Below are 288,358 nucleotides of genomic sequence, written 5' to 3' on the forward strand. Positions count from 1 at the left end.
AAAGTTAGTTTTTTTTTTTTTTTTTTTTTTTTTTTTTTTTTTTTTTTTTTTTTTTTTTTTTTTTTTTCAATCTGAGCTTGTATAGTGTGCCGTTTGCCTCATTTTGTGCAAGGTAGTGGCATAGACAATTGTGTATTCAATTTGCTGCTATTCAAAGGCTAGCCAATATATGACTCAGTATTAGGTGCGCAAATGCAACCATTCACTACCAACCACCTTTGCAGATGAGCCACGTGAAAAATAGGTAGTGAATGAGCCCGAGTACATTTGCAACCTCACGTTTGCATTCAGTCGCCTGTTTGCAGCAAAGTGACATCTGGCAAAAGTCTGTTATAGATTTCTTGCATGCTACAGAGAAACACAGGCACTACTGGGAGATATAGCTACCTTGCCCTAATCACCAGTCACAGAGTTCAGCACCACAGCCTGTCTCTGTTACAGATGGAAGGACCTGGAGGTCTTTCCTTCCTACCAGGATCAGGGCACCAGCGTTCCTGACATCCCAGTGGGCTGATTAGGCCAGTATTGTTGAACTTCACAGCAACCATCACTGCAGTACAATGGATGACAAAGAGTAGTGAGTGAGAGAGGACACAGCACCTCCCAAGTCAGCACGTATGAGTTCACAGCATGTGCTGCCATCACTCACAGCCGTGGCGTCATAGTACTGCTGGTACAGGTGTCAGCCAGTGCAGCAGCCAGCTGGAACTAAGTGTGCAGTGTCAGCTGCCTCGAGCAGTCTGAAGGCTACTTATGACGCAGATCCTCAGCAGACATTGACAGTCGTTGCCAACCATGAGTCGAGATGCTACCTGTATTTTTATGGAAATTAATAACTAATTCTGAACCTTCTTTCACTGTGCATACTGGTGACCACAGGTCACTACCATCGATAAAAACTGGCAAGGAGCGAACTGGGAGAGTGCTTCCTGACACAGAACCAGTTCTACTTACGCCCTCCCAATAGTCACCTCTTTCAGCTATTATGGCTGAAATTTATTACAGCTTTCTCCTCTCTCATTCCTACTACCAAACCTATATTGCCCCATAACCCATTCTTTTGCTCCTTCCCCTACAACTGCTTTCCAGTCCACCATGACTATTAGATTTTCATCTCCCTTTACATGCTGAACTGCCCATTTGGTATCCTCATACACTCTCTCTATCTCTTTATCTTCCACTTGGTACTTTGGTGTGTATACCTGAACTATTAATGTTGGTGTTGGTTTGCTGTTGATGCTGATGAGAGCAACACTATCACCGAACGCATTCCTATTCATAAAAAATCCTACCCCCATTATACCATTTTCTGCTGCTGTTGATATTAACCTAAACCTGTCCAACCAGAAATCCTTGTCTTCTTTCCATTTCACTTCACTGACCCCGACTATGTCTAGATTGAGCCTTTGCATTTCCCTTTTCAGAGTTTCTGGCTTCCCTACCATGTTGAAACTTCTGACATTCCATGCCCCGACTCATAGACCATTATCCTTTCATTGGTTATTTAATCTTTTTCTCATGGTCACCTTCCCCTTGGCAGTCCCCTCCCAGAGATCTTTAATGTTGTGATTTCCATTGCCGTCTACACCCTCATGCCATTGATCATTGCTGAATCTTCTGCCTTTGGGAGCAGTTTCCCACCCCAAAGGCAAGAGAGTGCCTTCAACTTTCTCTGCTCCTCCACCCTCCTTGACAAAGCTGTTGGCAGAATGAGGGTGACTTCTTTGTGCTGGAAGTCTTCAGACAACATTGCTAGTGATTTTTATTGAAAACATAAGCAGTGCCAGGGTTTGAATACCAGGACTGAGGACATTTTGATTAATAATCAAAGACACTACCCCTAGACCGTGGGTATATCAAGAAAAGAAGAATAAGAATTTTATTCTTCTAAGTACACTGCATACTGAAGTAGCAAAAAGCATAGAAGGAGAGAAGAAACCTGTCTACAATGTAGCAAAGGTGATTTGGATGTTTGATCAAGTCGCCTGTAAATACACTACAAAGGTTGCACCTAGGAAATGGCTGGAGCTCATCTTCTACAATATCTTGGACATGGTGGTGAAAAGTGCAAGGGTCATCTACAAAATATCAATGAACAAGAAATTTGAAAGGATGAAGTTCACACTTCAGCTGTTGAATGAACAAGAAGAAGAAGGAGAACAGGAAGCTGCAAGACTGGAGATAATGAAGTGAAGTGTCAGAAAGTGTGTGCAAAAAATGTGGGCATGAATCAGGAATTATCTGTGCCAAGTGCATCTAGAAAATTCCAGTGACTTGAATAAAATGTACAACAAAGCTGTGTGTAGAATGCATGCAAGTATAATATGGACCATATATACTAAATGTGTGTAGAAGGTTGTATGCACAATTAATATAAGAAAGTTCACAGTCTAGTGAATTTGTTAGCATGAGCAACGGTAAATCAGTAAGATATTTTCTTGTTGCAGTAAGTACATAAGTAACGTATTCATTACCATGTTACTTAATTACAGCTATAACTTGCAAAGGTAGGGTTTAACATATACTAAAATAAAATACTTGTTTTAGTTAAATCTGAAAATATTTCATGTGGGTTCAAAATGACCCCTTATATGCCATTTATGGAGTGTCAGAGACTTCACTGTTCTAGTCAGTTCCTTGCTTGATGCAAGTACTGATGATGTTAAGGTATGTGTCACATCTATAAAACAATGTAATACATCCTATTTAAGTACAATAAAGATCTTATTTGAAAAGTGTTTTAAAATTTTTGATATCCTGGTATTTGATTTATTGGCATGCCATGCTCCAAGGCATAATTCTCTGACTAGCATTTCATCTTCCAATGATGGAGACTTCATCAGAGGCTTTAACATTTCAGCAAGCTATTACAGACTTAAAACAAGCTCAGTAGACTGAAATCTTTATGTGCATTCACGCAAAGTTCACTTCGTGATGTCATCAGCCCACCGCCAAAGATCATGGAGTAGCTCCATAAAGTTTACAACAGCCAGGTCACTTCATATGTGATGTATGCAGTGCTGACTATGTTCACTTGTAGATCCCATGTGCAGCTCCAGAATTTCAGTTTGTCTTCACCATCAGAAAACTTGTTTTCGAGGTGTCGTTGCATTGCAACAAAAAGGTAAGGCACTAAATAAATAAGATCTCTTCTTCCATGTGCCTTCCAAAAAATTAACTTTTCTTGACATAAAATCCACACAATTACACTTAATCATACAATGTAGACTTTCACAGCTGATATTTGCGATATTGCTGACATCTGACGTATGGGCAAAAGGCCGTGAGCCAAGGCATAAGTCTCTGCCAAACATTTCATCTTCCACTGCTGGAGATTCACCAGAGCTTTGAAACTGAGAAAGCTGTTATAGACTCAAAACAAGCTCAGCAAACTGAACTATATACACGTATCCATGCAACAGTCAGCTTGTGACATCATCAGCCCACTGCCTAAAATCATAGAGTTCTTTATCCTCAGGAAATTGAGTGGAAACTGAGTGAAATAGAAAAGAAAAAAGTTGTATGTGCACTAGAGAATGTATGTGATATGAATATTGAAACATTTCGACTTGGAAACATTGAATCCTGTATCTGTTCCAGTGGATCCAAATGTGATACTGTAGTCAGTGAATGAAAATGTGTGAGTTACAGTGAAATTTTCATTCAGCAAAGCTGTTGGTTCACTTTTATTTCTCACAACTGTTAGTTGACCAGACCTGGCTTTGGCAGTGAATGTAGTGAGGGAATACTTGAACAATTATGAGAGTCATTTGGGCCCTCACACGGACATTCCTAATTGTGCAATTTAGGATGTGCCACGAAGCTCCACGCACAAGAATGTCCATGTGAACACAGTGTCATCAAAGGGGCAGGTGTGAGGTTAAGCAACCACCACTGCATTTAGACATACATGCCTGATGTATGGCATTGTAATGCATACAGTTTTGTGCTTACTTGCAGATTCTTACATCACCAGCACTACCTGAATCAATGTACATGGATGAGCTGCCACTAGACAGAATTTATAAATATGTGCAAAGAACAACAGTGCTTGTGGAAAGTGAGATTCAAACACTACATAAATAATAATTTAAAGATAGAAGCTTATGATAAATCGGTTGTATCTGGCTAAGCAGTTTTCCTTGAAAACAACTGTGACTTTGTTGCAAAACAATATGAAGCTTACAAGGCCCATTTAGAAATGAACTGAAGAAAGTTTGTGACAGTGAGAATAATGGTAGATATCGTGATTACATATATTGTAAATTTTGTGATGCTATGAATTGCTTTTATTTACTGTGGGCCAAAGGCTGCCAAGGTTTGTGTTATGACCAGATGAAACTGCAACCATATGGCCATTACTGTGGGTACTTTGGTTGCTCTGGGAGGTGGCTTTTCAGAACTAGAACATATGAAACATGAAGATGCCGTAAAGTAAAAGATGTAACACATCTGGGAGAAATAAAATACATTGGAGCAAGAAAAGCTGCTTTTTCTTTACAAAACAAATATAAAATATTGGTTCACTTTATTATGTGTATGATATAAAGGTTTACTTAATTTGATACAATCCTTTGTCACAGGAATGCCTGATAATTTACAGCTGTCATTGACTATTAAAGCATCACTTGATGCATAGAATCAAAATCTTCTCTTGAAGTACAGTGTTAAATATTTATGAAAATACATATCCATCTAACAATTTTAGAGAAGGAAAGTTGCCACTCACCATATAGTGGAGATGCACGCGCGCGCACACACACACACACACACACACACACACACAAATGCAACTCACACACATGTCTGCAATCTCAGGCATCTGCAGCTAGACATTGTTAATGTCAGTGTTTTTGATGTGCATTGCCAACTTTGGTGAGGCATCATAATCTTTGGACAATGCCACATTCCTCCATTCCCCCCCCCCCCCCCCCCCCCCCAAAACCTCTGCATCGCTATCACGTAGGGTGGACTCATGTGATGACAACAGGGAAGAGAAGCATTGAACGCAGGCATGTGATGACCTTACAGTGGCGGCTCATCCACATGCATTGGTTTGGGCAGCTGAGCAACTGTCGACACCGGTGATGTAAGCAGTAGTGGCTATGGTGGTGGCAATGATAACTGTGGGCCATCAATGTCTATGGGCACTACAGTGGAAAGTGCCAGCTATGACTGGTTGAGAGATGGCTGTGACCTCAGGTGCAGACCCCAGCTGGGCCTGTGGACAGAATATGTGTGGTGAAGCTGGTTTTGGTGGTGCTGCAGTAGCCCAGTAGAACCGAGTACAACATAAGATGAGCATCTGATTGCTTTGGTTATGACTCCATGCTCATAAAGCTATTTCTTACCAAAGACTAAAGATTTCATCCTCTGGCTGAAATGTGGACTGACCTGGTGGAATGCATTGTTCCTGCAGTGGCCACAGAAGATGTAACAGGATGCAGTGCCTTGGACAAGGTAACAATTCTGCCACTGGCTTTCCATCATGTGGCAAGGAGTGGTTGGAGGAGAGAAAAATATCCAGTGCCTGCTCCCAAGTATGGGAGGAATGGAATGGCTTTTGAAAATTTGAATGAATTATTCATCCTCACTGTTTGAATGTGTATGAAACGGTGGACCTATCACTTGATGCACGCCATTGGCAGCACAAAACTATTGGATATCAAGTAACATGAATTGTGGTCCATTGTCAGTACCAGAGAGCTCTGGGAGACTTTTAAGACCAAAAATAGAAGACAAAGCTGATACAATACTTGCAGTAGTGTTGGATACTATGGAGACAACAAAAGGAAATTTATTGTAAGCATCTACCACTAACCAACATTGCATATTCCAGAATGGACCCATGAACTTAGTGTCCATGTGTTGCCACAGTCCAGATGGATCTGTGCAATCAAAAAAATGTTGCAGGAGAACTGATTGATTTTCCACATAAACTTTGCGACGAGCAGTCATGTTCAATCCAAACATTGATTCCCTGCCAAGTAAAATGATGGCGGCCTTGTTTCTTTGTGCAAACATTGCCCAATGACCTTGATCCAATAAAGACAAGACTTTTGGCTGTGGGGACTGAAGGATTACAACACATGTATCATCATTCTCTGTCCACAACAGCAGAATACCTGATCATGCAAAAAATGCATGATAATGTAAGAAGTAGCAATGTGCCACTGGGTGGGAAATTTCTTTCAAACTGTGTGGCCACTCATGGTGCATGTATTGTAAAACAGCTATGTCAGAAGCAGTGGCAGTGGCAACACACTGGAAATCAAGAGGAAAATTTTGAGGTGTTTTAAAATCCTGAGAATCAATTTGAAAAGATGATTCCTCAGACGAATCAAACATTGTGTTGGTACCTTCTAGTAACTGGGACAATGTGTCAGCATTCGAATGTTGGGCAGTAGGCATGTACAACAACTCATACTGATGATTAGAGAATATCAGAGCCCAGGATTGTTCCGGCATAACGTCAAGCACTGGCATGACAATTGAGAATGGAAGAGCCGAGAGGGCTGTGAGACAACGTCAGCCAATAGTTCACTGATAGACCCCTCTCTAGGATGACACCGAGACAGGATTGGCATCTAGACCAAGAGAATATAAGCAATGATTTAGATAATGTATTGGTTTGCTTATATTATGAATTGTATATACTGAAGAGTTTGCTTATGTTTGTCAGTCGCCCCTTGCTTGCGACACGTCTGTATCTCACAGAGTTAAGTATTGTTATTATTTTCATTTGTAATAAACTCCATTAACATGATTTGCTTGAATTGTTGTCTAGCAATCCAAGAAAGCAGGTTTCCTAAGTACCTTATATTAGATGAGTGAGCAGAACACAACACTGGCAACAACGTGTACAATGAACCATGAGCCGACAGCCACCGCTGCTTCCCTGTTTTGACTTTTCATGGGCTACAGTTTTGCTGGCTCTATAATTATCTCTTGCCCTTTTCTTTGCAGGGGTGTTTACTTGCTTTAACAGTCTTTTATAGTGTTTTTGCTAATCAGTGTTTTCCGGTGGGCATTGCAGAAATTTTTTTTGCTTTTGTACTTAATTTTCTTGCTTGCCTTGTCTGTTTATTGCATTTGTCTCTTCCAACATGCCCACCCCACCTATCCCACCACCTGCTCAGGCACCTCAGCTGCAAGTGTTAGATGAAACACAGCTAATGCAGATGTTTCAGTTCCTAACCCAGCAAATATCTACACTGCTAAACATGGTACAGCAACTATTGGCCAATGATGTGTGCCCAACAGACCAAACTACTAATTCAGGCACAATCAACACCTACAGCAGCTCCTAGTGCTATACTGCCTTTTTGCCAGATTCGTGAACAAGAAGAGGAATGTCTCGAGTGGTTGCAACAGTTAGAAGCCCACTTACTTATTTACTGTCCATGGTAGGAAATACAGTGTTCCACCTCATTCAAGAACTCCTTCCTAACGTCAATCTGAGTAAACTTCCATATGATCAGGTTGTGGGATCGCTAATTATTATGACCAACAAGTGAATGTGGTAGCAGCTAGGCACCAATTCTTTAATTGCAAGAAATGTTCAGAACAAACTTATTGTGAGTGTGTAACAAATTTGCAGGATGCTTGTGGTGCTTTATATTCAGATGTTGTGTTGCATGATGTGATTGTGTACAATCTAACGGATGTTAAATTCCAAGAATACATTTTGAAACAGTCCGATCTATCATTTCAGCAAGTAGTGCAAATACTAGATCAGTATGATTCAGGTTCCCTGTTGGCCCACAAATTTGAGCACCGAGGCCAGCAATTTGTCAGGTTGAGTTGTACCTTGCTAGTGACCGGCCCATTAAGCAACAGCTTGTGAGTGCTACGCTCCGTAAACAGTTCTCCACGCCGCATAAGCAGCTCGCTAACCATGCGGCTACACAGGCGAACAGAATTAAGTCATGCCCTCAGTGTTATTCATGGCACAAACACCAAGACTGCCCCCACCCCCACACTCCCACTGTTGTCGTGCTCCCTATACAACGATGGCCTGTTGCTTTGGGAGGAAGGGCTGTGAGACAATGTCAGCCAATAGTACACTGACAGACTCCTCTCTAGGATGACACTGAGACAGGAGTGCCATCTAGGCCAAGAGAATATAAGAGCCACTACACTTGGCTGCAGCAAGTTGTAGTTGAGCTGACCTATGAACGCTACAGCATTGACTTAGAAACTGTATTGATTCACTTGTATTGCGAATTGTGTATACTGGAAAGCTCGCTTATGTTTGTTCATTGCCCCTTGCTTGCAACATGTATATGTCTCACAAAGTTAAGTATTGTAATTATTTCCTTTTGTAATAACCTCCATTAAGATGATTTGCTTCAATTGTTGTCTAGTGATCTGAGAAAGCAGCTTTCCTAGGCATCCTATATCAGACGAGTGGGCAGATCACAACAAGCATTGCAATGTTTGCACTGTCCAAGGTAAGACAGATTTGATAGGATTGAACAAGGCCATTAAAGTCTGATGATCTGTCATCAAATAGAACTTCTGGCTATACAGATACTGGTGGAAGTTCATAACACCATAGGTAATGGTGAGAACCTTCTTTCAAGCTGACTGTAGTTACACTGCATTTTGTTAAGAGTTTTTTAGGCAAAAGCAAGAGGTCTCTCTGAAGAGCCAATCTTATGAGAGAGCAAAATAAACCAAACACCTATGACTTAACAATGCATCTTTCAGTTGCTGAATTGCATTTTGGCATGCTTTGAGCCACAAGAAAGGAACATTTTTGTGTGGCATAGCTGGTGAAGCAGAGCAGTAATTTGCAGTGTGTTTGGCATAAATTTGATATAATAGGCAAGCTGACCCATGACTGATTGGAGCTCCTTAATGTTTTGGGGTGCTGGCAGATCTCTAATTGCAGCCAAGTGCAAAGCAATGGAATGTATACTCTGTGCATTTTATTACATGGCCCAAATAGTTCAGTTCTTCCTGAAAGAAGGAGCACTTTTCCTTGTTGCACTTTTAGCCAACAACAGAAAGAACTCAAACAAGCAGTCTAACTTTGCTAAATGTTCAGCAGGTGTACAACCAAATAGTTTGTACGAGAAGGAGCTCTTGATGTTAACTGTGGAGCTGAACCACTTCCAAATGATAATACTTGGAACAAATCTAACTGAGTGTTTATTTCTAAGTATTGCTTGAACTGTTTGACAAGTGGTAGCTTGCATATGCCTCCTGAAAATCTCTTTTTCAAAAAGTATCTGCCCTGATCCATCCTGTCCATCAATTCTTCCAGACATAGAAGAGGAAAGAATCCACTACTGTTTATGGATTTACTGTTGCCTTAATGTCTGCAAGCAAATGTAAACCACATGAAACCTTCTTTAGAATGACCAATGGTGATGTCTGTTAGCTTGCAGAAATGTCTTGGCTAACCCTATTGTCTTGCCATCTTCCCAATTCTTGAGCAACTTGCTCTTGTAGTGTATGTGAACAGGTTGTGCATGAGAAAGTCACAGCTATGCATTGTCTTTCACAGTGATGTGTGCTTCAAAGTTTTTAGCCCTACCTATACATGGTTCAAATAGTTCTGTGCACTTACTACACAAGTCAAAGACGTTAGTGTGAAGGACAGAAACACTGATTTGTAACACATTGTTTTGAATTCACAAATTGAACAAATCAAATAAATCTAATCCAAAAATGTTTGCACTATTTCTAGAATTAAGTGCATGAAATGAAACACACTTTGTCCCAGCCAGGAACGTTGCTGGCAAACTATACACACTAAGGAACTGAATTTGTGTACATTGTAGGCAGACAAAATAAAAGTACACACATCAAAAAGAGTTTTGCATCACCCTGGTTCCCAGAACTCCTGAAGACAGACATTGACTGTGGATGTTGTATCACAGACACAGTCCCTTTGACTGTTCAGAGATGTCACTAAACCCGTCCAAAGATGTAAACAACCATGCATGAGCAGCGTCTATTAGACAGAGGGGGTCCGACAGACGATCAGTCCCTGTTATTCCACCAGGAAGGAGGTAAACGGCTCATCTTGTCTGTAGTTCCCCATGCCTAGATGGTCAATACCACAGTTCAACCACATCTGCATTGTTACTTTAGGTCAAAGGGCTATCAACAAGGGAAGTGTCCAGGTGTCTCGGAATGAACCAAAGTGATGTTGTTCGGATATGGACGAGATACAGAGACAGACAGGAACTGTCGATGTCATGCCTTGCTCAGGCCGCCCAAAAGCTACTACTGCAGTGGATGACTGCTACCTATGGATTATGGCTCAGAGAAATCCTGACAGCAACGCCTCCATGTTGAATAATGCTTTTTGTGCAGCCATAGAATGCCGTGTTATGACTCAAACTGTGCGCGATAGGTTGCATGATGTGCAACTTCACTCCTAATGTCCATGGCGAGGTCCATCTTTGCAACCACGATACCATGCAACACAGAACGGATGGTCCCAACAACATGCCAAATGGATTGCTCACGATTGGCATCACATTCTCTTCATCGTTGAGTGTCGCATATGCCTTCGACCAGACAATCATTGGAAACGTGTTTAGAGGCAACCCAGTCAAGCTGAATGCCTTAGATATACTGCCCAGCGAGTGCAGCAAGGTGGAGGTTCCCTGTCGATTTGGGGTGGCATTATGTGGGCCGACATACGCCGCTGGTGGTCATGGAAGGTGCCGAAATGTCTGTGCAATATGTGAACGCCATCCTCCAACAGATAGTGCAACCATATTGGCAGGGCATTCGTCTTCATGGACAATAATTTGCACCTCCTTCTTGCACATCTTGTGGAATGACTTCCTTCAGAATAAGGACATCGCTCGACTATAGTGGCCAGTATGTTCTCCAGACATAAACCCTATAACATGCCTGGGATAGACTGAAAAGGAATGTTTATGGATGACGTGACCCACCAACCTCTCTGAGGAATCTATGCCCAGTCGCTGTTGAGGAGTGGGATAATCTGAACCAACAGTGCCTTGATGAACTTGTGGATAGTATTATTGAATACAGGCATGCATCAATGCAAGACGATATGCTGCTGGGTATTAGAGGTACCGGTGTGTACAGCAGTCTGGACCACCACCTCTGCAGATCTTGCTGTACAGTAGTACAACATGCAGTGTATGGTTTTCATGATCAATAAAAAGGGCAGAAATGATGTTTATGTTGATCTCTATTCCAGTTTTTTCTATAGGTTCTGAAACTCTCAGAACTGAGGTGATGCAAAACTGTTTTTTATGTGTGTAGGTTGCTGAAGTGTTGGGCTACTGATTCTGTCATAAATGTCCTTATTTATCAGCAAAATAGAAGCACCATTGTCTGACTGTAACTTCATTGTCTTTTGTTCCACTTTTAAAAGAACAAAAATGTTTGTTCATGTTCTGGCATAGCACAGTAGAAGATTTCTGAAATGCTGAAGTGAATGGTTTGGTTCACACCTAAGTGAGTGGTGTGGACCGTACTGTACACACCTGTTGACAGTGTAGCTGCGGTTGTCGTGCACTTGCACAACTGCGCCTGTTGTCCTGGCCTTTCTTGCCACATAAACACATTGATTGAATGTGCTCATGTCCACAAATCAGCACGGCTTTGCAAACCATCACTCGTGCAAAACCTAGCTTGCTCTTTTCTCACATTATATTTTGTGAACTATGGATGAAGGGCAACAGGCAGATTCCATATTTCTAGATTTCCAAAAAGCATTTGACACAGTACCCCACTGAAGACTGTTAACAAAGGTACTTGCATACGGAATAGACTCCCAGATACGTGACTGGCTTCTTAAGTAATAGAACCCAGTATGTTGTCCTTGATGGCGAGTGTTTATCGGAGACAGGGGTAAGATCAGAAGTGCCCCAGAGAAGTGTGATGAGATCGTTGCTATTTTCTATATATATATAAATGAGCTGGCAGACAATATATATAAATGATCTGGCAGACAGGGTGGGCAGCAATAGGCAATTGTTCACTAATGATGCTGTGGTGTACAGGAAGCTGTCAAAGATAAATGACTTTAGATTGATACAAGATGACCTTGACAAAATATTTAGTTGGTGTAATGAATGGCAGCTGGCTTTTAATGTAGAAAAATGTAAGTTAATGCGGATGAGTAGGAAAAACAAACCTGTGATGTTTGGATACAGAAGTAGTAGTTTCTGCTTGACACAATCACGTCATTGAAGAGTAGGAAAAACAAACCTGTGATGTTCGGATACAGAATTAGTAGTTTCTGCTTGACACAATCACATCATTTAAATATCTGTGCATAACATTGTGAAGCAATATGAAATGGAATGAGCATGTGAGGATTGTGGTAGGGAAGGCGAATGGTCAGCTTTGGTTTAATGGGAGGATTTTAGGAAAGTGTGGTTATCTGTAAAGGAGAACACATGTAGGATGCTAGTGTGACTTATTCTTGATTACTGCTTGAGTGTTTGGGATCTGCACCAGGTCATGTTGATAGAAGACATTGAAGCAATTCAGAGGCGAGCTGCTAGATTTGTTAGCAGTAGGTTCAATCAGCATCCAGGTGTTATGTATATGCTTCGGGAGCTCAAGTGGGAATTCTTGGAGAGAAGAAGACATTCATTTTGAAGAACACTACTGAGAAAGTTTAGAAGACCAGCATTTGAAGCTGACTGTTGAACTATCCTACTGCCACCAACATGCATTTCACATAGGGACCCCAGAGATAAGATATGAAAAATTAGGACTCATATGGAGGCATAGAGGCACTCGTTATTCCCTTACTCTATATGTGAGTCGAACAGGAAATGAAACAACTAGTTGTGGTGTAGGGTACCGTCCATCATGCGCTGTATGGTGGTTTGCAAAGTTTGTATGTAGATGACCTTCATGTCCACATTGAAAGCAATTATTGCTACAACAGGGACAATCTTCCAATTGTGCCTCGAAAAGCAATGATGACATGATTTTCTCCCACAGAGTTGTAACATGTTGTGTGCCACGAGATGGAAAGTTTTCACTTCTACTGTTTTTACTGTTCTTACTACTTGTCTGAGCTATATTCTTAATTACCTGAGCACTATTCTGCACATGGGAGTGAATGTCTGGCATACTACGAGCAAAAGAACCAGGCGGGGCATCAAAGTCAAGCTCTGTTTAGTCCACAATTATTTGAGATTCCACTATAGACACAAATGTTATTAAGTCACAGCAGTTTTAGAATTGCAGTGCAAATGCATGCATCTGATATATTATGAGATATAGCATCATGCAATAAGACTTCACTATAACTAATTCTACATGAATACTTACTTGCAATGCCTGGTGAGGCCACTGAGTTCAGCTACTCACACTTTGGTGAACTGACCAGGTTGCTGCTTCAGATGAAAAAATTTAAACTGCACAGCTACTACATGGATTTTACTACAAAAATGTTCATTCAACAATTTCACAATGACTTCATATGTGATTTTCTTTGGAACAGTTTTGGCAAATGATTTGACAGAGAGGTGATACACATCTGAACTAACAGCAGACTAAAAGTAACCATTGTGCCCCATAGCTGTTATTTTGTAGGCTGCAACGTGGGTCTCTAATTGCGCTCTATGGTACAACTATTCTTTGCCTCAGCCGAGGTATGGGTGAAATTTTGGAGCAGCTACTGGTGGCAGTGATGCTTGCTTGTTCAATACAGGTATCAACTGGCTGACAGTGAGCAGCAGGTGTTCCATCAGCTGCTCCTGAAATTGTGCCAGCTAGGTTGAGACATTTCCTGTGGCAGCTCAGACATAGTGAAATATAGTAGGGCACAAACTAATGTAACAGAGTGAAAACAAAGAAGTAGCCAGAAACACATTTTAAAGATCTTTTAAACGTTACTACTTAACTTGCGTTGGCCTGTGGTTCATTGAAGTTGTGGATGCTGTCGATAATGAGAACAACATGAAAATTTCTAGCTTGACAAATTATTTATTGACATCAGCTGATCAACAGAACTGACATTAGTGCAAAACAACTGATGAAACTGAACTGTACTGACTCCTGAAGTAAACAAAACTTGACTGACTCCCCGCACAGCCTCACTTTAAATACCATTTTAACAATCGCTACCATTGTTAATTTATTACAAAATGTAACTTACAATTAAAAACATTTTCATCTAAACTAACTGCTGTTATGTTTGTACAGGTTATAAAATATAATGTCAAATAACATGATATTTTTTATCATTATCTTGGTTTTATGTGTGAGAATTAATTCACAATCTGATTTCAACAATTATTTTGATTTTACTTCAATTTTGTAATTAGTGGCTTTATGGATTTTATTACTAACATTTGTTTGAAGTACACATCTTGTTTCGCCAGATTACATAAATTAAATACACACATATTTTCGCAAATACGGGAATTTCGTAAATTTGGGTGGTGTAACTAACAAGTGGTAAATATCTGTGTAACTTAAAAGCATCATTAATAACAATCGATTATATAAAAATGAATAACGAATGAAATTACATCACTCGATAATAATTATTATTTTCATTAGAATGGTAATGAGGTTTTTGTGTTAGTGAATTTACAAATTGCAATTATGGTAATTAGAGGCATTACTTATTTATGCTAACATTTCCACACCCTGTTAATATTTGTTGCTAAACATCTATTACTTCAGTTTCACGATCTGATATTTAATTTGGCATATGTATACATTTTTATTAATGACAACACTCTATTAACAATCACAAGAATGTACGCCATTCCAGAAAATTCTATACGTATTTACAAAGAATAATAATTTTTTGGGCAAACTGAACTGAACGATACCTATAAAAATAAACATAAAATGCTCTAGGAAGCACTGAATCACATGATAAATACATGGATGCATATAAAAAAGGTGGTATCAAACAGTTCATAATGATATTGCGGAAGGCTATTGCATCATAACATGAGCAACATGCACAAAGGGCAGCAAGCTGGTGTGAACGATGAGCAACCCCAGTTCTCATCATCATTTGTTATGATCAGATGAAACAACAATCCCCTGGCCATAACTGTGCTGGTGTAAGCTTGCACCAGCACACTATGCAGCAGAGAGGTTGCGAGACAATAGATAGAGACCAACAACACACTTGCAGGGAACACACTGCCAAGGCCCTCTCGGCCACCAGTAATTAGTATCACTGCCACAGATGAGAGGGCCAGTTAGTTCAAGTCTGTAGCACAGAATGAGCAGCTCATAGCAACCACAATAGAGTACATAGTGGACTTTGTACTAGCCCTGCAGTGAGGCTAAAGTGGACTAGGACAGAGAGCTTGTACCGCAGCACATGGAAGATTAAGTAGCTCTTTGTTTACATTAATAAAGGACTCAGTTAATAACTACATGCAGTTTGCGTTTTAGAAAGAGGATACTGGCCACCAAACAGAATCCTCTCCTTGCTCCTATGGTACAGCTCTACAGAGACAAAGGGATGACATAAAAATAACTGTGGGTTGTTTGATTGTTCTGGGAGATGGCTTGTCACAACTAAAACATATGAAATATTAGTTCACATTGTTACATAAATGATAAAAAATTTACTTAACTTGGAAGAATCCTTTGCCACAGGATTGCCTAATAATTCACAACTGTAACTGACCATTTAAGCGTCACTTGATGCAAACATTTACAACTCTTCTTTTGAAGTACAATTTTCAACATTTACAAAGGGAAAATTTCGATCTGAGACTTGAAACACTCTTTAGTCATGCTCGATGATGTTGACTGCTTCAGCTGAGGTCACAAACTAGCTAGAGTGCTTCCATGCTCAGCTCTATGTTGACCTCTGTGCTTGGGTGCTGCTGCGCTGACAGATAGGACGTGTCTTCTTCAGTCTCTCCCTTTTGTTGCTGCAGATAGCAGCAAGACATTGCTAATGTCTGTGGTATCGATCTGCATTGCTGACTTCGATGTAGCACCACGATCTTTGGATGATACTACAGTTTGCTGAAAACTTGGACTACATAGACTGAGTTGTGTGACAATAATATGTGTAAAGTCAGGCTGTTACCAGCACCATCCCATGATTCAACAAATTTTTTTTCCCTTGTCTCCTCCTACATGTGCAAGATCTCAAATTTCCACTGCAGATCAAGGCATTCTTCCAAAGCGTCCCAGCTTAGGATACTTTCACTGTAAGTCAGTTGATTACATTCAACAATCAATTTATTGACACAATCAGTTTATGTTCACAAATATAAGTTCGGCAATCTATTAGTACTTTAAAACAAATAAGAAAAGTCCTTCTTAAAAATAAAGTGATGACTTCTTTTACAACTTAAAGTTCTTGGGAAGCAACACAACTAAGTATCTGTGTGCGAGTATCTTCTGAAAAGTTCTCTTGCACACAGAACACACTTTCTTCTTAGCCATCAACAGTAGGCAGAAAATAAAAGTCCAATCTCACGAGCAGTACAAGGAGTTCCAGCATCAGAGTGCATGGCCGGAGCAGCGGGTTGCAATGCATGGTGGCCCCGGCAACATTGAGTCTGGGCATCATTGTGGTGCTGACGATCTTCTAATTCTGCTGGTAGAGATGGAAACCTGTCTGCTGCTCACCTAGTGAGGGCAATTATATCTGCATGGTGGATGACTACCAGGTAGGTATTGGTCTAGCAATGTGGGCTTAGATTGGCTGAGGAAAATGGCATGGCAGATGTAGCTAAAGATCTGTATATGTGGGAGCCTCTACTGCTCTTGCACTTGCCCTCTGAACTAGCCTGCTTCCTGCAGGTTAGGTGAAGTTCAGCTGACTTTGGCTGGTGCACCTGTCGAGCTAGAGTAACGACCCACATAGTGATGCAGGTTGGCGGCATTGCAGGGGACCTGAGAAACACGTCAACTTACCTTAACACATTTTACTAGAAATATAGTAACTATGTAACCACAGAGTAGTAACAGCAGTGAATCTTTTTTATCGTTTATAAACAATGACATCATTAAAAAAATGGATATCTGTGTGAGTTGTCTTCCATGTAATTTTCAGTAATTTCTTAAATAAAAAAATTTTGATATGTTTACCAATGTTCTTAATTGCTTATCTTCATGACCTCTAGTCATAGTGCATCATAAAATACATTCCCTGTCTCAGGAATTATGTAGACAGCAATGATGTGGAAATTCCTGTGGCAAACTTTAAATCTTCCAAAAAGTGAGAGCAGCACTGAGACAACTTTCATTTCTTTAGCACCTTCTTAATCTTGTATTTTTTTATGGTCTCTTGGATGGACTCCTGTTTCATTATTTCTCTTACTGTCTCATTTATTACGCTATCAATTCTAGTTAGTTCTATGCAGATTTTTTGAAATTTCATCTTGCAAGCCCATATTCTGCTCACTGGTGTTTCTAATGTATATGTGAATATTGGAGCATAACACATTCAGTATAACAATTAAAATAATCAAGTTTTGACAATATAATTTAACTCGATAGATAAATAACTGCATCGATGAAAAATCTACTCACCAAGTGGCAGCACATACCTAAAACCTTTTTTTATGTGTGTGTTCTCCAGCTGTCACTTAGTGAGTAGGTTTTTTATCTGTGCAGTTATTCAGTACAACATTTGCTTGCTTTTCAGTGGTACATTCTTGCCCCAGAGAAAGCTATTTTCTGTCTGATGGCTCCATGGGTTTGCTTTCCCCTTCCAGAAATCTCTTTATCATTCTGGCCACTGTCTGCAATTTCCCTCCGTAGGTACTTGAAACTTGCCACATTTTTTAGTAATTGCCCTGTGATACATTCATTGCTACACTCATCATATTCCTTATTGTCAAAATCACTTCACACTTATCAATAATGTTACACTATTTCCTCCTCTATCTTGTACACCCCCTCCTCCATTTCACTATGCCATTAAATCATCTTGCTTCAGCCCATTTTCCTCTTGTAATGAGTTTGTCTTCCCAATTTACACTTTAACAACCATTCACACTTTCTTGATACATTTCCTTTATTTTATCATAGTCAGCCTTCCAGTTCCCTTTTTCTTAAGGACTTCCCAAATCTTGCTTCTTTTGAAACCATCATAAATCTTTTCGGTTTCCTGGAACATCACTTCTAAATCCTAAACCATATTTGGAGTGTCTCTATTCATAACTTTACTTACTTGTAAATATGCCTCTGAAGTCGCATGGAATTTTTGTTGTTGGTTGTCCTCCTGCTATTGATGGACTTGAGCAACATTTGTTGAGGAAAGTACACAACACGGCAGCAATTTATTTTTTACATCTTCATATTTTTTTATGATCAGCTTTGAAACATTTTGGAGACACAATGTCTTAGACAGATCAGTAAGCTACACTATTAACTAACTTGTATAAAGTTCATTGGCAGCAGATTAACATATTACTTTACATGACTCCGATAGATATAGCAGCTTCACATTTTAACTTTTTTGCCACGAACTGACTAAGAAATACACTATGTTTAAGTGACTACTGGTGCATCATTTAAATTACCAAGCAGGGATTGCATTAGTGTTAGTGTGCCATGCCTATTTATAGATGCATGTAATAAGAAAAATTACAGTTTGTTGAAATACAGAGGAAAATTAAAAGCAACAAAGAGACAACTGGCAGTGATGTAAGTTTGTTAAGCTAATATCAATATTACTAAAAATAGCACAATTATTGATATTGTTTTATATGGGAGCAATTCATTGTGAGAGGGGGTTCCCAAAATTCGCTACAGATTCTTGATAAAATGAAATTATATAACTGGGATAATTAATAAACCAAGAAGTTACAAGGGCCATACTGATAGTTGTGAGCAACCCATTGTTAAAATTATAATTCCAACAATGTAACAAAAACTACTGCAGAATTGTAATCTACAGAAAATTCACCAGCTGTTGCCACATTGTGCCGCCATTAGTGTCTATCACATGATCACAGGCAGTACGTCCAAAATGACAATATCAGTGTTTGTCTTCAAAAGGATGTCAAACGGGCCGACTTGCAGCAGGAGAGGCACCACAGGACATTTTAATTTCCACTGTCTATACTTTTACAAATAAATTCATAAAACTTTGAAAGCACGATCAGGAAGGATTCAGGATTCATACTCGTAGGAGTGGAAGCTCAAAAACATAACAAAATACATTTTTCTACTTGTGAAATTTCATCATTTTTTCACTTACTACTGGCTGCATTTGTTGCTATAGGTATACTTTTCTTCCTAAGTAAGAGAGATTCTTTGATGAATTTTGCACACTATACAAACTATAGTTACATGTGTATGAAACTCTAAAGTTTATTTAATTTATGAAAAAATGAATGAACTTTTACATTTTAAACTTCATGTTTAGAAAAAACTCAAATTTTACAGTTAATTATCTCAATTTTTACCACAGCTTTTAATAGATTTAGAAAATTCAAGAGTTTCATACACCTGTAAGTACTGATTGTATGCTGTGCAAAATTCATCGAAGAATCTCTCCTACTTAGGAAGAAAAGTGTACCTTCAGAAACAAATGCTACCAGTAGTAAGTGAAAAAATGATGAAATTTCACATGTACAAATAAGGTATTTTGCTACATTTTCGAACTTCCACTGTTATGAGTGTGAGTCCTCAATCCTTCCTGGTCATGCTGGCAAAGTTTTATGAATTTATTTGTAAAAGTATAGACAGTAGAAATTAAAATGTCCTGTGGTGCCTCTCCAGCTTCAAATCAGCCCGTTTGACATTCTACCCCCCTTAAAGAGGGAAAAAGTTCTACTGAAAGTCACCTCGGACTTCAGTGTAACTATGAAAATGTCTGAATGGGTGCCAACAGTGTTCAAAGGTGGAAACAAGAGTATCCAGGATGAGCCTCATGGTGATGATCGCTCTTGAACTGCCTTCATGGAATGCAACAAGGAAAGATTCTGACTGATTATCTTGAACCTGGATGAATGATAAATGCCGCCCATTATATACAGACACCATTGAAGTTCCATTGTGCTTTTTGCACTAAATCCCTTGGAAGAAGATCACCTGGCAGCAGGATAAGTGTGTCTTTACGCTGCTGGTGTCACTGTGGAGAAGATCAGGGCATTTTGGTGGCAAACTCTTCCACATTCTCCGTACAGTACTGATGTGGCTCTCTCCAAATACAATCTTTCCAGGTCCGTTAATAAACACATGAGAGGCCAGTGCTACGATACAGCAGAGGTCATTCAACAAGCAGTGTTTAGTGTCTCCAGGAAGCTGGAACAGAGTTCTATCGTAAGGATATTCCCAGACCAGCATAATGATGGGAAAAATGTGTGCAAAGAAATGAAGAATATGTTGAAAAGTGACAAAGTATGTGTATCAAGATGATGTACTTCGTTTGTCTAAAAAATTAAAATTACAAGTATTAAAAATTGTTGCTCATCACTTTCAGTATGGCTCTTGTATTTTAGTGGAAGCTAGCATTTTTGGAAACAGAAAAGTCAGGGATACAAAAGTGTGGTACTGAATTTAGGAAATAATTGAATATGAATAACTTTTGAAATATTGTGTTTTTGGAAAAAGTAAAAGGTTTATTTAAAAGAGGTGACTGAGGGTGTTCATATGAGCTATACCAGTTTAGAAACAAATAACTCTTTGCTCATTGAAAAGTCAGCTTCTTATGGTTTCTATGTATAGCAAATACAAATATTTCTTCAAATAAAATATTTGTAGGGGAACTTACTACACTACTGTCATCAGTAACTGGGAAATTACACAGTGAATAATAAAATTTTATGTATTCCTGATTGTACAAGAAATTGGATATTTTGAGTAATTGTTGTATATGTATTATTACTGAAAAGAGATATGACAAGCAAAAAAGTTTGATGTCAGTAGTGGTATAAGAACAAGTAGGATAATGTCACCATCCTGTGTTATACCTTGGAGCTGCCTTACACTAAAATTACATCCACTGTCAACCTTCCTTGTCTAAATCCATATTGATCCTCTCCCTGTCTTCCTCCTGTTATCTTCTGGTAATTGTTGTATATGTATTATTACTGAAAAGAGATATGACAAGCAAAAAAGTTTGATGTCAGTAGTGGTATAAGAACAAGTAGGATAATGTCACCATCCTGTGTTATACCTTGGAGCTGCCTTACACTAAAATTACATCCACTGTCAACCTTCCTTGTCTAAATCCATATTGATCCTCTCCCTGTCTTCCTCCTGTTATCTTCTGTACTCTCTTTTCCAGGCTCTTCTCAAATCCCTTATCAATGTGAAACATCAAAGTAACTCCCCTGCAATTCTGTCATAATTTCCTGGAACAATGATACCTTTTTCTCCAATCTTCAGGTGCCCTCCTTGTAGCGGGACTTTGAATTTCGCCGCACTACACTCGTTCCCTCAGACGAAAATTATACCGTCGCAGCGGTATGAGCGCTCGACGGCAGAGAGTAACTCTTTTTTGTTTTCTATCCGTTTCTTTATTGTCTCTCGAGAGCAGAAGCTTAATGCAGTTGTGATCTGATTAAGATGAAAAAACTAATTAATGTGTAGGCATATTGTGGAAGTTGTTATGACATTTGGAGGAGGGAAGCAATGTAAAATAAATTGCATTTAATATCAAGATGGTTTTTGTATACATTAGAAATTGCTGGACAATGACACTTATTGCAAGATTTCGGAGCAGACTTTTCGCACAGAAATGAAGTAGGAGATTTTTGAAGACCTGGACGCTGCACGAAGGAAGACATTTAACCTGGTAAAGGATGAACTCTTATCTACTCCATTTCCCCCTGTCAGTTACATTTTGTTAGTCTCGGTTCTTTTTCAGTAATTTTTGTAGTGGAAATTGGTTTAACTTTTGCTCAAAAACGCCACAAGGGCCACCCTAACAATAGCTTTTCCGAATCATGAAGTCCGATAGCTTTTCTGCAATACGAAGTCCGATTTGCATTTCATTCTTTCCCTTTTTCACGGTCATTTTCGATTTTAAAACCCCCCATTTTTATTCATCATTTCTTTCCCACATTTTCAACCTTTTCTTTTCTTCTCTTCTATTTTTTTTTATTAACCACTACATCCTTTCCATACTGTTCTTATTGACTCAGTAGAGCCACTGCACTCTAACAATGCCAGCTACTCCACCATCTCCAAACTTATGAGTATTTCATCCAGTCCAAGTGTTTTTCCCCACTTTAATGGTCTTTATTGCTGCCTCTAATTCTTTTCAGGTTAGGTCCACCTCAACATCCTCTGCATCCCCCAGCTTATTATTTTCCTTTTCTGTATTTCCTGTTTTCAGTAGCTCTTCAAAACATTCCTTCGACATCATCTTGAGTTCCTATACCTTCTCAGCTCCCTTTCCTCCTTTATTGGCTATACTAACATTTTCCATCATACCTCTCTTATTTGAAAAACAAAATTCCATAAAGGAGTTTCTTCTCCTCCTAGTCTTCTTCCATAATTTTTGTTCACTCTTGAATCCATTTCCTCTTCTTCCCTGCTGCCACTCGCTTGGGCACATTTTTATTCTCAATGTATTGCTTTTTTGTTTCCTCTAGTCTCTCTTGAAACAATTTTTGCAACTTTGTGTCGTTTCATTTGAACTTTTCCCATCCCCCCAGTACTGACTATTTGATCTTTCGGAATATTTTCTGAAAGTCTTTGCATTTCTCTTGTTCCAACTTCCATATTCTCATTCTTATTTTGTATGCTTATGCTTCTCTTTAATCCAGTCTTCACTACCGAAAGATGGTGGTCGCTATCTAGGGCTTGATAATATTTGTATCTCAGTGACATATTATGTAGTCTACTACAGATTTACTGAACACACCATTGCTGTACCAAATTATCTTATGACATTCTTTCTTCTTAAAACATGTTAACTGTTGGTCCATTTGTTTTACAAAAGTCTAATTATTTTCATCCTAACCCATTTCTCCTTTCCCTCCCAATACTTCCTCATACCATTGCCCATATGTGCATTTATACCTCCCATTTTCATTGTCTTTTCTCTGGTTGATTGCGCCTGCATTGCTTCTTCACAGACCTTCTCCTCTTTAGTAGAACATCCAACTTGTGATGCATCTGCATCATACTGGCACTCATTTCCTTCACCTCTTCTTTCAATCCTACTCTCATGACTACTGTCTCTCCATCTCCCTTCTCCTTCTTCCCTCTCTAGTATAGCATAGCTCCGCTACTCAATTCCCAGCTTCCTTTCCCCTTCCATCTGGTTTCTGAGTCTCCTAGGATAACAAATATCCTTCTGTTTATAAAGCCGAATGGTTCTTTCACCTTCCACATCAGTTTTTGTATATTCAGTGTCCCAAATATTAGACACTGGGAGTAGTTGGGTCATTATATCTGTTGTCTCCATGGCTTGTTCCTTGTCTGATAATATATAGTCAATATGGAATTTATTTTTAGTTCTTATAATGTGGTTTGAATTGTACAATTCATCCCAGATCTACTCTTGTTATCAACTACAAATATCATTACAAAGTGTATGATCTGCCATGAAAGCATATGGATCTCTAAGTCCTTGAGAGGGTTCTGCAGTATGTTTGATCACCAACTTTTATTATTATTATTGTTCCTAAAGGACCAAACTGCTGAGGTCATCGGTCCCTAGACTTACGCACTACTTAAAGTAACTTACGTTAAGAACAACACACACACACACCCATGCCCGAGGGAGGACTCGAACCTCCGGTGGGAAGGGCCACGCAATCCGTGACATGGCGCCTCATACTGCACAACCAATCCGCATGACGATCATCAACTTTATGCAGTACTCTTACTACATGTTTCTGTAGAATAAATGCTTTCTATGTAAACCTCACCACCCCAGAATATAATGCTAACAAACTATATTGTCTGAAAGTACACTAACAATCTTGCCTGGAAGTCAAGAGAGAGATTTCTGTGTCCAGGCAGAACTGAGCTGTTTGGTTAACTTATCCACATGCTGACGCCACCTCAGTTTATCAGTTTATCGTACATATGAATGCCTAGGTCTTCACACATAGAGCCTCATCCAGTGTGTGCTCACCGATTATCTTACTTCCAGTATCTACAAATAATGTTTATCTGTCTGAAATAGCTTAATATGAAGCCTTTGAAAGATTGGGCTCTTCACTATGAATGAGTTGTACCCTGTTCCATTATTAACCAGACTGTATCTGCTATGGATGTGTCTGTGCCCTTTACTGGAATACTTTTGTCATCAGCAAACTTCACAGTCTTTGAATAGTCCTTTAATGTCCCTGGTACAGCATTTATGAAGAACAACAGGACTGGGTCAAGCATCATATTTTGTAGGACACCATATTTGATACTTTCTATTCCAAAGGTAATCTTACTCCCATCATATTCTTCATTAATGTGATCTTCTGTTTTCTACAGTTAAAATATCACTCTATCAATGCTTTGTATATATCTTTATTGTCATAACAATAGTAGGAAAGTTCTGTCAGAATATAAATAATTTAGGAGGCCACTCACTAAATAACAAGGTCATCGACAGGTACACGCGAAATAGAATGAAAATTGTTTGTCCACTCAGCACAGGTGTGTGTGTGTATGTGTGTGTGTGTGTGTGTGTGTGTGTGTGTGTGTGCGCTCTATCTCATTATGGGATATTTCTTCTGAAAGCTAGAAAGTTTTCATTCTCTTTTGTGTGTGCCTCTCAACGAATATTCGGTGTATGATCTCCTTTCCTCCTAAATTATTTGAATTGTTTAATGCCATGCTGTTTTAGTTTTAATTTTATGATCTATACAGCAGAAGCCTTGGCAAAATTACATTAATTTCCTAGAGAGTAATTTTTTTTGTTTATTTATAACAAAACTGAGTTTGTGAGATCACAGGTGTTCTTTGTTGAGATATCATTAAATAAACCAAAGTGTGGTGATGTTAAAAGATTACTACTGGAAAAATGGTTAAACGTTCTTTTGTAAACTATCTCCCCAAAATGGGAAGATTGGTCTATAATTAGAGGTGACATCCTTATCTTCAGATTATAGATAGGTGTCAGTACCATATAGTTCAGTTTTTCAGGACATACACCTCGACTCACTGACTGCTTACAAAGGCACCACAAAAGTTCATATTTTTCAATAACTTAAAATTTTTTGTGATTTTTACAAGTAATTCAGCACAATTTTTGTCTACGAATGGAGTACGCAATGCCTATGCAAGTAAGTCTAAAGGATTGGCTTTTGAACTTATATTTTTTGGTCTCTGTGTTTTCAGTTACTCTTTCGAAGAATTCTTTGAATTTAGATGACAATTATTTGAATTTAACATCATCTGTCTCAGTCTTAATGTCATAAGAGAGATGAATATCGTTTGCCTTACTGAGTTTCCTGCCTAATCATGTTCCAAATGGGTTTGTTTTGTTCTTGAAATATTGACTTTTACATGCATAGCATGTGGTTTTATCCTAATTGATGAAATCATGAAGAGTTTTGCAATACTGTTTGTAGTGCATCTTAATTCTTGATTAGAGCTAGTCCTCTTCATTAAATAAAGCCCTCTCTTCCTGGCATAAGATGCTTCAGTCCCACATATTAGTCTCCCTCCCTCCCTCCCTCCCTCCCTCTCTCTCTCTCTCTCTCTCTCTCCCCCTCTCCCTCTCTCTCTCTCTCTCTCTCTCTCTCTCATGCTTGCATTTGACCTATTGTAAAGAAAAATTGTATACATAATGTTGTGAGAATATTTTTAGGAAATAATTAAATTTCTGTGCGTGCCATTGGCAAACTCCTTCACACTGCTCATGCAGTAAATTCTTTCAGATTCACTTTACTGAATCAGCATTCATGATCCTGTGAAACTGTACTTTCCTCTTCTTTGCTAAGCATGAGTTTTATTGTTGCCGTTTGACCACAATTTATTATGGTAGAACATGCATGAAAGACGTATTTAGAAATGAGTTATGGATTGCTGTGGCATTATGTCCTTATATTTCTGTTAAGAATATTATGATGAAAAACAACCCATTTCTGAATGTCCTTCAATCTATACTATTTTAAATGAAACGTCCAAATATGATAAGTTCCCAATTATTTAAATACCCTGTTAGTACCACTTTTAACTGCTGAGTCTAGTATAATACACTTGCTGTTGGGAGTCTACACACTTTAAGAATTACTATCATGTACGTTTCTAAAACCTTACACAAGTACACACAAAGAGGTGTTCTATGCAACCATTAATTAGGACTATGGCCTGGCACTTGATTTTACACTTTATGTATCACTCTGCTATTCCTTATGTCATGCTTAAAGTGAAGTTATACTACCTTTTGTGACGTTTTACGAAATTCAAACCAGGAGCAGATTCTATAGTTTCATGTGTGTGCTTTAGTAGTTTAGTTTCATGAATTTCTGCATGTTAATTTAATATTTAATAGACACAGTTCTCACATTTATGTTTGCATTCGAAAGTAAACCAATTTTGTGATGTATCACAAGTTCCTAAACAGGAGCAGATTATTTAGTCTCAACTGAGTGCTTTGGTAGTTTAGTTTTTGAATCTCTGTATGTTAATCTAATTTATTAGACACAGTTCTTGCATTTCTGTCTGTGCCTACAGTAGAGTTCTGTAGTGTGTGTCGATAGTCCTTTGTTTGTGTAGTGTAGTTTTCTACTGTTTTTAGTATGGATAGGGACAGGGATTGCTGGGTGCTGATGCAAGCCAAGTTGGTGATACTCCACTCTCAGCTCCAGGCTGTATTGGCTTCAGTTAATTGGCTTGAGGCTGCAATGGATGGGCATCACTGCTGTGGAGTGAGGATCCAATGGATGTCCAGCACGACCCATGAGTCTGCTGATCAGCCCACACCGGTAGCTAGCACAGTTACTGCTTGCAACGAGGTTGACCTCTCATCCATAATTGAGTGGGAGGTTACGGCAGGGCATGACAGGCAGCAAAAGACTTCCCGAGGGGCCAAACATAAGGCCTCCATGGTTGGTCTGACAAACATGTTCCAGGTGCTGTTTGTGGCTGACACTGTTCCTCAGCCAGACACAGTCGCTTGTCCTGTTTCAGAGGAAACCACTCAGCCTGCAAGATCAGGCAATCACAGAGGGTGGGGTTATTGGTAGCTGGGAGCTCCAATGTTAAACGCATTATGGAGCCCCTCAGGGACACGGCTGCCAAGGAGGGGAAGAATGCCAATGTACACCCTGTGTACATACTGGGTGGAGTCATCCCAGATGTGGACTGGGTGCCAAGAAGAATGCAAGGTGCAGTCAGTTGCAGGTCATGGCCCACATTGGTGCCAATGATGTGTGTTGCTTTGCATCAGAAGAGATCCTATCTGGTTTTGAGTGGCTATCAGCAGTGATGAACGAAGCCAGCCTTATTTGCAAGATGAAAGCAGAGCTCACCATTTGCAGCATAGTTGACAGGGCCAATTGTGGAACTCTGATACAAAGACAAGTGGAGGGTCTTAATCAAAGGCTCAGACGGTTCTGCGAATGAGTAGGCTGCAGATTCCTCAACTTGCACAATAGGGTGGTGCTATTTCGGAATGAACTAAATACATCAGGAGTTCATTACATGTAAGGGGTGGGTACACGAATGCAGGGGCTGCATGGCATGGATTAGTCATTTTTTAAAAGTTAGATCTTGGGGAAACACAAAAAGCGCTTCAGTCTCAAAGGGTGCAGGTTGACCACAGGAAGAATGTAGATTTAGCAATCACTGCTATAACAGCTGTAAATTGTCGTAGCTGTGTTGGGAAACTACCAGAGCTCCAAGCACTCATAGAAAGCACTGATGCTCAAATTGTTACAGGCACTGAAAACTAGCTAAAGCCAGAGATAAGGTCAGCCAAAATTTTTGTAAAGGACCTAATGGTGCTCATAAAGGATAGGACACACACAGTTGGTGGTGACATGTTTGTTGCTGTTAGAAGTAATTTATCTTGTAGCAAAATTGAAGCAGACACTTCCTATGGGTTAGTATGGGTAGTCATTCTTGGCAACAAGAATAAAATATAATTGAATACTCGTACTGACCTCCCAACTCAAATGGTACATTTGCTGAAAAGTTCAAAGAAAACTTGAGTCTAATTTCAAACAAGTATCCAACTCGTACAATTATAGTTGGTGGTGACTACAATTTACCATCCACATGATGGAAAAAAAACATGTTTAAATCTGGAGGCACGCATACATCATCATCCAAAATTGTGTTAAATGCATTATTTCAAGCAGTTAGTTCAGGAACCCACTCGAATAGTAAATGTTGGTGAAAACACTCTTGACCTCTTGGCAACAAATGACCCTTAGCTAATGAGGAGCATCAAAACCAATACAGAGATTAGTGAACACATGGTTGTCACAGCGAGACTAAATACTGTAACTCCCGCATCCTCCAAAAATAAACGAAAAATATACCTTTTCAAAACGACAAATAAAAATTCACTTAATGCCTTTCAGGAGGCAATCTCCACTCCTTCCAAATTAACAATGTAAGTGTAGACGATACGTAGCTTGAATTGAAAGAAATAAATTGACAGAATTGAGAGATTTATACTGAATAAATTAACAAATGGTGGAGCTGATCCCCCTTGGTATACAAAACGGGTAAGAAAACTGTTGCAGAAACAACGAAAAAGTTTGCCAGATTTAAACAAATGCAAAATCCCCGTGATTGGCAATCTTACAGAAGTTAGAAATTGAGTGTGGGCTTCAGTGTGAGGTATGTATAATAGTTTCCATGATGAATGTTGTGACTCGCCGATCTTTCAAAGTGCCGCCGCGCAGTTACGCATGTCCTCTGCATGCGGCGCTGTCTGCCAGCCATGCAGAAGCCGCGCCACCTAAGCGGCCAGCCAGCCAGCGGCCACTAGACTTGGACTCAGTGCTGATTTGACTGTTACAGTGTACACATGTCTTACTTTGTTTACTTGATCTGTGACTTCCATGTATTGTGTCGTCCTAGAAATATATTTGTTCAACTTGACGTAACAACAATTGGCGACGAGGTAGTGATTTTTTCTTTTTCATCGTTGACCCACAGGTTTCCATGGCTACTTTAGAGCAACTATTGCAAGGTCTCACTGAACAGCAAACGCTTCTCACATATGCGATTCGTGATTTCATCGCGGCATCCAATGCAGGGTGTCTCTTGTTGTTGTCTCTACCTCCTTTTCCTCCTTATGACGAGACAGCAGAAGAATGGTCTGATTATGAAAAATGTCTTTGACAGCACTTCTTGGCATTTCATGTCGCAGACGACCAAACATGTAAGTAAGTCTCTGTTCCTTTCATGGATTTCACCTCAAATGTATCGTTTGTTGATGCAATTGGCTCCTTTGAAAGATTCTGCGTCTTTGTCATTTGCTGAAATGTGCTCACTTCTGTCCGTATATTTTCAAAAGCATACGCATGTGGTAGCCTCTTGTGTTGCCTTTTATTGTTGTCAAAAACAACCGAATCAATCCTATTTCGCTTGGGCTGCTGAACTACATGGCCTCAGTCGAAAATGTCAATTTGTTACTGACATTCACAAAGAATCCTATGCCGATTCCATGGTACGGGATGCTATTATCCGGTCGGCGCTTGACAAAGAAGTTAGGCAACGTGCCCTTCAGTTGGCAAATCCGACTCTAGCTGAAGTCCTATCCATCGCTCAGTCTTTGGAAATTTCTCATGCCGCTGGAGCGCAAATAGAGGCATGGGGTGACATCGGGGAAGTACAACCTCTGTGCTCTGTTGATGAAGTGTGCGGCGTGTCTCCGCCGGCTGACGTGGCTGCAGTACGCTCCCAAGTGCAGCCTGGGCCTAACAATAAACAAACCTCTAAGAAACTGCAGCAAAACCCACGGCAACTTCCTTCATGTCCGCAGTGTTTTACGAAACATTCACGTGAGGATTGTACCCAACATTGGGCCGTGTGTTACAAATGCAAAAAGAAGGGCCATGTGTCATCTGTTTGCAAATCCGACCGCATACCTGATGTTCATGAACGTGACGCTGATTCTGCTTCTGTGTTGTCTGTCAATGGTACTTCTTCCCTTTCAGGGAAGTTATTCCTCACTGTCCAAATCCTTGGTCGGGATGTTCGCATGCAGGTGGATACTGGTTCTGCTGCCACTATCCAATTCTCGGACGTATCTTCAGTTGGGTTCTCCAATCCTATCACCTGTCACTAGGCAATTACGGACGTACAATAAACAGAAGATTTCTCTCTTGGGACAATTTAATGCTGTGGTATCTTACAAATCCATCGCTCCCACTGTTCCCGTATTTGTGGTCGACCATAGTAACATGGAGAATCTTTTCGGTTTCAATGCCTTTCGCGTTTTTGGGATCTCCATAGACAACTCCGTCAATATCGTCTCTGATGCTATTCCTTATGCTCAATTGGATTCCTTCTCGACTACATTTTCGTCCCTTTCTTCTCCTGAGTTAGGCCGTGCAAACGATTTTGAAGCTCATATCACGCTCAAACTCACTGCTCGGCCTAAGTTCTTTCGGGCGCGGCCCGTTCCTTTGGGTCAAACGGGAGCTGGATCATCTCACTGTTTCAGAGTCACTTCCTGTCACTTAAAGTGAGTGGTCCTCTCCTGTCGTTGTCATTGCTAAGCCCAATGGTAATATTCATCTCTGTGTCGATTTCAAAGCCACTCAATGCCTCATCGACACTTACCCTATGTCCCGACCTGAAGAATTGTTGACTAAACTTGCTGGAGGCCAGTATTTTTCTAAACTTGACCTGCCAGAAGCTTATCATCAACTTCCTCTCGACGCTGCTTCCCGACAGCTCCTGGTCCTTAACACGCCTTTCGGCCTCTATCAATACCAATGACTGCCAATCAGTGTTGCCAGCACCCCTGCTCTCTTTCAGCGATTCTTAGAACAATTATTGCTCCCTGTCCCTGGGTGTATAAATTACATGGATGACATTGTTGTCACTGGCTCCACCACTGAAGAACACCTTCAAAATCTCCGCACACTTTTTCACGTCTTACAGACTGCTGGTCTTAAGTGTAATCTTCAGAAATCAAAAATTTTTCAGGCATCTATCACGTACTTGGGGCTTCAATTCTCTCGGGATGGTATTCGTCCGCTTCAGCAAACTGTCGCTGCGATCGATACCCTTCCTTGCCCTACATCTGCTAAGAAACTGCAGGCCTTTTTGGGGAAAATAGGTTCTACCATCTGCGGCTTCGGTGTGCAGCCGTTGCATCACTTGTTGCATAAAAACATGCCCTTTCACTTCTCCGCATCATGCAATGCGGCTTTCCAGAAATTGAAGACTATGCTGAAACAGGCCCCATGCCTGGCTACTTATCGACCTGGCCAACATCTTGTTCTTGCCATGGATGCCTCTCAATAAGGGGTTGGTAGAGTCCTTGCGCACCGTTTTTCTGACGGTACAGAACAACCCATTGCTTATGCCTCCAAAACACTCACGGATGCCCAACGAAAATATTCTCAAATTGAAAAAGAAGCTTTGGTCATTATTTATGCTCTTCATAAGTTTGGTGTTTTTCTCTATGGATCCAAATTTCATCTTGTTACGGACCACAAACCACTCGTTTCCTTGTTTCATCCATCAACGTCGCTTCCCGACAAGGCTGCACACTGCCTCCAGCGTTGGGCTCTTTACTTGTCTCGTTTCAATTATGAGATTCATTTCTGGCTGACGGCTCAACATGCGAATGCTGATGCACTGTCTCGCCTTCCCATGGGTCCTGATCTGGCGAACTTTTGTGTTTCCACCTGGATGTTGCCGAGCAGCAGTTTGTGGACGGGTTCCCCATCACCGGGGACCGGTTGGCGGCTGCTACGGGTTCTGACCCTACCCTCTCCCCAGTTTTACGCTGTATTCAGAAGAGTTGGCCAGATCGTCCATCCGCTAAAGACTTATGATCCATTGCGGAACTACTATGCTTTGCATTACTGCCTCACGGCTAGGGATAGTGTTATCCCCCTTTCCACCGAAAATGCTTCGCCACGTGTTGTGGTACCTGCGTCTTTGCGTGCTTCGGTCTTGCGCATCCTTCACCAAGGGCAATGGGGTGTCTCTCGCACAAAATCTGTGGCGCGCCGTCATGTGTACTGGCCTGGCATTGACTCTCCAATTGCACACATGGTTGTTGCCTGTGGCCCTTGTGCGTCACAGGCCGCTGCCCCAAAGGTATCTTTGTCACCGTGGCCTTCGCCCGAGAAGACCTGAATTTATGCTGACTTCGCGGGACCTTGTTTAGGTACTTATTGGCTTCTCATTATTGACTCCTACTCTAACTTTCCTTTCATTGACCATTGCACGTTGCCCACCACCGCGGCAACCACCAATGCTCTAGCTTGCATTTTCTCTTTGGAAGGCCTTCCCTCTACTCTTGTTACTGATAATGGTCCGCAATTTGCCTCTTCTGATTTTGCAGATTTTTGTGCCCGTCACGGCGTTATACATGTCACAGCCCCTCCGTTTCATCCACAGTCAAACGGTGAGGCTGAACGACTGGTCTGCACATTTAAGGCTCAGATGAGGGAACTCCTGATTTCTTCTGCTGCTGATGATGCGCTTCTCCAATTTCTGTCTTCTTACCGTTTCACCCCCATCGGCGACCACAGCCCGGCTGAGCTCTTACATGGCCAACAGCCCCGCACGCTACTTCATCTTCTGCAGCCTTCCACCTCACGGCCGCGGGTGCCTTCGCCAGACTGGTTCACCGCCGGTGACCTTGTACGGGTACTGGGATATGGCAGGTGGCAAAAATGGAGTCCTGGCTGCATCTTACGACACCGTGGCCGACGCCTGTATGAAATCCGGATGGACGTGGGTGTTGCAGTGCGTCATTCAGACCAGCTTCGGCCTCGTGTGCCGGCAACGCCTGTTCCAAATGCCGCTACACCACCTTCGGCTCTACCTGATGCTCAGGATACTGGACTCTCTCATTACTCACAACGCAGTCCATCATATTGGTGCCAGTACAAGAACTGACGCCACCAGGAGACATGCCCATGCAGGAACCAGATGACCATCATCTGTTGGAGCAACTCTACTCGCCTCCTTCTCCTACAGACGTCGACACATCACCCATGTCTCCTGTTATAACAACCGGTCTTGCCGCAATGGGCAGATTGGGGCACAGAACCCCAGCAGATTCGACCCCCACATCTCCTATCATCTCGACCCGTTATCATCGGGGACACTTCCGTCCGTATGGGAAGCCTCCGCCTTGAGACTTTACGGCCAGTCAAACAACACCTATGGATGTTAGCAATCTACAGGTCACCTCCATCAAGACCAGTGCAAAATATTTAAAGGGGGGAAAAGTGTTGTGACTCGCCAATCTTTCAAAGTGGCACTGCACAGTTACGCATGTCCTCTACATGTGGCGCTGTCTGCCAGCCGTGCAGAAGCCGTGCCACCTAAGTGGCCAGCCAGCCAGCCAGCGGCCGCTAGAGTTGAACTCAGTGCTGATTTGACTGTTACAGTGTACACATGTCTTACTTTGTATACTTGATCTGTGACTTCCATGTATTGTGTCGTCCTAGAAATATATTTGTTCAACTTGACGTTATAACAATGAAATTTTTTGTCTTGAAACTTGGAGGAAAATCCAGAGAGATTCTTATTTTATAAAGTATGGTAGCAGCAAGATACAATCAATGCCTTCCCTGCATGATAGCAATGGAAATACTCTCGATGACAGTGCTAATAAGAAGAAGAAGAAGAAACACAGCCCTCCAAAAGAAGATGAAGCAAATATTCAAGAACTTGAATCAAGGATAGCTGCCAACCTGAGTAACTTCGAAGTAGATATCCTCGGAGTAGTAAAGCAACTTAAATAACTTAATGAAAGCGTCTTCTGGTCCCGACTGCTTGCTAAATGAAAGATCTGTACCCAAAGACTGGAAAGCTGTACAGGTGACACCAATATTCAAGAAAGGTAATAGGAGTAATCCACTAAATTACTGGCCCATATCATCCACTAAATTACAGGCCCATATTATTAATGTCGATATGCAGCAGGATTTTGGAACATATTTAGTTCAAACATTATGAATTACCTTGAAGAGAATGGTAAATTGACACACGGTCAACATGGATTTAGAAAACATCATTCTTGTGAAACAAAACTAGCTCTTCACTCACACCAAATGTTGTACCTCAGAAGTGGATTATTATCAAATTGCGTGCTTATGGAACATCATCTCAGTTATGCGACTGGATGTGTGATTTCCTGTCAGGGAGGTGACAGTTCATAGTAACTGATGGAAAGTCATTGAATAAGGCAGAAGTAATTTCTGGCATTCCCCAAAATAGTGTAATAGGCCCTCTGTTGTTCCTCATCTACATAAACAATTTAGGAGACAATCTGACCAACCATCTTAGGTTGTTTGCAGATGATGCTGTCATTTACCGTCTAGTAAAGTCATCAGAAGATCAAAACCTATTGCAAAACGATACAGATAAGATATCTATATGACACAAAAAGTGGCAATTGACCTAAAATAATGGAAAGTGCGAGGTCGTCCACCCAATAAATCAATAAAATCTAGAGGCCATATATTCAACTAAATATCAAGGAATTGTAATTACAAACAGCTCAAACTGGAAAGAACACACAGAAAATGTTGTGGGGAAGATGAACCAAGACTGTAATTTATTAGCAGAGCACTTAGAAGACAAAACAGATCTACAAAAAACACTGCCAACACTATGACTGTCCACTCTCTTTTGGAGTACTACTGCCTGGTGTGGCATCCTTACCAGATAGGATTAATGGAGTACATTGAGGAAGTTCAACAAAGAGCAACAAGTTTTATATTATTGAGAAAAAGGGAGAGATTGTCACAGACATGATACAGGATTTGGGGTGGACACCATTAAAACAAGCCGGCCACTGTAGCCGAGCGGTTCTAGGCGCGTCAGTCTGGAACCGGGCGACTGCTACGGTCGCAGGTTCGAATCCTGCCTCGGGAATGGATGTGTGTGATGTCCTTAGGTTAGTTAGGTTTAAGTAGTTCTAAGTTCACCTTGCCGTTGGTGGGGAGGCTTGTGTGCCTCAACAATACCGACAGTCGTACCGTAGGTGCAACCACAATGGAGGGCTATCTGTTGAGAGGCCAGACAAACGTGTGGTTCCTGAAGAGGGGCAGCAGCCTTTTCAGTAGTTGCAGGGGCAACAGTCTGGATGATTGACTGATCTGGCCTTGTAACGCTAACCAAAACGGCCTTGCTGCTGTGGTACTGCGAACGGCTGAAAGCAAGGGGAAACTACAGCCGTAATTTTTCCCGAGGGCATGCAGCTTTACTGTATGATTACCTACACTTGGTTCAAGAATCATGAAAGAAGGTTATATACATGGATGAACCCTGGAGATACTAGAAGGTTTCAGATAGATTATATAATGGTAAGACAGATTTAGGAACCAGGTTTTAAAACGTAAGACATTTCCAGGGGCAGATGTGGACTCTGACCACAATCTATTGGTTATGAACTGTCGATTAAAACTGAAGAAATGTGAAAAGGTGGGAATTTAAGGAGATGGGACCTGGATAAACTGAAAGAACCAGAGGTTGTAGAGTGTCTCAGGGAGAGCATAAGGGAACAATTGACAGGAATGGGGGAAAGAAGTACAGTAGAAGAAGAATGGGTAGCTCTGAGGGATGAAATAGTTAAGGCAGCAGAGGATCAAGTAGGTAAAAAGATGAGGGCTAGTAGAAATCCTTGGGTAACAGAAGAAATATTGAATTTAATTGATGAAAGGAGAAAATATAAAAATGCAGTAAATGAAGCAGGCAAAAAGGAATACAAACGTCTCAAAAATGAGATTGACAGGAAGTGCAAAATGGCTAAGCAGGGATGGCTAGAGGACAAATGTAAGGATGTAGACGCTTATCTCACAAGGGGTAAGATAGGTAATGCCTACAGGAAAATTAAAGAGACCTTTGGAGAAAAGAGAACCACTTGCATGAATATCAAGAGCTCAGATGGAAACCCAGTTATAAGCAAAGAAGGGAAACCAGAAAGGTGGAAGGAGTATATAGAGGGTCTATACAAGGGCGATGTACTTGAGGACAATATTATGGAAATGGATGAGGATGTAGATGAAGATGAAATGGGACATCAGATACTGCGTGAAGAGTTTGACAGAGCACTGAAAGACCTGAGTCGAAACAAGGCCCCGGGAGTAGACAACATTCCATTAGAACTACTGACAGCCTTGGGAGAGCCAGTCCTGACAAAACTCTACCATCTGGTGAGCAAGATGTATGAGAGAGGCGAAATTCCCACAGACTTCAAGAAGAATATAATAATTCCAATCCCAAAGAAAGCAGGTGTTGACAGACGTGAAAATTACCGAACTATCAGTTTAATAAGTCACAGCTGCAAAATACTAACGCGAATGGAAAAACTGGTAGAAGCCAACCTCGGGGAAGCTCAGTTTGGATTCCGTAGAAATGTTGGAACACGTGAGGCAATACTGACTTTATGACTTATCTTAGAAGAAAGATTAAGGAAAGGCAAACCTACGTTTCTAGCATTTGTAGACTTAGAGAAAGCTTTTGACAATGTTGACTGGAATACTCTCTTTCAAATTCTGAAGGTGGCAGGGGTAAAATACAGGGAGCGAAAGGCTATTTACAATTTGTACAGAAACCAGATGGCAGTTATAAGAGTCGAGGGACATGAAAGGGAAGCAGTGGTTGGGAAGGGAGTGAGACAGGGTTGCAGCCTCTCCCCAATGCTATTCAATCTGTATATTGAGCAAGCAGTAAAGGAACCAAATAATAGTCTGGAGTAGGTATTAAAATCCATGAGAAGAAATAAAAACTTTGAGGTTCGCCGATGACATTGTAATTCTAGCAGAGACAGCAAGGGACTTGGAAGAGCAGTTAAACGGAATGGACAGTGTCTTGAAAGGAGGGTATAAGATGAACATCATCAAAAGCAAAACGAGGATAATGGAATGTAGTCGAATTAAGTCGGGTGATGCTGAGGGAATTAGATTAGGAAATGAGACACTTAAAGTAGTAAAGGAGTTTTGCTATTTGGGGAGCAAAATAACTGATGATGGTCGAAGTAGAGAGGATATAAAATGTAGAATGGCAATGGCAAGGAAGTGTTTCTGAAGGAGAGAAATTTGTTAACATCAAGTATAGATTTAAATGTCAGGAAGTCGTTTCTGAAAGTATTTGTATGGAGTGTAGCCATGTATGGAAGTGAAACGTGGACGATAAATAGTTTAGACAAGAACAGAATAGAAGCTTTTGAAATATGGTGCTACAGAATAATGCTGAAGATTAGATGTGAGGAGGTATTGAACAGAATAGGGGAGAAGAGAAATTTGTGGCACAACTTGACTAGAAAAAGGGATCGGTTGGTAGGACATGTTCTGAGGCATCAAGGGATCACCAATTTAGTACTGGAGGGCAGCGTGGAGGGTAAAAATCATAGAGGGAGACCGAGAGATGAATACACTACGCAGATTCAGAAGGATGTAGGCTGCAGTAGGTACTGGGAGATGAAGAAGCTTGCACAGGATAGAGTAGCATGGAGAGCTGCATCAAACCAGTCTCACTGAAGACCACAACAACAACAACAACAACAACGAAGTTCTAAGGGACTGATGACATCAGATGTTAAGTCCCATAGTGCTCAGATTCATTTGAACCATTTTTTTGAACCATTAAAACAAAGGCGTTTCTTGTTGCGGTGGGATCTTCTCAGAAAATTTCAGCCATCAGCTTTCTCCTCCGAATACAAAAATATTTTGTTGATGCTACCTTAGATAGGGAGAAACAATAAACATAATAAAGTAAGGGATTGCATGAAAAGATACAGGAATTCGTTTTTTCCGCATGCTGTTCCAAAGTGGAATAATAGAGAATTCGATGAACCTTCTGCAAAGCACTTAAATGTGATTTGCAAAGTATCTCTTTTGATGTAGATGTATCCATTCGGGTATGCACATGTATTTCTATGACTTCAAAATGAAGTTCTTTAATGCATAGCACCTCTCTAGTAGTCATGTGAGAAGCTCAGATTTCTTATTCAAAAAGCTTCTTATGTTTTGTAGAAAACTCCAAATTGGGTGTGATGTTTCTCTGTGTACCGTCAAAGGATTTTTTTTTTCCTCTGGTTGTTTCAACAAGATCAATTGTCATTTAGTGGCTCTGAATTTCTGGAACACTTACCTTAATAGACCAATGACAATATTGGAAATCACAGGGATGGTTTTGACAGACTCTGCTCTGCTTACAATGAATGCTTCAGAAATAAGTTGTGGATGTAACTTCTTACCGAAAATTGTCACTTGTAGTTCATGTTATGTGTGGTGTGATTATATCTGGGGTGATGCTTCAGTCCCATCCATGTGTGACTGCTGTACTCTATTCAGTGATTCCTCAAGCGCTCTATTTGCAGTCAACAGAACAATTCATTCACGATTTGTTGTATCATTCAAAGAATGACACTAACTTCATGTCAGTGTGATGAGCATTCCTGGCAATGTGCCTGATGCCAACCTTAATTGGGTAATTGAGCTTACAAGCCAAACTGCTCATGGCTTTCCCAATAATCACAATGTGATATTCTTTATGAAGATCTTTCCCCATACACACTAAATCAAGGGTGACATTGCTGAGCCCTAAATTTGGTTTAAAAATTCTAGTTACTTGGAATTCTCTACCCAAGGAATTCTGCTCTAGTTCAGACCTTCCCCTCCCATGACTACTCCCTAGCAGAAGGAACTTTGGCATCTGATTATTACTAGCCTTAACCTTTGCCAGTAGAATTTTCCTACCCACTGCATTTCCTCCAATTCTTATTTATATTACGCAGACAAGGATTTAAGGGGTTGTGGACTGTTACACTACTTTTTTTTTTTTTAATTAAATGCAATGGGAGATCACTTAACAACTTTATTTTCTTTTGCACTAGTTTTTCAAGTTGCATACAGTGTTTTTGTTTATCATTATTTATAATTTTTTCCCATATGATACTTCTTAAAACATTCTCCCAGGTGCAGTCCAGGCTTCCTCTTGGCTATATTGCAGCAGAAAATTGTTTCTCTTCTTCCTCCTTTCTTCTTGTGTTTGCTGCAAACCATGCAATCCTTTATTCGTTTCATTTTGCATTTCAAAATATATTTTCCTGTTTCATGTCTCCTCAGTGTCACACGATCATGTCTCCTTCTCTTCTTTGAATTTCTTGTATAGGAAAGGTGAGTCTATAGTTGCTCTCCACATTAATTTCTGTCTATTGAGAAAACAAGATAACTGTCCACTACAGCAACTTCAATCAATCAGAATAACGATTTTTTCTGCCACTCATATGGTTGCCTTGTAAAACCATAACAACCACAGTGCTGATCAGTCCTGTTGCTCATCCCATAAATTTCATGTATTCCAAAATAACAATGGGTTTTGGCAACTGCACAGGCTCTTTCTTCCAATAACCAGTGATCAATTGGGTCTGAGAACCAATGAATGTACTCAACATTGTCACTAAGCTCTTGCCACAGAATGAAAGACATGATTTTCATCTCACTTTAAGAGGCACGTAACTCTTATTCAGGAAGTTTTGTCTTCAAATCACATGGAAAATCCTTCGTAGAAGGTGTAAGGTTCCTAGAAGGCTGTTGGATGAAATTTCATTTTGTGCAATTAGCAAGAAAGTTGATGGGTTGTGTAGGACCTGTAGATGTGATATCCTGAAGCACTTGCACAAGCTAGCAATTTATGTGCTAAATTAACCACCATTCGGTTTACAAAAGGTAAATCAGGACAAATTGTTCTTTCTGGAGTTGCATTTCCATAATATGGAATTTGAGGAAAAACATAACCGTTTTTTGGATCACACAGACAGAAAACTCATAAACCCCACTTCATAGGCTTCCTTCGATTGTAGCACTTAAATTGAATTCTTCCCTTGAATCCTATAGTGCTCCCATCTACAGCCACATTTCTTTTTGGTATGTAAAGTTCTTTGCATTTACTGTCAGTATGCTCACTAACATTCTTCACTTTCATCCCTCTGGTATGTTGGAACCTCTGAGCTGTGACAGGTGGAACTAAATGCAGCATCCAAAATACTGGAAGGGAGGGGGGATATAGAGATAAGCAAAAACATCCTTGAAGAATGGAGTTTGTTCTAGACAGTGTTCTCTGCCTTCAAATGCAAGGCCATGTTCAGTATTACACAAGGAAAGCTTCCAGTTCTTCTAATGAAACATCCCTACATGAGTGACACATTGAGTGTGTTGTAAGTCGAGTGACTTTTCTTTAAAATACATATTCACAGCATTCACAATTTTGCTAATAAGATTGTCAGTGAAGGGAGGTTGGAAATATTCATGTTTGGATTTTGGTCAAATACTATGAAGAACGGTGAAACCTTGTTGCTTGACAGAAAAAGGAAACTTCTTGGGATCACCATCACAACAAACCTTCCAGGTAATGGCAACAGATTCTGTACCTTATCACTTTCCACTCCTTCAGCACATTATGATTCACTAGAACTTATATCCCGCAAATGGCAGAAGTTTCTTCCTGAACATTTTCATCACTAAATTTCCCTTCATCATGTCTTGAAGAAGCTACCTGGCAATATCATCATCACTTACTTGTTTTCTACTGGCCATTATGCTACCAGAAACATTTGAGTTGTCAAGTCTTCGTGCTGCCATTTGCCTAGCGAATTCCAACAATGGAACGGACAGTAAGCACATTAATGGAAATATGTCAGACAACATCTGACATTGGAGCCGTAGTGGATAATCATAATGTTGAACATAGTCTGACAGTTGATCCAAAAGAATTAGCTTGCACTTTTCCTCTCTTGTCAGAGCATTGCCAAACTCTCTGGGTTATTTGAGCACTTTAACCACAGTTTCCAAGCCAGTGAAGTTGTTGGAGACATCTAGACTAAAGCTAGCAGACAGAGTTAAAATACATTCACATAGAGCTAGCAGGTTTGATCATAGTCCAATTGCTGTGAATTGTGGTAAAGTCATGATGTAAATGCTCTGGTTGTCATATGTGATGTTAAAGACCAAATCCGTAAACAATGATTACAAACATTCTACTGACCTGGCAGAGGTATGGTGAGTACACATGGCGTGCTGCATACAGCAAACTGCCGAGACAGCAAAACTTGGCAACTTGAAGCTCTAGGAATGAACCTGGCTGCAGCACAACAAAGATGCAATAACTAAAACAACAACTTTTTTTAAAATTTGTTTTCCTGCTACTAGTTTCAGGGCTGCAGCCTCATACTAAAGCACTCATTCTTGTTAAAATAAACCAGACTGTCATGTTATAACCCGACATCATCAATACCTTGCTTCTTTTTCCCATAAAATTGTAAGTATCACTTTTCAAATGTCAATATGAGACTATGTATTTGTGTTTTAAGATGTCAGCCAATATGGAACTAAATTTATAGTTAGGACTGCTGATGTAGCTGACTCTTGGTCTTTTTTCACTTTTTGCATTCCACTCCTGACACTACAGTTCTAGGATTTGCAACAATGAAGTGTTTAACTCCTTTTTGAAAAATAAGAACAGACATCCTTCTGACATTTTTTTAACTTGTGCTTGAAATTTACTGGTTGGCTCTAAATTTATCTAGTTAGTACAGTTTTACTCAATAAATCAGAGGTTTTGTGTATGTAACCATGTTGTTTCAAAATTATTCATGTAAATGTTACTCAATAAATCAGAGGTTTTGTGTATGTAACCATGTTGTTTCAAAATTATTCATGTAAATGTTAGTTTCAGCAGTTATTTTCATTAGTTTCTAAACTTTGTGTTCTGAGACCATATCTTTGTGTCAATGATTAAACTTCATAGTTCTTGATTTGGGCTTATAAAACTTTCTCCTTGTTCATGTATTAACAATATTGTAATGAAAATAAATCTTAGTTACATTCTTAAGATGCAAGGTAAATATGCCCCTGTCATTCAAAATATAGAAAAAACTGCTAATAACAGGCAAACTATACAGTACATCTATATCTATCATAAAATATCATATATCTAAAACAAAGAAGATGTGACTTACCAAACGAAAGTGCTGGCAGGTTGATAGACACACAAACAAACATAAACATACACACAAAATTCTAGCTTTCGCAACCAACGGCTGCTTCATCAGGAAAGAGGGAAAGACGAAAGGATGTGGGTTTTAAGGGAGAGGGTAAGGAGTCATTCCAATCCCGGGAGCGGAGAGACTTACCTTAGGGGAAAAAAAGGACAGGTATACACTCGCATACACACACATATCCATCCGCAGACGTGTCTGTGTATGTGCGGATGGATATGTGTGTGTATGCGAGTGTATACCTGTCCTTTTTTCCCCCTAAGGTAAGTCTCTCCGCTCCCGGGATTGGAATGACTCCTTACCCTCTCCCTCAAAACCCACATCCTTTCATCTTTCCCTCTCTTTCCCTCTTTCCTGATGAAGCAGCCGTTGGTTGCGAAAGCTAGAATTTTGTGTGTATGTTTATGTTTGTTTGTGTGTCTATCAACCTGCCAGCGCTTTCATTTGGTAAGTCACATCTTCTTTGTTTTTAGATATATTTTTCCCACGTGGAATGTTTCCCTCTATTATACTCATATCATAAAATATCATATAGTATACATAAACCAGGAAAATATGACATTACAATGCTCTCTTAACAATTCACAACAACAAATGACACCATCAACCAATCAAGGTATATTTAACAGATGTTACAATATAATACATGTGAAAGAAATGTTGCGCTATACATTCATGTAACACAGATGTTTGTATTATCTTTGAAGAAACACTAGATAATCACTGAAAAGGAAACTGTACGATAGAAATTTTTGTTATATAATTTCTTTAAAAATGGTTATGGTGTCTGCTGAAATTGTACACAGCTGTAGGCTCTAACTCACTGTACAAAACAAAGAGCTCCAATTGTTTGAGAATAACACTTTCCATAACAAAGTGAGACAACGAACAAATACTTTAATCACAATGTTATTTGTGAAGGTTTTTAAAGACACTACTGTTTTATTTCTTGTATAAGAAACTTCCTCCCATATCTATATGTCATAACATCATCTTTTTGCTCAGTTTTACCCCACTATTAAATTTTCATGGCACATTGTGCAAAAGGATAAGTGGCAAAAACTGACTGCTGTGGATCAAACAATATGTGAACCACTTTTAACTCATATATGTTATTGTCATGCCATGCCACGCATCTTACTCTGAATGGCTATGCATAGAAACTTCTTTATTACTTCCAAACAACTGTCGTATCTCTGTAACAGGTAACAAAAAAATGTTACATGATAAACCTATCAATTCCATCATCTACTATATTTGCATCCCAGAATAGAGTAATTTGTGTTTCTTTGGTATAAGCTGTCTTATGTAGTTATATGGAACAAATGCAATAGCAACCCAGAAACACAATAAAATAACAACATCAAAAGTAATATAAATCACATAAATATCAACTGAAAAATCCAAAAAGAATTTAACAACTGCTTGTAGGCAGTATTCTTGGCAACACTGAACTGATTAATTGGCTACTCTCTAAATTTTTCCAAATGTTATTTCTCCACTTTTTTTAAACAGCTTTAAGACTAGTTACTCTTGTGCAATTTTCTGTTACATGAGGTGACAGCTGGCTTGAGGTGATAAGAGGCACATGTCTACATTGGAACAAACGTAAATTGCTCCACCCAGTAAAAATCTGTAAAAGGCATGTGCAAGACTGCATCAGAATAGTTTGCAACTATTTACTTATCACAGGAATCACATTTAACTTATTACGTGGAATTTCAGTAATATTAAAATATGGAATACAATCAAACACAAATAAGGGCGAAGAGTGATATGCAAAAGCCATCAACAAATAAATAGAAATAATGGACACATATCAAAGGAAGAATTAACACACAGCATTTGGTTGTGTCACACAGGCACCACAGATGTCGTACGATAGATCCAATTCATTTGTGGAATGAATGTGATGAGACTGCTCATATTCATATTACTTTTAGTCTTGTCAAAGTTATTTTTTATTTTTATCATTCTTAGATTACTTTCAAATATTATTATAAGTATACTACATATTATATCATAAGTATCACAAAATATAATTAAAGTAACAAAATTACTCCAGTGTATTTCAATTCTATACACTTCACAGAATTTCAAAACTTCTGTTCACTTATTTTTCAGTCTTCACAATCATTGTATAATATACTACCATAACAAAACATTGGGGGGAAAAACAAAAATTGGAGTTGTAGTGTTTTAAATCAATATACTTTCAGCAAAAAATGTGAACTAAAATATTCCCCTACTATCCATTTTATCAGTTCTGTCCATAGAAGATGCAACAATGGTCTTCATATCATTGTCAGATTAAAAAATTACATTTTACAATGTAATAATTTTTAAAATATAATTTCTGTTTTTGGAGTGCTGTACTCAATTTGCACTTCACAATTAAATGCCAACAGTTTCAACAAATGTAAATAATAATCTCCTAGAGGGAGGTGAAATAATTTGTCAAATATCTCAATGATCTGTAATACATACTGAAATCAACAGTTTTCTAGTGAAGATTTGTTATTTGTGAAGGTTCAAAATGTGATGCAAAATTTTTTATCCTTTGAGTAACAGACAATTTGTGTACAATGCAAAGAAGTGAAAATATTTGTTGGCTAATATTTGTGAGGAAAACTGTTCACAGAATTCTTGAATATTATATCTGAAGCGTTCATTGCACATTCTAGATACATTGCACATACTAGATACCCATGGTGAAAAATATCTATTTCAGACAATGCAAATTTCTTATACTGACTTTCCACTTTTTGCCAAAAAGAGTAAAGTTTTCTAGATATGCCACCCACTGAAATCTGTTTCCAGCAACATTAATGAACTGTGAGCAAATCAATCACTTATGCAACACAGTTTGTTATGTTCTGGGCTGAAATCAACTAACAACACTCTAGAAATACAAACCATGCATGTAATCAGACAGCCTCAGAAGTTTCACTGAGTCACATAAATGTTTAGTTTTGTTCAGACAAATTAAATTCTCTTTCCTTTTTAAATTTGACTTTACTTTATTCACAATTATATCACTTTATTTCACATAAGACCACTACACAACTCACTGAGATAGGAACTTTCTGGTGGTATATTTGATGGAGGTTCATCTTCTAATAATCTATCAAGCTCCAGAGCCTTTGGTCCATCCATTGGATCAATATTTAATGCACATTGCTGAAAAAAGAAAGTGTAGAAAGTTTACAATTAAACGTGCACACTTGTTTAATAAAATCACGAAAATTTTGGCAAGCCATACTGCAAAACTTAATGCCCACACAAGCTACAATATTTTGAAAATAATTAACATAAAATGTACACTTTCTGCTACACATTGTGGAAGTGCAGTAGGCAGTTCTGTTGATTCATTGGAAAAGAAAATGGATAGTGTGAGTACAGCAGGACAAGAAAATTCAGAGACATGTATAAATAAGAAACCAAAATAAATAAAGTCAATGAAACTTCACTGAACTGAAGTCATTCCTTTGATGAATTAAAGGCCTGTATGATCTAAAAGGATGAAATAAACAATGCAACACAAGATGTTTTACACTGAAAAGGTAAGCCTAAAATCTTTAGTTTCAAATCAATTATACAACCAGACATGAAAAATCAATAGTCCAGGAAAAAACTTCCTCGTTAAGCAGGAAATAATATTTCTAGTTTCCTGGATGGAACAAATGTTGTTGCAAGACATGAAAAACAAGACCTAGTGATCTCACTTAAAAGAAGAGCAAATGAACTTAATACCTTTAAGTTTCACACCACAATGACTTGTCAAAAAGGTCCTAAGCCACCAAAAATGTGAAAAGTGTTACCATTGAGATACAATATATATGTAGGCGACTTGTAAATGTAACAAAGGGGATCATAGAGCAAACAGTTGAACATCAAATGTTTATTCAAACTTTTATCTACATTTCGAATGATGTATAGCTGTCTTCCTCAGAATAAGTAATAACTCGTGTCACATATTTTGTGAAAAGAGAAATGAAGTCATAGGGCTTAGTCAACAATAAAATGATTCGTATAAATGCTATGGCATGGCCATTTGGATTAGCCAACAGTAAAAATGATTTGCATAAAATATAAGGTAGATGTGCATCATATACACAAACAGACAACTGCGTATATTATGCACCAACCTTAGATTTTACACACGTCATTTTTACTGATGGCTACGCCATACAATTTATATGGAGCATTCATTGTTGACTATGGCTTTGTTTCTCTTTGCACACAATATATGAAGTGTCACCACTTTCGAGGAAGACAGATTTATATCTGTTGATGCCTATGTAAAGTTTTGCATTAACTCTGACCTGCAACTGGTTGGCTGTATGACTCCCATTATATCCGTAATTCTACAGTTGCTGACTACTGCCACTTTCAAGATTTGAAAATGTAGCATTTGAGATACAAGCATATTGAGAAAAAGATCCCTCACTGCATACAGTTTATATCTCAATATATCAAGGAAAAACTTTGTAACAGAAAATATTTTAAAAACAGTAAATAAGAATATAAATGTGGATTGTGATGTTTCAGAAGTTATTTCTGCCAATGATAAGAATTATGTATTACTGAGAGAAGCTAGTGTGAAATGCACTCCCATCCAAATGTGACATTTTGATAGTATAAGGAAACATCTTCAATGCCAAGTACTTCATACACAAGAACAACAGTAAGAGCAAAATTGCCTGAAGTATCTACAACAACAACAGCAGCAGCAGCAGCATCAACATTCAATAACAGTTTATCCACCATTGATCACATACAGCATAATAGGTTTGAACATTAAATATACAATTAACAATAATTTTTACAGTGAAGTTTTTACAGTTTAATTCCATATCTTTCAGTGTTCCTGTGATTTAAATTGGTTCTTTATTCCTGATTACTTTTTTTTATTTTTCAGAATTTCACTGACTTGATAAGAATGTCCCCATAGCAGTATGCCATAGGAAATGTGAAATAGGTGAAAATATACCACCTTCAGATACCAGTGACAGCATCTGTCACTTCCACATGAGACAGTATACTCTTGCAGGCTTGGCTAATATTTTACTTCCAGTTTCATTTGGAATCAGTGTGAAAGCCTAACAATTTACTGACATACTTTCCTCAGCTGTAGCTAAACCCAGAATAAGTTCCTGTGTTTTATCAAGCTAACATAGGAATTCTTTGGAAGAAAACCAATTAATTGCTGGTTCTAATTTTTCCTGTGCTGCCTGATGCAATTCTGTCATGTCATAGTGTGTATTGAGCAGTCATATCATCTGCATAACACACTGTTGAATCTGCTCCTACATTATATGACACATCATTAATTGCAATTATGAACAGAAAGGGTCCTGGACTGGGCCCTTGACACTCAAGTTCAAACTTCCTTCAAAGAGGAGTATCTATTTTTAACTGATACAAAAGACTGCCCGTTTCTTAGCTACCACTTGATTACAGCTTAAGATGGGTCATGTATGCCGTAATATGCGAGTTCTGCAGGTAACATATTAAACAATATACAGCTGAAGGTTTTGCTGAGATCACAAACTACAACTTGTACTAGAGCCTTACATTTAAATGCAGTCAGCATCTGGCTAACAACTTCAGTGACAGCAGTAGCAATATTTTTTCCATGTTGGAATAGAAATTGTCTGTTGTAGAGGAGATTTTGCTTTCTGAAACAGTTATTTTGATGGTTGTACATTAGATAATCAAAAACTTAGGATAAAATTGGGACAATAGAAATTGGATGATAGTTTTGGGGCAGATGCCTATCTGTTTTTTTAAAGGCTGGTATAATCATAGCAATTTTGAACGCATGAAGGAAAACTTCACATTCTAAACACATATTAAAAATGAAATGAAGAGGTTAACAGAAAAGATATATTATTTTTTTAATTACATAGTTAGAGAACCAATACCAGTCCACAGAGAGCAGGTCTGTCAGCAAATCTGTCACTGCTCTCTGGCCTGAAAATAACACACAGTTTAAAACAAATTGGCACACAGTGATCTGTACGCTACAATTCCCACACACTGGAGTCTCTTCTTGCTACAGCAGGAAGCCATGCATCATAGGGCTGTGGCCTACGCCAGGACTAGTGAGGAAAACCTTGTCCCGCCGAAGTGGCTGGAAGGAAGGATGCCACAGCTGCGCTGCGCTGCGCGCAGCGAGGCGATAGCATGTAGGTGGATGGCACACCACAATGACTGAGTATTGTGACATGCCTCCTTGGCTTCCATCCTTTCATTCCCTGCAATATCCATGTGCCCTGACACTCAGCGGAAAGATACCTTCCTCATTAGCCTTTGCAGTCAGAAGAGGGTGCCCTAGATATTTTGGACTACTTTACCTTTACGGTAGAAGTGTTATAGACTGTGAAGGGCACTCAGAGAATAGGAACAGACAAGGACTTTAGTACTCTAATCATGTCTCATCTGTTCTAGTGACTGCAAGAACACATATAATTCCACATCAAGGGCAGTAAAGTCTTGAGGCAATTGGACATTGAGGACACAATCAGGGAAAACAATGGAGCAATCAATCAAGTCCCCCTCTTTCAACCCACCTGTAAAGACACCTGGAGAGTTGTGGTGCTCAGTTAAAATGTTCTTGAATAATGTACTCAAAGCATGTGCAGAAGTGCAACCTCTCCTGTTCTCCACCTAATGAATCCAGCACATGCTGCATGCAAATCTCAAACAGCCTTGTTGCTTGTGGATGACTGGATAAAAGACACTCCAGAGGCAGAGGAGCAACAGTATGGTATGTAGGTGAATCGGAGATGCGAGGAACTTACAAGCATCATGAGAAGCTGCTGCTGGATTGTAAGTGGTGGTTCACCAGCCTCAGCCACAGCTCAAGAGGCTGGGTATGGGTCTGGTCCTATAAGCACCCATGGGCAGTATAATCCCTCTCATGGTGGGCAGTGTCAGTGATCCATACACTGTGCACCCATAGTCTAGCCGTGAACACATGAGAACTCTATAAAACTGTAGCAGATGCACCCTGTCTGCTTGCCCAGATCTGTGACTTGACAGACTTCATGGTATTCAGTGGCTTCAGGGTTCTTGCTTTCAGACATCTTAGGTGTGGAACCACACAATTTGGAGTAAAAAATGAGGTCCCTAACCTCCACACTGTTTAAGTTCCAATTAACAAGTCACTGGAGGAGGAACAGAAAACACAAAAATCACCCACAAGTACATCAGGGCTCCTTACTGTAGACGTGATACTGTTTATAGCTGTGGCAAAGATGATAATAGTTAAAATATTGCCCTGAGGGACACCATTCTCCTGCTCAAAACGATCCAGCAGCGTTTCACCAAGGCAGGACTTAAAAACCACTTAGGCAGGGAAAGACCATATGAAGATGGAGTTCAAATTGGCTCTGAGCACTATGGGACTTATGAAGATGGGGAGCTGGCCATGAAAGCCCTACTGATGAAGTTGCTCTAGAATACTATGTCTCCAAGTAGTGTTGTATGCCTTACTGATCTCAAAGAATATACCAAGACAGTGATGTTTATGTATGAAAGCCTGCTGCCTTCTAGCAGGCCAGGTTGTCGACACTGGATTGAAATCTCTGGAATTCCCACTGAGAACAGCTAAAGAGTGGCCTGGTCTTTAACAACCAGACCAGGGTCTTACTGACCCCACCTCGTTAAGGTGATACTCTGGTAACTAATGGGACAAGTGCGATCCTTTCCTGGTTTGAGAAGAGGATCAAAATTGCCTCTCTCTAGGAGTTGGGAAAGTGACCTGTCTGCCATATCAAATTAAAACATTTGAGGAGGATTTCCTTGAATGTTGTAGCCAAATGTTGATGCATGCAGTACCAGATTTGGTCATGACCAGGAACACTGTCAAGAGTCTCAGACAGGGCCAAATCCAGTTCCCACATGGAGAAAAGGTAACTGTAAGGCTCAGAATTGATGAATATGATGTCCAACTTGCCCTCTCTACAGTTGCATGGTAGTGGATGAAACACCAGATCCTGGCTGGCAGTGGTAGTAGTCTATGCAAAATGCTTTGCCATCATCTGAATGATGTCTCCAGACATACTTTGGAGACTTCCCTGTTCCAGCACTGCTGCTATTTACATGCATTTACTGGAAATACTCCTGGTGGCTTCCCATACTTTTGTAAAACAAAAAGAACAGCCCAAAATGCTGTGAGGTGGCAGAACTGAAACTGACAAAGAGCCACACACCTCTCCTTGATTATTGAGTGGCACTCTCTGGTCCACTAACGTATGGGGTGCCTCCTAAGATGACCTGAAGACTTCGGAATGGATAAGTCAGCGGCACGATGTATCACTCGTGTAATGTGGTCCACCCATTCCTTGACATTGCTGCAGTGGTCAAACACAGCCAGCTGGCTGAACAGTGTCCAGTTAGTCCTGCAGACCATTCATTTAGGTCGCTTCCATTCAGGTAAAGCTCCATCCAGTAGATGGATCCACAGAGGGAAGTAGTTACTGGAATGAAGTTGCTTTCCATTGGGCTGAGACCACAAGGGTGGGGAGCAGAAAGAGAGTCCAATGTTGGATGACAATCCAGTAGCAGCTGAGCAATGAGTGTGACTGCCCATGTTGAGGACGAACAGCTCCTGAGATGATTCAACCCCCAGGGCAAGTACTGTGCGAGGCCCATAATGTAATATGGGCACTGAAATAACCCAATAGGAGAAATGGGTGGGGTAGTTGTTCAATAAGGTCAGTGAGGGCCTCAGAGTTTATTGCATCCTGAGGACGTAAATAAAGGGAGAAGATAGTGATCTTCTGATCCATATGAACTGAAACAGCTACTACTTGTAGGTCAGTAACTAAGGAGACTGCAGAGCAACTCCTCCATTGGCTCTGTCCCCAGTCAGGTCATCCTTTCAGTAGATGGTATAACACCATAGCATAGAGGCATAAGTGGCTTTAAAATGTGTTTCTTGTAAACACAAGCACAGGGGGTGTGCCTGTGTCAGCAGTTTCAGCTCCTCCACATGTGAGCTGAACCCATTAACGTTCCACTGTTATATGGGAGCCATTTATCATGTGGGTTGCTCTTTTATCCTGCCTTTCTACCAGTGAGGGGAGCCTGTAATGGGTGGAGGCTCAGGCTTGAGATGAGATGATTGCCCTAGTCCAACATCAACATCTATTAGCACTACAGAAATATGATGAGAGACGCTAGAGACGATGACATTGACATAGTCGGACTGTTTACTGTCCGGCTCTGTCAGTGGTGGACACTTGGCCTTTGATTTTTTTCCCTGTGGATTCTTTGGAGCCACAGCCATGATTGTGGTAGCGGCAGCACTGGAAATTATACCAGACTGAATCTTAGGAGGGGCAGGTAGCTCTGCAATGTCAGTAACCATGGCCATTTCTGAAGGTCTTGGAGGAGGTACAGATGTCGATATAACTGCAACTTGACAACTACTCTGACAAACACATATAGTAGTGGTGACACTAGTAACCTCCACTTGTGTAGCAGCATTAGCTTTCTGCACTGTCTGTTTAAAAACTGAAGTAAGGGAGGTGCCGAACATTGGGGGCAGCATGGCCTGTCTTACCACATTTGCCACAAATGACTCCTCTCTTACATTCAAGAGTAGTATGCCCAAAGCACTGGCATTTAAAACAGTACATCAGGTTGGGGGCATAAGGCCACACACTTAGATGAAGGAAACCTGCTGTAACATGCTGAAGAAGTTTCATGTAAAATCTGACTCCTTTATCCTGATGTTGAGTACAACATCCCCGTCCATGCTCTTCATTATATTTTTGCACGTCGACTACAACTTCTGGAGTTCACTCATCTTTCAGTTCCTCCTTGGGAATGTCCACCAGATCCCTGCACATCACAACACCTTTGATGTAATTTAAGAATGTATGTAGCTTAGTTTTAATGGTATATTCCTCAAGGCATTGAGCTTTCTTTACTTGTTGGGAACTGGAAGTTACTGCCAACAGTGCCCCATTTCACAATCACATGACTGATTTTAAGGTACCAGCAATGCCGTCTATGCCATTGTGAATAGAGAAAGGTGAAACTTTCTCAAAGCTGTCCTCTTTTCTTTTCACAATTAAAACCACATTCTGACTACTGGCATTCATTCTGTTACTTGAAACAATACTTTTACAATGTACTCCAAGGCCAGGAGGACTGGCTATGCAAGCCCTCTTGTTTGACTGGGTGTAGGTACCTATCAGCAGTCCACCCTTTCCACTGGGAGGAGATGGAGAGAATTTTGGGGGTTTCATATTGGTCCCACAAGCAAACAGGGAAATAAAAGTCCACCTAGACAGAGCCCCACATGCCTAGGTAAGCATTATACTACTGAACTGCGACAGGTTCATCAGAGGTTGCCCACTAACAACTGTTCCACCTCAATAGCCATGCATCTCATTGGTGTGCAGCACACCTTGAGGTTGAAGTTTTTTTCATAGAGGCTTTTACCACCCTCGTGATCCAGGTGGTCAAGCCAAGATCACTGTTCCCTGAGACACACAACATCCCACCTATGTGTCTTACAGAGGTTGCTGAAGCATGCACAGAGCTTATGGTGACAGAGGACTGGTGGTATTTACCAGTCCCCAGTTCAGGGGCCCTTTTTTGAGGGGTGGGGGGAAGCAGAAAATAAGTAAAATTTGCTTGATTAGTCTACTCAAGTTCATTTGTGTTACATACCCATAGAAAGCGAGCACACTTTTCCACATGGTGTCCGTCAGCTTCACATGCAAATACAGTTCATTGTTATGTTGTCTTCTGTACTTACTGTTCTTTCTTGCTGGGACTAATATCTTTTTCCCATAGAGGCCAACTTATTATTCACAGTTTCATAACATATCACAATGTCCAGAGCCACTGGTAGAATTAATACACAATAATACCTCAGCTTGGCATCAAATAACAATGAATGGACACCTCTACTCACTTGGTATGTCACTACCATCTTCCTGATCCGAGATGTAGAGGCTTCTTGCTCAGTAATGTTCAGTTCAATGCACTGCCCATAGGTACCTGCACTTTTCTGCCACGTCAAATCTCCCCTGATCTACATGTAAGCTCTCCAGTCAATGGATTAATATTAATTATAAACTCCTTGTTATCACAGCAGACCTGGAGGTCACACTGGTCCTTGTATTTTGAGTTAACTGACTTGTTTTTCAGTTGGCTCTAGGGAATCAAATGAGACTGCAATGTCACCAGCATAAGCTAGGCAGTCCATTGCCAGGTCTACGATGCTGTGACTAATTCAGACTGCATTTTCGAGCCAAGAATGCTGCTGCTCTGGGCCGAAACAGTAGAGAGAGGTTTGCCCTCTACAACCATTTTGTATAACAAAAAAATAAATAAAGGGACTATTTTTGTTTCTTATAATAACAACTCCTAGCTATTTTTTTGATTGCCAGTTCATCATCTGTGATACAAGATGTAGGGTAGATTGCAATTTCAGTACTTCCTCACACAGGTCTAAACAGTACATTCCATAAATATATGGTCCACTGTCAAGGGGCTACCACATTCACATAAGAGTTGATCTCCTTGTTTTAGGATTAAATTATAGGTGCACTTGGTGTGGCCAGTGTGTCTGCATAACACGATGAATTCTTTCTGTGAAATGCTTTGACAGGACATCTACGCAGCTGGGGTTCACTTAATCAGTGTTAATTTGTTAAGGGTTGTTGGGACTGTCAATCCTCTTCTAAAACTTTTAAAACTGAATGCCTCAGCCATATTTTTTGTAATATCCGACTTGGTTTTTTGATCAACATGTTCATTTCTTGGATACTCACGTGACAGAGATGCTAACATCATGAATTTCTGCTAACCAGTACTGGATGTTAGGTGCCAGTGTATTATAAGTGACTATTTGTTGATGATTCATAGGCCTCTCATTGAATCACTTAGTAATAGGAGGCTAATACTCTCTTGAGTTCTGATGTGATGCAGAACCTGCATGATGAGTAGTTCAGTGATAAACATGATATATGCGTTCACCAGAAATCATTTCTCTGAGCCAACAATGTACAAGAGCACAACACAGACTTAATCTTTGATTCAAGACTTGTCTTTGCACACAGTTTCTTAGTTGCCGTAGTCTTAGAAAAGTGAGTGACATATTTGTCAGAAGGTTGTTAAATCAATGTTATCCTTTGAACTCTGGGACAGGTATGGATGCATCATTAGACAAGTTACTTGCCACAGAGTCACCCGTGTTTTTTGTTTGGTGTTTTCATTATATATGGGGCATGCATCTTCCATGGCTTTCTATTCTCTTCAGAGTGCCTGCCTCTTCACTTCTGGGCATCTTCCACTAGACTTCAGTTGGACTTCCCCAGCACTCCTGTTCTCCTGTTGTGGAAGTTTCCCGATAAGCCTGGTCCCACTAGGTCCTTCAGCAGTGAGGTCCGTTTTCTCAGCAATGACCTTACATGGTTCTCGTTTCTCAGGTTTGCTTCTTGCTGATGATGCCACCATCTCTCCCTTGGGAGTGGAGGATGCTGTACCCTTGGCTGTGACCTACATCACATCAGCTGACTTTAAAGTGAGGTGGCTCCAACATCTCCTACGTAGGTAAGAAGAATATGGTATCTGTGACTGATGCCTTTCAATCCAGGCACCAACCGCACAGCAGTGTGTCACAATTGCCCCCTCCTCCTCTCCCGCCATCCCAACCCAAGCACCTGCAACTCACTGCAACTAATAAAGCCTGTACCAACCATTGTGATATCTGCTGGTGCCACATCTGCTGAATACAGTTCTTTTATCATCAGCACTAGTTCATCTCCATGAGCCACATTTGGCACGATTCTCTGGTAAACCTCAGCAAAGTGGTTTTATAGGATGTTGACCTGCTGCTCTCAAATCAGTTCAACATTGGAAGCTAATTCTGTGGTTCTCTGGGCCAAGAGCTGACCGCACAAGAAGTCCCACAATCAGAGGTCCTTCTGTCGGAGAGCAGTTTTCTTCAAGGTAAAAAAATATAATAATAATAATAATAATAATGCAATACAGCTACATCCCAATGTATATATACAACTACAGAAATCTGTAATTATTGATACATGTTCAATTACCCGAAAGTTCCTAAATGCAATGTAACATATACCGCACAGTTAAAAGGAAGTCACACTTGATCAAGGTCCGCGTCACTTTCTATTTTTAACAAGACATAACGTCTGAGAAAGGAAAGAAGTAATAATGATAATAATAATGATAATATAAATCACAAGGACATCTTCCCAAGCAGAATAAAAGTTGCAAAAATATGCTAGTTGCATGTTTAATCAAGAAACATTCACAAAATTAATTTCTTCAATTTCAGAATCTCAAAGAACCATGCAATAGGTGAAGTGCACAACACAAATTACTTTGAAGATTTAGAATATTTTGTGTACTCACCAGCTCACTGAGTCTTTTCACATAATTGTTATAATGTTCAAGAGTCTGGCAATGTTGTTCTGCTTGTTCATACTCCAGGAAAAATTTATGACACATTCTACATCTCAGCCCCAGAGTCCACTTTAGAAGCGACCTGCCTGAGAAAAAGAAGCAGTCAGTTGATTACAGTGAAATATTAACAAATCAGAAACACTGAATTAAAATCTATGAATTGTTTAGGAATAAAGGAGATGACTCACCAAAAGGCAGAAGTGCTGCTTTGTCGACAGGTACACAAACTAAAAAGGTACAGAGCTTTTCTACACACACACACACACACACACACACACACACAAAACCTGTCCCTCTGCATTGTGCTCGGTCAACTGCCAGCTCTTTCCTGGCCCATGGTGAGAGTACGGATGTGAGGTGAGGGTGCAGGGTGAGTTGGGTGAGGGATGGAGAGAGGCAGTGGGAGGCAGGGAGGGGGTTGTGGAGAAGCATCTAGTGGCTAGGGAAAAGTGGGGAGCCATCTGTGGGCTAGCTAGGGGGTGCAGGTGTAGGAGGCAGGTGGCAGACGGCTGGGAATGCGATTCCAAAGACTAGTTCATGAGCTCGCAGCACACAACTAGCTGACATGTATTGGGCGGGCATACTCACTGATTGAGAATAACAAATTATTTAGGAATAAAGGACTGGTTGAGAACAATGAATTATTTAGGAGTGTTTGTGTGCATGTTTCTTCAACAGCTTGAGAAAGAAATTTCACTCCAAAAGCTAGCTAAGCTCTGTACCTTTTGCTTGTGTACTTGTCAATGACGCAGCACTTCTGCCTTTTGGCGAGTCATCTCCTTTATTCCTAAATAATTTCTTAGTCTCAACCAGAACTACTCCGAGATAAACTGCAATTGTTTTTACATTTCTTAGAAAATCATGTAATTTGACTTTATTACAAAATTTCAGTGATGAAATGTTACACCATTTTTTGCTTCACCTTAAGAAAGACTTAATTCTACAATGGGCACATGTGATATATGAATACCCAGAAAAATGCTGAATTTTAAATATCTCAGGAGGTTATAAACAATCAACAGGTACACTTTACTGCAGTTGGCATTACTGTTGCAACTAAAGTTTTCATAAAAACTAGAAGAGACACCAATCACACCAAAAATTACATGTCACAAATGATGTGCTGTCATAGAAACACAGTATTCATCTAAAAAACAAGGTGATCATATAACGATGAAAACAGAAAATAATGCAAAGAATGAAATATATTATCATGCAATATGCAGATAGCTCTTTAAGCCTTTCACCATACTGACATCAGCTTCGTAGCACTTGCTACTGCCATACACTTCACAGTGATTTATGGAGTATAGATGTAGATATAGAATAGAGGTATTCAGCCATAACCTACCCAGTGATGTAAAGAAATGAGTAGACAGTAAAATTAACTATAGAAACAAGCTGTAATCATATCTGAATGTGTAACAGTACTGTGTGTATGCCACAAGCCATCTGATTGTATGTGGTGGAGGGTACTTGCTACTGCCATACACTTCACAGTGATTTATGGAGTATAGATGTAGATATAGAATTGAGGTATTCAGCCATAACCTACCCAGTGATGTAAAGAAATGAGTAGACAGTAAAATTAACTATAGAAACAAGCTGTAATCATATCTGAATGTGTAACAGTACTGTGTGTATGCCACAAGCCATCTGATTGTATGTAGTGGAGGGTACTTGTGACACCTCTAACTGATACCCCTTTCCCTGCTCCATTCCTGAATGGTGCATAAGAAGAGTGATTGTTAGTGAACCTCTGTATTCTCAAAGTGGTCATTTCTTGTGATGTACACAGGAGGAAGCAATATATTGTCTGACTATTCCTAGTAAGTACTTTCTTTGTAGTTCAATAGTAAACCTCTCTGTGATGCAGAATGACTGAGGACTAATGCCAAAAGATGATATATCTATAAGAAAACTCTAAAAGAAGAGATCATTCTGGGGTCGAGAAGGAAAAAAACTAGTGGAGGATGCCACAAGAGACCCATACATTGCATTAAGCTCCAGAAAATGAGCTGAAACACATTATATCGATACGAAAGAATGGGAGACGCACTTTGACAATGTACTGAACAAGGAAGGACCACAGAAGAGGTCAAAGATCCTATTAACAGCACAAAGAACAAAAAGGCTGCAGGCCCTGACAGGCTTTATAGTGAATATTTAAAAGACACTGCCCAAATACTAATGCCAATGTGGACAAAACTCTACAATAGGTGCATAGAAACAGCCTCCATTCCAGAACAGTGGAGGCAGTCAATAGTACAAGTGCTATATAAAGGGAAAGGAGACCCCACAGACCCTAGCAAATACAGAGGCATAACCCTAGACAACTTACCTTTCAAAGTATTCAGAAAAGTAATAACAGAAAGAATAAAGTAAACAATTGATGAATACCTACCCAAAAGCCAAATAGGATTTAGGAAAGGAAGATCAGCTCTGACCCAAATAGAACCCCTGCTAAAGAGAGTATGGGAAGCCATTGAAGACAGGTGAAAGTTTTATGTAGTATTCATAGACTTCACAAAAGTCTCTGACTTTATAAACAGAAAATTAGTGGGCAAAAAACTAGAGGAAACCCTAAATGAAAACAACATATTGACATTAACGATAACTGCAATATTGCGATGGAACGAGATAAGGATCTTGGACAACTTCTCCCTATCAGAGCTGATACTCTAATCAGATACTTCAGGGAGACTCACTGAGCCCTCTGTTGTTTATCCTTGCCATGGAAGAAATTGTAAGAATACCCTAACTGGGGGGGGGGGGTAATCTTATATGCACATGCAGATGACATTGTAACAGGCGGAAAGGACATTGAAAAAAAGTTACAAGAAACAATAGACTGTTAGAAAATGGGGTTTAGGTCAACAAGGCCTTCATCAAACACAAACACAAACACAAACACACACACACACACACACACACACACACACACACACACACACAAAATGTAACTTACACACTCATGACCACAATCTCTTGCTGCTGAGGCCGCACTGTGAACAGCAGTTCAGGATGGGAGATGAAACTGGGTGGTGGGGTTAGAGAGGAGGCTAAGGCAGGGATGGGGAGGGTTAGTGGGGTAGGGATGCAGGACAGCAAAGTGATGTCTGTGGGAGCATACAAGGACAAAGTGGAGAGAGGGTAGGGCAGCTAGGTACAGTTGGGATGTTAGACAGAGGGCGAGGGAGGGTTTGTGAAAAAGGAGAGAGATAAAAAGGCTGTGGGTGCATTGGTGGAATAGAGAACAGTATAGTGCTTGAATGGGAACAAGGAAGGGCAACAGGATGAGGACAAACACAAACGAAGGTTGAGGCCAGGAGGGTGTCTTGAAAGTAGGATATATTGCAGGGAGAGATCCCACCTCTGCAACTCAGAAAAGCTGGTGCTCGTGGGAAGGATCCAGATGGCACAGGCTATGAAGCAGTCATTGGAATGAAGAAAATTGTGTTTGGTGGCATGCTCAGCAGTGGGGTCGTCCAGCTGTTTCTTGTCCATACTTTGTTGGTTACCATCCTTGCAGACAGACAGCTTGTTGGTTGTTATAGCCATGTAGAATGTAGCTCAGTGGTTGCAGCTCAGCTTGCAGATCACATGACTGGTTTCACAGGTAGCTCTACATGATGGGATAAGTGATACTTTTGACCGGACCAGTGTCGTTGGTCGTGGGAGGATGTATGGGACAGGTCTTGCCTATTACAGGGATGTGAGCCATGAGATATGGAGTTGGGAGTAGAAATTGTGTTGGGATGGATGAGAATATTGTGTAAGTTTGGTGGGCAGCTGTGGGAGGTGTGGGAAGAGTAATGGGTAGCACAGTCCTCATTTCAGGGCACAATGAGAGGTAATCAAAACCCTCGTGGAGAATGTGATTCAGTTGCTCCAGTCCTGGGTGCTACAGAGTCACGAAGAGAATGCTCCTCTGTGGCCGGACGGTGGGACTTTGGAGGTGGTGGGAGACTGGAACGATAAGGCATGGGAGATTTGTTTTTGTACAAGGTTGGCCACAGTGAGGTCCCTGGTGTATTTTGAGAGTAGCTGCTCGTCACTACAGATGCAATGACCAAGGTAGCTAGGCTGTATGGAAGTGACTTCTTTAGTGTGGAATGGGTGGCAGCTTTTGAAGTGAAGTTATTGCTGGTGGTTGGTAGGTTTGATAATGACAGATGTACTGATGTAGCCACCCTTGAGGTGGAGTCAACAGTGAGGAAGGTGGCTTGTCAGGTTGAGCGAATGGGGGAGAAGGTGTTTAGGTTGTGGAGGAAAGCAGATAGGGTGTCCTCACCCTCGACCTGGATCATGAAGATGTTATCAATGAATCTGAACCTGGTGAAAGGTCTGGGTTTCTGGGTGTTTAGGAAGGATTACTCTAGATGGCCCATAAAGAGGTTGGCATTGGATGGTGCCAAGCAAGTGCCGACAGCCATACCCTGGATTTGTTTGTAGCTAATGCCTTCAAAGGCGAAGTGATTGTGTATGAAGATCTAGTTTGTCCTGGTGATTAGGAAGATGGTTGTAGGCTTGGAATCCATTGGGCAACTCAAAAAACTTTCCACCCTTTTCATTTCCTGCTCCCACCTTGGACTACCACTACCCACCTCCTATACGACCGCCTCCAAACCTCCCCCACATCATCTCATAGTTGACAAACAATACCTGCAGACTTACTACATTTACCTCACCCTCAAAAACTCCCTCCCACAACCATACAGAGTCTGAAACTAAACAGACCTGAAACACAGTCATGGTCCTTTCCTCCAAAAGCCTTAGCCCCGCAGAAATATCAATCCTTTCCAAAGGCCTCTTGTTTTGCCTCATTCCCAAATGCAATCATGCAGGACTTGTTAAAGATCATCTCTCCTTCTTCTGGTCCCTACAGTAGAAAAACTTTTTCTCCACGAATCCTACCAATCACGTTCAACCAAAGACCAATGCTGAGCCCTGCCTGAGTCAGTTGACTCGGCCATCAAACCGTGATCCACCCCCACTACTCACCAAATCACCTTCCGCTAACTTTCCAGAATTTCTTAACCTCGAACCTTGCCTCACCATCATTCCCCAAATCCCTCCATATGCAACCTAAGCTTACATCACGGAAAGAACCAGAATTTACCATCTAAAAACTGATCCTAACCTTATAATCCTACCTGCTGACAAAGGCTCCACCATCATTGTTTTGAACTGCATGGATAACCTGGTGGAAGGGCTCCACCGGCTGTCAGATTCATCTACCTACAAACCCTGCCAGACTGACTCCATTCCAGAAATCCAGCAGGATCTCCTGTCTCTCCTCAAATCCTTAGGCCCATCGCAGAACCTCACCCCAGAGTCCATCTCTCTACTTACCCTACCACTCCCCGCACCCCCACCTTCTACATGCTTCCTAAAGTCAATAAACCCAACCACCCAGGATGACCCATTGTGGCCAGTTGCTGTGCCCCAACTGAGAGAATCTCTGCTCTCATAGACCAACACCTTCAACCTATTACCCAGAACCTACCCTCATATATATAAGATACCAACCATTTCCTCGATCGACTCTCCACAGTTCCTGTTCCTTTACCACATGATACCCTGCTCGTCATTAATGATGCCACCTCCCTTTACATTAACATCCCTAATGCCCATGGCCTTACCACTAATGAACCCTATCTTTCCCAACGACTGATGGATTCCGAACGTGAGACCTCCTTCTTAATCACCACGACCGACTCTATCCTCACCCACAATTACTTCTGCTTTGAAGGAACTACCTGTAAACAAATTCAGGGTACAGCTAAGGGCACTGACATGGCACCATCCTATGCCAACCTATTCATGGGCCATCTAGAGGAATCCTTCCTAAACACCCTGAATCCCAAACCCCTCACCTGGATCAGATACACTGATGATGTCTTCATGATCTGGATTGAAAGTGAGAACACCCTATTCACATTCCCCCACAACCTCAACACCTTCTCCCGCATTTGCTTCAACTGGTCCTATTCAACTCAACAATCCATCTTCCTTGTTGTCGGACTCCACCTCAAAGATGGGTACATCACTATCTCTGTCCATATCAAACCTAACAACCACCAGCAATACCTCCACTTTGACAGGTGCCACCCATTCCATACCAAGAAACCCCCTTCCAACAGCCTAGCCACTTGTGGCCATTGCGCCTGTAATTATGAGTGGTCCCTCTCGAAAATACACCAAGGGTCTCACTGAGGCCTTCACATACTGTAATTATCCTTCAAACTTTGTAGAAAAACAGATCACCCATGCCTTACCTCTCCGGTCACCCTCCACCTCCAAAGGTCGCACCGCCCAGCCACATAAGAGCATTCCCTTTGTGACTCAGTAGCAACTGAATCACATTCTTTGCCAGGGTTTTGACTACCTCTCATCGTGCCCTGAAATAAGAAATGTCCTACTCAATACCCTTCCCACCCCTTCCACTGTGGTATTCCACCACCCACTGAACCTACACAATATGCTCATCCATCCCTACACAACTCCTGCTCTCAACCTCTTACCTCATGGCTCACATCCCTGTAATAGACCAAGATGGAAGATCTGTCCCATACATCCTCACACCACCACTTACTCCAGTCTGGTCACAAGCATTACCTGCCCCATCATGACAAGGCTACCAATGAAACCATTCATGTGATCTACAAGCTGAGTTGCAGCCACTGTGCTGCATTCTACGTGGTTACGGCAATCAACAAGCTGTATATCGGCATGAATGGCCACAGACAAACTGTTGACAAGAAAAAGCTGGAACACCCCACTGCTGGGCACACCGCCCAACGTAACATTCTACACTCCAGTTACTGGTTCACAGCCTGTGCCATCTGGATCCTTCCCACCAACACCAGCTTTTCTGAATTGAACAGGTCGTTAGTCTTTGTCCTTACCCCTGTAGCCCCCTCCCTGTTCCCATACCAATACTACACAGTCCTCTATTCCACCAATGCACCCACAGCATTTTTACTTCTCTCGATTTCCGCTAACCCTCTCCTGCCCTCCGTCTAACCTCCTAACTGCACCTAGCTGCCCTACCGTCTTTCCATCTCGTCCCTGTATGCTCCCTAACAGCACTTTACCATCCTCCATCCCAACCCTGCTAAACCACCTCCTCTCTGCCTCAGCCTCCTCCCTATCCCCACCACCCAGTTGCATCTCCCATCATGCACTGCTGCTTGCAATGTGGCCTCAGCAGCCAAGCAGCCAGAGACTGTGGTCGTGTGTGTTGTCTATAGTTATACATCCTGTATTTTCCATTGTTGAAGAAGCAATAAATGATATGGACAACTGTTGCATCTAACACAGCCTCAAAACAAATGTGGCAAAAACATAAATGAGGGTGCTCTGAAATAGAGGAAGAGCACCCGCATCAGGTGAGATCTCCATATGGGAGAGGAAAATGAGAATTGTACCAGACTTCAGGTACCTAAGGGTACAATACAAACGACTGCAAAATGTTTCACAATGGTTGTAATAGAGAAGGCAACGGAGACAACAATGGCTATCCATGAGAGCCAAAATCTTCCCAATACTGATATATGACATAGAAATTATTGGACCACATCTCACAGTGAAAAAGCTAATGACACGAGAAAGAGTAAAGGTGACCTATATAAAGAATACAATTGGAGTGTTCAAAACAACACAATCAAGACTTGTGCACCTTCTGGCAAGGGAACTCTTCCTCACTGAAGACAAACCTGATGCTACCCAGCAATAGTGCTTCGAAAAGTCTACAAAAAGCACTGAAGGAAAAAAGGGAAGATTTACCTCCAGAATTTTAAGCACAGACACCATGACTGATCAAACTTGGACAAAGGAAAACTTGGAAATGTGACACATGATCACTAGAATGGTGGTCCATGGTTTCCACCAACTTATTTTGAACAACACATCATACCATGAACCAACCACAAACTGTGTCATCAAATATGCAAACGTTACCATATGGAACTCTGTACTGAAAGGAGATGGTCAGTAAGTGACTATGCACACCACAATATATAAAATTTCTAATTTTGTGTGTTATCATCATTGTACATCGAACTTGTGTGGCTATTTGGCTGCAATAAACTTATTATTACAATGCCTCTCTTGTAGCATCTGCCACTGGAGTTTGTTGATCATCTCTGTAACGCTCTCGCACTGACCAATGACTCTGTGATGAAATGCACCACTGTTTGTTGGATCTTCTCTCTCTCTTTTATCAGTCCCACCTGGCAAGACTCCCAGATTGATGAACAGTACTCAAGAATTGGTCAAATAAGTGGCTTATAAGACACTTCTTTCATGGATGAGTTACATTTCCTCAAGATGCTTCCTATCAATCTCAGTCTGGCACCTGCTTTTCTCACTACTTGTTTAAAATGGCCATACCACTTAAGGTCACTCTGGATAGCTACTCCTAGATATTTTATAGTAGATACTGTTTCCAGCAGTTTGTCATCAATAGTGTAGTTGTACAGCAGAGTGTTTCTTTTCCTACGTATATGCAGTATGTTACATTTATTCACATTCAGGGTCAGCTGACAGAGCCTGCACATTTGCCAATTCTCTGCAGGTCATTCTGCAAACTGATACTGTCTTCTAGCATTACTACTTTCTTACAGACAATCGTATTATCTGCAAACAGCCTTAAAGAGATTGCAATGCTTTCTACTAGATCATTTATATACGAGGGGCGCTTGAAAAGTCTGTGCAAAGTCCAAGACATGGTACCACCAGCACATATCAAGGTCGTGTTTAGTTAGTAGCATCTTTGGAAAGAACGCACACCAAGTTTCGGCCATATTGGTCTATTTCTTTGTGTTTGGCATTCGTGTGAATCAAGGAAGTCAAGTGATTGTTAAAAAGTGGACGAAAAAGAATTTTGTTTGGTGATTAAACATTACTTTAGGAAAGGCAAAACGCCTCAGGAGACTAAAGAGAAGCTTGATAAACATTACGGGGACTCTGCACCTTTGATTAGAACAATTTATAAGTGGTTTCAAAATTTTCGGAGTCGCCATATGGGCACAAGTGGTGCTGAACATTCTGGATGCCCTGTGAAGGTTACAACTCCAGAAATCATTGGTAAAATCCATGATATGGTGATGGATGACAGAAGAGTTAAGGTGCGTGAGATTGCTAGTGCTGTAGGCATCTCGAATGAATGGGTATGCAACATTTTGCATAAACATTTGGACATGAGAAAGCTATCAGCAAGATGGGTTCCACGATTGCTCACACTTGACCAAAAACACAATCATGTCAAGTGTTGCAAGGATGGTTTGCAGCTGTTCAGGAAGAATCCACAGGACTTTAAGCATCTTTTGTCACTGTGGATAAAACATAGATAGATTACTATATTCCTGAGACCAAACAACAATCTAAACAATGGGTTACCAAGGGATAATCTGCACCAAAAAAGCGAAGACCAGTTCTTCACCCGGAAAGGTTATGGCGACAGTCTTTTGGGATTCACAAGGGATAATCCTCATCAACTATCTGGAAAAGAGTAAAACTATTACAGGTGCATATTATTCATTGTTTTTGGACAGTTTGAAAACCGAGGTGCAAGAAAAATGCTGACAATTGGCCTGCAGAAGAGTCCTTTTCCATCACAACAATACACCAGCACACACCTCAGCAGTTGTGGTCACAAAATTAATGTAAATATGATTCCAACTCGTTTCACATCCCCCCTATTCTCCAGACTCAGTTCCCCCAATTTGAAGAAATGGCTGGCGGGACAAAGATTTTATTCAAACGAGGAGGTGACTGCAGCAACTAATAGCTATTTTGCAGACTTGGACAATTCCTATTATTCGGAAGGGATCAACAAATTAGAACAGCATTGGACAAAGTGTATAAGTCTAAAAGGAGACTATGTCAAAAAATGAAAAAAGGTTTACCCCAAACACGTAAGTAGTTTTTATTTCTCCATGGACTTTTCAAACGCCCCTCGTACATTGTAAACAGCAACAGTCCTATGACACTCACTAGGTGTACTCCAGAAATTATCTTTACATCTATCAACTTTGTTCCATTAAAAGCAGCATGCTGAGTTCTATCAGCAAAGAAGATCCAGTCACAAGTCTGATTCAATACTTGATAAGCTCATATCTTTTCACCAAACAGCGGTGCAGGACAGGGCCAAATGCCTTCCTGAAGGCAAGGAACACAGAAACTACCAGAATGCCATTGTCTACAGCATCATGTATCTCGTGGAGGAATGGAGATTTTTTTACTCTCCAAAACAATTCTTGAGCATATAGGCCTATAATTATATGTGTCTGTCCTATGACTATTCTTGAAAACGGGAATGACCCGAGTTTCTTTCCAGTCACTACATACACTACATACTTTGTTACTCTAGTGAACTACATTAATTGAACTGCTACTGGAAGTGGAGCAAGTTCTTTTGCATAATGTTTGTAGAATCTTACAGGTATATCACCTGGTTCTGATGCCTTTCTGCTACTAAGCGATTTTAGTTGCTTTTCTATTTCATGATCAGCTACCTCTGATTCTGCCATTTCAACATTTGTACACTGATTGAAAGCAGAGATCCTATTAAATCTTCCATGGTTAAACAACTTTGGAAGATCAAATTCAGTATTTCGTCCCCCTCTTTGCTATCTCCCATTTCTGTGCTAGCATGGTCCCTGAGTGACCAAATGATTAATTTTGAAATGCTTGCTGATTTCACGTGAAACCAAAACCTCTTAGGGTTTTTTAGTCAGATTAATTGACAAAATTTTACTTTCAAAGTCACTGAACGCTTGTCTCATCGTTCACCTTCCACTCATTTTCATTTCGTTTGGCTTTGGTTTGTTAGCTAGGTTTTAACTTCTATTGAATCTGTGATGAAGCTCTCTTTGCTTATGTAGCAGTTCTCTAACATGGTTATTAAACCATGGCACGACTTTCCCGTGCCTTAAGACATTGCTCAGTACACACATATCGAAGGCAAATGAACAATGCTTTTAAATTTTTTTCCATTTGTGCTCCACAACTTCGTCATCATCTCTTGACTACTCAAATACTCTGCAATTTGTTTATCTACATTTTTTAACATTCGTTGTAATACACGTAGTCAGTTGCTATCACAGCTTTCTTATCGCTGATATCTTCCTCTACATTAACTGATTTGACAAGTTCAGGTCCATTTGCTGTTAGGAGGTCTAAGATGTTACCTTCATGAGTTGGTTCTCAATTACCTGCTCAATGTAATTTTTGGACAAGACATTCAGAATAATGTCACTCAAATTGCCTGTCTCTGGAACCAATTTTGATAACATGACTCTCCCAATCTATACCTGGCACACTGAAGTCACTCCCCATTAACGGCAACATTAGTTCTCTCTGTAACATTCTACCACCACAGCTCCTGACCCAGGCATATTATAAAAGCATTCAATTACTATTTTTGACCAACATTTGTTGCTTAATTTCATCCAGACTGATTCACATTTGGAATCCGTGACAACATCACTTGATATTATTGAATTCTTTACTGCAATAAATATGCTGTCACTGTTGGCGGGTAACTTATCCTTACAACAAATACTCCAAACTGAACTAAGGAGTTCACTGCTTTTCACTTACAGCCCCAACCAACTTTCTGTTCCTAACACTATCTGGGCATTATAGCCTTCAATAAGCGATACTAATTCTTGGACCCTCCCTTGGATGCTCCTGTAGATTAATAATATCATATTAAACTTTTCTGTATCTGATCTGCAAGATCAAGCATTCTCTGAGAGAACTGTGGCTGACATATCTTCAATTATGGCAGGCAATTCATCTCTGTTCCCAAGGGGGTGTTCCTCTAACTTAAAAAAAAAAAAAATAAAACCCTGTGCCCATCACACATACTCCGCTACCATTGTAGCTGCTACCTGTTTGTAGTGCATGCCTGACCTGTCAATGAGAACCCTACAATTCTCCACCTGATAGTGGAAATTCACATCTGATACTGTCACAAAATTATCTGGGACTCTGTGTTAGATCTTCCACTCTGTTCCAAACCAGAGGACTGTGATCAACCTGGGTATGATGCTACAAATAGTAAGCTTATCCTGCACCCTGTGTGTGATGCTAGTTGCCTACACCAAATCAACCACCCACTGAAAGGGATCGAGGAAGACTTCAGGAGCCAAGTGGCAACTGTTATTTGCACCAGCGTGTGCCACTATTTGCAGCTGGTTGCAGCCAGCCCACTTGACAGCCGCCGGCAGTGCCTCCTCCACATATGGGATGAGATCTCCTAGCAAATATTCTGAGTGCACACTGGCATTGTTTCTGGCCCTGTTTGCTATTCCCCTAAAGCCATCCTCACACAGGATAAGGCAATTAAAGGTGACATAGACAGGGCATCCAATCTCAGGAGAAAGCATGCCTTCGGCACACGTTGAGGGGTAACATGTCATTCATAGAATGACAATACAGGAAATACATTGAGTTCAACTTCTCTGCATGTGTTATTCCACTGCAACAAGAAAATTCTCTTTTATCATTCTTGACTCATTGGACTGAAGTCCATGGAGGAGAAGCTGTGATGCAGTTCAAGGATACTGAACAGAAGGACCCTTGTAACATTGGTATTGTATGGGGAAATTAGGGAAATAAAGACCATGGAAAAATTCCAACGGGATGGGCTGGTTAACAATGATCTGTGCTCTCTGCACTCTTCAGTGGCCATGGTTGGTTTTATTTGGCTTGCAAACTGCACAGCTCCTTTACAAGAATCAAAGCATGTAAAATAACTGCTATTAGTGACTTTCAAAGAAGAGCGGAGAAAATCATAAAGAAGACTTTGGACTCATTAATGGCTTGAACAGCAAATTAGTGTTTGAGGAACATTGCATAATGCTGTACAACAATCTGAGATATGTACTAGTACGAGTTATTCATTAACTCAAGCGAATGTTCATCCCAAATTTGGTTTTAAATAGGAAGGGAGGAAGAGGTCCAAGAGCTTTCATGTCCCGCAATTTATTATGGGTAAGTGTCGACCAATGCGTGTGCCATAAATGAACAACACGTCGACATAGAACGCTCCGTAGATCGGCGAAGGGAATCGATTGAATAGCTGGCCGAGGAAGAGAGACTGCAGCCTTGGCTGCAATATCGGCCGCCTCATTTCCACAGATACCAACGTGTCCCGGGAGCCAGAGGAACGCCACTGAGACGCCCCCCAGGTGGAGCAAGCGCAGACAGTCCTGAATCCGGTGGACCAGAGGGTGCACAGGATAAAGAGCTTGGAGACTGAGGAGAGAGCTGAGAGAGTGTGAGCAGATAACGTACTGTATCCGCTGATGGCGGCGGATGTAGTGGACAGCCTAGAGAACAGCGTAAAGCTCCGCAGTATAAACCGAACACTGGTCGGGAAGCCGAAAGTGATTTGGGGTGTCGCCAACAATATAGGCAGTCCCTACACCTAACGATGTTTTCGAGCCGTCGGTGTAAATAAATGTGGCGTCCGTCATTTGTGCACATAGAGCAGCAAATGCCCGACGATAAACAAGTGAAGGGGTACCATCCTTGGGAAATCGACAAAGGTCACGGAGCAGGCAGATCTGGGGACGGAGCCAAGGCGGTGCTGTACCCCAAGTTGTCAAGAAGGTTTTAGGAAAGCGGAAGGAAAGAGAATGGAGCAGTTGACGGAAGCGGACTCCCGGTGGTAGTAGGGAGGAGGGGCGGTCTGCATACCCTACATCAAAGGAGGCGTCGAAAAAAATGTCATGGGCTGGTTTAGCAGGCATGGAAGACAGATGGCTAGCATAACGACTCAGAAGGACTGCTTGCCGATTGGACAGTGGAGGTTCAGCAGTCTCAGCATAAAGGCTTTCCACAGGGCTGGTGTAAAAAGCTCCAGACACTAAACGTAATCCACGGTGGTGGATAGAGTCGAGACGCCGAAGAATAGACGGCCGAGCAGAGGAGTAGACTATGCTTCCATAGTCCAATTTCGAGCGCACTAAGGCGCGATAGAGGCGGAGAAGGACCACTCGGTCCGCTCCCCAGGAGGTACCATTCAGGACACGGAGGGTGTTAAGGGATCGCAGACAGCGAGCCGAAAGATAGGAAACGTGGGAGTACCAGCACAGTTTTCTGTCAAACATAAGACCCAAGAATTTAGCGACGTTTGAAAACGGAAGGTTGACAGGACCTAGATGTAAGGAGGGCGGAAGAAACTCCTTACGTCGCCAAAAATTAACACAAACGGTCTTACTGGGAGAAAAACGGAAGCCGGTTTCGATGCTCCAAGAGTGGAGGCGATCGAGACATCCTTGAAGACGTCGTTCAAGAAGGATGGTCCGTTGAGAGCTGTAGTAGATTGCAAAATCATCCACAAAGAGGGAGCCCGAGACATCAGGAAGGAGACAAGCCATAATTGGATTGATGGCAATGGCAAACAGTACAACACTCAGCACGGAGCCCTGGGGTACCCCGTTTTCTTGGGAGAAAGTACGGGAGAGAGTAGTGTTCACCCGCACCCTAAATGTGCGCTCTGCCATAAATTCGTGAAGAAAAAGGGGCAGCCGACCTCGAAAGCCCCAAGAGAACAGTGTGCGGAGGATGCCTGTCCTCCAACAGGTATCGTATGCTCTCTCCAGATCAAAAAATATTGCTACTGTTTGGCGTTTCCGGAGAAAATTGTTCATGATGTAAGTGGAGAGAGTAACAAGATGGTCAACTGCAGAACGATGCTTTCGGAACCCGCATTGGGCAGGTGTTAAAAGACTGCGGGATTCCAGCCACCACTCTAAACGGTAATTCACCATACGCTCCAAAACCTTACAGACACTACTCGTGATAGAAATGGGGTGATAGCTAGAGGGGAGATGTTTGTCCTTTCCAGGTTTCGGAACAGGAACGACGATAGCTTCCCGCCATCGTCTGGGAAAAGTACTGTCGGTCCAAATTCGATTATAAAGGCGAAGGAGGTAACGCAGACTATGGGATGGTAAATGCAGCAACATTTGGACGTGGATACCATCCGGTCCTGTGGCGGAGGAGCGGGAAGAAGAGAGTGCATGTTGGAGTTCCCGCAAGGAGAAAACAGTATTGTAGCTTTCGCGATTTTGAGAGGAGAAAGCAAGAGGTCGCACTTCCGCTGCACGTTTCTTCGGGAGAAACGCTGGCGGGTGATTTGAAGAGCTCGAAATCTCAGCAAAGTGCTGACCCAATGAGTTAGAAATTGCGACGGGGTCCACTAATGTGTCATGCGCGACAGTGAGCCCAGAGACCGGGGAGAAACTAGGCGCGCCTGAGAACCGTCGAAGCCGACTCCAAACTTCCGAGGAGGGAGTGAAGGTGTTAAATGAGCTAATAAAGAATTTCCAGCTTGCCTTCTTGCTATCGCGGATGACACGACGGCATCGCGCTCGGAACTGCTTATAGCGGATACAGTTGGCCAAAGTAGGATGGTGGCGGAAAACGCGGAGACCACGTCGCCGCTCACGTATTGCATCACGGCATGCCTCGTTCCACCAAGGAACTGGGGGGCGCCGGGGCAATTCGGAGGTGAGTGGTATTGAATGTTCCGCAGCTGTAAGAATAACACTGGTAATATGTGTGACCTCATCGTCGACGCTGGGAAAGTGACGGTCATCGAATGTCGCTAGAGATGAAAAAAGTGTCCAATCAGCTTGGGCAAACTTCCAGCGTCACGGGCGCATGTAGGGCAGTTGAGGCTGCAGTCTAAGGACACATGGAAAGTGGTCACTCGAATGTGTATCATCAAGGGCGAACCATTCGAAGCGCCGAGCTAGCGGAACAGTACCAACCGCAAGGTCTAAATGAGATAAATTTGTCGTGGAGGCAGACAAAAATGTAGGGACCCCAGTGTTGAGGCAAACTAGATCTGCTTGGTGGAAGACGTCTAGCAATAGTGAGCCACGTGGACAAGGATGTGGAGATCGCCAAAGCGGGTGGTGGGCATTGAAGTCCCCAACCAGCAAATATGGGGGTGGAAGCTGATCAAGAAGATGAAGGAGATCAGCTCGTGCCATTGGTGTGGACGATGGAATGTAGACAGTACAAAGAGAGAACATGTATCCAGAAAGGGAAAGACGGACTTCGACAGCTTGGAAGGAAGTGTTTAAATGGATTAGGTGATAATGGAGAGTTTCTTGGAGAAGAATCATGAGTCCTCCATGTGCTGGAGTGCCTTCAACAGAGGGGAGATCGTATCGGATGGACTGAAAATGAGGGAGAACAAAGCGGTCATGGGGACGCAGCTTTGTTTCCTGAAGACAGAAGATGACCGGCGAGTAGGATCGTATGAGGACCGACAATTCATCGCGATTGGCTCGAATGCCACGGATATTCCAGTGGATAATAGACATAGAGTGAACAGAAAATTGAGGAATGTGACCAAGGTCGCTGTCAACTCAACGACTGCTCAGAGCTTGCGACTGACAGCATGGAATGGCATTCAGCTGAAGGCAGAAGATCCTGATCCATAGGTTGGTCAGGAGCAGCTCCTGCCACCAGCGATCGGCCGGATGAGCGGCCGCCAGCAGTGCGCCTCGGCGACACAGAGGACGGCCGAGGGCGATTTCCGCCAGGTGGTGCTGTAGATGGGACACGCCTTGGCGGAGAAGGAGAGGAAATGGGTTTCTTTGTAGCCTTCTTGGAAGTATGATGTTTAGAGGAAGGAGGAACCGATGGTTGTGAAGTTGGGGTACGTAAAAACTCTTCACGAGTATGCTCTTTTTTCGAAGTCTTGGTGTCTGACTTTTGGACTCGAGATTTAGCAGAACTCGACGAAGGGTGAGCCAGAGAGTGGGCAGGCGAAAGTGGTGAGGTTGATCGGGTGATCTTTGCGCTGGCCGATCTGACGACCGTGGCACTAAAGGTGAGGTCGCAAGTTTGCGTGGCCGCCTCCTTTGTTGGCCGAGGAGAAGCAAGGACAGTGCTGTATTTTCCTTTCTGAGGCACGGTGGGCTGTCGACTGGCGAATAATTTTCGAGCAGCAAAGGTCGACACCTTTTCCTTTACTCTAATTTCCTGGATGAGCTTTTCGTCCTTAAAAATGGGACAATCTCGAGAGGAAGCAGTGTGGTCACCCATACAGTTGATGCAACGAGGGGATGGAGGTGGACAAGCACCCTCATGTGCATCCTTGCCACATGTAACACATTTGGCCGGATTGGAACAGGACTGGCTGGTGTGATTGAACCACTGACACCGATAGCAATGCGTAGGGTTTGGGATGTAAGGGCGAACGGAAATTATCTCATAGCCTGCTTTGATTTTCGATGGGAGTTGAACTTTGTCAAATGTCAAGAAGACAGTGCGGGTTGGAATGATGTTCGTGTCAACCCTTTTCATAACCCTATGAACAGCCGTTACGCCCTGGTCAGACAGGTAGTGCTGAATTTCTTTGTCAGACAATCCATCGAGGGAGCGTGTATAAACGACTTCACGCGAGGAATTTAAAGTACGGTGCGGTTCCACCCGGACAGGGAAGGTGTGTAGTAATGAGGTACGCAGCAATTTTTGTGCCTGGAGGGCACTGACTGTTTCTAACAACAGGGTGCCATTCCGTAATCTTGAACAAGACTTTACAGGACCTGCAATTGCATCGACACCTTTCTGAATAATGAAAGGGTTGACCATGGAGAAGTCGTGACCTTCGCCAGACCGAGAAACAACAAGGAACTGTGGCAACGATGGAAGAACTGACTGTGGCCGAGACTCAGTGAACTTACGTTTGTGAGCAGACATAGTGGAAGGTGAGGAAACCATTGCGGAAGAATCCCCCATGATTACCGGCGTCTCCGATGGCGCGCTCCTCCCTTGTGGGGGCCCTCTCTGAGGGCACTCCCGCCTTAGGTGATTGTTCACACCTCCCGACAAACGGACGGAGGGACCAATCGGCACTTTCGGAAGGTATCAGCTCAGGTAATCACCCCTCCCTGGGCCTGGCCGTTACCAGGGGGTACGTACGTGTCCTACCTGTCTACCCGGGGCAGGGAATTACGCATTACCCCGTCACCGGCTACGCATGGAAGTGCGTGGGTCGGCCTTCAGACACGCACAGGGAGGAAGAAAGAGAAAGGGAAAGGAAAGAAGAGAGGTCTCAAACGCCGCAGCGGAGAAAAGGGTAAAGAGAAGAGGCAAGGAAAAGAGAAGGACAAAGGAAGGATGAAGACATACAAGCAAGGCGAAGAATGCGGTACATTTACAAGCGTCCGTCTCCGGACGTAGGCACAAACCATACTCCCAGAGGGGGAGAAAGGGAAGGAAAGAGCCAGAGGGGGGGGGGGGGGGGGGCGAAGATGGGGGATGGGGAAGGATGCGGAAAGGGAAGGTATGCAGCCCGGAAAGGAAGGAAGGCCACATTAGCTCGGGGTCCCGTGCTCGCTACGCACGTATCCACAAAAGAGCTGTGGATCCCCTGGGGGAGCTGGTACACTTACCATATGTAAAAGGAGTCAGTGAACGGCTAGGCAATGTCCTCTGCCAATGAGGTTTCAAACCGATTTTTCGAAGCAGTCACAGGATCCACAAAATGATAGGTTCTACCAAGGATGTAGTCAACAATCTTAACACTGCAGGTGTTTATGAACTATGGTGTGAGTGAGGAGTTGCCTACATAGGAAAAACAGAGAGACCTGTCAGCTTACGAGTAGCAGAACATGAATGCTATGTACGATTACAACAATATAATAAATCAGCGATAGCGGAACACCACCGTGACTGTAGACAGCCTATCAGGTTCCAGGAAGCCCGAGTACTGGTGAAAGAATCATGGATACGAGAATGCAAAATACAGGAGGCGATCAAAATTATTAAGCAGCCTGACAACATCAACAGAGAAGATAGCTACAAACTCCTGGCGTCCTGGCTGCTGGCCATCCCAGTCCAACGGGCCACGAGCGGTCACGGGGCAGAAGCTACATGGGACACGGACGTATCTGCACAGACAGCTGTAGAGCAACTGTCAGTCCACTTCCGCGCACATCAGGAGGAAAACGTGCTGACCAGAAGCCGAACGCTGATTGGCAGGTGACATGGACATCCACGAATAGCCTCTTTCCTCCCATCTTCCCTTACGTCATGACTAGCCAATCATATTACAGGGCCAATTAAAAGTTTTACAGCAGTGACGACAGACATCAATAGTCTGTAATAAATAGAAGCACCTATCCCCATGCAAAACCAGTCGTGCCCTGAGGAAGGCCGTTGCAATTCGGCTGAAACGTCGGTTTTAGTTTATTATTGTTGTTAGTTTTTAGCAATGACACGGCATAATACCCAGAAGAATTTTAATCACTATGACACCGGCCGCGGAAGCCTACGTTCTTATATCGGTACCGAAGTTGTTGCAGGTCTCATCACTGGTGCCCCAATGATACTGCAGTTTTGAGCAGTAGCCACAAGCTCTGTCGACCATGGCGAAAGCAGCTTCCAGCACTTTGACTGCAGTCAATTTCCCTTGGGTCTGTTCACGATAAGCAGAGTTCCTATCCATGTCATACTGTGTAAAAAACTGAAGAAGATTTCAAAAAATACAAACAGTGCAGCCAGGAGTAACTGAGAAAGTACAAAGAGAACCTGCAAAAGAGATAATTACCTGACTGCACCACTACTGGCTGTAATGTACGCAGAATATAAATGAGGAGAATATACCAACATAAAAATCTGCTCTTTAGAGTTCTCACTAAAGCATAACATAAATATTAGCTCACTGAATGCACATGGACAGCACACAATCAGACAAACTGAGACTACCAACTGACTTCTCTAGCATGTTCAAACTACTTGGCTGTGGTACTTCACGCAGCAGAACTCTACACTACTAAAACTACGACACACAAAACAAGAAAACTGAAACTAGCTCTCATTGTCTTTTAGACTACACTGAAGGTGATACTAATAATCACTGTTACAAAATGAAATGCACAGGCTGCTAGACAGGGTGAGTCAGGAGGAAAGATTGGTTGGTTGAACTGAGGGGGAGGGGGAACCAAACAATAAGGTCATCAGTCCCATTGGATTAAGGAAGGGTGTGGAAGGAAGTCGGCTATGCCCTTTCAAAGGGACGATTCCCGTATGTGCCTGAAATGATTTAGGCAAATCGTGGAAATCCTAAATCAGGATGGCTGGACACAGGTTTGGACCATCACCTCCTGAATGCAAGTCCAGTGTGATAACCACTGCACCACGTAATGGGGATGGGGTGGGGGTGTGTGTTCTAGGTGGGGAGGGGGCAAGCAGTAGGTGGGGTTCACAATACCCAGATCCTAAGCACGCCCGGTCATAACACAAAACAGTCCACAAAATAACTGGTGTAGAGCAGATTTCTCAACAATACTTCAGTTGGCTGTAGAGATGAACACATTCATTTGTGGACAGAAGTAAGGTTGGTCTAGTGTCTGCTTGATAGTAAATTGTCATGACTGCTGGCTGGACACCCTATGTTGTTCTGCCAGATGTAGATGTAGTGTAGCTTATCAATTGTACGTCATCATCCATCAACACATCCAGTAGGATTACAAGATATAGAACTAAATAATTAACTCCTATGAGCTAGGACATTTCAGATCTGAATCAAAGTTATAGGAAAGCAACAGGGAAAAGCAAAATCACTGTTATTGCTAACTATACACATATTTAGAAAATCCACAGAAATAATGTTAAGTCAATGGAGATACAAATATGGGGAATGGGGAGGGGAGTGAGGTGGGGGTGGATGAGAAGAAATAAGATGGATGGAGGGAATGGGACAAGCAGTGAGTGGAAATGAGGACATTTGTACATTTTTCTATCATGTCTGAGACACCCTGGGAAAATCATGTGCCCCAAATAGCCAGAAATAAATGAAATTTATTTGTACTCAAACTGGATACAATAAAACACTCATTCAGACTTGAATACAAACTATTTGGTTCAATTCCACGGATGTTGCAGTGGGAGACTTCTTACAAGGGCAACGTCTGGGCAGCCATATCATATCAGTGGAGAGCAGTAGGGCTTGAGAACAGGCCAGGAAAGAGTTTCTGGCAAGGCGGAAGCTTGTAGCCGGTTGGAGGTAGACATGTCTGCTGCATAGAGATGGTTGCCTTGGACAGATCAATGGCAGAGTAGGAGCCATGGCGAGCTGCACACAGATGGGTTACAGGTGCAGCAGATGTAGAGGCCAGTGTGGAGAACTCTGATGAGATGCCGAGTGATGACTTGAGCTGGGGGACTGAGTGTAGACATTGGGGGCCAGTGTTGAATGAGATGCAGAGTTAAGGCTCAGAACATAGCCTGGAGTGAAGACATCAGTGATTGATATGGTGAACTTGGATGGTATGTGGAGTGAAGTGCTGGGCAATGGGAGGTATGATTTACGGGCTGGTGATTGCCGTCGGGGTTCTGGTCTGTAGTGACCTCTGATATGCAATGGCTCTTGCTGGCTGGGCAGCACCCTTTATAGCAGATGTATGTGTGTGTTTGGATCTGATGGGCACCCAACGGCTAGGTCGTCAGTGCCCTTACACTTATGAAAGCAAACGAATGTGGAGATGAACTAAAAGTGTTTGTACATGCATGCACTTGAAATGACCACACAGTCCCTCTGTATCGCATGCTCTCTCACATGCATTAAAACCAATTAGGATGGAAGAGAGCTAATCAAGGAATTAAAACACAGAGAAAACAAAACACAGAAGAACTAAAAGAAAAACACAGGGGAATGTGAATGGTTGACCACTTACAAAAAAACTAGGCTGAGCCAGCCACCCTTTGACACATTAAGAACATCTCCCTAAAAGCTTGTTAAAAATGTTGGACAATTCACAAAACATTAAAACCCTAACACATTTGTTTGAGCATTACATAAAATAGACAGCAGATGCGCTGGCAAATCCATCGCAGTCCGCTGGTCGGCATAAGCAGTCCAATAAAATGTGCTCACCGTGGTCTGCACACCACAAGCACCACACATTGGAGAGTCTTTTCGCCGGAGTAAGAATCCATGTGTCATAGGGCTGTGGCCTATATGAAGACGAGTAAGAAGGACCCCATTTTGCCAATGTGGCTGCAAGGAAGTAGTCCACAGCTGAGTTGTGGGCTTGATGACATGGAGCTTGTTATCAGTCGCTGCCAGCCACTTGTCTCCCCATCTACACATGACTTTGTACCTCAACAGCAAGGTGATAGCGTGCAGGGGGATAGCACTCGCTCCACCCTTTCATTCCCTGCAATTCCAATGTGCCCAGGTACCCAGCAGAAAGACACCTCCTTCCCCAGTCGTCGTAGTTGTAGGAGGGCATCCTGAATATTCTGGGTTACTGTATCTGCTTGGTACAAATGTTGGAGGGAGTATAGGGCACTCAGAGAATCTAAACAGACGAGACACAGTGCGGTTTCTGGGCCTCGTGTTTGACTCCTGATTGTGGTGGTTACCACACCTGAGAGACCTGAAAGCCAGAACCCTGAAGGCATTGATCATCATCAAGTACCGTAGCCACAGGTCGTGGGGAGTGGACAGGCTGTATCTCCTTCAGTGTTATCGGCCGGAAGAATGTCTCATCTGCTCCAGTGCTCACAAGATCAGATATAATTCTGCATTGAAGATGGTAAATTCTGGAGGCAGTCTGATCTTGATGACGTGATCCAGAAAAACGACAGAGCAACCAACAGAGTCCCCCTGCTTAGACCCATCCGTAAAAACAGTTACATGGTCGTGGTACTCAGATAAAATATCAGGGAATACCGCATTAAAAATGGAAGCAGGAGTGCTGTCTCTCCTGTGCTGCACCAAATGTAAAATCACTCTGGACATCTCCAGTAACCAGGGTGGCAGACAGTTAAAACCCTGGATTTGGGGTTGTACTGGCTCCACACCGAGTGACACCAGCACATGCTGCACACGGATCCCAAATGGCATTGTGGCTCATGGACAGTTGGAAAACAGGTGTTCCAGAGGTGGACGAGCAACAGTACGGTGTGTGGGTGAAGTTGGAGCTGCAAGGAACTTACACACCTGATGCACCATGAGGAGTTGGTGCCGGTAAGTGGTGGTTCCCTGCCTACGGACAGTTGCTAGGTATGGGACTGGTCTGATAAGCACCCGTGGCCAGCAAATCCCTTCATGGTGGACAACGTCAATGATCCACAACTAAGAGGACCTCTCTGACCCATACACCATACAACCATAGCCCAGCCATGAACGCACAAAAGCCCGATAACACTGAAGGAGATACAGCCTGTCCACTCCCCACAACCTGTGGCTACGGTACTTGATGATGATCAATGCCTTCAGGGTTCTGGCTTTCAGGTCTCTCAGGTGTGGTAACCATGACAACCAGGAGTCAAACACGAGGCCAAGAAACCACACCGTGTCTCTAAAATGTAGGATGGTGTCCCCCACACTCAAGGCAGGCAAATTAAAAAGATGATGAGAATGAGTAAGATGAATGAACACACACACACACACACACACACACACACACTCTCTCTCTCTCTCTCTCTCTCTCTCATCTGCAGAAAACTGGAATCCCATCTTTGCAGTCCACTCCTCTAACCTCCACAATGTAAGTTGCAACTTATGACTTGCCTTTGCAACACTGGAGGAAACAGAAGACAGCAAAATCGTCTAAAACTAAGGAACACGTTGAGGACTTCTTACCGTAGATGTGATACTGTTGGTGGCTATGACAAAGAGGATAACACTTGAAACACTGCCCTGAGGAACACCATTCCCCTGCTTAAATTGGTCAGATACCATGTAACAACTCGGGCCCTAAAAAACTGCTGAGACACGAAAGACCATATGAAGATGGGGAGGTGGCCACGAAAGCTTCATTGATGCAGTTGGCGAAAACACAATGCCTTACTTATATTGAAGAATATGTGGAGGAAAGCCTGCTGAATAGCTGCCTCTAGGAGGGTCAGATAGTCGACAGTGGACCGAAATCTTCGAAATCCACACTGAAAGCGGTTAAGGAGTTGCCTGGTATCTAACAACCAGACTAGATGATGGTTAACCATTTGCTCCAGAGTCTTTCCTATATAGCTCATTAAGGCGATACTCCGTAACTACTGCGACATGTGCGGTCCTTTCCTGGTTTGAGGAATGGGATCAGAATTGCCTCCCTCCAAGAGTTGGGGAAGTTGCTTGTCTGCCATATTAGATTAAAGCATTCGAGGAGGATTTCCTTTGATGCCATTGGCAAATGTCGAAGCATGCAGCACTGGATTTGGTCATGACTAGGTGCAGACAGTGCTGATTCGTGCTCCAACATGGAGAAAAGGGAGTTGTAGGCCTCAGAACTATTGGACCGAAAGTCCAGCTTTTGGGGGTTGTTGGGTTGTTTTTGGGGAAGGAGACCAGACAGCGAGGTCATCGGTCTCATCGGTTTACAGAAGGACGGGGAAGGAAGTTGGCCGTGCCCTTTGAAAGGAGCCATCCTGGCATTTGCCTGGAGCGATTTAGGGAAATCACGGAAAACCTAAATCAGGATGGCCGGACGCGGGATTGAACTGTCGTCCTCCCGAATGCGAGTCCAGTGTCTAACCACTGCACCACCTCGCTTGGTAGTCCAACTTTTCCCTCCCTAGTGTCACTCAATAGTGACGAAATGCTGGATCCTGGCTTGCATTGGTAGTAGTTTGTGCAAAATGTTCAGACAGCGCTGAGTAATGTCTCTGGGTGTTGTTTGGAGGCACCCCTGTTTCAGCACTTATGCTATCAGTAAATGGCTGTGTTTACCAGAAATCCTACGGATGGCTTCCCATACTTCTATAGAAGAAGTGGAATGACTGATGGACTCCAGGAGCGCTTGCCATGGCCTTTTCTTATTCTCCCTAATGACACGTCGAGCCTTGGCCCTTGTGACTCGAAATGCCCTAATGTTGTCTGCTGCTGGTCGGCATTTAAAGTGTTGAAGAGCCACATGCCTTTCCCAGATCATGGAACCGCACTCATCTGTCCAGACTGTCCGATGGTGAGGTCAGCACACGATGGATCACTCGTGTCATGTGGTCCACCCATGCTGTCGCAGTGTTCGAACACAGCCAGCTGGCTGAAATGTGTCCAGTTAGCACTGTTGACCATCCATTTTGGGGGCTTAACTTCAGATGGTGAGCCATTTAGTAAGTGAAGGTGGATAGAGAAATGGTCACTGGAATGAAGGTGGTCGATGACCTTCCACTGAACAGATTTGGCGTGGCCAGGAGAACTGAAAGAGAGGTCAATGGCTGAGAGTGACCCAAGTAGCAGTAGAGAAATTTGTGTGAGTACCCGTGCTGTGGATGCACAGCTTGTGAGACATCATGAGGCACTCCAAAACCCGACCCCGAGGGCAAGTATTGGTTGAGCCCCACAGGACATGATGGGCATTGAAGTCTCCCAGGAGGAGGAATAGTTGCAGGAGTTGTGCAATAAGATCCTTGAGAGCCTCAGACTCTAGTGCATCTTGCAGAGGTAAATACAGTGGGCAAACAGTGATCCTTCAACACACATAAACTTGAACTGCAACTGCTTGCAGGTCAGTAGCCAAGGGGAGCGCATAGAAGTGGTATGCATTGGTAACAAACACTGCAATACCTCACTTGGCCCTTTCCCCTGATAGGTCATCCTTGCGGTATACCATATATCGCTGTAGCACAGGGACATCTGTATCTTTAAAATGAGTTTCTTGTAAACAAAAGCACAAGGGACATGCCTGTGCTATGAGTTTCAGTTCCTACACATGAGTCCTGAACCCATTCATGTTCCACTGTAGTATGGAAGCAATGTCATTGGTGTGGTTTTAATTTACACATATCTTTACACCGGGGAGGTGAAGCTCTTGAAGAGCGAGGGGGAGTGGAGGGGCTGCCTGGATCCGAGGCATCTAACTCCACGATATCCTCCTCATCAGTAAGACGGGAAAGAATGATGTCTGACGGTGCTCAGGACAGTTTTTGACCTGAACATCATGAGCCTTTTCCTGCTCCCTGTCCTTTTGAGGATGAGGGGGAAAGGGGGCATCGAGAGGCACTCTGCTTTTCTTGTACCTTCTGGATGCTCGCTGTGGAACTGTTGTTGGTCTTTCCTGGTGCGGCTGCCTGGATTGCTTTGTCCTTACTCTTTTTCACCTTGACATGTACATATGCAAGTACAGGTGCTTTTGGTAGATACGGGCATACAAAGTGTCATCTGTGTCAAAGTGGCCACCTTGGGAATAGGTTTCTGCACCATGGAGGAATATGAGGTAGCATAGACAGGGGGTTTTGCCCCCTTATATTCTTTTTTGGCTTCGGCATATGAGATCCCCTTGGTCACTTTTATCTCCTGTATTTTGCATTCTTCAGCAAAAAAAGATCAGTCCGGCTCCAGACTTGGTAGTTCCCAGAGCATTTGACACAGATCGCCAGAAATGGGCAGTCAGTCCCAGCGTTATGAGCAGCTTTTCCACAGTTCCCACAGGTTGCTTCACCTCCACAACTCATGGTTGTATGGCTGAAACGCTGGCATTTATAGCGCTGCACAGGGTTTGGAATGTAAGGCCGAACATTAAGTCGAAGGGACCCTGCCGTACAATGTTCAGGCATTGTCTGAGAATTGAATGACAATGAAACTGGCAGTCTTTTCAGTTGCTTCATTATTCCTGTGTGATCGGTGCTCAACATCGACTATTCCCTGGAATGCCCATTGTTGCTTCAATTCTGCTATGTCCATGTCCATAATATCTCAGCGTGTGACAACACCCTTACTGGGGTTGAGAGAGGTGTGCATCTCAACAATGATATCATAGTCACCAACTTTATGCAATTTCTTAAGGTCTAATTGCTTTGAAGTATTAGTTTCAACCAACAATGAGCCATTGCGCAATAGTTTTGTAGATTTTAATGTTCCATCAAGCCCTTCCAAAAACTTATGGATATGAAAGGGCGACACTTTTGAAAATGTTCTCTCCTTCCTCTTTATCACCGGAAACACATTGTTATTCATGACTCCATGAGCCCTGTTACTGTAGTCCAAAGTATTCTTATTATTAGGAGGACTAGCCTCTCTCATTCTTTTGGATGAATGGGTGTGAATACTCCCGCTGGGAGGAGAAGATGATGATTTTGAGGGTTCCATCTCAGTCCCACGAGCAGCTAGGGAAATAAGGACCTCCTCAGACAGAGCCTCACACGCCTGAGTAAGCCTTATACAACTGAGGTGTGGCAGGTTCCCCAGAGGTTGTCCGCTAATGACAGTTCCACCTCAACAGCCACACATCCCATCAGTGCAGAGCACACCTTGAGATTGAGGGTTTTTTTTATTTTTATATAGAGGTTTATCCTGTCCTCGTGATCTGGGCAGTCAAACCAAGATCCCCATTCCACCACAGCACCACATCAGAGCGTTTGGTGACAGGGGATTGGCGGCTCTTACCAGTCCCCAGCTCAGGAACCCCAGGGTCACCAAGCCTGTACCCAGCAAATCAATGCTGAGCCCCTGAGGCACTTCCGTGACAATTGGTGGTGATGCGATCAGCAGAAGAGAATTCATGCCCACAATCGCAGCACTAATTGCAGTGCCTGCAGTAGTGAAGCAGCCATGGCAGCTGCAGGAAATGTGGTTGACAGAAAACATGATGTGCTTACGTTTATGGTTGTACTGTGTTCCCTGCAACTTCATGGTGGTGTCACCAGCAGCCTGGAGAGGCTGCAGCCTGCATTAGTTTTGTGTTGCATACCAAGTGGATCCTTGGGTGATAATATACTCCTCACCCCTTAAAAGAGGTGGCAGAGCTGGCTTGAAAGTGAAGATGCTGCTGCCAAGAGGAGGCAACCTGAGACTGGTGAACCTGTGGTGGCAGCAGCAACAGCAGCAGTTGATAATGAGAGGCAATGCATGATCAACAGTGGTCACTATAGATATGATGTGCTCACACTATGTGTGATGTAGCACTGATGCAGCTGACAGGAAGGGGCTGCACCGATTGGGGATCTGTGCATGGCTGTCATGAAGGAAGCTGGCTGGTCACTGGGAGGCAGCGATGGTGATGAGACCAGATGAGACACAAGGTATAGCATCAAAACTTCCACAAGCACCCTACCATATGCCAGAGGAAAAGGACAAGGAATGGGAGCAAAAGCTCAAGCATGGACGATACAATAGGGCAACCATGTAGGAATGGAAGGAGGCGGTGGTGCAGGAAAAGAGGACATAATGGTGACTCTGAAAGGGCCAGTGGGAGTACGGTGGCATTGGAGGTGGTGAATCAATGGAGGTTACCAGTGGTGACATTAGTGGCAGAGGATCGAAAACATTTCTGCAGGCGTCCAAGATGACACCAGTGCAGCAACAGGCGTGGCTGTAATGGAGCCTGTGATGGCAGAACTGGCTGTACCAGAGAGCATTGTGGTGGCAATAAGCACAGCAGGAGGCTAGGTGGAATCTGCTAGTGGGGTCAAAAAGCCAGCAGAGGAGACGCCGATAATGCAGGTGCTTGACCCAACACCAAGCAGCGGCAGGTAATGGGCTGGTGGGACGTCGGTAGCATGCCGACAGCAGTCTCGGATAGAAAACAACAGGCCAGTGGGATGTTGGCGGGGGAGCAATGGGTTTGGGCAGATGAATGTCAGGCCAGTGTGACACTGGCTGCGAAGAAATGACATTGGCCAGATGAGTGTTGCATTAGTGGGGTGTCAGATGGGAAACAATGTGCTCAGATGGATGTTGATGCACCATAGTGATATCACCAATGTGCAGATGGGCTCGGCTGAGAGAGACGGCGAGGGCCTCGCTCAAGGTGATGAGCGGCATGTAGATTAGCTTCTGCTGAACATTGTTCCGTTGTATGCACTGTAGTAGCAGCAGCAGCAACTGTGCCGGTACAGTTGAAGGCAATGAAGCCATACTGCATGAGACACACATGTGGTGAGAGACAAACATGCGACCATCCTAAATAGTGCACTGAGTTGGATGGCTACACTGAGTGAGCACACAAAAAAGTCTAACTGTCTGTGGTGGGATGAGATAACATACGTGGTTGTCAGATGTGCATTTTGCAAAATAACTACTGGGACAACACTAGTATATTTGTGGTAATAGTTATTTATCTTGTTGGTATACAGACCAACAAAGCGTCTTATTCTTAAGTGAAATGTGGCATTTATTAAGTACTCACCCTGACAAAAGACATTTGCAGTAGCAGCAGCAGCAAGATCAAGAGTGTCAGTGTGTGTGGAGGAGTTGGCTGCACTGCAACAGTGACACCAGAGCAGCTACAAATTTGGTTGGAAGCAGAGGGACAACCTACGGTGCTACTCCAAGAAACAGGAACACGTGTTTGGCCACCCTGGCATAGCCTTCCAGCTGCCCACCAGCAGACAACACCTCTTCTACCTGTTCCATGGGCATGGTGCTAACTGCAGCAGCAAGTCTGGCGAGTTTTACCATCTGCCCCCATCCCCTGGAACTGTCTAAGCAACACAAGTGAACTGTAGGGTATTTAAGGCACCAGTGCTCAGGACGGATTGTCCATCATTTTGGTTCACACACATAGAAAGCCGTTTCAGCAGCTAAAGTATGATGCAAAACTCCACCAAATTGCGGATGTAATGGTACTACTAGACAACCCTTAGCTAGTGAGGTTAGTAATGTCATCACAAACTCGCCTGCCTCTGGAAAGTAAGAGTTATTAGCAGGCGAGTGCATTTGGTGGTTTTCTCCCTCTAGCATACAACTCTTAGGCCAAATGTTGCACAGGAAGGAAACTCGTGACAGGAAGCTTGCACAGATCCTGCAACACCTCCACAGCTCGACTGGACCAGACATCCTGAACCAACTCCTACTGTCCATATGACTCTCTCACTTGACAGAGGTGCATTGCACCCTACTCTCAGTAACCCAAGAGATGAATTTGAGCACCTAGCAGAGATCACAGACAAAGTATCTGAGGTTCCTTCCCACAGGTGTTTACTACAATGCCCACTGTAGAGAGGATGGACTACATCACCTCTCATCTCTACGAACTGACATGCAGTTCACAGCATATATAAATGACAAAACCATTACAAACAGCCATCTGGGTCTCTGCAGTACAAGGGCATTAGGACCACAGCATTTTTCTTGGCCTGGTATATAGAAGGACAGCCATACATGGACTCAGAATTGCATCCATTGCAAGAAGTGCAAAGTAACAAGGCACATATGAGCTCCACTCAAGTTTCGATGTCCCAGGGGTGTGATTCTCACATGTCCATATGGACTTGGTAGCACCGCTCACTGTCACATGTATATGCCAACTAGCTCTGCAGATGATGAAGAAATAGATGAAATGTATGACGAGATAAAAGAAATTATTCAGGTAGTGAAGGGAGACGAAAATTTAATAGTCATGGGTGACTGGAATTCATGAGTAGGAAAAGGGAGAGAAGGAAACATAGTAGGAGAATATGGATTGGGGGGAAGAAATGAAAGAGGAAGCCGCCTTGTAGAATTTTGCACAGAGCATGACTTAATCATAGCTAACACTTGGTTCAAGAATCATAAAAGAAGGTTGTATACCTGGAAGAATCCTGGAGATACGAAAAGGTATCAGATAGATTATATAATGGTAACACAGAGATTTAGGAACCTGGTTTTAAATTGTAAGACATTTCCAGGGGCAGATGTGGATTCTGACCACAATCTAAGGTGGGAATTTAAGGAGTTGGGACCTGGATAAACTGAAAGAACCAGAGGTTGTAGAGAGTTTCAGGGAGAGCATAAGGGAACAATTGACAGGAATGGGGGAAAGAAATACAGTAGAAGAAGAATGGGTAGCTCTGAGGGATGAAGTAGTGAAGGCAGCAGACGATCAAGTAGGTAAAAAGACGAGGGCTAATAGAAATCCTTGGGTAACAGAAGAAATATTGAATTTAATTGATGAAAGGAGAAAATATAAAAATGCAGTAAATGAAGCAGGCAAAAAGGAATACAAACGTCACAAAAATGAGATCGACAGGAAGTGAAAAATGGATAAGCAGGGATGGCTAGAGGATGTAGAGGCTTGTCTCACTAGGGGTAAGATAGATACTGCCAACAGGAAAATTAAAGAGACCTTTGGAGAGAAGAGAACCACTTGTATGAATATCAAGAACTCAGATGGAAACCCAGTTATAAGCAAAGAAGGGAAGGCAGAAAGGTGGAAGGAGTATATAGAGGGTTTATACAAGGGCGATGTGCTGGAGGACAATATTATGGAAATGGAAGAGGATGTAGATGAAGACGAAATGGGAGATAAGATACTGCGTGAAGAGTTAGACAGAGCACTGAAAGACCTGAGTCGAAACAAGGCCCCGGGAGTAGACAACATTCCATTAGAACTACTGATGGCCTTGGGAGAGCCAGTCATGACAAAACTCTACCATCTGGTGAGCAAGATGTATGAGACAGGCGAAATACCCTCACACTTCAAGAAGAATATAGTAATTCCAATCCCAAAGAAAGCAGGTGTTGACAGATGTGAAAATTACCGAACTATCAGTTTAATAAGTCACAGCTGCTAAATACTAATGCGAATTCTTTACAGACGAATGGAAAAACTGGTAGAAGCGGACCTCGGGGAAGATCAGTTTGGATTCCGCAGAAATGTTGGAACACGTGAGGCAATACTAACCTTACGACTTATCTTAGAAGAAAGGTTAAGGAAAGGCAAACCTACGTTTCTAGCATTTGTAGACTTAGAGAAAGCTTTTGACAATGTTGACTGGAATACGCTCTTTCAAATTCTAAAGGTGGCAGGGGTAAAATACAGGGAGCGAAAGGCTATTTACAATTTGTACAGAAACCAGATGGCAGTTATAAGAGTCGAGGGGGATGAAAGGGAAGCAGTGGTTGGGAAAGGAGTGAGACGGGGTTGTAGTCTCTCCCCGATGTTATTCAATCTGTTTATTGAGCAAGCAGTAAAGGAAGCAAAAGAAAAATTCGGAGTAGGTATTAAAATTCATGGAGAAGCAGTAAAAACTTTGAGGTTCGCCAATGACATTGTAATTCTGTCAGAGACAGCAAAGGACTTGGAAGAGCAGTTGAACAGAATGGACAGTGTCTTGAAAGGAGGATATAAGATGAACATCAACAAAAGCAAAACGAGGATAATGGAATGTAGTCAAATTAAATCGGGTGATGCTGAGGGAATTATATTAGGAAATGAGACACTTAAAGTAGTAAAGGAGTTTTGCTATTTAGGGAGTAAAATAACTGATGATGGTCGGGGTAGAGAGGATATAAAATGTAGACTGGCAATGGCAAGGAAATCGTTTCTCAAGAAGAGAAATTTGTTAACGTCGAGTATAGACTTAAGTGTCAGGAAGTCGTTTCTGAAAGTATTTGTATGGAGTGTAGCCATGTATGGAAGTGAAACATGGACGATAACTAGTTTGGACAAGAAGAGAATAGAAGCTTTCGAAATGTGGTGCTACAGAAGAATGCTGAAGATGGGTAGATCACATAACTAATAAGGAGGTGTTGAATAGGATTGGGGAGAAGAGAAGTTTGTGGCACAACTTGGGATCGGTTGGTAGGACATGTTTTGAGGCATCAAGGGATCACAAATTTAGCATTGGAGGGCAGCGTGGAGGGTAAAAATCGTAGAGGGAGACCAAGAGATGAATACACTAAGCAGATTCGGAAGGATGTAGGTTGCAGTAGGTACTGGGAGATGAAGAAGCTTGCACAGGATAGAGTAGCATGGAGAGCTGCATCAAACCAGTCTCAGGACTGAAGACCACAACAACAACAACATTTTGGCTGTTCCCAGCAAGTGACTTCTGATCAGCAACAGCAGTGGAATGCAGAAATATTCTGTGGAATGGCTCAGCTGTATGGGACACATGTGACAAGGACTTCACCGTAGCATGCAGGCTCAAACAGCATTGTTGAGTGCCTACACCACTCCTTGATGGCCACTACAATATGCCACATGATAGATTTGTGGATTGACACCCTTCCAGTAGTACCCTGGGATCGTGCAGTGCATTATAAGAAAACTGTAAGCCTTCCCAGTGGAGCTGGCAATGGCAAATCTCTGAGTCTACCACAGCATGTTCCAAACAACAACTCAGCCCTCCATGTTCCGCTCAAAATTTCCTCTTGGAATTCTGGAGGCAAATGGAGGCCATGAAACTGAGTGGCACTACATGGCATGGAAAAAAGGCTACTTTTGTTTTCAGAAACCTGCCAATGACAAAGCACGTTTTCCTCCAAAACGGCTCATTTTGTCCATCACTGGAGTCACCTTACCAAGCCCATACAGGGCTAAACGATAGGCCACTCACTCTCTTCATGAAAGTGGTAGACACAGTATTGTTCACTGACCAGTAAATCCACCTTTTGAAGTGCAGAAGACACTGGCCAAATGCATAGCATCACTGGGTACAGAACACTCGCAACATCACAGCTGCTGGTAATGCAACGTTATCTAGAGCACAGCAGCCCATCCATCTGCAGCAGTCACCTTCAAGACCAAACAACCAACCAACCAGCCACAACAGAAATTCAACATGGATGAAAAATGTTGTTGCATTTTCATCCCACAGACTTTTCTTCACACATTTTATGTATAAATTAGTGTTTACCAAATTACTCTAAGTTTTGCTTTTTCATAAATCTTACTGCGTATCCTTGTGTGAGGCAGCTTCCTCATGTGATTTTTGCACCAGCAGAAGCAACACATCACCTGACTACATCTAAATCTCATGATAGTATACAGCATGTAGTTTAGATCAGAGCATTTGAGTTCACATATTTAATTCCTGCAGTAGCTTTTGCATAAGCAGTTTGTCTAGTAAAACATAACTGTTGATAAATCGATTTTCAGTAGAGAAATTCATTTCTTTCTTAAGAGCTTGCGGATCTTGCTGTTTCAGGCTACAGTGAAACTTTGCAGAGCTGATTTTATTGTTGGTTTATTCTCCTTGTAACATTTTGTGTACATTCCATCCTCAGTAGCACCGCAGTCTGGTCACTCTCTCTTTTGTGTGAATCTGTACCTTTTCAGTTACTCCCCATTGCTTTGCTTGTATTATTCGATTTCTTTACACAGTATGATATGGCTAGACACAGTGCTTGTTGTGAGTGGAAACAGAATTAGCTGCTCTCCGTGATCAGCTAGAAGTTGCTTTGGCCACAGTTGACAGGTTTCTGGCTACTGCTAAACCCTGTGGCAACATTGGAGCACCAGTGATGAGACCAGTGACATCTTTGGTGCTGTTGGAAGCCCTGGTGAGCTAATTGTTGCTGCGTCTTCTGATATGCAAAATCAGACAAGTCTGTCCTCACTCTAGAGTGAGTGTTGGACAGGTATGAGGTGCTTCCCAGTGTTGATAATACTTCTGAGCCAACATAGGATGCCTCTTCCAATGGGCCAGTGGCCCACTTTACTGCCCAGTTCGGGTAAGTGAAGAGGGCGAGTATGCTGGTCTTGTGGAGCTCCAATGACAGGCAGGTAATGGAGTCCCTCAGGGAAACAGCATGCAGTGTGGGAAAGAATGTCAGTGCACACTCAGTATGTTTGGCAAGAGGGGGTGGGGGGTCTCATTCACAATGAGGAAAAGGCCCACCTCAAGCAAATCAAGCAGACTGGGTGCAACTGGTTGCAAATAGTGACACAGCTTGGCATGTATGATGACTGTCGCTTGGGTTCTGAGGCCATCCTCAGCTCCTTTTGACAGATGGCTGATTTGGTGAAGGCAGTTAGCATCAGATATGTGGTATCATCTTTGATTTGTAATCAAAACATCTTCCGTCCTGGGCTCAAAACCCACCACCCCTTAAATTTTGATTAATAATCAGCATTGGTGGCCAAAGACTTATGTCATAAGAAATCACCCTCTTTCTGTCAACATACTTGTCAAAGAGGGCAGAGGAGTGGACAGAGGTTCAGGGAGTGGAAAACAGCCCCTAAAGGCAGAAGAATCAACAATGATCAACGGCATGAGGAAGCAGAAGGCAAAGGAAACCACTGCATTAAAAACACACAATGTGTATCCACAGGTCATGTGGCCTTTAATTGAAAAAGTGTCAAGATGATCTCTCCATTGGCAAGAGATTCCGGAATAGTCTCCCATTCAGATCTCCGGGAGGAGACTGCCAAGGGGGAGGTGACTATGAGAAAAAGATTGAACAACCAAGGAAAGGATAATGTTCTACAAGTTGGGGCATGGAATGTCAGTAGCTTGAACGTGGTAGGCAAGCTAGAAAATCTGAAAAGGGAAATGCAAAAGCTCAATCCAGGTATAGTAGGGGTCAGAATCAACAGCAAACCAACACCAACAACAATACTTCAGGTATACCTTCTGATGTCGTAAAGCTAGAGAGAGAGAGAGAGAGAGAGAGAGAGAGAGAGAGAGAGAGAGAATATGACGATGAGGATGAGGATACTGGAAGGGCAATACAGTGCGTAAAGGAAGATGAAAATCTAATAGTCATGGGGCGCTGGAAACCAGTTGTAGAAGAAGGAGTTTTCGAAATGGTTACAGGATAAATGGCCTTGGGGCAAAGAATGAGAGAGGAGAAAGACTAATTGAGTTCTGTACTAATAAATTTCAGCTAATAATAGTACCCTGTTCAAGAATCACAAGAGGAGGAGGTATACTTGGAAAATGCCACGTGATATGGGAAGATTTCAGTTAGTCCACATCATGGTCAGACAGAGATTCTGAAATCAGATACTGGATTTCAAGGCATATCCAGGAGACGATATAGACTCAGATAACAATGTAGTAGTGAAGTTTAAGAGATTAGTCAGGAAGAATCAGTAGATGAAGAAGTGGGATACAGAAGTACTAAGGAATGACAAGATATGCTTGAAGTTCACTACGGCCATAGATACAGCAATAAGGAATTGCAGAGTAGGCAATATGGTTGAAGAGGAGATAGGTGGAAAGAGTACACTGAAGGCCTCTATGAGGAGGAAGATTTGTCTGATGTGATAGAAGAAGAAACAGGAGTTGATTTAGAAGAGAGAGGGAATCCAATACTAGAATCAGAATTTAAAAGATTTTTGGAGGACTTAAGATCAAATAAGGCAGATGGAATAGATAACATTCCACCAGAATTTCTAAGATCACTGGGAGAAGTGGCAACAAGATAACTAGTCACATTGGTGTGTAGAATGTATGAGTCTGGCAACATACCATCAGATTTTCAGAAAAATATCATACACACAATTCCAAAGACCGCAAGAGCTGACAAGTGCGGGAATTATTACACAATCAACCTAACAGCTCATGCTTCCAAGTTGCTGACAAGAATAATATACAGAAGAATGGAAACAAAAATTGAAGGTGTGTTAGATGATGATCAGTTTGGCTTTAGGAAATGTAAAGACAATTCTAATGTTGCAGTTGATAAGGGTAACAAGATTAAGGAAAAATCAACACACATTCACAGGACTTGTTGACCTGTAAAAAGCATTCAGCAATATAAAATGGTGAAAGAGTTCAAAATTCTGAGAAAAATTTATAGGGGTAGATTGGTAATATACAATATGTACAAGAGCCAAGAGGGAATAATAAGAGTGGACTATCAAGAAAAAAGTGCCCAGATTAAAAAGGATGTAAGGCAGAGATGTAGTCTTTTGGCCCTACTGTTCAATTTATACATCAAAGAAGCAATGGCAGAAATAAAAGAAAGGTTCAGCGTGGGATTAAAATTCAAGGTGAAAGGATATGAATGGTATGATTTTCTGATGACATTGCTAACCTGAGTGAAAGTGAAGAAGAATCACATGATCTGCTGGGTGGAATGAACATTCCAATGAGTATGGAATATGGATTGAGAGTAAATCGAAGAAAGACCACAGTAATGAGAAGTAGCAGAAATGAGAACAGCAAGAAACTTAACATTAGGACTGATGGTCACGAAGTAGATGAAGTTAAGGAATTCTACTACCTAGGCAGCAAAATGGAACAAGGAGGACTTCAAAAGCAGACTAGCACTGGCATAAAGGGCATTCCTGGCTAATAGAAGTCTAATAGTATCAAACATAGGCCTTAATTTTGAGGAAGAAATTTCTGAGAATGTACATTTGGAGCACAGCATAGTGTGGACTGTGGGATAACTGGAACAGAGAATAGGCGAAGCATTTGAGATGTAATGCTACAGGTAAATGTTGTTAGGTGGACTGATAAGGTAAGGCATGAGGAGGTTCTATGCAGGATTGGAGAGGAAAGGAGAACACTGACAAGGAAAAAGGACAAGATCATAAGACATCTGTTAAGATACCAGGGAATGACTTCCACGGGACTAGAGGGCACTATCAGAAGCAGAATATATTGGGATATTTTAGGTTATCCCCTTCCCTGCTCCCACTCTGGCATTACACAGCCCTCTACTCCACCAACACACCCACAGCCTTTTTACTTCTCTCCTTTGCTGCTGTCCCCCCCCCGCCAGTCCCCTGCCCTCCATCATCTAAACCTCCCTACTGCATTCAGCTGCCCTACCCTCTCTCCATCTCGTCCCTGTATGGTCCCACAAGCAGTAATCAGCACTTTACTGTCCCCCACTTCTATCCTGTTATTCCTCCCCCTCCCTGCCCCAGCCTCCTCCTTACCCCCACCACCCAGATTGTTTCTCCCATCATGCACACCTGCTTGCAGTCTGGCCTCGGCAGCTAGAGACAGCGGTCATATATGTGTGTGTGTGTGTGTGTGTGTGTGTGTGTGTGTGTGTGTGTGTGTGTGTGTTTTTTTCGGAAGAAGACTTTTGGTTTAAAGCTTACTTGTTCAACAATCATTTCATTGTGGCTATCTGCAGCTCAATGTCTCCACTATATGGTGAGTAGCAATCTGTCCTTTACATAATATTATCATTATTCTATTCAGGACTTTCCACTGTTTGAAAATACTACATTTGTCAAACAGAGTATGCATCTATTACCAGTTTTTGCATAATCTCTGAATGATTGATCAATACCCTTATGTATTGTGATATATTGTGAAATATACAACATTTCTTGAGGGTCTTGATAAACTCTTACTGTTATCATCAATTGTAGGCTTAAACTTAATTGTGGGTTTTAAAAATTTATGATAACAGGAGGCCTATCCTTGTTCAAGACAATCGTTCTCTAATTTCATTGCACAGTTACATGATAAATAGGTTAATTTTGAGAATTTTCAGACAATTACAAAAATATATTTTTGTAAGTTACTGGGCACGAGTATCTTCGTTACATAATCTATTTCGTAACAAATCTGCATCTGTCGTTCACTGCCAAAGAATACATCATCCCTGAATTTCATTGTATATCAATGCAAACAAACATACATTTTTGAGAATTTTCAGAAGCTATCATTGTCCATTGCATATTGAGTAATTTGTAGTAAATTGGTGTAGGTGATTTAGTTACTGTAGCAGATATTCTAACATTTTGTGTTACACCTAGTTTTTCCTTTAAGAGGAGTAGTCCTACATATCACACATATTTATTGTAAATTAACTCTGTTTCTGATTTTGCTAACACCTATAATTAGGCTCAAACCTCACTGGTTAAAAAGCCTATAAGATTACAGCAGGACGGATATAATAGGAGACGAAAAAGGCTAAGAAAACGGACTGTCTTAATTGGTGTATGGAATATACAAGTATTACAAAATAAAGTAGGAGAAGTGATTAAAGAAATGGAGGCTAGAAATCAAGATATTATTATACTCCCAGAAACAAAAAAAAAAAAAGGGCGAGGTATTGAACGAATAGGATCATATACACATTTCTATAGTGGTATCCCAAAAAATCAAAGAGCAAAACGGGGGATATCGATATTGATGAAAAACAAATTCAAAAGAATGGTCACAAACTGGGAACCTATTGATGAAAATCTGATTAAAATTAATATTGATATTCATGGATAAAAAATTACTATTATAGGAGTATATGGAATAAGCGAAGATGAACCAATTTGTAAAAAGGATGATTTCTATAATAATTTAAATGGAATCATAGAGGATATCGGGAAAACCAGGGAGATTATTATTGCAGGGGATTTTAACAGTAGAACTGGAAGTAAAATTGGAAATAAAATTATAGGACCATTTGGAGAAAATGTTATAAATGATAATGGTAATAGACTTATTGATATCTGTGAACAAAATTCATTGAAAATATTAAACGGCTTTTATCAACATAAAGAAATACATATATATAAGTTTGTTTGTGTGTCTATCGACCTGCCAGCGCTTTCGTTCGGTAAGTCACCTCATCTTTGTTTTTATATATAAAGAAATACATAAATACACATGGCATAAAGATACATTGAATCAAAAATCAATAATAGACTATATTATAATTAAACAGCAAACGAGGATAAAAATACATGACATAAGAGTATATAGAGGGGTAACTCTCAGCGATCATTATTTGGTAAATTCCAAATTTTTATTCCCCTTCAGAGGAAAAAGCACTGAAGAAAATCGAAATTGTCCTATAGAAAATATACAAACAGAAATCAAAATTCCTAAATATAATTTGAATAATTTTGAGAATGAAAGCACAATATTTTTATATCAAAAGAGATTAGATGAAAAACTGGTAGAAACAGAGTTTGATAATACAGAAGATCAATATCATTATATTGTAAATAAACTACATGAAGCCGCCAAGGAAGCTTTAGGAGAAACAGAAGAAACACGTACAAACCATCCATTATACTACTGGAATGAAGAAATTAAAAAGGAAGTGAAATTAAAGAAAGAAAAATATTTAAAATGGTTAAATACCAGAAACCTTCAAGATAAAAATAGAGCTTAATGCACAACAAGCGAAAATCCGGAAAAACGTTGCAGAAGCAAAAAACAAAGTTTGGGAACAGTCATGTCAAAAAATTGAATCCTATATTGGTGGTAAAAGAAACACAGAAGCATGGAAAACTATAAAAAATTTAAGAAGGAATTCCAAAGAAACAACACATATTAAATATATTACTCATGACTCTTGGGAAAAATATTTTAAAAGTTTATTAACAGAAAACAGGGAAGAATACTTGGGAAACCCGGAATATAATGAAATGATAGATCTACAAGCAGAAAATTACATCCGTTTGGAAATAGAGACAGTAAAAACTGCAATAAAATCTTTAAAGAATGGAAGGGCTACAGGCATTGGAGGTATTCCTGCAGAATTATTAAAATTAGGAACAAAGAAATTAATGGAATTGTTAAGAAACCTTTTCGAAAGATGTTTAATTGGGGAAGATGTCCCAAATGATTTGAAAGTAGGATATATTTCAGTGATACATAAAAAAGGAGCAAAAGATGAGTGTAAAAATTATAGGGGAATAACAGTGACCAATACCTTCAGTAGATTATATGGAAGAATTATTAAATATTTGTTAGAACAAGAACACAAAGAAAAGGAGGCTGAAGAACAAGCAGGTTTTAGAGCTGGAAGATCAACAATTGATCATGTCTTTTGCCTACACAAATTATTGAAAAAAAAAATGGTTCGGGCACAACCTATACATCTAGTATTCATAGATATAGAAAAAGCCTATGATAGTGTGCCTTTATCCAGTTTATGGAAAGCTTTAATATCAATAGGAATAAATCCAAGAATAATTAAAGCAATTCAAAATTTATATAAAAATTCTATTTCAAAAATAAAAATTGGTAAATATCTATCACATGGATTCCAAGTCACAAAAGGATTACGTCAAGGATGTAGCATCTCACCTACATTGTATAAAATATATACAGAAGTAACTTTACAGAATTGGAAGAAAAAATGTCACGCTATGGGACTACCAATAAATGATAGAACAATATACTCGTTACAATTTGCAGATGACCAACTGATTATAGCCCAAGACTACGAGGACATAGAGTATATGATCAGAAAATTGATTCAAGAATATAAAAAATCAGGTCTAAATGTAAACATGAATAAAACAAAGTACATGGTAATTGGTGGAATGAATGGAGACTTAATATTAGAAGAAGGGATGGGAACAATAACAGCTACTGAGGAATAGAAATATTTAGGTGTGAAAATTACAAATGATGGGAAATAGGACAAAGAAATTAGATCAAGAATAAATTCTGGAAAGACGACAATCTCTTTATTGAATGGAATTCTCTGGGACAAACACATAACAACTGATAACAAAATAAGGATTTTTAAAACAATAGTTAGGAGCATTATTACATATGGTTCAGAAGTGTGGACAACAAAATGGCAACTGAAATCAAAATTATTAGCCACAGAAATGGATTTCTGGAGACGTTCAGCAAGAATATCAAGACGAGAAAGAATAAGAAATGAAGTAATCAGAGACAAGATGAAATGTAAAAATTCAATTATGGATTTCATCGAGCACAAACAACTTAAATGGTATGGACACATCAGACGAATGGAACAGGAAAGGCTACCAAAATGCATAATCGACTGGGTACCAATTGGAAGAAGAAAAAGGGGACGACCACCTGATACATGGATACAGGGAGTTCAGTCAGCAATGAGGAAGAACAACATTCCTGAAGATTTATGGACATATAGAGAAAGTGGAGAACAATAATTAGTGACTTACTGTAATCTAGAATAGGTGCTGGAAAAATGTACTCACATTATAAATCCAGAATAATAATAATAATGTTTTAGGAAACATTATATGTAATATCCAACTTTTTTTCTATAAAATAAAAGTTTACAGGTAGGCTAATCAAATATCCATGTTAATTCTTAATCAGTTCACTTTTACTACAAAATCCTGAAGTATAAGTATCTCCAACTCAAGCATTTAAGTCACATTGGAATGGGATGCACAGTTATTATAATACACTTTTGCAAATGTTCTGCTGCCATGCCCAGTCTTCTGTCTGACAGTATGTCTGAATGAGTAGACAAAGATTGCTGACTTCTTTTGAAGTCAAAGGTGCATATTTGTACAGAGGATTATTCTAGGAATAACATTCTCAGTGTGTTCCACAATTTCACCATTAAATAAATGAGGCAAAATAACAAGATTTGAGTATCGAGGGTTCTTATTCACCACAGATCACAGTTTGCTGAAAACTGCACCATCCGCTTCACCTGGTACAACACTGGTTTCCGAACTGCATCTTCCATTATTACCACAGCCTCCTGGAGAGGCATACTTCAAGCATCCAGTTTCTTAATACTGTCATGGCGCCAGCTGAAGTGACTTGCAATGTATGAAACTGAGTTGAGCACTTTAGAACTGTTGAATGCTGATAAGTATTCACTCACAGACACTACAAGATCAGAAGATAGTTCTCCACCACTAGCTTCACAATTTCAATGTGTTTTTTCTGGCTCCAAAGGCAGAAGTCCATCAAGGCAGCTGCCATTTGTAGCATTGTACACGATATGGACATGTCAAGAAAAACATCACTTGTTGTTGATATCTGTGTATTTACTTCCGGGAATTGGTGTCTGTCTGTCTGTCTCTCTGTCTCTGCCACTAGTTGCAATGCATGACCTGTACATGTAACAAGCACTTGGTCTGGATAAAATACAGTAAGCAATTTCGCCACTTTCAACATGTATGAAGTGGCATCTATGTACACCAATAAGAGACCCTCTCCTTTTACACCATGTGGCCATAGTAATTCAAGCCCATCATTAATGAAGCTAGCAATTGTTGGAATATTTGCAGCCTCCAAAGGTTTACAATAAATTAAATGGGGTTTGGATGAAGCCTCAGAGTCCAAATGGCCTCCAATTCAATTAGCTATGAAACAGACTAGATCGCCCATTGTCTCATTAGCAAGAATCCAAATGTCAATATAGTAGCAATCTCAGTACGTCTTTCTAAGAGTCGACTCGTTGGGAATATTTTGGTTCCATTGTTTCAGTAAGCAATGTTTAAGCCCAGGTATCTAAAGTTTGTTCTAGGGTATGTTCCCTGCAACCAATTCAAAACACAGTGCTTTGTAAAGTTTACTATTGAATGATGTAGGCCGTCCTTGCAGTTGTGTAAGTAGAACCTGTTTCCTCCAAGAAATCCAGTGTTTATTTCTAGTATGTAGATTGCTTCATTATTAGTGTTTATTTTGAAATTTCATCCTACATCCTATACATTTATCATAAGTTAGGCTGAGAACTATTTCACCATTAGTGGTTAATGCACTGTCAATTAATCCACGTTTTCAGCTATATTGACAACAAAGTCAGAATTGGTGCCACTGCTAACTTAAATGCAACTGACTTTTACATATTGTGAAGCTTTCAGAACACTAAAGAAAGGCAATTAAAACGAGTCACTGTTGTCCTCATTGAACCTGGGCAGTTTAACTATGAGTGTAACTGGACTGACAGCAGTATGAGAAAAACAATAATGAAACTTATTTTTTGTTTCTTTCTTACTATGTGAAGAAAATGTTGGGGCTTGTAAAATGTATAATGATTCCGCAATAACATTTACATATTTAAAATTATGTAATATAATGTGAAATACATAACAAACCTTACAAAAAAAAAAAATAAAAAAAATAAAAAAAATAAAAAAAATAAAAAAAAAATTGTAATTTAAAACTTTGAAATAGGGGCCATTCAATGGAATTTGTCAACATTTTAGTTTTTTTAAACAACTACATCTAAATGAACAGAATATCTAATAATGTAATCTGGGCTTTCCATAGTGGTTCACCTTGTCCATGAAAGATGGTGGCTTATTTTTTTAAATGTTCAGGGATGGGGAAATATCATCTATGGCCTCTACATAGTCACTGGTTTTGAAGTATCTTGCATTTGTTAATTTTAAACTCAGGTAAATGACCGAATGTTCAAAAAATGACACTTCATGAGGTTGAACATGTGGTCAGCTTACTGTAAGGCAGAAAAAAAGTGAGTGTATGTTTTAGGATGTTCGTGTATGTTAGACTCTGTGATGCTTATAACATCGAGATAATCACAGCACAGAAATCTCTCAGGTCTGTGGTTCCACATATCTTTGGAATACGGCAGGAGCACCACAAATAACAAACCAGAGCCTCTGGTGTTGGTAGATACTGAATGAAGTATTCAGATTGAGAAATCTTTGGCAGCCTGGGTGCAAAGATAATTGCAAAAATGCCTCCAACAGATCGATTTTAGAGTAACATTTGTATCCTTTTAATTTATAGAAGAGCTCCTCAGAGTGTGGAATTGGCAGGATCAACCACCAACTGTGAACTGATTATTTTAAAATTTCCGCGCAGTCCCTGGGAACCATTTGGTTTGTGTACCACAACTAAAGGGGACACCCATGAATCAGACTAGGTAGGTGTCATCACTTGTTATTGAAGGCAGATGAGCTCAATTTTAATGCCTTCACACAGAACTTGGCATAAAGGACGTACCCTTGCAAAATGGGGAACTGCTTTGGATTGAAAGTGTATCTTGGCTTGCATGTCAGCAGCAAAGCCTAGCCATGAAGGAAAAAAAAAACCTGGAAAATGTGTACAGAGATTGTCGACACCCTGTAAGGGAACTGTGGTTAGATACAAGATGAACTGTCTCATTAATGGCAAACTGTAACTGATTAAACGCGTTGAGACCAAAAATGTTATCTGTTGCAAGGGAATTAATAACAATTAAAGTGATGTGACAGAACATGCATTTATACATCACTTTCATTTGAAAACTGTCTCAAATGCCTAGTTAATGTTCACTGTAGGATGTAAACTTCTCTGAATAAATATGCAATGCCTGTGAACTGAACTCTATGTATGTGTTTCAATTTATCAGTGAAGCTGAGATCCCTACATCAACTTGAAAGAAAATAAGTTTGTTGAACATTTTCAATTCAATTAATAACTTCTAATGTGCACCTGTCTCAGAGTTTATGGCAGTTTTGATTTTGTTGACAGAATTCTGTTCCAGGTCCCTTGCAGAAACTACCCCTGTTGCCATATTTCCAACAGGGAACACCATTCATGATGCCTGGAGCATCAGTCGTGAGGATAGTCTAAAACAATAATGACAGGATGACAGGTTCCATTTGCAATTTGTTGAGGCACAAATAAAGAGCTATAATCGCAGAAGCGTGATTTGAATTTTGAACCCTGTCACTGAGTAGCTGTTTGCGAATTTCCTTGCCTGAATCATATTGGATAACACAGTCACAAATGACATATTCTGGGTAGCTTTTTACTTGTCTCATTCACACACACAAAGTTACAGAGCCAACTTGAGTCTTTTTAGTTCTGCAATCCATTTCTGGTACAATTTGGAAGGTGATTTGTGGAGGCAGAAAGATTAAAGTCTGGAAAAGACAGTCTGTCCATGTTGTTTAACATGTGGAGCTTATGGAACAAACACAAAGGTCTTAAGAGGATCAGGACCAACAGATTTCTGGATCACTATCTTTAAAAGATGTGAAGAGGTGGCATAGTCATCAGAGATATACACCCAATCATCCTTGTCATCTTGAAAAATATGAATAGGGACACTGTTAGCTGCTGATATATCAATATGATAAGACACTACTGCATGGTGAGCTGTTGTCCATTTCATTCCTTCCTGCAATTTCAGCTGTTTTGATGTGTCTCCTCATGAGATTTGAGGAATTTAGGGAACCCTGGTTCCGTTGTGAAACATTATGGATATGTAGAACATTGTTACAACTGTTAGAATGGTGTTTCTGTTTCCTCTATTTGAACAGAACCACAAATTACAGGTTCTGCACAGGTTAAGTGTCTGGTGCACAACAAATGATTCTGGCTGTCTGCAGTTACACATAAGATGAACATCATGAAATACAGGACGGTTATAATTAAAGTTAAGCTTTCAAACCACTGTAGAAATAACATCACTGGTCATATTGACATCAAATTGCAACAGAATATTATTGGAGAAGGGGGAAAATGCATGGCAGAAGCAAAATAAATAGTTACAAAATGTAGCAATAGATGGCACTGTAAGCACCATAATTTAATAGTTATTGACTACAAATGATAAATGAATCATACAAAAATACCTAAGGTAAACAAACTGTACTACTCAGTGTGCATGGGTGTACAGGTGTGATACTGTTAGTTACGTAAGTCCATCCACTACGGCAAGGTAATATCACATTGGATGGGAAAAACTGGTTTTTGTCTTGAGACCACAATCCGCATGAAAAGCATCAAGTAAAATCAAATCGGATTATTAATTTCCATGTGACTGGTGCAAAACATGTTCAATATGCTGTCCACCATTTTCTGCAACAAGTTGAAATCAAGAAACAGCATGTTGCACAACTGATCGAAGTGTTTCCAGGTTCACATTCAGAATGTGTTGCGCAATGCGTGCCTTCAATGCAGCTAAGTTGGAACACTGAACAGAGCATCTTTCAGGTAGCGCCACAGCCAGAATTCACATGGACTGGGATGGCCAGGGGCTGATAATTCTAGCATTTCTGAAATGGCACTTCAGCACCTGCTTCACTGGATTTGCAATGTGCGAAAGTGTGCCATCTTGCATAAAAATAATCCCATCCACACACCCATACTGTTGAAGAGCTGGAATGACGACGTTGCGCAAAAGGCACTCATAACGCTTACCAGTGATGGTACAGGTAACAGGACCAGAAGAATTCGTCTCTTCGAGAAAGTATGTCCTATGATAAATAATGCCATAAACCTGCACCACACAGTGACCTTTTCAGGATGAAGTGGTACTGGCTGATTTACGTGTGGATTTTCAGTTGCCCATATTTGACAATTCTGCATATTGACGTATCCCGTCAGACAGAAGTGGGCTTCGTCTGTCCACAAAATCTTCCACAGCCAATCATTGTCCACTTCCATGTGAGCAAGAAATTCTAAAGCAAAGGTCTCTCTTGCTGGCAGGTCAACAGGAAGCAACTCATGCACATGGGTAATTTTGAATGGATAGCAAAGAAGGCTGTTTAGTAGGATTTTACGCACTGTGCTCATGGGTATGTCCAATGTTCGCACAATTCTCCGTGTACTACATGTTTGCACACCACCACTCATCTCCTCCTGCATTGCTGTGGCCACTGCTTACACTGATGTCGAATCAATTTGTTTCCCCCCTCTTACCAGGTTGCACAGAAAAAGAACCTGTTTCTCCAAATTTCTGAATCATTTTCTCCAGACCCATGTCAGTCATTGGATCAATGCCTTCAGTGTCCGGAATTTCTGCAGAGCAACATCTGCATGGTCATCATTCTTGTAATCCAGCTTTACAAGCAGAGCACAGTCCTGCATTGAGACAGTCACAGCGAATGTTGCAGACGTGCAAGGAGGAAAAGCCATGTACCCGACATGTTTTCATTTATGTATTCTGACACATATAGCACCATCTATTGATCAATTTTCACACTATTTTTTTTCTTCTTCTGTCATACGTTTCCTCCCTTCTCCGATAATATTCCGTTGCAATTTGATGTCTGACCAGTAGTGTTATTTCTACAGCATTTTGAAAGTTTAACTTTAATTATAATCGCCCTGTACTTCAAGTACTTGTTTACACTCTAACTGCACTGTAATGTTATGAGAAATCCAGCCACAGACAAACATCAAACGTAGTTCGAGTTTACAGCATAGTTTGTCAATAGAATGATAATCAGCACATGTCTAGCAACCATGTAGTGATGAATACTAGACTGAATTGCTGTCGCTGAGTGGGCAACTGTATTTCGTTCTGGAGACCATGGAATCACATCATGTGTCATGATATGGTTAAGGAGGGCATGTCTACGCCTGTTCCTGAGCGCTCACTGTCTACTGCAAGTTTATGGGCCATTGGTTGTGAAGACGAGTGCATAGTTTTGTTCTCTGAGTTGCTGGCTACAGCACAGTCTTTCTCATCCATGGCAATAATGAGAGGAGTCTACAAGCAATCATCTCAAAACTTTGAGCTTTGCATGTCTTGCAGCTGTGATGATATTTCACCTGTGCTGGTAAAAGAATGCGAAAGAAAATCATGCCTGTGGCAGACCTAACAAATAACTCACTCTGGCATAAAGAATTCTTTGACATCTTGAAAATCTCTGAAATTCTACAAGTGTATAAAAAAGAGAAAAAAAAGGACGCAAAAAATTACACATCAATATCATTAACTTAGTAGATTTTTAGAGGCAGTAATACTGAATCAAGCTGACGTGTGTTCAACAAAATTTAATGTATTCAGTAATCTACAGCACTGTATTAGGAAAGGGCGATCTACCTTAACAGCAGCATACTTTATACATGAAATGTTAAAATGGATAAAGGAGACAAACAACAAGCAATTTTGTGGACATGGTGAAAGCTTTTTGTATTGTAAATCACAGAATTTTAATGCATGAATTAGAAAAGCATGAGATGAGAGGAGTAGACTTAAAAATAGTTAACTGTTATTTAACAGACAGGAAACAAGAGTTCTAGACAAAGACACACACACACACACACACACACACACACACACACACACACAGAGAGAGAGAGAGAGAGAGAGAGAGAGAGAGAGAGAGAGAGAGAGAGAGAGAGACAGAAAACTTCCAGTGGGATGGGAATCAGTAGATATGATGTACATGTACAGACAAACAAATGATTATGGATGATTTATTCAAGAGAAGGAGCTTCACAAATTGAGCAAGTCGGTAATGCACTGGAGCACCTCTGGTTCTTATCTAACCAGTTATTCAGCTTGGTATTGATTGATAGAGTTGTTGATGCCCCCCTGAGCAATATCATACCAAATTCTTTTCAATTGGCACAGTAGGTTGTCAAAAGCCTGAGCTGGTTGGAGGGTCCTGCCTGTAATGCTCCAAACATTCTCAATTGGCGAGAGTTCCAGTAACCTTGATGAAGACATGCAGTAGAAACTCTTGCCATTTGCGGGCGGACATAATCTTGCTTAAATGTAAGACCTGGATGTACAGTATGGTCAACATACTGCTGTACTGTAAGGGAGCCACAAATGACGACCCAAGAGGCCCTGCCATGAAATGAAACAGCACCTCAGACCATCACTCCTGGCTGTCAGGCCGTATGGCAGTGAACAGTCAGGTTGGTACCACACTGCTGTGTGGGGCACCTCCAGACAAATCTTCAGCCAGGAATCTCACTGACTGGAGAATTGTCATCAGTGATCAATCAGCCCAATGCCCAGTGAAGATATGTCTGGAGATACTCCAGACAGCAATGGGCAGTGAAATACCAACCTGATGTCGCCTGCCATACGGCCTGACAACCAGTCTGAGAGGCTGGGATGCCATTTCATTTCATAGCAAGATACCTTTGCTTGTCATCTGCAGCACTGTGGTACATGAACAATAGTCTACACCCTATTTTATTGCTGTCCATGGTAAGCCATCCTGAGCTTACATTTCAGCAAGATAATGCCTGCCCACATGTGCTGAAAATGCTCAGAACATTGTGAGCAGGACCCTCGAATCCCCCTGGGATTCTCATAATCTAATGTGTCAGTTTGACAGGAGGACATCCAATAACTCTATCAATCATTGCTAAGCCAAATAATTGTTTTCAGAAGGGTCACAGGTGGGCCAACACTTTATTGATTTGCTCAATTTGTAAAGCTTTCTCTCTTGAATACATCAGCCAATTTTTCTGAAATTGTAATCATATGCTCATCTGTATATGTACACCACACCTACTGATTTCCATCCCATTTGGGTAATTCCTTCATTGCCCTCCCCCCTTTTTTTTTTTTTAGAATGTATATAAGGAATGAACTGTTGCTGACGACTAAATCATCCTATAGTCTACTTTAATGTGATGTGCCTCAAGGAAACACTTTAGGGCCATGGGAACCATGGAATATTTCAGTCTGCATTTAGCTTAGCCTGCACCTCTCAGTGATATGATTTGCCAGGAATGACACGTGGTTCAAGTTCATATTAAAACTACATATCTCCATTCCTCAGGAGGATACTGGTGTGTAGGTTTCAGGAGAGTACCTTGTCAGGATGTACATTGAAATGGGTGTCCAATACATGTAGGAATAAAACAGCCAGTTCAAGAGGTAAGAATACTGTATAATCTGAAATTACTTGTTACAGTGGGTGCAACCTTGGGTTAATGAACAAGTCATTACCGTATTTACTCGAATCTAAGCCGCACTCGAATCTAAGCCGCACCTGAAAAATGAGACTCGAAATCAAGGGAAAAAAATTTTCCCGAATCTAAGCCGCACCTGAAATTTGAGACTCGAAATTCAAGGGTAGAGAATAGTTTTAGGCCGCACCTCCAAATCGAAACAAAGTTGGTGCATTGTAATATTAGACACAATTTAGGTTGAACCAATGACGATACAGCTACAGTAGTGTGGTTCGAGTCGTAAGTTTAGCAGTTAAGCTTTACCAGGTAGCCATTGCCATGCGTCAGGCGCTCCGTCCATATTTATACGGGTACCGGTACCCTTCCTTTTTCACGTGCTTCATCAGGTTTGAATTGATTGCTTATTTTTCTTTGATCTTATAACTGCCGTTCTCTTTGTTATAGGTGTTTACGTCACTCTAAAATGAAAACGCGTCACTGTACTGTGTCATGCCTTGTTTGCCACATACTGATAATGAGTGTTTACGGCCTGTCGCCGCTCGCGGCATGGCTTATGGCTTGCTTTTGTGCGTGATACAGCCGCTTGAAAGAGAGAGAGAGAGAGAGAGAGAGAGAGAGAGAGAGAGAGAGAGAGAGAGACTGCTATTTGTTGTTACTTACACTGCTGCTTTCTTTGGTAATGATCAACAAGAACCAAATAATAGACTACGTATGATAGAAGACGTTCTGAACGAGAGTTTAGTGAAAATTTTTCTCCATTTGAAAATCTTTGCACACGCCTCTTTAGTACATAACATACCGCACAGAAATTAGAGTCATCTTAGATTTAAAAATCTAGTCAATTGCCGTGCCTTAGTTCTGACTGTATCACTTTTAGGCATAAGAATCATGCGAATATAAACATGACATGATACATACATTCTTCCACGTATGCTGTTGTCTCATCTAGGTTCGTAGTTTATTAGGCAGACAGGATTTAAATGAGATAGCAAACACGAAACAATACATGGCAAAATGTTTATGTTTGTATTATTCTTATGGCGAAGAGAATACTGCATGTGATTCACAATTCATAAAAGTTACTATTAGCAACCATATCTTCTCACAGGTAGGAAAAAATTCAGAATGTAGAGTTGGCCATATTGACAAACATCCCGAATAGTCTTGCCAGTCGGATTTTTGTATTACATTGAAATGCTGCTACATTCGAAGATGAACAATATGGAATTTGTATTTACTTTGTTGGATAATGTATGAAAATGCAGTGATCGAAACTCGGGGCGGAGAAAAAAGCTCGTCTTCCACCTTTTTTTTTAATTTATTTACTGGCGCAGAGGTTTTGGCGCCAGTATTTATCTTTGTGCCTGCAAAGCATGCCTGTGTAGCGCTACATATATTCGACGGCAGAAGTTAGTTGTGGCGGCACCTACCAACATTTTTCAGAACTTCCGCTCGATTCTAAGCTGCAGGCCGTTTTTTGGATTTCAAAAATCGGAAAAAAAGTGCGGCTTAGATTCGAGTAAATATGGTAGTCAATCTCAGTGGTAGACAACTGGTGATAGAGTAAAAGCTGAAGGTCAATTGGGGGGTGGGGATTTCTGTTATGTCAAGCTGAAAGCTAAGAGCAGAGACACAGATGCCTTCTCAGAAGATGTTCTGCTTGCATATCTACCGTCAGCTTAAGATACCTCCTCCACTCATCTTCTCATCTTATTGGCTGCTACAGATGTCATGACCCATCTTTAACTAGAAAGAACCTTTTTCCGGCTGAAATTATTGTTGAATCTGCCATGTAGGCTATGGGAGCAAGCACAAAAGTACTGCATGTGAAGAAATATTTTTAAACCGTTAAAATTATAATGAAAAGGATAGCTGCTACTCACCATATAGTGGGTATACTGAGTCATAGAAAGGCATGACAATAAGACAGTAGGAAAGTTAGCTTTTGGCCAACTCGGCCTTTGTCAAAAATAGAAAACACACACACACACACACACACACGACCACAGTCTCCGGCAGCTGGAGTCTGGCTCCATCCTGGATATTCCATTGTTTGAATTGTTAATATTTCAGTCCCAGTACCCTCTCTATAGATGATGGCTTCCACACTGGGACAGGTTCGGTCCAATTGAAAAACTTGCCATTGAGCCATATGGAAGTATTATTATTATTATTATTATTATTATTAAATTACTACTACTACTACTACTACTACTACAACTATTACTACCACAATTTGTACGGAACTCAGTGCAAATATACACTCCTGGAAATTGAAATAAGAACACCGTGAATTCATTGTCCCAGGAAGGGGAAACTTTATTGACACATTCCTGGGGTGAGATACATCACATGATCACACTGACAGAACCACAGGCACATAGACACAGGCAACAGAGCATGCACAATGTCGGCACTAGTACAGTGTATATCCACCTTTCGCAGCAATGCAGGCTGCTATTCGCCCATGGAGACGATCGTAGAGATGCTGGATGTAGTCCTGTGGAACGGCTTGCCATGCCATTTCCACCTGGCGCCTCAGTTGGACCAGTGTTCGTGCTGGATGTGCAGACCGCGTGAGACGATGCTTCACCCAGTCCCAAACATGCTCAATGGGGGACAGATCCGGAGATCTTGCTGGCCAGGGTAGTTGACTTACACCTTCTAGAGCACGTTGGGTGGCACGGGATACATGCGGACGTGCATTGTCCTGTTGGAACAGCAAGTTCCCTTGCCGGTCTAGGAATGGTAGAACGATGGGTTCGATGACGGTTTGGATGTACCGTGCAGTATTCAGTGTCCCCTCGACGATCACCAGTGGTGTACGGCCAGTGTAGGAGATCGCTCCCCACACCATGATGCCGGGTGTTGGCCCTGTGTGCCTCGGTCGTATGCAGTCCTGATTGTGGCGCTCACCTGCACGGCGCCAAACACGCATACGACCATCATTGGCACCAAGGCAGAAGCGACTCTCATCGCTGAAGACGACACGTCTCCATTCGTCCCTCCATTCACGCCTGTCGCGACACCACTGGAGGCGGGCTGCACGATGTTGGGGCGTGAGCGGAAGACGGCCTAACGGTGTGCGGGACCGTAGCCCAGCTTCATGGAGACGGTTGCGAATGGTCCTCGCCGATACCCCAGGAGCAACAGTGTCCCTAATTTGCTGGGAAGTGGCGGTGCGGTCCCCTACGGCACTGCGTAGGATCCTACGGTCTTGGCGTGCATCCGTGCGTCGCTGCGGTCCGGTCCCAGGTCGATGGGCACGTGCACCTTCCGCCGACCACTGGCGACAACATCGATGTACTGTGGAGACCTCACGCCCCACGTGTTGAGCAATTCGGCGGTACGTCCACCCGGCCTCCCGCATGCCCACTATATGCCCTCGCTCAAAGTCTGTCAACTGCACATACGGTTCACGTCCACGCTGTCGCGGCATGCTACCAGTGTTAAAGACTGCGATGGAGCTCCGTATGCCATGGCAAACTGGCTGACACTGACGGCGGCGGTGCACAAATGCTGCGCAGCTAGCGCCATTCGACGGCCAACACCGCAGTTCCTGGTGTGTCCGCTGTGCCGTGCGTGTGATTATTGCTTTGTACAGCCCTCTCGCAGTGTCCGCGCAGCTAGCGCCATTCGACGGCCAACACCGCAGTTCCTGGTGTGTCCGCTGTGCCGTGCGTGTGATTATTGCTTTGTACAGCCCTCTCGCAGTGTCCGGAGCAAGTATGGTGGGTCTGACACACCGGTGTCAATGTGTTCTTTTTTCCATTTCCAGGAGTGTATATTTACTAAAATGGGCCCCAGCCTTCTTGAATCATGATAATTTATGGAAAATAAGAGGCAATTAAAAGTAGTAGCTAATATACACAAGAAATAAGAGGGGTATCTACGATACAAAAGACATAGCCTTGTAATAAAGTGATGTACATACGTAACTACAACATGTGTGGTAGAGAGAACTTCCACAGAATTACAAATAATAAAAATGGTGCAGAAGGCAGTCTACATATAATAGGAGCTACTACTTCCATTTTCTTTCTTTCTTTCTTTCTCTTTCTTCTTTTTTACAAGAGACTATCATTTGATTTTAAGATAGCTAATTTAAGACATCTTAAAGAAATGGTTTTATTCAATAGAATATTCCAAACTACTACGTAACCTTGTAACACTTTAGTGAATACAGAAATAAGCTTCTTTTTGTAACAGAAAACTGATAATTTCTGATCCTCTCTTCTTATATCAGTGTATGCATTTGTCTTTTACTGGTAACAGGAGTACAATTAGTACAAATGTGTACATATGTGGGACAAAGCTATGACAATGTCTAAAAACTGATTTTTAGGGGGACACCAAATAAATAAATATGCCTTGGACCAAGGTATATACCAAGCCAGACGCGCAGTGGTTAGCGTGATTTCCCTAAATCACTGCAGGCAAATGCTTTGATAGTTCCATTGAAAGGGCACACCCGCTTTCTTTCCCCATCCTGGAAACACTCAGAGCTTGTGTTCCATCTCTAATGACCTTGATGTCGACAAGATGTTAAACCCTAATTTTTTTTCTGTCTTTCCAAGCTATAGGGCTCATTTTACGGAGAAGATTTTGACCTTTGCACATGATGTGGTCAGTGGGTTTCCATCATTGCAAGAACATCATTGATTACAATTCTACAAATGATAAAAATATACCTAACTGCTGAACTAAAAAAACACGAGCTAGCCACTCTGTAGCACACTAAAAACCTCCAACCCAAAGGCTTAGAGCAGAGACTACACAAAGTTTTAAAAGCCATATTCCATTCATCTTGTTAGATTGAAAATATAAGACATACAATAAATTTGCTGCTGCTTTCTTGTCCCAACATGAAGTTAAACTGCTAAAATGTGATGTGCAGTACTTTTAATGCTATAGGCATTACATACACAGAGGTTGTTCTACTTAAGTACGAAACTAACAATGGAAACTCCCCATCGACCCCCTTCAGATTTAGTGGTAAGACAGCCCAGTGGATAGCTCATCATAAACTGAACACAGTTCAAGGACAAAAAGGACAAAAAGAGGAAGAAGGTATAATGAACTGTGAAAAAAGAAGCAACATTTGAAACAGTGAACAGTCCAAGCTCAAGATGTGCAAAGTTAAAAACAATAGAATACCTACAGTGTCATGGTTATGTGGTCACCATGTTGGACTGTGTTCAAATGTCCCTTCTGTGCCACTTTTTTTTTTTTAAAGAAAAAATTCCATTGGTGTGTGTGTTTGTTATATTCAAATTTGTGTCTGTGTAACATCTGTTTGCAACAGCAAGGTGTAACAAAGGGACCTCCAGACGTACATACCTCCTGTTAGTTCTACACAAGTACCACATGTTACAACTCTTGTGAGCTGTTTTGGAAGTTTGACTCGAATTCCTTTATTGTAATGTAGTTCACACTGATCTATTTGTTGTTTTCATTTCTGTGAGAGGTCTACGTGGCATCTTGTTTGCTCTCACTATTTATTACATTTACTTTTGATGGTAAAATATTCTCACCACATGACTCATATTCTTTAACCGTTTTATAGTACGACAATTGCCAATACTACAGAAGAAGAGAAATGTCAATGGCCAGATGGAAAGTTCATAATTTTGTGGTGAGGGGGGGGGGGGGGAGGGGGGGGGGAAAGAAAGAAAGATAGAAGAGAAGAGGCATGAGGGAGATTGGAACTAGGATCTTCCACATTGCAGTCCAACACAATAATCACACAACCACAATGCCATAATTCCTGCAATTCACTCTATGTTGCAAATCTTAAGCTTGGATCATTCACTGTTTCTATTTTGCTTCCTTTCTCACAGTTCAGTACACCTTCTTTCTGTTCTCATGCTTGATCTGAGTTCAATTTTTGATGGGCTATCAACTGGGCCTTTATACCACTAAATCTGAGGGGGATGCAATGGGGAGCTTCCTTTGTAAGTGTAAAAGGATAGTGCCCAATTTATAGGCAGATCAGGATGAGATCAACTCTCTGGAATGATTGGAGGAAGGTATGTTATGGTAGACCAGCCAATTTCACAGGCTGCAGCTACATGTTCATCATCTGTCATTCCTCCTTCCACCTAAAAATAACTCTCTAACTCAATAGTAAGATGACAGCCTGCAGGGGAATGGCACACTGAGACATACTGTGTTTACTGAAGGCTCCTTAGTTGTTTACAACTGACTGCTCTTTTCCCTGTTTGTAATGTGCCATGGTGTTCAGCAGAATAGTATTTGTCATTCAGTGGTTGTAGCAAGAAGAGAATACTATTAATTTTGTATTATTTTTGCTACTAAATACATCTGTTGTGTCACGTTTAAAACATCAATACAAAATTTCTTCTTCAATAATGCTTTAGCCACTCCAGTTCCTTCAGGATTGCATGCAGTTCAGCACCAAATACTTGAAAATCATTAAAAATATGGATCCTAAAGACATACTTGAGGAAAACATATGAATAGTCAGAGCTATCTTTTGCTTTTAATCATCAGTATAAAAAGGCTGTAAAAAAATGAACAGCACACATTGCACGACACAGTCCTCATACATAGACGAAGATATTATGCTATATGAACATTGGTCTGGAAATGCTTTGTTTCCATATTAAACTCATTTTCTCCAACTCATTAATAACAGGAAACACATAAGAACAGAACATTAGAACCATAGTGAACATGCACTCTTGGTGACATCTGGTTACACAGTTCACTGACGTGACTCAACATCTCTGCTATGTGGTGAATGGCAAGTTTCCTTTCATAATATTGTTACTGGCAGTATTTTGATTTTTATGTCCCTGTTGCAATACAACGTACATCATTGTTTGTTTATAGGTAACATGAACCGTTCCAGTGATCAGTCCGACTGTTGCAAGCCCATGGGTTACTACATTCAGTTAATCACAGACAGGGCTCATGCAATGGCAGTGTACACAAACACAGAGATGGCAAATGCCCATTTGATGTATGGATTAGCTGACAGCAATGGTATTCACACCCAATGTTTATACTGGGAGAAATTTCCACAGCAGGATAACATTTGAAGCCATTTATCATCAATTTACAGAAACTGGGGCATTTCAGCCTGATACTTATGACCAGGAGAGACAAGAACGACAAGGAGACCGCAAAGAGGAGCAGCAATTCTTCATGCAGTTGACGGTGACCCTAGTGACAGTGCAAGACATGTAGCTGCAAAACTGAATATTGAGGACATGACTGTCTGGCAAGTGTTACACGAGGATCAGCTGTATCCATACCATTTACTGCATGTGTAGGCACTACCAGCAGCTGATTTTCCTGCACAGGTATTTTTCTGTGAATAGTTTATTCAACAAACTGTTGTTTTAGTGCAACCAAGCTCTTCACAGATGAGGCATCATTTCAGCGAGATCAGACTGTAAATTTTCACAATCAGCATGTACGTGCAGACGTCAGTCCTCATTCAACTGTTGAAGCAAGTCATCAACAAAGATTTTCTATCAGTGTTTGAGTGGGCATTGTTGGTGACTGTTTGGTACGGCCTCACTTTCTTCCACCCAGGTTCAACAGACAAAATTATCACTATCTTGTAGAGAATGTTCTACATGATCTGTTAGCAGATGTGCCTTTAGCCGTGGGAAAAAACACGTACTTCACGCATGATGGAGTAACTCGTTATTTTAGCATCAATAATAACAAATTTGGTGACAGATGTACAGGTAGAAGTGCACTAACTGCCTGGCCTCCACCCTCTCTGGACCTAAATGAACTGGACTTTTATTTGTGGGCGTATTTGAAAGCTCTTGTGTATGGAACCCCAGTACAAGATGTTCAGAGTCTCTGTACCCGTATTATGGAAGGTTGGGAAACCATACGCAATACTCCAGGGATGCATCAGCGCATCCAAGATTCACTACATGGCGAGCTGATGCATGTGTCAATGCCCATGGAGGGCACATTGAACATCTCCTGTGAGAATGTGTTGCATGTGGTACGCTGGTGTGTTCCGTTCATGTACCTTTCCCATGATTAATGAGTTGGAGAAAATTAGTTGTAACATGGAAACAAAGCACTTTCATATAATACAATTTCTTCACCTATGTGTGAGGAATGTGTCCCGTAATGTGTGCCATACATTTTTGTTATACCGTGTATATAGGGTGTCCCAGAACTGTTGCAAAAACTTCTAGAGGAGGTGGGGCAATAATAATGACTGACAATAACACAGCAACCAATGGCCACAAGTATTGTCGTATGGTGCTAGGTGGTGCTGCACATGAGAGTGCTGGAAGGGAACTTGATAACTTCCTCATTCCAGTGCCAGTCAGCACATTGAGTGCAATGACAAGCCACTGGATGCATTTATCCAGAAATGCTTCCCAGACAGTTATGGATCATCACACCCTAGTTTGTTTGCACATCTGCACCAAAATATCTGTGAGTACAGGTCACTAAGAAGTGGCAGAGCTAATGAGGTCAGGCCATGATTGGCACATTCAATCATTAGGTAAGAAAGTGTGTTGAATGCCTTTGAGACTAATCCAAGCACCAGCAAATGTACTGTTGCCTTGGTCATAAGAATGTCTCATAGTGGTGGCCAATGTGTTTGAACACTGAGTGCTTACATGATGTGATAGATCCTATTTTGATTTAGCCATAAAGTATGTTATTCAGTCAGTATTGGAATATTGTGCGGGGCAAAGATGCAATATAAACATGCCTACACCAAAAAGAGTTACATACAAAAAGAAAGATAAACATATATCTGTAATCTAATGTTTCCTCAAGTTGATATCAAATTTTTCACTCTTCAACTATTTGTCGCTTCCCGTTCATGATTCTGAGTGGACATACTGAGTATATATCAGACAATAACATATGTATATTTGTTTAGAAGTTTTTACTATCTTCCAGAAACGGAGGCAGTCTCTTTCATTTCTAAATTGCTCATCCTGAAAATGGTAAACGGATACACTGTAGCCTGCAATCTTCAGATATAATGGCGACATTATTTATGATTGCATTATACTGCGTTCTTTACCATGGAGATAGACGATACTTCCTTTTCTCCAAGAAAGAAGAGCTAACTATCGCTCTGTGCAAAGGAGAGTTAATATAGTAATCAATTTAGACTGTTACAGTGGTATCATACTGACAGACTGTGGAAGTGCAAACTCAGACACATGAATTTCTGCTGGTGAAAGTCTCCGCTAGCCACATACCTCGAAATAATCCACATTATTTGCACCTCCTTAAGGCACCGGTACTTAAATACCAGTATAACTGGTGACCATCAAAAGGATGGTGCCAAGTATAGGGAACGGAATCAATTAAAATATATAAAACATGTAAAAAAATTCCACTGTATTAATTATCTATTGTTTTCTTTGTTACATGAAACAACACTGCCAAGAGAAGGAGAGGAAGGATCACAAGAGAAGGATATGCATAGATGAAGAATAAAATTTCTATGGAAACCATTAGAAAAAAATTGTGAAACCCATTGAGAAGATAGGAAAATTCAAACTAATAGCTTGCATAGCTGCACTTGCTAGCGCCTCACTTGTATCTAACAGCAGTAGTACCTCTCTCCCCTCCCATCCTAAAAATTGGAACATTTAAAGAGTAGTAAAATAGTGTATTTATTAAAACCTACTTTTTGGTTGATAATTTTTAATAAGTGTACGTGTGACAACAATGAGTTGCAGTATATGTTTGTAACACATCACAGGATAATTTAGAAAATTTTCTCAGGGTAATTAAGACAACCATGCCTCCATCCTTGCTACCCTCCCCGTTTTCCTTTCCCTGTTGCTTCATAACCTGGGTTGTGAGTAACTGAATCCACTTTCCCCTCTTCCCTTTCTTTTCCCTCTCTCCTCCCTGATGAAGTAACAAAGTTCCGAAAGCTAGGAACGTAAATTTTCTGTTCTGTTTTGTGTATCTATCGGCTGTACTGAGCTGAGGTAAGTACTGGCCACCCCCTCTATCTCTTTGTTAGTATTTGTTTCACATATAAGCTATCTCCCCCCCATGAACCACGGACCTTGGCGTTGGTGGGGAGGCTTGCGTGCCTCAACGATACAGATAGCCGTACCGTAGGTGCAACCACAACGCAGGGGTATCTGTTGAGAGGCCAGACAAACGTGTGGTTCCTGAAGAGGGGCAGCAGCCTTTTCAGTAGTTGCAGGGGCAACAGTCCGGATGACTGACTGATCTGGCGTTGTAACAATAACCAAAATAGCCTTGCTGTTCTGGTACTGCGAACGGCTGAAAGCAAGGGGAAACTACAGCTGTAATTTTTCCCGAGGGCACGCAGCTTTACTGTATGATTAAATGATGATGGCATCCTCTTGGGTAAAATATTCCGGAGATAAAATAGTTCCCCATTCGGATAACCGGGTGGGGACTACTCAGGAGGACGTCGTTACCAGGAGAAAGAAAACTGGTGTTCTACGGATCAGAGTTGCAGTATATGTTTGTAACACATCACAGGATAATTTAGAAAATTTTCTCAGGGTAATTAAGACAACCATGCCTCCATCCTTGCTACCCTCCCCGTTTTCCTTTCCCTGTTGCTTCATAACCTGGGTTGTGAGTAACTGAATCCACTTTCCCCTCTTCCCTTTCTTTTCCCTCTCTCCTCCCTGATGAAGTAACAAAGTTCCGAAAGCTAGGAACGTAAATTTTCTGTTCTGTTTTGTGTATCTATCGGCTGTACTGAGCTGAGGTAAGTACTGGCCACCCCCTCTATCTCTTTGTTAGTATTTGTTTCACATATAAGCTATCTCCCCCCCATGAACCACGGACCTTGGCGTTGGTGGGGAGGCTTGCGTGCCTCAACGATACAGATAGCCGTACCGTAGGTGCAACCACAACGCAGGGGTATCTGTTGAGAGGCCAGACAAACGTGTGGTTCCTGAAGAGGGGCAGCAGCCTTTTCAGTAGTTGCAGGGGCAACAGTCCGGATGACTGACTGATCTGGCGTTGTAACAATAACCAAAATAGCCTTGCTGTTCTGGTACTGCGAACGGCTGAAAGCAAGGGGAAACTACAGCTGTAATTTTTCCCGAGGGCACGCAGCTTTACTGTATGATTAAATGATGATGGCATCCTCTTGGGTAAAATATTCCGGAGATAAAATAGTTCCCCATTCGGATAACCGGGCGGGGACTACTCAGGAGGACGTCGTTACCAGGAGAAAGAAAACTGGTGTTCTACGGATCAGAGCGTGGAATGTCAGATCCCTTAATCGAGCAGGTAGGTTAGAAAATTTAAAAAGGGAAATGGATAGGTTAAAGTTAGATATAGTGGGACTTAGTGAAGTTCGGTGGCAGGAGGAACAAGACTTTTGGTCAGGAGAATACAGGGTTATAAATACAAAATCAAATAGGGGTAATGCAAGAGTAGGTTTAATAATGAATAAAAAAAATAGGAGTACGGGTAAGCTACTACAAACAGCATAGTGAACGCATTATTGTGGCCAAGATAGACATGAAGCCCACGCCTACTACAGTAGTACAAGTTTATATGCCAACTAGCTCTGCAGATGACGAAGAAATTGATGAAATGTATGATGAGATAAAAGAAGTTATTCAAATAGTGAAGGGAGACGAAAATTTAATAGTCATGGGTGACTGGAATTCAAGCGTAGGAAAAGGGAGAGAAGGAAACATAGTACGTGAATATGGATTGGGGGAAAGGAATGAAAGAGGAAGCCGCGCCGTAGAATTTTGTGCAGAGCATAACTTCATCATAGCTAACACTTGGTTTAAGAATCATGAAAGGAGGTTGTATACATGGAAGAACCCTGGAGATACTAAAAGGTATCAGATAGATTATACAATGGTAAGACAGAGATTTAGGAACCAGGTTTTAAATTGTAAGACATTTCCAGGGGCAGATGTGGACTCTGACCACAATTTATTGGTTATGAACTGCAGATTAAAACTGAAGAAACTGCAAAAAGGTGGGAATTTAAGGAGATGGGACCTGGATAAACTGAAAGAACCAGAGGTTGTACAGAGTTTCAGGGAGAGTATAAGGGAACAATTGACAGGAATGGGGGAAAGAAATACAGTAGAAGAAGAATGGGTAACTTTGAGGGATGAAATAGTGAAGGCAGCAGAGGATCAAATAGGTAAAAAGACGAGGGCTAGTAGATACCCTTGAGTAACAGAAGAAACATTGAATTTAATTGATGAAAGGAGGAAATATAAAAATACAGTAAATGAAGCAGGCAAAAAGGAATACAAACATCTCAAAAATGAGATTGACAGGAAGTGTAAAATGCCTAAGCAGGGATGGCTAGAGGACAAATGTAATTATGTAGACGCTTATCTCACTAGGGGTAAGGTAGATACTGCGTATAGGAAAGTTAAAGAGACCTTTGGAGAAAGGAGAACCACTTGCATGAATATCAAGAGCTCAGATGGAAACCCAGTTCTAAGCAAAGAAAGGAAAGCAGAAAGGTGGAAGGAGTATATATAGGGTCTATACAAGGGCAATGTACTTGATGACAATATTATGGAAATGGAAGAGGATGTAGATGAAGATGAAATGGGAGATATGATACTGCGTGAAGAGTTTGACACAGCACTGAAAGACCTGAGCCGAAACAAGGCCCCCGGAGTAGACAACATTCCATTAGAACTACTGACAGCCTTGGGAGAGCCAGTCCTGACAAAACTCTACCATCTGGTGAGCAAGATGTATGAGAGAGGCGAAATACCCTCAGACTTTGAGAAGAATATAATAATTCCAATCCCAAAGAAAGCAGGTGTTGACAGACATGAAAATTACCAAACTATCAGTTTAATAAGTCACAGCTGCAAAATACTAACGCAAATTCTTTACAGACGAATGGAAAAACTGGTAGAAGCCAACCTCGGGGAAGATCAGTTTGGATTCCGTAGAAATGTTGGAACATGTGAGGCAATACTGACCGACTTATCTTAGAAGAAAGATTAAGGAAAGGCAAACCTACGTTTCCAGCATTTGTAGACTTAGAGAAAGCTTTTGACAATGTTGATTGGAATACTCTCTTTCAAATTCTGAAGGTGGCAGGGGTAAAATACAGGGAGCGAAAGGCTATTTACAATTTGTACAGAAAGCAGATGGCAGTTACAAGGAGTTGAGGGGCATGAAAGGGAAGCAGTGGTTGGGAAGGGAGTGAGACACGGTTGTAGCCTATCCCCGATGTTATTCAATCTGTGTATTGAGCAAGCAGTAAAGGAAACAAAAGAAAAGTTCAGAGTAGGAATTAAAATCCACGGAGAAGAAATAAAAACCTTGGGGTTCGCCGATGACATTGTAATTCTGTCAGAGACAGCAAAGAACTTGGAAGAGCAGTTGAATGGAATGGACAGTGTCTTGAAAGGAGGGTATAAGATGAACATCAACAAAATCAAAACGAGGATAATGGAATGTAGTCGAATTAAGTCGGGTGATGCTGAGGGAATTAGATTAGGAAATGAGACACTTAAGGTAGTAAAGGAGTTTTACTATTTGGGGAGCAAAATAACTGATGATGGTCGAAATAGAGAGGATATAAAATGTAGACTGGCAACGGCAAGGAAAGCGTTTCTGAAGAAGAAAAATTTGTTAACATCGAGTGTAGATTTAAGTGTCAGGAAGTCGTTTCTGAAAGTATTTGTATGGAGTGTAGCCATGTATGGAAGTGAAACGTGGACGATAAATAGTTTAGACAAGAAGAGAATAGCAGCTTTCGAAATGTGGTGCTACAGAAGAATGCTGAAGATTAGATGGGTAGACCACATAACTAATGAGGAGGTATTGAATAGAATTGGGGAGAAGAGGAGCTTGTGGCACAACTTGACTAGAAGAAGGGATCGGTTGGTAGGACATGTTCTGAGACATCAAGGGATCACAAAATTAGTATTGTAGGGCAGCATGGAGGGTAAAAATCGTAGAGGGAGACCAAGAGATGAATACACTAAGCAGATTCAGAAGGATGTAGGCTGCAGTAGGTACTGGGAGATGATGAAGCTTGCACAGGATAGAGTAGCATGGAGAGCTGCATCAAACCAGTCTCAGGACTGAAGACCACAACAACAACATAAGCTATCTGACAGGCAAACTCGCAAGTGTGATATTCCTGCTATACAGGGTGTTACAAAAAGGTATGGCCAAACTTTCAGGAAACATTCCTCACACACAAATAAAGAAAAGATGTTATGTGGACATGTGTCCGGAAACGCTTAATTTCCATGTTAGAGACCATTTTAGTTTCGTCAGTATGTACTGTACTTCCTCGATTCACCGGCAGTTGACCAAATTGAAGGAAGATAATGTTGACTCCGGTGCTTGTATTGACATGCAAGTCATTGCTCTACAGTACTAGCATCAAGCACATCAGTACGTAGCATCAACAGGTTAGTGTGCATCACGAACGTGGTTTTGCAGTCAGTGCAATGTTCACAAATACGGAGTTAGCAGATGCCCATATGATGTATGGATTAGCACGGGGCAATAGCCGTGGCGCGGTACGTTTGTATCGAGACAGATTTCCAGAACGAAGGTGTCCCGACAGGAAGACATTCGAAGCAACTGATCGGCGTCTTAGGGAGCACAGAACATTCCAGCCTATGACACGCGACTGGGGAAGACCTAAAACAACGAGGACACCTGCAATGGATGAGGCAATTCTTCGTGCAGTTGACGATAACCCTAATGTCAGCATCAGAGAAGTTGCTGCTGTACAAGGTAACATTGACCACGTCACTGTATGGAGAGTGCTACGGGAGAACCAGTTGTTTCCATACCATGTACAGCATGTGCAGGCACTATCAGCAGCTGATTGGCCTCCACGGGTACACTTCTGTGAATGGTTCATCCAACAATGTGTCAATCCTCATTTAAGTGCAAATGTTCTATTTACGAATGAGGCTTCATTCCAACGTGATCAAATTGTGAATTTTCACAATCAACATGTGTGGGCTGACGAGAATCCACACGCAATTGTGCAATCACGTCATCAACACAAAGCTCTTGTCTACACAACCTCAGTACCAAATGTAGAGACTCTTCGTAGTCGTATTGTGGACGGCTGTGATACAATACGCCGTTCTCCAGGGCTGCAACAGTGCATCAGGGATTCCATGCGACGGAGGGTGGATGCATGTATCCTCGCTAACGGAGGACATTTTTGAACATTTCCTGTAACAAACTGTTTGAAGTCACGCTGGTATGTTCTGTAGCTGTATGTTTCCATTCCATGATTAATGTGATTTGGAGAGAAGTAATAAAATGAGCTCTAACATGGAAAGTAAGCGTTTCTGGACACATGTCCACATAACATATTTTCTTTCTTTGTGTGTGAGGAATGTTTCCTGAAAGTTTGGCCATACCTTTCTGTAACACCCTGTATAAATTGCGATATTCTGTCAGTAAAAGTTTATTGATGCTTTGCCACTATGCATTTTTTCAGCAACAGCTACAACATGGGATTCTGTTATGGGGTAATTCAACAGGCACTAACTGTGTATTCAAATGGCAAAAAAAGCAATTAATGTATACAAGGATTGGGTCCAAGAGAAACCTGTAACGAGCACTTCAGCCTACTAAATATAATGACCTTCCTAAGTCTCTATATGTATAACTGCTTAATATACGTAAATGAAAATAAACAACAATTTACACAGAGAATAAATTTACATTTGCACTGCATACTTGATATACCGTATCTAGGCTGTCACTGACACACAACAGTCACAAACATCTAAGTCTTAAGTTATATAACGAACTGCCACAATTAGTCAAAACCCTCACCCTCTTTAAATTTAAGGAGGTATTAGACATGTGGTTTCAAAATAAATCATATGACTCAATTGAAGAATATCTTGGAAGTAATTTGGAAGGAATGTATAAACAATGAAATAATGTAACTATGATTAACTAAATGTGTACAGCTGTATAATAAATTCTCGAATGTAAACTGTATAATGATTATTACTGAAATCTTCTGATTAGTAAGAAGTTTATGTATTTATATAATAGAGGGAAACATTCCACGTGGAAAAAATATATCTAAAAACAAAGATGATGAGACTTACCAAACAAAAGTGCTGGCAGGTCGATAGACACACAAACACACACACAAAATTCAAGCTTTCGCAACAAACGGTTGCTTCATCAGGAAAGAGGGAAGGAGAGGGAAAGACGAAAGGATGTGGGTTTTAAGGGAGAGGGTAAGGAGTCATTCCAATCCCGGGAGCAGAAAGACTTACCTTAGGGGGAAAAAAAAGGACAGGTATACACTCGCGCACACACACACATATCCATCCGCACATACACAGACACAAGCAGACATTTGTCCAAACTCTTTGCCTTCACAAATGTCTGCTTGTGTCTGTATATGTGTGGCTTGATATGTGTGTGTGTGTGAGTGTATACCTGTCCTTTTGTTCCCCCTAAGGTAAGTCTTTCCGCTCCCGGGATTAGAATGACTCCTTACCCTCTCCCTTAAAACCCACATGATTTTGTCTTTTCCTCTCCTTCCCTCTTTCCTGATGAAGCAACAGTGGGTTGCGAAAGCTTGAATTTTGTGTGTGTGTGTGTGTGTGTGTGTGTGTGTGTGTGTGTGTGTGTGTGTGTGTGTGTTTGTGTGTCTATAAACATACCAATGCTTTTGTTTGGTAAGTTACATAATATTTGTTTTTAGATATATTTTTCCCACGTGGAATGTTTCCCTCTATTATATTCACATCATTAATTTGAACCCAAAAATTACGTTTGTTATTGTCACTGTTGCATTTCGAAATCTTTTCTGTCATCTTACTTTCTCTTTCTGTTTTTGCAAGTAGTTTTACTTTGTATTCACCTTCTCCTTTTTACCTTAATCTACCATAAAATTTTATCCTGCCTATATATACTCAATAATACGTAACCCACTTCCAAACAATAAAAAAAAAAAAAAATCCGCTTTCAACACTACCGCTGCTATAAAATCCACCGTTCCCAGTTCACAAACAGTTCCTATCACCTATTAAACAACCATTTCGGCTAGTTCTAACAACTTTCGCTTTATTTCCATTTCCGTTTTTCCCACATCACTGATCATTTTTAGCCGCTTCCCACAGGTTTTAACGTCATTATTTCTTCGTCAGACAATTGTTAGCCTCATTTTCATAATCTGCCACCACAATACCACTCCTTTTAATACATTTACACGCAGTTTTTTCGAAATTTTCCCAAATTTCTCCACCCTTTAACGTGTTTTGGCGGCAACACAACCACCTAACCTTTGTGCACATCGCTGTTTACCAACCCAAGTTCACCACAGGATCAACATAGCTCAGCTTTAACCAACACTTTTTCGACTTTTTTCACACCAGATCTCCAGCTGCTTTCTAGTTCACCTTTATCTCTCCCCATATATTTTTATTTTTATTTTCATTTTCATTTCAGTGTTATGTTACACTTTCCACCTTCTAATACCATGTCACCCTCACAACATCCCCACAATGACCCCATTCAGTTTTAATTATATTCCCTCCGCAAACATGCCTTCGCCCTAGCCAGATTACGCTCCCATATTTTATTTACTCAGGCTTGTCTGACATTTGGCATTACCCCCAAAGGCCTCACACATAAAGTTCCCATCTCTGGCTGTAACCCTTCTTTCCATCAGTCCCTATACCAGTTCCAAACTGAACAATCCATAGCCCTCACCCACCTAATCCTTCGCCTACACATCAACTCAGCCAATGAACACACCCGTCAACTCCTATCCTTAATAAAAATCCTCAATCTTTCCTCTCCCACATCCACACCGGCTGTTCAGAGCATCCTCCTACAGGCCAACCGCAAATTAGAACAGCATGCCACCCTCCACCTCAAACAACTATCCAATCTCCTGGTTTCCCACCTCCGGAAAAGCAACTCACTCACCCTCCACAACCTTTCCAGCAAACCTCAACCTCCTCTCATTGCACACAAACCCAGTCTCTCCTATCTACTCAATCTCCCACTTCCAGCTCCACTCCCTCCAAAACCTCAAAATTCCAATCAACACAACCTGGAACCACAACACCCTAATTCAGTAGTTAACCTTTCCGCCAAACCTCTCTCCCAATCCGAAACCTCTGTCCTATCCAAAGGCCTCACCTTCAGCCCCACTCCCAGATTCAACCAAACAGCCCTCGTCAAAGATTTACTGTCCTACACTCGTACTCTCTGCTGGAAATATCACTTTGCCATGAAGAAAAATGATCCTAATCCTACTCCTAATGATCCAACTCCCCAAGACACTATCCTAATTGAACCCTGCCTGGAACAGTTCCGTCCTCTGTCACAGCGGGACCCACCTCCTCTTCCTCAAAATCACCCTCTCGAAACCTTCCAGGAATTTCTCACTTCCAGCCTTGCCTCTCAAGCTTTTTTGAAAAACCTTAATCCTACTCCCAACATCACCATTGCTGAAGCCCACAGGCTATCCGTGATCTGAAGGCTGACTGATCCATTGTCTTTCTTCCGGCAGACAAGGGTTCCAAGACGTGGTACTTGATCGTTGGGAGTATGTGGCTGAGGGACTGTGTCAGCTTCCAGACGACACTACATACAAAGTTTTCCAAGGTAATACCATTCCTGACGTCCCGACGGAGGCTCAAGGACTCCTCAGAACCTTAGGCCCCCTACAAAACCTTTCACCTGACTCCATCAACCTCCTGACCCCACTGACACACCACACCCTACCTTCTACCTACTTCCTAAAATTCACAAACCCAATCATCCCGGCCACCTCATTGTAGCTGGTTACCAAGCCCCCACAGAATGTATCTCTGCCTATGTAGATCAACACCTTCAACCCATTACATGCAGACTCCCATCCTTCATCAAACACACCAACCACTTTCTTGAACGCCAGGAATCCTTGCCCAATCTGTTACCCCCGGAAACCATCCTTGTAACCATTGATGCCATTTCCTTATACACAAATATTCCGCACGTCCAGGGCCTCGCTGCGATGGAGCACTTCCTTTCATGCCGTTCACCTGCCACCCTACCTAAAACCTCTTTCCTCATTACCTTAGCCAGCTTCATCCTGACTCTCAACTTCTTCACTTTCGAAGGCCAGACATACCAACAATTAAAGGGAACAGCCATGGGTACCAGGATGGGCCCCTCGTACGCCAGCCTATTCATGGGTCGCTTAGAGGAAGCCTTCTTGGTTACCCAGGCCTGCCAACCCAAAGTTTGGTACAGATTTATTGATGACATCTTCATGATCTGGACTCACAGTGAAGAACAACTCCAGAATTTCCTCTCCAACCTCAACTCCTTTGGTTCCATCAGATTCGCCTGGCCCTACTCCAAATCCCATGCCACTTTCCTTGACGTTGACCTCCATCTGTCCAATGGCCAGCTTCACATATCCGTCCACATCAAACCCACCAACAAGCAACAGTACCTCCATTATGACAGCTGCCACCCATTCCACATGAAACGGTCCCTTCCCTACAGCCTAGGTCTTCGTGGCAAATGAATCTGCTCCAGTCCGGAATCCCTGGACCATTACACCAACAACCTGAAAACAGCTTTCGCATCCCGCAACTACCTTCCCGACATGGTACAGAAGCAAACAACCCGAGCCACTTCCTCATCCCCTCAAACCCAGAACCTCCCACAGAAGAACCCCAGAAGTGCCCCACTTGTGACAGGATACTTTCCGAGACTGGATCAGACTCTGAATGTGGCTCTCCAGCATGGATACGACTTCCTCAAATCCTGCCCTGAAATGAGATCCATCCTTCATGAAATCCTCCCCAATTCCACCAAGAGTGTCTTACCGCCGTCCATCTAACCTTCGTAACCTCTTGGTCTATCCCTATGAAATCCCCAAACCACCTTCCGTACCTTCTGGCTCGTACCCTTGTAACTGACCCCGGTGTAAAACCTGTCCTATGCACCCTCCCACCACCACCTACTCCAGTCCTGTAACCTGGAAGGTGTACACAATCAAAAGCAGAGCCAGGTGTGAAAGCACCCATGTGATTTACCAACGGACCTGCCTACACTGTGAAGCTTTCTATTTGGGAATGACCAGCAACAAACTGTCTATTCGCATGAATGGACACAGGCAGAAAGTGTTTGTTGGTAATGAGGATCACCCTGTGGCTAAACATGCCTTTGTGCACGGTCAGCACATCTTGGCACAGTGTTACACCGTCCGGGTTATCTGGATACTTCCCACTAACACCAACTTATCAGAACTCCGGAGATGGGAACTTGCCCTTCAGTATATCCTCTCTTCCCGTTACCCACCAGGCCTCAACCTCCGCTAATTTCAAGTTGCCGCCGCTCATACCTCTCCTGTCATTCAACAACATCTTTGCCTCTGTAGCCTCTGTACTTCCGCCTCGACTGAAATCTCTGCCCAAACTCTTTGCCTTTACAAATGTCTGCTTGTGTCTGTATATGTGTGGCTGGATGTGTGTGTGTGTGTGTGTGTGTGTGTGTGTGTGTGTGTGTGTGTGTGTGTGTGTGTATACCTGTCCTTTTTTCCCCCTAAAGTAAGTCATTCCACTCCCGGGATTGGAATGACTCCTTACCCTCTCCCTTAAAACCCGCATGCTTTTGACTTTCCCTCTCTTTCCCTCTTTCCTGATGAAGCAACCGTGGGTTACGAAAGCTTGAATTTTGTGTGTGTGTGTGTTTGTGTTTGTTTGTGTGTCTATCAACATAGCAACGCTTTCATTTGGTAAGTTACATCATCTTTGTTTTATATATATATAATGAAAAAATGTAGGTTCCAATCAGGATGTTATAGAAGTTAAGCGAGATAGCCGGGATCTGAACCATATAACAGAACACATTTGAAAATAACTATTTTTTGACAATAAGTACATATTTTCCAGACTAAAATAAGATACTACTTTTGCATGCAATTCCATGTTGTATTTTGATAAATTTCTTAATGTGAAACTCCTGTAACATATGTCAATTTAAAAACAATGAACCACTATTACACGTACGCTGTGCTTTTATCTAGGATATTTTTGCAATGACAAATTAAAACGAATTTTGTTGGAATAATAAATATGGTAAATTCACTAGAGATATTTCAGCCAAAGTATCCCATTATTATAAAGTATGAGCCAACGCACTTTCAAAATTATAACTAAGATCTGATAACAAAAGTCAGTCAAATGGGGAAAGTGTGCCTCTAAATTCCACTGTAAAGCAAAATTAGAAGAAAGTCATTAAGCATTACTTACCTACCGGAACATCAGAGTTATATTCAGGTAAATCGGTTTGCTGCTGTGCTTCTTTTTCATCAGCATGTTTACTTTTAGCGTCTTTGGTGCATTCAATATTACCAATACATTCATCTGCTGACTGTTGGTCCGTGTTTATATCGACTTCATGTTCAACACTTCTTGTCTCAACGGCCTTCTCTCGTTGGTCATTGTTGTGAATGCTGCTTTCTCCTTCCTCTCTTTCTTCATCATTATCATGAATGTCACGATCACCATCACTACCACTACCCTCCTCCTCCTCCTCCTCCTCCTCCTCTTCCTCCTCCTCCAGCATTTTCTCTTCTTCCTCCTCTTCCTCTCGGAAGCTGCGGAGCCTATGATTTCTCTCACCAGCTGCAAATGTTTTACAAATGAAACATTTCCATTAGTATTTCTTCTATCCATAATCATTCAGGGACTATTAAAACAATAAGGGGCATAAAGATCTGAAAAGGTTCTGGAACTTCAAGAGAACATCACTTTTTCAATAATGCTATGCAATAAGTCCCAAAATAAGTTTATTTCAGTCTGCAATTGACAGGGTGAGTCACATTGGATGACCTAACATCCCTTTTTTTTTGTGAATGATTACACATGCTGAAATGCGGTTTTCAGGAAATGTTTGAGTGTTGAGCAGCACATATCTTTTTTGTTTGGTTAGTGTTTTTAGTGCTGGTATCAATGGAGATACTGAAGCAAGTATGTTTTTTAAAACTGAATGTATAATTTTTATAAATGCATTCAATAGCTCTAGAGAAGACAATTACAGTGATCTGTTAATTCTGACATTGAAATCTGTAGTAAAAAAAGTCCAGAAATGTCCTAGAATTTGACAGCATGGTGGCTGGAATCAGCATTAGCGGTGCAAACACTGCCAAGCATTTGCCTGTCTACTTCTCTGCACTGCAGGCCACTTAATTCTGCTTCAACATTCATTGTGTGCAGGCATGTAAACCAATGACGATAAGTTTGATATAGTACTTTTATACAGTAAATGTAAAAGAAATGTCATAAAAACAACAGAGTGGTGTAGAGCTATCTATCCAGCTTGTCTGTGTCTGATGTGCCAGGCAACTGGACCAGTTATTAAGACACTAGTGCAGACACGCTGCTTGAACATCAAAAAGAGTACAAGAAAGAAGGTTGGAACTGACAGAGAACACAAATAAGTTATTCTGCTTATGATGCTAATGAATCTGAACAGTGGTGCAAGACATACTGCCAAGGAATGTGGACTCAACCAGACAAGTGCCATCACATCCTGCATCTACAGAATATCTACTCCCATCATCTGTCACTACATCATGCACTCAATGACTGTGATTTCAAACAACGTACAGAATTATGTCGGTTTACCCTTCAGCAACTGAGAGACAACTTATGTTTTTCCAACGTGTGCTCTCTACCAATGAATCAACATTTACTAACCACACTAATTTAAATCTGCATAAAATGCACTAATGAGCAGCAAAATTCATATTGGTTTCGTCAGGTGTAGTATCAACAGACGTGGAGCATAAACATATGGTGCGGCATCACAAGAAATTGCATTGTGATCTTACTTCATCCCAGGCATTCTAAATGGATATTCATATGCACAGTTTCTGATGAACATTCTGCTGGTTTTTCTAGATGAGGTATCACTGGATATTCGACACTGTATGTGGCTCCAACACAACAGTTGTCCAACTCACTCAACCCATGTTGCAATGCAAATATCAAATAAGAGCTTTCCTGGATGTTGGATATGATGAAATTTGGATTGCCAGAGCATTCTCTACCATATCATTCACTGTAATTCCAGCTGTTCATCATTCTTTCGAATGGCAGCTGCAAATATGCCTTTCAGTCCATGATCAACAGTTTGAACACATTTTTAAATAAAGGATAAAGTTATTTTTTTGGAAGCAAAATCTATGTTATGTGATCTGAGTGGTTACCAAATCACTGATAGTAAATTATTTACTTCATTTACATGTGTATAAAATTGCATTGAAATGTCAAATAAGTTCGACAGCGTGTACTGCATGTAGGTGGTAACTCTGTCATTACATGCTTCCATTCAGCGTGAAACCACAAACGAATATTTATTTTGCGGTGCACAGGTAATCACCAAAGTATTTTTAATAAAAGTTTTAGTTCAACGAATGTATCCCATATGATATAATTTATAGCTGCGTAGGTAGAGACAGTTGTCTGACAGGACTATTTAACCTCTACGAAGCAATTTAATACACTAGTTTCTTTTTGCAGCATAAAAGACCTATTTATTTTTGAAGGGTGAACAGCTGATTTCTCTGTTTCAGTTGACATAAATCTGGGAGGATACACTAATGTGAAATATTTTTCCTAAACCTTTTGTGATGTTCTAGAGTCTCGCATACGTCGTATTTTGATAAACAACATTTGTAGGGGAACCTGCATCTAGGTCATAAGTTGGTTCAAGGGCCTACCTTTAGGTATACAATTACACAGTCAGCTCAGCAGTGTTTGCACTGCAAATGCCATTTTCAGCCAATTTGCTCTCACACTCTAGGACATTTCTCATATTTTTTTTAATGACAGGTTTCAATGTCAGCGTTAACAAATGCTATATCACTGTAATTGTCTTCTCAAGAGCTATCGAATGCAGTTACAAAAAGTTATGTGGTTTCATACAAAAAAATACTTTTTTCAGTATCTCCTTTGATACCAGTGCTAGAAACATTAACCAAACAGAAACATACATGCCCCTCGACACTACACTCTAATATTTGCTGAAAAATCACATTTCGGTATGTGTTAACGCTCACAAAGTAAAAGGGATGTTACATCTTATGTGTATCACCCTGTACATTAGATTATTCACATCAATGGACACTTGGCCAAAGAGGTTTATGGGTGAATACCTAGCTTCCTTCTTTACCACACTTCGCAATGGTGACTGATAGTGTAAGTCATTTCTCCACTGTGTATTATATTACAAATGTTACTGTTGTTTTTGAACAGTAACTGGCTATGAATTGAAAACACAACTAACTGTAACTAGTCACTAAAATTATACTTTCATCTTTTGGTGGATTTATTTAAATTGACAAGACATAGATGATTTGTATACACATCTTTTCTGAGTAATCCTTGACAATGTCTGACAGTAGAAACACACAATTACTTTTAAACATAACTGAAAAGTTACATGGTGGCTTTGATTTCATAGATAATGAGTAATATAACTATGAATACCTTTAAATGATCACAGGCTGATTCTTGAGTTGTTAAAACTTCAAACAGAAGCTTTTCAAAAGTGGTGCTACAGATAAATGCTAAAGATTGTATGGAAAAGGGACCAGTTTTATAAGATACAACCAGAGGTATCGATGAACAGTCAATTTGATAATGGAGATAGTGTTTGTAAACAGAGGGTGGGGGAGTTTAAAATTCTAGAGGGAAACTAAGGCATGACTACAATAAGCACTAGAAAATGAAATCAGCAAATACTGTGTATTGAGCATTAGAAGCTAACAAGTGCAGTGAGTGTATTATATTGGGTTGGTGCAAAAGTTCATAGCATTTTTCTGTAAGTTTAATGAACACAACAGATACACATTAAGAAGACTTTAGTCATCAATAATATATTATCCTTCACTATTCAGAACAGTCTGCTGACACTGGAGTAACTTTCCTACTCTGCGACTGTAGAAATCATGTGGTTTTGAGACAAAGAACTCATTGAGCCATGTTTGGAGCCCATTTTCTTAGAGAAAGGAAGTTCATTGCAGGTTGTTTGCTAGAGAGCAGGAAAGATGAAATCTGAGAGTGCAAGATCAGGTGAATAAAGTGAATGCGGAATGACTTCCCAGCCCAACTCCTGTATATTGTTCTTTGTCATCTAGCAGAATGTGGGTGGGCATTATCATGGAGTAGCATCACTTCACACAGTCTTCCTGGTTAGTGTTCTTGGATTGTGTCTGCAAGACATCTCAGTTGTTGACAAGGGAAGCAATTTGTAGTCCACCATTGTCGCTACTCCATCAGATGCATAACATTACCTGTTGTGGGTGCCAGTGGGTCATTGAATGGGGAGTCGCTACTTTGTTTGGTCCAACCATTTCTTTCTTTTCCTTATGTTAGTATAAAAACACAATTTCTCATTACCAGTAACAATACAGATCAGGAATAGTTGGTCAGGAACGGTTGGTGTTGTTCATGAGCCAACTGATGACAAGCAAACTGAGATGCATATGTGGTCACCTGCTGATATTTGTGATATCAGCTTAAAGGATGCAGTACCCATGCACCCAATTTTTTAAACATGTAACACATCAGCCTCAGTTGCAACTGAGAAACCAAACTTCACCCAGGTTTCAGCCAAAATAATTTGGCCTTCTTCAGAAGTAGTTTAGTGTCACTTGCTTCTGAAGAAGGCCATAATATTTTGGCTGAAACCTGGGTAAAGTTTGGATTCTATTTGCAGCTCAGGCTGCCATGTTACATGTTCAATTATCACAGTTGCTGACAGGGCTGCACAAAGTTAAAAATTCCTATTTTTTAACCTTCCCCATTGCAAAGAAATATCACATGGTGGTGGAATGATCACAGTTCATCACATCTACCAGTTCTTGAGTACAGCAATATGGATCACTGTGGATTAATGTGTTTAAATGATCTTTATCAAATCCCAAAGGTCTTCCTGAACATAAATAGTCACTAATGTCAAAACGTTCTTCCAGAAAACCATTTTGTTGCTGTGCCCCATCCAATTGCTTATCCCCTTACATGGCACAAATGCTTCTGGCTACCTCTGCTACTGTCACCCCTCTACTGTACTCAAACAGAAGGATACACCAGAAATGTTCCAATTTCTCCACTTGGCACTCCATTTTCTACTGTCCACAGCTCTACTGACTATGGTAAAATGACAATATGTAAACTCAGGCAGCTACAAATAAAAAATGAAAATTGATAAATAAACCCATAGCAACTGGAATACCAACATTCTATTTTTTTATCTTGTGTTGACTCTCTCTCTCTCTCTCTCTCTCTCTCTCTCTCTCTCTCTCTGTGTGTGTGTGTGTGTGTGTGTGTGTGTGTGTGTGTGTGGTCTAACCAATAAAGGTTTCTCATCTGAAACTCGGCCGTGGACTGACTGTCTCGTGACTAAAAATCAGGCCCTTATATATCGTCACAATAATAGGCCCTGAAAGTACACATTGTTTGATGTTTAATTTACAGAAATTAAAATTAATACTTAACTCATTCGATTAACTGAATACATTGAAAAATTAGTTCTTTTTAACAGTTTCCTCTACTACAGGAGTTAGGCCGAATTATTTGTTTACATCATGAAATTAACAAATATAGTTACGTAAACAATACTTTTGACAAAACTGTTAATTACTTTGGAATTAATTAAGGGCTGGCTTTGCAAACATGTTTTCAAATAGAGCTAAATAGATACTTTAAGATTACTAGTATTTTGTCTTCCAAATGTTTATAATTATTACAGAATTTATATTTGTTTATATGTCAACAATAGAATTTAAGTTTAGAAACAATTACTGATTTCACCCTATAACAAAATATACTAACTAGGAATAGTCAAAATAAATTAGAAAATCAATTACATACCTAAAACTAAGCACAAAATTAGATCTGGTGTTATAGTCTTTAAAACGAAGCGCTAATCTTTCCCTTTTATGAAAACACAGATTATATTCATGTATGTTAATGACAAATAGTTAATCATGAAAAAATGAATTTAAGGAGACAGATGGCGAAACTAGGGGGGAATTAAAATTATCCCTGCTTGCTTTGTCACAACGTTTATTGAGTTAGTACAAAAATACTGCCTATCTGTGTGCTGGGGATTGCAAGAAGAGTGACAGATAGTAGTGAGAGTCCTTGAGAATTTCCAATAAACTTCAAAATAGGATTTTCTTTATTCCGTAACTAAATACTTATGGGTAGGAATTCATCTGCTTGGTGCTCCAAGGCAAACTTTATATTTTTGTGGAGCTGTTTCTAAGTTTTATGTATTTCAATTAGCAAATCATATTGACCGAAATTGCCAAGCCATCTGTTTGCTTGTAGAACTTGTAGCTGAATTTGAAATATTCTTCCTGACAAAATAGTGAAGCATTCACAAGGGGAAGAGGAAATGAAATGAAATCAAACATTACAGTTTGAGAGGGTATGTGTTGTTATTTCACTGATTACAAAACCAAGTCAAATTTACACACTGATATGGCCGGGGGAGGGCGTCGTAAGGCCTCTGTATCCTCTCCTGGAGCAAGCTGGCCCACAACTTTTGTAACTCGTACTTGACATCCTGGATACTGGCACTGGGACAGAGTTGAGGTCCAAGAGTATCCCACACATTTTATCAGGGACAAATCTGGGGATCCTGTTGGTTATGCGAGTACCTCAACATCATGCAAAAGTTCACAAACACATGTGTCGTGTGGATGAAAATGCTGAAAAATGGCATCACAACAGTAATGCACGGGGTCACATATGGGTGCAGAACATCACTGCGCCAACTATGTTCCCTCAATCACCACTAGCCATGACCAGAAGTCACATTTGATGACTCCGCACACCATGATGCCACAAATAACAAAGCTATATCTCTCCAAAAAAAATTGGAAGAATGGGACCTCTCCCTAGGTCATTACCACGTTTTCAGACGATGGTCATCCTGGATAGTGCAAAACCCTGATTCACCATTTGGCAGCTTCCTGGTCACAGCATCATTCAAAACACAGCTGTTTGTGTATTGATGTTAACGGTACCCTATGCTTGCTATGGTAGTTCCCTTGTCTGGCTGCAGCTGGTCTCTCACCAAGGGTGTAGATGACACAGAATGTTGAAAGGAGTTCTCAAATGGCAGGTATAGATGTGGAGGGGTTACAATATGCACAATGCACAATATGGTGATCCTCCCTTGTGATGAACAGACGTGGTTGACCAGAACCCTAACAATGAGTATGCCTGCCCCCACATTTCCATGCAGATCAACAATGGACCACTGTCACATCCTAAAGCCTCACAAATCCAGATACTGCATGATTTCACCAGTTGATCATACGGAGAACCACAACGAGGCCCTTTTCAAGGTATGTGATGCAATGATATTGCTGTCTCCCATGAGTACAAATCATCTCTGTGTCCTTCACAGTGATCACTGTTCATGCCCCTATATACCACATCAAGACTGGTAACAACACTAAGCCTGAACAATGATAACTCACTTAGGTGTAACACTAATAATTTACATAACTGCTGATAGATGAAGAGAGTGATGAAATGTATGATGAGATGAAAGAAATTATTCAGATAGTGAAGGGAGAAGAAAATTTAACAGTCATGGGTGACTGGAATTCAAGCGTAGGAAAAGGGAGAGAAGGAAACATAGTAGGTGAATATAGACTTGGGGTAAGGAATGAAAGAGGAAGCCGCCTGGTAGAATTTTGCACAGATGATAACTTAATCATAGCTAACACTTGGTACAAGAGTCATGAAAGAAGGATGTATACATGGAAGTGGCCTGGAGATACTAGAAGGTTTCAGATAGATTATATAATAGAAAGACAGAGATTTAGAAACTAGGTTTTAAATTGTAAGACATTTCCAGGGGCAGATGTGGACTCTGACCACAATCTATTGGTCATGAACTGCAAAAGGTGGGAATTTAAGGAGATGGGGCCTCGATAAACTGACAGAACCAGAGGTTGTATAGAGTTTCAGAGAGAGCATTAGGGAAAGATTGACAAGAATGCGGGCAAGAAATACAGTAGGAGAAGAATGGGTAGCTTTAAGAGATGAAATAGTGACGGTAGCAGAAGATCAAGTAGGTAAAAAGACAAGGGCTAGTAGAAATCCTTGCACAACAGAAGATATTTTGAATTTAATTGATGAAAGGAAAAATATAAAAATGCAGTAAATGAAGCAGACAAAAAGGAATACGAATGTCTCAAAAATGATATCAACAGTAAGTGCAAAATGGATAAGCAGAGATAGCTAGAGGACAAATGTAAGGATGTAGAGGCATATATCACTAGGGGTAACATAGATAATGCCTACAGGAAAATTAGAGAGACCTTTGGAGAAAACAGAACCACTAGTATGAATATCAAGAGCTCAGATGGAAACCCAGTTCTAAGCAAAGAAGGGAAAGCAGAAAGGTGGAAGGAGTATATAGAGGGCTATACAAGGGCGATGTACTTGAGGACAACATTATGGGAAATGGAAGAGAATGTAGGTGAAGATGAAATGAGAGATATGACACTGCACGAAGAGTTTGACAGAGCACTGAAAAACCTATGTTGAAACAAGGCCCTGGGAGTAGACAACATTCCATTAGAACTACTGATAGCATTGGGAGAGCCAGCCCTGACAAAACTCTACCATCTGGTGAGCAAGATGTATGAGACAGGCGAAATACCCTCCGATTTCAAGAAGAACATAATAATTCCAATCCCAAAGAAAGCAGGTGTTGACAGATGTGAAAATTACCGAACTATCAGCTTAATAAGTCATGGCTGCAAAATAGTAGCACAAATTCTTGACAGATGAATGGAAACACTGGTAGACGCCGACCTTGGGGAAGATCAGTTTGGATTCCATAGAAATGTTGGAACACGTGAGGCAATACTGACCCTACGACTTATCTTAGAAGATAGATTAAGGAAAGGCAAACCTACGTTTCTAGCATTTGTAGACTTAAAGAAAGCTTTTGACAATGTTGGCTGGAATACTCTCTTTCAAATTCTGAAGGTGGCAGGGGTAAAATACAGGGAGCAAAAGGCTATTTACAATCTGTACAGAAACCAGATGGCAGTTATAAGAGTCAAGGGGGCATGAAAGGGAAGCAGTGGTTGGGAAGGGAGTGAGACAGGGTTGTAGCCTATCGCCGATGTTATTCAATCTGTATACTGCGCAAGCAGTAAAGGAAACAAAATAAAAATTTGGAGTAGGAATTAAAAATCCATGGAGAAGAAATAAAAACTTTGAGGTTCGCCGATGATATTGTAATTCTGTCAGAGACAGCAAAGGACCTGGAAGAGCAGTTGAATGGAATGGACAGTGTCTTGAAAGGAGGATGTAAGATGAACATCAACAAGAGCAAAACGAGGATAATGGAATGGAGTCGAATTAAATCAGGTGATGCTGAGGGAATTAGATTAGGACTTAAAGTAGTAGATGAGTTTTGCTATTTGGCGAGCAAAATAATGATAGTTGAAATAGAGAGGATATAAAATGTGGACTGGTTCAAATGGCTCTGAGCACTATGAGACTAAAGATCTGTGGTAATCAGTCCCCTATAACTTAGAACTACTTAAACCTAACTAACCTAAGGACATCACACACATCCATGCCCGAGGCAGGATTCGAACCTGCGACCCTAGTAGTTGCGCGGTTCCGGACTGAGCGCCTAGAATGTAGACTGGCAATGACAAGGAAGAAGAGAAGTTTGTTAACATTGACTATAGATATAAGTGACAGGAAGTCGTTTCTTAAAGTATTTGTATGAATGTAGCCATGTATGGAAGAGAAACATGGACAATAAATAGTTTGGACAAGAAGAGAATAGAGGCTTTCGAAATGTTGTGCTACAGAAGAATGCTGAAGATTATGAAGATTAGATGGATAGATCACATAACTAATGAGGAGGTATTGAATAGAATAGGGGAGAAGAGAAATTTGTGGCACAATTTGACTAGAAAAAGGGATCGGTTGGTAGGACATGTTCTGAGGTATCAAGGGATCACCAATTTAGTATTGAAGGGCAGCGTGGAGAATAAAAATAGAGATGAATACACTAAGCAGATTCAGAAGGATGTAAGTTGCAATAGGTACTAGGAGATGAAAAAGCTTGCACAGGATAGGGTAGCACGAAGAGCTGCATCAAACTAGTCTCTGGACTGAAGACCACAACAACAACCTGCTGATGGTGTATATATGTAAGAAGTTACATTATTTAGGAATAAAGAAGATGACTCACTGAAATGCACATGCGCTGTGTCGTCGACAGGTACACAAACAAAAAGTACAGAGCTTTGCTTTGCTCACTTGACTGCCAGCTCTTTTCTGTCCCCCAGTGAGAGTACTGGGGTAAGGGGGTGAGGTGAGGCTGGAGGGTGGAGTGGGATGAGGGATGGAGAGAGGCGGGAGGGAGGGAGGGGGTTGGGGGAAGTGCGGAGAGGCTCATGGGAGAATGGGATGCCGTCTGTGGACTAGCTAGGGGGTGCAGGTAGAATGAGCTGATGGCAAACAGCTGGGCACATGGTTTCATAGACTAGAGTGTGTGATGGCAGTACACACCAGCTGGGTGTGTACTGCTATGGACACGGCATGGGGGGACAGTGAGTTACCTTACATTTAGGCCAGGGAGGTTACAGGAGCAAAGGAAGAGCTGTAAGGATAGCTTCCATCTGTCAAGCTCAGAAAATCTGCAAGTGGTGGGGAGGGTCCATATGGCAGAGGTTTTGAAGCAGTCATTGAAATCTCACTTGCTGAGCTCTGCTGCATTTCGTGCCACTGGGTAGTCACATTGTTTTTGGCAACAGTTTGGTGGTGGCCATTCATTCTCATTGACAGTTGGTTGGTTGTCACATCAATGTATAACACTGTGCAGTGGTTGCAGCACAGCTGGTATATAACATGCCTGCTTTCACAGGTGGGCCAGCCTCGGATGGGTTAGGATAAACCTTGACAGGACTGGAGAAGTGGTGCTGGGTGGATAGGACAGGTCTTGCATCTGGGTCTTCCACAAGGATATGATCCCAGTGGTAGGAGATTGGGGTGGGAGTGGCGTAAGGATGGACTAAGATGCTGTGGAGGCTAGGTGGGTGGCAAAACACCGCTTTGTGAAGGGATGGAAATATCTTGGGTAGGATTCTCTTGTTTCAGGGCATGATGATGGATAATCAAAGCCCTGACGATGTATGTTTCAGTTGTTCCAATCCTGAGTGGTACTGCATGAAGAGGGGGCACTTCTTTGTGGTTGGTTCTTGGTATGTATGTGTGGATCAAGTCCGTGTGGGGATGCAGCACGAAATATCTGTGTGTATATTAGGTATGGAGGCTATGGCCTGTCTATGAAGACCTTCGTTAGTCCTTCAGCATACTGGGTGAGGCAGTTCTCATCACTGCAGATGCATCTGCCACAGGCGGTAAGGCTGTATGGGAGGGATTCTTTGTTGTGGAACTGGTGGCAGCTGTCGAAGTGCAGGTACTTTTGGTTTTCCTTCTTGTTTGTTTTGTTTTAGGCACAAAAACAACTAGAGTCATACGTGCCCACGCCACAATTGCAGAACACAAAGAAAAAAGGAGTTAAAAATGACTACAAGTTAAACTCAATCGATAGAAGGAAATGCAGCTAAAAACAGGGGCATGGAGAAAGGCCCATAAAAAAAGCCATACAGAAATGGAGGTCCTAAACTAAAGATTAAATTTCCTTTGCATATTGACATGATGGACAAAAAGGAAAATGCGGACGACAGCCCACATGTCGTTTGCTAAAACGGCCAATAACTCAGACGGCTAACACAAACAGGAATGTAGGCGGTTAAAAAAAGGGCATTCCATCAGGAAATGGCAGACAGTCAAAGGTTGAGTGCAATGAGTACGAAGTATTAGGGGAGAACCACTTAACAAATGCTGATGGCTAAAAAGACAGTGTCCAATACCCAACCTAACTAACATGATATCGTCATAGTGGAAGGACTGAGAGGTCTTCGAAGCCACTGGGAGAGGCCTAATAACCTGGAGCTTGTTCCCATGGAGGCAGGACCAGTTGTGGTGCCAAAGTGACACCACCTGCTGACAATGGCAACACAGAGATCATCAGGGGGGATGTAAGAACTAGCAGGCTGAGATACAAGGACTGCAGCATCAGCAGCAGAGTCAGTGGCCTTGTTTCCTGTCAGACCAATGTGACCAGGAACCCACATAAACATCACTGTTGCTCCATCAAGAGTAAGCAAGTGACAGCTTGCCTGGACCTGATGCATGAAGGGATGGACAGTGTACAGCACACAGAGGTTTTGAAGGGCACTGAGAGAGTGAGAGCACATGATGCAATTGAAAAGCCTGTGTGCATGGCCTGACACAGGACAAAGAGCTCTGCTGTACATAGTAAGGAGTATTCCTGAAGCCAGTACTGAAAAACATCACACTCGACACCACAGTCAGTCCGAGAGCCATCAGTGTACACAAAGGTACTATCGTGAGGTTCTGTGCGAAGATCAAGAAAATTATAGTGACAGAGCGAGGCTGGAGTAGTGTCCTTAGGAAGTGAATGACGGCCATGGTGAACACAGGCTGCTGCACAAGGCCAAAGTGGTGAAGGATTCACACCCATCAAGGAAGAGGCAGGTAGTGTGAAGTTAAGCGGTTGGAGCAACAGCCGAAAGTGAATTCCGGGAGGTAACAGGAAGAGGCACACGCTCCATACTGGCAATCAAAGAAGGAGCTATAAGATGAGTAGCCAGGCATGGCAGGCAAATGGAATGTGTATATGCTGAGGAGGAAATCAAGGTAGTATGGCAGTAGCAGTGCAGCAGCTTCTGCATACAGATTCTCAACAAGGTTAGAGTAAAAGGTGCCAGTGATCAAAGGGATGCCACGTTGGTGGATAGTAATGAGACGGCATAAAAGGAACAGATGTGCAGATGCATAAATGAAACACCTATAGCCTACAGAGAGAGAAAGGTGGACTGATCCGCTCCCCAGGAAGTACTGCTGAGGACACACATGACACTGAGGGACCGCATACAGTGGACAGCCAAGTAACACACGTGGAAGGACCAAGACAGTTTCCTATCAATCATGAGTCCCAGGAATTCCGTAACTTCAATGAACAGAAGAGCAACATGCCCAAGATGTAAAGACAGTGGAAGAAACCAATTGCACTGTCAGAAATTCACACAAGTGGTTTTGTTGATGGAAAAACGAAAGCCATTGTCCATGCTCCATGAGTAGAAGACAATGCTGAAGAAGCCACTCAGGGAGACAAGTCTGTGGAGAACTGCAACAGATGGCAAAATCATTAACGAAAAGGGAGCCAGAGATTCCCAGTGGGGGACAGGCTATTGTAAGAGTCAATGGTGATAGCAAAGAGGATGACGCTCACGATGGAACCCTGATTCACATCATTTTCCTGGATAAAGGTGTCCAACAAGTCAGAATCCACACGTACCTTGAATACTTTTTTTTTTTTTTTTAAATCCTGAAGGAAATGGGGCATGCAGCCATGGAAGACCCACATGTACAGAGTATGCAGCATACCAGTCCTCCACCAGGTGTCATAGGTTTTCTACACATCAAAAAACATGCCACAGTCAAGTGTTTCCAAAGAAAACCATTCATGACATGGGATGACAAAGCGACACAATGGTCAACTGCAGAACGGTGCACTTAAAATCCACACTGTGCAGTGGTTAGTAAATTGCGAGACTCTAACCACCATACTGGGCTTAGGTACGTGTATGACAGTGGCTGCACACCAGCATTTAAGAAAGGTGCCCTCCTCCCAGATGCGATTGTATGTACAAAGGAGAAAGTGCTTGAGCACTAGGGAAAGGTTCTGCAACATCCGACTGTGAACATCATCCAGCTCTGGGGTGGAGGATCGGGATGAAGTGAGAGCATGATCTAGCTCTCCCATACTAAACGTAGCACTGTAGCACCCACGACTCTGAGAAGAGCAGGATATCGCCTGAGCCACCTCCACTTGTTTCCGATGGAGGAAGGCAGGGTGATAGATGGTGGAGCTTGAAATCTCCACAAACTAATGGCCCAAGATGTTGAAGATACCAATAGGGTTCAATAAGATATCATCTGCTATGGTCAGGCCAGAAACCGGGGGATGGACCTTGGTCCCAGAGAGCCGTCGGAGGTTGGCCCACACGATGGAAGAGGGAGTGGAACTGTTGAAAGAACTAGTAAATGAAAACCAGCTAGCTTCTTTGCTATGCTGAAGAACACGATGACAATGAGCACGTAACTGTTTATAACAAATGCAGCTTGCCATCGTAGGGTGACAGTTAAAATCATGGAGAGCACATCTCTGTGCACGAATTGCATTGCAGCATGCTGTAGTGATTCGAGAATTTCTGTGTAAATTCTAGAACCACTCAGCCTTCTACCATCTCGAAGACATGATACTCTGGATATGAGTGTGGGATGGTAGAATCCTACCTATTGTGCATCACATGTTTGTGTGTGCAGGTTTAAAATCAGTCGCGGGAAGAAAGTAGACACAGTGGATGAACGGCACCAACAACTACCTGTCGGGCAATCCATAGATGTTTTAGTGAGTTTGTAAGGAAGAACCATGGAGTTTACATGCAGCTCTGTGCTTATTGTCTCATTGATTATTGTTATTAAAACAAGGACAGTTGAAAAAGAACTCTTGACGTAAGCTTGCTATAGGCAAGACTTATTTTCTGATTCATGTTAAGAAAAGTTATGGTATCTAAGCCAACTTTCTTTTAACTGTAACTCAATTTGTTTCTGACATTCGGCTGTATGAGAGACTTACAGGAAGTTACAAATTTATGTGGAAAGTGAGAGTTTTATTGCGTATGGAGGGTAAATACATCGTTAACTGATAAAAAGTAAAGTTTGTATGTCTATTATTTCATAAGTATAATGAGTCTAAAAATTCCTGTACCTAGCGTTATTCAATAGAGAATAAGTCAAGAGAGTTTCCTCCAGCCGGCTAGCCAGTAAAGAAGAGTGACTGCAAGTCCCAAGTAAGTTGGGGTTGGGTTGGGTTGTTTGGGTAAGGAGACCAGACAGCGAGGTCATCGGTCTCATCGGATTAGGGAAGGATGAAGAAGGAAGTCGGCCTTGCCCTTTCAAAGGAACCATCCCGGCATTTGCCTGGAGCGATTTAGGGAAATCACGGAAAACCTAAATCAGAATGGCCGGACGCGGGATTGAACCGTCGTCCTCCCGAATGCGAGTCCAGTGTCTAACCACGGCGCTACCTCACTCGGTTCCAAGTAAGTAACCTCGTGAAGAAGTGGAAGTTGGTTTGGGGGAATAAACCAATATAATCCAGATTCACACTCACACTTTAAGTCATTAGAATGTAGAATGCCTCAGTTCACCAAGGGACCAGGACATGGCATGGTAAAGAGGAAGTGCGAGGAATGGAAAGTTCTTTGGTGGTAAGAATAATGTTTGTAAGATATTCTACATGGTCATCACAACTGGGGAAATGATGTTTGTTGAAGGTCACCAGGGAGGAGTAAAGCCTCCAATTCGCTTTAGAAAGCTGCCATTTGGGTGTGCATGTAGGTCAGCAATGGATAGCACACAGGAAATGGTCACTCAAGTATGTGTCAGAGATAATGGACAACTCAAGACAATGGACAAGCTGGGCAGTGCAGAAGGAGAGGTCCAAATGGGAATATATGTGCCTCCAGTCTGAAAGGAACTTGGGTTCTCCTGTGTTAAGTCAGATGAGGTTAAGTTGATTGAGAAGGACCAACAGGAGGGCACCACTATGACAGGTTCTGGGAGAGTGCAAAAGGAGATGATGTACACTGAAGTCACCAAACAGCAGAAAGGAGTTGCCCAATAAGCTGGAGGAAGTCTGCCCTGGTGACACCGAATGATGGGGGGCTGTAAATAGTATGAAAGTAAAATGTGAAGTGAGGAACGGAAATGCAGACTGCATCAGTTTGAAGCTGGACAGGCAGGGAGATAGTATGAATCTGCATGTCATCCCGGATAAGCAGCATGACTCCCCCATGAGACAGAATACTGTCGTCCTTGGAGGGAAGGTGAAGTTGGACCAGAAAGAAATGCGAGAGATCAAAGCCATCGTGAGGATGCAATTTTGTTTCCACAAGGCAGAGAACTGTGATTTAAAGAGCAGTCCCAAGTCCTCTTTGTTGGATCTAAGGCCACGAACATTCCATTGGAGGAGAGTCATGACAAAGAAAGGGGAGGAGCGAAAAAATGAGAGGGGTGTCACCTTGGCAGCTGCTGAGTGCCAGCCTTTGAAGACACTCTGCTACAGGGCTCACAGGCTGGAGGATCCTGCTCCATGAGATCTATAGAGGCATCAGCATTCTCCTTCTGTCGGTCTGCAAGTCCAGGGCAGAAAAACAGTTCGCGGTGCACAGCGGCAACACGTAGGCTGGCCAGGTGAGAGTATCATGTGGTGACACCACTGAAGACGATCTTCACATCAGTGAAGGAGAAGACCATTTGCCTTTGTCTGATTTCTTAGAGCCCTTCTGGTTGGTGGAGGAAGACTCTGATGTTTGTGGGCTGGAGGGATGAAAGAAGGCTTCATGGGAGTATTCCTTCTGTCCTTTCAGCCTGCCGGTTGTGTAGCAGGTGACCTCGCCCCTTGAGGCAGAAGTTCGTGGCCTGTTGCACAGCTGGAGTGGAAGACAGGGATGCTAATGTGAAACTGGGTGACTTTACAAGTGTGTTGCTGAATTTGAGGTTGCATGTCTGCATGGTCGCATTGCAAATGATGCAGCAGGGAAAAAGAGGCAGACAATCGCCCTCGTGAGCATCCCTATCACAGGTTACACAATTGGCCGGGTGTCAACAGGACATCCCAGTAGCAGTGCATCAGGTTCAGAATGAGCAGTCAGACTGTGACAACTTCATTGCCTGCTTTGACCTCTGACGAATGCACCGCTCTATCAAAAGTGAGAAAAAGAGTGTGTATGGGCAGGGATGCATCTACCTTTTTCATCACCCTATGGACTGCAATGACACCGGGGTTTGATGAGGGCTGAGGTATGGATGGAGATATCTGAGAGGAGGAGATTGATGTCTAAGAAGATGGTGTGATGGGTGGAGGAGGACCAAGTGAAGTAGATGGGAGAGAAGGTGTTGAGATTGTGGAATAATGAGGACAAGGTGTCGTGGCTTTGGGTCCAGATTGTAAACATATCATCAATAAACCTGAACCAGACTGGGGTTTGGGGTAGCTAGGAATGTTTCCTCTAGATGCCCCATTAAGTGGTTGCCAGGTGTGCCCATGGCTGTGCCCGAAATTTGTTTGTATACCTTCCCGTCGAGGTGAAGTAGTTACGGACTGGGATGTAGTTGGTTAGGTGTACGAGGAATGAACTGGTGGGTTTTGAATATGTAGAGCACTGAATAGGTAGTGTTCAATTGCTGCAAGGCCATGGGCATGAGGGATGTTGGTGTATAAGGAGCTTGCATCTACAGTGACGAGTAAGGACCTGGGAGGTAAGGGTGTGTGGACTGTGGAGAGCCATTGCAGGAGTGGTTGGTATCTTTAATATGAAAGGCTAGGTTTTGGACAGTTGATTGCAGATATTGGTCAACAAGGGCCAAAATTCTGTTGGTGGGGCCACTGTAACCAACCACAATGGGGTGCCCAGGATTGTTAGGTTTGAGGATTTTGGGGAGCATGTAGAAGGTGGGTGTGTGGGCTGTTTTTTGGATGAGAAGGAAGATGGATTCAGGGAAGAGGTTCTGGGAAGGACCTACAGATTCCATCAAGGATTGGAGGTTATGTTGGACTTCTGGGATGGAGTCACTTTGGTAGAGCTTGTAGGTGGAGGTGTTGGACAATTGGCAGGGACCCTCTGCCAGGTAGCCACTCTGGTTCATCACAACAGTAGTGGAACCTTTGTCTGCCAGGAGGATGATCAGGTCAGGATCTGTTTTTAGTTTGTGTAAGGCAGTACTTCTTTCTGCTGAAAGGAACCTGAGGAAGGATGGTGAGGCAAGATTGGAAGTTAGGAATTCCTGGAAGGTGACCAGGGGAAGGTTACGTGTGAGTGTTGGAGGGTCACAGTTGGATAGTGGTATGAACTGGGACAGGCAGGATTTGATGTTGGCTCTTGAAATAGCAAACACTTCTTCCACTATGACAACAATACTTTCATGGTGTGGGAGCATACCAGACAGGAACTGGATGGGTTTCTGGATCTCTTTAACAGTACCCACCAAAACATTACATTCGCTGCGCAGGGTAGCCACACAGTCTGAGATGCCTTGTCACAGTCTGCGCGGCTCCCTCCGTCAGAGGTTCAAGGCTTCCCTCAGGCATGGGTGTGTGTGTTGTCCTTAGCGTAAGTTAGTTTAAGTTAGATTAAGTAGTGTGTAAGCTTAGGGACCAATGACCTCAGCAGTTTGGTCCCATAAGATCTTATCACATTACATTCACTGTGGAAATAGAGGAGAATGTTTGTCTTCATTTATTACACATACTAATAACGAAGGCAGATGGTACACTAGACCAAGAAATACATAGGAGGAAGACCCACATAGATCTATACCTGCTGAACCTGTCAATTATGATTACAGAGCGCATGGTATCATGAAGATTGGACTGCGGATCACTGGAACTGTCACCTGATCATATGAAACCCATTTATTGTTAAACCAGGTTGATTGTCGTGGCCAGATACGTCATCATCCAAGTGAAAGGCTCCTCGAAACATGCAGCTGGCCACGGACGCAGGCCAGTGGAACAGTACTATGTTATGGGAGACATTCGCCTGGGCTTCCATAGGGCCTGAGGTAATAGCTGTGGACTTTGTGAACATTATTACGGACCATCTGTAACCACTTACACTTCATGTCTTATCCAACAGCAGTGGCATTTACCAACATGACAAGTGCCCCAATCACAAGGCTAAAATCGTGCTGCAGTGGTTTGATAGTGAACTCACATTGATGTCTTGGCATCAAATTCGGCTTACCTGAATCTAACAAAGCCCAAGTGAAATGCTATCGAGTGTCAGCTCCGCACCAACTAACCAGCTACCCATAAATTATGGGAAATGTGCCACCTGTGCGAAGGTATCTGGTACCACAAACCTCTGGAAACCTATCAAGTACTTGTCAAATCAACGGCATGTAGAATCACTGATGAATTGCATTCCAGAGGTGGACCAACATGCTTTAAGTAGTTGTTGTTATGGTCTCCAGTCATGAGACTGGTTTGATGCAGCTCTCCATGCTGCTCTATCCTGTGCAAGCTTCTTCATCTCCCAGTACCTACTGCAGCCTACATCCTTCTGAATCTGATCTCGCTCTATGATTTTTACCCTCCATGCTGCCCTCCAATACTAAATTGGTGATCCCTCAATGTCCCAGAACATGTCCTACCAACCGATCCCTTCTTCTAGTCAAGTTGTGCCACAAGCTCCTCTTCTCCCCAACTCTATTCAATACCTCCTCATTAGTTATGTGATGTACCCACCCAATCTTCAGCATTCTTCTGTAACACCACATTCTGAAAGCTTCTATTCTCTTCTTGTCTAAACTATTTATCGTTCACGTTTCACTTCCATACATGGCTACACTCCATACAAATACTTTCAGAAATGACTTCCTGACATTTAAATCTATACTCAACGTTAACAAATTTTTCTTCTTCAGAAATGCTTTCCTTGCCATTGCCAGTCTACATTTTATATCCTCTCTACTTCGACCATCATCAGTTATTTTGCTCCCCAAATAGTAAAACTCCTTTACTACCTTAAGTGTCTCATTTCCTAATCTAATTCACTCAGCATCACCCGACTTAATTCAACTACATTCCATTATCCTCATTTTGCTTTTGTTGATGTTCAACTTATACCCTCCTTTCAAGACACTGTCCATTCCGTTCAACTGCTCTTCCAAGTCCCTTGCTGTCTCTGACAGAATTACAATATCATCGGCGAACCTCAAAGTTTTTATTTCTTCTCCATGGATTTTTAATTCCTACTCCAAATTTTTATTTTGTTTCCTTTACTGCTTGCGCAATATACAGATTGAATAACATCGGCGATAGGCTACAACCCTGTCTCACTCCCTTCCCAACCGCTGCTTCCCTTTCATACCCCTCAACTCTTATAACTGCCATCTGCTTTCTGTACAAATTGTAAATAGCCTTTCGCTCCCTGTATTTTACCCCTGCTACCTTCAGAATTTGAAAGAGAGCATTCCAATCAACATTGTCAAAAGCTTTCTCTAAGTCTACAAATGCTAGAAACGTAGGTTTGCCTTTCCTTAATCTATCTTCTAAGATAAGTCGTAGGGTCAGCATTGCCTCACGTGTTCCAACATTTCTACGGAATCCAAACTGATCTTCCCCGAGGTCGGCTTCTACCAGTTTTTCCATTCGTCTGTAAAGAATCTGCGTTAGTATTTTGCAGCTGTGACTTATTAAACTGATAGTTCGGTAGTTTTCACATCTGTCAACACCTGCCTTCTTTGGGATTGGAATTATTATATTCTTCTAGAAGTGTGAGAGTATTTCGCCTGTCTCATACATCTTGCTCACCAGATGGTAGAGTTTTGTCAGGACTGGCTCTCCCAAGGCTGTCAGTAGTTCTAATGGAATGTTGTCTACTCCGGGGGCCTTGTTTCGACTCAGGTCTTTCAGTGCTCTGTCAAACTCTTCACGCAGTATCATATCTCCATTTCATCTTCATCTACAGCCTCTTCCATTTCCATAATATTGTCCTCGAGTACATCGCCCTTGTATAGACCCTCTATATACTCCTTCCACCTTTCTGCTTTCCCTTCTTTCCTTAGAACTGGGTTTCCATCTGAGCTCTTGATATTCATACAAGTGGTTCTCTTTTCTCCAAAGGTCTCTCTAATTTTCCTGTAGGTAGTTATCTATCTTACCCCCAGTGAGATAAGCCTCTACATCCTTACATTTGTCCTCTAGCCATTCCTGCTTAGCGATTTTGCACTTCCTGTCGATATCATTTTTGAGACGTTTGTATTCCTTTTTGCCTGCTTCATTTACTGCATTTTCATATTTTCTCTTTTCATCAATTAAATTCAATATTTCTTCTGTTACCCAAGGGTTTCTACTAGCCCTCGTCTTTTTACCTATTTGATCCTCTGCTGCCTTAACTATTTCATCCCTCAAAGTTACCCATTCTTCTTCTACTGTATTTCTTTCCCCCATTCCTGTCAATTGTTCCCTTATGCTCTCCCTGAAACTCTGTACAAACTCTGGTTCTTTCAGTTTATCCAGGTCCCATCTCCTTAAATTCCCACCTTTTTGCAGTTTCTTCAGTTTTAATCTATAGTTCATAACCAATAGATTGTGGTCAGAGACCACATTTGCACCTGGAAATGTCTTACAATTTAAAACCTGGTTCCTAAATCTCTGTCTTACCATTATATAATCTATCTGATACCTTTTTGTATCTCCAGGGTTCTTCCATGTATACAACCTCCTTCCATGATTCTTAAACCAAGTGTTAGCTATGCTCTGCACAAAATTCTACCAGGCGGCTTCCTCTTTCGTTTCTTAGCCCCAATCCATATTCACCTACTATGTTTCCTTCTCTCCATTTTCCTACTCTCGAATCCCAGTCACCCATGACTATTAAATTTTCTTCTCCCTTCACTACCTGAATTATTTCTTTTATCTCATCATACATTTCATCAATTTCTTCATCATCTGCAGAGCTATTTGGCATATAAACTTGTACTACTGTAGTAGGCGTGGGCTTCGTGTCTATCTTGGGGACAATAATGTGTTCACTATGCTGTATGTAAAGCTTTAAGTAGGTGGTCATAATGTTTTGGCTCATCAGTATGTGACTTGTTGTTTCTGAGAAGCATCGTATTTATTTTGAGATTTTGGATACTAGACTGAATTCTTAATTTCCAGCAATAACTACAATACTTTGAGAAATGAAGTCTAATTTAGAGGTATTGACAAGTGTGAAGAAATATGATGAATAACAGGAAATCGCTGATGAATAACAGGAAATCGCAACTCCCCAGCAAATTAAATTGTTGAAGAAGGTTGGTAAATTTATTGTATGAGTATCTACCCGAGTTGACAGCTGTAGCCTTAGCAATGGAAGTCAACAGCCAAGATTACGCTCCTGCACAAAAGCAACTGACAGCGCTGCAACTTAACAATACTGAAGAGATTAGAGTACTTGATGAACAATTGTTAAATTGTTTGACTGTAATTACAACGAAAAAGAAACTAACTAGTCCACGAGTCAGAAGAGCTTTGACTACAATTTCAGAGGGCTTCAGAGGTACCATTTGCCCCATGACAAGTTTGCAGCAGGCATCACAGATCACAGCTGTGACTCATCAACCTACAGCAACAGCAACGGCAGCTACACACTCATTCATGACAATGCAATCCAACTGTTACATTGATCCAGCTTCCTGTCAGCATCTTGACAGCAGTGACAAGAGGCGTACAGGCAGTAATGTGACAATGGTTTATTACTTTTAGGGCACAATTTAGAACTGATAAAGAGACAAATGAAGTTAAGAGTGCTGGAGCAAAGCAAAGATTTGTTAGCTTGGAGGAGCATATACACTCCTGGAAATGGAAAAAAGAACACATTGACACCGGTGTGTCAGACCCACCATACTTGCTCCGGACACTGCGAGAGGGCTATACAAAGCAATAATCACACGCACGGCACAGCGGACACACCAGGAACCACGGTGTTGGCCGTCGAATGGCGCTAGCTGCGCAGCATTTGTGCACCGCCGCCGTCAGTGTCAGCCAGTTTGCCGTGGCATACGGAGCTCCATCGCAGTCTTGTAACACTGGTAGCATGCCGCGACAGCGTGGACGTGAACCGTATGTGCAGTTGACGGACTTTGAGCGAGGGCGTATAGTGGGCATGCGGGAGGCCGGGTGGACGTACCGCCGAATTGCTCAACACGTGAGGCGTGAGGTCTCCACAGTACATCGATGTTGTCGCCAGTGGTCGGCGGAAGGTGCACGTGCCCATCGACCTGGGACCGGACCGCAGCGATGCACGGATGCACGCCAAGACTGTAGGATCCTACGCAGTGCCATAGGGGACCGCACCGCCACTTCCCAGCAAATTAGGGACACCGTTGCTCCTGGGGTATCGGCGAGGACCATTCGCAACCGTCTCCATGAAGCTGGGCTACGGTCCCGCACACCGTTAGGCCGTTTTCTGCTCACGCCCCAACATCGTGCAGCCCGCCTCCAGTGGTGTCGCGACAGGCGTGAATGGAGGGACGAATGGAGATGTGTCGTCTTCAGCGATGAGAGTCGCTTCTGCCTTGGTGCCAATGATGGTCGTATGCGTGTTTGGCGCCGTGCAGGTGAGCGCCACAATCAGGACTGCATACGACCGAGGCACACAGGGCCAACACCCGGCATCATGGTGTGGGGAGCGATCTCCTACACTGGCCGTACACCACTGGTGATCGTCGAGGGGACACTGAATACTGCACGGTACATCCAAACCGTCATCGAACCCATCGTTCTACCATTCCTAGACCGGCAAGGGAACTTGCTGTTCCAACAGGACAATGCATGTCCGCATGTATCCCGTGCCACCCAACATGCTCTAGAAGGTGTAAGTCAACTACCCTGGCCAGCAAGATCTCCGGATCTGTCCCCCATTGAGCATGTTTGGGACTGGATGACGTCGTCTCACGCGGTCTGCACGTCCAGCACGAACACTGGTCCAACTGAGGCGCCAGGTGGAAATGGCATGGCAAGCCGTTCGACAGGACTACATCCAGCATCTCTACGATCGTGTCCATGGGAGAATAGCAGCCTGCATTGCTGCGAAAGGTGGATATCACTGTACTAGTGCCGACATTGTGCATGCTCTGTTGCCTGTGTCTATGTGCCTGTGGTTCTGTCAGTGTGATCATGTGATGTATCTGACCCCAGGAATGTGTCAATAAAGATTCCCCTTCCTGGGACAATGAATTCACGGTGTTCTTATTTCAATTTCCAGGAGTGTAGTTAACTTAATTTATCATAAAGTACCAGGAAAGATTGAATCCTCTATCAGCACACCTCATTCTAATGTAGAAAAGAAGAGAACAGAGGACAAATTACTCAATCTAAGTATAAATAAAACAACTATGGAGGTAAATGAGTTAAAAGTTCTACACATATAAAGGTACGGGTAAAGTTACTGGCTTACAAAGAAATTTGTTATTACAATGTACAATGGCTGTAAGCCTGATTGTGAGAAATATTTGGACTCTAATCAATGCTTAAATGAATACATAACTTTTGCATGCACTGTGGATGAATGTTTGGAAATCACGGTTCACAGTAATTATATTCAGACATAAATTGGTTTTAAGGATTGTTATCACAGATATTTGTACCTGAATGAGTATTCAACCGAACAGTTAAGTTATGAATACAGTGTACACAAACTAGTAAGTCTATAGTTATTAGCTGTCAGAAAACTGGTTCTAGATAGATAAAACAATGAGGGGCAAAGTATGCTAAGCGACATAGATGTATTGTATACATTAAAAAGTAATGGATTACTGAACAGACATGTTGTAGGGAGAGACTTAAGGTTTGTCTATACCCTAGGTGTGGGTAGAGGTAGACACAAAGAATCATTTTGTTTGTGCTATACCTTACAGTAAACAAGGATGTGAACAGGGGAAGTCAAAAGATTAGATAATGAAAACTGCATAAGGAAATATTGGGTCTTGACTTTCAGGAAGTCAGTAGCAGAACTGGGATCTCCTGTCCCTGAAACTATCAACCTAAGAAGACATGACAATATAAATGAGGTCTATATTTAAGTTCTGATACTTTTAAGTCTTTTACTGGGTGATAATTTTTAGGTAGTAGGTATTGTTTTTATTGTTGTACAGTTGTTTACTAGTATTAAAAATATGAAGGAGGTAATTTACAGCGATTTACAAGAAAAGGTAGAGAGGTATCTGAAACAAGCAGCTCAGTGTTGAGTGTGAGAACATAATTATAAAGCAACTGTCCTGAATTTTATGCAGAATGACATTGTGGTAGTAAAAGCTATTCATCCTTGTTCACAATTAAGGAAGAAATGAGCAAGTTTTTCTATAGTTATGAAGGTCCATACAAAATTGTAGGGATTCCATATCCGAAGGCTGTTTTCTTAATACATGCTTCAAGAGGTAAAGAAAAATGTCTGTATAACATAGAAATGATCAAAATATGTGTGACTGAGAAACCACATCTCAGATAAATTCACATCCTGTGTGAATTTAGCAGATTGATGTCCGCTTCGTATTGAGCTGTCTGCTATATTTCTTCAGAATTAGATTTCTGTATAGCTCTCTCACCCTTCTTCCCACCTTCTTTAAATTGCAACTGACAATGAACACATTTCATATGACGTGACTGCACTGCAGACACATTTACACATCTGCAATGCGATCACGGCGTATGAAGTGTGTTCATGTCCATCACCCCACAGCACAGCATGTGTATTATACTTTCTGAGCAATATGATAAAACAACTAATTCATGCTCAATGGGAAAATGGTGTGTAATGCATAACATAGGGTTTCATTCATATTTGACAAACAATAAAAACTAGCAAATATTGGCCAGAAGATGGGCTACGAAACCTGTAATGGATGAGTTATTTCTTCTAAGTGGTACTGGCTGTTTGTATCATGGGTTTTGACAGGGAAATCAAGGAAGCTATACCTTTATCCATAAAGTGTAAATATGACAGGTTAAAAACATATAATAGGAAGACATTCAGAGTTGAAGGAGCATATAGGCAAATAATGATTGTTTATATACAGAGGAGTACACAGAATGCAGATTAAAAACCAGGTATGAATTTGGGATACAATAGGAGTGAGAAAGAGGGTACAGTTTAGGGGTATTAACAGAATATTGTATCCTAGTCTTTTTGTGTGAACCTAGAGGAAGAGGATGACATATACCTGGTGGTGAGAAAGGAGGATATGTAAGTAGGGACACTATTGCTGTGAAGAGTTAAATGACCATGTAGACATAGTCTTTCTGTGGAAAGAGGTGTACCTTGACATTTACTGCAGAAGTAGGTACTGTTAGTTTAGAGGTTCCTCCAAAGTAGCAAAGGAGATGAACTTACCCAAGTTTGTTGTCTGTCCAATAGGCTAACTTAAAGCCAGAATCATAAAGATGCAAGCATCTGAGTTTTGTATAATGTCCTTCAGGACTGGAACAATAACTAATTAATTCTAGACTGTCCAACAACAAAATGTGACTCATCTGGTTTGGTGGCAGCCTCAAAAATACTGAAAGTATTATTTACCTCTACATGCTCTAATGCGTCTCATAAGTGCTTGACAAGGAATCCAATGACATAAAAATAGATGTTGTTTTTCCTATAATACATTACACAGCACAATAGGCCATTATAGCTTTGTTGGATTTGTAGAGTTTCATATACTCTTCCTAGAGGAAGTGGGAATTAAGTCTGCTAACATTTTGTATTAGAGGATTATTTTATGGGAAGTTTGGTTAACTTAGTTCATGGAATTGGTTTAATTTGACTGTGAGTATACTAACAAAAAGGTGATTACTGTATCATGTTGCTAACTTCTCCACTAGGCATTAATAGTAGGGTGTAAGAACAATTTTTCAGGGCCTGATGAGTAGAAGTTGATGGAGTTAGCTCTATGCAATTGACAAATATCTTCATTCTCTGACCCATTGGTACAGAACCTTCCAGGGTGAGATCCTTGGAGAGGAATGGGCATTAGTCTTTGTAGTCCATCTTATTTCTTTCTTAGGTTCTACCATCCCTAGTCTTTCTTTTTCATTCTCTTTTCCCCACTTGGAGTGCCATGGCTATCATACCTCTTTTCCATATTCAATAGTCTCCACTGCAGAACCCTTACCAAAACCTGTATTCACAGGCTTGCCAAAAGTGTAGAACACATTGAACGATTTCCAAAGATATAATGAGTATGCTTAGTGAAGCCTGTGTTCTGCAAAAAATATAGTTGGCTGGATGAAATATGGATGATTATGCTGAAAGGGCTACTGTTCTAGTAATGGATGGTCCATGCATATAAAATGAAAAGATGTTGTAAAACTGTTTAATTATTGGTAATACATATTTGCTATCTGAGGATTCATATTCATACTAAAAGAATGATTGCCTGCTAGGGGTATATTCTTTGTGGGGCATTCCACATGAATGGGTATATTTATCACAAAAGAAATGCAATTACAGTTGTCATCGTGCATCACAAAAAAAGTGTGTGTGTGTGTGTGTGTGTGTGTGTGTGTGTGTGTGTGCGTGTGTGTGTGTGTGTGTGAGGGGGTGGGATGGACGGGGAGGGAGTGGGTGGAGGGGTGGGGGGTTGGGGCGGGGGGTGAGAAGCTGTCAATAATTTTAGTTAAGAAGGTTAAAATTAGTTTTGAACTTCAAATGTTCAAATTTTTATTTGTGCTTTTCAATAGTGATGACACCATTGACACCATCTGCCTAATGGGAAGAATCTGTGGTGTAACATATCACTTTGGTGAAGTGATGGGTTGCACTAGCATCTACCAAACCAATAAATGATAAACATCACCATAAAAAGTTGAGTTAAGAAACAAATTTTTATAGCCTGCTGTTGGGGTGTTTGTTTTCTTTATGCGCATGAATTATGGAATGGATGACACAGCGTATCTCTAAGCCACAACAGCAACGGCAATCTTACGATATTCGGAATACCTGCTGGTTGGGTAGTTTAATCTGCGTTGGTGGGTCCTGCCTTGCAGATGTGATGTAAGCTATGGAAGGAGAACAGTTGTGACAATCACAATGACATCATGGAAACAAGAAATAAACTGTGGTACGTAATATTCAATTCAAATCTATTTTACTTTGAACAGGCATTTTTGGACATAGTCCATATTAATGTATTTGTGAAGTTCTGAATAATAAGCAAATGTTGTTACACACGGACAATGTAAATAAGGATACATTATACGACACATTGTTTCTGAGAAGCGTTGTATTTATTTTGAGAATTTGGATATTGGATTGTATTCTTATCTTCCAGTAATAACTGCAGTGCTCTGAGAAATGAAGTCCAACTGTGAGATAACAAAGAAACCAAATGAACAACAGGAAACCATAGCTCCCAAGCAAACTTGACATTGCCACCCAATATCACAACAATCAACACGGAACATAGTGATCCCAAACCAGACTACCCTAATTATGTCCCCCTGACAGATAATTCTTTATTGTATGATACAGTCTGGGAATATATTCCTAAGTGATACCTAACACTTCATTTTGAAAGGAAGATTTACAAAAGCTGTGAAATATGATCATGAAAACTTTAGTCATGAAACTGATATACAATCCTGTGCCATCAAGTGGTGTCATAAGTCATAACAACATCAAAAAAAGTCTCCAAAAATCATTAGAAACATAAGAATACTTTATATATTGATTCCATCAGAAGGACCAGGTTATTAAAGATGGACCCACGCCGCCTGCGCATTCTTTGCGCGCTTGTTCTAGAAACAGGGCATTGACGTGCGGATACTGTCAGTCGTACCTAGCCACCAGCAAGGTTAAATCACCTGAAGATGTCAGACAGTTGCTCTGAGGAAATATTGTGGAATTTGCACAACTTGATCCGGCAGTAAACCCGTGAAGACTATTTACAACATATCCAGTGGGAAAGCTTGAAGAGTCACACAAGGACCTATGCTTCTTGAACCCATACTATACCAGCTGATAAACTGCCTTTAGAACCCAAATAACACAACAATTTGCCATACTTTTAAAGGTCTTCCATATGTAACTTTATGATACTATGATAGCTTCTTGTTAATATAGAATCGTTCCTTGCTTACAAAGGACTATACCCATTGAGTATGAGCATGTTCCTTCAAAGATCAAATAGAAAAAGTTTTATCTGTCATGCGAAGTTTTATCTGTCATGCAAATGACATAAAGATGGTGTTAAGCAACAACCTCTTATGTCAAAAAATTTAGTTTTACAGAAGAGCGAAAAATCATCATCATCTCAGTATAAAACAAATGTAAAATTATCATTGGTAGTATACATTTCATTAATAAAACATCAGATGGCAAAAGATAGAAAAATGAATTTCAAGCCATACATTAAATAAAAATTGACAACACATTGCTATATGAACAGACTGACATACGGGGTTGCAGCTCAACACAATCTCTGGTACCGTGCGCTGCAGATTTGGAATACGTGCCAGACAGCATGGACGTCGAAGACCCCTAGAGGTCTCTGCACCATTGTGCCATGAGCCGTGGCGGCGCACACCTCCTGGCCCATGTTTAATGCGATGATGCCACAGTGGAACACGTGGTCTCAGCAGCCAATAGCGGTGCCCCGATCATGTATTTAAGCACCTGCCTCAACAGGCAGTGTGTTACCGTTCTTTGCTTTCATTACTAGTGGATGTCTTTGATTCATTTGGTTGTCTCTGTCATCCTGTTGCTTCTTGCGTGTTGTCGTCGTAAGGTCTCTCTCGATTGTCCGTCTTTGTTTCATGTCCGTCCTTTCCATTCATTTGTTTGCTCGTGGGCCACTCTCCGTTTGGTCCCGCCGCACTTTCTCGGCCACCCCACGATTGTTCCGGTCGCAGTTACAACACCTTCGATAAGGCATCATACCACATACAGTCCGGGAATGGACAGTACTAACGTGCATGGACCAAGTAGTTTCAATTTCCTACATGGAAAAGGGGCAATTGTATGCTTCTTAGTTGGTCAAATTGAATACCAACCATTACCTCTTGGCAGTTTTTTGGTGAAACATGAGGTGTTACTGTTATTTTATAGTTCTTATAAGTTATTAAAGACAAAAATCTCTAACAGAGATAATATATTGTGAAGTGGTAGTTGGTTGCCTCATGACACGTCTACAAGAAGTTTGATGTTAAACAACACATAACACCCATATTACAAAATCAGTTCCTGCTTTGTTGCCTTTAGACAGTCATTAACAGAAAGCAAGTTCCATGCCACAGCAGCTCCAAGAAGTGTAAAAGGTAGACAGATATTAACACAAAGCAAAGAAAACAAGTTCCTTATGATTCACCTCATGCTGCATTGCATGCAACATAAATGTAAACAGTAGTTCACATATGTGCCTGTTTCAACCAAGTTATGAATGGCACAAAGACGTAACAAATTTTTAAATGTTATATATATATAAAACAAAGATGATGTGACATGAGGATGTCATCAATAAATCTGTACCAACTTTGGGTTGGCAGGCCTGGGTAACCAAGAAGGCTTCCTCTAAGCGACCCATGAATAGGTTGGCATATGAGGGGGCCATCCTGGTACCCATGGCTGTTCCCTTTAATTGTTGGTATGTCTGGCCTTCAAAAGTGAAGAAGTTGTGGGCCAGGATGAAGCTGGCTAAGGTGATGAGGAAAGAGGTTTTAGGTAGGGTGGCAGGTGATCGGCGTGAAAGGATATGCTCCATCGCAGCGAGGCCCTGGACGTTTGGAATATTTGTGTATAAGGAAGTGGCATCAATGGTTACAAGGATGGTTTCCAGGGGTAACACATTGGGTAAGGATTCCAGACGTTCGAGAAAGTGGTTGGTGTCTTTGATGAAGGATGGGAGACTGCATGTAATGGGTTGAAGGTGTTGATCTACTTTCCCCAAACCACCTTCCCTACCCTCTGGCTCCTATCCTTGTAACTGCCCCCGGTGTAAAACCTGTCCCATGCACCCTCCCACCACCACCTACTCCAGTCCTGTAACCTGGAAGGTGTACACGATCAAAGGCAGAGCCACATGTGAAAGCACCCACGTGATTTACCAACTTACCTGCCTACACTGTGATGCATTCTATGTGGGAATGACCAGCAACAAACTGTCCATTCGCATGAATGGACACAGGCAGACAGTGTTTACTGGTAATGAGGATCACCCTGTGGCTAAACATGCCTTGGTGCACGGCCAGCACATCTTGGCACAGTGTTACACCGTCCGGGTTATCTGGATACTTCCCACCAACACCAACCTATCCGAACTCCAGAGATGGGAACTTGCTCTTCAATATATCCTCTCTTCCCGTTACCCACCAGGCCTCAATCTCCGCTAATTTCAAGTAGCCGCCACTCATACCTCACCTGTCATTCAACATCATCTTTGCCTCTGCACTTCCGCCTCGACTGACATCTCTGCCCAAACTCTTTGTCTTTAAATATGTCTGTTTGTGTCTGTATATGTGTGGATGGATATGTGTGTGTGTGTGCGCGATTGTATACCCGTCCTTTTTTCCCCCTAATTTAAGTCTTTCCGCTCCTGGGATGGGAATGACTCCTTACCCTCTCCCTTAAAACCCACTTCCTTTCGTCTTTCCCTCTCCTTCCCTCTTTCCTGATGAGGCAACAGTTTGTTGCGAAAGCTTGAATTTTGTGTGTATGTATGTGTGTGTTTGTGTTTCTATCTACCTGCCAGCGCTTTTGTTCGGTAAGTCACCTCATCTTTGTTTTTTATATATATATATATATATATATATATATATATATATATATATATATATATATATATATATATATATATATATATATATATATATCTGAAACTAAAATGAATGTTTCAAGAATATGTCATGGTGTTCCTATGATGGACTAGGAATTGCTTCCTTATGCATTTTTCACAAAACGCACCAAATGAGATGCTATAAATGAAATACACAATTAAAAGTAATGTTGTGGCTACATAAAGGCCAGTAAAAATTGATGGCATAAATCACCCAACACATTTCTGATGATTCAGGAACAGAGAAGTGAGAGAGAAACAAATGAACAGATAGCACATGTTTATGTGCAGAGAGAAACTTATGCATATATGTAGAATTATTGCAGTACCTTGTTATAGAAAACAATCATTGTTGCTATTTTATTGCTCCTGGTGCATGTACACATAGCCTCAACTTGTATGTAGTGTGCCTTGTAAGATGCAGTTGTTCATAAATCTGATGCCATTATGCATTTCTCCGTTTGAGACCCTTTGAAGATGTGATTCTCCTACTCATTATTATTTTAATTCCTCTTCAACCTCCAAAATGACATTCATCAAAATATATTTGAAGATCCTCCAGCAAAGAGCGTGCAGTCATTTTGTATCGTCATAACACAACAAACTCTTTGTCGCTCTCCAGCAAGTTCTTATGCTGTTTTCACAACCTCTATGGCTCTCAGCAAAGCTCTTATCCTATTCTAACTGATCAATATAAAACGTGCAAAACAGCTGTATATATTCAGCTATCAGTATCTTAATATGTGGGATTGTCTGAGGAAATAACATTACTTTCATACTGGAAAATGACCAAAATGTTTTTCTTTTCATCTCCAATTCTTATATGGTTAGTTGGAGACTTTCTACTAAGCTCAAACTCAATGAAATAAAAATAGGGAAAGTTGGCTTACTTTGCAATATTCTAATTACAAAAGCAAGAAAGCATGCACAATGGAAAAATTAATTAATTTAAGCATTTCAGTTCAAGAAAAAGTTTACTCAGCTTCAATTCCCTTAACCCTGTTAATTGAATATTACAAATTTTATCTTTTCTGTTAGAAACCGTGTTCTTTTTACGCACAGGCAGTTTTCATCAACTACAGAATTTGAACAGTCAGAGGGATACCAGACCGAAACATTTTCGAATACAAACATATGCATACAGCATGAAAAACATTAAACACAAAATACTAATGTTCCAGCCTTAAAAATTAATTAACCAGCAATATCTACCTACTATGAGTATAAGAATCAGTTGAGATTCTCACAACCTAAAAGCATATCACTTTACAACAGTGTTTCCCAACCTTGCTGAGACCATAACCATAACCCCTGGGTGTAATCAGGTATTAGTTGGTAAACATCTCCCCCCCCCCCCCCCCCCAAAAAAAAAAATCACAACAACATTAGTGCCTAACTAAACTTCAGAATGAAAATGAATTTTATTTGAACATTTCTATTTTTAAAGTGATGAAAGATAACTGATATTTAGTTTCCATAAGTCTTTTATGAACTAATGAGTCAATAACAATGTCAGTGTAGCAGTTGTTGCATAGCTGACAGCAAGCACCTGGGATAGTTTCTGTTTCCCATGTAATATTTAGTTTAGTTTCTGCATAGAAACAAATTGTACCTGTGTATTTCACTCTGTAGTTTGGATGGCTGGTTGGTTTAAAACAGGGGGAAAGGGACCAAACTACGAGGTGATTGGTCCCTTGTTCCTGATAAAACAATGCCACAAGTGTGAGAATAAAACAGACGAGACATATAACACAACACAGAAAGAAAAGAAAGACCACAAGAATGAAGGAAAGTCAACGAACACTAAAAGGAACAAAAGGACAAGAAAACAACAGAGAGATGCAAGAAACTTTAAAAAGAGAGTAAAACAAGGAAGCAGTTTCCAGTGGCTGGCCGAGCATGAAAATAAAAATGAAAAGCCAGCCACCCTGCAACAAATTAAAACCTCCACCCTAAAAGCACTAGGGTGAAGGACACAAGAGGGAGAAAGGACATGTGCTAGAACTTAGATTAAATGATAAAACCCACTCTCATGAATAAAACGCAAAACTAAATCAGCCAATAAGGCGTTGTCTCATTTAGTTTTATGTTTTATTTGTGAGAGTGCGTTTTATCATTTGATCTAAGTGTATACTAACTAACTCTTACACTAACTTCTTGTTTTTTTTTTTCCTTTTTTGCATAAATTTCCACATATTAGCTTTGTGTGAACTGGCCTTGGAATGTAGTATGAACTGAAAGTAGTGTAACAGGAGAACTAAGATTGCACCCAGTGACTTGGGCTGGTAGTACATTACTTGTGATACAGACAAAAACTGTATGAAGATGGTTAGGGACTGTGCCTGCTTGGTATGCGTGCAGGATGAATTGGCAATTGTACATAAACAGCTGAAAGCTGTGTTGGCCACAATCAACAGACTTCAGAGTGCTGCCTTGGGCTGTGATGGCAGTGGGACACCTGAGACCAATGCTTTAGCATTGCCTGGGATTCCTAACATTGCTGTGCCTTCCGATTTGCATGTCCCAGCCACTCAACACTTTCCTGACTCTGTTTCGCAAACAGTGGCGGGTTCACGAATCTCTAGACAGAAATGGGTACTGGCCACATGGCTGTTCGTTTATGCCTTAAAACAAGTCTGAGATGTTGCCCAGTGCTGAACTCACCTGATGGCACTGTGACCAATCTCCCAGAGAGATTTGTACAAGTGCAGAGAGTGGAACTGCATGCCACTAGGAGCTCCAATGTTTGGGAGATGCTGAAGTTCTTAAAGGAACAGCAGGCAGGTTGGAAAAGGAGGTCAGTGTCTACTCTGTTTGCTCACTGGAAGGTCTTGTTCAAGATGTGGAGGATGTTCTGATGGCACCCAGTTGCAAACTGTCAGCACGAATGATGCCTGCTGCCTGGGTTCACATGCAATTTTTGGATCTTATGTTAAAAGGTGTGGAGCAAGTAAAATACAATGTTTACTGTGTGTGCTTTTAAAAAAAAGTGCTTAATATCTAAGAGTTTATAGAAAAATAAAATATATTTGTAAGGTAGGTTGACATAGCAACATATCAAGTGTGTATAGTTTTTTTCTTTTTTGTCTATGTATGTGTGTTATTACATTCACATAAAGTTACAATAAAATTAAGATAAAAATCACAGCAGGTTATGGTCCCAGAGCAATAAGAAAATAGAAAAGCTAAAAATAGAAGGCATGATAAAGTAAGAAAAATAGTTAAAGATGTTTCAAGAAAACGAAGAATTTCGCGATATAAAAGTGCTTAAAGATAGCAGTACATTCAATCTGTGGGATGTTGAAATTAGAATATTATTTAATACGCAAGACCTGTGTCATATTGTGGATGGAACTGAAACTCTGGAAAACTGCAAAACTTTAGAAAAATAGAAAAAAATGGCAGAAAATGGACAGCAAGGCAAAACATTTTATAATGAGAACAATTGATAAAAAGAAAAAAAAAAAGGTAAAGCCACATGTTTTGTGTTGTGAAACTTCCAAGGCAATGTATGATAAACTTAAAACAATTTATGAAAGAGATGCATCTCAAAGAAGTCAGCAGTTGCTTCAAGAATTTTATAGTTTCAAGTACGATAAAACCAGAGACATATCTAGTAATATATGTGCACTACAGAATATAGTATTTGAACTGAATCATCCCAGTCAGAAAAGATGACAGATATTATGATCATACCCAAGATATTGTCTATTTTGCCAGAAGAATACAAACACTTTTCTCCAGCATGGGATTCGTCACCCAGTGGTGAGAAGACTATGGAAAATCTAATTGCAAGGCTTATAAGAGAAGAGGAATGACTGGAAAACAATAATTAAGAAGAGAGTATTGCCTTTGATGTTGGGTTTAACAAAAATAAAATAAAAGATATAATTTGTAAAAATTGTGGTGGTCATGGACATTTTGCAAGAGAATGCAAGAAGCCTAAGAAGAAAGAACACTGTTCTATATGCTAGAGGAATAATCACAAAGAAGAAGAGCATTACTTTAAAAATAAAAATAAAATTCAAGAACCAAAATTGAGATCTTTCAAGCCCTGTCCTCATTGCAAAAAGACTAACCACAAAGAAGAAGACTGTTATTTTAAGAACAAAGACAGCGAAAGAACATCATTTTGCACTTTTGAAAACATAGAAGAAGATCTAGTCACTCAAGAAAACAAGAAACAAGATATTGATGAAGAAAAGAAGATGGAAGACACTGCACATATTGCATATCAATGTAACAAAGAAAAGATTCCACAAGAAGCCAAAGAGAAAGAAGATATGGTCATGGTTAGAGGTCTGCGTGGATGCGGACCCTAACAATAACTATGTCATTACATACCATAATTCTAAGTACTACTGTCTATTACTATTAATTACTCATTCAAAACTTAAATATATGCGGATGCAGATAAGGAACTTGCGGATGTGGATTAATTGCTGCGGATGCGGATTAGGACCTTGCGGATGCGGATTGCATTTTACTTATCCGCGCAGACCTCTACTCATGGTTGTTGATAGTGCATGTACAGGACATTTGTGTAATGTAGTGGACAAGTTAACAAATGCGAGACATTATGATAGTATTGTAAAAGTTGCCAAACAAGGTGGATCAATGAAAATAGTTGCAATAGGAAACTTTGTAGGAGATAACTGTCCTAAAAGATGTAATGTATGTTCCTGAACTGAGCAGAAATCTGATGTCTGTAAATGCAATCACTGAAAAAGATTGTACAGTTGTATTTACTAAACATTCTGTTCAAATCTATAAAGGTGAAATACCTGTGTTGAAAGAACAAAAAACAAGAAAGGGTTGTATGAAGTGAACATGAAATCAGAAATGCAATCACTACTGACACAAGAAGAAAAACAAGAATGGCATAATAAACTAGGTCATCCAGGCATATGCTGTACTTCAAAGATCAAGAGAATGTGTGAAGGAGTTCCTAATAGTTTATGCTCAGCAGAACAATTGTGCGAATCTTGTTTGAGAGCTAAATTAACAAGAAAACCATTCTCTACTGTGAGAGAGAGAGCAACAAGACCTCTTGAAATCGTACATACTGATCTGTGGAGAGATAGAACCCCCAACATTTAATGGATATAGGTTCTACAATGACAGTGTTAGATGATTTCACTCATTTCTGCATAACTTACTTGTTAAGATATAAGTCAGAGGCTGAAAGATTCATAAGAAAATAGGTGTCAGAAAGTGAAAATAAGTTCAATATAAAAATGTCAAAAATAAGATCTGAAAAAGGTGGTGAGTACACCAGCCATGAGTTTAAGAATTGGTGTGAAGGAAAAGGAATTGTGCTAGACTATAGTATTCTTTATAGCCCTCAGCTCAATGGGAAAGCAGAGAGACTAAATCTGACAATAACAAACAAGGCAAGAGCTATGATATTCGATAGCAAACTAAAGAAAGAGCTATGGGGAGAGGCAGTGCTCACAGCTACATACTTAATCAAGAGAAGCCCAACTATCAATCAAAGTGTCACACCTGCAGAGAAGTGGTTTGGGAAAAGACCAGATCTGTCAATACTTCAAATTTTTGGATCAAGAGTATTTGCCAAAAAAATTAGGCTATTTGAAGAAACTAGATGTAAGAAGTAATGCATACATTTTTGTTGGTTATGCACCAAATGGCTACAGACTGTTTGATGCAGAAAGAAGAAATAATGTTGTGTCAAGAGATGTTGGATTTGAGCAGAAAGTGACAAAAGAAACTCTGCAGAAAAATCTTATTTTTGGTGAACTATCAAATGATACTAGCAATCAAAAAAATGAAATAGAAGACCACGAAAATCAAGGAGAAGAAAATCAAGAAATAATAACATGCAATGAAGACAAGAAACTACAACCTTAGGAAAAGAACTAGTTTGAAAAAACCTGTAAAATATAATGATTATGAAACAGCTTTACTTACCTATGAAGAATAAACATGGTTGGAAATTGGTTAGTCCAGAGGAAGCAAAAGGGAAAGAAATCTTAACAAGCAAATGGATCTTTAAAGTCAAAGATGATGGACAATATAAGGCCAAACGAGTTATCAGAGGTTGTCAACAAGAAAAGGATATAGATTTCAAGGAATAATTCAGCCCAGTACTAGATATATGTTCACTGAGACTGTTGTTTGCGCTGGCAGCAGAGAAAAGTTTCCATATGAGAGTGTTTGATGTCAAAACAGCATTTCTCTATGGGAAACTGGATGAAGAAATTTTTATGAAGATACCTGAAGGATACAAAGAAGCTAGAAAAATGTGTGTTTTGAAGAAAGCTCTGTATGGACTTAAACAGGCCCCATCCAGATAGAATAAAACTTTGACAGATTTCTTAAAATCAGAAGGACTAATTCAATTGAAATCAGATCAGTGCATATTTAATAATGCAACTGAAGAAATGTACATGGCTATACGTGTTGACGATGGAATCATAATAGGAAAAGACTTCATCTACATCTACATTTATACTCCACAAGCCACCCAACGGTGTGTGGCGGAGGGCACTTTACGTGCCACTGTCATTACCTCCCTTTCCTGTTCCAGTCGCGTATGGTTCGAGAGAAGAACGACTGTCGGAAAGCCTCCGTGCGCGCTCTAATCTCTCTAATTTTACATTCGTGATCTCCTCAGGAGGTATAAGTAGGGGGAAGCAATATATTCGATACCTCATCCAGAAACGCACCCTCTCGAAACCTGGCGAGCAAGCTACACCGCGATGCAGAGCACCTCTCTTCCAGAGTCTGCCACTTGAGTTTGTTAAACATCTCCGTAACGCTATCACGGTTACCAAATAACCCTGTGACGAAACGCGCCGCTCTTCTTTGGATCTTCTCTATTTCCTCTGTCAACCCGATCTGGTACGGATCCCACACTGATGAGCAATACTCAAGTATAGGTCGAACGAGTGTTTTGTAAGCCACCTCCTTTGTTGATGGACTACATTTTCTAAAGACTCTCCCAATGAATCTCAACCTGGTACTTGGAGAAAATTGAAAATATACTACAGAAACTTAAGAAGAAATTTGAAATGGTTGTGGCAGAAAATCCAGATATGTACTTAGGGATACAAATAATAAAGACAGAGGGTGGAATATTTTTACACCAAGAACAGTATGCAAAGAAAGTACTAGAAAAATTCAATATGACTGACTGTAAGGCCATGAAGACTCCATTAGTTCCAGAGGGAAAGACAAATGAAGAAAATCAAGAAAATGAACACACTGAATTTGCATATCGTGCAGCCATAGGAAGCCTTCTTAATCAAGAAAACGAACACATTGAATTTGCATATCGTGAAGCCACAGGAGGCGTTCTTTATTTGTCATGTAAAACCAGACCAGATCTTGGATTAACAGTAAATTATGAGAGCCGCTTCACAGAAGACACCCAGAAAAGAGATTACAAAAATGTAAAAAGAACTCTTAGTTATCTACAAGGTTCCAAGAAATACGGTCTTTTCTATAAGAAAAAATAAAGTGAAGAAGATGACATTATTCATCTAAATGTTTATTGTGATGCCGATTATGCACAAGATTTAAGAGACAGAAAAAGTACAAGTGCATACATAGTTCTTTATGATGGTGCTCCCACTAGCTGGTGTTCCAAGAAGCAAAGTGCGACAGCTACTTCATCAACTGAAGCAGAATACATTACAGCAGGACAATGCACCAAAGAAATAAAACACATCAATACCCTAATACAAGAGTTAACCAGAAGAAAAGTGAAAATCATTCTTCATGTAGGCAATCAAAGTGCTAACCAAATGATCAAATCAGGACAGCTGGTTAAACAAAGCAAACATATAGATGTAAAATTTCCCTATGTTAGCGAACAATACAGAGAAGGTTTGTTTGAGACAAAATATTGTGATATGGAAGAGCAATTAGCAGACATACTGACCAAAGCTCTACAAAGATCAAAGTTTGAGAAATTTAGAAATGCTATTATGAAACAATTACCATGACTGTGTGATAACTAAATATGTGAAGCTTGTGATTGATTTAGAGTCATTAAAAACAAACATTGTACTTTAAGGGGGGATGTTGAAAGGTGCGGAGCAAGTAACTTAACATCTAAGAGTTCATTTAAAAACAAAATATATTTGTAAGGTAGGTTGACATAGCAACATATCAAGTGTGTATAGTGTTTTTTTACTTTGTGTCTATGTATGTGTGTTATTATATTCACATAAAGTTACAATAAAATTAAGATAAAAATCACAGCATCTTACAGTGCTGATTTGGTGAAGACTGCTAGCCTCATTCATGGAACTTAAGCAGAGCTATCATTTTGTAGCATCTTTCTCAGAACTGAGAATGAGGGCCAAGCGTGAAGCATTCAGTGTACTAGAAAATAAAATTCTATCTTCTGACATGACACAAAAATTCTAATAAATTTTGGTCTTATGTTAAATCAGATGATTCTGTGATGATCTTGGATGTAGATTTCTTGACCTCTGCTACTGTGCAGTGAAATGTGGAGGAGCCCTCTTAATAGATCAGACGTGCACTACCCACAGGAAACGGCTACTAAAGCAGTGGAGTACGTGTGGTATGCACTGTGTACGTTTTAGGATACAGAAATCCCTCAACAGGCCCGCTGAGCTGCATTATGACCACAGACAGGGTTGCATTCATCCTAGTGGTGTAGAAAGAAAATGTTAATACAGTATGAGTTAACTACAGAAATGTTCAGAAACTACTCTTCCTTATAAACATTAACACCCCCCACATACTACTAGGGACAGAAAGCTGCCTAAAACCAGATGATGTTAGTAATGAAATTCTAAACTATAAGCAGAATGCACATCAAAAAGATAGGTTGAACACTAGTGGTGAATGCTTGCTTACAGACATAATAATATGATAATATCAAATGAGCTTAGTACAGATTCAGAATGTAAAATAATTTAGATGAAGATGAGTGATAAAGGTGGATGAAACATGTTCACTGGATGCTTTCATAGACCCTCTGCTTCAGCAGCATAGTGGTGAAACATTTGAGGGGAATCTTGGAGAATACTTTGCGTAAATTTCCTGGTTTTAGGTGGAGATTTCAACTTACCAGCAAGTACTGGGGTATTCGAGTGATTACAGTGGATAGGAGGGTCTAAAAATAGTGTGAAATTATTCTAAGTGCCTTATCTGAAAATTAAGTTGAGCAGTTAATCAGATAACTGAGTCATTAAGGCAACATGTTAGACATGCTGATCACAAATAGACCCGAACCTTTTCACTCAGCATAACAGGGAATCGGTGATTGTAAGTCCTTTAGTGTGTCAGTGAATACAGCTGCAAATAGCTATACAAAGAAAGGTAGGAAGATCATCTTGTTTAGCAAAAGTGACAAGAAACAATCTCTTGTTATCAAATAGATCTATATAAAAATTTCATCTCCAGCACTGACGCAGTTGAGCATCAATGGACAAAGTTGAAGACCATTATACAAGGACTTTAGACAAATATGTGATGAGCAAAGTTGTGAGGAATGGGAAGTGGCTGTTGTGGCTTGACAACCATGTTAGAAAGCTTCTATAAAAACTATTACTACTACTACTACTACTACTACTACTACTACAAATTAAAATGTAACAAAAAAAACTCACAGATAAGCAAACACTAAACGAAGCCAAAATTAGATTAATGAGGGCCAAGCGTGAAGCATTCAGTGTACTATAAAATAAAATTCTATCTTCTGACACGACACAAAATCCTAATAAATTTTGGTCTTATGTTAAATCAGTAATCAAATCGAAGCCATCTGTTTAGACATTCTGTGAACATAATGGCCCTGAAATAAAGGATGACAAAGGAAAGGCCAAAAATTAAATGTTGTTTTCCAAAACTGATCCACAGAGGAAAATCACACTGCAGTTCCTTCCTTAAATCATCGCACGAATGATAAAATGACATATCAGAATAAGTGACTATGGGATGGAAAAGCAACTGAAATCCCTAAACAGAGGAAAGGCCACTGGACCTTACGGTGGTGGTGGTGGTGGTGGTGGTGGTTAGTGTTTAACGTCCCGTCGACAACGAGGTCATTAGAGATGGAGCGCAAGCTCGGGTTAGGGAAGGATTGGGAAGGAAATCGGCTGTGCCCTTTCAAAGGAACCATCTCGGCATTCGCCTGAAACGATTTAGGGAAATCACGGAAAACTTAAATCAGGATGGCCGGAGACGGGATTGAACCGTCGTCCTCCCGAATGCGAGTCCAGTGTGCTAACCACTGGGACCTTACGGGAAACCAATACAATTCTATGTAGAGTATGTGAAAAAACTTTCATTTCTCCTCGCAGCAGTGTACTTAGGTTCCCGGAGGAATTATTGGAAAAAACCACAGCTCTTCCCATTTTCAAGAAGGTATGTGAAATGGACTCATAAAACTATAGGTCTGTATCTCTGATGTCAGTCAGTTGCAGAATTTTGAAACATGTGTCATGCTCACTTATCATGACATTTCTGGAGTCCAAAAATCTCCTCTGTAGGAACCCACATGGGTTCTGAAAACAATGATTGTGTGACACCCAGTTCCCTCTGCTCACCCACTAGATCCAGAAAGTGGCAGATAGAGGTGCATAGGTAGATGCTGCCTTTAATTTTTGGAAGGCAGTTCTGCACTACTGCCTAATGAACAAAATAGCATTATGGATTTCAGACCAACTTCGTGACTAGACTGAGGAATTTCTAGCACACGGAACACAAAATGTCATTCTCAGGAGAGAGAAATCTTCAGACATAAAAAGCTAGAGGTAAGAAGACCTGCAGAGGATTGATGCTTATTTATTTATTTATTCCATGTGATCTGATGGTACACAGTGTGTTGCAGATGTTGGAAAATATCATTTAACATTGTTAACATATATTAACATAGGCCTATAGTATCCTAATGTATTATATTGCTCAATGTTTTCAATTTAACACAAACAGCAAGATTACTGTTCTAAGTATTCATTTACAGAGTAAAAACAGTGGCACAACAAATATGACTTCACGGCTTTGCAAAATTTTATGTTGTCTTCGATGGACTTAATACTAGTGGGAAGATTGTTGAACAGTTGGGGGCCCATGTGGAAAGCTCCCTTTTCACACAGTTGAGTGTTTGTACGTATAACATGCAGGTTTGCGTTTTTCCTGGTGTTGTGTTCATGTATTTCATTATTTTTTACGACTCTGAGGTCAGTTGACACAATGTGGTTTCTGAAAAAATTTAGAGTCTCAAGAATGTAGAGGCAAGGCAGTGTAAGGATTTCCAACTTTCTGAAGATGGGTTTGCAGGAGTCTCTGGGTTTGCTCCCAGTAATAATCCTCATTGCTATCTTCTGGATTCTGAATATGCTCACAGCAGTTGGAGAATTTCCCCAGAATATTACACCATATTTTAGGTGAGCTTGTATGTAAGTGTAGTATGCACTGGTTAATGTTTTCAGGCTAGCACACGTTTTCAGTACACTCAACGCATAACAGCCAGTACAAATCCTGGCATTTACCTTTCCTGTATGTGTATTCCATTTCAGGTTGTCTTGAACCCACAGACCCAGGAATTTGAAAACAGTGTCGGTATCTATTGACTGGTTATTTACAGTGAGAAATGGCTAAGAGGAATTTGCATTTTGTGTTGTGTGAAAGTTCATGGAAGGTGTCTTTTTGGTTTTGATAGTTAATCTGTTGATTTTAGCCCAGTTGCTGAGTTGTTCAGTGGCCAAGTTTACAGCTTTTTGTACAGCCTCTGTATTCTCCCCTTTGAGGAGTACAGTTGTATCATCAGCAAATATTATTGTTTTGTGTGCATCAACATTCAGGCTCAAGTCATTAATATACAGGAGGAAAAGCAGTGGTCCCAATACTGAGCCCTGTGGAACACCTTGCTTTACAGTTTTATTACTTGATAGTATTTCGGTTATTGAGTTGCTTTGTCTATTAGTATACTGCATGCTGATTCTCTGCATCCAATTGGTTAGGAATGTAGCAATCCAGTTGTTTGCAATTCCTATGATACCATAGTGTTATAATTTTTCCAGTAATATTTTGTGGTCAATAGTGTCAAAAGCCTTTGACAGATCCAGAAATATGCCTGTTATGGGTTGTTTTCTATCTAACAGTTCTAATAGCGTATTTATGCAATCATATACTGCAGTTTCAGTAGATTTGTTGCTTCTGAACCCATGTTGAGCTAAACTTGGTAAATCTTTTTTTTTTTTTTCCAATGAAGTCCATCATTTTTTTGTACATTATTTTTTCAAAAACTTTAGAAGAGCAGGATGAGATTGAGATAGGCCTGTAGTTATTCATATCTTTATCATCACCTTTTTTGAAGACAGGAATTACTTTAGAAAGTTTCAGAGCTTCAGGGAAGATACCTGCATGGAAAGAACAGTCACAGAGGTGAGTTAATGGTTCTGCAATTGTGTGTTCACAACTTTTTATTACAGCTGCTGGTATACCATCAATTCCAGCTGAATATGAATTTTTTAACTCTCTGAGGGCTTTTGCAACACCATTTTCAGTGACTTTGGTAATGAAAATTGACTCTGCACATGTGTGATATTTTTGATTTGCTGGTTGGTAATTTGTGTTAGGATTATTTTGGACCAATTTTTCAGCTATGTTCGTAAAGAAATTGTTGAAAGAGTTCACCACATCTTTGGGATTAGATATAGATTCATTGTTGAGTTTGATTTCTATGTTCGTGTCTGAAGCTTTCATTTCCCGTCTTTCCCTTTTTATGATATTCCACATTGCTTTTACTTTATTGCTGTATTTGTCAATTTACTCATCATTCTGCATCCTTTTTGCTTGTCTTATCACTCTTCTTAGGCTACCTGTGTAGTTTTTATAGTATTCTGTTAGTTGGGTGGAGTCACTACTTTGTTTACATAACATGTAGAGTATTCTTTTATGTTTGCAAGAGATTTTTATAGCTGGTGTAATCCAACTCTTGTTTCTATTATTATTGTTATTTATTCTTACTGGTTTTTGTGGAAAGGCCTCTTCAAAGTGGTGGATCATTTTGTCAAGAAATATGTTGAATTTCATGTTGACATTATTGGCTGCGTACATCTCTGTCCACTTTTCTTTACTAAGGAAGGCATTTAGATTGTTCAAGTTCTCTTGGCTGAAAAATCTTCGTAAAGTTTTAGGTGGGACTGGGTTTTTGAGGTATCTTTGCTAACATCGACCTTTAGAATAACAGCTTGGTGGTCGCTGAATCCTGCATTGTATACTTCTAGAGTTGGGTTAAGTTTATTTCTATTTGCAAAAATTTGATCTAGAGCTGTCTTGGATGTGGGTGTTATTCTAGTGGGCTTGTTTACAAGGCCATGCAGATTATAAGTGTTTGCGATGTTAATCAATGTTTCCCTGTTTCTGTTGTGGGTGAGAAAGTCTATATTAAAGACACCACATATAATCACATCCTGTTTCCATCGACTTCTTTTGGATAGGAACAAGTCCATTTGTAACAGAAAATCATTAATACTACTGGAGGGGGGGGGGGGGATGTTAAATTGTAGCTACAATTAGATTTAGATCTGTAAGCTTTATGGCTGCACATTCAAAGATCTTGTCTGTTCCTATTTCCTTTAGGGTAGGAAGTGGGCTATATTCAATGTGTTGTTTGATGAAGATGGCAACCTCACCATGTCCATCATTTGATCTGCAGAAGTGTTAGCACAATTTGAAGTTTGGTAGTGAGATTAACTTAACCACATCAGTGCAGAGCCAGTGCTCTGCTAGGCATACTACTGAGATATCACTGAGTTCACTGGTCAGCAAAATGCTTAAGTCATCAGTTTTGTCTCTCAAGGATTGGACATTGTGATAATAGATTTTCAGGTCTGAGTGGGGTTTACTCAGGGGCCTTGAAGTCATATTTACTGTGTCACTGACCTTTAGTTTAAATTGTGCTGTATTCCAGGTATGTTGACTTCTGAGCAGTTGCGCTGGTTTTGTTGTTCGTCCTTGGCAGCCGACTCATCTTCCAGGTGGGCCTGAAAAGTATCCACATGCACTTCACACTGTTGAGGCATTACACTGACGTTTTGGAGGGATATCTCGATAATGTTCACCATCACATTATGGATCCTTTCAGGTTCTTGACCTTTTTGTGGGGTCAGGGGGTTTGTGTTTTGTCTCTGTGACTTCGTGACCTATTTGTCTACTGTAGTTTGCACAGTATGGCCACTATTACTCTTTTTATTTCCCATCTTGTTTGTCTTTATCCAATTGCTTATTAGCGTCTGTTTATGGTTTCTGACTTGGCACAGGAAGTGGTAACTGACCCACAACACAAAAGTTTTAAAAAATTGCATATACACAGACAGAAAGACTCATTATTGTACAATAATGTGATTGCAGAAAAATTTCTGGAAGCAGTTACTTCCATAGAATATCTAGGAATGTGCGCACGGAGTGATTTTTAAGTGGTACAACAACATAAAACTAATCACAGGAAAGCCAGATGCAAGACTGAGGTTCATTGGAACAATCCTCAGGATATATATATATATATTCCATCAATAAAGAGGTTTGTTTACAAGACACTCATTTGACCAATATTTGAATAATACTCATCAGTATGGAATACATGCCAGACAGTATGGAAAGAGGAAATAGAAAACATACAAGGAAGAACAGCAGTTTCAGTTACAAGTTCATTTCATAAGTGTGAAACTGTCACAGAGATACTCAGCCAACTCCAGTGGTAAATGCTGCAAGAGAGGCATTCTGCATTACTGTGTGGTTTACTGTTAAAAGTTCCATGGGTGTACATTTATGGAAGAGTCAACCAATATACTGCTTCCTCCTACGTACATCTCACAAAAACAGCATCAAAATAAAATCAGAGAGACTTCAGCCAACATGGAGGCTCACCAGCAATCATTCTTCCCATGAACCATTTGTGACTGGAATGAGAAAAGGGGGAAGCGACACTGGTACACCAAGTACAAGCCATAACACATGGCAAGATCACTTGTAGAGTACAGATGTTGACGCACATGTAGAATTGGTGCTGCTTACTTTTAACATTATTTTTTACAGAATGATGAAGCAATTCTCAGTGCATTGTTAGTGCTACCTACAACTATGTCTCATAAAAGAAAGCTAACTATACACTCTGAGCATGGACATATGTTACAAAACATAATTCTGCATCATGCCCTTCCCTGGTGACACTAGCTTCATCCTGCCCTGCACCCCCATTTAAAATACAGGGTGTCCCATTTATCTTTACCACCCTAAATAATTGTTTGTCCAGATGCAAATTACAAAATGTTTCAAGCAAACGTTCTTTAGCCATCAGGGGGACATCAATCAGCATGATTGCCTTCATTGTAGCTTTGTTTTTTACAAAGATACATACAGCGGTATGACTTTTTTAAATGACAGCCTGTATTTTTTATTTGGTAATTAATTTCCTCTCCTAAAGACCTCTTCAAAAATGTATCGCAGTGTACCATTCACTGAAGCACTTATTAATTACATAACACAACAGTGACTTTGAGCCCATGGTCATAAACTCCTCCACTTACTGTAGTTCCTTCTCTAGATTGTCGCACAGATGACAAAATGGTATATATCGAAATTGATGATAGAAGGATAGAAAAACAATTAAAATTGCTCAAAAGATGAAAGGCCACTGGAACTGATGGGATACCAGTTTGATTTTACACAGGGTACGTGAAGGAACTTGCCCCCCTTCTCGCAGCGGTGTACCGTAGTGTTCCAAAAGATTGGAAAAGGGCACAGCACATCCTCGTTATTAAGAAGGGACATCGAATAGATGTGCTGAACTATAGACCTATATCTCTAACGTCGATCAGTTGTAGAATTTTAGAACACGTATTATGTTCGAGTATAAAAACTTTTCTGGAGACTAGAAATCTACTCTGTAGGAATCAGCAAGGGTTTTGAAAAAGACAATTTTGTGAAACCCAGCTCGCGCTATTTGTCCAAGAGACTCACAGGACCATAGACACGGGTTCCCAGGTAGATGCCATGCTTATTGACTTCTGCAAGGCGTTTGATACAGTTCCCCACGGTTGTTTAGTGAACAAAGTAAGAGCATATGGACTATCAGACCTATTGTGTGATTGGATTTGAAGAGTTCCTAGAAAACAGAATGCAGCATGTCATTCTCAGTGGAGAGAAGTCTTCCGAAGTAAGAGTGATTTCAGGTGTGCCGGAGGGGAGTGTCATAGGACCGATGCTATTCACAATATATATAAATGACCTTGTGGATAACATCTGAAGTTCACTGAGGCTTTTTGCGGATGATGCTGTAGTATATTGAGAGGTTGTAACAATGGAAAATTGTACTGAAATGCAGGAGGATCTGCAACGAATGGCAATTGAATCTCAATGTAGACAAGTGTAATGTGCTGCATATACATAGAAAGAAAGATCCTTTATCATTTAGCTACAATATAGCAGGTCAGCAACTGGAAGCAGTTAATTCCATAAATTATCTCGGAGTAGGCATTAGGAGTGATTTAAAATGGAATGACCATATAAAATTAATCGTCGGTAAAGCAGATGTCAGACTAAGATTCATTGGAAGAATCCTAAGGAAATGCAGTCTAAAAACAAAGGAAGTAGGTTACAGTACACTTGTTCACCCACTGCTTGAATACTGCTCAGCAGTGTGGGATCCGTACCAGACAGGGTTGATAGAAGAGAGAGAGAAGATCCAACGGAGAGCAGCGTGCTTCATTACAGGATCATTTAGTAATCGCGAAACCATTACGGAGATGATAGATAAACTCCAGGGGAAGACTGCAAGAGAGACACTCAGTAGCTCAGTACGGGCTTTTGTCAAAGTTTCGAGAACATACCTTCACCGAAGAGTCAAGCAGTATATATATCTCGCGAAGAGACCATGAGGATAAAATCAGAGAGATTAGAGCCCACACAGAGGCATACCGACAATCTTTCTTTCCACGAACAATATGAGACTGGAATAGAAGGGAGAACTGATAGAGGTACTCCAGGTACCCTCCGCCACACACCGTCAGGTAGCTTGTGGAGTATGGATGTAGATGTAGATAACAAATGAAAACCAAGTAAAAACATAACACAAAATTGACTTTGTCTCTCCTGTACCATTGCCCAGGAGTAGAACATTCAAAGATGCTCAAAGTGGTGACCCTGGACACCGATACACTGGTGCACTCGTTGAATGGATGAATTATGTACCGCTTCCAGTGTTGCCTGCTGAAGAAAATTACAAGCAACCACGATACGTTCCTGTATGTCCTCTGGAGTTGTTGGAATATCGTGCTAGACAATGTCTTCAATGCATCCCCAAAGAAAAAGTCTGAAGGATTTAAATCAGGAGACGTAGCAGGCCACGTAACTGTTCCTCCTCGACCAATCCATCTGGCAGGCCAATAATTGTAGTACCAAGCATCCCACACCAGATGTTAACTTTCCACTGACACTGATATTCCACCTGTCTAAGCCATTGTTGGTTGTCACTGGACCAATAATGCATGTTACTTGTATTTACCTGACCTTTGTTTGAGAAGGAACAGTCATCAGTTAACAGAACATTGGAGAAGAAGTTTGGGTTGGCGAGGATTTGCTGCTGTGCACACTGATAGAACTGTACACAATTCTGGAAATCATTCCCATGCAAGTCTTGGTGTAGGTGGACATGGTAAGGATGGAACCAGTGACATGTAAGAATTCCATGTACACTGGTTTTAGGAATGCCAATCTCATGTCCAAGCTGTTGTGTGCTCACATGTGGATGGATTTATAGCAACGGAAGCGAGAACAGTAACTTCGGTAGCTTCATCAGTGCGAGTGCTACTACAATTGCATTGTCATGTGTTGAAACTTCCCGCTTCCTGAAGTGTCGTAACAACATGAGAAAACGTCCCTCGGAAAGGTGGGTTCTTATCAGGATATTGCTCTCTGTACAGTTCCGCTGCCTGCTTAGCATTTCGCCTACCTTCAACAACAACAGTGAAAGAAACATTATGTTGATGCAGTTTGTAGGAAGGACAGCCTTTACTGTAGGCCTACTCTACACAACAGTATTTAAAAGGAGTAAACTGTTGTACTAAATGTACCCGTACATAAGAAAACAGTATTGTAATTACTGTTCTGTTAACTTACATTCCCTGCTAGATGAGTAGCATTTCTACCTTCATTTCATTGGTGTACATTCTACTCACATAACTACATAACTCTTCAACTGATGATGGTTGACGGAATGACGGGTGTGACTTCTACTTATGTTTACATTTTTCTTCTGTCAACGTCAGTGCGTGGACATGTTCCATTACCCTGAGTACCTGCACTAAGCGCTGGAGCGTCAACATCAGTATTGTGTTATGTAATTAATAAGTGCTTCAGTGAATGGTACACTGTGATACATTTTTGAGTAGGTCTTTAGGAGAGGGGGAGAAAAATACAGGGTGCCATTTAAAAGAGTCATACAGCTGTTCATATCTTTGTAAAAAAAATAAAGCTACAACGAAGGTAATCATCTGATTGCTGTCCCCCTGATGGCTAAAGAACATTTGCTTGAAACATTTTGTAATTTGCATCTGGACAAACAGTTATTTAGGGTGGTCAAGATAAACAGGACACCCCGTATACCAAGTTGAAGTGCATTCACAGTACATAGGCCACTGTTTCACTTGACTGCTTAATGCCCTACTTTTGAGTGGCGGAAACTGGAAAACTTTAGGCTGCCAATACCTTGTTTATGAACACTGCCATTAATGATGATAATAATAATAATACTGTGTTGGCTCTACAGCAGAGTAGTAGCTGTTAAATACTTACTGTTGTGTTGTGCTGTCAATTAGTTCATTTGTTATTGTGAAGTGAATAATGAAGCAATGTCTGACCTACAGCTGACACTATTTAAACCTTGGAGAAGGCATTTTCACAAGATATTTAGGCATATCTGATGTACATATGTCAGTTTTACTGTCAAAGATGCACGGTAGAAAGGATGTGTGTAGTTGGTGAACTACATTACGAAAATGATGTTTATTCATTTGTTACACATGCTGTAAGCACCACCACACTGTTACACATGTTAATGCTAGTATTTGGAGAAAAAAGTAATTATTGGTAACTTAGGTAACCAGTATTATAGTCTCAGAAAATAGTGATAACAGCAATCATCTGCTAATAATAATTTAGTTTTGTGTGCGAAACATGAATGAATCCTTTCGTATTCAACCCTCAGAAAATTGAACTTTAGCCCTCAGGGGATAACTACACCCAGGTTGGGAACCACTGCTTTACAGGATACAAAGGTAGAAATATTCACTTACTGTCCATGATACATACCTTTATGACTATGTGTTCTCTCTGCATTTGCATTTAACACCGTTCTTGTAATACCACTTAAAGGAGTAAGACTTCTGTTTAATGGTACATCCTCAAGTGGTGTTAACTGCCAATTTCTGCTGGCACTCTGATCATTTCCATTCCTCGTAACAGCTAAAAAGGAAACAGCCTTAGTGTAGTACGATAAACATTTTGAGACAAACACCATCTTCTATATTTCAAGAAGATTGTGTCCCATTGCTCTTAAATATTTGAGAAAAGTCATACTTCAGAACCACTAGTAGCAGATTATGAACTAAATTTTATCAAACACCAGTTTCAATAAAGCAGTCATCATCAACAGGTACCATAAAATTATTTACGCCAGCAAGCATGACAATGTTCTTACTGTGGCATCAAAAATAAAAGACCACCATGCCTCATGGAAACTGCCATAAATAGAAAAATGCAAGCATATAGTCAACAGTAAAATTCAGTGGTATAGTTAAATAACCTTTTGTACACAATGTCATATTCATGTTACCACTAAATCTTCCTGGGTGCAGTACAATCTGTATAGTGATGATTATCTGATTCAAGTATACAACTGGTTTCTGTACAAAACTGCATACTGATCAGTATACAGCCTGTCATCCGTGAAAAAGACAGAACCTGAGAATATCAATATGTAAGAGACTATTTGATTATACCAACACATTTTACTGTTGACTTTATTTGTGTATTTTACTACTTACTTCAATTTCAGTGACTCAGGAGTCTTCTTTTATTTCACTTTTGGCACCACAATAAGAATGATGCCATACCAGCTAATTAAACCAATTTTACTGTAACTGATGATGATCTCTTGACCAACACTGACAGTTAATAGAGATTTATTTCATCAGCACATCTTGGCAGTTCTGAAATATGAATATTTTTAACTATACTCACTGCAAAATTCACATAACACCTAATCTTTCTGTTTTAAAACACAAGACGTCATTCTGTACCAAGTTTACCACTTGTTCTCAACATTTAAATATTTACGATATTTGATCTATTTCTATATTTTATCTGTTTCATTCCTGCTTCTACATCTACATTTACATCTACATCTATACTCTGCAAACCACCATGAGGCACATGGCAGAGAGTAAGTCCCATTGTATCAGATATTAAAGTTTCTTCCTGTTCCATTCACATGTGGAGTGTGGGATTAGATTCAGTCTTCGTTCCATAGACCCAAAAAATGAGATGATTCTCATGGGTGTGGAACATGTCAGAAAATATAACATAAAACATCTGAATATAACATTTACTACCTTGATCATTTGTCAGGAGATTGTCGAAATAGCTAAATGCAATGCGGTAAACGGGAACAGCTAATATTTACAGAATTAACAAGCTGTCAGAATGAAACATTATTATGCACTATTAATAAATTTATCATACACAAAATATCTAATCTTGACTGTTGTGACCAAGTGCTGTCAAAACAGAAATGTAACAGATAGTTTTACTCAAGCTGGCTTAACAGTCTCTGTTAAGGCATTCATCTATAGAGTAGAAGGAGTTGCCTATCAAAAAGTCTTTCAAACTCTGTTTAAACCGTGCTTTATCTGAATCCAAGTTTTTAATGGTTGCTGGCAATTTATTGAAAATGTGTGTTCCTGAATATTGGACCCCTTTTTGGACCAAGGTAAGTCATTTTATATCTTTATGTAGACTGTTCTTATTTCTAGTACTGATAGTATGTATTGAGCTGTTGATTGGAAATAGAGATGTATTACTTGCAACAAATTTAATTGAGGAATAAATATACTGAGAAGCAGTAGTGCACCAGCCAGGTTAGCCAAGAGCACTAAAGCGCTGCTTCCTGGAGTCAGGTAGGCACGCTGGCCCCGGATCGAATCCGCCTGACGGATTAACGATGAGGGCTGGTGCGCCGGCCAGCATAGATGTGGTTTTTAGGCGGTTTTCCACATCCCACTAGGTCAATACTGGGCTGATCCCTACGTCCCACCTCTGTTACAAGACTCACAGACATTTTAAAACGTTTGCACTCTTTCATGGCTTACACTAGATGCATACAGATGGGGCACACTTAATCCTGTCCCAGGGGTACGGGTGGCAACATGGAAAAGCATCCGACCACCCTCTCATACTAGCATTGCCAAATCCATAGTAACAAGTCCGACCCCACGTTGCAGTGGGACAAAGGCTGAAGAAAAGAAGAATACTGAGAAACAGTGGTTAGAATACAAAGTTCCATGAACAGGTTTCTACATGATGTTCTAGAATTTACACCACAAATGATTCTTATCACACACTTTTGCACACTAAAAACTTTTGCTCAGTTTGATGAGTTGCCCCAGAATATGATCCCATATGACATAATAGAATGAAAGCAAGAAAAAATGCAAGTTTTTTATATTTATATCTCCTACATCTAACATCGTTCTCACGGCAAATATAGACTTGTTTAGGTGCTTAAGCAATTCTCTGGTATGCCCTTCCCAACTGAATTTATTACTGAGTTGTAATCCCAGAAATTTAACACTGTCAAAGTCTTCGATCTGCATGTCTTCATATGTTACACACATGCTGGAAGGAAATCTCTTACAGGTTCTGAACTGCATATAGTGGGTCTTCTCAAAGTTTAATGACGGTGAAACAGCTTTAAACCACTTATTAATGTCAGTGAAGATTTGATTAACAGCTATTTCTAAATCTGTACATGACTGGCTACTTATTGCAATGTTTGTATCGTCTGCAAACAAAACAAACTTAGCATCTGGCAATGTAACATTTCGCAGCACTGCCAGTGACACCAAATATTCTACTTTACTTAACAGAATGCTGTGGCTCATACAGTCAAAGGCTTTTGACAGGTCACAGAAAATGCCAGTAGCCTGTAATTTATTATGTAATGGATTAAGTACATTCTCACTGTAAGTGTAAATAGCTTTCTCTATGTCAGAACCTTTAAGAAATACAAACTATGACTTGGACAATGTATTATTTGCAGTCAGATGCTTAAGGAGACACTTGAACACAACATTTTCAAATATTTTTGAGAAAACCAGCAAAAGTGAAACTGGTCGATAGTTTTATGGTATCTCTTTATCTCCTTTCTTGTAAAGAGGCTTAACTTCAGCATATTGAAGCCAGTCTGGAAATGTTCCGCTGAATAGAGATTGATTACACAAATAACTTAAGACAGAACTCAACTTGTATGAGCATTCTTTGATTAATTTCATTGATATGTTATCATACCCATTGGAATACCTAAAATTTAAGGATTTTATGATAAAGGCTACTTCTTTTGGAGATGTGTGTGTTGTTTCCATTTTACTGAAGTTATTTTTAAAGAATGATTGTCTGAATGCCTCTGTGCATGCAGTAATTATTCTATCTTTTCCTCATGATCCCTATATGAGTGATATGTAAGGGGTTGTAGTATATCCCTAAAGTTATCAATTAAATAGGTTCTTGAAACTTTGTCCATAGACTATCTCTGGAGGGTTTACATCTGTCTTCAACAGTTTGCCAGTTCCATTGCTTCAGGATCTGTGATACACTCTCCTATGGATTAAACAAATCTGTAACCATTCGTGATGCCCTTCTCTGTATACGTTCAATATCCCCTATTAGTCCTATCTGGTACGGCTTCACAGACTTCAGCAATTCCTAGAACTGGTTGCACAAGTGATTTGTAAGCAATCTCTTTTTCAGACTGATTGCACTTCCCAAGTATTCTACCAATTAACTGAAGACTACCACCTGCTTCACCCACAACTGAACCTATGTGATCATCTCATTTCATAACCTTACGAAGTGTTACACCCAGGTATTTGTACGAGTTGGCTGATTCCAACGGTGACTCATTGCTTTGTTTAGTGCAAAATTTACATTTCTTATCAAGATCTGACTGAATATTTATGCAGCTGTGCTCAGATAGTACTTCATTATAGGTAATTGTATCATCTGCAGAAAGTCTGCTAATACTACCCACATCAAAAAAAGTTTTACATCAACTCAGTTCCGAGAGTTCCAGAACCTGTACAGAAAATTGGAGCAGAGATCAACATAAACATCATTTCCGCCCATTTTATTGCTCTTGAAAACCACACATTGCATGTTGTACCACCATACAGCAAGACCTTCAGAGGTGGTGGTCCGTACCGGTACCTCTACTACCTGGTAGCACGTCCTCTTGCATTGACACCTGCCTCAAGATGACTGGGTGTTTGTGTTGTCCTCATCATTTCATCATCATTCGTGAAAGTTGGGAGATTGGGCTGAGCAAAGATTAGGAATTTGTACGTGCACTGATAACTGCGCAGTTGAGTGCCCCACAAACCAATTATCATCATCATCATCATCATCTTGAATTGATGCATGACTGAATTCGTCATGGCATACTATCCACAAGTTCATCAAGGCATTGTTGGTCCAGACTGTCCCACTGCTCAACAAAGATTCGGCATAGATCCCTCACTTTTCAATATATCCCAGGCATGTTCGATAGGGTTCATGTCTGGAGAACATGCTGGCCACTCTAGTCGAGCGATGTTGTTATCGTGAAGGAAGTCATTCACAAGATATGCCTGACCACTACTGGTGTATGTCGGCCCCACATAATGCCACCCCAAAACAGCAGGGAACTTCCACCTTGCTGCACTCACTGGACAGTGTGTCTAAGGCGTTCAGCCTGACTGGGTTGCCTCCAAACACGTCCCCAACAATTGTCTGGTTGAAAGCATATGAGACACTAATCGGTGAAGAGAACGTGATGCCAATCCTGAGCAGTGCATTCGGCATTTTGTTGGGCTCATATGTACCACGGTGCAGGGTGTCGTGGTTGCAAAAATGGACCTCGCCACGGACGTCGGGAGTGAAACAGCACATCAAGCAGCCTATTGCGCACAGTTTGAGTCATAACACAATGTCCTGTGGCTGCACAAAAAGCATTATTCAACATCATGGCATTTCTGTCAGGGTTCCTCCGAGCCATAATCAGTAGGTAGCAGTCATCCACTGCAGTAGTAGCCCTTAGGCGACCTGAGCGAGGCATATCATCGACAGTTCCTGTCTCACTGTATCTCCTCCATGTCCGAACAACATCACTTTGGTTCACTCCGAGACGCCTGGTCACTTCCCTGGTTGAGAGCCCTTCCTGGCACAAGGTTACAATGCGGACGCGATCGAACTGCAGTATTGACTGTCTAGGCATGGTTGAACTACAGACAACACGAGCCATGTACCTCCTTTCTGTTGGAATGTCTGGAACTGACTGACTATTGGACCACCTCCATCTAATAGGCACTGCTCATGTTAGGTTGTTTGCATCTTTGGGTGGGTTTAGTGACATCTCTGAACAGTCAAAGTGACTGTCTGCGATACAGTACCCACAGTCAATGTCTACCTGCAGGATTTCTGAGTTCTGGGAACTGGGGTGATGCAAAACTTTTTTTGATGTGTGTATTAATATTATGTGGAAGGTCATTAATATACAACACGAGCAGCAAGGGTCCAAACATACTTCCCTGGGGCACACCTGAAGTTACTTATACATCTGACAATGACTCTCCCCCCCAAGATAACATGCTGTATCCTCCCTACCAAAGAGTCCTCCATCCAGTAACAAATTTCACTTCATACCCAATATGATAGCACTTTTGACAATCAGTAAAGGTGTGGTACTGAGTCAAATGCTTTTTGGAAATCAATAAACACTGAATCTCCTTGCTTGGCTTGATCCAAAGTTTTCCTTATGTCATGTGAGAAAAGTGTAAGTTGGGTTTCACATTATCAATGTTTCGGAAATCCATGCTGGTTGGCATTGAATAGGTCATTCTGTTGAAGATACCTCATTATGTTTGAACTCAGAATTTGTTCTACGATTCTATGACAAATCAGTAACAAGGATATTGGACAGTAGTTTTGTGGATCACTTCTACCACCCTTCTTATAGACAGGGATGATTTGTGCCTTTTTCCTAGAACTGGGCAAGGTTTTTTCTTTGAGAGATCTATGACAGATCATAGTTAGTAGAGGGGCTAACTCAGCTGAAAATTCAATACAGAATTTGACAGGAATTCCATCAGAGCCTGGATCTTTGTTCAGTTTCAGTGATTTCAGCTGTTTCTCAACATCACTGACACTAACACTTATTTCACTCATCTTTTCAGTGGTATGAAGGTTAAATTGGGGCAATTCTCCTGGATTTTCCTTTGTAAAGGAACATTTGAAGATGGTAAGTTAAGGATTTCAGCTTTTGCTTTACTACCCTTAATTTCAGTTCCTATCTCATTTGCTAGGAATTGGGCACTAACTTTGGTGCCAGTAACAGCCTTTATATAGGACCAAAATTTCCTTGGATTTTGTGAAATATCATTTGACAATATCCTGCTACAGTAGTCACGCATTGCTCTCTTGAGAGCCAAACACATTTCATTCAGCATCTCTCTACCTATAGCACTACACTTTGATTTACACCTATTATGCAGTTAGCTCTGTTGCTTTATAAGTTTCTTTACAGTGACTGTATACCACAGAGGTTCCCTCCCAGTATGAACTGTTTTACTGAGTACATTTCCATCCAGAGTGTGGTCAACTACTCTTTTAAACTTGAACCATAGTTCCTCTACATGCTGCTGCCTTTTGATGAAAGTTTAAAATTACTCATATATATATCTAGTTTTAGATGTCCTTTGTACTTTGGTAATCACTGTTGCCACAACTGTGTCATGATCACTGATACCAGTTTTGGTGTGGACATTCTCAAAGAGGTCAGGTCTATTTGTTGCTATTAGATCCAATATATTTCCATCATGAGTGGGTTTCCTAACTATCTGTTCTAGATAGTTTTCAGAGAAGGCATTCACTGGGGTTTCACAGGACATTGTATCATGCCCCCCACTAACAAAACTGTAATTTTATGAATTATTTGTTGGTGATTAAAGTCTCCACCAATGACTACAATATGAATGGGGAACCTATGTGTAAGTGAACTGAGGGTTTCTGTAAAGCTTTTGGTCACATCAGGAGAAGAGTATGGTGGGTGGCAGAAGGATCCAATTATCATTTTAGGCCCACCCTTGATACTGTGTCTTGCCCAGAAATGTCATAAGCAGCTTCAATTTCTTTCTCAGTGGATTTGGGTTTCTTGTCCACTGCAACAAATACACCACCTCCATTTTCCATTTGCCTATCCTTTCAATATACACTTATATTATCCCAAAAAATCTCACTGGTATCAATTTCACATTTCAACCAGCTTTCTGTACTTAGTATTATGTGAGCTTCACTGCTTTTTACGAGGGCTTCAAACTCTAGCACTTAGTTGCAAATGCTTCGGCAGTTCACAATTACGATTTTAATACTCATCTGTGGGAGACATTCCTTTTGATCTTACACTGAAACTTCTGGGTTTCCTACAGCCATTGTTATCTGGATTGCATGGAGAGTCGCCTAAAGTAAAAAAAAAAACATTGTGAGCACCTCACACACAGACAGCTACCTGAGTAGCAGCTTCTGATGTGTAGTGCACATGTGACCTATTTAGGGGCACCCTACAGTAGTCAACCCTCTGGCAAAATTCCACGAACTCGCAGCCTATCTTGTCTCGGAACTTCCACAGCATCTGTATTTATGGTGATTATCAAACAATGGAAAGTTCAAGATGGAGTTACAAAAATTGAAACAGACTTTTGGTCACCACATAGAGACTGAGTGGCAGAGAGAGAGAGAGAGAGAGAGAGAGAGAGAGAGAGAGAGTCACTAAAGCCCAGCTGTGACTGCAGTGAGCCACAGTCTCAACAGGGGTGGGTACAGAAGATTATTAGGGTGGGGGGAGGGGGAGGGATAGCAGGGTATGGGTACAGTAAACACTGTAGTCCTGCCTATGGGAAAATGCATGGACATGGTGGGGTCAGGACAGTGGGCTGCTAATTGCAGCATAAGTAGGCTGTGCTGTGGGGGTAAAGGGGGAACAGACAGAAGTAGAGAAGGTGAAAGGGTTATAAGGAAAGAAGCACAAAAAGGGAAAAAGACTATGCAGGTGCCCTGGAGGAGGTGGGGGAAGGGGGAAGATGGTGTGAGTGAGACTGAAGTGGGAGTGAGGAAGGGGACAGAAGCAGGTGGTGGACAGGGGCTAGCAAAGGTTGAGGTCAGGAACTTATGGCAACAAAGGATATGTTGTGGAGGGTGCCCATCTGAGCAGATCAGAAAAGGTGGTGTTAGTGGAACAAATCCAGATGGCACAGGCTGTGAAGCAGTTTTCAAGTCAAGCACGTAGTACAATGTATAACTGTTACCAATAAAATTGTAACAGTCTCCATAACTTCTGATTCTTCTGCCCAGGCAAGGGCAGTGAAGTAGGGGCCCATGTGCTACAGTGTTAGCACTGATGATGTCACAGTACACAGGCCACCTATCTGCTTCCTCTGATCAAATGATGACATTTACCTATAGTGGACTTGAGAGGCTGCTTATTCACTGTGTTCGTGCCCACGATCAATAAAGGACATTTCTTAAATCCAGACATCCAAGAAACTGAAGCCTTTAATATGGCACCACAGAAGTAGGGCTCGTATATCCCTCTCTAAATAAACCACCTCTTGTGTGTTAAATATGTATTTTTATTAACTCCATATCTTCCTGATGCCTATTGCCTAGCTTGGCTACTCTGTACACTGTATATGGCTACAAAGAGTCATCCAGAATAACACATAAGTATGGAATGCACTGTTTCCTTATGGTGCAAGGGCCTGTTAGACAGCCCTGGTGAACTATGCTTTCATATATCCTCTGATCCCACAACTTCACACACACTGGTGTGTGCATTGACACACAGTAAGTTACTTGTTTCCATATAACTAGGTGCTGCCCAGTGGAGCAACACATTGCTATCTGTTTGAACTGGCCAGGTACAACATTGCATACAACAGGCATGCCCACATGTGGAAGCTGGTGTCTGTCTACTAGAATAGTTGCCTACCTACACTTTAATCACAGTGGAGGGCCATGGGATTGGTTTCCACTCTGTGATACAGTGCCCACAAATCACTAGTGGCTGTGCTCTGCCACTGTCACCATGACATAGTCCTCATCACAGCCTGGAGATGCTGATGGTGAGAGTTGAACTGTTATTATCCTACAGCATTGTAATGATTGGTAAGTTGGAAAATTGAATAAGAAGGTCAGGGAATATCTATTTTGCAATGTACGACACTTGACAAGAAAAATGAAGCACCCAGAAGACATGGTCAAATGTCAACGTAACCACACACATGCATCACGTGTTGGTATGTAAATGATTACACAGTTGCAATTCTTTATGACGGGTAGAATGTTCATGAGACTGTATTAGCATTTTTCGTGTTTACTGTTGTCACCAGGCATGACATGGTTTAATAGGAGGATAAATAGCCCAGATGATGAGTGAAGGACATGGAGATGCCACATACTCTTCTGAGGCAGCATTATCAGCTCCTGACAGAGTTTGAAAAGGGCCTCATAATGGGTCTCCATTTAGCCGGCTGGTCAAATCATGCAATATCCAGATTTGTGGGTCATTCAGATATGATAGTGGCCCTATGTTGGACTGTATGACAACATGAAGCCAGACTTACTGAAAGTCCCAGTTGACCATGTCTGACCACCATAAGGGAGGATTGTCGAAAAGTGCATTAAGCACATCATAAATGCTTCCCATCTGCACCCAACATCTGAGAACAAGTAATGCACTTCTTTCAATATTCTGCGTGAAATGCACCCCGGATGATTTGTGGCATGCCATCAATATTAAACTTTGTGTGCGATCTGTAACCCTCCTATGTACAATGTCAGTATATTTACTTCAAAAATTTTCTCTCAGCCATTGTTTTTTATGTTTACTGAGGTGTCCATGCTATGCAGTTCAACATAATTATGTTGCAGCAGTCTTCACAGGACTTTGTCTCCTTTTATGTGGATGGGTGCTGAAAGAAGGTACTAATTGTCTTCCAAGCTACTTGAATGGTATAAATGGCTGAACTTTAAACTTTCTGTATCAACACTTTCTCTTACAAAACACAATACTGTGTCTCACTATACAATATTGTATAAAATGTGGGTTGACAGAGCAAAATGATGTAGTTTGGACATGATCAAGACAACATGTATTCTCTACACAAGCCAGTTTGAAAGTCATTTGTCATGGTGTCTGTCATAGTCATGATCTTTTTTTTTTTCATTTTTCGCCTTGTCTTCTAAACGCCTTCAAACCAAGATACCACAGAACAAGCAGCCTCACACAGCAGGTGGAGATGCTCACTCACCATCTTGCCTTGTATATGTGATGCATTGAAGATGATCTCCCATCTGTGACAATATCTCCCATAGTGGGATGTCCCAACAGTTACTTACTACTAAATGTCACAAACATCTATCATCATCGTGGAAGCCTGGAAGTGGGACATGTTACTTCATAAAAATGTCACGTCACACTTCATACACCCCCATTGAGACAAAAGATGACATATAAACCATCTTAATCGACTAATTTTAATAACATTATTTACATTTAAAGTCCTTTGGACCTGCTCAAACTTTTATAATGTTACTAATAAAATAGAGAACACTATAGCGCTTCTCTTTGTATCCCAGTTTTTCTTTCGTTTCTGTCTTTATTAATAGCAGTCTTGTTTACAGAACACCCTTTTCATATTTATCACGTACACTGTCTTTCATCACATTGTTTCACATATCTCACAATAGCCATAATATCATTTAACATTTCCCTGCACACATGACTGTAACCATCAAACCATCGGGATGGACTGTAACAATATTATGAAAAGGAAAGTAGCCACTCACCATATAGCAGAGATGTTGAGTCACAGATAGGCACAACAAAACGACAGTCACAAATAAAGGTTTTGGGCAGTGAGGCCTTCATCAATAATAGACCACACACACACACACACACACACACACACACACACACACACACACAAACACACACACACAGCTGCAGTCACAGGCAACTGAAACCACACTGTGATCAGCAGCACCAGTGCATGATGGGAGTGACGATGGGGGTAAGGGGAGGTGGGGTGGGGTGGGGGGGAGGGGAGAGGGTAGGGATGGTAGACAGTGGAGTGCTGCAGGTTAGACACAGGGCAGGGGAGATTTTGTGTGTGTGTGTGTGTGTGTGTGTGTGTGTGTGTGTGTGTGTGCGCGCGCGCGCGCACACGGGGGCAGGGGGGCAGGGAGGGGGGGGGGGGGGGGGGGTAGCGGAAACGGAGAGATGTAAAAGGACAGTGTGACGGTGGAATGGTGGCTATGTAGTGGTGGAATGGGAACAGGAAAGGGGCTGAGGATGGATGAAGACAGCAACTAACGAAGGTTGAGACCAGGAGAGTTACAGGAATGTAGGATGTTTTGCAGGGAAAGTTCTCACCTGCACAATTCAGAAAAGCTGGTGTTTGTGAGAAGGATTCATGTGGCACAGGCTGTGAAGCAGTCACTGAAATGAAGGATGTCATGTTTGGGTGGTCCCCTTGTTTTCTGGCCACAGTTTGTTTGTGGCCATTCACGTGGACAGACAGCTTGTTGTTTGTATGCCTACATAGAATGCAGCACAGTGGTTGCAGCTCAGCTTGTAGAACACATGAGCGGTTTCACAGGCAGCCCTGTCTTTGATGGGGTACGTGATGTTAGTGGCATTTCAGGGCACAACAATAGGTAGTCGATGGTGGAGAATGTACGAGGGCAGTTCAATAAGTAATGCAACACATTTTTTTTCTCGGCCAATTTTGGTTGAAAAAACCGGAAATTTCTTGTGGAATATTTTCAAACATTCCCGCTTCGTCTCGTATAGTTTCATTGGCTTCCGACAGGTGGCAGCGCTGTACGGAGCTGTTAAAATGGCGTCTGTAACGGATGTGCGTTGCAAACAACGGGCAGTGATCGAGTTTCTTTTGGCGGAAAACCAGGGCATCTCAGATATTCATAGGCGCTTGCAGAATGTCTACGGTGATCTGGCAGTGGACAAAAGCATGGTGAGTCGTTGGGCAAAGCATGTGTCATCATCGCTGCAAGGTCAAGCAAGACTGTCTGATCTCCTGCAATGGCGGAGCATGCGAACACACTCGTTCGAGATGATTGACGGATCACCATCAAACAACTCAGTGCTCAACTTGACATCTCTGTTGGTAGTGCTGTCACAATTGTTCACCAGTTGGGATATTCAAAGGTTTGTTCCCGCTGGGTCCCTCGTTGTCTAACTGAACACCATAAAGAGCAAAGGAGAACCATCTGTGCGGAATTGCTTGCTCGTCATGTGGCTAGGGTGACAATTTCTTGTCAAAGATTGTTACAGGCGATGAAACATGGGTTCATCACTTCGAACCTGAAACAAAACGGCAATCAATGGAGTGGCGCCACACCCACTCCCCTACCAAGAAAAAGTTTAAAGCCATACCCTCAGTCATGGTTACAGTCTTCTGGGACGCTGAAGGGGTTATTCTGTTCGATGTCCTTCCCCATGGTCAAACGATCAACTCTGAAGTGTATTGTGCCACTCTTCAGAAATTGAAGAAACGACTTCAGCGTGTTCGTAGGCACAAAAATCTGAACGAACTTCTCCTTCTTCATGACAATGCAAGACCTCACACAAGTCTTCGCACCCGAGAGGAGCTAACAAAACTTCAGTGGACTGTTCTTCCTCATGCACCCTACAGCCCCGATCTCGCACCGTCGGATTTCCATATGTTTGGCCCAATGAAGGACGCAATCCGTGGGAGGCACTACGCGGATGATGAAGAAGTTATTGATGCAGTACGACGTTGGCTCCGACATCGACAGCATTGAATGGAGATTACGTTGAAAAATAGTGTTGTGTAGCTAAAAGATTGGGGAATAACCTGGTGTATTTCAATTCTGAATAAAACAACCCCTGTTTCAGAAAAAAAATGTGTTGAATTACTTATTGAACTGCCCTCGTAATTCAGTTGCTCCAGTCCTGGTTGGTACTGAGTTACAAAGGGAATGCTCCTCTGCGGCTGGACAGTGGGACTTTGGGAGGTGGTGAGAGACTGGAAAGATAAGGCATGGGAGATTTGTTTTTGTACAAGGCTGGCAGGATAACTACAGTCTGTGAAGGCTTCAAATGAAACCCTTGGTATATTTCAAGAGGGACCACTCCTCACTACAGATGCGACGACCATGGTTGGCTAGGCCGTAAGGAAGGGACTTCTTGGTATGGAAAATGTGGCAGCTGTCAAAGTGGAGGTATTGCTGGTGGTTAGCATGTTTGATATAGATTGAGGTACTGATGTCTTTGAGGTCACAAATATGTCAATGAATCTGAACCAGGTGAGGGGTTTAGGATTCTGGGTTTTTAGGAAGGGTTCCTCTAGATGGCTCATGAATAGTTTGGCATAGGATAGTGCCATGCAGGTGCCCAGAGCTATAGACCGGATTTGTTTGTAGGTAATGCCTTCAAAGGAGAAGTAATTGTTGGTGAGGATACGGTTGGTCACGGCAACAAGGAAGGAGGTTGCTGGTTTGGAATCCCTACCATATTATCCCTCCCCCTCTCCAATCCAGCCTCCTCCTTAGCCCCACCCAGTTGCCACTCCCACCATCCACTGGTGCTGCTGCTCGCAGTATGGTTTCAGTTGCCTGAGATTGCAGTAGTGTGTGTGAGTTACGTGTGTGTGTGTGGGGGGGGGGGGGGGGGGGGTGGTCTATAAAGCTTTATTTGTGACATTCTTTTTGTTGTGCCTATCTGCGACTCAGCATCTCCGCTATATGGTGAGTGGCAGATTTCCTTTTCATAATATTGTGACTGTAAATATTTCAACATAAATGAACTTTCCTTTCATGAATCGATGAGAGCCCCGCTCTCCACTTCAACCATTATATTCTAAAATTATTTTCTACTTTATCTCTGTTTAAAAGCATAATACTTCTCCATGCCAACAGACCATCTTTCTTTTAAGTATTTACACTCTTAACATACCTACAACTTTATGTCTTCTGTTGGTTTTGCCAGTCACCGGTACAGTTTCACTAGAAGTGTTGTAATCTCTCACAAAACCTATTCCCGTTACCTTAACTTACTCCAATACATGGATTATTTTCACTTCAGTTTAGATCATACATACATCCTACTCTGTCTCATGCTAACTAGAGGATTTATGTGCGAGATATTTCACAAGCTTCCTTTTGCCTTGTCATCTTATATTTATGATTGTATCCTTTTTTCTGAAAAGAAAAGTTGCTACTCGAGATATAGCGGAGATGTTGAGTCACAGTTAGGCTCTTTTTGTTGCGCCTATCTGTAACTCAGCATCTTCACTATATGGCGAGTAGCAACTTTCCTCTTCATAATATTGTTACATTCCATCCTGGATTTTTCACTGTTTGATTGTATACTGTATATATTTTATGCACCAGAGGCAGCCACTGCTATTTCACTCTAAATCACTAAATGCTTAAGCATCTCTCTTATGGACCCAAGGAGCTACATGCTGATCCGTAAATTGAATCCATGATTGATAACTGTGAATCCCAGGCATTTATGAAGTCAAGCATGCATGTAAATGCTGCTGTCCTTCTCTGACATTAACCAAGTAAGTCTCTTTACATTGTACCAATTTGGAGAACGGTCTGCGAATAGGAACAACAATTACTTGATAATGCTTCTTTACTTTCCAATGTATGGTGCTAGTGTCATCTTATGAGTCCACCTTCCCTAATATGGTTCGAGGTCATTCCTTCTGTGGAATTACCTGAAACCTAGGTGAAGGCCATCCCTTCAGTAGGCCCACCTACCCTTTACTCTCCAACAAATTCATTATACCAGGTACACTGCATCACAAACACTAATCAACACGCAAACCGTCCAAAATTCTTTCCTTATTTATTTAAATGAAGATATTGCTCCTTACCCTTTTGACTCTTCCTGGTCACTATAACTTACATTCCCATGATCCTCCAAATTTACATTCTCACCTATACTTCTTTTCATTTGGTGTCTCAATGCTGGTATTTCAGACCACTTATCATTTGAGCAGACTGTGGTAATGTCTATAAAATCTTCAATCCTACATGTTACCATAAAATAGTGCTACACATATTTTAACTTCTCCCAGCATGAACATATTATCTCTTTTTCAGGTCTGAAGGAGTATTGAAGTATGAAGTTACAGCTTCTCTTAATCACTCATCCTTTCACATTCATAGCTCATATTACATGAGTACCCACAACTGACTAGACTTTCCTAATTTCAACACTTTTGAAGTGTTTTTGAATGTCTTCTTAAGTGTTTGGAGCTGAGTCAAAACACTGACATTTGATGTTATGTTTAACATAACATGTTAAATTACCTTTAATGTAACTCAAATACTGTTAATTATCTTCTTTATAAGGAGGTCCAGCAAATCAGTATCTCTGTAGAACCATGCGTGGCCCTGGAAAGACTTGACATTTTCTCCTTTGCAGCTGTTATTGGTGGAAGTATAAACAATATCAACACCACTGACTGTCACGTACTTGTTTCAGTGGGAGTACAGATCACAATTACTTCGTAACTTGGAGCAGATACAATTCAATTCAAACATAACATCTGCCTTGAAGGCTGCTCGACAAGTAGCAGTTTGTAAGTAAGGCACATTTCATTTTAGAGCTTCCTTCGTTTGTTGCTGTTTACATTCTTGGAGATGGTGTCTGCTCCTTAACAGCCAAGACACTGCCAAGGCGCGACGTCAAAACATAAAAGGCATCACCCACAGCAGGTGAAGATGTTTACTCCCCATCACACCTTGCCAATTACTTGAACCGCACACCTCTCTGTTAACTCTGCACAAACATGAAACACAATGACTACACACAATATGTGTTTAGTGACTTATTCCCTACCTAATATTACTTTACTAGTTTGTCACAATCATCTTTCCTTGTCATAAATAGGAAGTGGGAAATGTAGTTTGTCTAAACAGCCTGTAATACTACAGAGTCCCTAACTTAAAGGAAAGATGTTGAGATAACTCTTTACTCTGCTAGTTACAAATGAATCCTTGTAACATAAAATTGTAACTTATTTAATGATAACTAACCTTTTGTTAAGGAGAAAATACTCCAGCTACAATAACAAGGCACAAGTCATGTATGGTCCCGTCCATTTCCTGTTCTGAATACTATTTTTAGTATTGTCCTTTCAATTTTAATGTTTAAGAAAATGATAAGTTTTCTATTTAAAATGGCTCTGAGCACTATGGGACTCAACTGCTGAGGTCATTAGTCCCCTAGAACTTAGAACTAGTTAAACCTAACTAACCTAAGGACATCACAAACATCCATGCCCGAGGCAGGATTCAAACCTGCGACCGTAGCGGTCTTGCGGTTCCAGACTGCAGCGCCTTTAACCGCACGGCCACTTCGGCCGGCTAGTTTTCTATTTAGTTTCAGCCAGCTTCTGCTATGCAGTGTTACCTTACAGTGTGCTGAAAGTAGGAGACGAGGTACTGGTGGAAGTAAAGCTGTGAGGACGGGGCGTAAGTCGTGCTTGGGTAGCTCAGTTGGTAGAGCACTTGCCCGCAAAAGGCAAAGGTCCTGAGATCAAGTCTTGGTCCGGCACACAGTTTTAATCTGCCAGGAAGTTTCATATCAGCGCACACTCCGCTGCAGAGTGAAAATCTCATTCTGGAAACATCCCACAGGCTGTGGCTAAACCATGTCTCCGCAATATCCTTTCTTCCAGAGGTGCTAGTTCTGCAAGGTTTGCAGGAGAGCTTCTGTGAAGTTTGGAAAGTAAGAGACGAGGTACTGGCGGAAGTAAAGCTGTGAGGACAGGGCGTGAGTTGTGCTTGGGCAGCTCAGTTGGTAGAGCACTTGCCCGCGAAGGGCAAAGGTCCTGAGTTCGAGTCTCGGTCCGGCACACAGTTTTAATCTGCCAGGAAGTTTCACTTTCTTACACTGTTGTTACCTGAGGCGTTACCTGCTGGGTATATGTCTGCTATATGATCTCTGGAGTCTAATCTCAGTACAGGCTCTTGTCCACTTGTCTGAAACATCTCTGCTCCAAACCATAATTCATCTCAGCTATCAGGTAAGTCTATTCAAAACCATCCTTTGCCTGTGCTATCAGGTATGTTTATAACTAATTTGGAGAAAACTTCCATATCATGATCATTAGCAACTATACAACTTCATACTTATGTATGAACTATTCTTATACTCGTTCTAAGAACAGTGTCAAACCACTATACGGTTACAGATGTGGGTGTCCAGCTTTTTCCCTTCACACTCAAAAAAATATGGTGCAGGCCATTCATCTGACCAAGGTATAGACCATACCTTCCAAGGGTTCGCCTATCTTTACACCTCTCCTATGTATACTAATCAATACAGGTCATTCCTCCCATGGATTCACATGACTAAGGCATAGGCATTGCTCCTATGGATATGTCTATCCTTTTCTTCTCCAACGCCTATTGTGATTTTGGGTACACCGCATTTTAACTTCATCAGTAAACCTAGCTATTAGCCCTTTTCTATAATCTTTATTCACTTTAAATGAGAAGATTCCCCATAATAATTTTATGCTGACTTTACTTGATTACTCTCTACTTCTGCACTTTAACTCCTCTTTTTTCAACTTATTTTTTTACTTGTTACTCTTGTTTACAATGAGTACAACAACACCATGTGCACATGGTTCTCACCTCTATGATTCTGCTTCTGCTCTTTGATAAGTATTTTCTTATCGTCCAATCTCTTATATCTACCAGATTTAGAAAACACTTGACTATTTGAGTATATTCAATGTACTTCCTTTTAACATATTAGGAGAATGTTAACAACTCATCTCCTGTTCTGTAAAATCCTTCCTCGTGAACATATGTTAATGCTCTAATTCCTATCCTGCATAACGTGCTTCTTGTTGAGAATGCGTTAACACACCACTCTTTAATATACTATTTCTTGTTGTGTTACGCATGATAGCATGCCATCAATTTCCCTGACCCACTATGTTCTCCATGGACTCTCTTCCCTACAACATGTGTGGGCATGACTAACATACGTCATCTAAGCAACACACTATAAAATTCTGTGAGTCTACTGTCATCATCATATGTGAAATACTCTCCAGTGCAATCCTACTGCTGTATGTCGTAACTTCAATTATCTGGATGGTAAAGAGGAAGGATCCTGCAAAAGAAACTTTGCATATGGACAGAGTGACGATAGATTTGGTACTCCTGAGGGAGAAGTAAGAAAAGAAGACAAAGAGACAGGTATGTCAGATCGAAGTAAAAAAGGAGTCAGCACCCCATAAATAGATTCCCTTACCACCCTCCACCCCAAGGACCCTATCTGCTAAGGTATTTCACTGTGGTGACAAGAGAAGCAGGTGTTCGGCATTTCTTACAAAATAGCTTTGCCACAGTTTCACTCCTAGAGAAAACTCAAAAATTGACACTAACAAACCACTAGGAAATGCCACAGAGCAGGAAGCATTTTCACGTACGTTGTCGTAAAACTGTCACTATAATCGTTAAAGTCAGTCTATTCATCCATCAATACATTTTTAGAAGTGATACCTCACTACCCATGATTGACACCCCCCCCCCCCCCCCCACCACCACCAAAAAACAAAAATCACATATAAACCCAACCATACTATTCTCTTTCATTCAGTTTTATGAAATGTATAAAGCTGATAACATTTTACTTCTAATTCTTAAATAGTCATTTTACTACATTCATAGTTTATCAGAAGTATGTTGTCATTGCTATTTCACTTCTCTATACTTTTGTAGTACTAAATGTTCCTCCTTATAATATCATATGAGAATAAAAATAAAATCATTCTTATTCTTTTTCATGTACCATATGTACATGGTAACATATAGTGAAATGAATGACATGGAAATATTAACTGTCACATATTCATGATAAATCTAATCTTTAGTACAGTAAAGTTTATGGACTAATTGATAATTTATTAACTTAACATAGCATTTCAGTAGTGACAAAACAAGCACTAGACACTATAAGTCCATCTGTTGTACACATAGGGACCTCACTGGCCATTTTCACGTTGAGCTCAGACTCTTTTTGTGTTCTTACAGTTATTTTTATGGAAGAAGTGACAGTGGAAGATATTACTTCACTAGAAGATAACAAGACAGTCAAAGAAAGAAAGAAATTCTCTATGGGTAAACTAAAAAGAGAAATATGGAAATAATTTAATGGGTCAGCTGTTGGTCGTCAATCCACCAAATTCCGAATTCATGAAGGACATAAACTTCCTGGAGCCTTGCATCTTTTAAGAATATCTATATTGTACAATTATTTACTTTGTCCTGCATCAATATACTGCTTTCGGATGTGATATGTCTTGGACTCAGAATGGTCCCCTGTACCAAGGGAATATTTATTTGCCTCTGTCATCAGCGAACCTCAAAGTTTTTATTTCTTCTCCATGGATTTTAATACCTACTCTGAACTTTTCTTTTGTTTCCTTTATTGCTTGCTCAATATACAGATTGAATAGCATCAGGGAGAGGCTACAATCGTGTCTCACTCCTTTCCCAACCACTGCTTCCCTTTCATGTCCCTCGACTCTTATAACAGCCATCTGATTTCTGTACAAATTCTAAACAGCCTTTCGCTCCCTGTATTTTACCCCTGCCACCTTCAGAATTTGAAAGAGGGTATTCCAGTCAACATTGTCAAAAGCTTTCTCTAAGTCTACAAATGCTAGAAACGTAGGTTTGCCTTTCCTTAATCTTCCTTCTAAGATAAGTCGTAGGGTCAGTATTGCCTCATGTGTTCCAACATTTCTACGGAATCCAAACTGATCTTCTCCGAGGTCGGCTTCTACCAGTTTTTCCATTTGTCTGTAAAGAATTCGCGTTAGTATTTTGCGGCTGTGACTTATTAAACTGATAGTTCAGTAATTTTCACATCAGTCAACACCTGCTTTCTTTGGGATTGGAATTATTATATTCTTCTTGAAGTCTGAGGGAATTTCGCCTGTCTCATACATCTTGCTCACCAGATGGTAGAGTTTTGTCAGGACTGGCTCTCCCAAGGCTGTCAGTAGTTCTAATGGAATGTTGTCTACTCCCGGGGCCTTGTTCCAACTTAAGTCTTTCAGTGCTCTGTCAAACTCTTCACGCAGTAGCATTTCTCCCATTTCATCTTCATCTACATCCTCTTCCATTTCCATAATATTGTCCTCAAGAATATCGCCTCAGTATAGATCCTCTATATTCTCCTTCCACCTTTCTGCTTTCCCTTCTTTGCTTAGAACTGGGTTTCTATCTGAGCTCTTGATATTCATACAAGTGGTTCTCTTTTCTCCAAAGGTCCCTTTAATTTTCCTGTAGGCAGTATCTATCTTACCCCTAGTGAGATAAGCCTCTATATCCTTACATTTGTCCTCTAGCCATCCCTGCTTAGCTGTTTTGCACTTCCTGTCGATCTCATTTTTGAGCGGAGAAAATCTCCGACCCAGCCGAGAGTCGAACCCAGGCCCTTAGGATTGACATTCTGTCACCCTGACCACTCAGCAACCAGGGCCGGACATGTGTTTCATGAAGACCACTGATGTTATTTGATTTCAATAAAATCAAATACATTTGGTGACAAAAATATGCATTTCCTTGGAGTCGCAAGACATATGTAAAATACCTTCGCTGAGTTCAGAAATAATCCCAGAAAAATGTAGGCCTCTTGAAAGAAATGTTTAAGGCACGGAAGAGTTGTGTAAACTAACACTATAGATGACTGCCAATAAAATGTTGGTTCTACTATGCTCATTATTGTCAGTTATTGCTCATTGTATTGTGTCTATTATTTTAGAGGTATTGTGTGTCCACCTGCTAAGCTGAGTGGTAACTTATTTACCCAACATGCAGCAGGCCCGGGTTTGACTCCCGGCCAGTTTGGAGATTTTCTCCACTTGTGGACTGGGTGTTGTGTTGTCCTCATCATCATTTCAAGATCACCTACGTGCAAGTTACCCAATGTGGCATCATCTATACGAAGACTTGCAACCCGGCGGTGAAACTTCCTCGGATGGGGCCTCCCAGCCATCAATGCCACATGACAATTTCATTCTACATTTCATTGTGTGATTTTTCTTTTGAGAAATATATGAGTACATGACGTACAAACCGCCAACAACTGCCACAATTTTTTTCTGCTTATAATCCATACTTTCTAATATATGAACTCCTTTCAAAGTGCCAAAATGTACTAGAATATACAAAATGGCTATAAAACACCGCACTGTACAATGTACTTGTGGTGAGACAGTCGCAATTCCTGAAATCTATCACCCGTGGCCTCCAGCCTGCCAAGAAGCACTGCAGTCCTGGGTCCTTGGATAAACCATGAAAATCCACTGCATTACGCCACACACAAACAGACCCGGCCTGCGGTCAGATCGATGAGACTAGATCCGATGGGCATGGCCTGCACATTAGTGGGCTTCAGACCGGCTGGCCCGATCCATTCACAGTTACCCGCAGGAATGGCATGCGGTTTTGGCCCACCGTTGAAGTCCACTTGCATGGCTAACATCATGTATCACAGACATCGTGTTGATAAAATTAGACTGTGATGATCAATCCATGCAACAGATAACTTGCTCGAATACTCTGAGAATCAATACTAATGAGGATAGGAAACAAATCACGGTAAAGATGATCACTGAGCCACACACAGGCACGTAGGGAAGATAATCACACTACCACAACTAAATTTTTGGCCACAGCCTTTGTCAGAAAATGAGAGCACACACACTTTCACATAATCACTCAGACACAATTCATGCACATATGACTGCTGTCTCTGGCTACTCCATCATCAGTCTCTGACCATCAGATCCAAACACTCACATGTCATGCCTCCCTGACTCTCATTGGCAGCTGCTAGGCTAGTGGCAAGATGTGGTGGAAGCACTGACTGCAAGCTGAGGGAATAGTAGGAAGGGGAGAAGCGGAAAGAATGAGGCAGTAGGGGAGCAGCGCATGTATTCAGCTGAGCCCATCCTGAAACAATGCATTATATCTCAGTAAACAAACCATTTTATCTACTGAGACAAAAATGAGATTTTTCCAGTGTTTTTTTCAAATTTCCCTGATGCGTTTTAAATTCCCCGATTTCCAGAACTTGTGGCAACCCTGGAAAGTCTTAGCTCAGACCTTGGCAGCCAGAGACAGTGGTCATGTGTGCAAGTTGCGTTTGTATGAAGTGGTGTGTGTGTGTGTGTGTTTTGTCTATTTGAGGAGAAGGCCCTTTGGCCAAAGCTTACGTGTTTAGTAGTCTTTTTACTGCGCCTGCCTGAGTCTCAAATTCTCCACTGTACAGTGAATAGCAGTCTTTCGTTTTCATAATATTGTCATTAATCCTTCCTGGATTTTCCATTGTTTAATCTGATAATAAATCCACTTATAGCAAAGTAGATATGCAATGTACTTCTATCCTCATTCCTAACACACTTAACTTTTGAAAACCATATATCACCATCAGAAGAGATGCAGATAAATTACTTAACAGTATTTTCTCCACTTTTTTGCAGCTTCTCTGCATCCGCCTTTATTTTTTCACACTGGCACAATCTCTCAAAATGACTTTTTCTGCTGTTCTTCTCTTTCCCCATCAATGCCTTTTCTCTGACCCCCCCCCCCCCCCCCCCCCATATGCTCTAACCAATATCGTTACACGCCATGTAATGTAACAAATGAGTATTACCTGTCTATTTTGTCATCAGCTCCCAATAATTATCAATTTCCTCCAAGTTTATTACATGTCCAATAAAGTTGTTTATGTAACATTAATAGGTACATGAAAACCTGCAAATTAGTTATCAGACAAAGTTCAATTTAATTTTACTGTTCAGTCTCTTCTTCTCACAGCACTGAGTCCATTGATACCATTAGTTTGGCTATAGATTAAGTTAATTAAAAGTTATAATTAATTTAAGATAATAGTCCACTTCGATAAGTAGAGAAACCTATGAGCTAATTGGCAGATACCAATGTAACAATCTACACCATTTGAAAGCCAAGCATTCCAACTTTACAGTAAAATACTTTAAATTAGCTGAAACATATGAAATCTTATGAAATAATTAAACCTGAAGTTGTGGTATACTACCCATCTTCATTGTAGATTTTGCCCAAACCACTATTGGACTCTGACCTTCAACTCCCTACTTTTGTTACTATAACTTATCTGTACAGTATCACATACAACACTACTAATAATTTCATGTAACTCACTATGGGTTTCAATATGGTGCTTATATTTGTAAATAAAGGATTAACATCGTGGAGGCATAATAGTATCTGCATATTTTTCTAAGTTTCTAACCAGTAGCATTTTTTATAAGATAAATTCTTGTAAAAGCTTGTAGTTATTTCAAAACAACCAAATTTAATCTTATCTATTTTCAAAGTACTATGCAGTTTATGAAACAAGTTAGTTCATACACCAGTCTTTGTAACACCATTTGAATTCCAGAGCATGCAGTCTGCAGTTAGAAATAATAGGCACTACAGCTGTGTTGGTCAGTATGGGAAAGTTCGCCATGATCGGTCTCTAAAATGTACTGTGTTTGAGAAGGACCTCACATCCTGTTGTGTGTCATTTATTAAACTCAATGACAATTTCATTTAATTATTTCATGTTGTGTTGGTGGTTAGTTCCTATGGGACTAAACTGCTGAAGTGATCGGCCCCTAGGCTTACACTTTACTTAATCTACCTTAAACTAACTTGCACTAAGGACAAAACACACACACACACACACACACACACACACACACACACACACACACACACACACGAGGGGAATTCGAACCTCCAACGTGGGGGGAGCTGTGCAAACCGCGACACGACACTTCAGACCATGCGGCTACCCTGCGTGATTTCACATTGTGAATTAGCATTAAACTTTGATAACTGTGATTAACTGAAAATGGTGTGCTGCTACAATAACAATCCAATGCAGCAACAGTCTTAATAGTGTGGACAAACTTTCACTGTGCAACCTCATTTATTTGTGGTGTCTTTTGCTCAGCCTGAAAACCAGTGTGTTATTCTGGCGAAATTATTCTGCTACCCAACACAGTAGCTAATCTTGTTATTATAATGTTAATTGTTCTTATGCCACACTAAACAGTCACTAATTATCTCATCATGCTTAGGTCTACAGCACGACGACTGTATAGCAGTTTGTAGCTATTCATCTACCTGCATGACTGGCCATCAACTGTTAAGTGTATAAAAATGTTATTAAAAGTCACAGAAATTCAGCCCTATATAATGCGTGATTTACATTATTGGAATCATTCTATTGTCACCAAATGTTTTCAGCCAGTTTCAATGATCAGGAAAGAGGTGCTAGCTAATGAGGGCAACTAAGTAGGTAAGATGGATTAGTAAGACCTTAACTCAGAAGTAGTTGCAGAGATAGGTAACTTAACTAGTTACCATGTGTGTGCCAGCCAGCAGTTCAATGTCTATTCTATGTGTGAGTGATGCTCTACGCTAGCAGGAATATTTAAAAATTAGTACTAAGTGTTCCTGATGATTTCTTGATCACATAACATCTTTCAATACTCATGAGAACTGAGGTACTTACCTGTGTGAACTGATAAAACTGCAATACAGAGATGATATCAGAGTCTTATAAAAATAGAAACTACCAATAACAATTATTAAATACTTATGTGAAGTAACTACTTACAACTTGGTGTTTCTTCTGCAAAATTAGATACAGTTCTAGTAATCTGTGTAATGGGGTCATCTCCGATTCGGTTTTCTTGAATATACGGTGATTTGTGAGTACTGGAAGAAGCACTATCACTGTTTGGCATAACAGATGACTCACAGGCAATCCTTTTTATTTTTGCCCGTTTACGAGCATTCCTCCTTTTTTTCTTTATTCCATCTATGGCAGAGTCAGTGTTTTTAGCAGGAGATACAGAACCCTTTCTTTTCCTAGATCTTGGTTGGCGCATTTCAGAATGAGCCTTCTGCTTAGTTTTATACCCATTTTCGTTACACAGATTTGATCCTGTTCTCCATTCATTTCCACGTCTGATATTTCTCTCTCTCTTTTCACCTGTTCAATCACCAAAAAATGTTTAGAATTGCTTTTTGGTCCTCTCCACTTGTGCTTACCCACTCAAATTATCAAAGTAACTTCAATTAAAACAATTCAAAATTCAATAACAATTTACAAATGGTAACACTAACCCACATCTGTATAGTCTGAACAGCTGGAGTGGATTTTTTGACTGTTCTGTTTGAAGAATAGCTGCAAAACCAAGACAGAAAGCTAATATTACTTTTGGTGAATCACAGTAATTAACCACACACACACACACACACACACACACACACACACACACACACACACACACACACAGAGAGAGAGAGAGAGAGAGAGAGAGAGAGAGAGAGAGAGAGAGAGAGAGAGAGAGAGTGTAGACATGGCAGTATGTCTGTCTAACTTCATAATATACATCACTCACAGATATGTAAATGACTAAAGTTACGATTTTGAAGTTCAAGGTATATACTGCATCAAAATCTAACATGATCTAAGGAATTTTCCACTTTCTGGTGAAGGCACTGGAACTCTACGTTAAGCTAGGTTGATGACCATGTAACACTTTTTTTTGGAGAAAAAACACTTATTTCATCATTTTAATTTCATTTTCCGTTGTTCCTTAGTTGCATCAAAAGTTATAGATGTATGTCCTGTCTTTGCAACTAAATGAAAGACAGTTTGTTTTTTGCCATACACATTTCACTTCTTTTATGTATGAAGCATCTTCATTGGTGATTTACAATGTTACTAATTCATTGTATATTATCCTGGATAGGTCTTTACTCAGTTTTCATAATCCATGTGGCCAATTTTCAGCTTTTTTTTTTTTTTTGAGCACATTTATTTCAACACTTCACCTGCACTGTTCACTCTGTACTGAATGTACAAAGTGAAAAGTGGAAGTGAAGTGTTGAAATAAATGTGGTCGAAAAACACTGAAAATCGGCCATCTGGCATATAGAGACCGAGTAAAGACATCTCCAGGATGACACACATGAACTAACAACACTGGTAATTGTTACTGAAGTTGCTCCATAAATAAAAGAAGTGAAACACATGGCAAATAACAATCTGCCTTTCAGTTAGCTGCGAAGATGGAACATACATCCAAGACGTATTTCATGGTTAACATTACGGTAAGCAGTGTAAAAATATGTAAATGTGCGTGTATTTCTGAACATGCAATACTTTAGAGGAATACAGACAGGAAGCTTTGTGAAGAAAGGGTTTAATTACACATTTTAGTTTCGTTTTGTTAACCTTCAGACTTACAACTCTAGAGAAAAGTTGTAGGATGTCACTAAGAGTTTGAAATGAGATGGAATTTCTCACACTGTTTAGGGCTTTGATGGCAAACATATGGTTTCACAGAACACACAAAACAGCGAAAACCGCTATGTCAATTGTAAGCACAATTTCAGAGTTCTTTTATTTACTCTTGTTGACACAAATGGCCTATAAATCATACTGCCTCATGAAACGTAATGGCCCATTGAGGCTTATTTAAATGGACAATTCCCGGTCTAATTCAGGATTGCACATGTAAACAAAATATGTAACTCATCCAGAAAAACTTATAACTGAGAAAATAACTGTTTAATCTATTTCAGTTCAAAGTGTAGAAGCTCTGTAAATGAAGGGAATAATTCCCGTGAGGGGAGTCTCCAGTTATTAATAGAAAATATAAATGTATTATTGTAATTTCTTATTTGAGAGTTTATTCTCGAAAGAATTAAGAGACATGTACTAATATCGTAGTGTACTTACTGTACTGAGCAGATAAAATGAAACATTCCATGTGGGAAAAATATATCTAAAAACAAAGATGATGTACCTTACCAAACGAAAGCGTTGGCATGTTGATAGACACACAAACAAACACAAACACACACACAAAATTCAAGCTTTTGCAACCAACGGTTGCTTCATCAGGAAAGAGGGAAGGAGAGGGAAAGATGAAAGGATGTGGGGTTTAAGGGAGAGGGTAAGGAGTTATTCCAACCCTGGGAGTGGAAAGACTTACCTTAGGGGAAAAAAGGACAGGTATACACTCGCGCATACACACACATATCCATCCGCACATATACAGACACAAGCAGACATTTGTAAAGGCCTATATATAATAGAGGGAAACATTCCACGTGGGAAAAATATATCTAAAAACAAAGATGCTGTAACTTACCGAACGAAAGCATTGGTATGTTGATAGAGACAATAACAAACACAAACACAAACACAAACACACACACACACACACACACACACACACACACACACACAAATTTCGAGCTTTTGCAACCCACGGTTGCTTCATCAGGAAAGAGGGAAGGAGAGGGAAAGACGAAAGGATGTGGGTTTTAAGGGAGAAGGTAAGGAGTAATTCCAGTCCCGGGAGCGGAAAGACGTACATTAGGGAGAAAAAGGGACAGGTATACACTCACACAAGATGTCTGCTTGTGTCTGTATATGTGCGGATCGATGTGTGTGTGTGTGTGTGTGTGTGTGTGCGCGCGCGAGTGTATACCTGTCCTTTTTCCCCCTAAGGTAAGTCATCCCCCTCCCGGGATTGGAATGACTCCTTACCCTCTCCCTTAAAACCCACATCCTTTCGTCTTTCCCTCTTCTTCCCTCTTTCCTGATGAATCAACCGTTGGTTGCGAAAGCTTGAATTTTGTGTATGTTTGTGTGTCTTTCAACATGCCAGTGCTTTTGTTTGGTAAGTCACATCATCTTATAGAGGGAAACATTCCACGTAGGAAAAATATATCTAAAAACAAAGATGATGTGACTTACCAAATGAAAGTGCTGGCAGGTCGACAGACACACAAACAAACACAAACATACACACAAAATTCAAGCTTTAGCAACAAACTGTTGCCTCATCAGGAAGGAGGGAAGGAGAGGGAAAGACGAAAGGATGTGGGTTTTAAGGGAGAGGGTAAGGAGTCATTCCAATCCCGGGAGCGGAAAGACTTACCTTAGGGGGAAAAAAGGACGGGTATACACTCGCACACACACACATATACAGACACAAGCAGACATATTTAAAGACAAAGAGTTTGGGCAGAGATGTCAGTCGAGGCAGAAGTGCAGAGGCAAAGATGTTGTTGAATGACAGGTGAGGTATGAGTGGCGGCAACTTGAAATTAGCGGAGATTGAGGCCTGGTGGATAACGGGAAGAGAGGATATATTGAAGAGCAAGTTCCCATCTCCGGAGTTCGGATAGGTTGGTGTTAGTGGGAAGTATTCAGATAACCCGGACGGTGTAACACTGTGCCAAGATGTGCTGGCCGTGCACCAAGGCATGTTTAGCCACAGGGTGATCCTCATTACCAACAAACACTGTCTTCCTGTGTCCATTCATGCGAATGGACAGTTTGTTGCTGGTCATTCCCACATAGAATGCGTCACAGTGTAGGCAGGTCAGTTGGTAGATCACGTGGGTGCTTTCACACGTGGCTCTGCCTTTGATCGTGTACACCTTCCGGGTTACAGGACTGGAGTAGGTGGTGGTGGGAGGGTGCATGGGACAGGTTTTACACCGGGGGCGGTTACAAGGGTAGGAACCAGAGGGTAGGGAAGATGGTTTGGGGATTTCATAGGGATGAACTAAGAGGTTACGAAGGTTAGGTGGACGACGGAAAGACACTCTTGGTGGAGTGGGGAGGATTTCATGAAGGATGGATCTCATTTCAGGGCAGGATTCGAGGAAGTCGTATCCCTGCTGGAGAGCCACATTCAGAGTCTGGTCCAGTCCCGGAAAGTATCCTGTCACAAGTGGGGCACTTTTGTGGTTCTTCTGTGGGAGGTTCTGGGTTTGAGAGGATGAGGAAGTGGCTCTGGTCATTTGCTTCTGTAGCAGGTCGGGAGGGTAGTTGCGGTATGCGAAAGCTGTTTTCAGGTTGTTGGTGTAATGCTTCAGGGATTCCGGACTGGAGCAGATTCGTTTGCCACGAACACCTAGGCTGTAGGGAAGGGACCGTTTCATGTGGAATGGGTGGCAGCTGTCGTAATGGAGGTACTGTCGCTTGTTGGTGGGTTTGATGTGGACGGACATGTGAAGCTGGCCATTGGACAGGTGGAGGTCAACATCAAGGAAAGTGGCATGGGATTTGGAGTAGGACCAGGTGAATCTGATGGAACCAAAGGAGTTGAGGTTGGAGAGGAAATGCTGGAGTTGTTCTTCACTGTGAGTCCAGATCATGAAGATGTCATCAATAAATCTGTACCAAACTTTGGGTTGGCAGCCCTGGGTAACCAAGAAGGCTTCCTCTAAGCGACCCATGAATAGGTTGGCGTACGAAGGGGCCATCCTGGTACCCATGGCTGTTCCCTTTAATTGTTGGTATGTCTGGCCTTCAAAAGTGAAGAAGTTGTGGGTCAGGATGAAGCTGGCGAAGGTAATGAGGAAAGTGGTTTTAGGTAGGGTGGCAGGTGATCGGCGTGAAAGGAAGTGCTCCATCGCAGCGAGGCCCTGGACGTGCGGGATATTTGTGTATAAGGAAGTGGCATCAATAGTTACAAGGATGGTTTCTGGGGGTAACGGATTGGGTAAGGATTCCAGGCGTTCGAGAAAGTGGTTGGTGTCTTTGATGAAGGATGGGAGACTGCACGTAATGGGTTGAAGGTGATGATCTACGTAGGCAGAGATACGTTCTAAGGGGGCTTGGTAACCAGCTACAATGGGACGGCCGGGATGATTGGGTTTGTGAATTTTAGGAAGAAGGTAGAAGGTAGGGGTGCGGGGTGTCGGTGGGGTCAGGAGGTTGATGGAGTCAGGTGAAAGGTTTTGTAGGGGGCCTAAGGTTCTGAGGATTCCTTGAAGCTCCGCCTGGACATCAGGAATGGGATTACCTTGGCATATGTAGTGCTGTCTGAAAGCTGACGCAGTCCCTCAGCCACATACTCCCGACGATCACGTACCACAGTCGTGGAACCCTTGTCCGCTGGAAGAATGATGACTTCCTCAAATCCTGCCCTGAAATGAGATCCATCCTTCATGATATCCTCCCCACTCCACCAAGAGTGTCTTACCGCCGTCCACCTAACCTTCGTAACCTCTTAGTTCATCCCTATGAAATCCCCAAACCACCTTCCCTACCCTCTGGCTCCTACCCTTGTAACCGCCCCCGGTGTAAAACCTGTCCCATGCACCCTCCTACCACCACCTACCCCAGTCCTGTAACCCGGAAGGTGTACACGATCAAAGGCAGAGCCACGTGTGAAAGCACCCACGTGATTTACCAACTGACCTGCCTACACTGTGAAGCTTTCTATGTGGGAATGACCAGCAACAAACTGTCCATTCGCATGAACAGACACAGGCAGACAGTGTTTGTTGGTAATGAGGATCACCCTGTGGCTAAACATGCCTCAGTGCATGACCAGCACATCTTGGCACAGTGTTACACCGTCCGGGTTATCTGGATCCTTCCCACTAATACCCACCTGTCAGAACTCCGGAGATGGGAACTTTCCCTTCAGTATATCCTCTCTTCTCGTTATCCGCCAGGCCACAACCTCCGCTAATTTCAAGTTGCCGCCGCTCATATCTCACCTGTCTTTCAAAACATCTTTGCCTCTGTACTTCCATCTCGACTGACATCTCTGCCCAAACTCTTTGCCTTTACAAATGTCTGCTTGTGTCTGTGTATGTGCAGATGGATATGTGTGTGTGTGCGCGAGTGTATACCTGTCCTTTTTTCCCCCTAAGGTAAGTCTTTCCGCTCCCGGGAATGGAATGATTCCTTACCCTCTCCCTTAAAACCCACATCCTTTCGTCTTTCCCTCTCCTTCCCTCTTTCCTGATGAAGCAACCGTTGGTTGCGAAAGCTTAAATTTTGTGTGTATTTTTGTGTGTCTATCGACCTGCCAGCGCTTTTGTTTGGTAAGTCACATCATCTTTGTTTTTAAATATATATATATATATATATATATATATATATATATATATATATATATATATATATATATATATATATACATAAAATTTTAATTGTTAATTAATCAAATTTTCATCTTAAACAATGCCGAGGATTGTTCGGGATTGTTAAGAAAGTATAAAGGGTGGCTGCCATGTTGGCAGAGGGGAGTCAGTCTGGTTTTGGGTTTTGAGCAGTGAGCATGTAGCTGCTCCTTTTGTATTGTAAGTATTGTTTTCCATTGTAATAATACTTTAATTTTGTTTTAAGGTACAATAAATATGTTTAAAAATAACATGATGCAAGATGATTTTTAATTTTAACTTTTCTGAAGTTGAAATTTTACAGTAACTGTCTCCAGGACTTTTGCAGCGACAGAATGCCTGATACGATGAGTAAAACAACCCCTGAAAATGTTTTACTCATAAAGGAACCAAAAGGGTTCACCACTTAAAGGTCCCCAGAACCATTTCTCTCCTTCAACATGTACTCATGGGAAGTACAAATGAAGGCATCTATTTTATTCAGGTTTAACTTTTCTTCTTTACAGGTTGTTCTTATTTGTGAGGAACTTCTGACAGTAATTTTGTTTAACACTGGCTTCATAATTGGCAAAACTAACCAAACACAAGTAAGCAAATGCATGATAAAACTTTTCAATTTTCAGGTTTTTCTCATTAGATTACCTGGCCAGAGTGCTAACAGACTTGCAACTACTGCATGTCTCCCCGACTGGAATCGGGAGATTCCTGTGCTTGCACATGGTTGCTCGCATGCACGAGCAGAGGCATGTGTGAACTTTGAACTATACCATTTATTCCCTCGCCCTTTGGAACAACAGATGCATGAGCCTAGTGAACACAAAAAGTTGAACAGCTGTAAATGCATCTTTAATGTTAGGCACTACTGGGTAAAGTCCATGGAGATAAAGGTTAAGTGTTGGGGTGGATAGTGGGAACACAGAAATGGAGGAAGAGTCTGGTGTGAGGGCAGGGCTGTAGTATGAAGAGGAGAAGAGATAGGGAAAGATGGGGAAGGAAGAGGGAATGGGGAGTCCTGATTTGGAGTGGGATAGGTGGGTCAGAGTATGGTCGATTTGGATAAATATCCAAGCAGATTTCATTGTCTGTGAAGTGGAGTCCACGGAACACGCAGATTAGGCTATGGAGTAGAGCACGTCATCTCAGCCCTCAGACTTGCTCGTAAGCTCCTCGCCACGGTGTCGCACACCCTCAGGCACAATGTGCGATGGGCCAAGAGCCGTAGACAGCCTGTGTATTCCCACTGTGCTCTTACTGCTCGTAAGACACATTAGCAATTGAGTACTGTTTGTCACAGTGAAGTGCTATGACAACAATGAAGGATGTTCTATAAAAGTAGAATGTACAAGGTAACTTTTATAGAAAACAGATGAGACATGCCTTGTACATTCTACTGGGCATACCTGGAACGTTTTCAGCTTGGATAATTTCAAGCTACGACACTGCAGGGTGGGTGTGGGTGGGGGTAGTTCACCTGGAAAGACAATGTCGACTTTGATAGGATGATGGCTTATTCCATCTGGGTGATAGTAGATGTACTGATAATGCTTTCAATGCCATACACCAACATATAGTGTAGTGTGGTAGCTAACAGAGTGCCATTCCTTTAATAGAAAATGCTCACAGCCAAAAGGTTCAGTGTGATGCAACCATGTGAAGCAGGCAACCATGCCATAGATATGCACTCTTGCTTCCTACAACCGAGTGAGTTTGGAAGGGGTCAAATTGTGGCCTTCCAAGTGACAAGATGGTCTTTTGGAGAATTGCCATACAAGCTGAACAAGCTGTGACAAACGCACAACGATACTGACTATCAGTGGTCATGTGAACATTCTCGCACCCATAGATGAGGCTCTGGATGTCCAAGTAGCACAGATGCCCACCAAGATGATCATATTGTAAGGGCAGCAGTGGCAGATTATTCAGCTATCACAGCACAGATCAGAGGGCTTGTGAGCCCAGATGTGTCAACATGAACTGTTGCAAACTGGTTATTAGCAGTGGGACTATGAGCTTGCACACCTCTCATTCACCTTTGACGTTTCTGGAGGGGGTGCTAACCAGTGCTCGGTATGTGCAGAATGTGGTTAGACCCAGTCTTTTACAAACAAGAAAGGTGGTGTGTTGTCCCAATAGGACAATGCCCACCCACAAACTGCCCATGAAACTCAATGTGCTCTGCAAGAGGTGCAGCCACTTCTATGGCCTGCATGATCTGCAGACTTGGCTCCAATCAAGCACATGAGGGATATGATGGAATGAGAAGTAACTTAAGCAACCTATCAACCAAGAACTCTCACAGAACTATGTGAACTGGTTGAGCAGGCATGGCATAACATGTCACATGACAATATTCAGCAACTGTATGATTTACTGGACACCAGAATCAGTGTCTTCATTGCCACACATAGAGGCTACACCATGTATTAATATGGGTGTTACAGAGTGGCTCAATACCCAGAACCTCAGAATCGCTTCTGCTACTGATCTATAAATGTAATCATTTCATATATTCCATATGCACTGTTGCGACAATAAATCTTGAGCACATTCCACACCAATGTTAACAGATTTTCCCAAAGTTTTCCTCCTCCACTCTTACAACCCTTTCAAATGAACAAGTTGAAGTTTACTCTTACAGCTCTTATAGTGTCTGAAGGCGATTGATGGGGCGGATAGTGGGAACAAAGAAAGGAAGATGGAGATTGGTGAGTGGACAGAGCCTTAGAATGAAGAGAAGAGGGGATAGGGAAAGGTGGAACTCATGCATTTCTTCTACACATCACCATACTTAAGTTAAATTATCTCAATTACATATAAAGCAAGAAGTTCTGTTATTGTTCAAGGTTCAGGAATATCGCTAGGGTTTTTTGTAAAATGAAGTTAAAATCAAATCTGGAACACAAAAAAAGTTTTGATAACATGTTGTTGTTGTTGTCTTCGGTCCTGAGACTGGTTTGATGCAGTTCTCCATGCTACTCTATCCTGTGCAAGCTTCTTCATCTCCCAGTACTTACTGCAACCTACACCCTTCTGAATCTGCTTAGTGTATTCATCTCTTGGTCTCCCTCTACGATTTTTACTCTCCACGCTACCCTCCAATGCTAAATTTGTGATCCCTTGATGCCTCAGAACATGTCCTACCAACCGGTCCCTTCTTCTTGTCAAGTTGTGCCACAAACTCCTCTTCTCCCCAATTCTATTCAATACCTCCTCATTAGTTATGTGATCTACCCATCTAATCTTCACCATTCTTCTGTAGCACCACATTTCGAAAGCTTCTATTCTCTTCTTGTCCAAACTATTTATCGTCCATGTTTCACTCCCATACATGGCTACACTCCACACAAATACTTTCAGAAACGACTTCCTGACACTTAAATCTATACTCAATGTTAACAAATTTCTCTTCTTCATAAACGCCTTCCTTGCCATTGCCAGTCTACATTTTATATCCCCTCTACTTCGACCATCATCAGTTATTTTGCTCCCCAAATAGCAAAACTCCTTTACTACTTTAAGTGTCTCATTTCCTAATCTAATTCCCTCAGCATCACCCGACTTAATCTGACTACATTCCATTATCCTCGTTTTGCTTTTGTTGATGTTCATCTTATATCCTCCTTTCAAGACACTGCCCATTCCGTTCAACTGCTCTTCCAAGTCCTTTGCTGTCTCTGACAGAACTACAATGTCATCGGCGAACCTCATTGTTTTTATTTCTTCTCCATGGACTTTAATACCTACTCCGAATTTTTATTTTGTTTCCTTTACTGCTTGCTCAATATACAGATTGAATAACATCGGGGAGAGGCTACAACCCTGTCTCACTCCCTTCCCAACCGCTGCTTCCCTTTCATGCCCCTCGACTCTTATAACTGCCTTCTGGTTTCTGTACAAATTGTAAATAGCCTTTCGCTCCCTGTATTTTACCCCTGCCACCTTTAGAATTTGAAAGAGAATATTCCAGTCAACATTGTCAAAAGCTTTCTCTAAGTCTACAAATGCTAGAAATGTAGGTTTGCCTTTCCTTAATCTATTTTCTACGATAAGTCGTAGTGTCAGTATTGCCTCACGTGTTCCAATATTTCTGCGGAATCCTAACTGATCTTCGCCGAGGATGGCTTCTACCAGTTTTTCCATTCGTCTGTAAAGAATTCGCGTTAGTATTTTGCAGCTGTGACTTATTAAACTGATAGTTCGGTAATTTTCACATTCTTCTTGAAGTCTGAGGGTATTTCACCAGTCTCATACATCTTGCTCACCAGATGGTAGAGTTTTGTCAGGACTGGCTCTCCCAAGGCCGTCAGTAGTTCCAATGGAATGTTGTCTACTCCCGGGGCCTTGTCTCGACTCAGGTCTTTCAGTGCTCTGTCAAACTCTTCACGCAGTGATAACATATTATGGAAAAACATAACATGATAACATATTTAGGAAAAAGGTATCCTTGGATTTCATCAAAATTTTGAATAATATTTCTCATTTACTGCAGTTTCAGCTTGGGACCATTACGGGAGTAATCACCATTGTATTTTGCTCTTTTCCCTCTAGTTTTGAAAAATAGGCTTAACTATTTTAAAATTGTAAGAGAACAAGATTGGGAACTGTATTCGACAGAACAAAAGTTTATTAATTTATATTTTTAATTTCAGTTAGTGTCTGGGCAACATTTCCACTCCTGGAGTCTACGTTCCGTGGAAATGAGAGGATCCAAAGAATTACTTTTACCACACACCTTCAGGAATGTAACTTCTTTAATTGAAAAATGATTAAATAAATTCATAAACAGAGTATATCTATAGCAGACAAAAATTTTGCTTCTACGTACATGCTAGGAAAGTATGTTTATTTTCTGATGTTATGATGTTTGGAAGCAAGAGGGAAAGAAAATGCGAAGGTAGAAATATTATGATGATGATTAAACTGTACGTGTAACAAATGTGTACACTTTTCATTGCAGGCCATGTCATACCTCACAGATTTCCTTATAGCTGTGAGTGTGACAGTTGCCTCATTCGAACAATGAGTTTCTCACTAGCCCACTCTCAAACAGTTGCCAAAGTCATGAGTAATGATTGTGTTTTGTGTATGTGCTAACCACCTCTGTTATGGAGTGTATCTATGTATAGGGCTGGTAGGATGTGTTCTTACAGGCACTGCAGCATACCAGAACTGATAATTGGGAAGGGGGAAAGAATGGGCTTGTTGGAATTTAGTTTTCAGGTAGTGGATGATATATAGACGTGTTCAATGTGGGTGGGTGGGTGGGTGATGACGCGGGATAGGAATTTGATGTAAAGAAAAACACCATTTTACAGAACAAATTACTGACCAGTCCATTACTACACTTCACTATAGAAAACTATCTTAATTTTAAAAAAGACGTTATGTTTTGGCATATTCTTTATAATTTGTGTGTTTTATACAGGATGTATCAAAAAGAATTATCCATTTATAAAAAAAGTCACAACTATTATGTTCTTTGAGATATGTGCACGAAAAACCTACTTTTGGAAAGAGCAAACTCTCCGAGTTTTACATGGTTACCACTATGTAGCAGCAGTGTGTGCCCACATCAGTCCTAGTAAAAATGGTGTCTGGACAACAGAAAGCATTTTGTGTTCTATATTTTGCGCAGTGCGGGTCAGTAATAACAGTTCAGCATGACTTCCATACTAGGTATGGTGTGGATCCTCCTACAGTACAGAGCATTAGATGATCGCATGAACAATTCAGAGAAATGGGTTGTTTGTGTAAAGGCAAATCAACCAGAGTGTCTGATACAGATGTGGAATGCATCTACCATAGTTTCACAAGGAGTCTGCAGAAATCCATTCGCCGTGCAGCTCGACAGTTCAACATGCCCCTGATGTCCATGTGGCGTCAACGTTTACAAATGAAACCGTACGAAATTCAGCTACTGCAAGCTCGTCATGAAGGTGACAAACAACAACAGGTGGAGTTCTGCAGTTTCATTCTTGCCCAGATGGAGGATGACAGTTTTCTTCCATGCTTCGTGTTTAGTAATGAGGCAATATTCCATTTAACTGGAATGGTGAATGTCACAAAGTGAGAATATGGGGTATGGAACAAGCAGATGAAGTTGTACCGCATCAGGGAGACTCTCCAAAAATTTGTGTCTTTTGCGTAGTTTCACAGGAAAAGGTGTATGGCCCATTTTTCTTTGCCAAGAACATTGTTATAGGAAACACATATCTCGATATGACTGAGAACTTTTTTCCCCCCACAGTTGAAGACTGATTCAATTGACCATTTACCAACAGGATGGGGCACCACCATACAGGCACGCGGAAGTGCAGGAATTTTTAAATCAAAGTATTACTGAACGATGGATCAGTTGCACTGGACTAAATGATTCAGACTTACATTACTGGCCTCCAAGGTCACCAGACCTGATTGTATGTGATTATTTATTGTGGGGGTTTATGAAATACTCTGGTTATGTGCCTCCATTACCAACAATAATGAGTAAACTGAGACATCGCATGATAGCAACTGAGGAATCTGTAACTCGATACATGTTCGCTGCAGTGTGCGAACAATTTAACAATTTGAATACAGCACTGACATATACCAGGCATCTCAAGGGGAGGCATATTGTCCAACTATGAAAAGGTATGAAAAAACTTTTTGAGTTTGTTGTTCATCAAAAAAACAAAATTCATTGTATATGTTTATTAGTTTCAGAAATATAGATGTCCAAATTGGATGATTCTTTCTGACACACCCTGTATTTATCTCTACTACTGGTTTCTTGTTGTCTAGCATGGTCTTTCTTTCTTTACTTGCATGTATTACTTTGTTCAACTATAGCAAAAATAGTGATCACAATGTTTTAAGAAGCGTGAATACAACTAGAAATTCGTAAATCAGTTATGTGAAATCAGGCTCATACCTTGTTTTCTCCACTGTTTGTATTCCTTCTTGAATCAGTGTCATATGTCCTTTGATACCTGCAAGCAGAGCTTTTTTTCTCATTAAATATTCAGAAAAATAATGACAAAAAACATCAACAAAAATCACATGTTGCACTAACATTCTTCAAGACTAGAGCAGAAAATGCTACACTCAACATACAATTCCAGGAATTACAGATTTCATAATGATCAAACTATAGGATAGTTTGATATGCAAACAGTTTGTTTTTATACTTTGCTATTTATATCACTGAACTGCAGATTTATGGGTAGGACATAGAGGCACTTAAAAGATCACAAGAAACATTAGTTGGCATTCGTTTTTCTATAGCAGATGAGAGTCAGAAGACATGCTGGATATGGAAGAGGTAGGGATGTACATGATTTTTGAGACCCATACATTATTTAATTGAATGGATGGAAGGGTTATAAATAACATGTGACATGTAGCAAATCTATTTAATAATCATTTCTGAAACATAGTAGGCAGCATAGGGACCAAGAGTTCAAGAGAAAGATCACAGCAATATGTTGAAGTAACTCTCATAAAATTACATCATATGAATGTACCACCAGCTTCTACTTTTGTAATTGAGAGGGCCATACATTCTCTCAAGAGTAAAAGCTCTTCTGGTTTTGATGGTGTTTCCAATAGAGTACTAAAGATTTGTTCCCACACAATAAGTCCAGTATGTAATGCATCACTAACCCAAGGCATTTTTCCAGAGAGACTAAAATATACCATTGTTAAACCACTCTGTAAGAAAGGTGATAGGGCCTATTTCACTGCTGACATCATTTTCCAAAATTTTTGAGGTGGTGGTGTATTCTACAATGGTATCTCACCCTGGCAATAATAATATCCTCAGCAAATCACAGTTTGGGTTTCGGAAGGGTTGCTCTGCTAAGAATGCCATTTACATGCTCACACACCACATATTATAACCATTAAATAACAAAATAGCACTGGTAGATATTTTCTGTGACATATCCAAGGCACCTGATTTGTGAATCTTAGATAAATTGAAGTTTTATGGGATTGATGATATAGCCAACCAATGGAACATGCCAAAAGAATGCAGAAAGTTGTACTTAGTGGTAATTCAACCAAAAGAATCCACAGACATAATTCTGACTGCGAAGAAATCACATATGGGCTTCCCAAGGCTCAATCTTGCGTCCACTACTGTTTCTCATATATGTAAATGATCTACAATCTAATGTAAAACAATCAGAATTAGTTCTTTTTGCAGACACCAGTATTGTAATCACTCCCAGCACACATACAGAAATGGAAGAAACTGTGAACAAAGTTCTCAGAAGTATCATTGACTGGTTTTCTGCGAATGGTCTCACCCTGAATTTTAAAAGGCCACATCATATTCAGTTCTGCACCTCTAGAGGTGCTGCACCAGTGATAAGTGTAACACATGGTGATGAAATAACACATAGGACGGGAACTTCAAAATTCTTAGGTGTCCATACTGATGAGAATTTAAATGAAAAGAAAAAAAAAACCACATTTTGGAACTCCTAAAACAAACTTCGTCCAGCCACATTTGCACTTAGAATCATAGCAAATTTTGGAGAGAGAGAAATCAGTAACTTCACATATTTTGCTTATTTTCATACAGTAGTGTCACGTGGAATAATGTTCTGGGGTAACTCATCTTTAAGAAAGAAGGTCTTCATTGCCCAAAAACGTGCTGTAAGAATAACAGGTGGTGCTCACCTGCGATCATCTCATAGACATCTGTAAGGAGTTGGGCATTCTGACTACTGCTTCACAGGATATTTATTCCCTCATGAAGTTTGTTGTAAATAATCCACTACAGTTCAAAAGGAACAATGAGGTACATAATTACAACACTAGAAGAAAAAAATGACATTCATTACTCAACTGGGGGTGGCAGACAGTCAAGTGTTGCGGTTTAGACGGAGGGGCAGGAGAGAAGGTGCGAAGAGGGGAGGGGGTAAGTAGTGGAAAGGAGAGAAATAAAAGAAATTAAAAGACTGGGTGTGGCGCTGAAATGACAGTTGTGTAGTGCTGGAATGGGAACAGGGAGGGGGCTGGATGGGTGAGGACAGTGACTAACGAAGGTTGAGGCCAGGAGGATTACAGGAACGTAGGATGTATTGCAGGGAAATTTCCCACCTGTGGAGTTCAGAAAAGCTGGTGTTGGTGGGAAGGATCCATATGGCACAGGCTGTGAAGCAATCATTAAGATGAGGGATACCATATTTGGCAGCGTGTTCAGCAACAGGGTGGTCCACTTGTTTCTTGGCCACAGTTTGTCGGTGGCCATTCACGCAGACAGACGGCTTGTTGGTTGTCATGCCTACATAGAATGCAGCACAGAGGTTGAAGCTTAGCTTGTAAATCACATGACTGGTTTCACAGGTGGCCCTGCCTTTGATGGGATATGTGATGTTAGTGATCGGACTGGAGTAGGTGGTGGTACGAGAATGTATGGGACAGGTCTTGCATCTAGGTCTATTACAGGGGTATGAGTCATGAGGTAAGGGATTGAGGGATTGGGAGCAGGAGTTGTGTGAGGATGGACGAGTATACTGTGTAGGTTCGGTGGACAGCGGAAGACCACGGTAGGAAGGGTAGGAAGGATAGTGGACAGGACATTTCTCATCTCAGGACACGACGAGAGGTAATCAAAACCCTGGCAGAGAATGTAATTGAGTTTCTCCAGTCCCGGATGGTACTGAGTTACGAGGGGAATGCCCCTCTGTGGCCGGATTGTGGGACTTTGGGAGGTGGTGGAAGACTGGAAAGATAAGGCATGGGAGATTTGTTTTTCTACAAGGATTGGAGGATAATTACGGTCAGTGAAGGCTTCAGTTAGACCCTTAGTATATTTTGAGAGGGACTGCTTGTCACTGCAGATGCGATGACCATGGGGGGCTAGGCTGTATGGAAGGGACTTCTTGGTATGGAATGGGTGGCAGCTGTTGAAGTGGAGCTATTGCTGGTGGTTAGTAGGTTTGATATGGACAGAAGTACTGATGGAATCATCTCTGATGTGAAGGTCAACATCTAGGAAGGTGGCTCATTGGGTTGAGCAGGACCAGGTGAAGCAAATGGGGGGGGGGGGGGGGGGGGGGGGGGGGAGTTGTTGAGGTTCTGGAGGAATGTGAATAAGGTGTCCTCACCTTTAATCCAGATAGCAAAGATGTCATCAATGAATCTAAACCAGGTGAGGGGTTTAGAATTCTTGGTTTTTAGGAAGGATTCCTCTAGATGGCCCATGAATAGGTTAGCATAGGATGGTGCCATTTGGGTGCCCATAGCTGTACCACAGATTTGTTTGTAGGTAATGCCTTCAAAGGAGAAGTAATTGAGGGTGAGGATATAGTTGGTCATGGAGACTACGAAGGAGGTTGTTGGTTTGGAATCCATAGGGCGTCTGGAAAGATAGTGTTCGACAGCAGTAAGGCCATGGGCATTAGGAATGTTAGTGTACAGGGAGGTGGCGCCAATAGTGATGAGGAGGGCATCGTGTGGTAAAGGGACAGGAGCTGTGGGGAGTCGGTGGTGGAAATTGTTTCAATCTTTTATATAGGAGGGTAGGTTCCAGGTAACAGATTGAAGGTGTTGGGTCTATGAGAGCAGAGATTCTCTCAGTGGGGGCACATTAACCAGCCACAACAGGGCGTCCTGGGTTGTTAGGTTTATGGACTTCAGGAAGCATGTAATGTAGACAGTATGAATGCAGGGAGTGGTAGGGGTGAGTAGAGAGATGGACTCCAGGGAGAGGTTCTGGGATGGGCCTAAGGATTTGAGTAGTGACTGGAGATCCTGCTGGATTACTGGAAAGTGGTCACAGTGGCAAGGTTTGTAGGTGAAAGTATCTGACAGCTGGCAGAATCCTTCCATCAGGTAATCCTTGCAGTTCAAAACAGCAGTAGTGGAGCCTTTGTCTGCAGGTAGGATTTTAACATCAGGATCAGTTTTTATACAGTGGACTGCGATTATTTCTGTGGATGCATCTGCATGTTGAGGGATTTGGGGAATGATGGTGAGGCAAGGTTCGAGGTTAAGAAATTCTGGAAAGTTAACAGGGGGTGATTTGGGGGCAATGGGGGTGGATCATGGCTGGATGGAGGAGGGAAGTGAGTCTCTGGTTGACTCTGATAGGTATGATTGGTGGCGAAAAAGTGTTTCTACTGTAGGGACCGGGAGAAGGAGAGAAGGTCTTTAACTGGTCGTGCATGACAGAATCTGGGAGTTGGTGGTGGTGGTGGTGGTGGTGTTTAACGTCCCGTCGATAACGAGGTCATTAGAGACGGAGCACAAGCTCGGGTTAGGGAAGGATTGGGAAGGAAATCGGCCGTGCCCTTTCAAAGGAACCATCCCGGCATTTGCCTTAAACGATTTAGGGAAATCACGGAAAACCTAAATCAGGATGGCCGGAGACGGGATTGAACTGTCGTCCTCTCGAATGCGAGTCCAGTGTGCTAACCACTGCGCCACCTCGCTCGGTCAGAATTTGGGAGTGGTGCAAAAAGGAGAGGACTGACATTTATGTGGGGCTACGGTTTCTGGAGGAAAGGTTCATGAATGTGTTGCGGGATTGTTTAGGTTTTGGATTCTGTTTGGAGGTGGGAGGGAGTTTTGGAGGGTGGGGTAAGTGTACTAGGTCTGCGAGACAGGGTTTGTCAGCTATGATGGGGACGTGGGGCAGGTTTGGAGGTGGTTGTAGAGGTGGTGGACGGTGGTACTCCAAGGTGGGAGTAGGAAGTAAAAAGGATGGAGAGCTTTTTGAGGTGGCGTTGTGCATATTGCTCAAGTTCCTGCAGGGCAAGAGTTTCAATGTGTGTTCTGGGTTAGAGGAATTTGGGATTGCGTAGCAGGAGAATTTTGCGGATGGAGAGACGGTACTGCAAGGAGGTTCGGGCTTGATTGACATGGTTTTGCAGGACTATGTTGGTCAGAGCTAAGGATCGACAGAATCTGAACGGGGGAGGTCATTGTGGAAGGAGGGGTGGCAGCCAGAGATGGGTAAATTGATGGTAAGGTCATTAGGGGGATTCCATGAGGCAAGCAACAATGCAGGAACAATATGTGGGACTGGGATCTGGCTAGGGATAAGGAAACTTTTCTGTACTGGGGCAGATGGAAGGAACAAGAATCAATGGTGGTGGAAAAATGCGACAAAATTTCATAAATAATGAAGAATTACGTCCAAAAAATTTCACAAAAATACACCGAAATAGGCGTGAAAAATCTCGAAAAGGATGAAATGGATGCAAAAGGTGGAAACAAGATGAAATCTGAGTGAGTCGACAATAGCAAAAGGCGAAAACTCACTAAAATAGGAGGGAAGTCACAAGGATCAATGTAAAGGCTAACTAATAAAAAAATATACATTTCTGTGGGTAGCAGATCTGAGAGTGAATAAGTGTGAATGGGGGAGGGAGTGGGGGGGGGGGGGGGAGGGAGATGGTAGATGTGACTGGATGGTGGAATTAGTGAGTGTGAACTGAAATAGAAGGGAGAGGTGAGGGTGGGGTGGGGGGGTGGGGGGAGTAGTGGAAAAGGAGAGAAATAAAAAGATTGTCTACATGGCTAACCATAACGCACTGATGATAGCTGCACTCTTAGCTGAAAACATGATCTGCAGTAAGAAAGACGATTTATTATGACTGATTCTGACCTCCTTTCTGTCTTAGATATAAGACTGGTGCAGGCAGTATGAGATTTTCCAGCGCCAAAGATGAGTAAATAAGTACAGGCATTCTTGGGACTCTCATACTATTAGAGGAATTTTTGTAAGGGAGTTTGCTGATATAGCGCGGCCACCTATGCAGATAATGAAAAAGGATGCAAAATCTATGTGGATGGAGGAATGTCAGATGGCATTCAAAGACCAGAAGAGAGTTTGGATGTCAAGTTCAGTGTTGGTGTTTCCGGATTTCCAGAGCTTATATTGTGCTGTGATGCATCTTATCATGTTCTAAATCAGCCAATCAATAGTAAAGAATACCCTATTGCTTTTGCATCGAGACAATGTAATAGGGCCAAGATGAACTATTCAACCACGGAGAGAAAATTGCTTTACAGGAAGAAGTTTAAAGTTGTAACCAACCATACTGCTCTGAAATGGTTATTAGGACTGTGGTTATCAGATGTTTAACTGTGTCCAGCAGACTAACAAGATGGGTGTTAAGACACAGTGAGTTTTACTGCGAAGTAGTTCACAAACTTGGCTTATTTAAGTTTCTGAGTCTAAGGGCACCTGTATTTTCTTTATAGCTGGTTGGAAAATTTCTACCTGACTGTCCTATGTAGAAACAAGAACATGTGCATGTGACTTTGTATATGATGGAGGTTTGATGGCACTTTTCAGCGTACTTATTATTGTGAATAATTTTATTCTGTAGTTTATTCTCTGTGTAGAAGGATATTTTTAAACAAGAACATGTGCATGTGACTTTGTACATGATGGAGGTTTGATCGCACTTTTCAGCGTACTTATTATTGTGAACAATTTTATTCTGTAGTTTATTGTCTGTGTAGAAGGATATTTTTAAACAAGAACATGTGCATGTGACTTTGTATATGATGGAGGTTTGATGGCACTTTTCAGCATACTTATTATTGTGAATAATTTTATTCTGTAGTTTATTGTCTGTGTAGAAGGATATATTTATGTTAAAGTCTGAAAGATTTGCAGGTGTGCATGATTCTTTGCCATGCAACGGAAGACACAAATTTTGACATTTCGTTCTTAACTTTTAATGGTGATGGTGTTTGCTGAAGTATGTTGTTGTTGTTGTGGTCTTCAGTCCTGAGACTGGTTTGATGCAGCTCTCCATGCTACTCTATCCTGTGCAAGCTTCTTCATCTCCCAGTACCTACTGCAGCCTACATCCTTCTGAATCTGCTTAGTGTATTCATCTCTTGGTCTCCCTCTACGATTTTTACCCTCCACGCTGCCCTCCAATACTAAATTGGTGATCCCTTGATGCCTCAGAACATGTCCTACCAACCGATCCCTTCTTCTGGTCAAGTTGTGCCACAAACTTCTCTTCTCCCCAATCCTATTCAATACTTCCTCATTAGTTATGTGATCTACCCATCTAATCTTCAGCATTCTTCTGTAGCACCACATTTCAAAAGCTTCTATTCTCTTCTTGTCCAAACTATTTATTGTCCATGTTTCACTTCCATACATGGCGACACTCCATACAAATACTTTCAGAAATGACTTCCTGACACTTAAATCAATACTGGATGTTAACAAATTTCTCTTCTTCAGAAACGCTTTCCTTGCTATTACCAGCCTACATTTTATATCCTCTCTACTTCGACCATCATCAGTTATTTTGCTTCCCAAATAGCAAAACTCCTTTACTACTTTAAGTGCCTCATTTCCTAATCTAATTCCCTCAGCATCACCCGACTTAATTCGACTACATTCCATTATCCTTGTTTTGCTTTTGTTGATGTTCATCTTATATCCTCCTTTCAAGACACTGTCCATTCCATTCAACTGCTCTTCCAAGTCCTTTGCTGTCTCTGACAGAATTACAATGTCATCAGCGAACCTCAAAGTTTTTATTTCTTCTCCATGAATTTTAATACCTACTCCGAATTTTTCTTTTGTTTCCTTTACTGCTTGCTCAATATACAGATTGAACAACATCGGGGAGAGGCTACAACCCTGTCTTACTCCCTTCCCAACCACTGCTTCCCTTTCATGTCCCTCGACTCTTATAACTGCCATCTGGTTTCTGTACAAATTGTAAATAGCCTTTCGCTCCCTGTATTTTACCCCTGCCACCTTTAGAATTTGAAAGAGAGTATTCCAGTCAACATTGTCAAAAGCTTTCTCTAAGTCTACAAATGCTAGAAACGTAGGTTTGCCTTTCCTTAATCTTTCTTCTAAGATAATTCGTAAGGTCAGTATTGCCTCACGTGTTCCAGTGTTTCTACGGAATCCAAACTGATCTTCCCCGAGGTTGGCTTCTACTAGTTTTTCCATTCGTCTGTAAAGAATTCGTGTTAGTATTTTGCAGCTGTGACTTATTAAGCTGATAGTTCGGTAATTTTCACATCTGTCAACACCTGCTTTCTTTGGGATTGGAATTATTATATTCTTCTTGAAGTCTGAGGGTATTTCGCCTGTTTCATACATCTTGCTCACCAGATGGTAGAGTTTTCTCAGGACTGGCTCTCCCACGGCCGTCAGTAGTTCCAATGGAATATTGTCTATTCCGGGGGCCTTGTTTCGACTCAGGTCTTTCAGTGCTCTGTCAAACTCTTCACGCAGTATCATATCTCCCATTTCATCTTCATCTACATCCTCTTCCATTTCCATAATATTGTCCTCAAGTACATCGCCCTTGTATAGACCCTCTATATACTCCTTCCACCTTTCTGCTTTCCCTTCTTTGCTTAGAACTGGGTTTCCATCTGAGCTCTTGATATTCATACAAGTCGTTCTCTTATCTCCAAAGGTCTCTTTAATTTTCCTGTAGGCGGTATCTATCTTACCCCTAGTGAGATAGGCCTCTACATCCTTACATTTGTCCTCTAGCCATCCCTGCTTAGCCATTTTGCACTTCCTGTCGATCTCATTTTTGAGACGTTTGTATTCCTTTTTGCCTGCTTCATTTACTGCATTTTTATATTTTCTCCTTTCATCAATTAAATTCAATATTTCTTCTGTTACCCAAGGATTTCTACTAGCCCTCGTCTTTTTACCTACTTGATCCTCTGCTGCCTTCACTACTTCATCCCTCAAAGCTACCCATTCTTCTTCTACTGTATTTATTTCCCCCATTCCTGTCAATTGCTCCCTTATGCTCTCCCTGAATCTCTGTACAACCTCTGGTTCTTTTAGTTTATCCAGGTCCCATCTCCTTAAATTCCCACCTTTTTGCAGTTTCTTCAGTTTTAACCTACAGGTCATAACCAATAGATTGTGGTCAGAGTCCACATCTGCCCCTGGAAATGTCTTACAATTTAAAACCTGGTTCCTAAATCTCTGTCTTACCATTATATAATCTATCTGATACCTTTTAGTATCTCCAGGGTTCTTCCATGTATACAACCTTCTTTCATGATTCTTAAACCAAGTGTTAGTTATGATTATGTTGTGCTCTGTGCAAAATTCTACAAGGCGGCTTCCTCTTTCATTTCTGTCCCCCAATCCATATTCACCTACTATGTTTCCTTCTCTCCCTTTTCCTACACTCGAATTCCAGTCACCCATGACTATTAAATTTTCGTCTCCCTTCACTATCTGAATAATTTCTTTTATTTCATCATACATTTCTTCAATTTCTTCGTCATCTGCAGAGCTAGTTGGCATATAAACTTGTACTACTGTAGTAGGTGTGGGCGTCGTATCTATCTTGGCCACAATAATGCGTTCACTATGCTGTTTGTAGTAGCTTACCCGCATTCCTATTTTCCTATTCATTATTAAACCTACTCCTGCATTACCCCTATTTGATTTTGTGTTTATAACCCTGTAGTCACCTGACCAGAAGTCTTGTTCCTCCTGCCACCGAACTTCACTAATTCCCACTATATCTAACTTCAACCTATCCATTTCCCTTTTTAAATTTTCTAACCTACCTGCCCGATTAAGGGATCTGACATTCCACGCTCCGATCCGTAGAACGCCAGTTTTCTTTCTCCTGATAACGACATCCTCTTGAGTAGTCCCCGCCCGGAGATCCGAATGGGGGACTATTTTACCTCCGGAATATTTTACCCAAGAGGATGCCATCATCATGTAATCATACAGTAAAGCTGCATGCCCTCGGGAAAAATTACGGCTGTAGTTTCCCCTTGCTTTCAGCCGTTCGCAGTACCAGCACAGCAAGGCCGTTTTGGTTATTGTTACAAGGCCAGATCAGTCAATCATCCAGACTGTTGCCCTTGCAACTACTGAAAAGGCTGCTGCCCCTCTTCAGGAACCACACGTTTGTCTGGCCTCTCAACAGATACCCCTCCGTTGTGGTTGCACCTACGGTACGGCTATCTGTATCGCTGAGGCACGCAAGCCTCCCCACCAACGGCAAGGTCCATGGTTCATGGGGAGATGCTTAAGTATATATTAGATTTTTTCAACTGGGGAGTTTATGAGGGTGATGTTACACCCTTTATTTTGGGCTATAGATTGAAGGTACATTAATTTCATTATATGCATCTGCTTCACTGATGGGGATATGGAGCTTACGATTTACAGATGACCTGAAGAAAGCAGTTTTATGTTGGTTCGGCTGGCATGAAGTACTGTTAATGGCAATATCAGTGGTGGTGGCGTTTCTATATATTTGGAAAGCATACTTGTTATTGTGACTGGAAATAGTCATATTCAGGAAATTAATTACTGTGGTTATCAGATGTTTAACTGTGAATTTGATGTGTGAGTGCATTTTACTCATTTTGTCTGCTAAGTTATTTAGTTCTTCTTTCACACCATTGAAAAGTATTATTGAGTCATCCGCATATATTTTATAAAATATGTTTCTGACTGTAAATTGTGGATGAGTAAAGAAGAACTCCCATTCTAGGCTATGTATAAGTATGCCAGCTAGCAATGCTGCTACCCATTGTTAGATCATTGTTTTGCATGTAGAACTTGCTGTCGAATGAAAAAGTTATGTGAGAGGATTAATTCAAGCAACATAGTGAGATCATAAATTTCTGCATTGGTTAGCTTTTTGTATTTGATTAAATACTTTTGCATTATTGAGAGAGAGTCCTTCCAGGAAATATTTGTGTAGAATTTACTATGTCAAAGGAGGCAAATGTTGCTGTATATAGCACTATTAACTCCTTAATGATGCTGATTAACTCAAAGCTGTTTGTAATTGAAAAGCTATTTTCAAAGGTGTAACTTTTCCTTCGGAATATCATGAAGCTTCCTGGTAGTTATGTATCTTAGCCTGTTTATGGCATTTACAATCTGGCATATGCGACTTTTTAGTAGTCTAAAAGAAGTACTAAATAACACAGCAGATGAAATGAATGAAAAGAAACCAAATATCAAATTCATAGTTGAACAGCAGACAAGGCAAGGAATTAATTTCCATGATATGACTATTTCCAGTCAGAATAACAAGCATTCTTCCCAAATAGATAGAAAAGCCACTACCACTGATGTTGCCATTAACAATACCTCATGCCATCTGAAACAACAAAAAACTGTGTTCTTTAAGCCATCTGTAAACCATATGCTCCACATCCCCATCAGAGAAGTGGATGAATGTAACAACATTAACATAATTACATCTATAGTCCAACCTCCTTCATGAACACCCTAGTTGATAAAATCCAACATAAACTTAAGCAACCACCACACCATTACAAGATGATCATGATGATGATGACGAAATGCCAGAATTTGTCAGCCTTCCATTCCTTAGCAAAGTGTAATACAAACTCGCAAATCTTTTCAGATCTCTGAACATAAAAATATCTTTCTACATAGACAATAAACCACAGAATAAAGTTGTTCAAAGTAATAAATCCACTGAAGAGTGGCAACAAAAGTCTGGCATCTACAAAGTCACATGTTCCTGAACTTACTTCTATGTAGTACAAACAGGCAGAAATCTTGCAACCGGCTACAAAGAACATATGTATGCCCTTTGATTCAAAAACTTTTAAGTCCAGCTTTGCATCACATATCGCTCGTCATGAATACTCTATTGGTGCTATAAATGACAATCTTTCTGTTTTAAACATTACTGCAAAACAATTGCACATGGATTTTCTTGAACATTTGGATATTTACAGTCACAAGCTAAAATTACCTCAAAAATCCTTAATGAACAAATTGAGTCAATGCAAAACTTTTTCTTCCAGAATTTGCAAGAGATCCTGGCACCAAAACACCAAAAACAACAATAATCAGGCATATTCACTTTCCTGCATAAATTATATCCTCTTAGGCTTGTAAAAACTATGGTATTCTGTAACTTAATTACATAGTAAATATTTCACCCCCTTAGTCATGTAACAACTATGACATGTTTTAACTCATTCAATTTTTCATTACAGAGTAAATAGCACACTCTGTTTATCTTCTATGTGCCTCTTTAATATATATTTTAATATATATTACCTGTATACTGTAAATGTTCAAATGTGTGTGAAATCTTATGGGACTTAACTGCTAAGGTCATCAGTCCCTAAGCTTACACACTACTCAACCTAAATTATCCTAAGGACAAACATACACACACATGCCCAAGGGAGGACTCGAACCTCTGCCAGGATCAGCCGCACAGTCCATGACTGCAGCGCCTTAGACTGCTCCGCTAATCCCACGCGGCATACTGTAGTCCGTGCAAAAATAATAACTACTTACGTGTTTGGGGTAAACCTTTTTTATTTTTCGTCAGTCTCCTTTTAGACTTATACACTTTGTCCAATGCTGTTCTAATTTGTTGATCCCTTCTGATAATAGGAATTGTCCAAGTCTGCAAAATAGCTATTAGTTGCTGCAATCACCTCCTCATTTGAATAAAATCTTTGTCCTGCCAGCCATTTCTTGAAATTGGGGAACAAATAATAGTCCGAGGGAACCAAGTCTGGAGAATAGGGGGGATGTGAAATGAGTTGGGATCATATTTACATTAATTTTGGGACCACAACTGCTGAGGTGTGTGCTAGTGCACTGTCGTGATGGAAAAGGACATTTTTGCGGTCCAATTTTCGGCATTTTTCTTGCAGCACCTTTTTCAAATGGTCCAATAACTATGAATAATATGCACCTGTAATAGTTTTACTCTTTTCCAGACAGTCGATGAGGATTATCCCTTGCGAATCCCAAAAGACAGTCACCATAACCTTTCCGGCCGAAGGACTGGTCTTCGCCTTTTTTTGGTGCAGATTCTCCCTTGGTAACCCATTGTTTAGATTGTTGTTTGGTCTCAGGAGTATAGTAATGTATTCATGTTTCATCCAGAATGATGAAACGATGCTTAAAGTCCTGCGGATTCTTCCTGAACAGCTGCAAACCATTCTTGCAACACTTCACGCGATTCCATTTTTGGTCAAGCGTGAGCAATCGTGGAACCCAGCTCATGGATAGCTTTCTCATGTCCAACTGTTTATGCAAAATATTATGTACCCATTCATTCAAGATGCCCACAGCACTAGCAATCTCACGCACCTTAACTCTTCTGTCGTCCATCACCATATCATAGATTTTATCAAAGATTTCTGGAGCCGTAACCTCCACAGAGTGTCCAGAATGTTCAGCACCACTTGTGCCCATATGGCCACTCCGAAAATTTTGAAACCACTTATAAACTGTTCTAATCGAAGGTGCAGAGTCACCGTAATGTTTATCAAGCTTCCCTTTAGTCTCCTGAGGCGTTTTGCCTTTCATAAAGTAATGTTTAATCACCACACAAAATTTTTCTTCGTCCATTTTCTGACAACCACTCGACTTCCTTGATTCACACAAATGGCAAACACAAATAAATAGACCAATATGGCTGAAACTTGGTGTGCGTTCTATCCAAAGATGCCACTAACTAAACACGACCTTGATATGAACCGGTGGTGTCATCTCTCGAACTCTGCATGGACTTTTCAAACGCCCCTCATATGATGTTCCCATAACACCATCTGATGATGAGCCTGCAGTGGTTCAAAAACTAGTTAATGGTAAAATAGCTCATATCTAAAATCCGAAAAAGTGACTGGCTGCACATTTATACCCAGATAAATTGCCAATTTAAATCACAGTTGCAGTTCATCATACATAATGGATATACTGAAAATATTTACTAGTGTCAGGGGAGGTGATGACATTGGAGGTCTGTTTATGGATGAGCTGGATAGAATACTCCCTGTCAATGAATTCTCTGGTAAGATTATCAGTATATCTTGACAGCTCCTGCCTTCTGTTGTGGATGCAGCTTCCATAGGTGGCAAGGCTGCCAGAAAAAGACTTTTTGACACGGAAGGAGTGACAGATGTCAAAGTGGAGGTACTGATGGTGGTTAGTGTGCTTGATATGAACAGACCTATTTATGAAGCCATATCAAGTGCACCAACCACCAACAGTGCTCGTATCACTGCTTTGTCAGCTGTCACCTGTTTTAGAACTTCTTCAGGCTCATCTTCAGATGGTGCACATAGAAGTTATACATTAATTTCCAAAGTGTGATGCTGGATACTCGCTCTGAGCCATGAAGATAGACAAAACAACTTTAATATGTGCCATGAGTAATGTTTATACAGCAAGTTGCATTGGTAAAAGGATCTATTACTTACTGCAACAGTATGAGTAGTTTTGTAATTGTTACGCACCTGGCAGATTCCACTGTAGTTGCCAATTTGCTACAGATCATTCACTTTCCACTATGGATATAGATACTGGTGGTGGCAATTAAAGTTCCAGTTTCAAAATGCTGTAGAAAGAAAACCACTGCTCAGCATGTTGTCAAATTACAACGTGTACACCACCAAACACACAGCACATTGCTTCTCATCAGTTCACGTCTGAGACACCTAACATGACTGTCTCCAAGAAGGATTACGCACTGCTCGTAAAGCTCCTTTACACGAATGGTGACTATGCACAGCAGCCCTGAAGAAGCTCTGGACACTCAGGGGTATGAAAAATGGCATTGGTATGATGAATGCTAAGGATCTGGAGAAAACGGTAACAAAATTCGAAAAGACAGGCTGTTTTGAACTGCAACGTAGCAGAGAGAGCAAACCAGCTGATCCAACTTCCATCGTAGATGTGGCCAAAGCATTGCAGGAGAGACTGAGCAGTGGTGGGCAAATATTCAATGCACAGGGAATTGCCTGAACATTGGACATGCCTGCGAACATGGTACATAAAATCCTACGAAACAACCTGCATAGTTATCTGTGCAAAATCATCCAAGTTCCCTTCCTCCTGACCTCCCAGCAAGACAGACATTCACCCTGGTATTTCTTGCTCACACAGAAGTAAACAATGAATCACTGTGGCACATTCTGTGGACAGACAAAGCCCATTTCTATCTCCAAAGGCCGGCCACGGTGGTCGAGCGGTTCTAGGCGTTTCAGTCTGGAAACGCGCGACTGCTACGGTCGCAGGTTCAAATCTTGCCTCGGGCATGGATGTGTGTGATGTCCTTAGGTTAGTTAGGTTTAAGCAGTTCTAAGTTCTAGGGGACTGATGACCTCAGATGTTAAGTCCCATAATGCTCAGAACCAGTTATCTCCAAAGACATGATAATAGAAAGACATACAGAATATGGGCAATAGAAAATCTGCACCAGGAGATGAGTCTTGCAGGTCCTGTTGCCTGTACTGTCACTGGTAAATGCTATGAGAGTCTTTCGCACACTAATGTCATTCAAACACTTTAATAGCATAGATGCGTGCATAGGATCATTTTTTGCAAGATGGGACCCTTCTGCACATTTCACAGCCAGGTACGTCACTGCTGCAGAGGCGATTGAGAAAGGCTACAATTATCAGACTTCATTTTCCCATAGCCTGGCCATCCAGATTACCTGATCTTAATCTGCATGACTTTTGACTGTGCGGTTATCTGAAAGATCTACATCTACATGATTACTCTTCTATTCACAATAGTGTGCCTGGCAGAGGGTTCAATGAACCACCTTCAAGCTGCCTCTCTACAGTTCCACTCTTGAACGGCGTGCAGGAAAATGAGCTCTCAATTTTTTCTGTGTGAGCCCTGATTTCTCTTATTTTATTGTGATGGTCATTTCTTCCTATGTAGGTGGGTGCCAACAGAATGTTTTCACAATTGGAGGAGAAAACTGGATCCCGTCACAACGAAAAACGCTTTTGTTTTAATGATTGCCACTCCAATTCCAGTATCATGTCTGTGGCACTATCTCTTCTATTTCCTGATAATACAAAACGAGGTGCCCTTCTTTGAACTTTTCTGATGTCATCCATCAGTCCCACCTGATGTGGTTCCCACACCACGAAATCAATACTCCAGAATAAGGTGGACAAGTGTGGTGTAAGCAGTCTCTTTAGTAGACCTGTTGCACCTTCTAAGTGTTCTGCCAATGACTCGCAGTCTTTGATTTGCTTTACCCACAACATTATCTAAGTGATCGTTCCAATGTAGGCTATTTGTAATCCCTAAGTATTTAGTTGAATTTACAGCCTTCAGATTTGTGTGACTTATTGCATAATTGAAAGTTAGCAGTTTTTTTAGTACTCATGTGAATAACTTCACACTTTTCTTTATTCAGGCTCAATTGCTACTTTTTGCACCACACTCATTTTGCAATTTGTTTTGGTCGTCTGATGACTTTACAAGACAGTAAATGACACCATCATCCGTAAACAATCTAAGAGGTTGGTTGGTTTGGGGAAGGAGACCAGACAGCGTGGTCATCGGTCTCATCGGATTAGGGAAGGATGGGGAAGGAAGTCGGCCGTGCCCTTTCAGAGGAACCATCCTGGCATTTGCCTGGAGTGATTTAGGGAAATCATGGAAAACCTAAATCAGGATGGCCGGACGCGGGATTGAACCGTCGTCCTTCCGAATGCGAGTCCAGTGTGTAACCACTGCGCCACCTCGCTCGGTCAATCTAAGAGGGCTACTCATATTGTCTCCTATGTCATTAATATAGATCAGGAACAACAGAGGGACTATAACACTCCCTTGGGGAATGCCAGATATTACTTCTGTTTTACTCAATGACTTTCAGTCTATTACTACGAGCTCTGACCTTTCTGACAGGAAATCACGAATCCATTCGCACTACTGAGGCGATATTCCATAGGCATGCAGTTTGGTTAGAAGACAATTGTGAGGAACAGTGTTGATAGCACTCATTACTTCACGAATATAAAAAGCTAGTTGTGTTTCACAAGAAAGAGGCAAAGATGATATTGAATGACAGGTGAGGTATGAGCGGCAGCAACTTGAAATTAGCAGAGGTGGAGGCCTGGTGGGTAACGGGAAGAGAGGATATACTGAAGGGCAAGTTCCCATCTCCGGAGTTCTGATAGTCTTTCCCTCTCCTATTCCTGAATTCGAATAATCTCCGGAGTTCTGATAGGTTGGTGTCAGTGGGAAGTATCCAGATAACCCGGACGGTGTAACACTGTGCCAACATGTGCTGGCCGTGTACCGAGGCATGTTTAGCCACAGGATGATCCTCATTACCAACAAACACTGTCTGCCTGCGTCCGTTCATGCGAATGGACAGTTTTTTGCTGGTCATTCCCACATAGAAAGCTTCACAGTGTAGGCAGGCCAGTTGGTAAATCACGTGGGTCCTTTCACACGTGGCTCTGCCTATGATCGTGCACACCTTCCGGGTTACAGGACTCGAGTAGGTGGTGGTGGGAGGGTGCATGGGACAGGTTTTACACTGGGGGTGGTTACAAGGGTAGGAGCCAAAGGGTAGGGAAGGTGGTTTGGGGATTTCATAGGGATGAACCAAGAGGTAACGAAGGTTAGGTGGACGGCGGAAAGACACTCTTGGTGGAGTGGGGAGGATTTCATGAAAGATGGATCTCATTTCAGGACAGGATTTGAGAAAATCGTATCCCTGCTGGAGAGCCACATTCAGAGTCTGATGCAGTAGATATATCCACGGTGAGACTTGAACCAGTGATCCATGTACTTTAGCAGTTTATTCATCTACTACACTTTATTATTCTATACATCCAGTTTGTATGCATAAGTCAACTGCAGTAAGTATAGTCCTCCAGAAAACTTCAAAGCTGATTTTTTCTGTAGATTTATAAAAAACGTCAAGATCAACTATTCCTTGGCACTTTTTAACTGTATTCCACGTGCGTGTTTCACTATGAAGCAGGAAGCAGCCTCAGCCATTTGCATACTGCAAATTAACAGCACGGCAACCAGAGCACAACAGTACAGAGACTGTGACTGTACACAATTTTTGTAATGCAAAGTACATAATTAAAGTGTGATTAAAGAAGAACATTGATGGCTGTTTCTACATTAGAATATCTTAAAGTTTCTTTTAATATAACTTAGTAATAAGATACCTAATAGATAAGTAGGACCTACTTCCAAGAGCGTAACACCACCAGTGTACAGTGTACTTGTGCTATGGCTTGACCAATAATCGCAGTTGTGTTCGTTTACATCAGGTTTATTCTTATGATGAACAGAGTATAGTATTTTGTTGTTGCTGAAGAAGCTAATTCTTACGTTGTGTGCCTTAAAGAGGTTGGGAATTTGGTAGGAAATCTTCCCTATGAAAGATAAGATTACAAATGTGGTTTTCTTGTTTGTGAATGGTTGTTCAGCAATTGGTTGGTTTAATTTTCTTGTATGGATTAGTTCAGCTATTGAAGCAGGATTCAATCCATTTATGGAGGCATCTGATTTTATATACATATATTTTCCATTTCCGTGTTTCACTTGTACTTATCACGGTATTAAGCACGTGATTAATCATCAATCTGAAGAATGTCTTTTTGTGTTGGTCTGGATGACAAGGAGATTTATGAGTGGTAATGCTGGTAGATGTTAGTTTTTTCAAAATTATGCATTTGAGTTTTTATTAGAGTGGTGTTTCATGTTCTACAGTGAATTGAATTTTGTGGTGTAACTTGTACGTTCCTTGGCTAAAATTTCTATTTCTTCTGTCGTTCAATTAAACAGAATAAGGATGTCTACATATCATTTGTAGTAAAGCAGCTGATGTTTCAATTGGGTTTGAGATCTAAAGTCATCATAGATTTCTGCTCTATCCATTGTTCTATGTTTTAAATCATTTTATTATATCAATCGTTTCTTTGATAGATATTATGGTATATACACTGAAGGGCCAAAGAAACTGATACACCATCCTAATATCATGTAGGGCCCCCGCGAACATGCAGAAGTGCTGAAACACGACACAGCATGGACTCAACTAATGTCTGAAGTAGTGCTAGAGGAAAGTGACATCATGAATCCTGCATGGCTGTCCATAAATCTTTAAGAGTATGCGGGGTTGGAGATCTCTTCTGAACAGCACGTTGCAAGGCATCCCAGATATGCTCAATAATGTTCATGTCTGATGAGTTTGGTGGGCAGCAGATGTGGTTAAACTCAAAAGAGTGTTCCTGGAGCCATTCTGTAGCAATTCTGGATGTATGGGGTGTCGCACTGTCCCTCCACGATATGAGGTCTAGTCAGTACGAAACAATGCTAACTCATTCAGTTTACACCTGGTGTACAATACTGTTTGACAAGTAAGTTTTTTAATAATAATAAAAGACGGATACTAAAATGTTCATACTACAATGTTTATATTCATTTCTCACTACCAGTCACTAAACACACACACACACACACACACACACACACACACAGAGGCAGAGAGAGAGAGAGAGAGAGAGAGAGAGAGAGAGAGAGAGAGAGAGTGTTCAGAATGGCGGAGACGAAGTGAATAGTATTCTTGCGAAAAATGAAAATAATGTCGATCAAAATACAGCGTGTGTAAATTGTAGGGACAAAATTATGAAGCTACATGAGAGTATTTCTAGCCTTCAGCAAACCATCAGTGTATTGAGAAATAATGGAAATGCCGTGTGGCTATGGACTCCCAGCAGGTAGACCATTCGCCTGGTGCAAGTCTTTCGAGTCGACACCACTTAGGCGACTTGGTTGTTGAATGGGATGAAATGATGATGATAAGGAAAACACAACACCAAGTGCCTGAATGGAGAAAATATCTGACCCAGCTGGGAATTGAACCCGCGCCGTTAGGTATGACATTCTGTCGCGCTGACCACTCAGTTACCAGGGGCGGACTATTGGGTAACAAGATGTCTAAACTTAGAAAAGTAATACGTGAGCCGTTAGTCAAACAAAAGTCTATTTCTCTTCTGCAAAAAAATCTCTAATGAGTGGACGAAAATACAATATATAAACAGAGATGTAAATACGAAAACATCGCCAGGGTGTGAAAACATCAAACAGTTGGCGGTTAAAAACAAATTTCACGTTTTTTCCATGAGTTAAGAGGTGGATTTAGGCTTAACATCGGTAAGGAAACATGAACTTTTGAACAAACCTTACCAACAGAATGGAAATACAAGCTCTAAGTTCAGCATTAAGGCAAACTGTGATGGTGAGAAATTGAGGATGCCATCTTTTGCACGTAGTAATGGGACGAAAGAGAAAGACAATATCAACAAAAACATACAACAGTGCAAACTTGAAAGTATTTAATTATTTTTAACAGACAGTCATAGCAAAAACATGATGAGACTTTTCAAAGAAAACAAAAAATGTAATGCAACAATGTGTCAACTTACACAATAGGATGTCAGGAAAAAATTACTGTCATGTGTTTAGTGGGTGCAAATGATATTGCAAAAAATGAAGCAAATCACTACCTACTGGAACTAAAAAAAGTTCCTGGAATGCAATAAACAATAAAATACAATAGTTTCAACTTTACCACACAGATATGATCTAATGTATCACTCGTGTGTCAACAAAGAAATTTGAAAAACTAACATTAAAATAAAACAAATGTGTTCTTTGTTTGGAAAATGCAGCGTCCTTGATATAGCCAAATTGGACAGATGCCAGCATACCAAATACAAAATTTATCTAAATTACGAAGGAAAAAACTTTGTGTGTAAAATGATAAATGAAATCGTTGCGAACAGAGAGAGAGAGAGCAAACAGCAAAATTACATGTACTGGTATGGGACCAGTCTCAGCAGCAGAAGAAGCAGTGGCATCAAAAGCAGCAGAATCATCAGTGGCAGGACCAACAGCTGAAACATCAACACATGTAGTAGAAACTGTTGCCCATCCTTCACCCAACAGAGAGCAAACCCAGCCTTTTTGTGGTGAGGTAACATGAGAGAAAAGGATTTCAAGTTGCGTGAAACATCTTTCTCATGTACTCAATATGAGTATTCCACACCTCAAGCAATACTATCAACCAGTGTACTGGAAAAAGCCACTCCTAGCAAACATCATGCAAATGCAGGGGTGGGCAAAACTCAAACTTTGTCTTTATTCCACCGAAATATATGTAGTCTGAAGAATAAAATAGAGCAGTTGCTAATAAATTTAAAGGACGAGTGTGAAAGTGAATCTCATATACAGTGTTTCTCAGAACATCATGTTCTGAGTGGAATCCACATGCTACAAATTGAGAACTTTAGTTTAGCTGCACATTACTGTAGATGTATTATGAGAAAAGGTGGTGTTGCAATATTTTTAAAAAACAATGTAGTGTATAAATCTCTAGATATAAGCAAATACTGTGATGAAGAGCATTTTGAGGTGTGTGGCACCGAGTTAACGGCAGACAGTGCAACAGTTATTGTACCAGCTATTTACAGGGCACCTGCTGGAAATCTGAATGTATATCTGAGACAAATAGAATCACTTCTGTCCCACCTATGTAGGAAAACTAAATCAACCATTATTATGGGTGACTTCAATGTGGGCATTTTAACAGAAAATAGAAACAAAACGGACTTTGAACACCTGATGTACTGTTACAACTTAGTACCAGTGTTGAACACTCCAACTAGAGTAACAGCCAGTTCTAGCACTTTAATACATAATTTTTTTGTAGATAAGGGTATTTATAATAATTTAACTGTGAAGCCGGACGGAGTGGCCGAGCGGTTCTAGGCACTACAGTCTGGAACTGCGAGACCGCTACAGTCGCAGGTTCGAATCCTGCCTCGGGCATGGATGTGTGTGATGTCCTTAGGTTAGTTAGGTTTAAGTAGTTCTAAGTTCTAGGGGACTGATGACCTCAGAAGTTAAGTCCCATAGTGCTCAGAGCCATTTGAACCATTTTAACTGTGAAAAATATTACAAATGGCCTCTCTGATCATGAAGAGTAATTCCTCACTGTAAACCAAATAAATGTACAAAGGAAAGAAAATTTAATTTGGAAAAAACTTTAGGATTACAAACGAACACACCAATGAAAGCTTTAATCAGCAATTACAGCTAGTAGACTGATCTCTTGTGTATGCTGCAATTGATGTTAACTCAAAATTTAATATATTTATCAATGAATTTACAAGTATTTTTGAAGAAACCTTTCAAAAAAAGTCAGTGAGAGAAAACCTGTTAAAATCTGGAAACAAGCCTTGGATTACTAAAAGCATCAAAATTTCTTGTAAAACAAGAAGAGAACTATATGCAGCAGCCAAGAGATCAAATGAGCCCAGTAGGTGTATGCACTATAAACTCGAGAATAAATTTCTGAATAAGACCATACAAGCAGCAAAGATCATGTGCTTGAAGGCAGAAATTGATTACTCAAACAATACAGTAAAAACTATTTGGAATTTTGGAAAGAAGTAAAAAAGGAAAAATGCAGTTTGTAGTGAAAATATCCAAATAGAAAGCAAATATCATCTTGTTTGCAATTCAAAAATAGTTGCAGAAACATTAAACAAACATTTTTAACAGTAACAGAGCAAATAGGTTTACAAGGCTCCATGAACCAAGCCATCAATCTTTCGAAAGCCAAAGTACCTAGCTCAGTACAACACATGAAGGTAACAACAGTCACTGTTCAAGAAATTGAAAGAGTTATAAAATCAGTGAAAAGTAAAAACTGTACTGAAATTGACAATATTTCTAATAAATTATTAAAATACTGCTGCAGCAATGTAAGTAAAGTCCTTTACCACGTTTCTGATGCATCACTCAAGCAAGGAATAGTTCCTAATAGGCTTAAGTATGCAGTTGTAAAACCGCTGTATAAGAAGGGAGATAAGACGGATGCTGCTAACAATCGGCCAATATCACTACTGACAAGTTTTTCAAAGGTTTTAGAGAAACTAATGCATGCCAGGATAGTCAAGCATCTCAGGGATCAAAATATCCTCAGCAAAAGTCAGTTTCGATTTCAGAAAGGTTTGTCAACAGAAGATGTAATATTTGTATTTGCTGGAAATCTATCAACAAAAAACTGAAGGTGGTTGGGATTTTTTGGGACCTAACAAAAGTGAGTGACCGTGTCAGTCACCAGATTCTTTTACAAAAAGATGCACATCTCGGTATAAGTGGTTTGTCAGGGAAGTGCCTTGTCTCGTACCTGTCAAACAGGAAACAGAAAGTTGTAGTGGAGTCCCATTATCTTCAGAATGGGGTACCATCACATATGGAGTGCCCCAAGGCTCAGTTCTGGGCCGCTACTTTTTATTATCTTTATAAATGATCTGCCTCTTTGGATGGAATGTTGTAGATTCACTATTTTTGCTGATGATACTACACTAGTTATTGATAATTCCGTAGATAAACTTGAGGAACCAGCAAGTAACATTTTAAGTGAAACAGTGAACTGGTTTAACATTAATGGCCTTACTTTAAATTACAGTAAAACAAACTATGTTCAGTCCCACACAAGATTCAAAGATGAAGAAATAGTAGTAAAAATAAGTAAGCTGTTGATAACCAGGGTGGATACTGAAGGAAAAAAAAACTAGACAGCAAACTGAACTGGTCAAACCATATCCTGGATCTATGGAAAAGACTGAGTTCAGCAACTTACACATTTTTCTTCTTATAGATGTATGGAAATCATGAAGTCAGCCTATTACGGTTATTTTCATGCCATTATGGCATAAGGAATTATATTTTGAGGAAATCAGTCACTGGCTAAAAAAGTACTGTGTGCACAAAAAAAAGAGCCATAGGGATCATGTGCAGAGTCCATCCTAGAGCCAAATGCAGGAATCTTTTTATGGAACTTGGAACCCTTATATCCTCTGTGCAATATATATTCTCTTTGATGTGCTTCATAAGGAAAGAAAAATCCATTTTTAAACTAAATAGTGAGTATCATAGTTATGGGACAAGAAGAAAACATGATATCCACTACGAACAGGCGAATCAAAGTGTGGTACAGAAAGGATTCCATTTCACTGGCTGTAGGATTTTTAACACCCTCCCTTCAAGAAAAAAGTGTTTGGTAGAAGAGTTCCTGAACTATAGTGTTCAGCATTTCTTGTATTTTTAACTGTAAATACATGCCCATATCTACATTTGTAATCCGGACTATCCTTTACTGTAAACACATATTTTGCAATATTTATTTTCTTTAACACGTATTATATTGTAATATTATCTCCCAAAATTGATCTTCTGTAGTAGAACATAAGTTACTGTTTACTGTAATGTGAAATCATTTTGTTTTGTTTTTATGTGTTATCACAGATTTCTGACACGTTCCATATCATGTGATATTGTCACAATGTGGATCACTGGAACAAGAAATAAATAAATCATAACACCACACACACTGTCTGGGGACTAGGTGCTTGTGTTGTCCTCATCATATCATTATCACTCGTGAATGTGGTGAGATTGGACTGTGTAAAGATTGGGACTTTGTGAGGGCACTGATAACCATGCAGTTGAGCACCCCACAAACCAATCATCATCGTCATCGTCATCATCATCGTCATCATCATCATCAGCAGCAGCAACAGCAGCAGTAGCAGCAGCAGCAGCACCACCACCACCACCACCACCACACACACACACACACACACACACACACACACACACACACACACACCTAATGCCAGAACCATTTGTGCACTGCAACTTCCCATTTGCTAGTCTGAAACAGTGAGTCAGTATCCCCCTATAACAAGTGAGATCTTGAGCTTGGAAAGAGGATAAAGCGTTGGGAGTCAGTTTTTTTAGAGAAGGAAAAATGTAGTGTGAAAGTGTTGTGAACCTTGAGCAGCCGCTGGTGAAGTATCAGTGCAGCAGCAGTGAAGTAGCAAGTCGCATATTTAGCTTTCATATTTCTTTTGCAGTTTGATTCTTAATTTCTTTCCGAGTGTTTGTGCGCTTGCATATTTAATTACATAAAATCCTTCTGTATTCTCGTATTTGAGGGGAATAATATTGCTTATTGATAGCCGTAGAGTATAAATTCGCGGAGTCGTTAGATATTAGCAGTAGGATGGATAGAGTGTGTGCGTGCTGTGTACGGGTGCAGGAGGGACTGGCCGCGGTTCGCGAGCAGCTGAGCGTGCTGTTGGCCACGGTCAGCTGCCTTCAGGCTGCTGCCTTGAGGTGCAGCGATGGCAGAGGGTCTGGCGCGTCGCTTGAGACACTCTAGGTGTCACTTGCAGCATCTGCTGACTCAGCCGTCAAGGCACCTTCTAGTGTACCCGGCACGTTGGGGCCGCCCTCACCTCAGGGTGAGTGGCGGACTGCAACGCATTCGCGTCACTTGAGGCGGAGGGCCAATGTGGAGGCTGGCCGGCTGGCCTCACCCGTTCATCCTGTCAGTGGGCAGGTGGCCGCTCCTTCAGCAGGGCCCGAGCAGGCATACAGAGGGCAAAGGCTTGCTAGTTATTGGGAGCTCCAATGTTAGGCGGGTGATGGAGCCCCTTAGGGAAATAGCGTACAGGGCTGGAAAGAAATCCAACATGCACTTGGTTTGTCTGCCAGGGGGCCTCATCCAAGATGTGGAGGTGGCCTTGCCTGGAGCATATGGGGTGCAGTCGTCTGCAAGTAGTTGCTAACATCGGCACAAATGATGCCTGTCGCTTGGGTTCTGAGGCAATCCTCAGCTACTCGGATAGCAGAGTACATGCGGGTTTTTTAGGCTAGACAGTAGTGGACGGTGTCCTGATGAACACTTACCAGTCGACGTGCAGGCAGGGAAATCAGGACGCACTCAGTGTAAAGACACTTCAGCTATCAACATATTAGCAGTAAATATTCAGAGTGTTCGAAATAAAGTTCCTGAATTTACTGCCCTCCAGGAAGCGTGTGGCGCGCAAATTATTCTCGGGACTGAGACCTGGCTGAACCCTGAGATAGGAAGTTCTGAAATATTTAGTGAGGGTTGGAGCGTGTATCGGAAAGACAGATTAGACACTGTAGGAGGTGGTGCCTTCATCGCAGTTGACAAAAGTATTGTGTCTACTGAGGTCGAAGTAGAGTGTGATTATGAAGTTGTCTGGACACGTTTAACAGGGCTAGGGGAAATAAAGTTAATTGTGGGGTGTTATTACTGGCCACCAGGTTCCACCGTGACAGTTATACAATCATTCAAAGGAAGTCTACATTCTGTATCGCAGAAGTACCCGGATCATGCTATATTAGTCTGAGGCGACTTCAACCTACCTAGTATAGACTGGGATGTCTATGGATTCATTACAGGTGGTACAGACAAGCCGTCGTGTGAATTACTTTTGAACACATTATCCGGAAACTGTCTTGAGCAGCTAAATCGACAGCCAACGCGTAATGGAAATATTTTAGATCTGGTAGCCACGAACAGACCAGACCTCATCGATAGTGTCAGTGTTGAGACAGGGATTAGTGATCATGATGTTGTCATTATGACTATGGTTACGAAAGTTAAAAAGTCGGTCAAGAAGGCTAGGAGAGTATTCTTACTAGAAAGAGCAGATAAGCAGTTGTTAGCATCCCACTTAGTACATGAATCGACTTCATTTACTTCCGGTATGATTAGTGATCTCTATACTACCTGGATGTTGAACTTCAGCTATCTGATCATGCCAGCCATAGATGCTCATATTTAGTTTCTTGTCAAACTACAACATGGCTGCTAGGAACTGTCACTAGAATACGAAAAGAAAATACTTTTCAATTCCGCTCCCTCATCAGCCTATTACATCATATGTTGACATAAAGTTCAAAACAAGAAATCAGTCTGCAATTCTTTGTCACATGCAGAACACGGAAATTTGTTTGCCAAACTACAATATGGCTGATGATGCAGAGCACGTGTATTTGCAGACACGCTGCAGTTTTATACTCAGAGACAAGACTTCTACATCCAGGTTGTATAGAAATCACTGGGTACGATGGACATGGAAGAATTATGGGCAAATTTTAAACACATTGTAAATCACGCATTGGACAAGTATCTGCCGAAAAAGTGGGTTATGGACGGAAAACTCCCACCGTGGTTTAACAGCGCAATTCGGAGAATGCTCAGGAAGCAAAGGCAGTTACAGTCATGGAACAAGAAAGATTGGGAGAATGAGGACAGGCAAAAGTTAGTAGAGATTCGTGCTGCTGTAAAAAGAGCGATGCGCGAAGCATTCAACCGCTACCACCATCATACCTTAGCAAAAGATCTTGCTGAAAACCCAAGGAAATTTTGGTCTTACGTAAAATCAGTAAGTGGGTCGAAGGCTTCCATCCAGTCACTCACTGATCAGCCTGGCGTGGCAACAGAAGACAGCAAAACAAAAGCTGAAATTTTAAACTTAGCATTTGAGAAATCTTTCATGCAGGAGGAACATACAAACATACCGCCGTTTGAGTCTCGTACAGATTCCCGTATGGAGGACATAGTGATAGACATCCCTGGGGTTGTGAAGCAGCTGAATGGGTTGAAAATAAATAAATCGCCAGGTCCTGATGGGATTCCAATTCGGTTTTACAGAGAGTACTCTACTGCATTGGCTCCTTACTTAGCTTGCATTTATCGTGAATCTCTTGCCCGACGTGAAGTCCCGAGCGACTGGAAAGAAGTGCATGTGATGCCTGTATATAAGAAGGGTAGAAGGACAGATCCTCAAAATTACAGACCAATATCCTTAACATCAGTTTGTTGCAGGATTCTTGAACATATTCTCAGTTCAAATATAGTGAATTTCCTTGAGACAGAGAAGTTGCTGTCCATGCATCAGCACGGCTTTAGAAAGCATCGCTCCTGCGAAACGCAACTTGCCCTTTATTCACATGATATCCTGAAAACCATGGATGAAGGGTATCAGACAGATGCCATATTCCTTTACTTCCGGAAAGCGTTTGACTTGGTGCCCCACTGCAGACTCCTAACTAAGGTACGAGCATATGGGACTGGTTCCCAAGTATGTAAGTCTTTCGAAGACTTCTTAAGTAATAGAACCCAGTACGTTGTCCTCGATGGTGAGTGTTCATTGGAGGTGAGGGTATCATCTATCTGGAGTGCCCCAGGGAAGTGTGGTAGGTCCGCTGATGTTTTCTATCTACATAAATGATCTTTTGGATAGGGTGGCTAGCAATGTGTGGCTGTTTGCTGATGATGCTGTGGTGTACGGGAAGGTGTCGTCGTTGAGTGACTGTAGGAGGATACAAGATGACTTGGACAGGATTTGTGATTGGTGTAAAGAATGGCAGCTAACTCTAAATATAGATATATGTAAATTAATGCAGATGAATAGGAAAAAGAATCCTGTAATGTTTAAATACTCCATTAGTAGTGTAGCACTTGACACAGTCACGTCGATTAAATAGTTGGGCGTAACATTGCAGAGAGATATGAAGTGGGACAAGCATATAATGGCAGTTGTGAGGAAAGCAGATGGTCGTCTTCAGTTCATTGGTAAAATTTTGGGAAGATGTGGTTCATCTGTAAAGGAGACCGCTTATAGAACGCTGGTGTGACCTATTCTTGAGTACTGTTCGAGCGGATTGAGGGAGGACAAAGAAGCAATTCAGAGGCGGGCTGCTAGATTTGTTACTGGTAGGTTTGATCATCACACGAGTGTCACGGAAATGCTCCAGGAACTCGGGTGGGAGTCTCTGGAGGAAAGGAGGCATTCTTTTCGTGAATCGCTACCGAGGAAATTTAGAGAACCAGCATTTGAGGCTGACTGCAGTACAATTTTACTGCCGCCAACTTACATTTCGCGGAAAGATCACAAAGATAAGATAAGAGAGATTAGGGCTCGTACAGAGGCATATAGGCAGTCATTTTTCCCTCGTTCTGTTTGGGAGTGGAACAGGGAGAGAAGATGCTAGTTGTGGTATGAGGTACCCTCCACCACGCACCGTATGGTGGATTGCGGAGTATGTATGTAGATGTAGATGTTATGTGTAATAAGACATGTTATGTTATTGTTATTATTTTTGTTGTTGTTATTATTTGTGTTACAGTTTCCACCAAACATCATCTGTGTTATCTAAATAATCCTCCATTGAAGAGAACATTTTGGATACCAGGTACTTTTAACTACCTCTTTAAATAAGTTTGTTTTAGCAGTATATTTAATCTCGTTTGATAATTTATTGTTCAGTTTTATTTCTTAGTAGAAAATGCTGTTTTGAGTTTTATGTTTATTCTTTCTTGGTGAATTAAGTTCAGACTAGATCATTGATCGATAGTCATGGAAAGAGCTGTGTTAATATTATTTTTGATATATACAACTTATTGGTAAATGCATCTACATGTTACAGTTGAGATCCCCAGTGTTTTACAATGAGCTCTAATACTGCTTTTTGTCATTATTCTTAAGGCCTATTTCTGAGGTTTGAGAGCTGTGTTCATATTTTGTGTATCTATTCTCTAGAAAAGAATGCCGTAGCAAAGAATGATCTTTTCTCATTTCTTGTAGTTTTTGACAATATTGCACTGTAATTTGATGTTTTTTTTCTTCTTCTTTTACTTTCGATTTTGTGAAAATTACATGAATTACATGAAGCAGGAAAGATAATTGACTCCTGGTGTAACTCCTTGTTAGAATGCTGCTGTCCTCATAACAAAAATATTTACATTGTATTTTGATTTAGTCAACAATCGCCTCCCTGAATGATGAAAAAGCACATTGTTGGAAAGATTTCTGAGCTGGACACTATAAAACAGTTTTTAAGCTGTAATTTCTGTGTTGCTGTTGTTACTTGCCTCATTAGTTAGATAGGGTTTTTTGCCTGTAAAAGGAATTTATAATTAAATTGAGCCAACATTGTCTTACTAATGATAAGATTTGGCGAATTCCGGAACTCAGATATAGGCTAAGAAAGTGACTCATTCATTCAGGTGGTGAGTATCTTCCAGAGTCAATGAAGGTAGTGAGATTGAGAAAGGATTACTGTCAGTAGATGTGTCCCTATCTCGGTTCTTTTCTCGACAATCTCAGGAGTCAAATGATGCAGTGTGTTCAGTGAAGATGGTGTCTAGAAATGGATGCCAATATGGCATCGTCAGCATGTTGTTGCCTAGGAGAAGGCCCAGTCTGAACATCCTGCCACTGAGCAGACAACCATGTTACCAGAGCCTTCCAGCTTCTTTTGGTTGCCAATACTGCATATCACAAAAACCCTACAGAATCAAATGCTCATAACGAAAAAACCACCACCACTTAGACTATCAATGGAAGAACTGAAGACAATGATTGGTATCATGTACACCAGAAGCAGGTTTTGTTATAAGTGTGATTTGTTGGATGACCTTCGGTAAGTGCTTAGGGGCCTAATTTTATGAGGCATGAAATGACAAGAAGGGTTCCGTGAACTCACAGGATTCCTCTGCATCACTGAGAAGTCACTGGAGTTAAACACATCCATGTTGACGGGTTCATCCATATTTCTGAAATACACAAAAACATCATGCTAAATTGCCTCCACTGGAGAAAATATTACAACTGGTAAGGAGTTACTGGAAAATAAAGCAAGGTACGGTTTTACTGAGTTTATGCTAAACAAAACTGACAAATATAGAATCAAGATTTGGATAACTGCAGATGTAGCACCTAATTACATTTACGATTCCATTCGATGTCTTGCTAAGGAGGAAAGTTCGCCAAACAAGCCATTAGGAGAGTAAGCCGTTTCTTGTTTCATGGAACCATATTTAAACTAAGGAAGGAACATCACAACAGACAACTCCTCACATCCCTTCAGACTGCCAAGGAATTTCAACAAAAGAAAATGTCATTAATGGGAACAAGGAACAAGATTCTCTGAGAAATTCCTGACTGCATCATGAAGATCAAATCTGTCTTTCACTCTACAACAATTTTGAAAAAGACCGATGAGCCAGAGTGCACCCTAACAGTGTACTAGGGCAAGAAGAATAAGAATGTCATTATTTCAGCACAATACATCCTCAAGCAGCAGTGAGTGAAGAAGAAAACAACTACACCAGAAACTGTTACTTCCTATAACACCACAAAGGGTGGTGTGGACATAATTGGTCAACTGATTCATAAATACCGAATTTACTCAAATATAAGCTGCACTTTTTTCCAATTTTTGTAATCCAAAAAACCACCTACGGCTTAGAATCGAGTGCAAAGTAAGCAGAAATTCTGAAAAATTTTGGTAGGTGCCGCCACAACTAACTTCTGCTGTCAAATGTATGTAGTGCTACACAGGCGTGGTTTGCAGGCACAAAGATAAATACTCGTGCCAAAACCTCCATGTACATAAATAAATTTAAAAAAAAAGGTAGAAGACAAGCTTTTTTTTCTCTGCCCCGAGTTTCGACCACTTTTTCATACATTATCCAATGGAGGAAATAGAAATTCCATATTGTTCATCTTCAAATGTAGCAGCCTTTCTAATACTTGTAGCAGCAAAAATAAATTACTTTACACAAAAATACCGACAATGCACAAGGCTTTAGGATTGTTGCATGAGTTGATACGATGGGGCTCATTAAGATTTCACGTAGCGGCACCTATTGCTTCATGGAATTTTGCGACGTGCTTGTTGGTGTTAATGAACCACAACGAGGCGCTTTCATTACAGTGCCAAATTCAAGAGGGGAGTTATTTCTTTTGCAGAACAAAGTTCTAATCATGCAGCAGGTCTGCGATACGCGATTGATGAGAGCAACGTTAGGGGATGGCAGCTGCAGAGAGACAAATTATTTGAATGTTCAAGTAGTAGGAAAGCATTTAATGGGCCAAAGTGTGGCCGATATCATGCACTAGAAGTGATTTTAAATTAATTTGTTAAGGAACAGCGTCAGAAATTCCTGCCTGTGAATGCCAAAATTTTACAAATTAAGGCACATGAAATTGCTAGAGAGCAAAAAATCGAAAATTTTAAGGCTAGTCGCAGCTGGATTGATCTGTTTATGAAGTGCTGGGGTTTTTCACTTTGGAGGCGAACTTCCGAACTTCAGTTGCACAGAAGCTGCCGAAAAATTATGAAGAAAAACTTGTGGAATTTCAGTACTTTCATAATTAGGCGGCACACAGAAAAGCAATACCTTCTTGGTCAGATAGGAAATGCTGACCAAACTCCCGTATATTTTGACATCCCGTCAAATTATACGGTTGACGCCAAAGGAAAGAAAGACATAAGTGTTCTTATATCAGGGGGTGAAAAACTGCAGATGACTGTCATGCTTGCTTGCACAGCAGATGGACATAAATTACTCCCATTCATAGTTTTCAAGCGAAAGACTTTACCGAAATTGGAAGTGTTTTCAAAAACCGTAATTGTACGAGCAAATGAAACTGGGTGGTTTTCGGAGGACGTGGTGCTGGAATGGATTAAGCTTGTGGGGAATCATCATCCTGGCGCATTGCTTGGTTTACACAGTCTGTTGGTATAAGATGTGTACGCAGGCGAGACAACACCTGCACTAAAACGAAAATTAGAGGAAAGCAAAACGGAATTGGCAGTAATTCCAGGTGGGATGACGTCAATTGTGCAACCACTTGACGTCTGTTTGAATAAACAATTTAAGGACAAGCTTAAATGCATGTACACAGATTGGCCTTCGAAAAGTGACATACAACTGACACCAACAGGATGTGTCAAATGCGTAAGTTTGTCACAAGTGTGCCAATGGATTTATGATGCATAGAAGTGTGTTCCAAATCAGACTGTGCAACAAGCATTTAAAAAATGTTCGCTATCCAATGCACTAGATGGTACAGAGGACGATGCTCTGTATGAAGAAATGAACAACAAAGAATTGAGTGACTGTGATTCAGAATCATGACTGATACTTTAAACCTCTCACATATGATGTATTACAAACCTAATAAAATTTTGTTTTAAATTTCAGCATTTAATTTCTATGTTATTTTCATACTTATTTTATAAGTGTTGCTACTCTGCTTTGCACAGAACACAAAAACATGGAGAGCTGCATCAAACCAGTCTACGGACTGAAGACGACAACAACAATGCTCTCTGCATTTGAAGTCATCACTAAAAATCTACTACGAAAATCTGACTGGCAAGACTGTTTGGAATGTGTGTCAATATGGCCAACGCTATGTTCTGAATTTAAACGAATGTAAACATTATGCCATGTATTCTTTCATGTTTGCTGCTATCTCATTTAAACCCTGTCTGCCTAATAAACTACGAAAGTAGGGCAAGACAACAGCAAATGTGGAAGAATATACATATTATGTCGTGTTTATATTCATATTATTCTTATGCTGAATAGTGATATAGTCAGAAATGAAGCACGGCAACTGACTAAATTTTTAAATCTAAGATGACTCTAATTTCTGTGCAGAATGTAAAGTACTAAAGAGGCGTCTGCAAAGATTTTCAAATGGAGAAAAATTTACACTAAACTCTTGTTCAGAACATCACCTATCAGACACAGTCTATTATTTGGTTCTTGTTGATCATTATCAAAGAAAGCAGCAGTGTAATTAACAACACATAGCAGTCTCTTGCCATTGTTTCACTTATGAGACAATTCCTCTCTTTTTTTATTGTAAGCGGCGGTAGTGCACACAAAAGCAAGCCATGCCATGGGTGGCAACAGGTCATACACACTCATTATCAGAATGTGACAAACAATGCACGACACAGTCCAAAAACGGATTTTCAGCTAGAGTGTTGTAAACACCTATAACAAAGAGAATGGTACTTATCAAATTAAAGCAATATAAGCAATTGATTCAAACCAGATGAAGCACGTGAAAAAGGAAGGGTACCCGTATAAATATGGATGGAGCACCTGACGCATAGCAATGGCTACCTGGTAAAGCTTAACTGCTAAGCTTACGAATCAAACCAAACTACTGTAGCTGTATCTTCATCCATTCAACCTAAATTGTGTCTCATGTTACAATGAACTAACTTTACTTCGATTTGGGGGTGTGGTCTAAAACATTCTCTTGCCTTGAATTTCGAGTCTTAAATTTCAGGTGCGGCTTAGATTCAGGAAAATTTCTTTTTCCTTGATTCCGAGTATCATTTTTCAGTTGCGGCTTAGATTCAAGTAAATACGGTACTCAACTAAGGTTGCTTGCAGAAGATGGCTGTCACATGTATTTTACACTATCCTAGACACAGTAGCAATCAACTGGTTTATAATCTACAATCAAATAACCAAAAATAACTTGGAGAGGAAAACATTCATATCACAGTTGATAAATAATCAGAAACAACACAGAGTGGAGCAGGAGCAAGAAAGCCAATCTAATCAAGAAGTTGTTGTAGGACTGGATGAATCAAAAGAGTGAAAGACGTGTCTACTTGGAATATGCAAAGGACACAAGACCAAGAACACCTGTGAGCAATTGCAAACAAGCAGTCTGTGGAAAATGTGTACAAAAAATAACAACAATCTGCTCAAAGTGTGATTTCTGTTTTTAGAAATAAATAAATGAAGGAAATGAAGAAATGTTGGGAATTTTAGACGTAGGTCACATTTCTGGGTGTACATAAAACAGTAACCTTATAGTATTAAAATTTCAAAGTAAGCCTTTGACTGAAATGTGTGCACATGATAGAAATGAATGGGAGAAATTAAGGTCTTACTTTAACAATACTGCAGATTTTTAACGTAAATTTTATTAGAAGTCATCTTCCTACTGTTCTAGGCATGTCACATTTTCCACTGTTCTAGTGTTACAGTATTTATCTATTTCATTGTTGCAGAGACAGTACCCAGCATCACACTACCGAAATAAACACACAACTTCCACATGCACCATCTCAAGACATCCTGGAAAAGTTCAAAAACTGGTCAATAGTAAAAAGAAATATTTCAAAATAAAAAAAGTGGCTGGTTCCATTTTTTTGTTTTATGTCAGGATTCCATGTTTTATGTCACGGACTCCATAATATCCACAGTGGATAAGCTTAATGTGTTGCTACCTAACCAGATAGCTGAAAGAGTGTGTGTGTTTTGGACATGTAAACTTAAACCAATGAAACTACCCTTCCAATAAGATTTAATAAAAATGTGCCTCTCTGAAAACTATTTTGACAAGTCAAATCAAGTCAGCCAATATAGCGAAAAAAGTGAAATTATTTGGTCAAAAACAGATATCATATCTCTTTACAAGAACATAGATCTTAATTCAGAACTGTACAATAAGTGACTGTAACTAAGCCATAAACTTATTGCTTATGTAGTCACACTCATTCTAAATACCGTCTGTTCATATGTCAACAGGGAACATACACTCCTGGAAATTGAAATAAGAACACCGTGAATTCATTGTCCCAGGAAGGGGAAACTTTATTGACACATTCCTGGTGTCAGATACATCACATGATCACACAGACAGAACCACAGGCACATAGACACAGGCAACAGAGCATGCACAATGTCGGCACTAGTACAGTGTATATCCACCTCTCGCAGCAATGCAGGCTGCTATTCTCCCATGGAGACGATCGTAGAGATGCTGGATGTAGTCCTGCGGAACGGCTTGCCATGCCATTTCCACCTGGTGCCTCAGTTGGACCAGCGTTCGTGCTGGACGTGCAGACCGCGTGAGACGACGCTTCATCCAGTCCCAAACATGCTCAATGGGGGACAGATCCGGAGATCTTGCTGGCCAGGGTAGTTGACTTACACCTTCTAGAGCACGTTGGGTGGCACGGGATACATGCAGACGTGCATTGTCCTGTTGGAACAGCAAGTTCCCTTGCCGGTCTAGGAATGGTAGAACGATGGGTTCGATGACGGTTTGGATGTACCGTGCACTATTCAGTGTCCCCTCGACGATCACCAGTGGTGTACGGCCAGTCTAGGAGATCGCTCCCCACACCATGATGCCGGGTGTTGGCCCTGTGTGCCTCGGTCGTATGCAGTCCTGATTGTGGCGCTCACCTGCACGGCGCCAAACACGCATACGACCATCATTGGCACCAAGGCAGAAGCGACTCTCATCGCTGAAGACGACACGTCTCCATTCGTCCCTCCATTCACGCCTGTCGCGACACCACTGGAGGCGGGCTGCACGATATTGGGGCGTGAGCGGAAGGCGGCCTAACGGTGTGCGGGACCATAGCCCAGCTTCATGGAGACGGTTGCGAATGGTCCTCGCCGATACCCCAGGAGCAACAGTGTCCCTAATTTGCTGGGAAGTGGTGGTGCGGTCCCCTACGCCACTGCGTAGGATCCTACGGTCTTGGCGTGCATCCGTGCGTCGCTGCGGTCCGGTCCCAGGTCGACGGGCACGTGCACCTTCCGCCGACCACTGGCGACAACATCGATGTACTGTGGAGACCTCACGCCCCACGTGTTGAGCAATTCGGCGGTACGTCCACCCGGCCTCCCGCATGCCCACTATACGCCTTCGCTCAAAGTCCGTCAACTGCACATACGGTTCACGTCCACGCTGTCGCGGCATGCTACCAGTGTTAAAGACTGCGATGGAGCTCCATATGCCACGGCAAACTGGCTGACACTGACGGCGGCGGTGCACAAATGCTGCGCAGCTACCGCCATTCGACGGCCAACACCGCGGTTCCTGGTGTGTCCGCTGTGCCGTGCGTATGATCATTGCTTGTACAGCCCTCTCGCAGTGTCCGGAGCAAGTATGGTGGGTCTGACACACCGGTGTCAATGTGTTCTTTTTTCCATTTCCAGGAGTGTATTAACATCTCAACGTCAGGAAAAAGGAAATTACGGGGGGGGGGGGGGGGGGGGGAGACGGCACAGTGCAACAGTGCAATTCATTGCTAAAGCTGTTTTGTTCTTGTTTCATTTTTTATGATGGCAAGTTTAAGTGAACAATGTGCAGCTGAAAAATTTCATTTTCTACTCAGTAAAATGCTGCTGAGACTTTTAATGTTGAAAACAGAATACCAAGAAGATGCTATCGGAAAAACTCAGGTGTACAAGTAGTTTGCTTTATTTAAAAATGATGACACATTGATTCATGACAAACTTCAGTCTGGATTTCCATCAACTGCCCAAATCGAAGAAAATATTTAAAAAATTCGAGTTCTTGTGCTCACAGATCATTTTAAGTAGATTGTGCAACAGTGTTTCTTTAAAAGGTGGGGGAGGCCGGTGGAAGGTGGGGGGGGGGGGGGGGGGCGAGCGTAAGGTGGGGGGGGGCGACCGTAAGGTGGGGGGGCGAGCAGAAGGTGGGGGGGTGGGCGACCGTAAGGTGGGGGGGCGAGCAGAAGGTGGGGGGGTGGGCGACCGTAAGATGGGGGGGGCGAGCAGAAGGTGGGCGGGGGGGGGGGGCAAGCGGAAGGTGAGGGGGGCGAGCAGAAGGTGGGGGGGGGGGGGCGAGCAGAAGGTGGGGGGGGGCGAGCGGAAGGTGGGGGGGGGCGAGCGGAAGGTGGGGGGCGAGCGGAAGGTGGGGGGCGAGCGGAAGGTGGGGGGGGCGAGTGGAAGGTGGGGGGGGCGAGTGGAAGGTGGGGGGGGCGAGCGGATGGTGGGGGGGGCGAGCGGAAGGTGGGGGGGGCGAGCGGAAGGTGGGGGGGGGCGAGCGGAAGTTGGGGGGGGCGAGCGGAAGGTGGGGGGGCGAGCGGAAGGTGGGGGGGGCGAGCGGAAGGTGGGGGGGGGGGGGCGAGCGGAAGGTGGGGGGGGCGAGCGGAAGGTGGGGGGGGCGAGCGGAAGGTGGGGGGGGCGAGCGGAAGGTGGGGGGGGCGAGCGGAAGGTGGGGGGGGCGAGCGGAAGGTGGGGGGGGGGCGAGCGGAAGGTGGGGGGGGGGCGAGCGGAAGGTGGGGGGGCGAGCGGAAGGGGGGGGGCGAGCGGAAGTTGGGGGGGGCGAGCGGAAGGTGGGGGGGGGCGAGCGGAAGGTGGGGGGGCGAGCGGAAGGTGGGGGGGGGCGAGCGGAAGGTGGGAGGGACGAGCGGCGGAAGAGGAGGCGTGCGGCGGAAGAGGAGGCGTGTGGCGGAAGAGGAGAGGAGAAGGGATGGGGGCAGGATGGGTGGGTACATTGGCAGAGGGTGCCACACAAAGACAGTGAATGAATATAAAAACGGAAGGAGGTGCTATTAAGGGGGGAGGAGCAAATTGTTGTCAGAAGGTGTGGGGACAGTAGGTTACCTTAGGTTGAGGATGGGATGATTTAGGGAGCATAGAATGTAAGGATAACTCCCATCTGTGTAATTCAGAAAAGCTGGTGGTGGAGGTGAGGGTTGAGATTAGCTGGGTTGTCAAGCAGCCATTGAAATCAAACACATTGTGTTCAGCTGCATGTTGTGCCACCAGGTCGTCTACTTTGCTCTTGACCACAGTTTGGTGGTGGCCATTCATCCTGGTAGACACAGGGTTGGTAGTGATGCCAATATAAATAGCTGTGCAATGATTGCACCAGAGCTGGTATATGACTTCACTCACTCCAGTTCGGAGTTCAAACAGTTGACATAACAAAAATAGTAATCATGAAACCATTGCTAAACGAACATGGGATGTTTATTAAGTATCTTGATATAGACTAATAGTTTTCTGGAATAGTTTAGTAAATTGATACAGTAAGGACTGATTTCCTTGGCATGACATTCATGCAGTTGACATAAGGAACACAGATTTTTCTAAAGTTTTGCATTAGAACACTAGGTGTCATGATCTAGGGTTAAAGTCTGAGCCTAGGACTCGAAGTGAATTAACAGGTAGTGCTCTGATCGATAGTTTTTCTTGCCTCTACTAGCAATTAATTACATACACACATTTCAATCATGCATTGTGAGACAAAGACAGTGCGGTGATCAGTAATCAGTCCACCTGATGAGTGCAAGTACTGTGGTAAAGATTCCTTAAACTATGTACTAATCATCAAAGTTATTGAATGCAAAAAGTTTTCAACTACAAATGGCATTGCTGACAAACTTTTCCCAGTCCACAAGGATTCCACACATAAATATAATTCTAAGATTTCCTCCAAGAATCACATGTTAAATTAATCAGTAATTAATTTAATTGATTTAACTAATATAAAACCAGTTACTCATGTATTTACAAACATTAGTAAAATATAAGCAAAATTAATCGTTACTGTACATATTTCTTAAGATCATGATGAAAATATAGTTCCTTTATTTTGTTGATTCTAGGATAGGCTAACACGTAGCTCCCTTCATGATGAGTTCTGATTAGTTTGTACGGACCTGTGTGATGTACGAGGGTCTTTTTTTTTTTTTCCTACCCTCGAACACTTAGTATGGAACCTACACGAGCAGCAGAAAGTGGACGTGCGCTGTAGGCTACTTTACTACTTTCACAGTACCCACTCCGCCACTGCCGACCTCAAGGCATCAGACCGTATTGCAGTACAGCCATGTACCGCTGTCATTGTTGCTCTCACCAAGTGTGAATTACGAAGTGTAATTCGGTTTCTGCAAGCAGAAGGGAATAGTGCAGCAGAATTTCATCAGAGAATGACCCGAGTGTATGGTGATAATTTTATGACTGATAGTGTTGTCCATGAATGGTGCCGAAAGTTTGGAGATGGCTGAAATGACGAGCATGATGAAGGGGGTCGTTACAGCTGCCCTTGTTGAACAAGTTGACAGAATGGTTAGAGAAAATCGTAGGTTCACCATAACTGCTTTGTCTATGGAAATTCCGGTAGTTTCAAGATCTGTCGTACACACTATCATTATTGAACATTTAGGCTACAAAAAACTTTGTGATTGTTGATGGATGCCCACAAAAGTCACCAAATGGCGTCAGCATTGAATTTCCTTTACCGTTATCACGATGAAGGAGAGAACTTTCTGAAATCAATTGTTACCGGGGATGACACTTTGATCCAATATGACATGCTACAAACAAAACGACAATCACAATGATGGATGCACCCAAATTCACCAAAAAAAAAACAAAAAACAAAAAAACATTCAAACAAACATTCAACAACAGAAAGGTTATGGGGCCATAAAGGTGTGTTGCTTGTAGGGTTTATGCAGCCCAGAACCACTATCAATGCAGCTGCTTATTGTGAAACTTTATAACGTTTGGGGAGAACCATTCAAAACAAAGGAATTGTGTTGATCCATGACAACACTCGTCCACACACAGCTAGAACAACCCAACGGCTCCGTGAACAATTTCAATGGGAATTTTCGATCATCCACCGTACAGTCCTGACCTGGTGCACAGCGACTTTCATCTTTTCCCGGAACTGAAGATGTGGCTAGGAGAGCAGCACTTTCAAATGAATGAAGATCTTCAAAACAACGTCAATGCTCATTTGAAATCACTGGCAGCAACATTTTTTGAAGAGGATATTGCTAAGCTTGTCCACAGGTACGATAAAGGTCTCAGTCTTTCTGCTGATTATGTTAAAAAGTAGCCATAAGTGTACAAAACTTCTGGTAATAAAATAATTGTTTTCTATGAACTTCTCTGTTATTTATAGCCTATCGGATGTCGAAAAAAAGGCCCTCGTAATTGCCATTAACAGTTCTTACGTTGGAGAAGAGAAGATTTTGGGCGAGTTTTCAAAAGTATGCAGTCTCCTACCCCATATCTTTGCATATGGCCAAGCTTATTCTCAATGAGAAGTTTTCTTGACGTGTGCTTGTTCTGTAAGTGTGACTACAGTTTGTCTTACTGTATCTTCTCAAGCGCATTCTTCTCTGGGAAGATGCGGAAGAGGATCTATAAACTTGTTTCTTTCCTTTACCTTACAAGCAAGTTCAGACACCTTTACATGTAGAATAATGTGGCAAATCGTTTACTGTTTGCTCAAATAGTCCACGATGTTGTTGTTGTTGTTGTTGTTGTTGTTGTGGTCTTCAGTCCTGAGACTTGTTTGATGCAGCTCTCCATGCTACTCTATCCTGTGCAAGCTGCTTCATCTCCCAGTACCTACTGCAACCTACATCCTTCTGAATCTGCTTAGTGTATTCATCTCTTGGTCTCCCTCTACGATTTTTACCCTCCACGGTGCCCTCCAATGCTAAATTTGTGATCCCTTGATGCCTCAAAACATGTCCTACCAACTGATCCCTTCTTCTAGTCAAGTTGTGCCACAAACTTCTCTTCTCCCCAATCCTATTCAATACCTCCTCATTAGTTACGTGATCTACCCACCTTATCTTCAGCATTCTTCTGTAGCACCACATTTCGAAAGCTTCTATTCTCTTCTTGTCCAAACTAGTTATCGTCCATGTTTCACTTCCATACATGGCTACACTCCATACAAATACTTTCAGAAACGACTTCCTCACACTTAAATCTATACTCGATGTTAACAAATTTCTCTTCTTGAGAAATGCTTTCCTTTCCATTGCCAGTCTACATTTTATATCCTCTCTACTTCGACCATCATCAGTTATTTTACTCCCTAAATAGCAAAACTTCTTTACTACTTTAAGTGTCTCATTTCCTAATCTAATTCCCTCAGCATCACCCGACTTAATTTGACTACATTCCATTATCCTCGTTTTGCTTTTGTTGATGTTCATCTTATATCCTCCTTTCAAGACACTGTCCATTCCATTCAACTGCTCTTCCAAGTCCTTTGCTGTCTCTGACAGAATTACAATGTCATCGGCGAACCTCAAAGTTTTTACTTCTTCTCCATGAATATTAATACCTACTACGAATTTTTCTTTTGTTTCCTTTACTGCTTGCTCAATATACAGATTGAATAACATCGGGGAGAGGCTACAACCCTGTCTCACTCCTTTCCCAACCACTGCTTCCCTTTCATGCCCCTCGACTCTTATAACTGCCATCTGGTTTCTGTACAAATTGTAAATAGCCTTTCGCTCCCTGTATTTTACCCCTGCCACCTTCAGAATTTGAAAGAGAGTATTCCAGTTAACATTGTCAAAAGCTTTCTCTAAGTCTACAAATGCTAGAAACATAGGTTTGCCTTTTCTTAATCTTTCTTCTAAGATAAGTCGTCAGGTCAGTATTGCCTCACGTGTTCCAATATTTCTGTGGAATCCTAACTGATCTTCGCCGAGGATGGCTTCTACCAGTTTTTCCATTCGTCTGTAAAGAATTCGCGTTAGTATTTTGCAGCTGTGACTTATTAAACTGATAGTTCGGTAATTTTCACATCTGTCAACACCTGCTTTCTTTGGGATTGGAATTATTATATTCTTCTTGAAGTCTGAGGGTATTTCGCCTGTCTCATACATCGTGCTCACCAGATGGTAGAGTTTTGTCAGGACTGGCTCTCCCGAGGCCATCAGTAGTTCTAATGGAATGTTGTCTATTCCCGGGGCCTTGTTTCGACTCAGGTCTTTCAGTGCTCTTTCAAACTCTTCACGCAGTATCTTATCTCCCATTTCGTCTTCATCTACATCCTCTTCCATTTCCATAATATTGTCCACAAGTACATCGCCCTTGTATAAACCCTCTATATACTCCTTCCACCTCTCTGCCTTCCCTTCTTTGCTTAGAACTGGGTTGCCATCTGAGCTCTTGATATTCATACAAGTGGTTCTCTTCTTTCCAAAGGTCTCTTTAATTTTCCTGTAGGCAGTATCTATCTTACCCCTAGTGAGACAAGCCTCTACATCCTTACATTTGTCCTCTAGCAATCCCTGCTTAGCCATTTCGGACTTCCTGTCGATGTCATTTTTGAGACGTTTGTATTCCTTTTTGCCTGCTTCATTTACTGCATTTTTATATTTTCTCCTTTCATCAATTAAATTCAATATTTCTTCTGTTACCCAAGGATTTCTATTAGCCCTCGTCTTTTTACCTACTTGATCGTCTGCTGCCTTCACTACTTCATCCCGCAGAGGTACCCATTCACCTTCTTCTGTATTTCTTTCCCCCATTCCTGTCAATTGTTCCCTTATGCTCTCCCTGAATCTCTCTACAACCTCTGGTTCTTTCAGTTTATCCAAGTCCCATCTCCTTAAATTCCCACCTTTTTGCAGTTTCTTCAGTTTCAATCTGCAGTTCATAACCAATAGATTGTGGTCAGAAGTCCAAGATATTCTAAACAATGTGTTTGTTGGTTAGCTGCATAAGTGCACATAAATCTATTGAACTCACAAAAAATTATCTTGTTAGTTAAACAGACATGATCTAGACATAAATTTTCTGAGTTGTAAATACTTAAAAACCTAACCAAACAGTCTTAGTACCACAAAGCCTCTAAATACAAAGGAACTACTAATTCATTCTTCTGTCATCATATATCTAAATCAGCAAATCTCATGTCCTTGACAAACTTTACACAGTCTTTGAAGTCAAATTTAATTCTTCTTTCAAAATGTACCATGTGTGTGAGCAGTTATAGTGTAGTGAGGAGGGGATTTGTTGCAAATATCATAGGAAATATTTTCACTGGGAGGGGTTCAGTGGAAAACAGAAGAGGCGCTATCCTGGAACTGTGGAGTATGCAGTAGGGACATTTTGATTGAGGGACAGGAAAGGAAAATCTGTGCCCTTCAGGCACAGGTGGAAGAAGCACAGGAGTAACTTATCAAGATCAAGGGAGATAGTGGGGAGAAGGATGGCTGGGAACGGGCTGCTGTTAAGGAGACAGGGAGAAAGAGAACACAGTTTGATAGTATCATTATCAACACTAGAAATGTGTATCTACCCCTGCCTGAGTTAAGTGAAAAAGAGCCTCGTGCAAGACTAGGAGAAGAATGTGCAGCACTCTTCAACCAATGTCAGAAAGCCTAGGAATGCTGCTGCTGCTGCTGCTGCTGCTGCTGCTGCTGCTGCAGCCATGGGCGAGATGTAGGGCCTCAAATACAGGAAGTTTAGAGGAAGTGTACCAGGTTACCAGCATTTTCAAACCAAATGTAGAGCTAAGTCAGGTGACAGAGGACTTTGAGTCCTTATGTAAGGATTTTCCCAAAAGAGGACCAAGTAGTGACAGTGGTTGGCGCGGGAAACAGTTTGGACAGGAATGGTGCATATGACATAGGTGGTTGTAGCTGTTCGCCTTCTTTATTTCTTCGTTGATTGTCCTCAGTGCCAACGTACTGCATTGCTACACTGGCTGAAAAATGGGCTGTGGATTCTGACACTGACTACTGTAAATAACATAGCCGACAGGTGCACAGTTGCATTTCACAGTACTTTAATTTCACTGTTCACAACCCCCTAATAATACACAGTTACATGACCACTGCACTATTGTTTAATTTTCGAGAAGCCTCATTAATAGTGTGCAGGTAAACCTCCACATACTGCTACAATAGTTTACTACTGAACATCTACGAGCAGTAAAAACCTAACCACAAAGTTCACAGTTCTTGAAGAATAGAAAGGTACATATGGAGCAGACACTGCCATTGGTTTAAGGCACGCCTTATTGGTGTAACACTTATTTCACTGTTAAATTGATGCATTGTTGACATTCTAACCAACACAGGTTCCTCGTCTGAAACTCGGCCATGGACTGACTGTCTAGTGACCAAAAATCGGGCCCTTGTATATCATAACAACAATAGGCACTGAAACAACACAATGTTCGAAGTTAAATTTACAGAAATTACAATTAAAACTTAACTCATGAAATTAAATGAATACATCGAAAAATTCGTTCCTTTTAACAGTTTCGTCTACTACAATGTTTAGGCCGAATTATTTGATTAAATGATGAAATTGACATATATAGTTACGCAGACAATACTTTTGACAAAACTGGAAATTACTTTGGAATTAATTAAGGGCTGGTTTTGCTAACATGTTTCCGAATAGAGCCAAATAAATCCTTTAAGAATACTAATGTTTAATCTTCCAAATGTTTATAATTATTACAGAACTTATGTTTGTTTATACGTCAACAATAAAATTTAAGTACAACAATAGAATTTAAGTAAAGAAACAATTACTGATTTCGCCATATAACAAAAGATACTAACGAGGAATAGTCATAATAAATTAGAAAATCAATTACATACATGAAACTAAGCACAAAATTAGATATGGTGCTATATTCTTTAAAACTAAGCTCCAACCTTTCTCTTTTATGGAAATGCAGATTATATTCATGTATGTTAATGGTAATTTGTTAAAATTTTAAAAATGAATTTGAAAGAGGCAGACGGTGAAACGTGAGGGGGAAGTAAAATTATCCCAGCTTGCTTCGTCTCATTGTGACCTGGAAAAAGGCAGCTTTCCTGTGTCCTTTCGAATTGGAATTACTGCATTCTTCTAGATGTACATGGTTATTACAAATGATTGAAGCGATTTCACAGCTCTACAATAACTTTATTATTTGAGATATTTTCACAATGCTTTGCACACACGTACAAAAACTCAAAAAGTTTTTTTAGGCATTCACAAATGTTCGATATGTGCCCCTTTAGTGATTTGGCAGACATCAAGCCGATAATCAAGTTCCTCCCACACTCAGCGCAGCATGTCCCCATCAACGAGTTCGCAAGCATCGTTGATGCGAGCTCGCAGTTCTGGCACGTTTCTTGGTAGAGGAGGTTGAAACACTGAATTTTTCACATAACCCAACAGAAAGAAATCGCATGGGGTTAAGTCGACTTCCGCGGGCTACGCGTGAAACTTGCCCGCACGCGTTCAACCGTTTCTTCGCTCACTGCAGGCCGACCCGTTGATTTCCCCTTACAGAGGCATCCAGAAGCTTTAAACTGCGCATACCATCACCGAATGGAGTTAGCAGTTGGTGGATCTTTGTTGAACTTCGTCCTGAAGTGTCGTTGCACTGTTATGACTGACTGATGTGAGTGCATTTCAAGCACGACATACGCTTTCTCGGCTCCTGTCGCCATTTTGTCTCACTGCGCTCTCCAGTGTTCTGGCTGGAGAAACCTGAAGTGCGGTTTCAGCCGAACAAAACTTTATGAGTTTTTCTACGTATCTGTAGTGTGTCGTGACCATATGTCAATGAATGGAGCTACAGTGAGTTTATGAAATCGCTTCAATCATTTGTAATAGCCCTGTATATAGGTATTTTGACTGTCTCATACGTCTTGTGCACCAGATGGAACAGTTTCAGAATGGCCAATTCTCTCAAGGATCTCAATAGTTCTGATGGAATGTCCTCTACCTCAGATACCCTGTTTTGACTAAGGTCTTTCAGTGCTTAGTCAAAGTATTCTCACAGTCTCACACCTCCCAACTAATCTTCATCTACTTCCTCTTCCCTTTCTATAATACTGCCTTCAAGTTCATTTCCCTTGTATAGCACCTCTATGCATACCTTCCACATCTCTGCTTTCCCTACTTGGCTTTGTACTGCCCTGCCACCCAATTTCTTGCTATTCATACAGTTGCTTCTCTTTTCTCCACTTGTTCCCTCTAGGTGCATATATCTTTCGCCTAGTCATATATGCTTCCGTAGCCTTGCATTTGTTCTTTAGCCAAATCCACTTAGTCATTTTGCACTTGTGGTCAATCTCTTTTTTTTTTTAGATTTTGTATTCCTTTTGAATGATTCATTTACCACATTTTTACATATTCTTTTTGTTAGTTAAATCTAATACCTTCTATGTTATATTAGGCCTTGCCTTTTTACCTAATCATTTCTCTGCTGCATTCAATATTTAATTTCTCAAAGCTACCCATTCACCTTCCATTGCATTTATTTCCTCTGTTTTAGTCAATCATTGCCTAATTTTCCCTCTGAAATCTCCTTATTTTTGCAATTTCTTCAATTTTAATCTGCTGTTAATAACCAATAAATTATGGTCAGAATCCACATATGCCCCTACATTCAATTTAAAATCAGTTTTTAAAGCACAACTAGCACAGTTTAAATTTATTTGGTTATATACTGTAATTTAAGCAATATTCAGAATACTTCCATAGGATAACTTGTAAAAGTCTATCACATTTTTATACTGAAACTAATAACATATTTCTCTGTGGATTGCAGTTCCAACATGCTCAGGGTTGAAATAAACATCTTACAATCTAGTAATTAAACAACGAAAATATTATAACCTTTGAATGCAGTGTTTATGTCCTTTTTACTGACACACAATCCTTTGTCAAACATTGTACTACAGATTTCTGAATACTTAACTAATGTTATAAAAACCAAGAGAAACTTAATTTTTACAAATTCAATTGTTTCAAATAAATCCATATAATGGGCACTTTTATAAAGATGGATCCAGAATTGTGCAATAAAATAGTTACTGTAGAGTGAAATTAAGTGAAAAGAATCCAGTAAATGATGGATATATTCTCTACAAAAAAACTACCACACAGAATAAAAAGCACAGAATGATACACATTTAGAAATAAATTTAAAAATTACTTAACCTCAACCATCTATTAAAACAGCAACATTTTGGCAAAAAGAATATTTTTGTTGTAAAAGAGTGCCTATGCAGAAGAAATGTATATCGTGTAAATGATGTGTCCTTGTATGTGGAATTTTCTGCTCAGGATATTTATTGTGGTTTCAGTTACCTTCAAATGTATAATAGATTGCTGAAGATAGTCAAGCACAGGACACAAGTAAAGAGTGAACTGGAGTGAGTGATTTGAGAGTTAAGTGCAAGTGAGACAGTGTACAATAATAGCCATGTGGGTAAGGTAACTAATTATAATAATGTTGTAATACAACAACAATTCTACTATGTTGAAACATATTTCTCTGTAACTTGCACTATTTAATAGCGCTGTGCAAAAAATCTTGGGGAAAACTACAGTGCTGCTGCTGCTGCTGCTACTACTACTACTACTACTACTACTACTACTACTACTACTCCTACTCCTAATACAACCACTATGACAACGACCACCACCACCACCATTGCCACAATTTACAAGTAGATTGCCACAATTTACAAGTATATTGTTCACAATTTTTAAACTCACCCTAGCTCAGGCCCTACACTCTTGCTTCGGTACCTGCTGCACCTAAATAGATCATAGATAACAAATGTATATTAATGTTATCTATATAATACACACACTGGCATGAGAGAGAGAGAGAGAGAGAGAGAGAGAGAGAGAGAGAGAGAGAGAATTGCTAACATTCAAAACTGAATATGTATAGCATTTGGAAACTGTTAAAGATAAACTATAGCAACATACGCATTCTCAAAGTAGTATGAGCAGTTAAACTAAACAGATATGCATATATCTAAAAAATACAACAAGTATACAAACATGCAAATTAACACACATTCCAAAACAAATGCGGTACATAAGACATGGCTTAACAGCAGCAGACCTAATTCTTACTTTCTTTGAGTGTGTGGTCCTTTCAATTGCTAGGAAGGATGCTCTTGCGTATAATCAGTTGTCTTTTGCATCTCTCTGAATAAGGTGGAAAAACTGTAGCCAACACTATTTCAGGGTGGTAAGATATTTCATATCCAATTATAGAGTCAAGTTACACTGGGAAATAGTACCCTGGGTCATTTTAAGTCATCCGTAGGAGCCTTCAGTAACTGGACTACCACTTAGAAAAGTACAAAGAAGCAAAGTTTACAACTGAGCAGAGGCTGTTGTTCTTATTAGGACAGAGGTATTCTGTATCATTTCCGAAGCTGTCCTCAGTATGTTCTATGATGAATGTTGGTTAAAGAGGTACTGCCAAACATTCTGGTAAAAACTAAATATGGTGGGTAATACCACCCTCCATTCTGACAGTGCTTTCCCTTCTCCCATGCTATAGCCAAGGATGAAGATGCAACAGGCTTGTAATAGTCAGTATCATAATTACACTGCATAGCCAAATGGACTGCTAAGGCCTCAAACCCTCTGGTTTCAGACTGTTTAATTCATTTCACTATGGATTATCCTCCCTGATGGCACATGCTAAGTAGGATGGCACAGGCTAAGTAGGGGCTCTCTCCACAGCTGGCACCCTGGTGTGGAGGGTATTGCCCTGTGTTCTAGTGCCCCAAAGAAGACAGGCACACACTCCTTGGGAGAGTTCTCAATTTAGATACCATTAATGCGTTCAGAACATCAACTGTGCAAGTACATGGTGCACCTCCCCCCTTCCCCATATCTCTCAAATACTGATAGTCTGACATATGGTTTCATGTGCAGCAGGTGATTTGTCAAGAGCAGGTGATTATGTGCCAAATTTGGTGCCTTTCCTTACACAACTCACATTTCAGAAGAACTTTTAAGTAAGCAGAGGTCAAATTGTGGTAGGTACAATGTACATGGAACTCATGTTGTTGGCAGTCTCTCAAAAGTTTCAAAGATAATTATGATGTCACACCCAAGTACCTTTGTTCATCACAACAGGTAGAATTCAGTGAATTTTTTATATAGCAGAATAGAACTGATGCTTTAGAAATGAAAACATCATCATCCACAACATAACCAAATTTCAACATCTGAACTCCAAATTGTTACAGTGCAGAAGTGCTGTAACAAATATGTCACAAAAGGTCCCGCATAGAACTGTTGTTAGGGAGGTCTTAGTGCTCGATTCCTATTTAAGCTAGGAGCATGGGGTAAATGCTTTTGACTTGTATAGTCAATTGAACATTTGTCTTATTATAGCTATGTTACAGTATACAGTATTTAGCAAGGGTTTGAGCAATGAACTGGAGCTGACCCACAGGGCATATTGTATGACTCGATAAATTCCTTTTACAAAAGATTTGAACTGAGCTGAAATTAATACTCTGCTAATGGGACCATCTATATGTGCACAGTTTGGATTTTACGTGCAAAAGGCATCACCCTTAAATAACTCCAGACCAGAGAGAGACTGATGGTTCAAATTTTGTCCCCTGATGTACTGGACTTTTGTCTAAGATAAGCTTTAACCTTTTGAAAAATCTTGCTTTGTTTGAATTTTATGTGGTTTAAACTTTGCACGAAGGTATATAAATGAATAAATATGAAACAAATATTTTTGTATCTTTATCCATTGTAAGGATATGATGATTTCAAGTTGAGCTAAATGTACACTACTGGCCATTAAAGTTGCTACACCACGAAAATGCTGTGCTACAGACACGAAATTTAACCGACAGGAAGAAGATGCTGTGATATGCAAATGATTAGCTATTCAGAGCATTCACACAAGGTTGGCGCCGCTGGTGACACCTACAATGTGCTGACATGAGGAAAGTTTCCAACCAATTTCTCATACACAAACAGCAGTTCACCGGCGTTATTTGGTGAAACGTTGTTGTGATGCCTAGTGTAAGGAGGAAAAATGTGTACCATCACATTTCCGACTTTGATAAAGGTCGAATTATACCCCATCGCGATAGTGGTTTATCGTATCGCGACATTGCTGCTCGCACTGGTCGAGATCCAACGACTGTTAGCAGAATATGGAATAGGTGGGTTCTGGAGGGTAATATGGAACGCCGTTCTGGATCCCAACGGCCTTGTTTCACTAGGAGTCAAGATGACAAGCATCTTATCCGCATGGCTGTAACGGATCGTGCAGCCACGTCTCGATCCCTGAGTCAACAGATCGGGACGTTTGCAAGACGACAACCATCTGCACAAACAGTCTGACGATGTTTGCAGCAGCATGGACTATCAGCAGGCTGCGGTTACCCTTGATGCTGCATCACAGACAGGAGTGCCTGCGATGGTGTACTCAACGACGAACCTGGGTGCACGAATGGCAAGACGTCATTTCTTCGGTTGAATCCAGGTTCTGTTTACAGCATCATGATGGTCGCATCCATGTTTGGCGACATTGCGGTGAACGCACATTAGAAGCGTGTATTCGTCATCGCCATACTAGCATATTACCTGGCGTGATGGTATGGGGTGCCACTGGTTACACGTCTCGGTCACCTCTTGTTCCCATTGACGGCACTTTGAACATTGGATGTTACATTTCAGATGTATTACGACCCGTAGCTCTACCCTTCATTCAATCCCTGCGAAACCCTACATTTCAGCAGGATAATGCATGACTGCATGTTGCAGGTCCTGAACGGGACTTTCTGGATACAGAAAATGTTCGACTGCTGCCCTGGCCAGCACATTCTCCAGATCTCTCATCAACTGAAAACGTCTGGTCAATGGTGGCCGAGTAACTGGCTCATCACAGTATGCTAGTCACTACTCTTGATGAACTGTGGTATCGTGTTGAAGCTACATGGGCAGCTGTACCTGTACTCGCCATCCAAGTTCTGTTTGACTCAATGCCCACGAGTATCAAGGACGTTATTACGGCTAGAGGTGGTTGTTCTGGGTACTGATTTCTCAGGACCTATGCACCCAAATTGCGTGAAAATGTAATCACATGTCAGTTCTAGTATAATGTATTTGTCCAATGACTACCCGTTTATCATCTGCATATCTTCTTGGTGTAGCAAATTTAAATGGCCAGTAGTGTAGCAAGTAAAATTCATTCTTTCATGAACTGAATGTGCAGAAACAGTTTAAAGAGAATCAAATAAATAAAATATGCATTCTTACAATAAAATTAAAAATTTGCTTTCAAAAATCTAGCTTTATTCAAATTTTATGTGCAAAAACCGTGTTTTTGCGAGGTTTTTCTCACGCGGCACTTCTATGTTTCAAACTTGTGCAAATAAGTTCAAGTTTTGGAGGAAGGTACACAAATACATCTAATTAACGGACACCCTGTTCTTTCTTGAAGGTTTTATCCATTGCCACCATATAAGCCACATGGTTCGAAAGACAATAAAAAGACATATACCAGATCAGCTGTCAGCTGAGTCAACAAAAATCTATATCAGTTGCCAAGCTACAGCAGTCAAATGTCAAAATTATGACAGAGTGAAAGTTGGGAACCAGAATGGAACATCCTCCTATCATTGCACAGAGAAAGACAAACATGTCCTGGGTAGAGTTAGGGACGTAACAGAAGGAAACTAGCTTTTCCACTTATATGGCAGCTTCAACGCATTTAAAGGGCGTGAAGCGGTCATCCAAGCTGTGGGGAGAGGTTTCAAGGCCCGAAGCTTGTTTTCAGTAAGTGTAGACCAATCGGCATGCCACAGAGAGAAAATGTGCTGACAAATGACCCTGCTACAATCAGATGAAGGCACACAACAAGAAGCTGTCCAAGGCTGAAGGACCGCAGCCTTGGCCGCGGCATCTGCAGCTTCATTCCCAGGGATACCAACATGACCAGGAACCCATATAAAGGTAACCGGAAAACTGTCATCTGCCAGCTGCTGAAGAGAGCGTTGGATCGGATGCATGAAACGGTGAACCGGATACAGATCACTGAGGCGCTGGATGGCGCTCAGGGAATCAGAGCAGACGACAGAAGCAGAATGTTGGTGGCGGCGGATGTAAAAACCAGCCTGATAGAGGGCAAATAGCTCAGGTGTGGAGACCGAACAATAGCCATGGAGCCGGTATTTGAAACTGTGTGCCCCGACAATAAAAGAACACCCGACACCATCATTGGTCTGAGAGCCATCTGTATAAATGAAGATCATATTAATGAACTTCGAACGAAGTTCGACAAACCGCGAGTGGTATAGCGAAGCTGGGGTAACCTCCTTTGGGAGCGAGCTGAGGTCAAGGTGAACGCGAACCTGAGCCTGGAGCCAAGGTGGCGTTTGGCTCTCGCCCACTCGAAAGCTTGCAGGGAGAGAAAAATCAAGGTGCTGAAGGAGGCGACAAAAGCGAACTCCAGGGGCTAGCAGAGCAGATACATACAACCCGTATTGACGGTCAAGAGAGTCGTCAAAAAAGAAAAGATAAGACGGGTGGTCGGGCATTGACAATAACCGACAGGCATACCAACATAGCAGTATATCGTGCCGGTAGGTTAGTGGCAATTCATCAGCTTCAGCATGAAGACTCTTGACGGGACTAGTATAGAACGCTCCAATTGCAAGATGTAAACTCGAATGTTGTATAGAGTTGAGGCGGTGTAAGATGGACGGCTGTGCAGAGGAGTATACAAAGCTCCCATAATCCAGTTCTGAGTGGACGATCGACTGATATAGGCGAAGTAGGACGGTTCGATCCGCTCCCCACAACATACTACTGAGAACACGGAGGACATTTAGAGAATGGGTACAACGGGCAGCCAAATATGACACATGTGGAGACCAGCTATGTTTCCCGTCAAATGTAAGACCTAAAAATTTTGTTGTCTCCACAAATGGGAGAGCAACGGGACCAAGATGTAAGGACGGTGGGAGAAACTCTTTGTAGCGCCAGAAGTTAATACAGGCCGTCTTCTCGGCAGAAAAACGGCAGCCATTGGTGACACTCCAGGAGTAAAGACGGTCAAGACAACACTGAAGACTGATCTCCAGGAAACATGTATGCTGCGTGCTGCAGTAGATGGTAAAATCGTCTACGAAAAGGGAGCCTGATACATCAGCTGAGAGGCAATCCATTACTGGATTGATTGCTACGGCGATGAGAGAGACACTCTAACCTGAGCCCTGTGGCACCCCATTCTCCTGGCGAAAGGCGTCGGACAGGACAGAACTCACACATACCCTCAACTTTCGATCCATTAAAAATGCACGAATAAAAAGAGGGAGGCAACCGCAAAGGCCCCATGTATGTATGGTGCAGAGAATACCCGTCCTCCAACAGGTGTCATAAGCCTTCTCCAAATCAAAGAACACATCCACTGTCTGGCGCTTCCGCAAGAAGTTATTAATAATGAAAGTCGACAAGGTAACCAGATGGTCAACAGCAGAGCGGCGCCTACGAAATCCACATCGTACATTGGTAAGTAGGCGTCGAGATTCGAGCAGCCAAACCAAACAAGAGTTAACCATTCATTCCATCACCTTACAGAGACAGCTGGTAAGGGAAATGGGTCGATAACTGGAAGCCAATTGCTTGTCCTTCCCCGGCTTAGGAATCGGGACAACAATAGATTCGCACCAGCATGTGAGAACATGACCCTCAATCCAGATGCGATTATAAGTTGTTGTTGTTGTGGTCTTCAGTCCTGAGACTGGTTTGATGCAGCTCTCCATGCTACTCTATCCTGTGCAAGCTTTTTCATCTCCCAGTACCTACTGCAACCTACATCCTTCTGAATCTGCTTAGTGTATTCATCTCTTGGTCTCCCTCTACGATTTTTACCCTCCACGCTGCCCTCCAATACTAAATTGGTGATCCCTTGATGCCTCAGAACATGTCCTACCAACCGATCCCTTCTTCTGGTCAAGTTGTGCCACAAACTTCTCTTCTCCCCAATCCTATTCAAAACTTCCTCATTAGTTATGTGATCTACCCATCTAATCTTCAGCATTCTTCTGTAGCACCACATTTCGAAAGCTTCTATTCTCTTCTTGTCCAAACTATTTATCGTCCATGTTTCACTTCCATACATGGCTACACTCCATACGAATACTTTCAGAAATGACTTCCTGACACTTAAATCAATACAGGATGTTAACAAATTTTTCTTCTTCAGAAACGCTTTCCTTGCCATTGCCAGCCTACATTTTATATCCTCTCTACTTCGACCATCATCAGTTATTTTGCTCCCCAAATAGCAAAACTCCTTTACTACTTTAAGTGCCTCATTTCCTAATCTAATTCCCTCAGCATCACCCGACTTAATTAGACTACATTCCATTATCCTTGTTTTGCTTTTGTTGATGTTCATCTTATATCCTCCTTTCAAGACACTGTCCATTCCATTCAACTGCTCTTCCAAGTCCTTTGCTGTCTCTGAGAGAATTACAATGTCATCAGCGAACCTCAAAGTTTTTATTTCTTCTCCATGGATTTTAATACCTACTCCGAATTTTTCTTTTGTTTCCTTTACTGCTTGCTCAATATACAGATTGAACAACATCGGGGAGAGGCTACAACCCTGTCTTACTCCCTTCCCAACCACTGCTTCCCTTTCATGTCCCTCGACTCTTATAACTGCCATCTGGTTTCTGTACAAATTGTAAATAGCCTTTCGCTCCCTGTATTTTACCCCTGCCACCTTTAGAATTTGAAAGAGAGTATTCCAGTCAACATTGTCAAAAGCTTTCTCTAAGTCTACAAATGCTAGAAACGTAGGTTTGCCTTTCCTTAATCTTTCTTCTAAGATAAGTCGTATGGTCAGTATTGCCTCACGTGTTCCAGTGTTTCTACGGAATCCAAACTGATCTTCCCCGAGGTTGGCTTCTACTAGTTTTTCCATTCGTCTGTAAAGAATTCGTGTTAGTATTTTGCAGCTGTGACTTATTAAACTGATAGTTCGGTAATTTTCACATCTGTCAACACCTGCTTTCTTTGGGATTGGAATTATTATATTCTTCTTGAAGTCTGAGGGTATTTCGCCTGTTTCATACATCTTGCTCACCAGATGGTAGAGTTTTGTCAGGACTGGCTCTCCCACGGCCGTCAGTAGTTCCAATGGAATATTGTCTACTCCGGGGGCCTTGTTTCGACTCAGGTCTTTCAGTGCTCTGTCAAACTCTTCACGCAGTATCATATCTCCCATTTCATCTTCATCTACATCCTCTTCCATTTCCATAATATTGTCCTCAAGTACATCGCCCTTGTATAGACCCTCTATATACTCCTTCCACCTTTCTGCTTTCCCTTCTTTGCTTAGAACTGGGTTTCCATCGGAGCTCTTGATATTCATACAAGTCGTTCTCTTATCTCCAAAGGTCTCTTTAATTTTCCTGTAGGCGGTATCTATCTTACCCCTAGTGAGATAGGCCTCTACATCCTTACATTTGTCCTCTAGCCATCCCTGCTTAGCCATTTTGCACTTCCTGTCGATCTCATTTTTGAGACGTTTGTATTCCTTTTTGCCTGTTTCACTTACTGCATTTTTATATTTTCTCCTTTCATCAATTAAATTCAATATTTCTTCTGTTACCCAAGGATTTCTACTAGCCCTCGTCTTTTTACCTACTTGATCCTCTGCTGCCTTCACTACTTCATCCCTCAAAGCTACCCATTCTTCTTCTACTGTATTTATTTCCCCCATTCCTGTCAATTGCTCCCTTATGCTCTCCCTGAATCTCTGTACAACCTCTGGTTCTTTTAGTTTATCCAGGTCCCATCTCCTTAAATTCCCACCTTTTTGCAGTTTCTTCAGTTTTAATCTACAGGTCATAACCAATAGATTGTGGTCAGAGTCCACATCTGCCCCTGGAAATGTCTTACAATTTAAAACCTGGTTCCTAAATCTCTGTCTTACCATTATATAATCTATCTGATACCTTTTAGTATCTCCAGGGTTCTTCCATGTATACAACCTTCTTTCATGATTCTTAAACCAAGTGTTAGTTATGATTATGTTGTGCTCTGTGCAAAATTCTACCAGGCGGCTTCCTCTTTCATTTCTGTCCCCCAATCCATATTCACCTACTATGTTTCCTTCTCTCCCTTTTCCTACACTCGAATTCCAGTCACCCATGACTATTAAATTTTCGTCTCCCTTCACAATCTGAATAATTTCTTTTATTTCATCATACATTTCTTCAATTTCTTCATCATCTGCAGAGCTAGTTGGCATATAAACTTCTACTACTGTAGTAGGTGTGGGCTTCGTATCTATCTTGGCCACAATAATGCGTTCACTATGCTGTTTGTAGTAGTTTACCCGCATTCCTATTTTCCTATTCATTATTAAACCTACTCCTGCATTACCCCTATTTGATTTTGTGTTTATAACTCTGTAGTCACCTGACCAGAAGTCTTGTTCCTCCTGCCACCGAACTTCACTAATTCCCACTATATCTAACTTCAACCTATCCATTTCCCTTTTTAAATTTTCTAACCTACCTGCCCGATTAAGGGATCTGACATTCCACGCTCCGATCCGTAGAACGCCAGTTTTCTTTCTCCTGATAACGACATCCTCTTGAGTAGTCCCCGCCCGGAGATCCGAATGGGGGACTATTTTACCTCCGGAATATTTTACCCGAGAGGACGCCATCATCATGTAATCATACAGTAAAGCTGCATGCCCTCGGGAAAAATTACGGCTGTAGTTTCCCCTTGCTTTCAGCCGTTCGCAGTACCAGCACAGCAAGGCCGTTTTGGTTATTGTTACAAGGCCAGATCAGTCAATCATCCAGACTGTTGCCCTTGCAACTACTGAAAAGGCTGCTGCCCCTCTTCAGGAACCACACGTTTGTCTGGCCTCTCAACAGATACCCCTCCGTTGTGGTTGCACCTACGGTACGGCCATCTGTATCGCTGAGGCACGCAAGCCTCCCCACCAACGGCAAGGTCCATGGTTCATGGGGGGGGCGATTATAAGTACGAAGAAGAAAACCTTTACCCGCAGGAGAAAGGTTCTTCAGCATCTGAATATGAATAGAATCAGGCGCAGGAGCAGAGGACCGTGACCGGGCAAGTGCACTTTCGAGTTCCCGCATGGTGAATGGGGCATTATAACTTTCATGATTCGAGGAGCGGAAGTTAGGTGGCCTTGCCTCCTCTGCCAGTTTTCGGGGGAGGAAGGTAGGGTGGTAATGAGCGGAGCTCGAAACCTCTGCAAAAAATTGGCCGAAGGCATTGGAGACATCCTCAGGGGCCACAAGGACGTCATTCGTGACCATCAAGCCAGAAACTGGTGAGTGGACCTTAGTGCCAGATAGCCGGCGCAGGCTACCCCAGACAACAAAAGAAGGAGTAAAACTGTTGAAGGAGCTTGTGAAAGCAGCCCAGCTGGCTTTCTTGCTTTCTTTAATAATGTGGCAACACTATGCACATAATCGTTTATAATTAAGACAATTTGCCATTGTAGGGTGGTGCTTTAGGTGCGTAAAGCACATCGACGAGCACGTATAGTGCCTCTACATGCTGCGGTCCACCAGGGGACCAGCATGCAACGTGGAGAAGTAGTAGTATGAGGGATGAAATATTCAGCAGCAGTGAGAATGATTTCCATGAGTTGTGCGACCTGACTATCGCAGCTTGCGAAGTTTTGATCCTGAAATGTCGCCCTGGAAGAGAAGAGCCCCCAGTCTGCTTTGGAGATGTTCCAACTAGTTGAGCATGGAGATGGGGTATGATGTAGGAGATGGATAACACAAGGGAAGTGGTCGCTCGAATACGTATCAGAAAGAGCATACCACTCAAACCGACGTGCAAGTTTGGTAGTACATATAGAAAGGTCTAAATGGGAATAGGTGTGAGTTTAGTCCGAAAGAAAAGTAGGTGCGCCAGTATTGAGGCAGACAAGATTGATGTGGTTGAAAAGGTCTGCTAACAGGGAGCCTCTCGGGCAGGATGCTGGAGAGCCCCAAAGGGGATGGTGGGCATTGAAGTCTCTAGTCAACAAAAATGGTGCAGGTAGCTGAGCAATAATGTGCATCATGTCTGCCCTAGTAACGGCAGACAACGATGGAGTGTAAACAGTACAAATGGAAAATGTGACAGTGGAGAGAGTAATTCAGACGGCAACTGCCTGCATATCAGTGTGCAATGAAATGGGATCATAGTAGATATCATGGCGGACCAGCAACATAACCCCTCCATGAGCCGGAATGCCTGCCACAGGGGGTAGGTCAAAACGCACAGAGGTATGGTGTGCCAAGTCAATACGATCGCATGGGCATAGCTTCGTTTCCTGGAGAGCTACTACGAGCGGACAGCGCAAGCGTAGCACCAACTTTAAGTCCTCTCGGTTGGAGCGAATGCCGTGAATATTCCAATGAAGAAGTGCCATCATGAGAAGAAAAAGAAAAAGGAGAAGCAAGAAGGGGTCACCACGAAGGCCGCTGACGATATGGCTTCGAGCGAGCACTGCTGCCGCTGTCAATAGGCGGAGAGTCATCGTCCACTTTTTCAATAGGTTCTTTGCTACCTCCGCCGGTGAACGGCCAGATGTTCGACTACCAGCAGTGTGGCCAGGCGAAACGGATGACGGCCTGGGGCGGCAACCGCTAGGTGGCGCAGGAGAATAAACGTGCCGTGGCGAAGAAGAAGAACTTTTCTTCCTATGAGCCTTCTTGGAAGGTACTGGTCGATGGCTGGGAGTTCGGGGTACGTAAGAAGTCTTCACGGGACGGTTCCTTCTTGAAGGCCCATGCATCTGATTTCTGGATCTTAGTCTTGGCAGAAGCTGATGACGGTGTTTGCGTCTTAGGGGTGATAGGAGGGAGAGGGGACGTTGACCAGGTGATCTTAGCACTGGCCGAACGGACGACCGTAGCGCTAAAGGTCAGATCGCATGTCTGATACCTCCCTGGTAGGCCGAGGAGTGGCCAGGACAGTACTGTATTTCCCTGCTGGGAGCAGCGTGGGCTTCCTACTACCAAAAAGCTTTCGAGCAGCCAAGGTGGACACTTTCTCTTTGACCTGAATTTCCTGTATACAGCGTTCATCCTTGTAGATGGGACAGTTGCGGGAGGACACTGCATGGTCACCCTGACAGTTCACGTAACGAGGAGACGGAGGTGGACAGTCACCCTCATGGGCATCCCTGCCACAAGTGACGCATTTAACTGCATTAGAACAAGACTGGCGGGTGTGTTTAAAATGCTGACACAGGTAGCAGCGCGTAGGTGTCGGGACATAGGGGCAAACAGAAATAACCTCATAGCTCGCTTTGATGCGCAATGGCAGATGAACACTATCAAAGGTCAAGAAAAGTGTCCAGGTCGGTACAAGGTCATTGTCGACCTTTTTCATGACCCTATGGAGAGCTGTCACGCCCTGCTCAGCGAGGAAAGACTGAATCTCCTCGTCAGTCAATCCGTCAAATGATCTAGTAGATGCCACACCACGCGACGAATTCCACGTGTGGTGAGCCTCCACCCGGACAGGGAACGTGTATAGGAGTGTGGCCCGAAGGAGTTTTTGTGCCTGAAAGGCGCTCTCAGTTTCCAACAACAAGGTATCATTACGCATCCTGGTACAAGACTTGACAGGTCCAGTTATGGCATCTACGTCCTTCTGAATAACGAAAGGGTTGACAGATGAAAAATCCTTTCTGTCCTCAGATCTAGAAACTACGAGGAACTTTGGGGCAGGCGGTAGTACTTTTGTCACTGTTGGTTTGTCAAGTTTCCGTTTTTGGGCGGAAGTCGAGAGAGGAGGAGGAGGAGGAGGAGGAGGAGGAGGAGGAGGAGAAGAGAAATCCATTGCTAATGAATCCCCCATGATTTCCAGCATCTCCGATGGCGCGCTCCTTCCTTGTGGGGACCCTCTCAGAGGGCGCTCCCGCCTTAGGTGAATGTTTACACCTCAGATCACACCTCCCGAGAAATGGATGGAGGGACCAATCAGCATGGTCGGAAGGTGTCATCTCGGGCAATCAGCCCTCCCCGGGCCTGGCCTTCACCAGGGGGTACGCATGGGCCCTACTTGTCTACCCAGGGTGGGGAATTATGCTTTACCGTGTCACTGGCTATGCATGCAAATGCGTGGGTCGGCCTTCAGGCACGCACAGAGAGGAAAGAAGAATAGGAAAAAAAGGGGGAGAGAGGGAGAGAAAGGACAGACTGTCTCAAACACCAAGGCGAAGACCATAGGGTGGACAAGAAGGCAAGGAGAAGGAGGCAAGGTAAAAAGTAAGGAAGACAGTGAGAGTGGGAGAAGGACAAAGAAAGGAAACAAAGGAAGGAAGAAACTAGAATAAGCAAAAAACCAAAGTGACCACAAATGTAAGTCGTTGAACGGTCCATCTCCAGACGCAGGCGCGAACTACCTCCTTGAGGGGAAGGGACTCCTTTTAGTCGCCTTTTACCACATGCAGGAATACCTCGGGCCTATTCTTACCCCGGACCCACAGGGGGTGCACACGTCTGATCTGCAGTGGAGGGACACCAGCCTCCACCAGTATGCTGGTCACCGGACTCGTCCTAAAAGTTCCTGTCGCTAATCGAACCCCACAGTGGTGCACAGGGTCGAGTAAATGCAATGCTGAGGGCGCTGCCGAGCCATAAACCACACTCCCATAGTCAATTCATGATTTGACAAGGGTTCTGCAGAGCTGTAGCAGTGTACAGCTATCTGCACCCCAATTGGCGTTGCTCAAGCAATGGAGGGCATTGAGGTGCTGCCAGCATTTCTGCTTAAGCTGATGAAGATGAGGAAGCCAAGTCAATCAAGCATCGAAAACACATCCTACAAATTGATATGTCTCCACTACAGTGAGTGGGTCATCATTAAGATAAAGTGTGGGTTCCGGATGAACAGTATGACGCCGACATGACACATGACTTTGCGGCTGAAAACTGGAAGCCGTGGGCTAGAGCCCATGACTGCGCCTTGTGGATGGCTTCCTGGAGGTGCTGCTCAGCAACAACAGTACTGGAGCAGCAGTACGAAATGCAGAAGTCATCTGCATACAGAGAAGGTGAGACGGAGGGCCCGACAGCCGCTGCTAGACCATTAATGGCCACTAAAAATAGAGGGACACTCAATACAGAGCCCTGCAGGACTCCATTCTCCTGAATATTAGATGGAACTCTGGTAGTCACCAACTTGGACATGGAAAGTACGGAGCGACAGGAAGTTCTGGATAAAAATTGGGAGTTGTCCCCGGAGACACCATTCGTACAATGTGGCAAGCATAAGATGTCACCAAGTTATGTCGTATGCTTTATGTAAGTCAAAAAAGACAGCAATCAGGTGTTGCCATCTGGAAAAGGCTGTTCAGATGGCAGACTTGATGGACACAAGATTATCAGTGGTAGAGCAACCCTGGCAGAAGCTGCCCTGACATGGAGCCAGCAAGTCATGTGACTCCAGGATCCAACCCAACCGCCTACATACAATACATTCCAGTAGCTTACAAAGAACATTGGTGAGGCTGATGGGCCGATAGCTATCCACGTCAAGTGGGTTTTTATCGGGTTTGAGCACCGGAATGATGGTGCTCTCCCGCCATTGTGAGGGAAAGATGCCATCGCACAAGAACCAGTTGAAGAGGACGAGAAGATGTCGCTTGTGGTCAGATGAGAGATGCTTAATCATCTGGCTGTGGATGCGATCAGGCCCAGGAGCTGTATCGGGGCTATGTCCAAGGGCACTGAGGAGCTCCCACTCTGTAAATGGGGCGTTATAGGATTCACTGCACCATGTAGTGAATGAGAGGACGTTCCCTTCCAACTGCTGTTGGAGTGTGCAAAAGGCTGGGCAGTAATTCTCCGATGCAGAGGCTCGAGCAAAGTGCTCGGCAATCACGTTTGTGTCTGTACACAACTCGCCATTTATGGTAACACCGGGGACAGTTGTTGGGGCCTGGTACCCGAGAAGATGTTTGATCTTTGCATAGACTTGGGAAGGTGGCGTGTGACACCCCAATGGTGAAGACGTATCTCTCCCAACGCTCCTTCTTCCATTGTCTGATAAGGTAGCGAACACGGGCACGGAGCTGTTTAAAAGCTATGAGGTGCTCCAGGGAAGGGTGCCACTTCTGCACTATAGAGCTCACCAACGCTCCTTAATTGCTTCAGCGACTTCCGGCGGCCACCAAGGGTCTGCCTTACGCCTCGGGCACCTTGAAGAGCGAGGGATCGCGTTTTTTGCCGCACAAACAACTGTGATAGTCACCTGCTCAACCATCACATCAATGTTACCATATGGAGGAGATTCAGCGGTGACAGCAGAAGTGAAAGTTCCCCAGTCCGCCTTGTTCAAAGCCCATCTGGGCAGGCATCCATGGGTCTGACACTGGGGCAGTGACATGAAGATAGGGAAGTGGTCATTACCACACAGGTTGTCACGTGCTCTCCAGTGGATCGATGGGAGAAGTCCTGGGCTGCAAATTGATATATAAGTCGCCGAGTAACTACCACGAGCCACACTGAAATGTGTGGTGGCCCCAGTATTTAAGAGGCTGAGGGCGAATTGCGTCAGTAAAGTTTCGACATCTCTGCCTCGGACAGTAAGCATGGTACCAACCCACAAGGGATTATGGGCATTAAAATCTCCCAGAAGTAGGAAAGGTTTAGGGAGTTGATCAATCAGTGCAGCTAATACATTCAGGGTTACTGCACCATCTGGAGGAAGATATACATTGCAGACAGTTATTTCCTGTGTCGTCATCATTCTGACAGCCACAGCTTCAAGAGGGGTTTGAAGGGGCACATGTTCACTACAGACCGAGTTTAGGACATAAACGCAAACTCTGCCTGACACTCAATTATAGTCGCCATTGTTCCTGTAATATCCCTTATAGCTGTGGAGGGCAGGGGTCTGCATTGCTGGGAACCAGGTTTCCTGGAGGGCAAAGCAGATAGCAGGTGTAAAGCTTAACAGTTGCCGTAGCTCAGCCAGGCGGTGGAAAAAACCGCCGCAATTCCACTGGAGGTGGTCATCGTGAGGCTGGGAAGGCATGGAACATTCAATGAGGTAGTTTACGCCTCAGAGTCACCTGCTGCCACCGATTTATTGCCTGAGCAGTGTATATCCATTGTGTCTGAGGGTCTGGCAAGATCTAGGTCCTCAGCGGACGCCACAATCTCCACCCCACCCTCAGCCACAGAGCTTGTAGGTAGCGGTGATGTGGGTGCCACCACAATTTCCTTGGTCTTAGGGGTTTTCTTGTTGGATTACTCTCGCTGCTCCTTGGGTTTCCCTGGCTGGGAGGACTTCACTGGCTCAGTCTCCAGGACTGAGGATGAGTGTGAAGCAGTATGACCAGCTGCTTTTGGGCTCTTCAGCCACTGGTTGGTGTCGTCTTTCCCACTAGAAGAAACTTGGGACGGGAGTAACCCAAGGGACCCCTTCCTAGCGAGGGAATCTGAAGAAGACTTTCGCTTCTCCACAGCTTAGAAGTGGGGACAGATGTCCTCAATGGTTGGGGGGGGGGGGGGGGGAGGGGGGAGGTTGCTCCCTAAGTACGTAATGCAGGAGCAACAGGGAGGGAAATGTTCCCCACCATCAAGGGGGCAGGTGTAGTCTTCCGGCTCTGAGAGGTGACCTGGGTTGGCAGAGCTGATGGTGTCAGAACTATTGTAGCGATGGTGTAAGATGATGTCATACGCATAGGACGCAGGCGTTCAAATTTTCTCTCAGCCTCAGTGTAGGTCAATCTGTCCAGGGTCTTGTACTCCATTATTTTCCTTTCTTTCTGGAGAACCCTGCAGTCAAGCGAGCAAGGCGAATGGTGCTCTCCACAGTTGACACAGATGGGAGGCGGGGCACATGGAGTATTGGGATGTGATGTGCATCCGCTATCTTGGCATGTGATGCTGGAGTGCAGAGGGAAGACATATGGCCGAACTTCCGGCACTTAAAAGCATCACATCGGGGGAGGGATATAGGGCTTTACATCACACTGATAGACCATCACCTTGGCCTTTGAGGGTGATACATTGTCCGAGAAGGTCAAGATGAAGGCACCGGTGGCAACCTGATTACCTTTCGGATCCCGGTGGACACGCCGGACATAATGTACACCTTGCTGCTCTAAATTGGCGCACAGCTCATTGTTGGACTGCAGGTCTCTCTGAAATATGATACCCTGGACCATATTTAAGCTCTTATGGGGCGTGATTGTTACTGAAACATCCCCCAGCTTGTCACAAGCGAGTAACTCCCGTGACTGAGCAGAGGATGCTGTTTTGATCAAGACTGACCCAGATCTCATTTTGGTCAAGCCCTCCACCTCCCCAAACTTGTCCTCTAAATGCTCAACAAAAAACTGAGGCTTCATCGTCATGAATGATTCCCCATCATCTCTCGAACATACAAGGTACCGGGGCCCATCTGCCATCCCTAGCCTGACATTCCTCCCATGGTGAGGCCAGGGAGGGGAATGATTTGGGGTCATACTTCTGTGCACTGAATTGAGTTTTTGATAGCTTAGAAACTGCTGGTGTTTCACCACCAGCAAGAGATGATGGACTACACTTCATCGCGTGTCATCTGCCCTGATGCCACCCACTCCGACCAGGGGCCCTCCCCACGGATGCCACCCAGCCACAGCAAAGGCCACCTGGCAGGATGGCCATTGGCGGAAGTCCCAATGCCCCAGGGGGATGGACATCTACCTCTTGGCACACGTGGAGAGTTAAAGGCGCAGGCATCAGCAGAGCGATCCATGTGTGGTCAGGGGGCTACAACCAACAGGGTACATAGTGACTCCACCACAGCGGTCTGGCTACCGTGCTGGATATCAGGTGAAAAAAAGTCCATGGTCTTCATCGACACAGAAATCGGCACTGCATAATGCATGGTGCATGGTGGAAATTGCACCTAAGGAGGTGTCCTCGCCCAAGAGATGGAGAGTGGGCAGGAGTGCAATGCGACAACAAGAATGTGGGCTAAATATCTCAATGCCCGATGGACACAATGCACCTTGTAAGGCGCCCTTCCCCAATTGGCTCGCTCTTCGGGAAAATTTTGAAGAATGGAGGTCAAACCCTACAGGGGACCATCACATAAAGGCCAAAACGTGTGAAGCTCCTTTTAGTTGCCTCATACAACAGGCAGGAATACCTCGGGACTATTCTAACCTCCAGACCTGCAGAGGGTGAGAAACTCTGATGAAAAATTCAAAAACAGCTGTTTACTTTTTGCTCAAAAGTGACCTGTTTCAAGTGAATTACATCTAACTATCTGTACAGCCATACCCTGCATTCCACCTGATGAGGTATGGTGGAGGGTACTTCTTTTACCACTAACAGAGGCTCTCTTCCCTATTCCACTCACAAATCGCACGTAGGAAGAGTGACTGTTGGTAAGCCTCTGTAGTAGCTCTAATTTCTTGCATTTTCTTGCTGTGGTCATTCTGTGAGATGTACATGGGAGGAAGTAATATGTTGTCAGACTCTTCACAGAAGAATGATTGAGAGATGTATTTATACTTCTGCTGCCACATCTGCTACATTTTTAAGGCCACTTACAGATTTACCTATATACATACTCTGAAAACCACTGTGAAGTGCACAAAAGAGGATACATAGCATTGTACCACATATTAGAGTTTCTTCCCATTCCAGTAGCATATGGAGTATGGGAAGAATGACTGCTTAAATGCCTTTGCATGCACTGTAAATTTTTGGGGTAATTCATCAAACCAAGCTAAAGTTTTCCGGGCACAGAAATGTGCAATAAGAGTTATATATGGTGTGAACTCAAGAACATCCTGCAGAGGCCTGTTTAGGGAACTAGGGATACTAACTATTGCTTCCCAATATATTTATTCCTTAATGAAATTTGTCATTAAAAATGTATCACTTTTTTCAAACAAATAGCTCAGTTCATGGAATCAATACTAGAAATAAGAATACTCTTCACACGGATTTAAAGTCACTTACCCTTGTACAAAAAGGTGTGCATTATTCATGAACACACATTTTCTATAACTTGCCAGCAGCCATAAAAAGCTTAACAACCAATGAAATTCAGTTTAAGAGAAGCCTAAAGGATTTATTGGTGGCCAACTCCTTTTACTCCACTGATGAATTTCTCAGTAGAACCAACTGGTCTGTGTACAATCTAACTTCTGCACCATTTCAGTGCAGTAATGTATTCATCGTAAATAAGTATCGCGGTAGTACTATGATATGGCCATTATCTTATAAAAAAAAAAAATTAAATTCAGTGCATTAATGCGACCTTAGTAAATGAGTTTGTAAAATGATCTTTTCATATTAGTGTTCATTGAAAAAAAGCTTATTTGTTTTTGTTGTAAATATTTGTCATGTATTGTTTTTCTGACATGTTCTACATCCTGGAAGGCCTCCTCACTACAAATCAAATGGAATGAAAGTAAATCTAATGTAATCTAATCTAATATTGTCAACCCAGTCTGTAAGGAGGTGATACACAGGAGCTGAACAGTATCTTCAGATTCTTCACTTCATAACATTGAAAGTAGACTTTTGCAAGACAACTGGTGTCTATATTCTGGTGCCTGACAGTTCAGATTTTTTAGCATTTTATTAACACTCTCCCACAAGGCAAAAAAATCTGTAACAATTCAAGCCAACCTTCTTTGCATGTATTCAATGTTCCTTGCTAATCCTGTTCATCACAGGTCCCTTATAATTCAAAAATATTCTAAGATGGGATGAACAGTTGAACTGTGAGCAGTCTCCTTTTTAGAATGATTATATTTTCCCATTAACCTGCCAATGAATCTAGGTCTGCCACCTTCATTACATACAGATAAACCTATATTACCATTCCATTTCATAGTTCCACAAATTTTATACCCAAGTATTTGTATGAGCTGACTGATTCTAATTATGACTCATAAGCATTATAGTAATAGGTTACTAATTTTCTGCATTTTGTGATGTGCACCTTTTACATATTTTGAACATTTAAAGCAATGTAAACAATACAAAACTGTGCACCTCATAAAACAAACAAAAGCAGTATCCTATCACTACAACATCAATGAGTCACCATTGTAATCAGTATCAATACCTGTGTGAAATAATGTGTAGGGATATATAAATAGAATGACTGCATAGGCTCAGTTGTAGGTAAGGCATGTGAGAGTCTCCAGTTCACTACCAGAATACTGGAAAAATGCAATCAATCTATACAGAAGATAGCTAACAATCATCTTTGCATCTCATCTTACAAGGAGAGGTCTCCAGCAGTGGGATCAACTTTTTGAAACCAAATATATGGTGATATAGGTTAGGTTAAGATTCCAGGTATCATATCCTGCAGCCATCCACCCTGGTCAGCTCTTGTTTGAAACCAAATGACGAAAAATATTTCGAAATTTTGCATAATGCTCAGTAGCATTAAAAAAGTTTTATTACATGGAATGTTTGTGTGCTATACTGGTTGTGTGAGGTAATGGATAGAGTAAGGGCTCTCCATGCAGGAGGTTGTGGTTTGCGGTCATTTGCCCCCTAGACAGTCACTTCTTAGTGGTTAGATCACCCCCATTACAAATCCATGTAAATGAATTTGAGCTTCTGTTTAACTCATAGACTTGTCAATTCCTAGTGCTTTGGATACCTTCCTTAAGATTCCAGCAAATAAAGCCAAAGCTGACATATGCATTCTACTTCAGCTTGTTCCAGATGCTTACTGCTAGGCATTTTACGGCAGTTAACACTTTCAATGACAGTATACAGGATTACTATTCCTATTAACGTGCAATAGATTTAGGTATGTTCAGGTCAACAACCAACTCCACCACATGTCTTCCAACATACTTGCAGACAACTCCACCACCTGCTAACATCACACATCTAAAACAAATACATTGCGAGCGGCTATACACTGCACAGTGGCGGATACATCACTCCAGTATTATCAATTACCCTTCTATACAAATCTCAACTCTGATCAAGTAAAAAGCTGCCTATATACATCTAAACATACTCTAATCCACCCCCTATGTTTCTGGGAGAAATACATTGTCTTTAGCAGAGATATTTTTTTTTTTTTTTTTTTTTTTTTTTTGGTCACATATTCGAATGGGGTATGTTAACCTATACAATCCTAGCAGTATCCATATGATTTTTTGCTTCACAGATCAGTCACATAACTGAACAGACATGGGATCAAAGGATTGGTAGACAGTGCAGTGTCGAGCTGCCGTATCAACATCACTGTTCACTGATACGTATCACTTAATCACAAACTGATCTTATTATTTTTAAAACTGTATTGAAATGAGTTTGATCATATTTTTTATTCAATTAGTTGATTTAAATATAATTTTTTATTTCCATTCCTTTCTCACATAAATTTAACCACCATATGAACTTTTTCATTTGTTTCATTTCTTTCTTCATATCATACTTCTTCCACTTGCAATTTTTGTGAATGTGAATTTAATTATATTTACTTGTTGTAATATTCAGTTCCTATTGTGTCATGGACAAATTAATGCAGAAGGGTTTATAAGTAAACCGGAATTCACACAAAATGAGGAATAGATATACTGAAACTAATAACTTAGGCAAAAAAATAGGATGATAAAAGAAAAGAAGTTAAATAAAAAAGAATACATAAAATTAATTAAAAAACACATGAACTAAGTTTTGAAGTGGGAAAAGGATGACTGACAGAAATTGAGATTAAAAAGAAGTTAATATTATGATTAAAATGATGTGAGAAAGGAATGGAAATGAAAAATAAAACTTGTGTTTCTTTTTCACATTTTCAGATTTTTATCTCATTATAGAATTTGCAATTTTCTGAATAAAATTAATTATATATATCACTTATAAACTCACATGGGAAGTATTTTATTTTGTTTTTTAAAATATAATCTACACTGGTTGAAAATGTCAAAATTTTACGTGCATTACTTCAAGATCTAATAAAATCAGTATTTTTTATATCGATGGCTGCGGATTGCTGTGTTATAAAGGTTAAATTACGTGTTTGTACTGGTAGCACTGTCAAAAACAGTTCGTATTGTTTCACAATATACACGCACGTTATATGTTGAAGTGCTAACATTTTTTAAGGAAAAGTGACGAATAGATTGGTAAATCTCTCAAAAAGTAAAGTATGATACCAAAATGAAGTGTTTTTAAGGAACGTGGGTTTCATAGTAACAGATTTTGAAATAAAGGGAAACATTGTGTTCAACATGTGACATGTGAAGTTACAGACAATGAAGTACAGGCAAACTCGTCAGTATCTAGAGAAACAGCCATTAGTGCTTCAAAGATTAAAATAAAATGCCATGATACACAGTTTTATCAAAACAAAAGTGATGTAAATGGTAGGTTAGGTTATATTCTGATAGATTTACACATCCTAACAAGTGTGTTAGGTGAATTTGTGTGTGTTGTAAAATATGTGGAGGGCCAGTTAGTTTATATGAAGCCATTGAGGTATCAAATCGACTAGCCAGGAAACTTATCATTAATTCTGCCAGTTGTAAATATACTCATTCATTTTGGAATTCTGATAAGTGGAAGATAATTATTTTGAAGTAAATGTTAGGTGGTTTTATGGATTAAGAGCTATTGGCAAAGGACAAGCTTCGCAGAAACAATGTGTGCAGTGATGAATATGCCACGCCCACCTTGTAAAATCAAGAAGTATGCAGGATTTATTGGAGCTGCTGTGGAATCTGTTGGATGTGAGTCAATGAAGGGTGCTGCAAATGAAGGTGTTGAAACAAATGATGGTATGACTGACAAAGCAGTAGCTTTTGATGGCACTTGGCAGAAGTGCGGTTACAGTTCTAAGAATTCTGTTGCTACGGCGACCAGTGTGGATACTGGAAAGGTAATAGATTTCCAGATTTTAACCAAACATTGTTATAAGTGTAAATCAGAGAATGAAGGAGGGCAGAAATTATGAAGGAACAAGTGGTGGTATGGAGGCCTCTACAGCAACTGAAATTTTTAATCGATCTGCGAATGAAAGGGGAGTGAGTTACATTAAGTTCTTAGGTGATGGAGACTCAAAAGCTTATAACAGCATAGTAGCTGCTCAGCTTTATGGTGAGAAGATTATCACAAAACTGAAATGTGTTGGTCATATCCAGAAGAGAATGGGCACCAGGCTGAGGAAGTTGAAACAAAGTTTGGGAGACAAGAAACTTTCTGATGGTAAAACCATAAGAGGCAGGCCAACAGACAAAATGATTGATGAACTGTAGCAGTATATGGGATGGCCATTAGAAATAATACTGAGGATTTGTTGAAAATGAAGCAGGCACTATGGGCTACCTTGTTCCACAGACTGTCAACCAATGAAAAATCAGTACTACACCTTTGGCCTCCTGGATCTGATTCATGGTGCAACTACCGCAATACCCAGTACTCAAACAGTTCATACAGGGAAGCCAAATCATTAAATTTAACATTGTCGGGATAGGGTATTCCAACTCTCCTTATATCAGTTAACTGAATAAAAATGATGATCAAAGTTATTTCAATAAAGATTTAAAAATAAAAAAACTAATGCATCTGACAAGATTTGAACCCAGAAACTTACCTAATCCATTAACTCCAAGCAACCAGACTATGTAAAATAACTTTCTTAATGCTACTGAGCACCACGCAAAATTCTGAACCCCTTTTTTCAAAAATTGCTCACAAATGAGGGCACACCAGGGTGAATCGCTGCAGTGTGCGATATCTGGGATGTTAACCTACGTAACCATATACACTGTTTCAAAAAGTCAGTCCCACTGCTCAGGACTCTTCTTGTTAGAATATAGCTTAAATGTGTGAGACCCATGACAATCAGCACCAACAGGGTACACAAATTGTCACAGGCTTTTCTGTGGCAGAGCATCATGGAATTATTGAAACATCTGAATTGACAATCTCTTTGACACAGAAATGTACATGTTTGTATGGGCGCACGACAGCAAAGTCTTTAGCGCCCGCATGAAAATAGATTGAGATGAGTACCAGAAAAATACACAAAACAGGAAAATAAAACACCACGTAAAACACATAATGAAAGTTGGAAAACTATGTGCATACCCACACAGAACCACGGAACGAAGTAGTAGTAAAACATTAATGACACAGGAAGAAAGGTATAAAGAGCTAAAACAATACAATAGAAGGACGAGTGTGGCTGACCACAAAAATATAAAAAGAAGAAGTCAGCCAATCTGCAACACACTAAAATGTCCAGCCTAAAAGTTTAGACCAGATTCTGTGCACATAAAAAAACTTTAAAACCTTAGTCACACTTGTCTTATCATCAGCTAAAACAGAGGGCAGTTCCCCTCTAGTATTTGCTTCTACCCTTGCAGCACGATAAAAAATACACTCCATTAAAATATGGCGGGTAGAGATGTGCACGCCACAAGCATCACAAAAGGGGGATCCTCTCACTGTAGTAAAAAGCTATGTGTAGGAGTTCCCAATTCTAAGACACGTGAGGGTCACTTCATCCCACACGAGCATCTGGCAAGAGGAACACCACGGCCACGTTGTTGACTTCACCAACTGCAGCTTATTGGACGTCGCTGCCAGCCATTCCTCGTCCCACAACTGCATGCACTTCCTGTGTAGCACAGAAATGACAGCCTGCAAGGGAATAGGACACTGTGCCACATACTGTCCTCTGCACGCCTCCTTGGCAGCCTGATCAGCCTTTGTATTTCCCCATATTCCTACATGACCTGGCACCCAGCAAAATTACACCTGCTTACCCTGCATTGGAGAAAGTACAGTTGGCTGTATATCAGCCGGACCAACCCCTCAGCTGGGTACATGTTCTCTAATGATTGTAAAGCACTAAGAGAATTTGAGTAAATGAGAAACCGTTTGCCCCGAATACGACGCATCCGCTGCAGCGCCTTAGGAGTCGCGTGGAGCTCTGCTGAGAAAATGGTATACTCAGCAGGAAGGCGAATCCTGATGACATGGTTGGAGAACACAGCAGCTTGCTTAGAGCCATCAGTGTTCACTACTGTGAAACGGTAATGCATATCTAAAATGTTAAAAAAGAGAGGTTCAAATGTAAATCTGACATGTGATCTTCCTTAAAATTCATCAAGTCTATTATAAGTCTGGGCCTCCAGAGAAGCCAAGGTGGAAATCTGCTCCACCGCAATGTAAAACACGAAGACTGGCCACACCCATCTCTGGAAGACAATCTCGCGCACGAACCCCATAAGACCTCATTTCCATTGCTGGTTATGAAAAAGTCTTTCCAGTGGAGGATGAGCAACAGTATGGTAGGCACGTCTGTATGGTGTGGACTGCGTTTTATATGCTTGGGGCACTGTAAGTAGCCAACATCTTTAAATAACAGGGTCTCGCAGACCCACACACTGTGCACCCATAATCGACCTGAGATTGCACAAATGCCCTGTAAAACTGGAGCAGACAAGCCCTGTCTGTTCCCCATGTACTGTAGCTAAAGCATTTTAAAATACTTAAAGCCTTTAGTGACCATTTTTTCAGGTCCTTGGGATGTGGTAGCCATGTAAGCTTAGAGTCAAATAAGAGGCCCAGAAATCTCACTTTGTCTTTAAAAGTAAGGACAGTGTCCCTCATCCTCAACTCAGGAAAGTTTAAAATAGAATGAGAACGGTTAAAAATAACACACACAGACTTCTTGGTGGAAAATTTAAAACCACTCTTCTGTACCCATTCATCCAAACAACGAAGAATTAGTTGCAACTGACGTGTTGTCATTGCAAGGCTTGAAGAAGAGCAAAACACAGAGACGTCATCAACTAACACAGAAAACTGAACAGGACTTTTCACTATGGACATAATGCTATTAATAGCTATGTCAAAGACAGTCACACTTAACATGCTACCTTGAGGGACACCGTTCTCTTGCTCAAAGCGATCAGACAGGACATCACCGACTCCGTATCTAAAATATCGTGGCGAGAGAAAGGACTGAATAAAAATGGGAAGACAACCATGAAAACTCCAGCTGTGAAGCTGCTCCAGGATATGATGGCTCCAAGTAGTATTGTAGGCCTTCTCAATGTCAAAAAATATACCTAGAAGTTGATGGCGGCATAGGATAGCCTGCTGTATACCTTCCTCCTGAAGGGCAAGGTTATAAACTGTGGAGCAATACCTCCTGAACCCCCACTGAAAGCGACTAAGGAG

The 288,358-nt window shown here is 41.4% G+C and overlaps 1 protein-coding gene and 1 long non-coding RNA gene across 2 annotated transcripts; both read right to left on the reverse strand.

Moving 5' to 3' along the window:
* Positions 1-44,709: 44,709 nt before the first annotated feature.
* Positions 44,710-202,148, reverse strand: LOC126482224 (zinc finger protein on ecdysone puffs-like). Its single transcript, XM_050106203.1, has 5 exons — positions 201,992-202,148; positions 177,250-177,402; positions 126,652-127,026; positions 55,439-55,575; positions 44,710-45,208 (listed from the first exon to the last, which is right to left on the reverse strand). The coding sequence occupies exons 1-5, from the start codon at positions 202,119-202,121 to the stop codon at positions 45,074-45,076; spliced, it is 930 nt and encodes a 309-aa protein (XP_049962160.1). The 5' UTR covers positions 202,122-202,148; the 3' UTR covers positions 44,710-45,073.
* A 61-nt stretch (positions 202,149-202,209) lies between these two features.
* On the reverse strand, positions 202,210-215,299 carry LOC126481511 (uncharacterized). The gene is made up of 3 exons (XR_007587583.1): positions 215,240-215,299; positions 202,504-202,564; positions 202,210-202,369 (listed from the first exon to the last, which is right to left on the reverse strand). It is a non-coding gene; the product is annotated as an uncharacterized LOC126481511 (long non-coding RNA).
* Positions 215,300-288,358: the final 73,059 nt, after the last annotated feature.

This window comes from Schistocerca serialis, chromosome 5, assembly GCF_023864345.2.
Source record: "Schistocerca serialis cubense isolate TAMUIC-IGC-003099 chromosome 5, iqSchSeri2.2, whole genome shotgun sequence".
NCBI classification, from domain to species: Eukaryota; Metazoa; Arthropoda; class Insecta; order Orthoptera; family Acrididae; genus Schistocerca; species Schistocerca serialis.

What these genes read in the sequence shown, in the direction of transcription:
- LOC126482224 (XM_050106203.1), bottom strand. Translation starts at nt 202,121, where the DNA reads ATGCCAAACAGTGATAGTGCTTCTTCCAGTACTCACAAATCACCGTAT. An exon ending in TGCAGAAGAAACACCAAGTT is followed by an intron (nt 177,403 to 201,991) that starts GTAAGTAGTTAC and finishes TTTCCTTTTTAG; the next exon opens with CTGTTACGAGGAATGGAAAT. An exon ending in GAGAACACATAGTCATAAAG is followed by an intron (nt 127,027 to 177,249) that starts GTATGTATCATG and finishes AAACATTTGCAG; the next exon opens with CTGGTGAGAGAAATCATAGG.